This window comes from Melanaphis sacchari, unplaced genomic scaffold, assembly GCF_002803265.2.
Source record: "Melanaphis sacchari strain LSU unplaced genomic scaffold, SCAv2.0 Contig48_pilon_pilon, whole genome shotgun sequence".
NCBI lineage: Eukaryota > Metazoa > Arthropoda > Insecta > Hemiptera > Aphididae > Melanaphis > Melanaphis sacchari.
This window is the reverse complement of record NW_020271327.1, coordinates 3,895,746-4,184,103: the sequence shown is the minus strand read 5'-3', so window position 1 is coordinate 4,184,103 and position 288,358 is coordinate 3,895,746. Positions and strand designations below refer to the sequence as shown.

At 23.9% G+C, this 288,358-nt stretch overlaps 5 protein-coding genes across 6 annotated transcripts in view; 2 read left to right on the top strand and 3 right to left on the bottom strand.

The window, feature by feature from the left end:
- LOC112598432 (mitoferrin-1-like) overlaps window positions 1-2,094 on the top strand; it is a 7,067-nt gene extending 4,973 nt beyond the window's left edge. Inside the window, exon 5 of the mRNA XM_025344895.1 lies at window positions 1,548-2,094. Within this exon, the coding sequence (XP_025200680.1) occupies window positions 1,548-1,886 (339 nt within the window). The 3' untranslated portion in view covers window positions 1,887-2,094. The remainder of the gene's footprint in view (window positions 1-1,547) is intronic.
- An 8,087-nt stretch (window positions 2,095-10,181) lies between these two features.
- LOC112598491 lies at window positions 10,182-18,695 on the bottom strand. The gene is made up of 3 exons (XM_025344973.1): window positions 18,482-18,695; window positions 15,988-16,255; window positions 10,182-11,406 (listed from the first exon to the last, which is right to left on the bottom strand). The coding sequence occupies exons 1-3, from the start codon at window positions 18,668-18,670 to the stop codon at window positions 11,000-11,002; spliced, it is 864 nt and encodes a 287-aa protein (XP_025200758.1). The 5' UTR covers window positions 18,671-18,695; the 3' UTR covers window positions 10,182-10,999.
- Window positions 18,696-25,253: 6,558 nt separating this feature from the next.
- Window positions 25,254-53,976, bottom strand: LOC112598425 (TWiK family of potassium channels protein 18-like). 2 transcript variants are annotated; one of them, XM_025344885.1, is made up of 8 exons: window positions 53,654-53,976; window positions 44,137-44,478; window positions 42,684-42,922; window positions 41,321-41,474; window positions 29,694-29,896; window positions 27,244-27,552; window positions 26,891-26,971; window positions 25,254-25,620 (listed from the first exon to the last, which is right to left on the bottom strand). In XM_025344885.1, the coding sequence occupies exons 1-8, from the start codon at window positions 53,658-53,660 to the stop codon at window positions 25,432-25,434; spliced, it is 1,524 nt and encodes a 507-aa protein (XP_025200670.1). In that variant the 5' UTR covers window positions 53,661-53,976; the 3' UTR covers window positions 25,254-25,431. The 2 variants fall into 2 exon arrangements, with proteins under 2 accessions (XP_025200670.1, XP_025200671.1); XM_025344886.1 differs by lacking the exons at window positions 41,321-41,474; window positions 42,684-42,922; window positions 44,137-44,478; window positions 53,654-53,976 and adding exons at window positions 34,921-35,221; window positions 37,154-37,673.
- A 19,789-nt stretch (window positions 53,977-73,765) lies between these two features.
- Window positions 73,766-281,724, bottom strand: LOC112598504 (5-hydroxytryptamine receptor 1-like). The gene is made up of 7 exons (XM_025344988.1): window positions 281,423-281,724; window positions 210,374-210,415; window positions 166,610-166,709; window positions 133,195-133,694; window positions 129,313-129,822; window positions 76,949-77,323; window positions 73,766-74,997 (listed from the first exon to the last, which is right to left on the bottom strand). The coding sequence occupies exons 4-7, from the start codon at window positions 133,543-133,545 to the stop codon at window positions 74,734-74,736; spliced, it is 1,500 nt and encodes a 499-aa protein (XP_025200773.1). The 5' UTR covers window positions 133,546-133,694; window positions 166,610-166,709; window positions 210,374-210,415; window positions 281,423-281,724; the 3' UTR covers window positions 73,766-74,733.
- LOC112598588 lies at window positions 164,082-215,890 on the top strand. Its single transcript, XM_025345112.1, has 3 exons — window positions 164,082-164,229; window positions 210,646-212,336; window positions 215,801-215,890. The coding sequence occupies exons 1-3, from the start codon at window positions 164,082-164,084 to the stop codon at window positions 215,888-215,890; spliced, it is 1,929 nt and encodes a 642-aa protein (XP_025200897.1).
- Window positions 281,725-288,358: the final 6,634 nt, after the last annotated feature.

The window sequence follows — 288,358 nt, the reverse complement described above, 5'->3', positions numbered from 1 at the left end:
TACCTAAGTATTATATTTTGAATTTAAAAATAGTTGAAAAACCTGACTTTTATTATTTACTTTCCATTTATAATTTTTAATTAAGTAATAACAAAATTTTAGACACATTATTGGCATTATAAGATTCAAATTTATATTCCAAAATAAAAATAAGTAACTTTATTGTAAATATTTGGTTAATGTAAAAACACTATAAACTATTTAAATTTAGTATTATAATTTTTTAATTAATAAAAATATATTTTGTCTATAATTATATATAAAAAACTGAAATTACGTGTTATAAATATTATTCACATTTTTTTTAATAATCAGAATTAATAATAAATATAATTTTAATCAACAGTATAGATTTTAAACCAATTTTTCTATTTTGCATATAACAGTACATTTTTCAAACTTGATTGTTAATTTCTAATTTGATTAACAAATATTCAAATTACGATTATAAATTTTTAAAATTTAGTTTGTTTTTATCTAATTTCATTTATTTAAAAAGTACAAAATTGTATTTTAATTTTTTTTTTTGAATCACTAAAAATATATTATGCCAAATGTGTAATCAAAAATTATTTCCTCAGCACACATTTTCCTATTTATTATTTCTATGTTTTTATGATAATGGTGTATGTGACAAAGTTCAGCTACACCATTTCAGAATATATCACAAGTATCCACTTGAATTTATGAATAATATAATACTTTTTTTTAGCTGTTATAAGTGTAAAGGTATTAAAATATTTGGTTGTTGAAATACTTGTTGTTATTTTCTTTTTATATATTAATGTGTATTGTTTAAAATATGTTTCTGTATGATCTATTTTTAAGTTTATTCTGTTGAAATATTTTACATTAACTTATTGGCTATCAGAATGTTTGTGCGGTTATATATTTTTTGTAACTGGGTTAAAAAGTCACTTATATAATTATCATAATGAATGGTAGGTGATCTCATATTATAGTTACACAATACTTAAATTATAAGATATTATGAAAAAAATGTTTTATGTAGTTATATTAAATATATTATTTTAATTCAAATTTTGTTTTAAAATTAAAAATATAATGAATAATGATATTGGAAATACAAATTATTTTTTATTCAAAGTAGTTATCAAAGAACTACACTATGAATAGAAGAATTACAAGTTCATAGGTTATTTTGTTATTATTTTTAGCATATTCATGAATATTAATTATTTACTATTATAAATGTGGACTATAAAATTATACAAAGAAATATGCTATTAGAAAAATTAATTATCCAATTAATGGGTGTCTAATTTTTTTGTACTAATTAGTTGTTTATTAGTTCAATATATTTTACTATTATTCAATTTTGTCTTGATTACTAGTTTATATTATATTGTTTATTTTATTTTAAATTCAAAATTAATTTGATATATTAGTTTATGTATCTTGTGGCTAATGTTATAATGATTTGAATGTCAATCTTTTATAAATCATTTTTATACAAAGTTTTACAATTTAATATACTAGCTATAACATACTTAAAATAATCATTTAAATTGTTTTATATTTTTTAGGTGAGAGTTGAAGGTTTATTCCGTGCAGTTACAACTGTGTATACCTTAGGTGGCCCTGGAGGATTTTTCAGAGGTATGATAGCTCGTGTCTTATATCAAATGCCGTCAACAGCTATATCTTGGACGACTTATGAATTTTTCAAATTTGTATTAATGAAGAAATCAAACATTTCTGATGATCGACCACCTCCTCCTCCTCCTCCAATAAATTCAGCATTAATAAATGAAAAAATTACAAAAAAAACTAGCGTTCGATGTGATTTGCCTGTAGCTTCAAGATCACGTATATATAGTCATTATACAGTTAGAGATGATGGGTCTAAAGGTCAGCAAATTTAGGTTAGTATTGAGTTACCTGGTTTAAACTAGTATATTGTGGGCAGACATTAGTTTATTATGTATACAAATTGTTTTTAAATTAGGTTTGTTATTAATTGCATAGTGTTGCGTATCCAAGTTAAATCTTCTAGTTTCTGATGTTCTGTATTAAATTATAAAATGTATAAAGAAAAAAAATATAGAAATTAAAAAGCACAAAGCTGTTAATAATCTTGTTTTTAAAAACTATGCGGGTTTTATGGCAAATATATTAACATTTAAGAAGAATTCATATTATAACTACAGATATTAGATTTCTTAAAATTCAAAACGATAACTATATTCTTACTCACTTTATATTTTAAATATTGATGACTTGATTAGTGAGCAAAATTATATTATTATTGTTATTTGTATACCTTTAAATTTTTTTTCTGTCCCAAACTCAATTCCTATAATTAATTAAAAAAAAAACTGAATGTATATGTATATTTACATATACATATATTACTTTATAAAATAGTAACCAAATAGATATATTGTATATATTTATGTTATCTTATTAGTGTATAATATGTAACATGTATAAATGTATATAATAATATCTATGTACAATATATTTATTTGGTTAAAATGTAAAAATAAGTACCTATTGACCCTTATTTTCTAATTCTTATAACACTGTCATAATAGTTAAAATAGTGTTTCTGTAGAATAGACATATACCTAGTTGATTATATATATATATATATTTGTATAAATATCTTGCAATCTTACATTTTGGACGATTGAACAAAAAGCACAAGCATAAAAGTTATCAGCAGAGACATTTTATAAATTTTGATAGACGCAATTATTTGAAACATAATATTTCCATATATACAATTTAGTCATAAATATTTTTAAGTAATAAAATATTAAAATGTATATAATTTACACAACATACTCGTATATGGTCTTTTTTAGTTATAAAGAAGTTATTTCAATTACAAGTTATAAATTTTGCTGTTTTGATTTTAATGTATTAGTAAAAAGTGTTTCTGTTCAAAAGATTATTATTAACTTCTTGTAGTTGTGGTTGTAATGGTCCGAAGTCCTAAGATGATTTTTTTGTAGTCTTCTATTGTGTTTTTTTAGTTGAATGTAATACTAACTATTTTCTAAGGTATGATTTAAATAGTTATTAGTTGTTGTTTTACAGTGTTAATAACAATATTATAGGATCTTGTGTTTTACTATCCAAGAATATGAGTTATTACTGATTAAAATACTTCACTTTACAATACAAGGCATACCCATCTTAAAATTTATAGACTTGTATTTTAACAAGTCTGTTTATGTTTTTTAAATATAAAAACAAGTTAGGTGTATTAAAAATGTTAAAATGTCTTTTTGTCTGTGATATGTTCATTTATTTTTATTATTATTATTATTATTATTATTACTATTATTATTACTTTTTGTTACATGATATGTTTTTGTTATTATAACGATGTTCACTTTGGAGGAAAGTAATATCATTATGTTAACGTTTGATATAAATTTGAAATAATTTTATTTTTATAAAAAATTAAGAATGATAAAATGCAATGTGTATGGTTACAATAACAAATAATATTATAAATAATAAACACTTAAAATGTAAATGCAAGTTAATGAAATTAAATTGTTACAATGATTAAGTTTATTCAATATTTTATGTACATCACAAGGTTTTTTTTATTACCAAGTGATTACTATTTATTTTGTATATGTACAGTACCTACTATATTTAATATTCATAGACATAGTTACATCTAAATAGTAAATATTTAATAAAATCAATATTTTTTTTTTATATATAAATTTAGTATATGCTTCACAAAAATGACATTTCTGTTAATCATTATATATCATCATGTAAACAACTTGTTGCTCGTTTTAAGCGAATGTTGTAAAAAAAAAAAAAAAATTAAAACATACAGACAATAAAAACACCATTATAATTATTTTTGTTATATTATATTGTTAATTATTAATCCCTCATAAATCATAAACTGTTATTAAAATATGGTTATCAGCTTCTTACAAATTACTGTACCTATCTAAATATAAACACATTTAAGAACAAATATTACACTTAAATGATTATTTTATATTTATGTGAATCTATTATTATCCTATTTGTCGTAAATGTTTATTTTTTTACTGTTTTGTCCACCAGTTAATATTTTTACATGAAGTCTTTGAAACATCTTGGTCTAGTTTCCAGTAAAAATTTTTGAAGTATGTATTATTTATATTTTTTTATGATAGTTTAAAATTCAATTAGATTTGTATTTTTTTTTTTTTTGTAATGAGTATTACGGGTTTATAAATCTTTTCTTTTTTCTGGGTTTTTACTAGCCTTTAAGGTCCATCGCCGCAACAACATATTATTTGCATTCCTCTCTATCATTTGTACTTTTTTCCGCGTTTCTTACGTTTAGAAGTTTCAAGTCTTCTTGTACTCTATCTACCCATCTTTGTCTGGGGCATTCTTTAGGTATCTTAGTGTTGGGTTTCCATCTAGTTATTAATCCAATCATTCCTTCTGACCTCCACACATGTCCCGCTCAACTTATCCTCGTGCTCTTCAGGGACCCAATAATGGTAGGTTCCTTGTATAGATCATCCAAATCCCCGTTTCCTCTCACTTCATACTCTCCATCGTTATTTCTATTTGGACCAAAGATTTTCCTTAATATTATCTTTCTTTTAAAAACTTCTAATTTTCCTTCGTCCGATTTTGTCGTGGCCCATGTATACAGAACAACCGGTTTGACTATGACTTTGTATAATGTTATTTTAGATTTTATTGATAGTAATCTTGATTTGAATAGTAGCATTAGACTATAGTAGCATCTATTTACTGCCATAAGTCGTTTTTTAACTTCTTCGTGGCTATTAGCATTTTCATTGATCTCTGCGCCTAGGTTCTTGAAGTTCTGTACCCTTTCAAATTTGTAACCATTTAGTATATAAATACTAGAATATTAAGTAGGTTTCTTTTACCAATATTTCAATGTCGATTTATAATTTGGTGGTAAATATAAACAATTGCTTGACTTTGATTCATAATATTATTTTTTGTAATAGGTATGTGTATGGAGAAATACAATTTAGCTTTTCTAGAATTGAGGTATTCTATAATATGCTTTGCTTAGTGATAATAAATGATTACCAAACAATTATTTCAAACACGAGATTCACAAAAAATAGCTTTTACCTGGTGTCCGTGAGGATTCCAAGTAAATGATTTATCTCGATTATTGTGTGAAAAATATTCTTGACTTTTCTTGTATAACATTAAATGAAAGTGTTTATTTTTCTGACTTAGTTCTACGTACACTATTACTGTTACACGGTGACATTTCACCCACCCCATAATAGTAAACTCAACAAACATTTAATTATTGTATTTTATCAACTCTAATCTTATTTGTTAAGTTAAAGGGTTTGATGTAGTTTAATTGAACTTAGAAATTAATTATTATTGAAAATGTTTGTGTAAATCATTAAAAAGATTTCTTGTTACCTATTAATAATTTATTAATTAATATTTTTATTGATAATTTCATCTATCTAATTATTTTCTGTGAATTTTAATAACACTAAACATACTTACGTAATTTATGCTGATTAAGAAGTTACTTTTATTCACAATTTTTGTGAGAAAAATTTATATATAAAAGTTTATAATGTATTATTAGATGGATTTTTAGCTGAATAAATTAAATTTTTTATCTTACTACCTATCACATTAAACTGACAATAACATTAATTATCTTATTCTCTTGTAGGTACTAAGTTATTTTATTTTTTATGAGCTTTATAGCATCTATCTTGTTGTTGCTACTTTTATGGTGTTTTAAATAGCCAATCAGTAATTGGAATTGTAAACCTATTGGTAATTATATATTAAAAACATTGATAGACGATTAAGTTGTTTATTGCATTGTGTTATACAGTTTTATAATTTTCGATTAAAATGTATTTATATTTATGGACTTTGAATACGCTTGGTATGTATTGTGACTTTAAATTTTTTTTTTTTTTGACAGAATAGTGTTACTGAATCCTGTCCGAGGTGGAAGAACAAACAAATTTAATACAGTCAAATAATAGAATTATATATATTAACATTTTGATCTCCTTCATTGAGCCTGTTATGGTTCATAACTGAAGTAAACGTTTTCGACGTGCGGCCATCTCTATATTTCATTTTGAATAAAAGACACGATTCGTAAGTGAATTTAACTTTAAAATGAAAACCTCACAAGTCGCTACTATACATGTTAGTTTACGTCCAACTCTGAAACATTATTAATGGCTGGTATTGTTTTGAACACGATAAAAATATCGCTAAAAATAACACCTTTTATTTAGTTTTATCGTGTATTGTTGCTGCTGAGGCTCAAAAATTCTCAATTTCATAAAGAGTTTATAGATTCTGTTGTAATGAATTGTATATTATTATTTATTACTGAGGAAAATTTGTTTTATTGATTAATTATATTGTGTTAAACGTTATTATTGTACCTACTTAAATGTACTGAGGTCAGAGATCAGTTGTAGATTTACGATAGCGGGGATGCGACGTTCTGTTCCGAGAGGAGTGGCATTGAAGAAGGGGTGGTAGAGGGTGCAATTGACTCTTCAGATGTAATCCAAGGGGGGCAAAAGTATATTTTTGTTACACCCCAACTACATTACAATTAAAACGTATAATATAGTAAATTATGTTTAATTTATACGGTTACGTACTCAACATTAGACTTATTTTTTGCTGAGCGTTCTTTTAGTACAGCAGTAGCCAAACTACGGCTCGCCATAATTTATTATCAGGCCCGCAAAAGTATTCTACATTACAGCATTTATTTGGGTATCTATAATATTTTACATTTACGTAAAAAATAAAAAATACAATATATACATTCTTTACATTTAAAATAATGTATTAAAATATAAATAAAAAGTAATTTTAACTATTTAAATCAATAAACGTAAAATTTGATCTCGCATAACAAATGAAAATCTTCATGCCGTTATTTGGTTAAATTCTACTAAATTAGAACCTGATATTATTATTGAAACAATTTCATTCATGATATTTAAAAATTAAAATTGATAAATTTTAATAAAATATAATTTATAAGTAGGTACATTCGATTAATTTGTTAATACCAAAAGATTAAGATTTTGTATTATTGTGATGTTAGAATAAAACATAACGTTTCGCATCAATAACCAACCATTGCGGTAACTTCAGGATCACCTACTTATATTCCTGATACCCACCAACCGATTTACAACCCTAAAATGTCTTGTACTTAGCGGAATGCTTTTAGTTGCAAAAACTGGATACATTTTTACGTTCCTCTATTACACTTTTATAATATTTCGCTTGTTTGAATTTGAAGAATATTTCGTGGCATGAAGCGTCTGTCGTTCGTTATAGACTTACAGTTGACCAATAACTACCGTCGAACCATATAGTCATTCGTGAAATTTCCTTGACGAATGACGATCTGTGTGGGTTGCAGATCGATACGTAGGTATATTAATTGCATGTATTTAATCGTTCAGTCGTTTTGAAGAGTAAGTAAAGGGGTGGATTTAAGGCACTGCAAACTATGTGGCTGTATAGAGCGGCAAATTTTGGAGGGCGTCAAAATTGTATTGAATATTATTTTGTTTTTATATGATAAATTTACATAATTTTTAATTAATTTTACCATTTCAACATTTTGAACGGTATATTTGGATTTTGTATTCGTTTATTTTTAGTAAAGTAATATTTTATTTTTTTTTTTCCCAGGAACTCGTCGATAAAAATTGTGATTTGTTCTAGCTTATCTAATTGCTTATAGAATATAAATATAATACACTTAACGCTATTTAAACATTCGTTTTATGGTGATCATGGTCGGTACGAGTTCATCACGTGGCACTTAGTATACTGTATTATTACTCCGTTTATTCGATTCTAAGGTTTTTCCATTTATAATTGAGTTAGTTGATAGTTGTCAGTTCGCTCATAAGTATACGTACGTGTAAATGATTGATTGTTTTTCTTTTATACATTTTTGCTTTATAAAAATAAATAACAGGTATTATATTTGAATCGGAATGTTTTATTTTTAAATTAAACTTGAAGAAAAAAGTTATTGTTTATGAATTTATTTAAGGACATTTAGTAATATAAAAGTAATTTTTTTAGAATAGGGGAAGTGAATTTCATTCGGCATAAGAGCGGCAAATTATCAAATCCGCCCCTAAGTAGATATACCTATTATGTTTATGATTGGTGAGATAGAATCACTTGCCTTGTTGCCTTGATCATATTGGCGTCAAGAAGTAATATATGTAACTTGATTGTAATAAACCTACTTCGTTACCATATATATTATCTAACTACTTATATAAATAAATACATGCTCCAGTAATTTATTTTAACGTTTGCAATAAATGGCTAGGGTACGATTGGCTATAAGTGACGATTTTAAGGGTATAGACCCGAGTAATCTTGTATCATCTATTACACACATACATGCGTTATGATTATACATGTATACGGTAAGTTTTGCAAAGTATATGACAAATTGTAAAACCGTGAATACTGAACTTTCACTGTAGAAAAATAGACTCTGGGTATGTACCTATATAGTCTTACAAATCGCAATTCAAATGTATACTGTCAGTAACAATCCAGTTGTATTATTTTCATACACCCGTAGCATCTCGTCCATGTTAAAGTTATTTTCGAAATTACGTATTAGCCTTGGTTAATATGTACACGTTAAGACTTCAGTATTACACAGCGTAAGTTTCAATTTTGACTTGTTTTTAAAATGGACTTACTACCAACCGATTGAAAACATTGTTTGTACTAATAGTACTAGCCGAAAAAAATGCTGTTCCTTTCGTTAATTAGAATGACTCAGCATCACACAAAGTCGGTTTAAATGTAAGTTCTTACCTTTTATATTATAAAAATATTATTTAATGTTATATTATATTATTATTATTTTTATAATATATTTTTCGCTGTACACAAATAGTCGTCTACTTTTTATATATTTTGCATATGCTTTGTATAGTAACAAGGAGAAAAAATATAGACATTTAACTTATATTTGTACTACCTACACAATTTGTGTGTGGTCATGTGTAATAAACACATGTAGGTAACATTTTTTTAAAAATAAAGTTTGAACTTTGTAAACAATTCAAGAATTTTTATTGTTTTCACGAAAAGAACGTAGGTTTCTTGTACAGTCATACATCAAATAGAATAACTTTATTCTGTAACTTAATATTGAAACTAAAACTGCAAAAAATATACTGGATACTGTTCTGTAAGTTGTAAGCATCAAAGTGTCCAACTATATTTTATCGAGTACCACTTATATAATGTCAATTTATTAATTTATTTTGTTATATTCAGAATTTTCGACCTATTTATATAATGGTTAAGAAAAAACAGAGAAGTATAGAGCATAGAGCAGCCGTATATCAATTGTTTATAAACAGTTATATATTTATGTAAATATAATAAGGTAATAAATAATCACTTAAAAACCAATACATAAATAATATCTTGTTATATTTGTTATATTATTATAATATGTAGTGCTGAAAAATAATATTAAGATTCTTAATTACATACATCGTAATTGAATAGCTATGAAAGTATATATAATAAATACCTAATAGTAATATATTATCTAAGTATTGAAAAAATAAATAGATTTGTAACGGTATAATATATAATATGATATTCTATAAATTATAATTAAACTTTTAATGTAAAACATATTATCAACTATATCTAGGTTCTAGTTTTAGGAATAAATCAAAACGTGGTGTGCCTTTTAACATACCAAACGGCTTGCCCACTTATTAATGCCTAGGTTTGAATGCAGCTGGAAACCTATACGTATTACTTATGTATAGGTGCAAAGTGGGGATTGATGATTGGTCTTTATAAAACTTTACTTTATAAACAAAAAAACGAATAACACAATTATTTTAAACGATAGAACAACACATTTTAAAGCTGTTGTTGTATACTTCGTCAGGAGAATGACGGAAAAACAGTATTATTGTCCACTACCAATACATTATTGTTTAAGACTAATGAAATAATCATAAATAAAAAAACAAATGTACCACCCAAAAATACGAATAAAATATTTAATGATTTATAAACGTGTACGTAGTAGCCTATTAATACTTATTAATATTATTATATAAAACGATTAATTAAGTAAAATGTTCATGTGAACGGGTTTCACTAACTTTGATGTGTTTGAAAGCATATATAAATTTGGAAAAAAAGAATCTGATAATTCGATATTGTGCTCTAAACTGATATCATTACTAATCGTTTATCAAGTTAGATACCTATGGCTATTGCGTAGTTATTTTACTCATTTAAGTAGGTAAATCAAGCCATAGTAGTTTTATTAGGACGTATAACTACTTGTTTTTTTTAATGTAAACTATACTTAGAAAAAAAAATGAAATGAAGTCAAAGTATAATACTCAGAAATTTACAACATTTACCTGTGGTTATAACTTATAAGTTATAACGTATGATAATGAAACAATATCAAAACTGAGATAAATAAGAAATAGGGTTATTTTGAGAATACCCCATCGGCCACCATTGAGTCAAAGAGTGAGTTTTTGAATCTTAATTAGCTCAAAGTGGTATATATACTAACGTTTAACTGTCGCATGATTTTTGAAAATGAGTGGAAATACGAAAAATAAATCGTCATTAGCTTAGGAAATTACTTGGAAGTTGGTGGTTATTTTGGAAGAAAAATATAATGTATGTTTTAGAATGCGTTTCCAGGACACAAAATGTCAGTTGGATAATGCGTTTTGTCATATGCGTGTTGAACGGTGTCGTTAGTGTCTACTGTCTACTGTAACAATATGAGGTATTTATAACATAATGCGAGTAATGGGTAGTCGGATATTATAAATGTCGCTGTTGTGGTTGTGGCTGGGTAGGGGGGGGTACAGTGCTCGTATTATAAACGATACGCAATGACGACAATGTCAACCGTGATCCGATTGTATAGGACTACGCGTCGAGGACTTCACCGCCGTTGGTAAGTCTTCACGGCGTCCATTAAATTCTTAGAGTAGTCCTTGTAGGCATTGTTTTGCTGGGACGCGGCGGCCGATTGTTGCACGTACGACGAGTAGTCGCCTGATATGTCGGCGGTGAGCGGCGCAAACGCGGCTGCCTGGCCCACCGGGCCGACAGCGCCCGTAGCTACCAAGTTACCGGCGCCGAACCCAAAGCCCCCAAAGTTGGGGTTCCGGCAGAACCGCAACATTGTCAACAGGGTGGGTAGAGCCATGACGCCGAGCACCAGCATCTTCTTGATGATCATAACAGCCATCAGAATGGGCACTAGCAGCGCTTTGATCACCAGGAACTTGAACGTGGCTAGCAGTGGAAACAGCAGAGCGTACTTCTTATGCGGATGCTTGCTTCGACCTGTAATTAGGTAAACCACTGTGAAAAAAAAAAACTAAATCTAAGTCGCACCACAATGGCAATCTTTGTGTTTGCGGCGCTCTGTCTAATGCCAAATATTTGCGCGCGCGCGTGTATGTGTTAATAATTATGTGTTTTAACTTTTAAGTGTTTAAAAGTATATTTTCAAAAGCAGTCAACACGAGAATCTCGTAGGCTTTTATTGATATTTCCATTTTAAAGTAAATTATAGCTGTGTTAAACATACAACTTAACATTATTAAATTAATAAGAGATCGATGTTTCCGTGAGATGTCCTATAGCAAGAACGAATCCCGCTCTGTAGGGAGTTCGGGCGGCGCTTAGAATAACATTGCGTTCAGATTTTTTTCATTTTTATTTCAATTTTTTAGTTACATTCAACAATAATCACAATAATCATTTTGTTAAAATATTTTTATTTTTGTAAATTTTACGATATATTATATATAATATAAATATATAGAAAATATATACGTTAAATTAATAATGTATTTGATAAAATTAACAAAATTTCGATTAAATATATTGGTTAAACTAAACAAAAAATAAATATTAAATCTAATAATTTGTTAATTTTTATTTTAACAAATATCTCATCTTAGTGTCAATGAATATTTTGTTGACCCAATATTAACAATGATATTAGTTTGATCTATATTTTTGTTAAAATTACCGGTATTTTTCGTTCAGTGTAGATAATATTGCTACATTTAAGTCATATAACAGGTATAAATTTGAAAACTAGTCGTCTTATTGTAATCGTTTTTGGAGCTAGTATACATGTATAATAATATATTTTAGGTATATTATAAATCGTGAAACATTTTTAACATTTCACTTAGTAATGATTCAGCCGAAACAAGATTTACGCACGTACGAAACAGTTTGCTTTTTTGTTCTATTATTGTAGTGAGTCGTGTATATATTACGTGTTTATTTTATTTTTATTTTTTTTTTGTTCAACGTTTTTTATCGAACTCGCAATATATTATGGGATACCACATCGTTAGTTTTGTCGACTTCGGTGTAGTTTGTACCTACCTATCCATATTTATAAATGGCACTAATCAGTGGTTAGTAACCACATGATTTTTACACCGAAGTCACAGTCTAGTGTTTTTTTTTTTCAAAATATCCATCCTGTTTGATACGTAGGTATATATATGAAATAGAAATAATAATTATTAGTTTATTTATGGATGATACTAATATTTAGTTTTTTAAAAGTGCTTTAAAAATGACATTATTACGATTTGCATAGGATTATACCCGTCATTTAAAATACTTTGTTATATTACAATAGTTGTGGTTAGGTTGGATTTATTTATAACTTATCTTTTATAATTTGTTTTTGTACAAAGTAGAAGGGATAAAACTGTTTATTTGAATAATTAATGAAAAGTTTTGAAAACTTACTTCGAATATCAATTTTTTTGAAAGAAAATATCTGTAAGTAAAATGTATTTAATTTTTAAATGAAAATAATTACGGCATACATAGCAACAATTATAAATTGAAGGTAGATACTATACCTAGCTATTGTTATTTTTTTTAAAAATTCATAATGATGTCACCTTATAAATGAATAATTGATTGATTTTGATGGCATGAAACACTTATCGATTGTGTTTTATTTGATCATTAAATGAAAAAATAATCAACTAACTGATAAAATAAGCAATCAAATAGTATTCATGTTTTGTTTATGCTTTTTAACGGAAATACTTAATACTTATAAGTTATAGGTAATAGTTAATAGTAAATACTAGAACAAGTAGAACAATCCCATAAAGTTTATGATAAAACATGTTTTCTAGTTTTTGTGTGCACATCAAAATTAAGTTTTCATCATAACACCTGTTAAGTAGGTAGGTAAATTATTATTATAATCATAATTTTGTGGTTAATCAATGAGAATCCATCTTGTGTGTGTATTATGTCTATATTATGATCACAGTTTTTAGAGCGTTAATTTTATTGATAAAATAAGTAGGTAGGTAATAGAATATCTTTTTTGTATTATGTACGTTTATATTTTATAACGTTAAAACTAACGCCTACAAATTTAACGTTAAGAGAGAATAAATTATTTTAATTATACAGCGTTTATCACCATATTAACAACAATATTATGTTGTAATTACATGTTTTATTTTAAAATATATTTTAGTTTAATGCAGTCATAAATCGGTACAAATTAAAAAAAAAAATCTCGTGAACAATTAAAACGCTTGATAATCTTTTGCTTATTATTCTTTTTTTTGTTGGAGTAACGTTCGTGCATGTATGTAGAATATAATCATATTTATTGTTTTAGATTTTATTAATGTTTTCATGTGAAATAATGTATAACATATTTTACTTGGATTGAAGTAGTTTTAATATTATCAATACCTGTATAGGCTGTATACGAGTATAATCAGTAAAATAAAATTAATTCTCGCGGTGTACCTTACACTATGTGAATGTATTTTTTGCAACAACGAAGGAAACCTATTGTGCCGCCTATACGTTTTATTAAATTATGATTATTTATACAATATTACTATATATTCTATAAATATATCGTCGCGTGTAAAGTTTTATGTGTAGATTATACGAGATAAATTTTTATTTTAAAATGAAAAATATATTATGCTCTCCACGCGCTAATTCGATTTTTTTTTGATACATGTAAAATGGGTATTGGGTAGGAGTAAGTATGAAATATCAACTAGCAAAACAAGCAACATATAGTTCATAATATTTAGGCACTGATCGTTGAGTACCTAATATTATTATACAAAATTATTTGAAGAGCGATGTGGTAAAATTAAGAATATAATAAATGATTAATCAGTGTTTCTCCATAGCGAACTTCATAATCGTCGATCTATACGTGAAGCGATTAGTATTTTTAATATTTAATAGTAATAATTTTTTTATTGTGTAAACAAATCAAACTACAATGGAATTTCAATAACTCGAATCTGCCGAGGACAAAACACAAAGAGTGACAAAAACTTTATTATTAAAATTGTCTATTTTATAATTTATTAATAACTTTCCAACCTTAATAATATAAAATTAACTATAATAAGTAGACTGAACATTTAAACTTTTCTTGACTTATAAATTCTCTAACACTTCTTAAAAAGTGACTTAATCATAATCAAATATTTTTTTGTAATTTTTATTTCACAACTACTGAGTTTTTGCATGCATATTATACATATTATAACACCTTGTCAAAAGTTAAGGAGGTAGTATGGTAATTTTAAGGATTTTGGCTTTATATTTTGTTTTGTCTTTTAAGTAAAAGTAGATATTATATTCTGTTGAAAATTAAGTCGTGAATATTTTCTCAGAATAAAGTAGGGTTTTGAACTTTGTAAGCCAGAATTCTTCAAAATGATAATTCTATTTGATGATTATAGGTATTCTATAAAACAATTAATATATTATAATATATAATACAGTTATTTATTGCATTATTATATTTAGATTTGTTTTGTATTATCTGATTTATATTGAGTTATGAAATACATGAGTAATTGATAGTTCAAATGATAAATTTATAAAAATAAAATAATTTTAATACAATTATAGTACCTAATACCTATATACATTATTTCGTTCTGATTTTTAAATTGTCGTTATTTTATAAAAAATTCAATTAGTTCACTGTAAATTTCGATTTCATTTGAAACTTAAATTTTTTTTTTTGAATTTATAAATGAAATTATAAAAATACATTAAAATCAATAACTGTACGTTGGGAAACAAATATTTTTGTTAAGGCTAGGTAGATAAATCTGATATACATTGTTTATTTATATAGGTATCTATTTTGTAATATTTTAGGTAGGTGTATGTTTCTATAATATGATATACATTTAGGTATAATTATCTAGAACGATTTTAATACGATATTGGATAGTTTTTAAAATGATACTGTTTGATGTAGTTATGATTCATTGTATCTATATGTTTTAATTTTTTCTTGTGTTTTTCTTAAACTTGAGTCAATTAACTTATGTTGAAATAATAGTCTTAGTTATAGCGTTTAAACTATCCAAGACATTTTAAAATTTTTATAAAATAAATTGTAGGTACTTTCTATTGTCCCACGTATATCATGTTCATTTTACTGAAATTATACCAATTAAATTTGTAAATTTACTATGATTTTGCATAAATTTTACTATTTAATATTACAGTAAAATAGTAAAACATATTACACATCTGGTTAAGCAATTGGGTTAGAAATCACATGCTTAACCATGCGTATAAACCACTGAATGTATAAAAATTATATATTCCTTAGTACTTGTTTTTAGATGGAAATATTATAAGGTAGATATTGTTTAGTTATTTTGAATGAATCCAATAAAAGTAAAAAAAAATATTAAAAATCAAAATTTGTGGTTTGTAAACGTGTTATTTGATTTTTATTACTTATAAAAAGACTAATATTCAAATGGTTTTTATTATATTTTTAAAGGTTCTATAAAATGTTAATTTTAATGATTGTTTTTATTCATCAATAAGTTATATCATATAATATGTATTTATACTCACTTTCATTGACTACTTGTAGAACGTCATTCTCGTCAACGACCGTGATAGGTGGAAATCTTTTTGACCATTGTGGGAGGGACAACAAAATTCCGTGATCGTTACTGTAATTGGTCAATTTTTTGAATGCGTAAATCAATTGATCCCAAAAGTTTCCTGTATTCCACGATCTACTTTCGTCAATTTCGTAGCGTTGATCTATGTTTATTGTATCGTTATCGAATTTCAGCTTGATAAATCGCATAGTCGTTCCACTGTCGTCATTCAATTGCTATAGAATAAAACAATATATACTTATCATCGTTTTAATATGTCTATAAGAAAAGAATTTATTTAAAAATATGTAAAAAAGAAGTTTTACTTATCAGACGATGTGTAATTTAATATTTAAATTCAAATTAATTAAACATCATAATCGCATGCATTAAATACTTTAAAAATAATTAAAATTCACATCAATCGATATCTTAGTTAATTTTTAGGTTTAAAAAATTTTTATGCGTGGAATTTAAATTACAAAATAGTTTAATAAATTCACAATATTGTACATTCTATATCAATACTCAAGAATCAAATTATGCGCTCGTCCTATAAATAGAATAATATCCATTGCTAATGATAAATGATGTAGTGATAGAGGGTTTTGATTTTAATATTAGTTCCAATTAATTGTTCAATATTTAATATGATATAGGTGTATACAGTTTACAGTTAAGTACATATCTACTAAATATTATTGTTTTATATTAATAGGTAGGTACTTCTATATGTGTATCATTTTGTAATTGGATTTTAACTCGTAAATATACCAATAAAGTTAACACTAGATTTTTGTTAAAAAATATTTATTTAGATTTTTTTTTTACTTTTTAAAATTAGAACCTTTTTTTAATATATGTGAAAAGTTTGTATAATAATTTTGAATATTGAAACGATAATTTGTTATTTACTCGTAAGTTTAGACGATAGTCGCCATAGCGTTGTAATATGTGTGTAGGTACCTTTATTTTGTCAGGTTTGTTAGACACTTTATTTTTCATTTCATCATACATTTATAATTAAAATGTTTATAAATAAGAAATTATTTATTTATGGATATTGGACATTTTTGTTAAGGTGATCTGCCGAAGAATACAAAATTAGAGATATTGAATGCTTTAAACATGTAAAACACTATGATAAGTAAAAAACAAACTAAAAATTTGTTTTGTAAAAATAAAATATGATAAGAAGAATGTACTTAATTTAAATTTTCTGTATTTATTGTTTTTTAGATTCTGAGAGGAGCAATGTATATTTTGATTTTATTATAATGTGTTTTTTTTTGTAAATGAGTTACCTACATGATAAGTTGTTGATAAAATACTTTAATTTTTGAAAATGGGAGAGGTTTTGGATATTGAGTTGAATCGAGTTTGCATATTGGAGAAATAGAGACTTAAAAATTTCTAGTAATTATTTTTATAATTGAGAAAAATAAACAAAAAATTAAGAAAAAACAGGAATTTCTACGCAAATCGAATTTTTGATGAAATAAATTTTGTTTTTTTGATGCGACTCAAAAAATAAATAAATAAATAAGCTTAGATATTGAAATTTTTAACTAAAACTTTATATTATTGTTTTTTATTTATGATATTTTTTTTTAAATTTTGACTATTTTTAAGCTTTTTATAGGCATTAAAAATTTTTTTTTCGTTTTTTTTTTTTTATAAATGTCAATTAAAATTCTTGAAAATATAATACAAGGCTCCTCATAAGTTGTTAATTTTTCAATTAAAAATATTGATTAACTAATAGTTACAATATTTTTTTAAAAGCGTTTTAAGTTAGAATTTTACAAAATTTATAAAAATTGCATAAATTAGTAAACTATTTTGTAAAAAATTTTTTGTTTTTATACCCAAGATTTAAAATTTTAATAAAATGTTTTTTTTTTTTTTTTATTAGTTTTTAAGCTATAGGTACATGAAAAAAAATGTATTGGAAAGCTAAATTAATTTTTTATGAGCATTTTGAGTTCTAATTTTTACGACATTCGATATTTACTCGTAAAATAATTATATCCCCTCAAATAATTTATGATATTCTTTGTACTTCAAAATAAAATAACAATAGGTATTTGAAAATGTCTACCAAATGTTGTCTACATTATTATTTTAATAAAATACAATTTTTAAATTTTTTTAACTCTTTTTGAGTTATTTATAGACATGAGAAATTAAAAATTTTTTCAGTTAATTTTTTATAAATATCGGTAAAAATTATTTACTAAGTCAAAATTCTTAAACATTGAATACAAGAACCAACAACTATCTTATATCTGTATACAAATATTAAAAACATATACGCACATTTTTTTTACATGCATTTTATATTAGGATTTTGACATGAATTATAGACATATTATTTCACTTAGAAAACAGTTTTTGTATATTACATAAAGTCATTCTATATTAAATTTATTGAGGTATATAATATTATGTTATACACTTACATTTAATCTGATGAAATTCTCTGGATCTTCACTGACTTTAACCAGAGTGTTTAATATCAATTTTCCCACACATTCTTGGGTTAGGTTTGTGTGACGAGTATCACACTGGTCAAACATTGATGATTGTGAACTTTTGCAGATGATTAACGTCATTGTTAATAATGCAAAGGATATTTTGAGCTGCGACATGTTATTATATTAACACGATGACCGACCGCGGATCGCATCTACCGAGGAACTAATGACTGTCGTTAAAAGAAAATTCGACGTTAAGGTTTTTTAATGAGATCCTGTCGATTGATTTATTTCTTGTCCATTCACACCTGCCATTGCGAAGAAGCGTTTCAAGGAAATTCGGGCCGTCTCAAGTCGTCCATGAGAGCAGGTGGAAATTTCGCACGTAAAAGTAGTTTATTTATTATGCATTAGAAAATATGTCAAACGCTATTAAAAGTAATTTTTAATGTTTATTATTATATTATATCCATTAAACATTTCAAACGAATTATTACAGTAATACCGGGTATCAAGTATATTAGTATACAATATATAAGTATTATACATATTTTTATTTTATTGTTACCTAGGTACTATATTAACATATAAAACTTGCGTTTTGTGTTAGACAGTTGAGAGACAGGGAAATGAATAATAAAGGAGGGAGATCATCATTTTTTTTGATACGTTAGTTGGTATGTATAATAATAATTAGTAAACAATACTTACAGTAATTGAGAAATACAAAAAATGTATGAACTCAAATAATATTTACATATGAACATATTATGTGAAAATAATGTTGGTTATAAACGACTTGAAATTGTTTTACTGCAGAAAATGTAGGGAGTATTTTTATTGTTCGTAAAAAACAGTTTTGCTGACAATGCGCTTTAATGTCAAGAAAAAGTTTTCAGCACAAATCGTCGCGTTTTAAATTTTAAATTCCATTAGGAAATATTATAAGTGTATAGTGTGAAGCGACTGTGTTCAGTATATTGTGCAGATCTGTCGTGAACGTATATTTTTAATTATCTTTATAGCGATAATCATCTAATATTTTAATATTTCGTAATACATTATATGCACTTAGGACCATAAAAATTTTATGGACAGTAAATGTTTCAAGAAAAATGTATATGTGATGCTGCAGAACGGTTGAGGAAAGGATAAGCAAAGGGGTTTCGCAAGACAAAGCTTTGTACTCTATAATACATATATACATACCTATATATAAGTATAAGTACTCAACGAACTAAATATTAAGTAAAATATACATTTAAGTTTAGACTTTTAATATTTTGAAAATAAAACGGAACGTTGAAAATGATCATTTTACAGCTACTCATCCGTATTCCCATTTATATTGTTTTGTATTTGAAGTCTAAGTACTTCTATTTAAATTGGTATAACGATTTATATTATTCATAACGCGAGAATTTACGAAGCAAACGTTAAGATTTTAATATTTTTAGTGAAATTAAACTTTTTTTTTTCAATTTGATAAACGTTTTATAAATTTTAATTTTAATTTTCGTTTTTCGATTATTGTATTATTATGGTTTGAATCATTTTAAATTGTTTTAAAAGATTTTTTTGTTTTTATATCTATTCATATCTTCTGAAAGTAAGTATGTGTTTGAAAATACATTATTGACAAATATTTTCACAACTAATTAAAAACATGACACTTATTAAAAAAATGATCTGCATAAGTATTGGTAATATTTTAGCAATACTTCATTAAATTTTGTAAAAATTGTGTGTTCATTATCTGATACTTGAAAAAATACTATAGTTGAATTTAATGAAGACTGTGTTTAATTTTTTTTTTTAGTAGGTCTGATAAGTGCTATAATTTAGTCTATATATTTCATTTTTATTATATTATACATATAGACGTGTATAATATAATTGTTATATTTTATGACAATTGCTATGTATTATTGGTTATAATACTTATAAGTCATGATTTGATATGTGCCTTAAAATGTTTCTTATTTAGAAAATAAATGATAATCTTATATTTTTATAATGATTAAAACAATTTTGGAGATGAAACCCACTTTTCGCTTAAGGGTTTTGCATCCTATGGACTTCGATAGATACGGCCTTGGGCTCAACACAGAAAGCCAAACGCAGTTGAAATAAATCCTTCTGTCAATTGCTTAATTGTATACCCCAAACTCAACATGACACCATATCTATGAAAATGTCAAGTTTATATTATTGAAATATAATACTTTTTGTTTATTGTAAAACGAAATAAATACATATATCTCTTTTTCGTAGAAGAATTATTAAGATTTCAGAGTATGGGTGATATAAAGTAAAACAAATTTCTCTGAAAAAAAAGTGAAGTACAAAAATTGTGTCCGGGTACAGATGATACTGTTTAATAATTATTTATCATAAAAATTCTATAAAGCAAGACATTTTTTAAAATTAAAATTAAAATTTTTTCAATTAAAAAAAAATGTTGGCATGTAGGTACTACGATTCTGTAATCTTACTTAAAAGCTAAAAAAAATAAAATAAATTTTAATTAAAGACGTTATAATATTACATAATTATATTATTAATGTTATGTTTACGAAAAATATTCAAACAATAATTAATAAATTAATTTTAGGATTTAGGAATTTAATACCACGTGTAATAGATAACTTGTGTAGGTATAGTAGTCAGTAAAGTTAACTTTTTCTTAAATTTTAATCTCTGACCATCAAAATTAATAAAATAATATCAAATTATATGCTTTATTGGTTCTGAAGAATATAAATAATTAATAATTAAATCTAAACTCAAATATCTGTACTAGTAAAATAAACAATATTATATACTTATTTGTATACTGTCATATGTCTAATAAACGGACTTTTCAAACTTTGTCATTAAATTTACATGACAATTTTACGTTATCTATATTTATTTAAAAATTTAAATACATAAATATATTTATCTGAAGTTTGATACTTAAAATATTCTATCTATATAGTATTTATCTTGTTACCTTTTTTTTAAGAGTTTTATAATTTTAGAATTGTAACTATAGGTACGTTTATATTGTGTTTATATAAGATTATTGGAATACAAACATTATAGTTTAGGGAAATTGTTGTAAAAGTCTTGTAAATAAACCAGTTCTAAGAATTTATAAAAATCTCGATGATCCCATAAAAAAAATTAATCGGGATACTGTCAGATAATTGCAACTGATTAAACATTATTTTTTTTATAATTATCGTATTATTAGACAAATAGATTAAATATCGTAAAATAATATATAAACTTAACTTATACATTTTTAATAAAATAATAGACTGTAGATTATTATAGATACTTGTATTTTTCATTCATATTTAGTTAAATTTATTATTATTTATATATTGTAAAATATATTTTGGTATAAATGTTGAAACATTTTGTGCTGAATATTATAGATTTTTTAATCAAATTCTATTTTTATAAAAAACAAGTTAAATTATTGCATAAATTATTGATTAAGTTTTTTTTTTAATGAATGAATTTTTATTTCTATAAATTAAAAATAAAAGGTTAAATGTAGGTAACTGTTCTACTGTACGGTAGGCGTTGACTGTAACTTGTCATTGAGTATAAGTTACTATAATGAATATGTTAAAATTGAATTTGAATGATAAATTATTGTATACGAAAAACGATTTTGAGCGGAGATGATCTATCATGCATACTTTTAAAGATACTATGTTACATAATTAAATTGTTATTATTGCAATTTATTTTACTATTAGTAATTTGGTACCTAGGTTAAATTACATTTTCCCAAAAACTTTATGCTTATTATATTATCAATTAAAAATTATTATTAATTAAAGTGTATATTTAAATAAAATATCAACTTTTGAGTCAATACCGACTATAGTGTGATTAGGTTCTTGATATAGTTTACAATAACTTACATTTTTAAAATTAACTCAAATATTTTGAAAATATCGCTGTGTATAGTAAAATATAATAAAATACGGTACCTAAACGTTTCAAGTAAAATATTTTTTAATAACAATAAAATAACTAAAAATGATCATTCATTGATTAAATAACTTAATTTCATCAAAATGTAAGGATGTAAAAAAAAAAAAATTGTAAATATGTATCAAAAATATTTTTTTCTAGTTAGGTATAAGAAAAACTTATTTGTTTTTGTATTAGATTTTTAAGCTTTTTTATTGAGTCTCAATATTTTTATTAACACCAAAAAAAACTTAAACTTAAAATTTAAAATGCTTTTAAATAGCTTAAAACAAGTTTATTTTTTTAATATTTCATTGAATATAGAAAATGATAGTTAAAAATATAGTGCATTATTTTAAGTTTCTATGATAATATCTAATATTTTTTAAAGTAACACAAACATTTTTTGATGAAATTAAAATACTTACACGTAAGATAAAAAGAGCTAAAATATTATGAAAATGATTTAATTTATAGTATTTACTAAATTTAAATATAAATATCCTGTGATTATTTCAAGTCATTACAGTTATTCATTTTTTAGTATAATAAAACTGGTTTTGTGTAGAAATTCATTTTTATGTTTTTATCAGTTGTTTGAAAATGATTTGGAATTTATAATTTTCAATCTCTTCAAAGTAACTAAATCAAATTTTTTACTAAATATCACCCAACCATCCTTAAAGTAGGTAGAAAATCAAAGAATTTTTACATCTTCAAAGTTATGATATACGGAAAAGAAATGAACATTTCATATTATTGTAAAATTAGTATATTTATTATATCATTTCACTCAAAATTTAAAACTGCTAATGATTTAATTTTGTAGTATAAATAAAAATAAGTAACTGAAATGGTTATAAGTAATTCAATTCATTTTCTTTTATCTGACAAAAGAATTCCAAAAACAATTAAATTTAATATATAACGACAATAAAATAAAATTATCATTGCCAGTACTAAATTATTGCTTAATTCTCAAATAGATCAATTATATAATATAATAACATTAGCGTTAATATGTATGCTATTTTAATATACGTATTTAATAAAAATGAAAACAGCGTAATTAGTTAAAAAATGAGTTAACTATGTTTCTACCTAATAAATTTCAACGAAACCCTGACTAAATTGTTTTAAGTACGAAAGTAAAGTGAACTTAACAAAATAAGATGTTTTTAATATTTACATCTCATAAATTATAAATATTTAAAAAAAAAAGTTATTATGATATTTTTCAAATAATTTTTCCTACTAAAAAAATGTTTTCAAATAATTTTCAAAAATTCTATTAGCATAAAAATAACATTAAGACTTTTTATTTCATCCAGGTGAGACATAAATTGATTAAGAATAGTAAAGTTTCTTATTTAAGTTTCTTTAATGTACAACAATTAGCTATTTACATTAGCACATTAATGCATTAATGCATTAATTATTTCAAGCGTGTTATATATATTTTATATTTAGTTTTAATTTTTATAATTTTTATAATGATCTTATATTTATTATTTCTCTTCAATTGTACGATGTAATAAATTGAATAGGCATAGCTTGTATTTTGATAAATTATAATTTATAATCTTTGTTGTTATACTGCTTTTGAACTATTTTTGGTCACAACTTATAAATTAAAAATTAATATTGAGATGTTTTCTCGTAGAATTTTTACTTCATACTTGTTACAAATATTTTGAATACAAAGTTTTAATTTTTTGGCTTTAGTAAGTATACACGTCGAGTTTAAAATAAAACTATTATCGGCTATAACCAATATTGATTTGCTTAATATACTTGATTTATTATTTTTAAATTGATTGAGATCTCTAAAACTATATGTATCGCGTCTAAAGAAAATGTGTAAAATACAGGTTATATTTTACAGTTATAAAATATGTTATTACTTATTAATTTATTATTAAGATATATTTCTCAAATACTTGTTATCAGATAGAAACAACAAATCTTAAATAGGTACTTAATGCATTTTAAAAATGCAAATAAACTAAACGTTTTTTTTAAAATTGTTAAGATAAATCAAAAGTTACAAGTACAGGCATCGTTTAAAACCACATACTTACCATTCATAACTGCACATATTCTTTACATTTTTAGAAAGATAAATTTAGAAGGTCGATAATTTAAAACCACACACATTTAATTATAGTCAAAATTAAACATTTATTGTTACTATATAAATCATAGTAAAAATAATTCATTAAATTAAATCTTTTAATTTTAATACTAATTAAATATAATTCAACATACGGGAAGATAAAATAAACTTTGTATAGTAGGTACTAGTTAAATTTGAATACATTTAATTATTAATGTTTTCAAGTATTCTATTAATTTAATTTCATTGGATATGGTTTTGTGATTTTGATTAAATATGATTAATTGGTGTGCGGTTCTAAACGATAATGTGATTTAGAAAAATATGTGTGGTATTGGACGATTTGATTTTGGGAAAAATGTGCAGATTTGAATGACGACCTTTTTTTGAAAGTGGGTGGTTATGATAATCGTCGGCAAGAAAATGTATTGATATATTGATATACCTCTGCGGAAATCTCGTTTACGATATTTATTATTTTTCACGTGCACTTACGAAATTTGGTACTATGTTTGTAGTTTTTACGTTTTATGAATTCACGAAGTGCAAAAATGTATCAATGTATTAACAGCAAATAGGACAGATCGTACAAAAATAAATAAAGAACGCAGAAAAAAAGAAAAGAAAAAAAACTGACTGATTGTATATTGATCACACACACACACATATATATATACACAATTTTATTTTTCCATTTTTACGGGACTCTGAAGAGTGCATCATTATTATTATCTATTGTATACAACCAAAGGAAATCATAACATCGTAACTTCGAATCCGGCATCTCGTATAATAATATAATTTATACTTGGTCATCGCAAATCGTTGAAATGAAAAAAGAAAATCAGTCGTCGTCGTCGTTATCGGTAACTGCGTCCGCATCGATGGTTGTCATCATATCGTTCCCGTCGATGGTTGTCATGTCGTCCACCACGATAGGTGCTGGCTCGTTATTATCTGTCCTTGGTAACCCGAGACCAATTGTTGCACTTATTTTGGTCGTCGCTTGTCTGAACGAATTCTGCAATTTTTCCTGAAATATAGTATAAACACGACATCGTATAATACTTTGTATACGTAAAGATTTTTTTTTTTGGTTTTTGACGGAGTCCTAGTTACATTATTTTGCTCCAATGATTTAACTGAAGTAAAAATTGTCTAAAAATACTGTGCTTAATAATATAATGTTTAAAACCTTAAAATAATGATTCAATGATCAGTACAGTTTGGCCATTAACATTTACTTCAGATTATATTTGATTGATTACTTTTGTTTATTTTTGTATAATTTATAAAATATTAAAGTCTCAAAAGACCTTTCATGAAACGGTTAAATAAACAATTTAAATTAAATACTTTTTTGAAAACCTTAAGCCACCGCATATTAGGCTACTTGGAATACTATAATTTTTTTTTTTTTTATCCGAAAACACAAACATTAACGGTAAATACGAGTGTCTTACATTAAAAATGTCAGCTAGCGGTACGTGCGCTTTGAGGTGCGTCCAAAATAAATAATAACAACGGCTAGGTTTATCCTTTGGATTTCGCATTCCGTGGGTAGGAAATATCGTTATGCCACGTGTACCTACTGTTTAATTAATAATGCAACGTACACATTTACAGGAACCGAAATCCTCTTGCGCCGTAGGAACCCCAAATACATATTATATATATTTATATGCACTGTACGATTAATAATCCAGAGACGGTCGGGATTCGGGACACCCGGAAACTTGCATATATTCATAAGCTAGGCGTAATAAAGAGCACACCATGTCCGTTAATAAAAACGACCTCGTGGGAAAAACCCTATATCTCGTTGAAAGAATAATAGGTCAAATCTGTCACAAATTTCGTTTTAATTGATTGAACGTATTCTTCTTAATCGCATGCATAAATACTAATTGTAAAAAAAATATATATATATATACCAAATGCGAAATTCGGCTCGGAAACAGTCCCGTGTACGTATAATATATTATGTATAGTTACTTATAATTTTACAGGGTAGAGTGGAGTAATGAAGAATAATGTATAATAAAATAATATGGCCCAGAGCCTCGGATGAATACGATTAAAAATAAATTTGTTAGGTTTTTGTTTCCCAACATTTTAACGACCGTTCATATATAATTTCACTAGAGTGACCGGCTGATGAACAGGGGGAAAATATTAAAATATTTCTATATAGTATTAAATGTTCCGAGTATTTTGTAATAGTGTCCGAGCCATCTAATATTTTAATATCAATACTTTTTAAACAAAATACACTATGAAAAAACGAAATAGTCGACTCTTACCTGTACCACGTTTATGCACATAGATGTTAGTGCGAGTCCGAAAACTAAGTATACAATAGATACAATCATCACGAGTTGGTTCTGTGAAACAAATGTTTAATTATTAATGGTTACGAAATAAATAGAAATATATTATATTGCTATTAAAATATTGAATGGTAATGGAGAATCCTCGATAAGACTTTTTTTTATGAGAGGTGTACACTGTACACATTTCATTTTTCAAATCAGTTAATTTTTTTAATCTCTTTTCAATGATTTTTAATAATGGCTTATTTTTATTAAAATCATATTATTATTATGGAGATTAACAGACGTAATAAGTTATTTTAATAAAATGGTTATTGACGCACCTTGGGTACAAAATCTCCGAATCCAATTGTCGACATGGATATGAAGACGAAATAGAAAGATTCAAAAAATCCCCATCCTTCCTCGAAACAGAACATGATGGCTCCAATGACGATGTACACTACCAGCATGACGAATGCTACCGAAACAGGCAAGTTGAACTCATCGTCAATGGTGTACACGCTTAAGGCTGGCGTGCTGGGAGATGTAGGAGGAAATCCGGACTGTCCGTCCGGAACCCCACTGAACATGTTGCTTGGCCTCCGGAACTTGGTAATGTCGTACATCATCTGTACGCCTTTCATGACCTCCTTGGAAAAAAAAATGGTCAGCATTGAGCTTCGTTAGAATAATTTGGAGGAATAAAACACCAGAAAACTGTGACGTGTATTGAAATTTGAAGGAAAGCGAATTCTCCGAATATTGATACATATAATATAATATAAAATATGTTGATAGTTTGATTCAGATATAATTAATGTGGCTTAAGCAAGTAAATACTTAAAATAAAAATGTAAAAAAATTATACTTGCTTATAATCGTTTAACTTGTTTCTTTATAATACTGGTTTGGTTCGGCTTTAAAATTCATTTAAGTAGGTTTAATATTTTACAAAAAGTCTACTTTCTTTCAGGTAAAGTTTATCATAATTTTAAGTAGTTTTAAAAATATTACGTTTTGATGAAAAGATGATTTAGATAAATGCTTGTCTAATCTCTTATTTCCTGACATAAAACGTAATGAGACATAATTTATTCGGTAAAAAATGAAAGTATTATATTTTTATACTTGATTTTGGTAAAAATTTTAAATTTGATATGCTTTTGATTTCAATAAGCGTTTAAATAGTATTTAATGTCAGAGTGTTTGGTAAACACCATAATATCGAACACACTGTACCAAATTAATTTAAAATCAATAGTAATTAGATTTCTATGTTTGAATTCAGGGCTTATGAAGTAATTGATTTCTAAAAGCTTTTAAAAGCTATTTTGTATATTTTATGGAAACAAAAACAATAGAATTGTCTTCGATGTATTACTGTTCACATGTTTTTCTCCAGTTAATAGAAATACGAAACGAAACATTAACGCCGTCACTGCTGGCTTTTTAATTAATTCAACGTCCATTGTAGCTTTAAATTAATTACTAACATTTTTGAAATGCAATGACCTATCAAATCAAATGATACCCTCAATCTCTTATTTTAATATGGTCACTGTAGATAAGAGAAAAGAACTTTTTTTTTTTTTTGTTAAAAGAGTTAAATACTCGTAGTTTGTTTTTGTACATTTTGAACCTTGGTTTTAATTGTTAAATGCGACACTTAAAAAATAAGAACAGTAGCCTTTCTATAATTTTCTAATATTTTACGACTGTTTGTTTTGTGGTTATTATACCTACTTGTTATTTTACTTTAAATTTTAATAAGTGGGTTTTAACTATTATACGTATCGTTTTATCAACATATATTATTAAATAAGTAAACAGTTGTATTCGCGTGTATATACTCTTGAAATACGAAAATATTAAATATTTGATTATTGAAAGGGGTTACAGAATATAGAATCAAGAAAAACAAAAGCGAACACTTGTTATAAACATATTACACTTTCGACACATTTTTAATCTGTTTTTTTTATAAAATAATGTGTTTTAAATTAATACATTAAAAGTGCATACACATTACACATATAATATTGTATTTATTTTAAGTATAGAAATATTTACATATTAAATTTAATGCATTTATTTCATCGACAGTTCAAAATTATAAAACTTTTAAAATATTAGCAAAATATAAACTCAAGTTAGTTTAGTAAATAATACATAATTTAATTTACAGCTTTTACATTGATTGATAAAAACTTCTTATTTATTTAATAGATATATAAAGTTATGTTTTTGTATGTGTTCTTATTTTATAAAATGTACTATTGTTTTGAAATTAATAAATGGTTTTCATATTTCCATAGTCAACTTCTGTTAACATTTATTATTTATGTATCGTATGTATTTTGAATTTCTAGATTTATTATTTTTAATTACTATTTTATAGGAAGGAATCATGGAATAAAATAATTAGTAATTTAATAATATGAAACAGTTAATAGATATCATATTTTGAACGTGTCAAAGCGCGTGTGATATAAAGCAATTAATGTAATAATATATTTATGCAATGCGCAGAGGTCGCTTAATTATAAATAATATATATTTCACATTGGGTTTATACTTAATAGTATTGTGCACGCATTACTCCGGATAAAATGTATAAAATATTTTGAAATGAAATAGTTTATAAGTCATGCGTGTCTTTTATGGACAAACTAAGGTTTGACATTCACATAGTCTAAATCTACAAGTCATTCATAAGTGATAGTACTATTGTACGCTATACGGTTCGTGGAGTTTAAGGTTTATTATGGTCATGGAAATTATTTTAACTTACTTGAACTGGCGCAGTTCTGCGAACTTTTCGACAGCTGCCGGTGTAGTATAGACGCCGGACGAACGCCCAGAGAAATTTAATGCCTCTGGTGAACATTTTCCCGAAATCGGCCAATAATATAAGGAATATCGGTATGCCAAATATTGCGTACACAATGGTAATTAACCGTCCAGTGTTTGTCGACGGAGATATATGACCGTAACCTGAAATAATAACAATCCATCGTAAGTTATCTAATTTATAAGAACGGAGTCTATTTGTAGTATTTTTTACAAGGTATGCAATATCAATAAACAAATATAAAACCTAATAAACAATGAAGAAAAAAAAACAAGAATGTTTACAACATTCAATGTAAATTACTATAAGGGCTTGGGTGAATATCTATGTCGCTTGAAAAATATTATTGCAAGGCTTATTTAGTAGCGTACTGGTGTGTTAAGGTCATTCAGGTGTTACTTTGAGGCTTCATTGATGGTAAGATTTTATGCTTATCAAAATATCTGAATGACTGGATTAATACACGAAAACAATTCGTTCTAGTCGATTATTCAATATATTATTATAATATAATAATACTAAATTTAATTATATATAATTTATTTAAAATATTGTATTATAATTATGAACAACTAGAAAATTAATTGGTATTGGTAATTATTAATTGAAAAATATGTACCTAAAGCAATAAATGTCCGATAATTTGTTTTTGCCGTCTGACCACGGGGCTTTTAAATATGTACATAAGGCTCTGTGTGACGGGGTAGTTTACATATTTGTAAAGCTAGCCTTAGTAATAAACAATATAAATATGCTAAAATATGTAGACTAAAAACTATTAAATAGGTATATTTTTTTAATTTGTTAAAAGTGCTTTACACATAACAAAAAAATATAATGTGTGTCAAACTCTCATACTAAATGAATAAATCGAATTTGTATGTATATAAGCTAAAATCATTTCTTTACGGAATTATTAGAAGTGTTTAACATAATAATATTGTTTGACTTTGTTAATAAAATGATGATTTTACTATACATATTATAATAATGTAATCATTTAATATTCGTTTTAATATTACATACAATTGTAATTTTTTAAACAGCGAATACTCTTTATCTTGAAAATTATAAACCCTTAAAAAAAATGTATTTTTGTATAATTTGAGGTATAATAATATTAATATGATACAATCAGATCTAACATAATTTTAAGTGAATTGATATTCAATTTTAATAACTATCTAAATTTTTAATTTCATTATCAGAATAATTTTCGTATAAATAGGTAAAAGATATTGCAGAACTATTAGTTTTTATTAATATGAATTCTTATCAAAACAAAGGATTCAGAAAAACTGTTTTATATTTTAAAATTTAAAATAACCAATTGACGCATTTTTATTACGTATAGAGGTACCTATGTAAAATAAAATACAATATAACAAAAATGTTATTTTGCTATTTTTATAGGTACTTTCGAAAAAAAAATGTATAATATGCTAGTCTAACATGATAGGTTTTATTATGTTATGTTATATTATATTATATTTGTTATATTTTTAGATTGAGTGTTAAATTCTATTAAATTTATTATAGTATATATTTAATATAAAATTTTATTTTTTAAATTTTTAATGTTATGTAAATGATTTTTAATTCAAAATTGATGGTTACATTAATTTATTAGTTAATTTAATACTCCAATAGCAGGTTTTTATACATAATATTTTTATTTAGTTTAAATAAATAACCATTCAATAATACTAACTAGATATTGGTAAGTATTTAATTATTATCTCACAGTATATGTAATGAAGAGTTTATTGATAATCGTGATCCGTCAATAATTTACGACATTTACATACAACGTGTTGGGTATAGATAGGCAGTAACATACTGTGTCTACCAGTAACATAATATGCAAGGAAAAAAATATCATATTAACATGCGCACTATTCGTATCGCCTGTCGATAATATGTTCAAGTTCCATTTTTAAAATAATTATAAATGATAATTTGTTTGACATTTTACGTATTTCATGAGTCAACTATTATATTTTATGTGTGTCTACAAATCTAATAAGCGTATCTAATTTTGATAAATTTAATTTTTAAATTATAAATATAATTTGAACTTAACCCATTTCATTAAATCTACTTGAGTGTTCTATTAGTTGGTAAAATGTTTTAGTAGTTAAGACATTTGAATATACATATTTAATAATGTACACGTGTATACAATAAGAAAGTAATTTGTTAAAATATGTATGTAATTAATTTTATATAATTACGCTACATAGTGTACTTGTGTATAAATAACGAAATTTTCATTAGAAAATGCGCACTTTACACATGTTAAATACGTATTGTAGGTCAAACAAAAATGAACAACACTATGCACTAAGCAGTATACATTTTAAATACCTACATAAAGTAACAATGGATAACAATAATTGTTATTGAATTATTCAAGGTATATACTTGTTATTTCTAATTTGTTTTATTCACGATGTAAATACTGGACCAATGTAATATTAATAATATTTAATATCGTTCAATACACCTTATGACTGAGGGATGTTTAGATTCTTTAGTTCTGTTCAACAATGGATTACTATTATACTATGTGAACCTATAACGGATATCAACCGGCATAATGGGTAAAGTTAGTAATACGAAACATAATGGAAGCGATTCAACTAGAAGATTATTATTATTCACAAGACATAATAATATTATAAATGATAATTTATTCAGATTTTCTACGAAGGTATGAATATTGTGTTTTGCGTGTAATCAGTGTCATGTAGTGTTGTTTTGTTGTTAATGCGCATATTTATAATTTTGTATATCGATTGGCGCAACGAATTTTTGGGTGTAAATTGTAAATACATTGCGCCGGATCTAGTCGAAAAGAGAACTAATATAAAAAGACTAGAATTTTAGCACTAACAAAAATATTTTATACCAAGAGAGTTAGATCAGATTGATTTATGAACCATTTAAAGTTTAGACGAAGGGAACCTAGTGAATATTTATTATATGTGAAAAATGGGCGCCAAGATAAAATTATAACTTAACCGTCTCATCACTCTTGTCCAAACATCAACCACCAATCGTTTGTCTGTCGTAGTAATATTATGATAATCTAACCAATTTTTGGTGTAATTAAAAATATTTATATATACTTTTATTAGTATGTAAGTACAATATAAGTATTTATGAGTCTTAAATATTGAATAAACTTATAGCATTATTGATAATACTGTAAGAATAATGACTTAAAAATGTTTTTATTTTAGAAGCGGAAAATATTATAAAAAAAATGATATTTTTTATTAACAAAAGTATTTTATTTGTTTGAAAATTTGTCAATACCGGTTTTTAATTTTTAAATAATATTCGCAAAGCTGTAGTTAGGTGTACTAGTGAACCTGACCAATAATTCATTTCCGTTCTTAAAAATGTTTAATTTTTCTTTCCCATAAACACACTTGGTCCCATGTAATATATACTTATAGATGTTTGAATGTTAATTCATGTTTTTTTATCATTGTTTTAAATGCATCAACAAACTATTGTTTTTACGTTATTTAAATTCAAATTCAATCGATAAAAAATAAAAACTGACAAATAGTAATTAATAGTGACTTCTCAAATACCTAATAGACAATATTATTTTTATATAAAACCATAGAACCTACTCGTAGATTACACTTTATATTAATATAAGTAAATTCATAAAATTTTGCATAGTGACAATAATAAACAACTCACCGTAAAATTTTTCTAGAATTTTCTTTTATGAACTTATAAAATATATATATATATTCCTAAAATTTCTCTATATTGATAAATAGTATGACTACTTTGCGCATATTCTTAATAAAATTAATATTATTAATAACAAAGGCCATAGCCATACTTTATTTTTGGTTTTAGCGTATCTTTTTTTGCTGAGGCCTTGGCTTGGACCAGTCTTGCCAAGCCCTAGTTACAGCTCTGAATATTCGCATATAGCAAACACAATAATACTATCCGAAATTCGACAATTACCTATATTGAAAATATTATCAGACTAAAATAACTCCCAGGTTTTATAAAAATCACAAAAAAATGATAAATCGTGTTTTACTAGTATTATATTTTCTCTGTGAAGTACCTATAACTTATGCTGTACTATTTACGATAAAAGTTTAACGAAAATATAGAAATATTTTATAGTGTTCGTGATAAATATGATTAAGTTTTGGCATGATAAGACCACAGGTGAACTGTGTTTATCGCACCGTTAAAATGTAGTCAAACGTTTTCGAGACCTCATAATATAATATATATGCTATATAATGTTATATACGTTATGTGATCATTATACCTGTGGCCATCATGGCGTATATTAGAAAAATGTGGAATAAGGCCGTAAAAAGAACCGTGTTATCCAGTCATCTTAATTTAATCGCGTGTTCAAAATTTACGTCATATCTGCAAAACACATTTCTTTTCCAATTAATTTGTTGGATGAAAAATATTACCATCGGAGGACGTGAGAGTATAAAGTTTGGCCGAGCGAGTATAAACTTTAAAGCTTGATTAAATTACAAAAAACTGCCAAGTCGACACGTTTCCTCCCGCCTCTATCTATAAATTCTGATCCCAAAACTTACACACACTCATTTATGCCGACTGTGGTATGAATTAGTTTGTAAATCATTAACAAATCGCTATGGAATATGAAAATATTCCGTTTTGAATTATTGAGAAACTCCGAATAACGACGAACAATAATAATGATTAAGAACTTGAAAACTAAAAAAAAATAATTTTTGTATTTTATCTCGTGATAGTTCTTTGTAAAGCTATGCATTGTATCGTATTTAAATTCAAACAGCTAATCCAAAACACTATTTTCATGATATTATCAAAGCGCACGAATCGGATCTGTTATTTGAATTATCCGTGTGTTTGATCTGCAACATAATACGTCGTGCGATACACATTTAAATCGGAAAAAGGGACTGGACCACATCGGTGGTGATGGCGTTGTTGGTTTTTGGGGTGGGTGGGGAGGTTGTGTGTCAATAAATCAACGTGTAAAATGGTCAAACGCCGCTAGACCACCGCAGCGTGCTCTGATCGATTCGCGAGACAGAAACACAATACTTCTTTCACGCTGAGCCGACAAGTCTGTCAGGCGTGCGTCGGGGTGCGAAATGGGCACATTTACCTATGGTCGTGACCACGGTGAAACAGTAAATTGCTGAGTTGACAAAGCTCCACGAGCTCCGGCCGCTGTACGTGGTCGTGCCCGCTTCGAATGCGTCATGAAGCTGCTCCTCGAACTCGACCAGCTTCCGGCGGGCCGTCTGCTTCCATTGGTCCGCGCCCATCCGCCGGCTGTCCGTCCACAGCCCGTCCAGGAAGTCGCGCTTCACCCGCTTCACACCGCACTTGTAGAACGACTCGAACGCGCCTTCTGTGTAACGAAACACCACACCTCCCACGCCGCACATGACCACCAGTATCACCTGTGCATTGGTCACCAGTAATGGACGCATCAGGTTAGGTATGGGCGCTCGTAAAGGAGAAGGGAGAGAGGGGTCGACGGGGGAAGTTTTTCCACCCACTCCTCCCCCCGCTATTTTAGTCGATATCGATTTTTTTGTTACACGCAAAAGAACAAAAACAAAATAAAAAAAATTGTACGTACAAATAATAACAGACGAAACAATACGTTCAATTATTATTTTTTACACAGTCCAGGCTTGTGAAGTTTTTAAATAATGACTGATAATTTCAATATTTTCATAAAATTGGTTAATTAATATAAAATTAATAAGAAAATAAGAAACTTTTGAGTTATGAGATTTTTATATTTCAGTGCTCTAGCGGTCTTTATGATACATAAATGCATAATGTTTATATATATATATATATGTATTCGTGTTTGTATTGACCCCACTGATGAACACGTCTGCGGGCGCCTTTGGTCATGTAAATATGTATTTATATATATAGAGGTTCGGCTGAGGTGATTATACAAGCGGTCATTTCCTGTCCCCCATTACTTCCCTTATGACTAAACCTGTGATCGACCACGTTGTCGACTCCGCGGAGCTAGTAGTTGATTCTTGGAGATAACTTCAAAAAAAGGTGTGTAATATCCGAGTTGCGGCTCACGATTAATGTTTCTATCATCTTATGATGCGTGTGCCCATCGTATATTCTTAACCGTCATATATATTTAATAATTAATGATATTGTCATTGCCTGTTTATTAAAGTCGACAGTGGTCAGCAATCTTATTATAAGTTTATAACTATACTAATATTATACATTTTATTATATTATATTATGTTTACTACATAGTATCATTTTAATGTATATTGTTGAAGTTTTATATATATATAATGACAGTCATAAGTTAGCAAAACAATTTAAATAATAATAGATTATTATTATTTTAAATATTGTATTCAAAGCCACAAAACGATATTTATAATTTACTTCTAAACGGTTTGTGTAAAAAGGAAAATTATAGTTAATAATATATAAAGTTAATTTTTATATTTTTAATTAGTAATCATCCAAAAATAACGTGAGCCGCAATTCGTATATATGCTAAAAAATGTGGGCAGTAATTGGTGTGTGTCTTGAAAAGTACTTGGTTGCAATTTAAACGAAATTTTTACTGCGACACGAAAATATTTTTTGGTAATAGTCACACACTATTATAAATCGATTCCTGTTTCTACCATAGAAAAGGACTTAGATATTCGGACCGGAAAAACTGTGCAATCCACTCGTCTTACTTCAAAAGAATGACATATGTATATATCGTATATTTGTTGGCTATAATGCAACAGAAAATGGTGGCGGCGGTGAAACATCAATTTTCAGTAAATTTTTACACACGAAAAAACCTATTTGTCGGCATTAGCTGATCGTAATATAAAGCAAAATAAAATTACTGAGTCAGTCCAAAAATGAGTTTTTTAAGTACAAAATATTGACAGCTAAAATACACGAAATCATCAGTTAGAATCTTGTGCACTTAAAAAAAAAAAAAAAATACGTCGAGTATTTTATAATCGATTAATATCTCGCAGTGCTCGGAATCAAAATAAAAATATGTTTTCTATATTATGGCGTTACTGCGGATTTTTATAAGTCTTCAAACTTAAATCAGCCTTACCCTCATACACATGACGTATTTTTTTTACCATTATGCTGAAACTCGTAAATCGGTCAGTGGGAAATGTCACGAAGAAAAATGTTAATAGGTACGAAAATCGCATTATAGGCTATGGTCTACCATTGCTACAATTCTACTGCAGACGGAATCGCCAGCGACGCGATCGATTATTTGACGCCGTCTGAACAATGTACACCTTCACATCCTATTCCACCCACACTAACCCTCCACCAATCACACAACTATACCATGTTTCTAACTATACCGTGTTGATAAAACATTTGCGTCCGGCATTCCAGAATTTTTTCCACTCGTCGTCGTGCTCCTGCAGGAAACTTCGCCACTGGTGTCTCAGTCCCGTTCCGGCCTCGTCCAGCTTCTTTTTGCTATCTCCCCGGTCTTTGGCCTTTTTCTTTTTCTTCTTCCTTCGGGTTGTCGTCGCTGTATTCGTATTTCCTTTTCCCTGTACGGATTCCATGAGTGTTTTCTCTGAACTCCAGAAACCATCGGTCTCATAATCCGTGTAACAACTCTCGTTGTTCTCGTCGTCATCATCGTCGCTTTTCTTCATCGTCAGGCGATGTTCGCGACCAGGATTGTTCAGTGTTACAATGTCAATACTGAGATATTTTTATGACTAAAAGCGAATCTTACGCGGTGTAATAATATGTATATGTATATATTTTTTTTAAAGTCAAGCTGGTCGCCGTCACTGCTAACGCCACTGACACCGAAAACGTTGACCATCGGACGTTCCAGCGTTGGTGTACTGACACAGCACATCACATAAAAAACATTTAAACTGTGTCATAGCCCGCAATATGCCTGGCTGCGTATAAATAGAACTTGGTTAAATATAACCGAAAAGCAGCGACTAGCACGCGCGCAGTCTACTGTTCGTCCTTCTGCCATTGCTCGATTTTCGTCATAAACATTGTTATCATCACTGCTCGAGAATTGATACAAAATATATTTTTTTTATCAAGTTTAAATATGCGCCATCGATAATATGATATGCGGTGAGATAGGATATAATATATTGAGTTAAATATAAATATCTTCTAGTCAATATAATATTGATAAAAGTGTAAAAAATTATTATTTTGTTTTAAATAAGATTTATATATTTTACTATATAGGTACATGTTTTTAAAATGATCAACAATGTAGAATATTTATACGTAAATCACATCAAGAATAAAAGTGTCAGTATGTTTATTTTATATTAAAAAATTGACTGAAGTTTTAGAATACCTACACAATGTGAAGTCCAATAATCTTTCATAACAATAATATACATTGATCTAAAATGTACATAATACTAATACGTAATTTTAAAATTCTAATTCTAGATATCTTAAAACAAAAACGTATTAATATCAAATCCAGATTTTTAAAATTTATTTTCTAGACAAATATCCAAGTATACAAGTGATAATTTCCACCGCCACAACAGAATATTAATATAATAGGGATTAGAGATGATTGATGTACATCACATATACCATCCACTAGCTCTCAATCTTAAGTTTGTTTGAACACACACCTTTACAATACGTGCTAATTTCATAAAAATAACTTTTCTAGGTGCCCGATTGGCAGTGTTACAGTACTTGTTTTAGACAAGTATATCTACTTATTCATTGTATATTAGAGCTAGAACTCCATTGCATTAACGTGTTTTTATTTTTACTTGGGATAATAATTGATTTATTATTGTTAGCTATAGGTATAGTAGCAATAAAATCGTTTCAAAACTTAATGAATACAGTTCCAAAAGTTTTAAAAATGTATATTTATAAATATTATTACATATAAATAAAGGTGATCAATGCAAATTTTAAGTTGTACTTAATATCAAAAATTTTTTAAACTAAAAGTAAAGCATTTAATTTGAAATTTTAATTTCGTTGATTTAAATTATTATTCATTTATACGTTTTTACACATTATAATGTATTATACTTTGAAATAAGAATTTATTTTTAAGTTCTGCGTATTTATAGTTTTGTAAATATTAAAAAATTTATCACAGTTGTTAAGATCGAGTATAGAGAATTGTTTTAATATTTTAGCACTAAAGTAATTGTTATATGTGTTATAAGTTATAAACAAATAGGGACGTGAGAGAAGTAGTTATTCTTTGTTAATAATATTTTTGTTTATAATCTTTAGAGAGAACCTTCTGAATAACTATTGAACACTAAGTATTCAATAATATTGCAGTGAAACAAACGCATCGTATAACAAAAAATATAACATATATCGAAAATGTTATGTTTAATCATATTGTTTATCTAAAATTCAAACGGGTCCTTTAAAAATTATTCATTTTGGATACAAACTATTCAGCACTAGCGTGCCTCGTTTATAATTCATATTATTTTAAGGCATTGTTTTTATGTGGTTAAGTGGTTTATTTGTTATAATACAAACATGAATGTACCTACTTGTGCTATATACGTAAAAAATTTGCATTATGAAAGGCGATTTCTTTTTTATTTTTGGTTATATATTTATGGTGCTTTAATCCATTCATTTACATATTTTGTATTTGGACTTGGAAAACTTGAATACACTATAATATTACCATTAATAATTAATTTTATTTTCAATTCGTTCCTTTTCTTGAAATTGTATAACTTTGTATTCAATTAATTTTCAGATAATTTGAGTATTTGACAATAGTATAATAACTTTTGTTTTCAGTGATTGCTAAAAGCTTTTGAAAAATAAAATAATAAATTAGAAATAATATTAATTTTAAATATTATTTTTTCTTATTGATTATTTAAAGTGAAAAATTATATTTTTGTTTCATAACTTTTAAGTTGTAATAATGAAATAAGTAATTATTGTTTACCTAAATAATTAAATTTATTTGAATATTTGACATACACTAGGTAGCCATTATAGAATGAAATGCATTTTTTTTTTAATTGTGTTCAATTGAATTATAGGTATTTAGTAAAATAATAATTTCGAAATTTTAGAATTCAAATAATTTTAATCTTTTACATAGATAATTAAGATCAATTAAAAATGATTTAATTGTTTAAATGATGCAATTATGATATATATTATTCAATATATATTCTAATAATATCAAAGCCAAATATATTATTTGAATGATTTTAACTACTTTAATGTAGTGAATAGTATAAAATATTGCGTACTTACTACAAAGAATGAATCATTAAAAGATATTTATTTTAGAGTTTTATAGAATTTATTCTTTAATTATAGGAAATCAAATTGTTTATTATGTAATATAATATTATTAGTATTTAATTAAATACGTATTATCTATTGTTCAGCACAAATGTCCATTAAAAATAACTGTAAAAAATAATAACAATATACTGATAGTACATGGAATATACGACAAAAATAGTAGCACATTAAATTGTCAATAATTTTGAAAACTGAGATAAATTTTGCTATTTTTAAAAGATTCTTGTACAATTTTCTTGTTTTGTGTAAGTTTGTTTAATATATTGTTATGATGATAACTACCATGGACATTATTTTGATAATGACATACCTATAGTTCTAAATAAAATATGTATGCGGTTGTAAAGAAGTAAATGCTTTGTAGAAAATAAGTAGATTATATTTATTTTATTTTTTCATTTAGAATATCGATTGAAGTTAAATACGAATAATACTTGGTACCTATTCAACTATATGTTTAGTATTGATGCTACCTATCATTATTAAATCAATTGCAAACGAGTTAACATAATTTATTTTATGACTTAATAGTCTATTTTGTTTTTGTTTGTATAAAATTAATATTTTTATCTTAACTAAGAACGTATTTAGTATTATGGAAATTTTCGTTTTGACGAGTTAATTAATTATTATTTAGAAAATAAAATTATTTTCAGCTATTTTTAACAACGGTTGCTTTGGAGTGATTTTAACTGTGACTATTCACACTTTTATGAACACATTTTGATTAGGTTATAATATGTTATATAACTCAAAAGAAAAAATGTATTGCTTATAATTATATAAAATTATTTATAAAGTATAATATAATTAAAACCATTCAGACATTATAATGTCTAAAATTCATAGCTGATGTATTTAAATGATTGTAAATTCGTAAATTATCTTTATGTAGTACATTTTAGTTTTGATATATTTTCAGATTTTGACCAATAGTTTTATAGTACAGAATCTAGATATATAAATATTTGGTACATGTTTGCAACAATCGTGTTACCTAATAATAAGTGTTCCGCAAAATGTTTTCACATTCTAGGTTAATAGGTTAATATGTAGTTAAGTAGTTGTAATGTAAACAGTTCCAAAATAATTCAGGAACAATGCAGAACCTATTATACCAATGACACAATTTCGAGCGCCTTAAGTACACAATATAATATGTGTCTTGAGGTCTGCACTTCTGTATTATTTAAACTTACCTATGGTTGTAAATACAGTGCCACAATAAAATACGGCATTTAAATAATTCCATTCTGGTTTGTTGTTCTGCACAAAAAAAGATTCATAATCTCGGATGAGATTAACGGTTTCTTTAAATATTGAGTCATTTTTTTTTACGATTTTCTCCATTAGCTAAAAATAATAAAATAGCCACATGTCAATTGTATTTATGTTTAGTTTTTAGGTTTCAAATGAGTTTCACTGTTTAACAAATATTTTATGTAGCTACTTATTTGTGTTTTTTTTTATATATTTTCTAAATATAATTAATTTTTAGCCTGTAATAATAACATCAATTCACATACATTCTTCAGAGTTTTAATTATTAATGCTAATTTGTAGAAAACAGAAGCATAATTGTTTAATCTAGTGAAATATGTAAAACTTTAAAAACAGTTTATCCTTAACATTTTAGATACGCCAACTATTTATTTAATTATATTGTTCTACCGTAATTGTAAGATGTATATGTGAGTTGTATGCATTCATAAAGTTTAATTTATTTTAAAATATTTAGATATTAATGTTCTAAAATAGTATCATGTAAATATTTTATTTGCATTATATGTGTTTTGTTTAAGTTATCGTGTATACTTTATGACTTTATAGATACGATATAGAATAGAGTTTTGTATTTTGAGATTTATAGATTCGATAAATTTTCCAGTCAAACTAATTTTAAATGGTTGATTTATTGTTTTTATATAATATATTTTTCAGAAATCTTTAATTAATATGTTAAATTTCTATACATTTCCAGTTTGTAAAAATAATGAATATCGAAGAAATGGCTAAAAGAATGTATAAAAAATAAAAAAATATATAATAATCTAATTTCTACCGTTAAGTCAATTTATTATTAATATTCACTGAATTCAATCTAAATTAATAAATGCCAATATTATACGTAAGTTAGTATCTAATTCTATTAATATTTTATATTGTTTTGAAAAGATTTTTAACCAGATAACCTGTGTAATTTTGACGACAATCATTATAGTGGTATTTAAAGTTAAATAAATTCGATTTTAACCGTCACACGCTATGGTTAAGATATCAGAATAATCTCAAAATAACGAAAATTACGATTAGGAAGTCTAAAAGATGATGAACGTTTTTTTTTTTGAATTGTATTTGAGTTACACATATTATATTGGATAAAAAGAAAAACCACCAAATAAGTTTAAAAATTATTTGTATTCAAATTAATACTTAATATTATGTTTAAATAATTCCTTTGATCCCGATTTAAGTAACTCTTTATTTGTTATTATACCTATCATAAGTAAATTTATGCAGACATATAGTTTATTATTAATTTGCTTATTAATCAATACTTACATTAGCAACATTTATAACCAACTGTTCTCTCTCTCTGAGAACTATGTTATGGTCTTTCGACCCTTCGACTGCTTGAAATATTAGCGCTCCAGCTGCGCAATAACCAGCAGCAATGAAGAGTAGAAAGAAATGAGTTAGCCACATTCTAGACCATTCTCTAATTTTGTCATACATCCAGAAAACGGCTCGTTCGCCAAAGCTTAATCTCGATTTGGCCGTGGAGACGATATCTTTGAATCCTTTTTGAAATTAAAGATAATTAGTAGGTACTTTTAATTTATTAGTTTTCCGTGTTCAAAATAGTTATAACTTTATATTTTTTTTAAAGTGCACAATACTAGACACTCGTTAATTTATATATTGTATAAATGAGTGTAGTTGATCTTAATTAGTTTCATATTTTTTTAAAATGAAACAAATTGTACATATAAAATGAATAATACTTATAAACCATGATAATAAAAGGGATATAATTAAGGACTTATAGTAAACTATAGTGAGGATCATCAAGCAAGACGCAGTAAATAAAATTAAGCGTCTAAGCTGTAAAAATTAAATTATGACTTTGGATTAGTCCATGTTAAATATTTTTAAAATAATTTAATTTTTGTCGGATTTTACTTAAAATAATTTTTTTGAACACGTGTTAATGAAAAATAAAATGTTTGACTTCAGAGGATATTAATTTTAAACGCTACAAGTTAGCCAAGATAATTAACTTATCGTATAAACCTATAATCATCCCAAAAATAGAACACAATTTAATCTTATTATGGACCTGGAATTTAATAATGTTGTAAATATCAATATTTTAACAAATAAACGGGTTACAATGAAATTATAAAGATCACTAAAATGTTTATTTTACAGTGCAGACTTTTTTTCATTTATAGCTAGGGGTGTATAAAAAATTGCCACTGTCGTTGGGTATTTTTTATTATTAATAACGTGTTGGGTGTAATTTGTAATTCATCTTTGATGGGTATTTTTGTTTTTTTATTTGTCAAATATAATACTATCACATATCCACTACCTGCCATATTCGCAATTATAAAAAGAGGTATCTAAAATTAATAATAAATTTGTGAAAAGGTGAATAGCACCATCGTTGTTTAAAGCCTTTACATTAGTGTATATACAATTAATATTCATGAAACGCATATTATACACGAGTACCTTCACGATCAACTGTAGGCACATTTTCACTGTATATTAACGTAGAATAAACTACCTAGGGCTTTCAAATTCTCTAGTTTATATTTGTCACATAACTCTTTATTGACATTTCACCTAACCTAATTTCGAACTTTAATGGCTTTCCATTCCGTTTGTTATGCAACGTTGTGCTGTTGATTATAATTATCAGCAATTACCCATCACACTCTCGTTTCCTGCCGTCAATTCGTACCCACGATATCACAGAAATAAAATCAAGGAATAATAATGCGTTTACCTTCCAGTTGCTTGAAGAAAAAATCTGTGGCTTTGTTGGACGTGTATGCCTGGTAAAGTTGCGGCGAAAAGCCATTCGGGATGGTCGGGTCGGCAATTGGGGTCATAGGCATGTTCATGCACATGGCGGTTGGTGACGATGGTAAGAACTGGAATTTTGGTGGTTTTGCCGGTATATCAGGTGCAATTTTCAGTGACATTGTGCTACGCGACAGGCGGCGTGCCGGTGGTTTGGGCACATCCAGCTGTTGCGTGTCGGCCGCAGGACGGTGTTCATTGTCTTGTTCAAGCTGCTCCTGCTGATGATGATGCCCCAACAGTCCGTCTCCTTCTCCTCTGGGTCCTGTATACATTCAAAAAGCACCGGATCACGCCGTTTCGATTAAAATCAGTTTATACAACAACGAAGCGTCTCGCTTACGCGAAATGTATGTACTAGTGTATAATTATTCACTAATTACGCGTAGGTTAATGGTTTATAATATAGTATGTTAACTTGTGTGAGTATAATGTTAAAGGGTTAAATTAATTTAGTAAGTTTATTTTTTTATAAAATGTTCACAATATTGTGATAAATTCAACCAAATATTTCTGCGAAAGGCTTACTTAAAATTTTATTTCTAATTGTAACGACTTTTAGATAGTTTATTTTTCTGTTTATATTAATATCTTATAAGTCGCATGCATTTTTTATTAAATATTTCAACTATTTAAATTTGTAGATTTCTGAGTTGAAAAAAAAACTTTTCCTTTTTCAAATTTAACTTTGGACTAGTATTATTAGAGTTGATAAACTTTATTTTCGATATCTTAATATATTTATACCTTAAAAATTCTATGTATGTATATATTTAATAGACCTCAAAAATAGATTTTTCGAAAGCTTTAAAATATATAAGAAAATAAATAATTTTAAATTAAAAACAGAAATCACTTAGACAACTACTAAAAATAGAAGAGCATAAAAATTGTTTTATTGTTTATTTAACATAAATTGCTTAGGTATATTATTTAATCGATACTTATTCATTAACATATCATATTTTAGCTACAATAATTATAATAATTATTTATTTTACATTTTTTGAAGTTTTCTAATATAACTGAAAATGGATAAAATATATTATTATTAATTTCTAATAAAATGCGTTTGCTTCATAATATATTAAATATAATTGTATTGTAGTTAAAATTAATAATAAGTTTATCAAACTAATATTGTACTTAATTAAATACAATGTACATTATTCATAAAAAATAATACAAAATATTGAGATTTAATCAGGGCCGGATCAAGGTTTTTGCCGCCCATAGGCTGAAATAAATTTACCGCCTAATTTACATAGGTATTGATATTTTACTTCTATAAGTGTTACGTAAAAAACCCTCCAAACCCCATATAAATCATGAATAAAATATAGATCATTAATAAAATTAAAACATAAAATCAATACTTTATGTATACTATTATTAATGAATGAAAACTTCTGAAGCATATTACAAAAAAAAAAAAAAATTAGAAACAAATAATTATTTTTCATATTCTTCAGATTATAGTCTTACGTCTTGATTTTTTTTTCGTAAAGTCTTTAATGATGTCGTCATAATGATAACTGATTAGTTAATTTATGTTCAATACTTAGTATAGCAAGTGCATTTAATCGATCTTGTGACATCGTAGATCGGAGATAATTTTTTATTCTTTATAATTCCGCGGCCTATTTGCCGTACCGTTACCGCAACGAATTTCCGCCCGGTCGACTATTGTAATATATATATATTGTTATTTGTCATATATTTCTGTTACACTCTGTATACCATTTTAGAACCTACACATATATTTTCTTATACTTTATATCTAATAATATTATTTCATATATTATATTATTGCATGTTTTTATATTTTATATTTAAAAATAATATCTCAGCGTAGTTTTTAGATCACACAAAAAAATAAAAAAAATATGCCGCCCTAGACTTTAGCCTACACAGCCTAAGCGGTAATACGGACCTGGATTTAATGACCTTATAGAAAATCAAATATTTATAAATTTAAAAACATACATATTTCGTCCTGTATACAAATTTGATATTATAATATAAACTATTGTTTTGGACTTATATTATGGCAAATATATTTGTATTTTTATTAGTTTTTAACGAGTTAAAAAATTATTTTATGTATGAATTTAAATAGGTAGCAAGTTTTTACATCATTTTTTTTGTTTTACAATATCATATTTTATTTGGTCAATTTTTAGTACAAAATTGGTTTTATTTTTGATAATGTATTGTTTTAAATATATCTAAAGTAAAGTTAATTCATTAAAATCTCTTCAAAATTAAATATTTTTCCTTTGTATTTGTTACAAACAATTTTTAAATTGTTTTGATTATTTTTGTGCATTAATGTAATACATGTGTTTTTCATAGTTTTTTTTTTTTTTTTAATTTTATACAGTGGTGTACCGCATGTATAAACTTGATATTTATATTCTATACGTATTATTCTATCAAATTATCAGTGAGAAAAATGAATAAAGTATTAAAATTATTATTATTGTATAAGTACTTGTACAGTTTAAATCAATTGATAACGAATTTAATATACTATCACTACGATATTTGATAATGAATTTTGATGAAATATAACGAAATAATTATTAGTATCTAACAATTAATATTTGTAATATTAATTAAACACGTATTTTTTATAATATTAATGATTATGAAAATTTTCTTTAGGTTTATTTTAAAGTATATATTAATAATATTTATTGAAAAAGAACATATTGTGTTATACTGCTTTGGTAAAAAATGTAGAAAATAATTCTGAAATCTTGAGTTTTAATAAGTAATTTTAAATTAATTTAAGTTCATACTTTGAAATTTAACATTTAAATTCAACATAACTGTAATGTAACATAATTATGACATACTTTTAAATAAGGTTACAAATATGAAGCATATAATATTTAGATCATCAGTATTGTAGAATCTAGTTTACTTTTAGTGGTTAATGAAGATACATTATAAATACATGACTGGTTTTATGTGATTTTTTTTTTAACGGACTTTGAAATTATTTTTAGATAAATAAAATATTTTATATGCAAATATATTTTTACTTTAATCATTATTCATGTTTATAAATTGGAGAATCATTATTTTTAAACTGTAAATAATTTAGCAAAATATATTTCCATAATTTCATGTATTTGAAAGAAATGATAAATTTAAATATAATTTAAATTTTTAAATGTTTTTCCTTTTATTTAATATAATATATTATAGGATGTACTGAAAAATTCCAATAAATATATATATATAATTAATTTATAAATTCAGGAGCACAATAAATTGTTATGACACGTTAAGACTATTTTAGTATTTTTGAAAAAAAAATGTGAACTAATCTTAAGATACTTTCACAATGTTACATTTTGAGTTATAATGCAATTTTAATCATGTATTGTATTGGTTCACATCTACGTAAAGTATACCTACCGACTTCGTTATGTTGTAATGGAAAAGTCTTGTTACAATCATGAACCCTATTTTTATTTTTTTATTTACTTTATATTTGATTAGACAATAATATGAATTTTGTATTTAAAATTTACTTTTAAAAATATAGATTAAATATATTTATTAAAAAAAATTAGAATTTTTATGAAGGTAATTGTTATCACAGCATGACCTCAATTTCTTATTAGATAATAGAAACATTGTTAATCAATAATTCTAAAGTTTGTTCTAAATTGCATAATATTAATTAGTATATTAAAAATTATTTTGCATTAATAATAATTAATAACGGCCAAACGTTGATGGTTTTTAATATTAGGTACTTAATATACTAGTACTCATTATTAATTATTATACAATTCATTGCTTCTTTGTAGTATTCGAAATGTGTACTAACATTCTTATAATTATATTGTTTAGATATCTTTGATCAAATTATGGTAATAATTAAGTTTATTAAAAAACACCTTGATATATATTAATTTTGATAAAAATGTTCAATAAGTATTGTAATATTAAAATAAATTAAATCTATTCATTGATTCGTTTAATTTATTGCTTAAAGTTTGGATACCTGTAAGTTTGGATATTTGTATTTATTTTATATCGTATAATAAAAACTGTCATTATTTACTCATAAATTATTTTAAATGTCACGGAAAGCCATCAAAACCATCAACGATGTCAATGTGTAAGTTTATTTAAATGTAGTAGTAAAAAAAAATTTTATAGACAAATTATTACAACACTGTTTATACGTTACACGTCGAGAATGTAATAATAATGATACTTGTCATTAATAATCACAAACCAATTTTTATTATTTTTTTGTCTTGTTTATTATTTATTTATTTTTTTTTTTTTTAGTTTGTAACCATTTATGATGTATACTATAACATTTTTTATTATGCACAGTAGTCAAATGCGATAATTAACCATTTAAGACATTCTTTGCACTTATAAACTTAAGTAACATTTTTCTCTCACAAAAATTCTTTAAATATTGCGATGTGTAATTAATATTAACTTGTATTAAATAATTTTAAAAATAGAAAATTAAATTAAAATTTTTGATCAAAATATGAGTCAAAGTTTTTTTTTTTTGTAGCTTTATATAATAATTAAAAAAATATTTTAAAATCATAAAAATATGCATTATATTACAATAATAATAAATATACATACATATTATAAATGTTATTATTGACAAAAAATACATTTAGTGTTTTACCTGACATATTCAAAAGTAATATTATTGTCATACTTTTAATAATGACATTATTTCAATAGGAAATGCCCATTTGTCAATACTATGTTTTATTTGATTTAATTTAGTGGAGTAGGATGTTCATTTATGATGCCATCTTAGTTTGAATTTATTTATTTTGAGCATTTGTGTGTCTCTATATGAAATAATTTGTGTGAATGATGATAGTGGAGAGTTGATTGCGATTTTGGCTTAAAGGTCAGCGTGTTCATTTTATTTCTATATTACAATGTCTGGGGATCCAAAAGAGTTTAATTTTGTAATTATCATTATTTTTTTTTAGAATGTGAATTTAATTTTGAATATGTAGGTTAATATCCGATGGGTTATATGAGTTTTTGATATTATTAATAACGCTGAGGGAGTCTGTGAAAATAATGGTGTCTTGAAGATGGTGGACTTTGCCGTAAAAACTGTGCTAGAGTTGAGAAGCTTGTACATGAATTCCATGTTGTTCCATATTACTGCGGCATCAACCTGGTCATGGCTTTTGGACACATCTATATAAATTTTTTTCACTCGTGTTATTTTGTATTAGATGGTAATACCTATTCTTGTTTGTTTATAGTGAGTGGGTAATGTATTTTTTTTTTAAATATAGAGAGTTCAGAGTTGGTTTTGCTAGTTAATTTAATTATTAGTTTAAATAACTAAATAATAATGAATTGAAAAATTAAAAAATAACAGATCAAGATAAATATTTAGAGTTTTTGAAAGTCTTCAACGTATATAATAGTGATAAATAATAAAAATATGTTGCTTTATAAACCTTTATATTTTATTATATACGTTTCTACCAAATTGATATTTGTAAGTATTTAGATTATTATTGACTACTAAATTTAAAAAGGTTTTTAGCTTCAATTTAATTTTTACATGAGTAGTATAAGTGATTTGTGGCACTTTTAATAATAATTATTTTAACAAGTTTTGTGTATGCATTAGATTTTAAAATCAATCATATGTATGTTACAAATAAATAATTCATTCTCATAAAAAGTAAAAAGTTTTAAAAGCCTAATTTTATATTCATTAGAATATTGAATATTAAAACGTTAACAATTAGTTTTTGAAATTTCTAATTTCATAATTAGTATTTACTTGTGCAAGAATTTAAAAATTAAGAAAATTATATGGCATAAGCATAGTAATAGCATCTTTTAAAAATTCACTTTCGTTTGAAAGAATAACGTTTAATCGTTTACTGGAACTATTGGCTATGTGTTTAATTCGGACGAGATATAAATTTAACTGTCCTTAGGTATGATGATTAGTTTCCTACGTATTTTAAATTTTGAGTGAAGCGAGAAAGCTATTGTTTTATGATGACTAGTATTTTTTAGTTTTTTTTTTCAGTAGTATTTCAAACTTTAAAAACTTTTACTCTATGTATAATATGCAATTATATTAAAATTTGGACAAAGGCTGTACTGGAGTACATTATTGGAGTTTTCATTAGGTCTCAAAAAGTTGCTAAAAACATAAGAAAATCACTAATGACTTTAACAGTTGTAGTATCGAAATATTGAAAAATTGTTGGTAAACTATGCTTTGGCTAGAGGTTTTAATCGTTTACAAATATGTATAAAAATAATATTCAAACTTAAAATACGAAAGTAACTAATATCATTTTCCTAGATGAATGGTTAAAATCAATACTTGTTTTTATATTATGTTTGTTTGTAATGTTCATATAATGATTAATGATATATTAACAAGAATTAATTTTTTAAACATTAATATAGTCAATTGTTATTTAATAAACTAGTTATAGTTAGGTATTTGTAAAAATGTAAATTTTCGATATTCAACCAGTAAAAATATTTCTTTTTTCCACAAAAAATTATCAAGTGGAATTTATTTTTCAGCCTTAAAATGTGTATAAATAGAAGAATTTTTATTTAATAATCACTAGTACGGACATTAATAACCTATATGGCCCTTCTATCTGTTAGACAAGGGATATATTTACATTTTAAAGTAGTTATAATTAAATATTATACGACATGATGTATTCAAATATTAATATACATAATAATATTTTTACTGTTCGATGGGTATTTGTGCAGTGCAAACATGTTTAAATCCAAGAAAAAAATAGTGGGTTCATATAAATTTTAACAGTACAATTGTTAATTTATCCATTAAACTTAAGGTAAACCCTTACTTGGATACGTTTTCTTTTTATTCATCGATTCAATTTTTGATTACGTTTAATCGCTATTAGTATAATAGGTACCTATGTATGTACTTTAACTGTCTGTAACTATTATTTCTAAAAAACAGCTTGTTTTTTGTTATTTAATTTTTAATATATTATCTTATAATTTAAAAATAATTAATATTTATTTTAATGTCGATATGTACTTTTGAAAAATTAATTATATCGATTTTTATCCATAAACATGGAAAATAATTTATTATTCGACTATTTTGTAGGGCTACTAGTTTTTCAAAACTATAAATCACTTTATTTTTTTAAATTTAAGTTCATTTATCTATATAATTTTTTTATAACTATTAAATAGAACAAAATATATGTTATCTTTGTTTATTGATACTGGCCCGCTCAAAGTTTAAATCAACTGTCGACATTAATTATAACTCTACTGTGTTTGTTGTGCGAATTGTGATGGTTATTATACTTATTATTTGCCCATGTATTAATTGCAGTGCGTTTAAAGATATTTTTAATAACATTTTACAAAGTCATGGTATGTTGGCTGTATGAATTATAGAGAAATGAGTGGCTAATGATATTTAAAGTATTTGTGCATAAGTACTAAGTTTTTTTTTTCTGAACGATACGTCTTAATAACTCTAGTATATCAAAAAAACCTATCAAACCTCTATACTAGAAAAAAAAAACAGTATCAGAGTCACTATGCAAGGTATATCGATCGTGTGTAAAGAGTACTGTACAAAAGATAGTAAAGTAATTGTATCCTAAGACTTCATATCATAAAGTTTGTGATACATATACGATATACATATGGTAAAATATAGTATATATAGGTATCTACGTTAAACCGTTTCAAATGCCGCCAACTCTAAGGTTGTGTGTAGTTTGATCATAAAAGATTGTTTCGAAACAATATACAATAACGGAGCTGACATATTATTATATCGTCATATAGTATGCAGGTAAAATGTTCGTGCCATTGGAGTTTTTTACGAGTTTCTTATCGAACTCTTCAATACTCTAATCTCTATATTACAAAATATATACTACTGGGAAATCGAAGCAATTTTCAATTCACCCTATTGTCGATTTTTTTATTTGCTTCTGTTACCAATTCATTTCAAAATCCCGTTTAAAAACACGTTGGTCATTTTGTTCGAATTCGACGACAAAATGATTTCGTTACATTTTCGTGACGGGTGTGCGTAGGTACTTAATCGTATTTTTTAAACCACAAACTTTATTTTTTATCTACCTTCATATTATTATTACATACCTATCTTAAAATGATGTAATGCATTATTAAAAAGTTCTGGTCTACATCCAATAATTTGAAATATGAATGTCTTTGGAAGTTGACATGTATGAATAATTATGAGTTTTTTTATTATACATTAAGCATCTAAGCGTCTTTAGTTCAAGAAAAAAAAACGTTTTATATTTTATTAGATTTATTTTTAATATTTTGATTAATTCTGACAATATATTATCTGACCAACATAGTTAATGTTACTACTATAGTAGGTATATATTTAATACTAATATAATGAGTACATATTAAAATTTTAACTATAGGAAACGTTTAGTATAAATGTATGTTTCATATATAATTTATTTGATATCTATATTATGCTTTTAATGTACTATTATTTTTATGAAAGTAAATATTTTACTTTTTTAGCTAAGTAATCTATATCACTATACCTGAAAAATTAAATGTTGACTATGATGTAAATATATTTATTTAGAGAAAGATTAAATTATTATTCTATTAAATAATTATTTATTTATAAAGGGACTAATATTGAAAGCTTTAAATATAAAGAGTTAATCTTAAAAATAAAATAATTACTTATTTGTTATTGTTCTAAGAAACTTTAAAACGTATTAGTTACATAACTAGATTTCTGTTTTATTTTACTCAGCCCATTTATTTCAAAAGTAGACACATAACAAACTTTTAAGAAATTCTGTAATATATTTTATTAGATTAAATTAATATTGAAAAAATTAAGTTATACATAGTATATTAAAATATATAATATATTAATGGGGTTTAAAATAAATAAAATAATAAATCACTTGGATTGGGTAATATTAAATGCCTTTATTAAGTAAAGCGCTTACATGTAGGTTTTTGTTTCTATTCTGATTTTTAGTATAACCTTTTGAAATTTGATACAAGAATGTATATGCATGGTACGAGAAACAATTGATCATCACTAAAATTTTAATTAGGTTATATTATGATTATATTTGTAATATTATCTCTGGTTCAAATGTCAATAGAAAATATGCTTATACACATTTTGTTCGGATTGACATGAGAACATATTAACGCATTGTGCCTTGTAAACGTGTTAGCGTTTTTATTATTGTGGATTTTATACGATGGGATCGTGGTGGGAAAGGGGATGTTATTTCGTCAAAACTATAGGCGGTAAAACTGACCGACAACAAAAGCTTGCGATTGGAAAAAAAAATAAAACAAAAAAAATTGACGACCATTGGACACTGCAACAACGTTGCTTATTTATTTACCGTCCATTATTGCCCGGAAACCGCGGCCAGTGATGCTTCAACACCTGTAACGTAATATGTAACGTGCGACGAGAAGTCTGCCGGCGCCTCGGACCGGAAATAGTGATAACTACTCGGTGGTTGCGGAAGTCGTATGTATATCGTTTTGATCAGTACCGCGGTATAATAATATTGCCGATGCGCAGTAATGGCAAAATAATTGGTAATCGCACAAATCACTGACGGGGCCTGCGACGGCCGTGTCGACGGTAAAGGACTTTAAAGTACCTCTCAGCGACTTGGTCATAATAATGATAACACTGTGATCTGTGGACCGGTCAACGGTCTTGGCCGTACTGAATAAACCGAAGGGTTCGCTTACATCGGACCAAACTCGCGGTTGTTTTTTTATTTTTTCCATTCCTCTTAATATTTATTTTCATTCTGTCTCTGTCTCTGTGCGACCACATCCCTGTGTTTGTCAATCCTTCTCTCTCTCTCCAATCCGAGTCGTTTTTAAATTGCAGAGGTGGTTCCCGACTTAGACGCGCGTACTATATGCGCGTGTGTGTGTATATATATATATACATATAAAACATACTCACACGAGTTTGTTGTCTTTTTGGTGATCCAAGTGATGTGTGTGTGTGAGTAGAGTTGGCTGTGGTGGAATGACTAATTGCACTGCTGCGCGCAGAGACGTGTCACATCTATAAATAGTATAATATAATGCGAGCGTCGTCGAACGTCGGCTCGCGAGAAACCGTTTTTCGAAGTCCACGAATCTAATGTGTACGGTCGGCATCATGGAATAATTATTGCGTTCTTCCTCGATGAATTAATTTCGAAACCATTGGGCGACGATCACGTCTATGTCAATCCTGAATCGTATTTATAATCATAAAATTGTAACAATATTGTAGTGATGGTAACTTTTGGAAGTCAATGGCTAAAAACAGTGTCGTCATCAGAATCTTACTGTATAGTATACACATATTTTTGTATTTATATATTATAGTCAAAGTTATACATAACTTATATTATGATACAGATATCTGTGATTATATATTGTCATGGTTTTATGTTAACAAATTATTTTATCCTCTCGGACCGTACCCATCGATTGTAGGCCGAATCTCAACATCTGCATTCTGCCTACATATGTCTCTGGTTGTGGTTATGTTTAACGTGTGGTGTATATAAATTTACTGCAATATTTATTATTTCCAAATAATAAAAATATTTTTTTAAGCATTTTTTTTCAATAAATTAAGAGTGTTTTTAATTAATATTAAATCACAAATATATTGATATTAAACCTATTTCTATCTCTTTGGTTCAGTTAATAAATAGTAAGCCTACAGTTGGATTAGGGCAAATTAATTTGCCATACAATTAAATACTCACGTACTTGTATGCATGCATCATACATGTATACATAAGAAGGTATAGTAAACTAGAGTGTATACGTAATATATATAAGCAATAAATGATAAATTATTTATGATTGAAAAAAAGGTAAACATATATATATTACATACATGCTCTATTTTTACATTACTACAATATTATAACATAAGAGATTCTGCGGTGTTCCTATGCAATACTGTCTAAATTATTGACGGGCATATGCTCCACGCGAGTTTCGGTTTTTGTCATTATATATTTAAATCCTACTGTAGAATGACAAAAATGAGCAATGACCCATGTATAAATAGTATTATCATTTAGTACGATTCGTCCTGTATACTTACTACGATAGCACCATGCCGTGATGCTTTCATTTATCATTAATGCTTTGTTTTCGTGTATCGTAATAGCTAATCAGTGGTTGAACCGAGTAAATGTATTTGAGTAATTAATGAACATGTTAAATATTTTTAACGTGTTTTGTCGAAAAAGGCATTAAACGCCCTGTTTAATTATATCTACATTTTAATAAAATTGTTAGCCTTTAGCAAATCGATTTTAGGTACACGTTATATTATTATATTGAAGAAAATTAATTATAAATGACAAATTAATATTGACAAGTGATAATTTTAGGTTTTCAGAAAATTATAATGGACGTCGTCACGTCGACTTAAATGATTATATTAATCTGTTTCAAATAATTTTGACTTTTGAAAATTTAATTAAATTTAATAATAATTGTGACATCAATTTCATCTAACTTTCTAAACTTGATGTATAGAAATACTAAAGTTGTTGAGTGCGCTTTTGAAATGTTTTGAATTATAGTTCAAATATAAAATTATGTTATACTAAAAAGAAAATATTGTTAAAAAAATATACCTGTGTTCTTTTTCAGGAAGATATTTTATAGTTAATATACATAATTACTTTAAATAATAACTAATAAGTATTTAATTATTAAATTATTTATTTTTAAATAGTAATTCATGCTTATTTTATACGTAGGTATTAATTTATGTTTTGTTAGTTTTGTAATTTAAAGTATGTTTTTTAAAATTTTTTTCATATAATTGTGATTGTATTACTAACTCATTATTATTGTTGACTTAACTTTTTTATTATAATTTTAATCAGTAAGAATATTTTAAACTATATAAAAAATAATTTTTTTTATTAATACATAAATACTTTAGATTCTTAATGATTAAAATGTTTAAATCATTTGATTTAGTTATGTATTTAAAATTATTGTTATAGTAAATACTTATATTCGTACTTAGTTGTGAGCTGTGACGTAATTTAAGAAGCGTACTTTGTAGTCTATGAATTCAAAGAGCATGCAGTTTATTTATATTTTTTATTCCAGTATTTCATGATTCTTTTTTATATGATTTCACTCGTATGTAAAAATGTTTTCGACATTTTGAGAGCAAATTTAATATATTGGTATATTGATTGTTGGTTATCGTCGAAAGTTATTTTCGTCTCACGGGGGAATAAAACCATCAAATTATAAAACTCAAGCCAAGTGTAAAATGTAAATACAATAATCGAAGTAATACAGTTATTAGTTAGAAATAGTTCATTGAAAATGGTATTGTTTGATCTAAAATATTCGCGTTTGTCACTTTATAGTCATGTATAATGTAATTATTGCGTTAATAGATTTTTTCAGATGCAAAAAAATACTTAAATATTTACAAGAGATTCTTAGAAGCATAAATTGAATATTTCAAAGTTTTACTAAGACTCATTTTTATAACGTGAATAATTTTTCGATGTGAGTTATTAAATAACCACGAAGAACTACTTAATTTACCTTAAAAAATGATTTTAAATTTAGTAAAGGGAAAAGTAGCTATTTAAAGTATTTATAAATTTCTAAAAATTATTAGGAAAGAAATTATCAATGCTTTGGTAGAATTAACACAATTAATAAATAATAATGACATAAATCGAGTATGAAAACATATAAATTATATATATATATATTTCTAATGAATATTGAAAAAAACTATTCGATTTTACCAAAATTTCTAGTATCTGTGTAGCATGAAAGTGTCGAAGGATAGTTTTAATTTGAGTGTCGGAGTGTAGGACAACAAGTGTCAGTCTTTTGAAGAATTTGTTAATTCAAAATGCATTTTCTTCTATGACTTCTTAATAGTGCGTAAGTACTATAAAGGATTTTATAGTACATAGTGTAATATTTTGTTTTGTATTACATGCATGAAAATTGTATTAGCAACGTCGTTGTTTGGAAGTTTCTCTTTAGGCCATAAACATCGACTACATTGCTAGCAATAAAATTTATAACGTTTTAACAGGTTTATTTTCTATAACGTCATAAATGCATAAAGATTATGTTTTTTAACTTCTAAGCAATATTTTATTCAGCGATATTTTGTTTATTGTACTGTAAGATGCAGTTGGTGTAGTATATATTTGTAAAAGCTTATAGGAAAATGGAGTGGAAGTTAGAGCAGATATATTGTATATATTCGCGAGTCATATGAAATCAAAATAATTAAATTTTTATAATTTTAGATTTCGAACGTAGAAAAAATGGCAATCTCATATTTTAATTATAAATTATTAATTACTTTTTTTTATAAATATATAATTGGCCTCCTACCGAATTTTTAATAAACGACGACCGACTTGTGCTGACCTGTCATTTACGCCCAATTTCTTCTTTTTCTACCGTTCACGGAGAATGACTTGGAAAACATATAAATTTAAATTTAATATAATATTTTTTTTCCACCAACATAGAGAAGTTATCAGCTGAAGTCTTCTCCGGCGTTGGCCGTTGGAACGAATACTGATGGGTGTTTGCAAATTCCCCGATGAATAATTATGTGTACCTATGTACCGTCAACTGATCTAACCTGAGAAAAGTATCTTTAAAATAGTGTATATTGTATGTGTGTGTAGGGGAAATGCAGCCCCATTTATCTCTAGGCCTTTGTAATCACCTCTGTATATTTGTAACAATAAATTGCTATAATTTACAATGATCTGCGTGTATTGTGATTATCGTAAACAAAAGGGCGAACTCGGCAGTGAAAGCGTGAAACACTTTTCCCTGATGAATTTAAAGATCCATTGTTGGCATTTTTGGCAGAGTAACAGAATGGGATGAACGTATAAAACATGTGTTGTCGTCGTAGACTCATGGCAATAAGAATTGTGGAACGCTAACTAAATATTGTAAGGGCCTTCCCACGTGTTGAACATTTTTTTCTTTGGCTCAGATTAAGATGTCTGCTTAAATTATCACGTTTTGTACCATAAATATTACTGTGTTCATTTCTATTAAAGTCGGGCAACGCAGGCTTGGGCATTTAGCATCTTAGAAAGATATTTTTTTAATATGTACCTACTGTACATATATAGCATACGGTATATATTAAAGATATTATTTTAATATATTATTATAATCATAAACATAACGATGATAGTTATTTGAACAATTATTTTAAATGACATGTTTCAACACAAAAATAATAGAAAAATCAATGAGGGTTAATGAAAATAATATAGAGCTTTAATAAGTCACTTATTGTATATTTCACTATTTCTTAAAAATATAATATCCTCATTGTAACTTACTGATAAAATTTAATTGATTTATGTGGATCATAGATTAAAATACCAAAAGTTTTATGTATATTATTTAAATATAATAGTATAATAAATATAAAATTAAATAGTTTCATAAGTAAACCAATAAATCATAGCAATCAAGGTAATATCTTTCTAGAAATAACTATAGCACAATGCTAAAACTAATTAAATTTGCTTTAATTGAAATTGTATTTATGGGTTCATAAGAGAAACTCTTTAATTATTTTTTATGTAATTATAATATAATAAATACTTTTCATTTATCTTCCTTTGAACAAATAAATTATTTTAGTAAGTAAAAAAAATTTTTTTTTTAAGTAAATTTTAATAAAATAAGTGTTAAGGACAAGTATTTAAATTTAGTTAACGTTATTAAAAGATAAAATTATATTTTGCTAAATTATTTTTTTTGTTTTTATATTGTATCTGATTTAAAATTTTAATTCATAATTACAAAATTTAAATATAATTAAGAGATATTATCTTTTAAAAGTATTTTCCTTTAAAGGTAGTTTGGTTATTTTTTTCTTATGAATATTTGAATTAATATGTAATTCAAATGAATTATATACGTAGATATATTTATAACATTTGTCTTGAAAAAGTTAATAAATTGTATAACTTATACTTATTATTAAATATAATAATACCGAAATTACTATTGAATTATTTATCTTTATACACTTATGAAATAGTTTAGTTTGTGTTATGACATAATAACTAAAAATAAATATAAAATACGTACAGAGGTATTACGATTGAGAGATGAACACATATTTCATTTCAATTACATTGGTTTACGTATAGTAGTTGTGTTGTAATATTTCGGAACCGTAACTTTGAAAGCAATCATAAATTGTTGAACTTGACAAAAGAATCTGAGCGAAGCTTGATGAAGACGTTATTGCTTAAGCTTATTGATTTCTTTAAAATTTTTCGATAGTTTATTTTTTAAGTTTCTCAAATCATAGAAAATAATAAAATTTAGAGAATTTTTAGTTTAGAATATTGTATAATCGAGTACAAAAAAAAAAAAAATTTATTATTAAATGTTAAAATTTAAGACTTAAAAATGTAGTAAACATTAAATTGTATTTTCTATAAAGATATTTTAATTAATCTTTATTAACATTGAATACTTTATAATATTCTAGTGATTATTTTAAAATGATTGGTAAAAGCTTGTACTGTATTTTTTGTTTTTGGTATTTTAATATTAGTTTTTTGAAAACTATTAAATAATTAGACAACAAAAATTTTATAGGATGTATCAAACAGTTTACCGTTCATAAAGTTTTAATACTTAGAAGATGTTTATTTTTTTACTGTAAGTTGTAAGAGGTATAGATATACTGCTAGTATTATAATAATGTGATTAATTTGAATTTTTATTTTTATAGTTACGAGTATTTTGAACATTAATTTTTAATTGAGATACGAAGAAACTAAAAATAATATTTAATTGTACAGTGAATAATGTCAGCATATCATTACAACATTTATGATAAAAAAAATGTATTTACATTTTTGTTCTATTTAGATCCAACTAGTAAGTTCTAAATTAATCGGCACTAAAAATAATGATGTGTACTTATAAAAATAGCAGTATGAAAGAAGCGATCACATCACAGCTACACGTTGACTGTGTTACTTAGATATAAATTTATGTTGCTGATTAGAGTGAATGGTGTGCAAGGGTTGTGTCGAGTCCATATAATAATATTATTGTGAATTATCTCACGGATTAGTGATTTTGATCTTAATTTGTCTATAATTATTTGGTAAAAATAATCATTAATAAATTACGTAATTAAATTCTATTATTTAAACGATTTTTTTATTTTAGTTCTTACCGTGTCTGGCTTAATTTGGAAATAGTATTTATAGACATTTGTAAAATATTATTTAAACAATAAATATATTTTTTTTTTTATTGATAAAAAATACACCGATAGCTAGGTCATTACTCATTAGTATATATACATTTATGATATTTATATTTTAATATTTTTAACAAAATATAGATTCTATATTAAATTATATAATATGATTACATAATGTCAATAAATAATATTAATATAGTGATAGTTATAACTAATTCGTATAATTATTTAAGTCTAATTAAAATATTATAATCGTATTTCATATAATTGAGCGTTAATCTATCTTATTTGTAGTTTTCAAAAGTAAGTAACTAGTTAATTGTTACAAGAACAGATATAGTTTGTTGTATTTAATGACGTTTATTTTTAAAATTTCTGACAAGTAACTCCTTCAACTCAACTTTGCACTTAACAAGAAGTTTGGTGTAAGCTTATAAATGCATTATTAGATGTATATATAATAGGCGTTTGTCATTTGTGTTATTTAATTTATTTAAGTCGGATCCAATTTCAGATGTTAAAGAAAATAAATTAAAAGTGTATATATCTACAATATAATATTTGATGCTAAGTTGAATTTAAGGTTTTTACAGCGGTTATATAATACTTACAAAAAAATATTTTCCTGAATTGTGTTATATTAGTTTTTTAACTTCAAATACACTTAATAAAGATTAAATAATATTCAAATTATATGTATAGTATAAATAGGTAAGTATTATAACTTATAGTACTATAGGTGCTATTGCTTTAATGGTTATTTAATGATAAATTAATTTATTGGTAAATAATTTGAACTTATTAATTTATCATAGCATTGTTATTCCTAAATAATTGTAAAAGCATGAAAATTAAGTATTTATAATTATTACAGTTTGTTTAAATCTAAGTTCCTATTTTTATGTATAATAGTTATTATTTAAGTTGTAATATTCTCATAAAGAAATAGAATAGGTAACGTGTGTTTTTTTTTTAACATAATAATACAATAATTAAATTTGCGAATAATAAATTTTAAATATTTCTAAATTTTAAGATACTACCATTTAATAATGAAATTGTTTTTTTTTTTTTTTTTTATGAAACATTTGTTTTGAACCATATAATATAATATGTTAATGATATATACATTAATATATTAATGATAATATTTGTATTTTTATAGATTTTTCTGTTTGTATATATTTTACTGTTAAGAAAGTAAATAGATAATTTATAGTAAAATATATTCAAAACCATAAACGGCCTCTTAGTTATTTTTGATAGGATCTTTAACAGATGAATCCATTAAACCAAGTTTGACCAAAACTAATATTTAAACATTTATTTATTTTTTTTAATTTTGATTATATAAAATTATAATATTGTGTAGTGAGTTGTCTTAATTTCGTCAAATTAATTTTTGGTATTATGAGGAAATGATTATCTTTTTAGTATTTATTAGTTTTAATTACAAATCAGTTACAGAAATAAAGTAGAATAATTAAATTAATTTTGTGTTGTGTAAAAGCTGGTTTGATTAGATTAGATTTAATTGATTATTTACACTTGTCTAATATTATGAAATTATGCTTAATATTACATAACTAGATTAGCTATACTTATCTCTGATTTACCCTCCTTATATATTTAAAAAAACTTAATTTTTTATAAGTACTACATTTATTTTAATCATAATCTTATAGTTAAATCAAAATTTCTTTGAGATTATTATTTTTATAATAAAAATATTATTTCAAAGACTTCAACCCAATATTTTTCATTAGTACAGATAAATATTAATTTCATATACATATTTAATTATCTTTATATTACAGTATAAATATTTAATATTTATCTTCAATAAAACGTTTATACTTAATAGACTATATTAAATATATTTTTCATGAAGTTAAATATCTAACATTAAATTAGTCCTATTAAATTCTTACAGTATTGTTAATTGTCTTCGTAAAAATATTACATTGTGATAGAAACAACATAAACAAATGTAATTCATTATAAAAATAATTAAAATAAAATTGTATCTGTAAACTACATAGGTAACTTCTCAATGTGCTATAATTTATAGATGGACTATCAAATAATTTTCATTTGAAAACTTTTAGAACAATTTTCAAAAAAAAAATATACTACCTACTTACTACTTATTTAAAGTTTTTAAAACCCATCATTAGATTGAATACGATGTTTGTAAAAGGATTAGAAAATAATTCTGATGTACTTTGTGGTATACTCGATTTGCATTTTGTTTTATTAAACTTATTATAAAGGTATTTTTGAGTTTTTGCCAAGGTAAAAGCTTTTGTTTAAATCCAATTCATCACATTTATCATTTTCTAAAAAATGTTTAGGCTTTAGCTGTCAAAATTTATTTTCAAAATGTATTTTGTTAAGATGTCGATTGCAACGAATGTTATAATATTATTTTTGAAATAAAAAAATGAAACGATATTAAATTATAGTGTATAAATTATAAATAATGTAGCAAAATACATTTAGTTTTTGGTTTAAGGGGGAAAGTTATAATATAAAAATCTTGTTCAATAAATTTTATAGTTGAAACTACTGACAAAATACTTCTATTGAGAGGTTTTACCATTTTCATATCATTATTATTATTATTTAATCAATTAAGGTTATCCGATGTGTTTGCGTGCAGCCCGTTAGTCACGCCCATCGTGCGCGAACACAAGTCATCTTATTTGGAACAGAATATAGAATAGATTTTATTTTTTAGATACAAATTAACTGAATTTAACTATTTATATTTATCAATTCTTTTTACACTCTTTCATGGAATTTGTTTGAATTCAACATAAAAGTATACATAATTTTATTATTATATATACAGTTGTTTTTAATTGCATGTATGGTTTCTAACAATTATCAGTTTTTTTTTCATAATCGTATTATAATACAACGATTATATTTTAGCAGAAATTAATTTTAAATATTATTCACTCTTAAATTAACTTTGAATTATTCCATTTGCCATACGGGGATCGGTGTTTTACTGCCTAAATCAGCTGTAATACAAAAAATTCTAACCTACCCTGTTATTTTTCATTCTAAAATCATTCTTATTAAATCGTACATTTAAAAAGATGTGAATATGAAACTTCCAACCCACATCCTATAAAAGTAGACATCTTTAAGGCAGTATCCATTCCCTAACTTTTTACAATATATATATATATAATATTATATACAGCAGATCTCCCTTAATCCACCAACACAACCTTAGTTATTTTCGTAGACGATACAACTCGGTAAATTTTAGTTGTGTCCCAGTAAAAAGGACCCGATGGCCGATAAAAATGTATGTAAGTTATAGTCTATGTTTCTATCATGTTTACGGAGTTCGACGAAAAATTTGTAACTATTTATATTACTATTGTACTACTCATACAACTGTAGAAAGGTCAATGAACAAATGTTAGTTCTCCAAAAACACTTCTATATGACTCCATGAATGAAGGATTTTTCATTTAAAATGAACGTAATGAATAGTAAATTATACTACACAATGAAAAATGAAAAAATAAAACATTAAAATTAATTGATGGTCATAAATTTTGTTTTTACAAGTTGAAAAAAAATTATTAAACATTGATGTTGTGCCGTTAAAGTTTCCGTTGTAAGTACTTTGCAAAGTTGAATATTTTAATTCTGTAATTAAAAGTTTTAATGAACATAATCATAAACTATTATCAGAAAAAATGTATCTAAACACAAACTGAGTAACTAATAGTTGATGACTTGTTTACTAAACCTTCAAAAATTTTATATTCTGAATTGAAAATGATGGTATTGAAAATCTATCTTCTGCAGATGTTTTATTAATAAAAAGAAATATCTACAACAACCAATCTTCAAAGTTATCTAAATTTCCAAGGAAAGGATTTGCTGTAAATTCGTATACACTTAACATTTTAAAATAACTGGGATCACGATTTACATATATACCAAAAATAAACTGGACGCAACTTACATATACACAAGAAATACTCGGGACACAATCTACATCAAAAAGGTACATAGAGATGTAACTTATAGTCACCTTCTTATCTAACTCCGATTAAGAGTATTACCATAAATAACCTTCAAGCCCTCCTAAATTAACTACATGATTGGTTTAGCTTATGGAAAATTAAAATCAATAAAAACAAATCCACCCATATCGTCTAACTTTTGCCCTAAAATATTCCTCTTATTCACCTAATTAGCCAAATAACTCCCTCGGAAAATTATTTTAAATACTTAGGTTTCTTTCTCAATAGAAGATTAACTTGAGCTAATCATATCAAATAAAAAAGAATATTACTTAAAATTGGACTTCTCAAACGACTCAAACTATAGCTAATATTTCCATCCAAAATTTTTCTAAATAATAAAACACTAATTTACAAATAAATTCTACGTCCGGCAATGATACATGAAATTCAACTTGAAGGAATCGAAAAAATTCAAACCTAATTAAACTTCGAGCGTTCCGCAATCAATTACTCTTTGTGTCCTAATGCTTTCTGGTACTTTAGCAATTGCACTCTACATCATAACTTCAACATATCGATAATATCCACACTTGCTTTCTATATCACTACAACAAATTTCATAAAATCTCTTTCAACACCTGCCCCCCATATTTAAACTTTTTGCTGGCATATTACTAGAAAACCCTTCGTCGTAACATAAACGGCAACGTGAAATCATAGTATATTATTCTTATTATTCTAACAACTTATCTTTCTAAGTTCTAAATTAGGAGTAGTATCAATGGATATTCCCTTCTTTCACGTTACCATATCTAGTAATTATGTAACTTATTTATTCATTGTACTATTCTGTGTAAATATATTTTATAAATAAACAAAAAAAAAAGTATGTAAGACAAACAAAAAACAAATTGTTTACTTATATATTATAGTTACATAAATGAATGCCTTTAATAATAATTAAAATTTATCACAATAACCATAATTTATTATTATTAAATTAAATATAAGTAGTGTACTTACATAAATTTATTCATGATAATTACGATAATATTAAAAACAATAATATTTTGTTTACAATTTTAATATTTCTGAGATTTTTTTACTGCATCTTATAAATTATTATTTTGGACTGAAGCCCATTATCACAAATATAGTCTGATATACTAATAAGCTATATTAATTATAAACACAATATATAACTAAGACTATTAAAATAAAACATACATTTTTTATTTCAATTACTCATTATCCTGGTGTATATGCACATAATATTTCATAATAATATTAGGTACTCAAAAAATCAGCAGGTACTTAAATAATATATGCAACTTTTAATAAAAAAGAGTTTGAGTTGTATTGACTACGAGGTGTCTGCTTTATATTTGAAAGAAATAATAAATCATTGTATTTGATAAATAATTTTAATTTGCTGAACTGACTACTGAATGTTTTTATATAATTGTATATGGTTTTGATTTTGGATATTAAAAATCTTAAATGTTCGCTCTACATCAGAAGAATAATTATATCCACAATTTTGACAAGAACGATTAAGAATACCTACCTAGTAATTTTATTCAATTTTTATGACTGTCACTATAGTCGCACTTATACAACAGTATCTTTACGGGCTCTCGTAAAATACTGGTACATAAAACTATGAGCATTATTATTATTATGATCCACTGTGCCGTACATGTAGTTTTAGTACATTGATGTTATATAGACGAGTATAAAGTGTTCGAGAAAGGTTATCAGCACAAAATGACCTATGGACGTATAATAATAATAATAAAAAAAAAAAAACATAACAAAAATTGGCATTATTTCCTTTTTATAATAATATGTTTTTATCAGCTCGCAGAGTACCGGTGTTCGTTTTTAGTTATTTCATTTTGTAAATGCATTTAGAATAGAAAGATAATGTTCTTAATGGTATCAATAAAATATGGAGATGGTATAACATTGTATAAATGGATACTGAAAATATCCTTTCACGTGAAAATTAAAATATTTACAGATGAAATATTCGTAGAGCACATAATATTCGCATACATACAGACCATATTATAATATACTAATAACCATTTTTACACGCGTAAAAATATTGTAACGTACTTGTCGACGTGTCTTCCAGGTTACCAAACAGGTACATGTGAAACATGAGTTATATTATACTCACATTATAAGATATGAGTAACTCTATACGGATGTAAAACAGTTATATATGGCACGATTTTAACGACTTTTCATAATTCAAACACGTACGGCGTATCTCGTTTTCAGGAAAACTTGGAGAATCTAAATCTAAAACATCACTGAAGTATTAAATGACCCTTTATACTGTTTAACTCCCGAGGTTGAAGTTTGAGTTTTACGTCCGACATGAAAGCTTTTAACATTAATAAACCGTATGTACATGAGATTTTAAGTCAGCGCCGATGCAGCAGTGCCGTTTAATCGACCGCGGTACCCATGACCCCCTAAAGAAAGTTGGGAAAACCGGAGAACTGTAGTTATCACACACGTCGCTACAGTAGAAATAAATAGAAGAAATACGATGGATAAACGTTCAAAATTAAATAAATGTAACCGGTGGCACTTTATACAACAACAGTGCAGCACTGATGTATTATATACAACTAATTAGGCGTAGTTTATTAATTATTAATAATGTTATTTGAATATTATTATCGATAATTACATAATATATATATATATATACCTAAGTTACATGTGTATTATATTATGTTATGTATATTTCATATACTAACTCCGTAAATTAAATTATTTCATATTTCCATTTTACTTAACTAAAAAAATAATTTAAATTAGAAAAACTACATATTTAAAACTTTTTTTGTTACAGTTATGTAACTAATTAAATGGAGTTTAAAATGTTAGGCAATGATGTACAGTGTTAAACTTTCATACCATGACGCCCAATGGACATCTAATATAATATAGATTTCTTATAGTTTATATAATATTGTAATTAACTATTTTTAATTTTTTTTAATTGGTACTTGGAGCCGATACCATGTATTAAAATAGCTTATTTTTGTACATATATATAATTTCAAAAAAATTAAATACTTAAAATGTAATTACTTTTTATAGTTATCGTATTGTTTTATTAGGTACTTACAGTATAGAGCATGGTGTAAAAATACACAGTATGTAAATCAGTCAAAAAAAATTATAATTGTTTTATATACAGATTAAACTTTATTTAAAATTAAGGAGTTTATGATATACAATTTGTTATAACATTTAACGTAGAATATTTTTAAAAACCATCTTAAATATTAACTTGATCTTTATTAAATACTAAAAAGTGTTATATATAATTTAATATTATATGATACATCATATATATATTTTGTTAGCGTATAGTATAATTATTTTCTATGGTTTACTATTACGTATTTTTTTCGTGAAGTTAGTGGTAATTTATACAATAAAAGTCAATCAACGGAAAATATTAAAAGTAGATAAATAGAAATTCTTATACAAACATATTTTAATTAGGAAAATTAAGCGCAAATTTAGATAGAAATTAATAAATTATTAAAATAAAATTACTAAGAGATCTGTAGTTCATATATATTAGGGTGTATACTAAGAAATATAAGGTGTATACACTGAGTGATATTCAATTCCACTAATTCAAATAAACAAAACGCTTGAAAAGAGTTTTATAGAGTTTAATAGTCGACTGTAATTAATTAATCACCACGAGAAAAAAAAATGTTAAATATTGACGAACTGTAATTAAAACACACGTGTTTTTTTATCATTTAATATAAAGACATTGAAATGACGGAAATATGACACGTGAGGCAGTCTGATAGATGATTATGAGTACGGTGAGTGTCCTTCGTAACTTGTCGATATAAAGCTTTCTAATGTGTGTTAATTTGTAGAAATGAAATAAAAAGTGAATATAGGTCGACTGTTGATATCGATTTGCCATTTGATTTTTGTGTATTATTTTATTCTATTATTATTCATTACTACTTCCTACCATATTATTTCCGTCGCTACATATGTTATATAATACAATATAATGAGTGATTCATATAACGAACAACACTCATTATTTCAAAATTTATTAATGTTTTTGAAAATATTTTTTTTACATGACTTCCAATTAAAATAAAACAATGTTCTATTTATATTTTTATCGTTTTAACTTGTTAAGTTTTTACTTTTTTAAATAACTTCAAACATTTAATTTTATATTTTGTTTCAGAATATTTTTTAGAATAATTCAATAAATAAAAATTGAAATTCGTACAAAATATTTTTAAATCATAAGTATTTACAATTTAAGTAAATAAAGTAATAGACCAACACTGGGTGGTGTTCCTCGTACCTTTTCATTCCGCCCACGAAAACTTTAAATACTCATAGCTCATTTACTACTTATACTACTCATCCGAATTTCGACTTAAAAAATATTTTGTTAAAATATGAAATTAAAAAAAATTAAAGAAATTATAATGGTATAAAATATTACAGCATATTAATTTTTAGAATGAATCAAATTTTGTTTCGACTGGAAATTATGCGAAAAAATATTTTCTAAAAATTGATAGATTTTGAAATTTTATTATAAGTGTTGTTTAATAAAATCGTCATTCTGAATAAGTATGTGTATGAGTTGTTTTTGTACAAATATATTTTTTTATTAAAGACTATTACGGGTAGTACTAGATTATTGAGAAATAGTCTAATAATATTTTCATCAATCACAATAATGAGAGAAACATCAAATGTAATAGAAAAAAATGGATTTATTTGTGGAAGAATAGCAGACCACATATAAAATAAAATATTTTTGGTGATATTAAAGCTGATGTAATATTAGATTATAAACGAAAAAAGATTATTAAAATCTGTTTTATGTTCAAAAACGTTAAGACCTATAATATAACATAAAAATATTTTAAATTTAAGAAATATTATAAGTACGTTATTATGTTATGTATAATACATAATAAATTAATTTTGTGTATAAAAAAGTGGTTATTATGTTTATAAAATATAATATTATTTTAAAAGTAAATTTAACATATAAAAGTTAAATTTTAACTGATATTTTACTGAATTATTATAATAATAATTAAAAAATATTTACTTCTGATGAAAAAATAACATACTTAATATAATATATTAAATATATTAAATATTTGTGATTTAATAATGACATATAATATTATATTGCTTAAGAGATGAGATAAAAATATGGTATATTAAAAATAGACTTAAACTTTTTTTATTTACATAAAAAATGAGTTTATATCTTAATAGTATTTAAAAATACAAAGAAGGCTTACAGAAAAACTTTGAAAGTTTGAGAATTAATAGAAAGGTTTTTGATTCCTTTTAAATATACATACTTAAACTCAATTCATAATTAAGTTCAATAAATGTTTTATTGTTATTATGAAGATACAACTTTTTTAATTAACAAAAAAAAAGGGCTTAAACAGAAATTTCTTTGAATTACGTTGGTTTATCTTAAACTTATAAATAGTTTTATTGTACATCAAGAATGATATGGTATTTTAGAGGAATGAATTAAATGGAATTAGTCAACATATATTTTATTACGTAATTATTTATTTTAAAATTATTTATTTAATAGTATAAATTAATAGTATATATTTGCATGCAAGTATTAAATTATTACAATAAATAAACTAAAATAGTTAAATTTATTATAAAACGCTTTGTATATATTTTACGTATAGAATTTTTCTAATAGTTATAGATTTATTTGTAAGCTAGACAATTTAAAAAATCTAAGTTACATGGTATTTTATTGTTTTACGTTCATTATTTATAAAAAGTAAGTGCTAATTTTTTTTACTACTCAGAGTTAATTCATCTATACAGTTGAAGATCGGTTATCTAAAACAGCGATTCTCACGATGTAGTTTGTAACTATATCATTTTATACATTAATTAATGTTTAAGTAATTTTTAACTTTAACTTCTCGCGTGTGAACTTATATTTTTTCTAAATCATTATAACTGATTTATTTGATAAAAGATTTAATCGTTTTAAACTATTGGAATTTGTTAAATTTTAATTTGAATAAAATATTTATTAAAATTATTAAAATCGTGAATAAAATTACAAACATTTTTTTTTACAATATTTATATCAAATTCATAAATCAATATTGATACATAAAATATAAGAGTAACTTAAAGTAAATAAAATAAAATAAAATAAGATGCACGCTATCTTAAAGTGTATCTTTATTGTTGTGAATTGCGATGTAGATGTTTAATGTATTATATTTAATTATATTATATAGCAGGGGTGGCCACAACGAGACTCGCGAGTCGCATGCGGCTCTTAAATTAGTTTCAAAGGCTCTTGAACTAAATTTAGAAAATAAAAAAAATAAATTAATAAATATACAATTTTTTTGAATCGTTAGAAACGTTAGATAGCATTTTTATTGCCATCGATTTCATTATCATTACAGTCGTTATTAGGTATAGATTGGCATGTCGGTGGTGCTTTTAGTATGTGTAGCTAAAAATGTGTCTTCTTTTCATAAACATCGCTTTACAATGCGGCTCGCCTCAAATTAGCTTTATAAATTTGCGGCTCCCAAAGTTAAGAACTAAGTTATTAACTAAGTCTTATTTATTATTTTTTTTTAAATTTATATGTAAACACACAGTTTTATGTATTCTGATTCATGTTATGGTTTTGGGTGTTCGAATGCTTATATATTGTTTATTTATAAATACTAACTAATAAAAACTATATTCTACAGTTTTATTATTATTTTATAAGTAAGGTACCTATGCATATTTAAAAAATTGGAAGTGGTTATGACAAAATGGCCGACAAGGCAATTGGGAAAAAGAATTTTGTACTATGCCATATAAAAAAAAAAGGTTTTTATTTTCTTACTAAAGATTTTCTAAGCGTACGTTTTGTCTGTATTATACCTTAAATTTTTTTTTGTTATTTTAGCCTTTTGACCTTATCAGTTAAAAATTTTTCGGATACTTAATTTTTAATTGCTTAATTTGACTTAATATCTGTTTACCAAACAATTATTCTACAGTGTGAAATTTCTAAGAAATAATGAAAAAAAGTACAAATATAATAAATGTAGAACTATAATCGTTGTATTGTTCACTAAAATTTAAAATTTCATAAAAATGATACGTGTCTAATTTTATTTTTAAATTTAAAATATTTACGTTAGTAGGATAAAATATCTGGGAGATGCATTTTAAATCGTAATAATAGCTTATGCAAGCTAGTGAAATAAAAAAAATAAATTAGGTAATCGATCTCTGTCATCGAATTTAAAATATCCCGAAGCATTAAAATGTTGCACAATTAAAACACATTTTAAAATATATTTTTTAAGCTATACAAAATATATGTTAACAGAATTCATAATTCTTTTGCAACCTTTATTTTAACGGTATAATGCATTTACACTTAATAGATCTATAGCGATACTCACCATTTAATATTAATTGTTAAAAAAACAGCGTCATCCGATAAATAAAAAAACTATACTGTTTTTATAATATTGTAATGCTTTGATGATGAATACTTTTTATGTAACGGTTATCCAGGAAAATTTTCCCGTGACTTTTGTGATTTTGTAAGTCACGGAACACAAATTATATATATTTTGATTTCGAACGTTTTAGGCGTTTGAAACTAATCTCGATGGCTTACACAAAATATCGAGGAGGACGATTTATTGTCGTTTAAAACACGGAGATAGTGTGTTAGTCAAACAATAAAAAATATGAATTGTATTTGAGCCATACAATGTTCTATACAAGTGAACAAATTTAATAGCACTAGTGGGTAAGTACCCATGCAAATGAGACGGATGTTGATAATCAGCAGACAGGACACCTGGGAAGTGGCGACTACATGATGGTTTGCAGTATGTTAATTTTCAACACAATTGCACTCGCTCTTTATTACATAAACAACAAAAGGTATAATGTTCGAACACAAGACTTGAATAATAATTTCATCAAATATCAATTATAATAATTTATCCGAGTACATACATAAACAGTAACGTGAAATTATCGAAATATATCTAGTATATATATATATATATATATATATATATATGTATATATGTATATATTATTATAAGATTTTAAGCGTAAACATAATAAACTTACTAAAAATTTTAAACAAACAAAAAAATTCGGTGTGTTATGTATTATTATATTATAAGGTATTATACAATTTGAATATGTGTTTGTGTATTTTTGCATATTATTATTGTTATACTCGTAATTAGTTATTATTCTTTTTTTCACATTTCAGAAATTATAATAATTTTACTTATTATTAATATAATTATTTTATTTTTTTTTTGATTTTACAATTTATTTTTTCTTAATTAGTAATTATATTACAATACACATTCTATCACAATAATTACAAAGAATTAAAATCTCATAATTTTTCGACGTTTATTAAATACAATTTTACGGCTTTTACAAAGTTTTTATTTATACAAGCAAAATAGCTCAAAACAAAAAAATAATTTAAACACTTTAAGAACATAACTGTACATTTTTTCCTGAACTACTGTTTTACTGTAAAATAATTGAAATTTAGCAGTATGATTTAGTTATGATATTTATAACTAAAATATCTATCCGCTTTATTTTATAAAGATATAAATTGAATATGTCTTCTTAAAAAGTAAATATGCATTTCAAACAACTCGCATGTTAATAGGTACTTTGACGAAGAAAAACTTATCTTTTTGGTTAACTTTTTTTATAATATACTATTTAAAAATGTCTTGATATAATAATAACCATATAATAACTATTATTATTTGTTAAGTTGTGATGTTCATTTCATTTATCATTCAGAAATCAATTTAAATAAAACATAATTAAAAATAGTTTTGATATTTATTATGTTATCAAAATATCATTTATTTTATTTTTTCGTTAGTATTATTTTATAAATATTAGGCGAACATGGTTATTAGATAATTATATTATTTGCTACATCGTACATTTAAAATATCCATGAAAATTAATTTCAAAATAGATTGTAAAAATGTACAGTTAAATATGAAAAATATTTTTAGTTGTTATAAAATATAGTTTAGGATCAATAGATAAGTTAATTTATTTCAATATTGTAAATAGTATTTGTGACTTTTGTTTATGCATATATATTTTAATGTGTATGCATAAGAAATCTGATGCGTATAATTTCTTATTATTGTCCGTAAAGTGCATATTCAGGATATTACATTAAGCTTACTTAAAATTATTAAAAACATATTTTTGTAATAAATTTGCATAATATATTCTTATAAACAAGCATGAGTTGCTGAATATTGTACTCTAACATAGAATGGAAAATAAAAATAATAACGAACTGAAAAATGATCATTGATTGTAAGTATATAATTTTATTACAGTAGTTCAGTGAAAATAAATTAGTACCTATACATACGTATATAAGCGTAATACGTATTGATAAATAGATATCAAAGTGATCACAACGGAAGACATACACTACTCAAAATCAAATAATATTAAATACATTTTCACATAAATTACACGTTGTTTAACATCTTTGATCACGTCGTTGTCAAAAAAATTATGGAAATATCGAAAAATGTTTCTGATATAATATAATTTAAGATAATTACGGTTAAAACTTTTATGTCAAACTCCGAAACGATTTTGTAATTATATATGAAACTGTGAATTTCAATTAAGCGTTTACTGCGCGATCGTAAAAACAAAAATAGATAATGTATAAATAATTATACATTTATATATATATTATATTTATGTCACAATGAATTATATATTACGTAGTTTTTGACGTTCGGGGAATATCGTTTAATGTATTATTATTATTGTTTTTTACTCGGAGTTCGTTTAGTGTGGGCAGAATCGAAAAAGACTAAATTAATAAATAAAATCGGCAAACACAATATTATCATCGTCTCGCAGCATAAGTACAATTGTTACTGTATAATCATATAATAATGTTTATCGACTATCACCGTTACCGGACGGTGCAACTACCGCTTTTGCTATAGGAGGTATGCCGTCTCCGAGCCGGGAGAATAATGTTATCGTTGTCGCGGTCGTGGTAATTGAGTCACTACTAGAGAAACGACTCCGATGCCAATGTTTGTTGATTGGAATCGGTGGTCCGCGTGTCGTCCGGTTTGGTCGGGGACGGATGGTGCGGCACGAGGTTCGGCTCTCCGGGTATCACGCAATAGTGTGTGGAGTGCTGTGGTTCCGGGTCGCCGTACTGCGAGTGGTAAAATTCTTCGCGCATCATGTGGTTCAGCGAGCCACACTTGAAGTATAGTATTTGCTGGAATGGCCTTCGGAAGTCTCGGTTCAGCGTGGCGTAGATCACCTGAATCAATTACCCAACGGGTACGGGGAAAACATTAACATTGAAAACGGTTGATTAGATATTAATAAAAACCGCAACGGGACTTCGGAGTGGTTAAAACCTTCCGGTGAACTGCAAAGGAGAAGGTAGTGAAAAGGGAGAGGAGAGGGTCGCAAGTTGTGGTGTTTAAATGATGATAATATGATATATGCGTGTGTGTAAGCGACGGGATGACATTCAATTATATTGGTAATTGAAGTGGGTACGTTTAGTAAAACAAACTTAGTTTTTGAACAAAGATGGCTAAAATTATATGCAAAAGCTCATGTACTTAAAAAAAAACATAAAAATATACACCAATTATATTTTTTCTTTTACGCGTTTGTGAGGTTTCACATGTAGTAACTATTTACATTTTTAAGTTCGTGTCCATTTTAAATACTCTTTTATTTGTATCTATAATTGATTTAAAATAGTTTTTTAAGATAAAAAATATGGACTATAAAGTATAAATAATAACGTTGGTCACGAGTCCATACTAAAAATCTTTATTTTTAATTTATGAGATGTTTTATATTTCATGCATATTGCACATTACAATTAAAAATAATATTTATGTTGTAATCGTAGAGAATACATTTTTGCAGATCATACTCGTACTAATAATAAGGAATCGATGAGGTTACCACATTTATGCGATTTCCATTACGGATGGCATACTTACGTTTCTGTAGGGGTTTTCTACGCGTATAATAAACACAGACTCGTTAAATAATAGTTTAGATATGTGAGTAATATATCGACTGTCATGTACAAACTATTGAAGCGTACGGGTATAGTAAGAACGGGTTATTATTCCTACGCTATAGATATCTTGTTTTAAACTTTCAATTCAGAAAAAGCATAAGCTATAATATATGTGAAATATTATTCGTATTATAGTATTCCTCGCCACCGATATTTGATATTATTACTTGGGGTTGCGTGTTGGAAATGCGGTAAATACCAGGAATCGTTAAGACTACGGCAATGCCGTTAGTAGAATGGAACGCCAACTAGAAACAGCTATATAGGAAAGGTAGACGTTATAAACGTAGATTGTATATTATTGCAAACAATTTTTGAAACGAGGCTCTACCGTAATTATATGAAATATGGTTGAAACGATGACTGTTAAAATATCAACAGGTCAAAACAATGACGGTCGAAATGTCGACAAGTATAAAATATCGATTACAATTTTGACAGATCAAAAACCTTTATGGAACATAAGAAAAAAAAAAAGTCCTTAATTATAGTAAAACGTGATAAAGTATAAAATTATATTGTTATAACTGTATCAGGAAAACGATCTAATAAAAAGCATATAAAAGTTTACTAAATATTTAAATAATTTAATAACACGTAAATATTGTCAAATCAAAATTTTATATCGTAGTACGCCATTTCACGTAAGAGTAAATCTAGAACCCTTATATTTTACGTTATTGATTATTACATTTTGTGTAGGTATACGTTCCTGTATAAGCTTGTATTTCCCTAAGGTTAGGTCTTGCACAAAAAATCGATTCGAAAATTTTGTTGTTTTTCTACTCGTTTCATAATCGTATATTTTTGATTAGTGATTACAAAAAAATCTTACTCACAAAATTCAAACATTCTCTACGCCTATTCTAAAATCAGTTTTTATCAATAAATCGATAAATTAGTACATTTATAGTCAATCGAGTTATCATGAAAAATACCATTCGGCCAAGTCATCGTATTTTTATCGTCAATCGAACTTCAATAACTTTGAAATATATCGATACCTCGAATTTCGGTCTTGACATAAGTGTTCTCGATAAGTGTTTGTGTGAAATAATATTTGAGGTAAAAAAAAAAAAAAAAAAAATTATAATAAATTATAAAAAACCGATGGCGTTAGTGGATTGGCTGCCGAAATGATGATATTATTGTTTGTAATACTCACGGGGTTCAGTAGCGAGTTGGCGTAGCCCAGCCACAAGAACAGGCTGCTCAGCGAGCTGGGTATGCTGGACGGGTCGCTGAGGAACGGCCTGACCAGCGCCAGCACGAAGAACGGCAACCAGCACACGGTGAACGCGCTCATAATGATACCCAGTGTGGTGGACGCTTTCCGCTCCTTGGCCAGCTGGAACCTGAGCTTCTTGCCGCCGGATTCGGGCTTCTTGGTGGCCGCGGCCGCCGGACGTCCGGCGTTGTGGCCGTTGCTGGGCACTACCATCAGAACCGGACACTGGTACTCGCCCACCGACCGGCGCACCATCGAACAGCACCGGCACCCGTCGCCGCTACGTGCACCGCTCCCTATCGTTCCACTACACTGCATTCGCAATGACAAACATAAAACGTATGTCTGGTAAATAATATTACATAAATCCGTTCAAGTGTCGTGCAGTGACATCGTCAAATATTGTTATTGTTGTTGTTGTTATTATGAGTTGGATTAGGATATGGAACACGGTTGAACAAATGAGAATTGTAGGTTGCATTTAATACTTTGAAAACTAAATTTTCGATATGAGATTGAAAGTTTACCATATTTCTTATAGGAATTTTAGATTTCACTTTGTTTTAAGCATAACATAAAATAAATTGTATTAAAACAAAACGAAAAAAAATAAAAATGAAAATAATATTATACGGGTGCGCTAAATTTCAAAATAAAAAATAAATAAATATAATAAAAATATTGTATTCAATTTATTAATATTATATTAATATCATTGTTTTTACTTTGTGATCCGTTCATATAGCTTTAAGCAAGGAAAAAATGAAACTTTTAAATAAACTTATGACTTCATAAAATCGATTATAAAGCGAATACCGCTTCGAATTTCTAACCACAGTTCAAATTCGGTTAGAAAACTTTTTTTAACGTTTTTATAATATAATGTTTCATATTTAATTTATAATTATTTATGGTTTATACAATCATATAATATGTTTATTAATCACTATATAATTGTTTAACGTGTGATATAAAAATGTTTTTCATCCCCTTTAAACGTGATCGTTAAACGTACTTTAGTTTTAACTGCTTTGCAATGGTCCTCTATAAATATATTAATATCTTTTTTGTAGTAAAAGTAAAAATATATTTATTAGTATATGTACAAACATTTGAAAATATTGATTAAGGTTAATCAATAGCTACATAATGTTGGTGCTGGTTTCATAATATCTGATGAATAGTATAAACATACGAGTATCTAAACATAGGAAAATTAAAAGTGAAAATAAAATTCTTAAATTGTTGTTTAGGTATTATAAATTGTATTTGTATTAAAAAAAATATCATTTTGGTTCTTGATAATTAGAGGGGAAAAGGTCATTTTTTTCCACATTTATGAACCTGTTGACTTTAAAAAATTTACAACAGACTGTTAGATACGTAAAATATATCATAATATAACTCTATTATCTATGTATTATGTTTTATAAAACTGACAAGCTTGGTATCGATTGATAATATTACAATAGGTATTTATAAAGGATGGGAGAAGCATATTATTTTTGTGTATTATTGTACAAATTATTTTTAATAACGTCACAGTTTGGACAAAGTTTGAATTCAACAATATGCAGGGTAAAACTACATCTAAATAAAACACAAATGTTACCCGCTGGCCGCTAAGTTTTAGTTTAGTTTACCAGAGTTTTAGGTTTTTATGTGAGTTTTTTGTACATACGTCTGTATTTTTGCTTTCCAAAATAACTTTAGAAAATGTAGAATATCGAAATACTTAAAGTACCAAATACAGAAATTTATTTCTCCTAGGAGTTTTAAATAAGTTCTATCTTTTTATTTAAAAACACTAAAATAAAAGCACGCCTGCGCAGAATAGTGTTTTTAACATTGTAATTTTTACTTCAATAAGTCAGAAACAACTACAATAGTAAAAAAATAAAAGTAATCAAATGAATAGCCAGAATTTATTACAGGGAATAGTTATTTTTACATACTCGGCAGAATTTGTATTTGGAATCTTAAAATATATATATAGTACTAAAATGTAATCATTTATGGACGTTTTATCTTATATTTTGGATTGTAAATAATACTTGGACACTTTCAATGGAAAATATATTTAAATATTGCAATATTTGTATGTTCTCATATCTTGTATCGAATAAATCATATTTTATGAATGCTCAAACAAACAAAAATGTTAAAAATAAATTGTATAGGTTAAAAGCTTACAACATTAGTTAAACATTTTTATAGTTATTTTAAGAATATATAAATATGTATATATATGTTTCAAATTTGTTTTAACTACCTTAAATTAAATGATTTATTTTATACTCTCGTAGTTATAATAGAAAGGGTGACAGTAGTTTAGTACTTAAAAATAAAAAGTAATGTATATTATATTATTACAATTATTAGGTATCTGTAGTTTTCAATACATACAGCGTAAAATTAATTGCTAAAGAAGCAAATAGTTACACAATTAGTTTTAATAATATCTACTTATTATATGTATTTATCAATGTAAAATACAGATGTTATCGATTAATTTAACAGGTTGCCGAGCAAAAGGACATTAGGTAACCTCTAAAGTTGGATACTTATCAAAATTCAAAGGATCTTTTTTTTTATTATATTGCATTGCCTAATTTGTCATTACACCTAAACTACGTTCCAATTGTTGTTGACAACAAGTTTTGGCAAACCATGTGCTGAAAAGGTAGAGTAGAAAAATTTTTTGGCGAAGTTTAACTAATAAAAACAAGTAAATAAAGTGAAAAATAAATAATAAAATAATTTATTTTTTATTTTTTTTTTGATATCTATATTAATAGAACTGTCTATTTGTTCGAACATATTTTCCAGTAGGTATAATTTTTGTTAATGTCTATAATAACTGATCCGTCAATAAATATAACATTAAACATTAATCGTATTTTAAGAATTCAAATGATATAAATCGCAAAAAATCTACCTACCATTATACATATTGAACTTTAAATAACCGTGGACGTGAAATGCTTTTGATAAAGCATACAAACCCTTGTTCAGTTTGTTGGCCGTGTGAATTCAAAGCACGCGCATAGAGCATAGATGTTGAGTACATTTGTTATTTCAACGTAGTGTTGGGCGTATCCGACGGACAGTTGTCGAAGATGGTGATAAATGATAACAAAATAGGTACACACACAACAACAATACGTGAATAATAAAATATATGATACGTAGACATGTAGTAACAAATTATCGTAAAAATATACTGTCATACGAATATTTTTTCTTTAATTGTATTCCAACAGGCAACTGTTTTGTAACGAAAAAAAATGTTTATATTATTGTTGTTATTATGTGTAAACTATACATAGTTATAAATTAAATTAAAACGACAATGAAAATATTCATAAGTATATACTAGCTGTTTATGCAAATGCAAAGTTAAGTGGACTAATAGTATTAAAAATTGTTTGACGGGTTTACGTTTTGAAGTTAATATTACCGAAACAGTATTATATTTTTCATACAGCATATACAACATATTTTTTAATATTAGGAACAACTTTGATGAAAATAAATTTTATAAATTCCTTTTCATAATATTTCATGGGTGAAAATTTAAAAAAATCAAGTATACATATCTCATAGAAGTAATTTAAAATTCTTAAGTAGTCTAATGATAGGTATTTAACACATAACATAAAAAATTTCAAAATTATATATATATATATATATATATATATAATTTCATACTTTGGCTCATTTCAATTATAAGCGTAATACATTCAAATAGATAGGTATTTAAGTAAAAATCATATTATGATTTTTTTTTTTTAAGTTAAATAAATAGTATTGTTCATTTACAGTAAGTATTTTTATTTATTTTTTTTTTTAAAAGAGTAATATTATTAACTATATTGAATTATTAGATATTTATTATGTTTTTTTTTTTTCTATAGTAGTGAAATATACTGAAGCGTCACTACACCAACAGTTCTAACCATACGTAGGAACTTATTTAATTATTAGATTTTATATTAAATATACTTGTATTTGTGTTAAGCCAATACTTTCATGATAGCTATAGTTTAAAAGTTATAACTGATAAGAACAAACCATGTAAAACTAAAAATTATCCTTTTACTTAAGTATTGATACATTCATTTTTATACAACTAATTCAATATAAAATCATATAAATGTATGTCTATAGTTTAAATTTGATTAAAAATAATATTATCTTTAGCTAAAAAAACAATCTTTAAAGGTAAAAATAGTAAAGAATAAAAATAAAATTTCCAAATAGACTATGTTAAAGTAAAGTTTGTTGGAAAAATTTACTAAAAAAAAAAAAAAAAAAACATTATTCAAATAAAATATATTAGTGATGATATAAAATTGTAGATTTTTAATTAAATTATGTACTATTGTAGTATATATTATAGATACGTTTAATTACATTTTTTTAAATAATTTTAAATAGCTAGGTAATGTCTTAAAATCAATAAAATAAGAACTTCCTTATAAGTTTTTTTTTTTTTTTTTTTTAGTGATGAGATTGAATTCATTTATAGATATAAAAAAGGAATGCTGAGACAGCAATCTTTATCATTTAAAATCAACATAGCTGTGTATTTTCTAATTAATGTTAAAGTTTGAAGTTGAAAACTACATTATATTCATTGCCTTTAAAATAACCTCTGGCTATGAAATATATTATTATTGCAGAGTTGGCTAACTCATTTTCGATTATATAGAATTCGTATTAACATTAAAGAACCAGGTAAAAGTAATTCATCTGTAAATTTATATTATCTATTTTTATTTATTGAAATTGTTAACTATAAAAAAAAATTTTTTTGTGAAATATATTTTTGTATAATGATAGAAAATGTATAACTAATAACTATGTTTTGAAGTTCATTTAGATCGAAATTATCTTTAAACTCTATTTTCTTGGATTCGAAAATAATTATTATTCCTATAAATAATAATTCAGATTTTTTCAATTTAAAATGAAACGGAGAAGAGGTTAAATCATTAAAAAAAACTTCTTATTGGATATAAAGTAACACAGTTTGTGTTTTTGACATGTTTGTTCTTTAAGTATAAGTAACGAAATTTTCAATTTTAAACAACTATATTTTTTTTTAGAAACATTACAAAAAGTATGTTATACTTGTATTAATACGAAATTATAATATACATAATCCCAAACATGAAGCTGCATATAAGAATATATGCATTGTCAATGATTAAAAAAAGATATCCAATAAAAGTTTTAATATATACAAATATGTGCATATAACCAGTGCTTGATTTGAGAAAAAATTAGAGAGGGGGTCATAAAAGTGTAAAAAATGGGCGAATCAGTATATTTAAATATCACATATTAATTAGAATATAATTAGGAGTAGTATGTATAAATATTTTTTTTAAATAACAGAAATTCCGTCTTCCTAAGCCTTAGTCAATTCTAACACTTTAATATGGCCATTATAGAAGATATTTATAACTATTTTAGTATCTATCTATTGTCATATTATTTTTTTATTTTTTTATTTTTTTTTATAAGAATAAGTAAACTTAATTTTGCTATATAGTCAAAACGAATTTTGATAAATTCAAAATCAATTATATTTTTAATATCTACTATACTATACTATTATACTTAATAAATTATTATTTAAATAACTACTACTCGTACTTCTAATAAATTGGTTATAAGTCAATAAATTAATGATTTGATCATTAAAATTTTTAATATAATATAAAAAAATAGTAATTTTTAAATATAAATGTTATTAAAACAATTGGCCAGATTAAAATCTTTAGTACCTATTTCTATAAAAGTAATTATCTAGTAAATACATTTAATTTAAATTTTATTATTATAGATTGTATTTTGAATTCATTAAAATGGTTTATTTAACTTTAATCACTCATTTTTTTATGTATATTAATCATGTATTACTGTATTAGATTTAACTTTATTTATTGTTTTTATTTAATTAAAATTGATTATATAATAATATGTACGTTTTTAGCACGTTATTTTATTAGGTACATATAGATGGTATTTAATTATTATTTTTTTTTTTTAACTGTGGATAAAAACGATTTATTGCTATCGATTTTTTATATAAAAAAACTTAATTCAGTTTTATTTTAATGTTATGGCGTTATGCGTTTTCGTTAAAAATCAGGAAAAGGTAACATATTATGGAAATCATATTATAATCTAATCCCCTTATAATAAAATCATAAGGTATAAATATTTAGCTACCATCAGTTTCATTGTTTAATATTTAAAGGATTACTTATTGTGAATCATTTGTTGAGAAATTCATTAGATGATAATCATCTAACACTATTTTATGGAACTTAAACTAAGATAGATATCTTAACGGATGCGAATCATTTACAAAATGAAGTGACACCAAAGATGGGTCATTGTGATTTGTTTTTATAAAAATTATAGTTATCTGAATTTTACGCTTAGGCGCGCATTAAGTCATGTCTCCGTAAAATAGTTTTCCACCAAAAAAACATTTATAGTGCTCTTATCTTTATTTTACATTGAAAAATAGCATAAAAATAACGACTAGTAACACATTACTAGAGATAACAAATTGACATTATATTTGAAATCAATTATAATTTTATTTATTGATTACTTTACCTGTTATTTTAATCTAATATACAATATTTATTATTGTATCTAAATAATATTAAAACTTCATAAATTAGATCTCTTATGAATTAAATACAATTTTACTAAAAGTAAAATTTTCTCACATCAAATTAATAATATTTAAATTAGATTTTAGCATATTTAAGCTGAATTTTGATTTTGGAGTAGATGGTTAATATATTTACATATTAATTATATCAAAGTAACTTTTTAGAATTTATTAGTTATACTGGAATTAAATATTACTAAAATCTAGGTATAAACATTTAGATCGATTGCAATGATTTTTTGAACATAATTATATGGTAATAGTTAATATATTAAAATACTGTTCAATCGTTTTCGTGCAGTAAAAGTCTGAAAAGTGTTCGTTTTAAATAGTTTAATATAGTGAATCTAAATTGATTTATGTTTCTGAACTTATTATATATCAATATTAATTAATAATGGCTTGGCGGTTTACTAATTGATTTTGGCTATAACCCAGTAAACCATTAAATAGTTTTGACAGTGCTATCATTTTTATAGTTGAAAAGTGCACAGTGAAAATAAAAGACAAATTTATGTAATCGACCACGGCGGTGATAGGTCAATCGTTTTGTATTTGAACGTTAATACATTTTTGGGATCAGAATTTGTAAAAATTATGAATAGAACTTGAACCATACATCAGTGTTGATATAAATTGCATAGTTGCGATCCATAAAAGCTAAACAATACCGATTGTTGCAATAAATTACGACGATGTAATGAATTGAAGTATGGTTTGTTGAAGGGGGAGTAGTGATAGAGAAAGAGTGATTGGGGTTCGTTGATGCCTGTATAACATAACGTTCTAGGTGAAAATAGCAATTTAATATAATATTATGTAAATTATTACTTATAAAAAGAAAATATATTGTTTTTTTAAAATTATTTTATTTAAACGGGTATAGAATAATATTGCAAAAATAATATTTTGTTGGGAATAACTTTATTGCGCTAAATTGTTATGAGTTTTTCTTATTATTATTATCGTTTTTTTATTTTGACACATATAGGGTAATTACGTACTATAATTTGTGTTTTTTTTTTAAGAGGAGCGTTTACAAAGATAACGAGTTTTGGAAAAATATATTAAACACGGCAAAAGAAAACCTGAAAATTCTTATGAAATGATCAAGAACATTATTTTATGCACGATATATTTATTTTTTCCATTGTTAATTTGTACAAAATGTTTGCAGTTTCAGGAAACTACATTTGTATTGTATTAAATAAAACTTGTTATTATTAAGATATATTGTATTTTACACATTTTTAATAAGTCAATAAACATTGACTCTTGAAAAATTATTTGCACTTTGGGCTATAATTATTTTTCATTAAATAAGGTACTTACTCAATAGATGGATATACATAACCACATATTATATATATTTGATGTCTTACAAACTTTTTTAAATGCGAGTAGGTACTTAATTATTATTTAACATATTTAAATTAAAAATAGGTGAAGTTGTTTGTTATTTTTAGTTTTTAATTGTATGAGCATGGGAGTATATTTCAATGAATGAGTAAAAAATAAACGAGTTATAAATTATAATATTTACTAAGGCTATTTGTTGTAAGATGGCTAATATTTATCAGGTATATTTTATTTTATGTTTATTAATTATTTAAAAAAAATGATATTTAAAAGAAAATTCTTTAAATACAATTAAGACAGTTAGTGTTACATCAAAATGATCAAGGAAAAAAAAATCGTGAACACCTGTTGTTTACCTTTCAGTAATATTCGAAGCTGACCTAAACGCGATAAATTGGCGTATAAACGATTAACAAATAAAAGTTTACGAATACGATTTTGATCATAATTTATAAACATACGAAGTTAGTATTTCGGACATAAATTCCTATTAGAAGACTCGTGATACATTATTTTTTAGAGGTATTAGATACATTCTTATCACCTTTAAAATAAAAACGGTTGAACATCCTATTTAGAATTTAGACAGCAAACGTGTCGTAAAAATTAATTGATGTGATTAAACTCATTTCGGTATGAATTATAGAATCTTGGTATATATTATTTATTATATTCGTTTCATTATTACAGTACGTGTATTAATACAGAAACCGGTCGATTTCGATGACTCCTCCGAATAGATATAGTTTGGTAGTATACTCCTTTAAAATTCACAGAGACTTTTTCGCGGAAATGTTTTTCGTATGTATTTTTACTAATTAATGGTTATACAACCTAAAAACATATAAACTAAAATCTGAAAATTAAGTGTTCACGATCATTAATAAAGTATTCTCAACATTTATGTGTACTTTGTATTTTAATGTTGTTATATTTATTGCTTTAAGTATTTTATGAAAAATTAAGTTATTGTGAAATGTATCTTCTGGTAATTTATTTTTTTTCGGAGGATACAAAGAATAAGAAATAGATTTTTATTCATTATAGCCATGCTAAAAATATAGAGTTTTCAATTCTTGATGAATAAATGTGATTAATATTGAAGCCAACATATTTAATTAAGTTATTGTTATTGAATTTAATAATTTATCTGTACATAAAAAAGTTGACTAGACTAACAATTTGTTTTGTAACTAATATAATCGGGTGTGATGGAATTCTATACACACAATAATTAATAATTTTTTTGTTTTATTATAATAATGAATTTACATCATCAAATATATTAATTAATTTATCATATTGAATTTTGACTGAGTAAATATTTTTTGCGTTCTAATAATATGATTTTTTTTTTTTTTTTTCATGAAAAGTAAGAGGCTAATACCTTTAAAACACCTTTAGATTACAAATTTAATTTATATAATATATTATAATATTTATATTAGTATGCAATATAATGGTAGAACTATGAAAAACTGAGTTTTATTTGAAATCTTTAAAAAAAAATGGTATATGATCGTTTGCAAATGTTTCAACTTATATCAATGGTTATTTAAATTTCTATATATTGCTTTATATATCAATCTTTATTGTATTAGTAATTTGTATAGCATTATGACCCTTATGGAATTATTAATGTGTTGTACGTATTTAAGTCACCGTGATAAAACATTGAAAAATAACCAATTCTTTTTTATAATTGGAATATAAATATATTTTTATAACTAGAATAATATAATAATATAGTTTCAAGAAGTTTAATGCTGTTTTCAGTATAATTTTCTTTTATATAATAGGATTTAAAAGATTTAAAGCAGAATTACTTCAAATGCATTTAAACTATTTTTTTTTTTTTTTTAAATATAATAATATAACAGGAGTGCATTCAAATAATTTTAAATCGTATCTACCAACTAAAATTCTTTTCTTTAAATTTCTTAGCTATTCTATGTGAAGTTCCTTTTTATAGCTTAAGGTACTAATTGAAATGAGAAACTTGCCGATTTTGTAATGATATTTATGCTTTTTCACTAACTATTTTTTTTTTAAAAGCTTAAGTAAAAGATTCAAAATGATTATGTAAAACCTTTAAAGGTTATAAATTATGAATAAATTAAAAAAAAAAAAAAAAAAAAATTGAACATATCAGTTATTTTTAAGAAGATTTTTAAATGAAGGAAATAGATAAAAAAATAATTTCACTAAATTTAACGTGAAGCTTTTTTAAATACAATAAATTATTATTCAATCTTTAGTAATAAGGAATTTATTTGATGCATTATGTATTATTAACAATTAAATGTCTTAAATATGTTTTAATTAATTTATTTTCAGCAAACTTTTTGTTTCATTTTGTTATAGAAAAAAATCATTAAAGATTCTGCGTGCGCGTTATTTATATACATACACATATATATATATATATATATGCAATTGTCAGAACTTAAGGATTTATAACCAGTATGAAGTTATTGAAACAGAAAACTCTAATTAAATAAACAGTAGACGCGTGTTTGTATGTTACAACTGACTCTTGTTAATTGCTCGTGAAAACATTCATTGATTTAAAACAAATCTATCTTGTTTCTATTGGATTTGAATTCATATTTTTCCAGTACTAAAATATTTTAAATGAATAAAATATGATTAATTCATGCTCACCTATACGATTTCATTGATTTTGATTTAAGTAAAGTTTAATATGATTTATTATACTTAAAATATAATCAACACATAAAAATATATGAATACTATTTTATTTTTGAAATGAATTAAAAATAGGTGACTTATTATAATTTTTTAAATCGCTAAAAATAGACGCCATTATTATTTTGATTTAGTATAATATATATATATATAATCGTATTTAATTTAATTATTGTTTATATTTTTACACTTAGTTATATAATTTGGTTTTAAATAATATTTTATTAGAAAATTTCTTTAAAATAAACTATATTACAAGATACTGTTTACGGAAAATTTAATTTATTTTTTACACAACATAAGTTATTATTATTTTGTATTATTTTTTAAATAACTAATACTTTTACACAAGTTGAAATAATAATATTTTTATTAAATGGTGTAGGAACTCTGAAGTACTTAGGTATTAATATTTATCTTGTAATTAGAGATTTTAGAGACATGATGTATCATGTACGATACGTAGACTATTCTGCATCAATTACATGCAACATAAATTTCAAGTTTTTACTATTCTTTTTTTTTTTGATATATAATAATTCATATAATATTTATCAATTATCGCACAAGGATAGATATTGTGTTTGTTTTGAAAGTATTTTTATTTAATTCAGCTTCAAGTTTCATTATCTATTTATAGTTTCTGGATAGTATCATATATTTTATAGTCTAGTGACTAAAATCATTGTATGCGAAAGTTAAAGTTTTGATACAATAGTACTGATATTTGTAAAATGTGTATTGGCTTTATTATATAATATATATGTATGTACATATGGTTATAGAAATTGATGAAACGAAAGTATTAAGCCAAAAATGACATGAAGTGATGTTATAATACTTGTAGTTTGTACCAAAATAATTTATATTTTGAAATCGATAAAAAAAACTACCATAGTGCCATTTTATATTAGAAACTGTACTGTTAACCGTGGAGAACATATATTATCACAACAAGAATAATAGCCATTAAAAAATTCTTAAAAACGTATCTTTTTTTCATAATTTTATTTACAAATATTTAGAATTGGAATAAATAATCGCGGCAGTGTTAAGAATTTCATTATGATGAGAAAGTTGCCGATTTTAGATGTAATGTAAAGATATATTTTAATATATTTCATTATTCCGATTTTTAATGGAACGATAGGTTAGTGTTTGGTCGGTGAGTAATACTGAAAAAAGTTAACAAGAAACCAATATCGTATTACAAAAGATGTCATCATAGTAAATAATAAAGTTTTCGGAAGAAAAAAAGAGCGATTTAATTTAATTAAAAAAAAAACACAATCTTGTTCCATAAATGTGTAAACAAAGGAATAAAAGATTTTAAAATGACTGTCAGATAAAATAAAATTAAAAAAAAAAAAAAGAAGATATTTGTTGAAGAGTTACTAAAAACAGTCCTTGACAAAAGAGTCAACAGTAAAATGGTTAGCGGATACACTACAACATTTTACGGTTAACGCATGAAAAAAAGGAGGAACAGTATAAAAATATATGGTGTTTCAATTCATATAAAATTGAATTCGTATAAAATCAATCATTGATTAAAAAAAAACAAAAAATAATAATAATAATAATAATAATAATAATCAACTGGTAAAAAAATAATAGTTTTATCGTCTTCTATGATAGCAAAATAATAATAGAAATGTACGATTTTTTTAGATGTATAAGTTATACAAGTATTACAATATTCTTTGGAATAAAAAAATTCAATTTTGGCTTGGCTTTAAGCACTTACGAACAACTGAAGGTTTTTAGATTTTTTCTTTTAAATTGTTTTGTGATTGATTTTTTTTTTTTTTGTATTATAGGTACATATAAAATTTAAACATTAAAATAATATGCATATGAATGTATTTTCTTATAATCATGTCAATCATAGAATGTATGTCGAATAGAATACTGCAGTATATGAACTAAAAGCTATTTCAGAAACTTTGTAATATTGTTTATTCTATATATTTCCATGAATTTTAATGTCAAACAGAAATGCAAAATTATATTATTTTGTACTATTACACTATCACATTATTACATTAACTTGTTAGACTATTAATACTGTGTATATATATATATATATGAAACTAATTAAATGATTCATACTTATTTGGTTTTATTTTATAGACGTAAATATACTAATTCGCCTTAATTTTGGTTGAAGGTTTAATCGTCATAACGTACTTACATGACGCACGTGACATAAAGAAAATTAAAAGATACCTTCAATAAATTAGACTAATATCATTACATATAACTTTTCACACGTATAGTAAACTGTCGGTACCTTTTCTGTAAAAGTTGATTTTCGTTTGTAGGTACCTAAGAATGTTCTTCTTTTTATTTTTTAGGGAATTTTACTCTAATGTCTATACAATATACATATTCAGGTTATTTTGAGAATTTGTTTTTAGTCATTTTCTTGTAAAACACCAATAATAATTTTGAAAACAATTTATTACACCATTCAAAAGGTATCAATAAGTTTCTATATATATTCTTGTTTTGATTCGTCATGACGTGGTGAAAAGTTTCGCAACAATAGGGCGTTTTTAGAAAAATTATGTAAGGAGGAAATTGAATCGATATGATTAATCCATGGAATACGGTCAAATCATCAATGGAAGAATTTTTTATGTTAACCTGTCGGGTACTTGGATGTAAGAAATGTAATCATGCCTAAAATTAATGAAAGTGAGTTAATTATTACACACCGTTGCCTACTAAATAAATATACAACATTTATCTCCGTAATTTTGTGCAGGATGGCTCATGAGAAGAGTCAAACACTTTTTAATGTTATAAACTTTGTGAGTAAATTGTTGGTGTTTTATCAGTGTAGTTGAATACAATTATATGTTAATTATGTCTTTTGAAAAAAAGGGACAAAAAGGAAATAATATAATACAATTATGTATGAATCATATTATTCCTCTGAAAGTCACGTTATTACTTAAGTTTTTCCAATACATGGCTATCGTATGATTGTTGAATTTGTATTCAACAGCCCTGCAATAGGAATTTGAAAATTATGAATTGTGAATTTAAAGTACTTGGGAATTATTAAAAATGTAAAATATAATATATTTTATCATGCGACCTTATAATACCACTATTTTACATTTATGTTGATCCATAAGTACAATATATTATGTAATTCATATATTTCTACAATTTTTAATATACATAAATTTGACAATATTCTTATTCGTGTAACTTTTTTTTTTTTTTTGTAAATATAAAATAAATTATAAAAAAAAAAAAAAAAAAAACACTAAAATACTTATAATTATACAGTTTTTTTTTTTTTTTTTTTTTTAACACTAAATTTAAACAGGCTAACCTAAATAATATAATTTATTGATTTGTATTGAATTTTACTTGACTTTTATCATTCTTAGAAATTAGATAAAATATAAATTGTTTATTTGCCATGTACGATATAAATTCAAGTGTTTAAATGTTAAAACCTTTGAAATTTGTTACAGTTAATTGGACGTTGAATGCTTTAATAAAAAACTATATAGGCACATTTTTATAAAATTTATGTCAGAATAGCAAAATAAAATTTTATTTTAGTACTAAATTAGGCATATAAAAGAGATGAAACATATTATTTAAACTATTTCTTAATACCAATAATATCTTAAGGATGATTATCCTTTTAAACAAAATAAATTATGAAATGGAACAAGAGAGTCTTAATCAGTCGTCAGTGAAATAATAATAATTTATGTTATGTTTATAATTTATCAACTTTAACATATTTTTTAAATTTTTAGGATAACAATTTTTTTCTTCTAATTGATTATAATAAAAATCTCTTTACATGTTTGTACTTTTTAATGACACGTTATAAAAGACAATATTTTTTGGTTTGGCGTGATATTTGATTATATTATTTTACATTGAAAATTCTAATTTACATGTTCAAAATATTTGGTGGTGAGGTGATCATTTTATTTTAGTACTATTATTAGTATTTTTTTTTGAGAAATTACTCATGTTTTATTTAAAAAAAAAATTTATTGACCTTTACTTGGGTTTAAATTAATTTATTCTATCTGTCTTTGAATCATAAGTCTTTTCATCAGTGTGTTTGTGCATTTCAGTATTTTTTAAATTGTTAATTTTTGTATTAATTCATGCTTTATATTTTTTACGTTTTATATTTACACTGATAATTTTTTTACATAAATCAGAATTTAATCTATCATATATGTATACATTACCATTTTCGTATAACATATTAGAAGTTTACTGTAAGTGGTTTTTATTAATTTAGATAACGTTAGATAACCCCTATCCTGATAAATTTATATTATTGTACATATTAAATTTATATTTCTGGGTGGCTTAGCGTGGCGCGTTGGCTGTTTCCAGTTGCGGAATGCAACTGAGAGTAAGTAACGGCCACAGCTACTTGCTTCCCGGATGGGTGACCACTCGGGATCATAGTGGTTGAAAACCTTGCCACACTTGCAGTGTTTGCTATCAACCGTAACAATCGTAAAAATACAACCTACCGTACCAACCTTACCCCCTACCATAGTTCATAACCCCTACAAACAGCTAATGGCCCTAGTTGCTGGGCTTAAGTTCAATAAAAAAAAAAAAAAAATTATATTTGTTAAAATAATATAAAATAATCTGAATCAAAATAATATTATTATTAGAGATTATTATTTTTTTATTTTTTTATTTTTTGACTAAAAATGAATGTCCTCACACCCAAATTTCTACGTCCATTTTTTCTTATTCGTACATTTTATAACGCAATAATTTACAAATAAAGATAGAATTTGTGTATTAATTATATATACCTACAAACTATTAAAAAAAAAATTTTCATTAGATATTCCGTTTTTTTTTCAATAATAATTTAATCAAGAATATCAAGTTTCAAATGTCATTTAACGATTTATGTTAATGTTTTCTTAAAATGCAATGAAAACAGTTTCTAAAGAAATGAAAGCAAGTGAATAGTTTTGATGAAATTCTAATAAGTATAATTTTTATTCAGAAAAAAAAATACTAAAAGGATTTACCATTTACTTTTAAATTTAATATCATAAAATTTCACTATCGTGCACTAGGGTAAACTAATTGATACGATACTTTAATTAACTTAATTCGGTCTCTATATATTATATTATTCTATTTTTAGTATACGCTTGAACATTTATAAAATAATAATTTTGTTTTTTCATTGATGGCTGTATCAGAATCTATATTTTTATTCATACTTTTATTATCTATCTAACTAGGTATGTATAATATACATTTTATTTCTTGTAATCGATTTGTATTCTGTACGTTTACAACTAAAATTATCAAACTAAAACAATAATAATACTAAATATTTTTACTGCATATATCACTATTGATCGTGGTTTATAATGAAATTTCAGAAATCTAAAATGTAAGTTTGTAAAAAAAAAAAAAAATACCTGTTTACGTGACAAAATGAAAATATCTTAGGCTAGGTTTAAGGATGTTTTAGATTTTATTTTTCACAAAAAGGACTTCATGGTAATCGAACAAAAATTTATAATAAAAAAAAAAAAAATCGATTTAGGTTTGACGAACCTTTTATTTTTACGTCCATAAAGGATATTATTATAATATACTGCAACATTATAAACGAATTAAACTAAATATTCTAAACGACGAGAAACGTCTTTATTTATTATTCAACGATGGATAGGATTTCCTACTTAAATACCATATATTACAACATAAATCATTTTAACATATTTTAATAGTTTAAAATATAATAATACATTTCTATTATTTAAATAGTTATTATAAAACTGTAGATGGTTTTCTCATTTAAAAAGGTTAAATATGGTTGATATCAACTGAAACAATTTACATTTAATTTTAAAATCTCTATAAAAATAATAATGATTTCTCAAATAAGCATTAAATTATATTCTAGATCGTGAATTAATTCTTAATTCCTTCTTTAAATAAATAGAAAATTAAAACTATCGATAACGGAGAGGCAATTTAAAATTAAATCAAATACTTTATTTCAAAATAAAATACATTTTTAGAAATATTAGTTATTGTAATAATTTATTTTATGAATGAGGTCAAAATGAGTAAAATATAACAAGTATGGTTACTCAAAATGTTAAGTAGGGTTATAATATCAAGACTATGTTTTTGGTCATTCTTATAACAATACAATTCTATTTTTAAATCAGATCCATTCTTGAATACTTTAAATAAATCATGAATTCTTGAAAATTTTTTTCTATTTAAATCAACATGCCAAAGAGTAGTTTTCAGTTATTAAAAGATTTCACATATATCAGTATTTTCAACAAAAACTTTACTTTAAAATTTGTAATAAAAAAAGAGTTTTTGTTAAAAAAATAAAAGAATATTGTAATTAAATCTTAATTTGTGTAGCAAATGCTTGAAAATTCAGTATATTATTTCTATAAAAGTATTTTTTATTAAAACTCAAAAATCTTAAAAAAATATATAAGCACAATTTTTTTGTATAAATATTTGAAACTAAAATTTAGATACGTATAGAATGAATACTTAAATAAATCATTTTGGATATTGTATTGTAATTCAAAAATATTTTTGAGGACTTGAAATTTATACACGTATATATTTTCATATTTTATTATATGCAATGCAATTTTCAAAATATTTAAATTAGTTTTCAAGGTTCACCTATTTATATTGTATTATTATATGTACTAACAGTAAACTAAATTACTATAATAGTAATTTAAATATATCACGGTAAAATAAACTTATTAGTATAGGCTAACAGATCGTCTCTGCTCAGAATTGTTCATCGTATACAATGATTAATCACTAAATTCAAGTTGAATCTATAACATCTATTTACAGTAACCTACTCAATAACAATGTAAACTCTACGCTTACTGTCATACAGCTGAGTGGTTATCTAATTGCCCACTATTTTTAAATTCATAATATTGGTTTGTTTATTTGAAATGCATTATTCATATTTGAACGATTACTCATTATCTATTTTATTATAAATACGCATGGTTCATAGGTGCTTAGAACTACCTTAAACTATAAAACAACAAATTTTGGGTAATTATGTACATATACAACAAATAAAATATTACAAAATTTCATATTTGAACTATTAAATATTGCGCTATATTATTAAAGTTATATTAAATTTATAAATTGTTTGTTGAAGTGTGACTCAGAAGAATAATATAAAAAATGTCGATTGGATCAATATTTGAAAGGAATGGAGAACTTTAACAAAACATACTCAGCAGTAATTCAAAGGAATTATTGTAAAATTGGTTTCTTTTTTGAGCTTATCTAAATAATAGTATAAACGAAATTCTTGTAAAAAAATTAACAAGTTTATAATCACATTTATATCTTTGTATAGTACTCTATACTACAAAATCAATGAACTCATACTCAAGTTTAACATTCCCAGATATTTCTTTATTTTTTCTCAAAAGTAACTTTTAATATCAATTACATTGAATAAAAAAAACATAATTTTACATTATTATAATACTAAAATTTACAAATATCAAAAATAAAGTATAATATTATGATTAAAATTCATTATGATTAGATATTATTAGTTATTTGATATTGTATTTTACACTGTACATTAAAGTTACTTTTGAATATTCTAACAGTATCTAATTCAAAGGGCTATATTATTATCTATTATATTACCTGAACTTACATTATACAGATTTGTTTGCTTTTACTAATTTATGCTTATTTTTATTCTAAGAAAAAAATATACAACATATTGAATTGCTTTTCTTGTTTCTTTTTAGTTAAAAACAAAATATAAAAAGAAAAGGAAATCAAATATTCATTTTTTACTGTATTAAAATTTCTTCATTGTGTTCATGAAATATTTTTTATAATATAGTGTTTTATATGTATTATTTTTTCTCTTTTTTTAATCGATATATACATATATATATATCATTATAATGGTTTGTTCAATATTTAATTTTGTCAATTGAGCAAAATTATATTAGGCACTTAAATAGTTAAATGTACCGCCAAGTTCTTCAATTTGCATTTTTGATACATTTTAATTTTAAATTAGATCGCTAATAAGTGAACCTTGAAACTAATTATGCACAATTCCATGTCCGTTAGACTAATATAACTTCAATTTTGAAGAAAAAAAGGTTTACATTTGAATGTTTTGATATACTATAATATTATGTATTTTATTCAAGTGTTATTTTGTTCAATTTCCTATTAACCTATTTTAAAGTATGCATATCAATTGTTTTTTATCAAAAGCAATAGATATGAAATCTTAAAACATATTATAAAATGTTCTTAAATATTCTGAAAATTCCCAATGATTTAAATTTATAATGTAATTTTTATTTTATTTATTTTCTCTGATGTATCATATTAATAATATAATAAGTATATTTATAGTTTTATGTAACTGTTACTTTTATTCTTCACCGGTCTTCTACCATTCAATGTACTCCTTAAGTGAAAGTTATTATCAATGTATATTGTATATTATTGAATTAGATAAGGTATAACTAGATATTTTACGCTATGATATATTATCAATGATATGAACCACTTATATAGTTGTAGTTTGTAGATATAGTTTTGTTTTTAAATGTCTTATTAATAGATAATATGTTTATGAATAAAATAATATATCAAATAGTTATAGTACATATATATTTTGTTAAAAATATACAAATATATGATGTATTTATAGGCATCTACGAGTACTTGAACAATAATTAATTTCCAAATTATTTTATTGGTTTTATTAGAATTTATGAAAAAAAAAAAATGAATGTAGTATTATTATGAAATGATGAAACGCATTTTTGACCATAATATAAGTTTGCTTTATATAAAAAAAAAAATCACAGTAGGTACATGTTTTAGTTTAGCAACAAATAATTTAAAATTCTCAAATTTAATTTTTAATCTGTGGTTAGTTGTTATTTTATTCATATTGTATAAATAATTTGGCTAAAAATATATATAATATAAAATTAAACAGATTGTTTAAAAAAACAATATAAATTGTTACTATTTTGGGATTTCATTTTATTTTGGATTTGCTTATGTTTGTAGTTATTGAATAATAAATTAAAATGTTGCAATAAAAAAACTTGCAACTAGCTACCATTTTAACGGCATAATTATGTGACCTCAAATCCTCTGATTTCCTACCATGGCAATTTTTTCGAAGATAACAAAAAAATTTAGTATTTTTTAAGGTTTGTGGAAAATTGGAATAGTGGTTTTTCATATTTAGAAGAGAAATTAAATATAAAGTGAGTGCCGAAGTCACCTTGATTTTTCTGTCAATATGATTATTATTATATTGGATACAAATAAAACTCTATAAACTGCAAGCCGCATATTAGTTCATTATCACCATATAAATAAAATACAACCTTTTGAATCGTTCAATTCTCCTAAGTGTTTCGAATGACAAACAAATGTTTTAGATATTATGTGTTGTAGATTTTTGACGAACATAACGTTTATCCGAAATCGCTGGGAGCTTTTTTTGCTTCTGGTCCGGCAGAAACGGTACACATTTTTTATTATAGATATATAGATGAAAATACTTTGTATAAATTATAGAGTTAGAGGCTTGTATAAAGTACGTCGCAAAGATAATTTCCCATCATTTGACGGTAAAAAACTGAATAGATTGAAATCAGAGACTAAAAATTGAGTACAATAAAATATTTGATATTTAAATATTGATTACTGGTTAAGCTCAATATATTATTGAAAGGATCTAACAACAAATATATTAAAATATCGATGCACGTTAAAGACATAGTTAGAAATGGAACCATTACATATATCATACTAAAATATTGTCATCGGAAAATTCTAATAACCATATACTATACACAAGACAAAAATAAATACAAACAAGTTAATTCGATAAAAAAATGAATTCAGTATAGATAACAATAAAGATTGTATTAAGTTTAACGAGATGTTTGATATATTTGTATTAAATAACAGTTTAAATCATAGAAAAATCAAAGGTTGCAGATTAGACGATATTCCTTTAGTAAACCCTTTAAAGCAAAAATAATCGTATTCAAAATACCTTATAAATTATTAAAACAATGAACCTTTCCAGGCAATAAATCGGAAGTAAGCATTAGTGATTTTAATACCAAAAAATGAATACATTAAAAATACTATCTCAGATTGAATGGAGGTTAAATTTGAACACTATAATAAACATATAATATAAAATCATCGTATGACCTAAAACTAGTTATGGGTTGATATAGTACCTATATGAATATACTATAAAATAAAATTATCATAGAACATCATAAATGCTAAGTACTTAATAAAATATTGTTATTTCTTTATCGATAAAAACTTTCAAATTATTCCAATCACATATGTGTACTTTACTTAGTGAGCCACTCTTCACATTTATCAGAAAATTATATTTTTTTTTTAAATATATAAAATCCAGTTTATGATAAAATAATTAAAATATTACCTAACTCTTATGATTTTGTCTTATTTTTCATAACTATATACCTATATGAGACCAATAATCTTTTATTTCAAACAACAAAATGACAACTAAAAATATAAATTTAAAATAATACCTTCTTGGCGATTTGATAAGGACCTTATTAACTTAAATTTTATAAGTTACATTAAAAATAAAATAGAAAAATCATTTATTAAACCTCTTCTTCAATTACTTATTTATACTAAAGTTACAAATACAATGTTACATACAATATTTCAACATTTGTATGATGCATAAAAAATGATAAAAATCATGAATAGCCGTGATATAAACGATGGTAATTTAATTTTAAATAAATTGTGTCTGTAGTATTTTTACAATAGAAGCTTTAGAAATACTCAAAGTCATCCAAAACATTCAGTTTAATTAGAAGAAATATCTAATAATGTCTTAATCCCTAAGCACTTTAATCAGCAGACACAATTTAAGAGTATCACAACTAATCATCATTCAAATAAAGTATAAACAATGAACTAAATGGTCGTTAAAATAGAATGTCTTTTGCATGAATTCCTTGATGTGCCAGTATAATATAAAATAAAGAAGTTGAATAAAATGCAAAATAAGTAGGTAGTATTTAACTCTGATTTAGAAATATACCACTGCAGAAAAAATTAAAATAAATCCTATCACATAATTGAATAGAATTACTAATAATTTAATTTATAAAATAATTAAAATAAAGAAATTAAGTAGTTTATTTTATCTTGATTGAAATCAGTTATAATATCCAGAAACAATGTCATTATTATAATTAACCGTACTCGAATAGACTGACGCATTTTCATAAAATTTGGATATGCCACGATGAAAGAATATTTATCTTTAATGCTCAGCTACCGGCATACTCAATCGCTTAATATAGTCAAATAAAATGGCTACAAGACAGTAAAAAGTAAACCAAATTGGGTACAAATACGAGCTTTCAGAAATTATACGTAGAATTTTTGTACTTTCAACAAAATCATTTAATACACTTATCAAATTTATTAGTACAACTGATATCCTAGCCAATTAATTTAATAAAATTATAAATAATATAAATATTATAATAATATTGGATAAATTTTCATTACGAGGTTTTCATCAAAACTTCTTGATTGGTGCCTAAAAATAAAAATTTAATAATTTGATACGTTAAACAAATATAATAATAACCAGCGTTTAAATAATAAATAAAGGCATCACACCTATGTATTGCATCAAATATAAATATTATATTACTATAAAAGTATTTCAAACAAATTATTTGAAAGATGTTTAGTATTTTTTAAACGTATGTATACATGTTTTTCTTTTGATTATTACTAAATAAATAAAATATAAGCGAGTATTTTGTGAGTGAAACAAATATTATCATTAAATTAATGATTTATTTTACAATATTGAAATACAACAAATATGTCGATTCAATATTTTACGCTACGTGCATGTGCATAACGGGTATATCGACTTGTCTTTATTTAAAATTTACAAGTTAAATAATTATATATTTAGAATTAAAAAAAAAATATATCTGCACATGAATAATAAACTAATAAATAATAAATACATTGCTTCAATTCATATTCATGCATCTGTCACTAGTTGCCGACTCAACTCTTGTAGCCAACTATTTGGAAAATATATATTATTCAGTTTTCAAACTTTTTAGAGAGTTAAAAATTATAATTTGTCCTTTATAAATAGAACCATAAGATCTTAGTACAATTTAAAATACAGAGTATAACTATTATGATGATAATTACAAAAATTACTTTAAGTGTGCCTTAGTTTATAAATTACCATTTTTATGTAATTCTGCTACATAAATAGATGTTTACAGTTCACAAAGGCATGTAAACAATAATTATGTTGTCTTAGAAGAAAATTAATGGGCAATAAGAAGCTTAAGTTTTACATGTTTATTTTAATGTAAAACTAATTGTATACATACCATTTATACTAGATAGGATGTTTAAATAATTGTTATTATTTTTTTTATTTAAATTTATAAATATTTTTACAAATAATCTATATACAACACATTCAAAGTTACGCAATAAAAATATTATTATAGGTTATCATTATTAATGTTTTATATATTTTTAGACATTTATATTTTATTTTTTTTATTTTTATTTGTTTTCATAAAATAAAGAAGAACTATTATTATTAAATTTGAATAAATTATAAAATAAATTACAATTACTTAAAATATAATATGAAATCAAAATTATTTTAATCTTTTGATAAATTTACAAATTTTAATAAAAATGTAAGCCTTTATTAAACAATAACCTACACTATTATGCGTGATTGTCTTTTTTAATAATTTATTCGTTATTATACATTTAAAATATAAACCAATAAATTTACCCAACTGAAAATAATTTTAGTGATAGAATGAAATTTTATAATAGGTACTTTGTTTAACATTCATGTTCGTATTTCGTAGGTATATCATTAAAACGAGTAAATTAAAAATAGTTATCAATAAAGAAAACCGTTGTATGATTTACAATTAATTATGTTTTGTAATTGGAAAAAAAAATAAAAAAAAAATTATATTAAGTTTTATGTTTACAAAATTTAAAATTTTTAACAAATATTATAAAAACACAAGCTAATCTAATTCTATTTATCATATTTTTTTTAAAATTATAACATGATTTTAGTCGAATTCTAACAACTCAATTCTAAATATGAGTGCAATAAATTTATAAATCATTAAAATTTCAGTTTATATTTATATTGTATGTTTAATTCGTTAATAAACTTTCAAAATTGTATAAAAAGTAAATAATTTTATGCTATCAAGCTTTCAATTACAAATTATAATTATTATCTGATTTGTTCATAAAAGTTGGTAATCCTACTTTAAACCACTCAGCATATTTTATTGAACAAAATACTATTTTTCTACACTGAGTTATAAAAGTAAATTGGAAGTAATAAATGATTTTTCTAAAAACTTTATTTCATAACTTCATACGTATTTATTTTAATATATTGTTTAAAAGTTTCTTTTGAAGAGTTTAGTATTTATCAGGTTCATACTTTCTTTATTAACTTTTTATTTATATTTTTAAGGAAAATTTCCTGCTTGTACAATAATTGATTATTTTATTTTAAAGTATTTTAATTTTTTTTCCAGAAATCAAAGCAAATGATTTTTAAGTACAATCTAGCTCAAAAAAAGTTATAAGAAAAAGTATTTATTTGTACTTTTTTAATAATTATGGCTTCACAGTAGTTTTGGCATGTTGGCCAAAGTGTTGTACTTAAGACTTGCATAAATATTATTTTGGTATTTATTGCTCCATTTTATTTTTCACAATATTGTTATAAATCGAAGTTACTTTACTACAACTATTATGTTATAACAAAATATAATTTATATTTGTAAATTAAACACATTATATGTACATGATAGATACAATAATAATTTTTACGATATTTATATATGTAGAAATTTTAGTTAGTTATCGTTGTATTAATATAATAACATTTTAGATTGAGAAACAAGTTATAAATTATAGTGAAAACGTTTGTTACTACCTGCCAGTGTTTAATTGTATTATGAAGGAATAAATTAATATGCGTGGTGTTACACTATTACCATTAAGTTTGTTGCTAATTATATATATTTTTTCTATAATTGATTTAAAATATATGAAAACAAAATTAAAAATAATTTTAACAATTTTGATGGTAAGAACTATTTATGAAAATAAAGTATATATAATATTATTCTTATAAATTGAAAATATTTCTATAAAAAATTCCTATTACATTGCATTAGTCATTATTGTAATGCACGTAATTTATAATTTTTTCAATAAACCTTAATGATATCATTGAAATATTGTTAGATAGAAATCTATTATTTTAATTTTCTTAATATAATCATCTTAATCGTAAATAAATATTAAAAACTAATTTTTATTTCATTGTAATTTAGAAATGTAGAAAAGTTATTATTATTTAATTAAATACATAAGGAATGAAGTTGTATCCTTTCTCGAAATCGATAAATTTATTTATTCGTTTGAAGATATTTATTGAGAATCCAAAATTCTGTAATAATATTTATATTGAAACAAATAAAATGGTATAAGGTGTAATCCAAATAATAAGCTCTGAAAATTGATTGTCGTTTTTAAATTAAGTATTTATCAATGTTTAAACATGGATTAATTTTATTTTAACAGATAGTTTAAAAGTAGGTTATCCGATTTTTTTTTAACAGTATTTTCAAAGAGGATTTGTAGGTTTTCTAAGGTATTTTCAAATATATCAGCTGTCAATGTCAGTAGAGAGATTGTTTTCTCGGAAAACTCTATACTAAATGGACTTTGATAAAACCTTAAAAATAAATTGTACATTGTAGAAATTATCACAACTTTCAAAATAAGAAAAATTATTATTATGACAATAAGATAAAAATTAAATAAAAAGATATAAAAAGTATTACTTTTTTTTTTGTAGAGTTATTATATTGTTTCTATATTTATTCAGAACTATGTAATATTAATATATTTCTTTGATGTATGTATGCTTTGATTGTGATTACATAATTGTATAATATATTTTTTCATTTAAAATTTAAATTTAAAAATAAAACACAATAACATACTTTGTATTATAATTTTGCAATGTAATTTAAATTCAAAATAAGTCAAACTTAACATATGGCGTAGAAAGATTCAAACTTAGAGTTTAAATTAACCTGTCTCTCCAAGTGATCTCAATGTAAGATAAATGGTTTAATTTTAGCGTTCAAGAAAACACTAGTATTTATTCGATTAGAAAAAAAAAAACTTTTGATTATGTCCAATGGGGTAGTAAATTTTATATTGTGGAGCTTCAGAAGCCTTTTAAGAAAAATTAGGACTTTCTCGAGAGTGATGTGGGTGATGGAAATTGCCGTTGTATTTGTGGATTTTTTATTAATTGGATGTTGCCAATCAAATCACGAATATTCCTTTTTAGCAATAAAATAGTAAAACTAACACATTTGGTAAAAATATATATTAACGACAGTAGTACCTATGTATGCGTACATAATCCTAGAATAATTAAAACTATGTATTTAATAATCAATTTTACTAACATATTATATTTTAAAATAATGTAACATCTAAAAACATTAGTTAAAATAGAATTTTTTTAAATTAAATATTTTACAACACTGCATATATTTTTACTTGTATAAATAATTGCATTTTTTTTACTTTATACTCATATTATTATTATATAATATAATATATTATTTGATTTTTTTCGCTAATCCAGAATAATTATTTATAGTTAATATGCAAAAATAATTTATTTTGGAACGAAAGTTTAAGTTTTAAAGTAAACAAAAACTTCGTCTTTAGTGTTTCTGTGACAGGTGACAGCTGTACTTCACTAAGTTTAAATAAAAAAAAAAAAAATCTATGTCTATATTTTTATAAGCATTGTGTCAAAGAAACTATAAGAAATGCATATATACATTGAATAGTTCAATCGATCGATTTCTACTTAAGTGAGAACCTAGGTTTTTTATCTAAATTGATTTTAATTTTAATATATATATTATTGTTTCATTCATTTTTAAATATAATATACAAACAATAAATTTAAATTTTTGTGAACATAAATTTATTTTTTTAAATATATTTTTAAAAAACAAACATGGTTTTTATTTATATTAGGTTTATATTCAGGTATCATTATTGAATCGAATGTAGGTGTATTATATTTTAGTAATACAAAAATCGATGTTAAAATCGTTTATATAATATTTTTACTGTAAATAATCTTAGTAAAAATACTTTTAAGTCTTTTGGATAGTAATAAGTGATAATGTATCTATAGGTATTCTAAAGGTATTCTATTTTCTCAATACTGTATAACGCGAATGGCTGTAAATAACTGTGTCGTTTTACTTTATATTTTTTTATAGATGTTACCAATCCGACGGAGAATAACTGCTTGTCACTATCGACCTGCAGTAGTTATAATGCCTAACTAGAATAAAAAGTATGACGGAATTGTAACGAATGGTTCATAAAATCTTGCCAATCATTCGAAAACGCGAAAATAATAAAACCAACTGTGCTCATTATAATATAAACGGCGGGATTGGCATATAATAATAATGATAATAAAAATAATATCGCAATATAATATATCATAAATGTGTGTACAGCTGTTACTTCTTACTCTAAACCGAATTACCTCTAAAGCAGTTTTACACTCGATCAGCTATAATTACTCAATAATGTTTTATATAAAAGGATTGGCGCATGCATCGCGTTTAATAATAAAATTGTTTTTTGGCTGTCGGTCGCCGACACACCGAATTGCTAAGCCAGTGACGGATGAGCCATCCAATTTTGGACGACAGCTCTTCTCGAGAGAAATTCATTACGCCTAGGCCATTACCGCGTAAGTGTAGTCGGTTCGAGGACCTCAAACAGAAAATGAGGGAGTACAGTTTGGGGTGTCTAATATGGACCCGTAAGATCTGATACACATTAATTATATATTCACATTCACACGATATATACGTGTGTGTGTATATAGGAATGTGGACCGCGATAGCTGTATGAGTATTATTGTGTTTTGGAAACCCGAGTGCACTGTTGTACCCTCTATGTATACAAATATATTAGTTGTCTTGAAACTTATATAGGAAAAGATTCGTTTGATTTTAAATATTAAATTTGAATTTTATTGAAGTTAGAAGATAAGCATAAGAGACGTGTACAATTACATACGTTTATGATAATACGATAATAGTTATGCATAAATCAACGACGCGTTTGAATTCTTATACCGCGCTCGCATTTGTTTAAACTTGACGTAATAAAAGTGTATTAGGAACTTATACTAATATATACACAGACATAATATATTCAAATAGCATATCCCTAAACAGCACAGGCAGATTAGACTCGTGTGATATCAGAAATAAGATAATTATCAATACAATAGATCTAATTATTATTTTTTTTTTATTTTTTCTTTTTTTTGTCAAAACTGGGAACTTTATTTTATTATAATAATAACAATTAGTTCAATTAGGATGTTTATTATTGTAACTAATTTTAATTTTACTAAACTACAGTTTATATAATATATATATAGTTACATACTATTATTACAATATCATTTTTTTTTTTTAATTATTATAATTAAATAATAAGCAAATTAATATTTTATTTAAACAATTAGAAGATTGATTGTAATTTTTATTGAATATAAATAAGGGCACCGTGTATGCTAATGCATTAAACTCTTATTCCTAACAGCGAATAAAAAAAAAAACTAAAAAAAAAATCATGTCATGTTAGTTTTTATTTATCTATTGTTGAAAAAATGCATTAAAATTTAGTAATTTTATCATGCTAATAAGTTTATATATAATATATACTATATATCATATAACTATCAGTTTAAGAAAACAAATAAAATTTAAATTAAATAATTCGGTTATTCTTATTAATAACATGTGTTTTAATATAAACGAATATTTTGTATTTAATTGTGTGTATTTTCTTAGAACTTACATACAATTATGTTATTTGTATTTTCATATCGTATTAAACATTAAAATGATTTAGTGTTATAATCAATCAAGGTATTAATACCTAGGAATTCAGTTATAATAATTATAGTCAGAAGTTACCAATATTTTGATATTTCAAGTATTTTGTTCATAGTAAAATATAATTTCTAGCTCTCGAAAAACCGAGTTAGGTATTTGAGAAAAAATTATTTTATTAACACTAAGTGCACTTTAGCGGAGCTAGAATTATTTAAAAACTTTTAGGATATTAATCTGTCCCTTTCACTGAACTTGTCTACAGAAATGCTGTTTATTTTTTTCCCCACTATTTTTAATTTTTTTTAGACTACTATTTTATTAACAATATGTATTATAAACTGCTGTACTTGACATACGTAGGTTAATTTCTTTTTTTTTGTTTTAACAAAAGTTTTTGCGCAAACATTGTGCACTATTTATTTTACTTCATTTCAACCAGAATTGCCATCATTTATTCGAAACAGTCTCACAACCCTATTTACGTTTCTGGATTCCAAGCTAAACAGTGTTAAATAAATGATCGACGGCCATGGTTGTAATTGTTCGGCCAATAGACCGAAAGTGACGCTGACGCACGTCTATGGAATATTATGGCCATTGATAATACGAGAATTATATACCCAAAATCCCAAGAGCTGTGACCCAAAATATACGCATAGATGTATCAATAAGTTACATTATTTTAATATTACATATATTATGTGTGGTATAGTGTAAACTGCTAAAATTAATCATAAGAACCTCAGTTAGTTGTGTTAATCTAAATGCAATTCAGACTGAAGAAAAAAAAACAAAATGCGGTTAACATTAGAAACAGATAAATATTTTAAACATTTTTTTTCTATCCAATTGATAATTAAAAGAAAATATTATAATATACTGTGTACTTTAAATTTATTAAACACATCAAATACGTTACTTTCTATTTTAATCTGGTACTTATTGTTTATTATTATTATTATTATTTTTTTTTTTTTTAATGTTTCCTACTTAAGATCAAAACGCCTATACTTATTCATTTTTAAAAATATATACCTACTTATCATTTATTTAAACAAAACTATCAATTAGGTATATTTGTATTCCAGCTGTAAGTAAATACTATTTTATCCGTTGGATTTTACAGGTATAATGTTGTGCTGATAACCTTTTATATACAAATTAGCTTAAGCTACTTTATTGGTTTCTGTCATATCGCGATTCGATTTAAATAAAAGAAAACAAATACGTATTTACTATTTATAGAAGATATACCGTTTCAGATTGAACCTACTTATACGGAATAAAGTCAATATTTGTAAAATTCTACTGTACATAATAATATATAATATATATTTATTATTTATGTCTGAAAAAATAATATGTACAAAAAAGATTATACTTTAATATTAGTCATATTTTTTTATAATTTTTCTGGTGTACTTTTTGCATAACAATACTGTACAATTACTACTCTCAACAATAACCATATTTAATTACACTATGTTGCATACAAATTCTAATACAAGACTTAACATTTGTTATTCATAAATCATAACAAAAACCACATATAGATGCACCAAATGAAAGTCCATTTAATTTTCAATAATATTCTTATTTTAATGAAGAATAATATTAATTACCGAATACCTAAAAGTAATGTTATGGTTTAGGTAAAACTACGTATTAATAAACAGATGTATATTTACATCTAAGGAATGGCATGATATATTTAAATGTAATTTTATATTTATTTATAACAAGAACAAAACTATTATAGTTATTGACAATTAACCTATTATGTAAAATGTATTATCATAAACATTTTATTTTTGAAGCTAAAGTTAAATAATAATAATTATGATAATAAAAATTTACCTATTATTATTTATATTTAATAAATTAATGTATTATATAACATGTGCCTTAAGGTTTAAATAAAAACTAGAAGTTTGTGTACTTAAAATATTATAACCTTTTAAACTATTTCACTATAAATATAATATATTAACACCTATATTATATAATTTTTTGTATGAAAATGGTTTTTTTTTTTTTTTGTTTTGTTTTATATAATTTTAAATAGAAAAGTTTGGGTGTTAAATTTAAGTTTCATACAAAAACTTTGATTATTTTATTGTATTTGAAATTATTGTTACTATTGAAATTTACTTTTTGATAAGAATTTAAAAATAGAATTTCGAATTTCAAGACTTCACAATTTCAATACATATTTATCTAAAGATAAATAATTGAGTTTCCGAACATATCGGTTAGGAATATTTTAAAACGTTTTTTTTATTTTTATTTTTGAATGAATACCTAATATTTTGTATGAAAAATCATTAAATTATTAAAATGTGATAACCAAAATAAGGCTAAAAATATATTATACTTATATTTTAATTACTACTATTGAAATGAGCAAACATTTCCGCCTCAAAAATAATTGTTATGTTTACTTAAGTTGTGTTTTATAATTCTTTACATAAATAATTTATGGTAAAAAACTTTTTAGCAAAAATGTATACTACAATAGACTTAATTACAATTAAATTCCTTCTGGCAATGTTAATTTTATTTTTAACTATTATGTGCTGTGTTTATATTTTTTATTTACAAGTTAACAATAAATGAATATGGAGGTGATTATTATCTATACTGAAATATTTATTTACCTGAGATATATACTATTGGATCATTTTCTTGGATTTAGTTTTTTTTTTTTATATGAGTAAGTAGTATTACGGTTTTAATAAACGAAATTAATATGACATGTTTAGTAAATATGATACTTTAATCAAATAAAACTATTCAACTTTTTTTTTTCTTTTGTAAGTTTAGATATAATATAATACGACGAATTTTTTCTGTGGTATTTATTTTTATAGTATTATGGTTTATAAAACTATACAATTATTTTTTTAAAATAATGGTATAAAAAAAATAAAGTCTAGTATATTTTGGCTAATTCTTTCGTAATAGGTTAAATAGTCACAAATTTACTGTCGTAGTTCCCTAACTATTATTAATTCTTTATAACTTTTAACATATTTTAGTTTATTTAATAGTAAATATTACAAATACATGCTTGGATGAATTTTGTATGATTTTTTTTTTATTTATTTTATTTAATATAATAAAAACTAAAATTATATTAACAATGTAAATATTATAGAATTACAATATTGAGAAAAATTAATTTAAATATAACACTCATTTTTTTATGACTAAACCGTGAACTTTAACTCAATTTCGAACCTTTCAATAATATATTTTAAAGTAAAATTATTCGATATTTACTTGTACATTTAAAATATTCAAAATTATAATCAACTTCATAAAATAAAAATAGTGATGAAAATCAATTTTAAACCTAAAAAATATAGTAAGAATTTTAACTATACATTTTTTTTTAACAGAAATTGCAAGTACTGTTTTTTACTACAAAATAAATTTATTATAATAACAATAGACCTAAAAATTGTGTGTAATGACTTATAAATTTAAATAATTATTCGGAAGTATTATGAGTTGGTAATTCATTAATTTACAGTAAAAATAAAAATATATTTATTGGCATTTAAAAATTATAATTAACACACAATTAAGAAGCGATTTAGATCACAATAATTATATTGTATAGATACATTGAATATCGAGAATTAGTTGATTTAAATGTCGTAAGATCTCGAATGTACTCGTACTCTATTTGTAAGAAATCTAGACGTTAGATTAAGCAATGAGATACAATTGAATAGTTATGCAATATATTTACACTCGTAAATTGGTTTCATAAGAATTCGGATTGAAATATGTACAATTAGTTTAAAATGTTATGTTTTGTGAGTTCCATATAATTATATTCAACCAACTCAGAATAAAACTGTTTATACATTACTAAAGCTCGGTTCGAAAGTATCTTGGTATTTGTTCCCGTTGTCGTAAAAATGTCAACTCTAAATTAATGGCATTACAGCAATACTAATATAATCTCTCAGCTTTAATAGCCAAATAATTTATTCGGAGCACTTTTACTGTCTGTGTTGTGCCACAGTGTAATAGCGTGTTGCAGGGCTAAGTGTACCTATATAACAATCAAACAATCATAAGATATTCAAAAAAAACAATTGTTCCTAATTCAAAATTAATACACAAACATTTTCTAATTATGGAAAATTGTAATTATTCATGACGATTGTATTCAAAAACCGCACACTTTTTATTTCAACTTTAGAACAGCCAATCAACAATAAACGAAATTCTTACTTTCGTTAATTGTTTGGTAATGGATTATTGCTACACCAATATTCTGGTGTTTTAATCGGTATAATGGTTTCAGACAACTAAATAAATATTAGTTATATTTAAATAGGTATAAGAATTAAAATTAGTGAGGTTTATTTTAGTTTCACATTACGATTAGTATAGATAAGTTGGTCAATAATTGGTTTATACTTAGGTCTTATATACGACGACCATGTTGTATATTTGTGTATGTTATATCAATAAAAATGCTTATACGTATGATATAAGTACTTAGTCTTTAAATTACATTTATTGTTTGTAAATTTTCAATATTTGTTTTTCTTTGTTTAAACGACGAAATAATGGCATTATAAACATAAACAACTGTAGAAACTTAAAATTTTAATATTTTTGAGCTATTTATTTTTCGGTGATAAAAATTATAAATAAAATGCTAGATTATTCATAAGTTGTTCATAATATATATATTTGAAAAATATTAAAATTACATAAGCTTATTTTTTTTTTAACAGTGAAATTTAAATTTTGAAAAATTGGTCAAAATAACAAAATTTATTGATAAGTAATTTTGCGTTTTAAAATGAATAATATTTTTATTTACTAGAAATAAAATTCTTAACGGTTTGTTTTTACAGAAAGCTAATTATCTGAAAAATATAAATTATACACGAATTTTTTTTTTTTTTTAATATTTCAAATTCGAATTTTCACAAAAGTGAATATTAAAACTAAAAATAACAATTTTAGTTATTTTGTTGTAATTTAAATAATATTAATCCGAGAAACTCGAACTTAATGCCAGTGCTTACTCAATACCCAATACCCATGATATCATTTTATGCTTATAATTAAAATTTAAAAAGATTGTTAATTAGGTAACCACTCTGTTTTACAGTAGATTTTGGGCATAATTCGACATTGAGTAGGCCATGGTAATTAATATTTTATTGAAATAATTGAATTCAGTGATTGCATACAAAATACAATTCAGGGTGGAAAGTTTGTCAGTTTATATTATTAAATATATTTTTCATAATATATCTATATTACTATATAATTGTTGTAGTTTCTAGTTTTTATTTTTATTTATAATATTGTAGGTTGAAATAGATGTTACCAAAATGGTTTAATTTATTATATTATTAATGGTTATAATAGTATATATTAATATGATTTATTAATTTTATTAATTTTTGATATCTATGAACTACAACAAAGTAACTAAAATTGTTATTCTTCATTTAAATATCTAATTTCAACAAAATGTAAACTTGTATTTATTTCAGTTTTACGATGTGTAGTTATTAGTACTGTATATTTTAAACTAAGTGCGTGCTTTTTGTATTCAGTAGTCTGTAATAACTGATAAGAACATCCTGGACATCAAGTTTTTTTTTAACCATTTGAATAAAAATTTTATAGTATATTATATAAATCTATTAATCATTTTTTTTAATGTAATTTATCTCTTTTGAAATAAAATTAGTTTGTATTTTCTAACTGTTTCAATGCATTTTACGACTTTGCCCATACGTAGTAAAATATAAATAGGTATAAAATAATATTCCAAAATGGTAAAAAGTAATAGTAAAACAATAACATGATACTGTGAATCATACTGTGTTTTATTTTATGAAATTAGCAATATTGGTGTAAATTGAGTTTTAAACATACAATAGGTATGCCATTAAAAAATGACTTAATATATATTGCTCTACTGGATAGATTTTACCTAAATTTTAAACAGAGATATGTTTTAAAATTAAAATATTTTGTCCATGATAAATACAATTTAATATTATTAGTAAAAAAAAAAGAAAAAAATTGACTATAACTATGATTTACTACAATATGCAATATATATTAAATTTGACAACCATTGTAATCTTTGAAATCATTATAAAGGAAAAAACAATTCAGAATGAAGGATAGATACAATACATTTTTTGTTAAGAATAGTTTATGTCATTCATATTATATTTATATAATACTAATATTTTCTTAGTTCGTTAGTGTTAACAAATATTTTTCAAAAACCTGGCATATAACTTATAAGTATATAACTATAAATAGTAACAAACTACCGATTTACTGATATACTGGTATACAGTAGTGTAAAGAGTATACAACTCGTTCAAAAAATAAACTTTCACTGAACTATGTATTTTTGATATAAAGTAATTTTTGTAAAATACTTATGAGGAGGCTTATCTTTTATTTACAAGCTTTTTGGCAGAGAAAATAATCAATAGATATAAATCGAAAAATAAAAATTTTAAATGCTTAAAAGTAGTCGAAATATATTAAGAGAACATCATGTCAATAAAATGTTGTTCAATGTTGTTTTAAAGTTTCTACGATTTTATTCAAGAATTTCAATAAAAAACAAAATTTATTTTATTAAAAAAAAATTGAGGCGTAAATATTCCGTTTTCTCGTTGATTTTTACTAGTTTTTCGTAATAATCAAGAGATATATTATACTTCCTGTTTTTTATACTTTTAAATCACCGTCTACGTAAAATTAAACATTTATAACCACTTTTAGTTCGTTCTTCGAATTATAATGATAGTCATCATAATAAATATAGTATATAAATAAATAAACACATACAGTCAAATTTGCTTATAACGATCTTCAAGGGACCTAAAGAATCTGATCGTTATAACCAAAATTCGTTAAATTAAATACACATAAGATATAAAACCAACCAAATACATTGCTTGGAATCGTTTTACCCGGAATATCTTTATGTACGGCATCATAATAAGCCAATTCGACTGCAATAACAAAACCAATATATATTCCTTCACTCTATTTAGAGTCTAAAATAATATTGAATAAATTATTTTTGTATATCCATGGAACTGAGATTTGAAGAATTTAAAACCAATGAAAACAGACTTTTAAGCATATAGTGATTTGTCAAGTTTTGGAGTTATATAGGCTTGAATGCTCAAATACAGGCCTATAATTAGCAACGTGTTAAGTGACTTATCCTGTTAACATCACTCAAACACTTAGTGAAATCGATTATGTAATTTATCGATAAGACATTGAAAATTTATTTTTATTAACATTTTATAATATTGATAACACACTCATATCTTAAAAAAATTATACCTAAATGAAAATTATGTGCTAGATACACTATACTACTCTCAAGTGCTATGACATAGAAAAAAGACTGATTAAGTCATTTCAATGAATAAAAATAATGGAAAAAAAATAGAAATTATAAGTTGCACTTTAATTCAGTATTAAAATATAATTAAAATTATTTATAAGATAATGCAAAAAACTTAGTATAATTTGATTGCAATTGATTTAAGTAATGAGAAATCTTTTAAAATTTATTTTTACACACAATAATTGTCATTTCGTCATAGTGATATGAGTACATAAAATCTTTATATGAATATGATATGTCATTTTTGTTATAGAAAATATTTATAAATATTTTAAATGAGCATACGCTGATGTTTAAGTAATATGTTTATTAATATTCATAAAAAAAAAAAAAAATTTATTGACGTTTTTATTCCTAATTTTTAAGTCTTAAAACAAAAACAGTTGGTTTTAATTGTTCATATGTACTATGGGTACTAGTAATGTAAATTATAATATATTCCATTATGTATTTCATGATTAATACATTTTTTAAATTTTTTTATTGTTAAAAATAGCTTATTTAAGTATTGTTTCATCAAGACTGAATATTTGTGTTAAATTCAAATAATTATTACACAAAACGACGGGGTCAGGAAAAATTGCAGACGATCATAAAATATAAAATATTAACGTTAACAATTTTATGACACTTTACGATTCTTTCTTAAGGATAAATTAACTTACACACGTGGGGTAGAGCATAAAAAATGTGATACCTACATAATATTGCAGACTTTAATATAATAAACGTGTATACAGCTCTTCCATATGGCACCAAGAAGAAATCAATATGATGACAATAAGAAAAAAATAAAACGACAGCAATGATCACAAATGAGCAAAAAAATATATATATAGGTAGAATGGTTCATCAAACATCTCTATTTTTTCCTTTAATAATGAAGTTATTCAAATACTGATTTTCAGAATTTTCAAACATATACTTAAATACTTTATTTTCAATCTATTGAAATGCTTTATACTATGGTACTTAAAGAGTGTTCTGTTACGATACAAACTTCTCAAAAAAGAATTTCCCTCTCTCCAGATTTACTGTAAATTATTTAGTAGGTATATTTTTTTGAAAATTTCGATGTACGTAATTGAAAACTTGAACGAGTGACACCTTAACTATTAAAATATTTATACTAAAGATGGTAGTCATTAATATCTAAACTGGTTTTACAAGAATATAAAATAAGTATAAGTTGTAATGTTATATTTAGTAATTGTTATACCTGTTATAATTATTATAAAAAATTAAATAACTTGAAAAAGTTAAATTTACATTTGAATTGTTATGTTCATTAATCAATATTTTCAGATAAGTTATATAGGTACTAAATAATTTTTAAAAGTTAAAGAATGTTATTACTACTTAAAAAATAGAAGTATATATTATATCTACACAGAGAACTTTTTAAATACTGCAAAAATTTCCAAGAATTTTAAAATATGGTTTTTAAGTGTAGATTTAAAAATTAAAAAAAAAAAATCAGATTAAATTTATAATTATATGAAAAATGTAGATAATCATATTTGATGAACTATTATATATGAATAAAAATACTATAATCTTATTTATATTGTAAAAATATAACAATTTAAACTAAAATATGGTATGTCAATTGATTAATATAAATTAAAATTTTCTCCAGTATAAATAATACTATACAGCTTTTATATATTTTTACCATCAATAAACAGTCTCATTTTAAATCGGGATAATTGTTTTAAGCAAATCAATATTGTTTTGTCATCTATTAAAAACCTATTACCAAAAATTGCTCCGAACAAAAATGTATCAAATCTTAAAAATGTATACATATTTTATGAAGATCTTTACATTTGAAAAAAATAGTAATGTCTGAATTTTTGTTTTGGTATCAAATATTTATAAATTGTAAAAAAAAACTCACTGAAGTCATAAATATTTTGAATGCATGTGATGGGAATATTTACTCTAGTATAAATTTTCTTTAAAAATATTAGCAACTCTACCAATTTTTAGAACAACAGCAGATCGCTCTTTTTTTCAAAGTTGAAACGCTTAAAAACATTACTTCATAAAAATATTGGTTACAAAAATTTAACAAGATTTGCTCTTCCGTCAGTACACCGGGAAGTGTCTATCTTTATAGACAAAGTATAGTATACAATGGCAAAAAAAAAGTAGAAAATTAATATTATAGTGTTGTATTGTGTTATATTATAGTCAGCAGTGTGGGCAACGCATACCATGATCCTGTATAGTATAAACATAAATTTAAACTAATTTAACCAAATTATATTATAGTTATTAGAAATAAAAATTATTGTTTATCAATGATGAAAAAAAAAAAAAATAATAATAAAGATCGCATTCAAAATTAATTGAATTCCTCCCCAAAATAAAATTCTGGCTACGTGTCTGTTTCTAAATACATAAGTTTCTTTAAATATAAACAGTTAAACAAAGAACTTGTATTGAATCAAATGAGAAAAAAATATTCATTTTATTTATTTTAAACATTGTTATTTCATCATAGTTATTGTTTTCGTTTAAGAAGTCTACTGTGTTACTTTGTTTAATCATTAAAAATAGTATTCAAATGCATGACTGCTTGAGAAAATTGAATTTTTGTTTGAGTATTTACTTTATTGACTTCAATAATTTATGCTAATAGTTATGTAGTTATGTATACAAATATTTACATAATAAAGAATTAAACAATTACATATACCAAAATCATACGCTTAAATTTTTATAGTTGCTTTTATGTATATATATACCTATTAAATTTAACTTATAGAATATTATTTAATATTTATTATTGGTTACATAAAAATTTAATTGTCTGATGATATTCAAAATATTTAAATTTAAACGATACAAAGCATAACTGAAAATTTCTTTATAATAATGTAAAATAGTATATAGGAAATATAATAATATGTAAAACAGTAGTTCATACAAAATGTTTATAACTGATTGCATATCATATTATAATGCATGTTTATTGAGACCACTAAGAAATTAGGCTAAAACATTATTTATATCAATACAACAATGTAGTTCGTAAATCATAATTTTGACAATATAAGTCGTTACTAACGGGATTGATACAGCAGGAATAGAAAACTCATTGTACGTAGTGCAAAACTTTGGACTTAAACATAACAGTATTTAAATATAATATTATGATTTTTGTAATTTGTGTAAGTTAACTTAAACACTAAACTTTTAATAAAATATGGTATACCTATTGTATACACGATAAATAAGTTGTATTATAGCCATGTAGTATGTAATATTAAACTATACGCTAAAATATTTCGACTTTTGAAACGATAAATTATAACTCAATTTGTAGTATGTTTAACGGGTGAAAGAGTATAATTCAACTATATAAGTAATAAAAAAGCATAAAAAATTATTAAATATTCGTATAAGGCTTTTGTATATGCATATAATATAGTATATGGTACCACGTATACACTATACTGTTATAAAATATAAATATCTATACCGGAACAAAATAGTATTATTATTTATCCCGTTGTGGCCTACCCTCCATGTCAATCAATTAATCATCGGTCGTCAAAAGCTTTTGGAATTTCATCCCAACTTTAAACACCATTGAGCAATTTTTATGAAAACGATTCATGACGCTCCATCCAACATACAAGACGGAAGCTCACAAACCTAATTGATTTGTTCCTATTGAAAATATCGATTATTCTTAATTAACCTTTGTTTGTTGTTTAAAAAAGAAGTTAAATGAAAAATTAACGTAAATCTAATGTTATTAACTGCTATAATAGTTGTTTTAGTTAATCTTTCACTGTTTTAGTTATTATATAAGTTCATTAAATAATCTATAAACTGTATTCAAATATACATATAGAGTAGTTTATTTTTAATAAAATTTGATTCTCTATTATTTCCTTAAGTCTACTAATATTAAAAGTTATAACATTTAAAAAAAATGAGCTATTTATTTAAATATATATTTTATCAGTAAATTGCATATTTTTCTTCTTTATTTTATTTATTTTAAACATGAAACGTATCATTTGAGTATTAAATAAATGTATTACACAATAAAATAACCACCACGAACAGTTAAAACATTAATAATTATTTAAATATATTCTTATAGTCACGTCAATGTGATATATCCCAACTTAATCCGCAAAATATACCATTCTATTCGGTCTCCTCTATGTTATATTATAATATATTCGTTAGGAAATTGGATAATTCCATTAATATTTATACTAGAAACATAAATCAAAGCGCTCTTAATCTGATTGTTTATGGTCAACGTATACTTTATACCGAATATGATAATAATATCAAATATTGTGTGTACAGATATTATAGATGTGATGTTGTTACTATGTAGGTAAATATATATTTATAATTAAATTGCATGTTCTAAATATCTTGTTACAAAAATTGTGGAAAGGGATTAGATATGAACAGTAAGTGTGTATCTAATCTTCATCATGTTCGTAATACTAATTAGGAGCACCCTATTATACACCTTATATATCATAAACGCATATACATATAATTTGCTTACACGAGTATACAGGATTACGGCATAGATACGGTTGGCATAGTTGCGGTCAATATATTTTTGGTGGCACTTGCGGTCACTCTTTCATTTATACCTATGAACTGGTTTTACAATACTAAAATAATAATAATATCGTTAAATGTATACTATAGTAAAACCAAATTTTTCTTCTTTTATGTTATTTTTATGTACAAATTGGTACGTTATTGATTTCAATATGATAATAATAATTATTTTACAACATAGCACTTACGGCAGGTAAATTGTATATATTGTACCTGTTTATCAGTTACAGACAAAACATGGAATAGAAAACACAATCAAATAAGGAATAGATTTCGGTCCAAGAAATAGAAATAATTGAAATAACAAAAGGTAAGCCTTAGCATTTGTATAGGCTCAGGACTGACAATAAACATTATTTATTATTTATAGACATACTTAAAATTGTTTTTTTTTTATACATTTACTGAAAATTATTATGATATAATTATTAATTTGTAGACTCATTTTTATTGAGATATGTCAGTTAATTGTCATGATTTATTAAGTGAATTTTTAACAAGAGAGAGAATTTTAAGACATTGTTTTGAGTCTCTGTTCTCTTTATTTGGTTTTAATGTTTTGTCAATTTTACTATCAAGTTCCATGTAATATTTTTTTTTTTTATTTTTATCCTTCTAAATTTAAAAAATTTCAATTGAAAAATAATACGTCTCAGTACTCAGCTTTTAATGTAAGATATTTATATAGAGCTGAAAAATTTGGTTGAGGTCTATTAATATATTTTTTCAATCTACTTTACCAACCTTCAACAACATTACTTTTTCTGTATATTTTTTGGTATTAATTTCATATATACTTGGGATTTATTGCATTTTTAAGCCACTGTTCTACAAAACAGTCATGAAATATTTCAAGATTTTTATTATCAGGACTATTTTCCATAACTATTAGCCAACCTTCGTCAATATATTGAAGTAAAATAAGAGCTAAAGTTGAAAACATTCTAATATTAATGCGAATTTCTTCATTATCTCTATATTTATCTACTAGTCCTATATTTTAAAATTTTTGCCATAGGAATTGGTTGAAATGATAATTGCAGCCACTTATTTGAGTATTAGGGAAAATATTTTAAATCGTTTGAATATTTGCTGCATCAAAATTAATTGTAATTATACTGGGGTTGAAATTTGAAATATGTTCTTTTATAAGTTACAAATATAATCGAGTAAAAATTATTTTTGTTTGTTTGGAAGTAATATAAAAATAACTGGAGTCAAATTAGTTGTACTCGATGAGCTTCTAATATATCTATATGTATTTCGTATATTTGTAGAAATTGTTTGCTAAAACTTTTAAAATCCTGTCGAAAAATAAATATTTTTAAGTAGAATGCGGCTTCTCTTTAAGTACTACTTAGAAAAACATTAATTCTTTCTTCAATATCATCGTAAAATAATAAAAATTGGTAATTATTACTAAATTGTGAAATATTATCATGTACAATTAATTACTTCTTTCAAATTCTGATTTAATATATTACTAGTGTCTTTTTTCAATCCTATTTAAAGTTGTCTTGGCGGAAGCACAAATAGGATTATTAGTAACGTGGTCATAGCCTTTTTGAAATAAAGAAGAAATCTCTTGACACAAATTTTGTGATGATGTTTATGATGAATCTTCTTACACTCTTTTTCTTGCATTACAAAATTTTTTTTTTACTTTGTTTGTTGCCACATCAGGTTTATATCAGGAATAATCAAAAAAATTAATTATTTCTTTTTTTTTAGTTTTCATACGACCTTTATATTTGTGTATTTATTATTTTTATTAAAATACCCTAATTGTCCCATTTTCATTTTGTCGGTATTGTTTGAATTGATAATCATTAAAAATGCTAAATGTTTACCTTTTATTGTTTCGATTATCTATACTTCTAAGTTTGGTTTTACTTAAGTATAAGTTTTACTTTATTATTATTATTATTATTATTATTATTATTATTATTATGTTAGTATAGTAAAACTAGTTCATAGGTATAGAAAAAAAAAATAGTGACCGCAACTGCACTGACCGCATCTGTGTCAACTGCGTATACAGTACCTATAAACTGAATACTGATTAAATAAATATTTAATTTTTAATGATTCAACATTAAAAAGTTTTAAAATAAATTACAAGAGCTTTTTTAATTTGTAATTGTTATTGTAACCGAAATTTAAAACAAACTAAAATATCGATAGTATTATGTATGTCAAATTTTCGATTTAATTCAAAATAAATGCAATGATTTTTGTTAATCTTGTAGTATATTCTTATATTTAGACTGTTAATGAATTAAAATCAATTATAAAAGGATTAGACTAGATTTAATACATAAACTGTGTACACTGTAACAATTAATTAATTCGTACAATTTCTGTTTTATTTTACAAAATCTATAAATTATAGTTAAATGCATACCTAAAGCTTCATAAAAATAAAATACTTTTCAATTATAAAAATAAATCCTATTTTATCCGAAAAACATTATTAAATATTCGCCTCTAATTTAGAACAAATTAAATATGTATGTATAATAATTTAAAATGAGTTATGGATCTTATATTATAATTTATAGGTACATGGTTAAAACACTAAATTCATTAATATAACGAAATTGGCTGTGTGGTTCACGGTGTTTGAGGTAACGTGTGGTTCTAAATCCAGACGTAAGCTATTCCTAATTAATTTGAATTTAAAATAAACTAGTTCGAAGTTTATACGAACCTAATTTGTGAATTAATTAAATAGAGAAAGTTTCATTAGATAATATAATATCCAATTAATCTTTATATTTTCACATTTAAGACTTATTTATGTCAAAATATATGTATACTTCAGTATATTAATTCAATCTATCATATTAAAATATATTAAAATAAGTGAGTTGAGACTTGCAATTAACTTGATGAAATAACTTAGTGGTTTTTCATTCGAAATATGTATGTAATAAATAGATTATTAATACAAATATGTTTTATACAGTCTAATTTAATTAGATAATACCTACCATTGTTTTGAAATATACTGATATTAAATCAATCACAGCAATATAGTCTAATGAGAAACAAGGAAAAGTAACACAAGATATGAAAATATTATACTTGTATTTGTGTAAGATACATTTTTTCTTTTACAAATTTGGAATAAAAGGTTTCTTAAATCTAAGTATGTTTTATAATATGTTAAATAAATTAACAATTTATTTTAATATTACTAACAATTCATTTTGATTTATTTGACTAATCAAATCTAAGGAGTTGAATATTATTATTAGATTTTTCTTTTTGAAATCAGGTATTTTGATTTTATTATTTGATGACTAGTTTTTAAATGTAATTTAACGTACTAGTTTTATTTTCTTAATTTAAAATTTATGCACAATGAATTAGAATCGTGTATGTGATTCATAATTTAGCTATTTATCATTAATTATTGTTGATAAAAGTAACCTTTTATAAGATATAAAACTTGAAAAGAAATAGATAATATTAATTTAAAAGAAAGTAAATTACATATTATTTTATAAAGTAATTTGTATTTATTATTTTTTGAAAATAAATAAGATTAATAATATAATTATTGATCAAAACTTCAAGTATATATCTTACTTTATATATTTTATCGTTAAAAACTAAAAAGTGTTCAAAAATAAAATGTTAAAATTTAAATGTATTATTATATGTAGTTAAAAATTTACCTTATGTCATTTACTTTATTTTTAGTAATTATGATATTATTACACGAATTATTTTTGAAACAGTTTATATTGTTTATGTAATATTTATATTTTATATAACTATACTATTTTAGATATCTTATAATTTTGACATGTCAATTGAAATTTAAAAAAATAATATAGCAGATTTGAATTTTTTGTTAAATCTATTTGAGATCGACTTTATAATAAATTGAAATATATTTTTAAGCCACTTATACTTATAGTTTTAATAAGATAACTTTCTTTTCTTTTTAACAAGCTATTCCATAAAATATTTCTAAATTGTACTCGAAATTAATAGTTAAATTAAAACAATTTTGATTCTTATTTATTGGTTCGTATAACATTTTTAATATTAAATAGATTATCTATAAAAATAAAAATTATCAATATAAAACATGACCTATTTATATATAAATATTAAATGCAAAACGATTTATTTTATTCAATATTTTTTTTAATAAATGTGACATATTGACGTACGTGAGACGTAAAATGTTTTTTGAAGAATGTTTCAAAAATTATTGACGGAATCTTGAGAGGTATTTTACTTTTACATCAGCATCACATCTTAAATTTATCGCAATCTATAAAGCAAACCGAAAACTTCGTTATTTAACATCTTAAAAGCTTTTTCAATTTCTACTGAATGGTTTGGTAGATAGTATTGTTATTGTTTTCAGTGATGTTCGATTGTGTTTTTCGAACGGTACTTGCAGCATGTATAAAAAAATACATAATGTATTGTCGAAGACTGATGATAGTTTAATTAGATATAACTTCATTTTTTATAATATTTGAATTTATTCCATGAATGGTTGGAATATTGTCGATTAAATTATATTTTTAAACAATATACCTACAATAAACATAGTACACTAATACAAATTTAAAAATTAAATTTTATTTTATAATTGTGCTAAGTCATATAATGTCTTTTTGTTTAACAATACATTTATAAAATATTTTACATAATGAATATCATAGCATTTTTACCCATGAATTAATATAGATTCAAAATACATGAACACTATAAACATTTAAAATGAAAGTTATCTTACACTGTAATTTATTAAAATTACCAATGTTTATAATATTTCCTTAACTTCAATTAGACAGTTTCGAAATTCATATATTATATTTTATTCATTATATAAACATAGTATAATTTTAGATATCTTATCGCAAAATGATTAGCTTATATATATATAGTTTAATGACAATTGATTATCACTTCCTAATTAGCAGTCTAAAAAACTATGACATTTAAGTTGTAGATAAAAATAACAGAAAAATAATATGAATGTGAAATATTATGCTTATCTTGATTCCCTAAATAATACATATTATGTATTTAAAGGTTACTTTTATCGTATCTTCGTATTATATTTCTTAGGATTTTTATTATTTGGTTTATGGAAATATTTATTAACCAACAAAGTTTAGTATATTTACCATCAATCAACTTTACTTGAGATTTATTTATTCATATATATATATATTATATATAAATATAAGTTTTAAATATTATAATGTATTAACTATTAGAAGTGATATTAGGTATGAGTTCGGTCGAATGTCGATAATCATCATTAATCATTGTTGTTAAACAATAATAGTTCTAAACTTAGTTAAAATCATAATAGATAAAAATGTAATTCGTAGTTAAATGCATTTTAGAAACATTATTTACTAAACACAACATTTTTACTATATGTAAGTAAAATCTAAAATTGGATCTGTCCATCATTATAACATATACATACAATATTGAGAAATATTGCAAACCAAATTTACAGGTGTATGATAGACCTGTCTTACTCTTGATCTAAAACATATTTGCTTGACCTTTTTCAACTTGCGGGCCACATTCGAAATTTATATTTAAACTGGATTCGTATATACTTCACGGTTATTTTGTTCATTTTGATAAATACTAAAAATAGAATATTATCTTTATTCACTCATCGAATTTTCAGGTATAACCTTTATTTGAGTTTGTACTTTTTATCATTAACTTATATTATGTGTGTTTAAGGTACTAGATATTTCCACGCAAGTCAACAGTTTTATTTCGTCATCAGAAATTGTAGGATTGCGTATTCATAAGTTTTATTACTAATTTATTTTTATTAAATATTCCAAAATCTAAAATATAGTTTTTTTTTTTTTTTTTTTTAAATTCAAACTGAAAAATATTATAAGGTATTTTATTATAAGGTATTTTATACTTTTTAAAAATGTATTTAAATAACATTTTTTTTAAATTATAATTTTTATACTGCTTATTCGATTTTTAATTTTATGATATTTCTACGGTATCATTGGAGTAGTTTGATGGGCTGGATTCGGCCCATGGACCACGGGTTGGACACGATTGATAAACTCGTACAACCATTACACCATTCCGTATGTACTTAAATCCAATGACACAAAGTTAATTTTTATAAGTAAAAATACATTTTTCAAATAACATGATGACATAATAAAAATATAGGTTAGACTCATAAGACTTGATTTTGATCGATGAGTATTCCGTGGTTATTATTTGTGGGTAACTAACGAGTTGTAGATATTAACATAAAACTAGAAAAGCACTTTAAAAGCATATTTCTTGGTATCTAAAAATATTGTTACTTTTACATATTACATAATTACAATTTATTTTCATTTATTTTCTCTGGTCAGTATATGTTGTTTATAGATTTGCAAAAATAATAAGGAATACAAGTGAGTCATTTTTAAATTTCCGTAAATGTATTTTTACCATGAAGTTTTAACATAAACAAGTAAGTGTATTATCAAGTTCAGTAAGGGTAAAAATCAAAAGAATGCAAAAATAGTTTTTTTTTTGAACGCATACGTCCGGCACAAATGCAATAACTATAGTAGCTATATGTCGTTATTCTACCACCACGGGAGAGCACACAAGTTATTTTCACGTATAGTAATAACGTTTTATGCCAAAAATGGAGAATGAGAACCTAAGGGTTGGAAATCTGACGAAATAGCCATTTTACGCTCAGGTAAATAAAATTTCCTATTTCGGGACGAGTCAAATGGTCTATATTTATCAGACGCCACCGTCACTGACAATAAAATGGACCTACGCCATTTCATTTTCATCGCCATCCGCCATCGTTGTTGTAATCATAATAATATTGCTATTATTGTGCTCCTCGGCACCGATAAATATCCGTCATAAAATGTAATCGTTGGCCGTGTGGGATAAACATACAAAACACAAATACACATACACACAGACAGACACACTCAGATACACAGATACACACAGATACACACACACATATATATATACATTTATATATTATAAATACCCTATAAAAATCTAGTTGTCTGTATATATACAGACAAATTTTTATGAAATGCAAGAAAGGAGAAAATAGACATCTTTAACGTTATCATGCGCAAAACTCATCAATAAAAATTGTATTTTTATGACTTACGCTGATGATGATTACGACACACAGCATTTTCAATTATTTATCATATTACATGATTACTTAATTGAGCTATTATTTCTCTACAATTATTATTAAAAAATAATTATTATTTTTAAATCTTTATTTTTAAAATTATTCAGTTTTTATACATTGATATGTGATGTATCTATATGTTTTTGTTTAAATATTCTTGTACAAAATATTTAACATTAAATAGCTAAAATAGTTAAATACATCCTAATGTGCAATTTCATTTAATTGAAAAATAATTAAATTTAATTAAACATTGATGAATTTATAATATGATTAGAAAAAGTTGATAATACTGCCTGGGGCATTGCACATAAGATCAAATTAAATTATCATTATAAAAAACTGCAATCTATTTGAGAGATGTATAAATTAAGTAAATTTATTGTTTTATTATATTTCGTCATATATTAATTATTTGTTGTTTATTTTTTTATAGTATTAAGATGCCTTACAAGCAATTTAAAATTTAAAATCGTTTAAAAATTAATGTATTAACCAACAATTCTTTGGTTTTTAAACTTGATTAAAATTTTATAGTTTGTAAATAAATTCAACATTTTTAATTGATTTTGTTTAATAAAATAATCAGTTTAATAGCAAACACAGTGACATTAATGATGTTAAAAATGTATTCACCGTTAAATTTAGATAAAAGAAAAGAAGTATATACTATATACAATTAGCTAATGATATAAAAATCAAATAATCTTAACCAAATTAAAAGTATTCACTTTTACTAAGATAAACTCGGTTTTTAAGATGTCGCTTTTTTAAAAAAATATTGATATAAACATGAATATTGAAATTATGGTAAACGACTAATACCTGTCAAGATTGTTATTTAATTCAAGCTTTTGTTGTATGACAAGTATTTTAATAATCATTTTGATCTATTTAATACAGACAAATATAGATTTATATTGTAGATTTCATGAATAATTTGACAATATAACTGTCATGTTATATTGTCATAGGTTAATGGTTACTTGTTCATCTTATATTTGGTTTCGAGAGGAATATTATAAGTCTCTTGTGGCATGTGTAGTGTAATAAATTATCGTTCGAGTAGAAAAATGTATTACACAAATGTGAGTGTTGGATTTCGGTTGATTGCATATATCGAGTTAATAAATCTTAGTTCATGACAAAAATAACGTAATAGCATTAAGAATGAATGTAAGAAATTGTTCAGTAAAAGTAAACAGAAAACGTACTGCGAGTTTAATTTTTAAGTCCAAAGCGCTGAGTGCTGACTATTGAAGGCGGACGTCGGGCAGCTTATTTGGCGTACGAAAACCATATCGTGAATTGAAGCACTTTTATGCCGCCGTCGTACACGTGGATATTTTAATAGCGGTAAGGTGGAAAAAACGCGTTTGCTGGCGGTGTGAGGGTGCAAGGGTGCGAGGATGGATCTGTCGGGGGTGAAGGATTTCTGCCATAAGAAACATTCATCAATTTTAAGGGCTGTCAATAGCTGTATTCATTGAAGCTCTTCGCGTGCAACAACAATAACAACCACAACCGCTACGGCAACCACGACTACAACAACAACGTCACAGCGACCTACGCGCACACATTCTTTGCCCACCGACGTGGCCATTCGGATCGATAACCGAATGAAGTACAAAATAAATATTGGAAAATAATAGTGTTCTATATTCTCTCACTGATTTCTATGCCTATACCTACTATACCTACTGCATACGAAGTGGATACGTATGTTGTGTATAGTCATTTTTTGTTTCGATCGAAAGAGCCAGCATTTAATTTTGAATATTTTGGTAGTTGTAACAAAGAGCCAAAAGGACATCAAATCGTCTTAGTTTTGTCATTTTTATTTTATACATTGTAAAGGCTGCTGCTAGGGGATACATTACAATGTTCACGAAAGAAATGGCAGGGTTCGATGGTATTATATTATTTTCAAGTATAAAATATTTATATATTGGTGCGTGTGTGTATGTATACAAGCTTGAGGATTGTGCGTGTATATATATAAATATAACGAAATGCTACAGTAGAGGATAATGGGAATAAGAAGAAAATATATATCAACTCTAATAATATTTTTTATGTTTTATTCGCAAGAGAACACTCATGTAGTTGCTTTACAAAGCATACCACCGCTGTCACCTATATGTTTGTCGTCTGAAAGAGAAAAAAAAGTGTATTTATTTGTGTTTACGTCTCAGAAATTCCGAGAAAATATTCGTGTTGTGTAAACACACGATTGAAAATGTCGTTTAGATTATAATACATTCAAAATTGTCTCAGCGGAAAACATCTGAATGTTTATCGTATAACGAAGATTATTTTAACTTGCAGTTATCTGTGGTAATAATGTGTATGAACACAGTATAAATACATGTTTTACCTTTAATAAAAATTTGTATGTATAAATAAAAAAAATAAATAAATAAAGAATATTTATATTATTTAGGAAAATAAATTATACCCTGAATAGCAAAATCTGAAGTTTTTAAATATTTAAACTACTGAAATGGAATTATACAGTCCAATAAAATCGATGCTCTAAAAATATATAAATAAGATAAGAATAAAGGTAAGAACTTGTTATAAGTTCATAATGACATAGTCTAGTTATATTACTTAGGTAAGCTACAGTCATATATAACAAATAAAAGGTTTTAATTAATCCCATTATAGTCTTTAGTATTTTGATATTTCTATTATTGAAACTCGAATAATTTTAAATTAATAATGTAATTCAATATTAGTATAAAGACATAGACAGTTTATACAATATGATTTGTTGATGATACGCAAAGCAACAATATTTGAAAATAAAGAAGATTTACAAAGAATGCTTAGAATAGTGAAAGGAATATGAATATGATGTTTAAATGTTTAGTGAACTAAATAATATAAAATATATTTATAATAAAATAATTTATTTTTAAATATTTATAAATATCAAATCATAAAAAATTAGAAACTTGAAATATTTCACAATGAGTACTTGACGTACTAAAATTATCATTTATTTTTCACTTATAGGTGATAAGTATTATCCAATCAGAATTGAATTTTGAATGCAATTATTAATCATTAAATTCAAATCAAACATATCCATTGTAGTGAAATACTCAATGAGTTTTTTTTTATTTCTAAAGATTTTTACTGTTTAGAAAATGTATAATACTATGCATGTTAAAGTAGTAAATGTAAAATTTCCGTTGAAAACAAGGCATTAAATTTCTCATGACACACGTGTAATATAGTATAGTAGACTTAATGTTATGCACATTGAAGTTTTTATTTAAAATCAAAGTTTGTATGTTGGCTTCATAGTTATAAGTAAATTTGTGAAATGCTTATTCTACGACTTAAAAATTGTAAGCAATATGTACTAATTAGTTTCAAGTTTATATGGAAAGCGTAATAAAAAGATTTCCCATGTTGCTACAAGTTTTTAAAGTTGACTGATAAAGGGAGAGGGACGGGAGTAGGACACTGAACAAAACAAATCCCGATGGTCGAGACACATAAAACTTTAATAGTTTTTTCTTTTATTTTTGTTTCGTAATATTTTAAAACCCTGAACGACTTCAAATCTTTAAAATGCTCATTTATTCTTCGGTGTGTATATGTTTTTACAACAGAATGAGTAATGACTGAGCATATTTTAATTAGCAAAAATACTAGGAAAACGCGCAAAAACGTACGAAAAAATCGAACGTCAACGTCAAGCGACAAAACACGATGGCAATGCGTATAAACATAAACTCATAACCTTCTTGTTGCGGACGAGATACCACGGTAATACAGAACAGTCGTCAGAGCGGAAGAGTGGTGTGTGCAGAAAGACACGTGAAATGTGCGATGGACAACCGCACGACAATATTGTTGAGGGATAACGGCGGTGTTGACGGACGTTAGTGTACGCGAACGGAAAAGTGAATAAAGGACATTTTGAAATTCTTCTCGTCAAACACCGCCGGAGTCATCGGACCTCTCTTCCCTCCCGCGGGGGTGCAGTTCAACGTCAACAACAGCGGCATTCGGCGATAAACGACGATGTCAAGACACGACGTAATACGAATAATCATTATTATTATTATTATTATTATTATTACTATTATCATGGTCCGATATGTGGACACTTACCGTGGTAACGGTGCTGGCGCTGCTGCTGGCCCGGTGATCGTGTTGGCCGCGTTCCGGCGCGGCGGCCGCGATTTTTGACTCGACCTGGCCCACGCCGTTCTTGACGCTGATCTCCAGGTAACAGTGGCTGTTCTCCAGGTGGCTCTGCGCCCGCCGCTCCTCCAGCACGATCTTGCGGGCGGCCCGGAAGATCTTGTAGTACACGGTGATCATGACGGTCAGCGGTATGTAGAACGAGCCCAGCGTGGCGTATATCTGGTAACCGAAGTTCTGGCACACGGTGCAGTGCGGCACCCCGTCCACGGTCGAGTGCTCGTTGCCAAGTATGAGCACCGGCGGCAGGCTGATGCACGCCGCGCCCAGCCACACCAGCGACACGCACACCAACATCCGGCGGGGCGTCCGCTTCACGCCGTACTCGAGCGGCTTGGTGATGGCGTAGTACCGGTCCACGCTGATCATGCACAGGTTCAGTATGGACGCGGTGCACGACAGCACGTCGAACGACACCTGTGGGACCACACGCACTCGTTGTCATTACAGCGCACCACCGCGTCGTCGTACGTTTACGTATCGACGACCGCATCGAATTGTTTGTGTTTTCGTTTTTGTTTGTTTGTGTGTTTGGTCGCGCAGTCCGACGCGTTTTCGGGGGCGTGTGCGACCTACCGTCCCCGGACAAGGTCGCCCTCGACAGTTTTTACCTCCCTCCTCGCCCGCTGGTAAAATATGTACTGGGTTATGGGTAAATGTCGTTTGTTACATCGGGGAACGCACCGCTGATACGATGGTACGGGTTTCAAAAATCGCGTTTCAAAATCGACGAATCGCACGAGCGGCGCTTGCGAAATCGACGGTATGGGGGGGGGGGGCGTTAAGTGTCGAGAGGAGAAATCAGCGGCGGCGTGGGCGAGAGACGTCGACCGACCGACGGATTCGTCACACATATGCGGAGGGCGGTGGGTAGTGAGACGTATATGATATCCTTATGTCGTTCGTATGACGACGATAATTTAATATTATACATCGATCGTGTATCGTACCGAATGGACAGTGTAGGTGTGATACACAAAACGATCTGTGTCTATAATCGCGATTTCAAAAAGGTGTAACAAAATGACATTTTTGGAAAACAAATATTTTTACTATTTTTATCTTTATCGTTATTTCAATCAAAATTTTTTTTTTTTGGTATAAGAACATACATTTTTAATTTAATATATTTCAAATCAGAATATCTTTCAGTGTATAAAAATCATATATTTGAATTTTAATTAACTAGTTATAGTTTAATAATTATTTAAAGCTTAGACGCGTGGAACTTAGATTTCTGATAGCAATTCAAACAATTCTGACTAGTGAAACAAATTACACTACATTATAAACTACTCATAATATTTTATAAAAAACACTAATATTTATTTAAATATGTGATTTTAATTAATAGTTGTTAAATATTTGAAACAAATTTAATTTGAATTAATAACTTTGTAAATATTATGATTCAAAAATAGAAACAAAAATGTTTTTCAAGTTTTATGCGTATAGTTATTTATAATTTTAGACATTTATTATAAACCGGATATGTTTTTGTTAAATCTACAGGCAAGTGTTATTAAATAGTCATATTGTCTTAATTCAATTTTAAGTCGAGAAAACAATATCTTGAATTATTTTTATGAATTTCCAGAAAGGAGTCGCAGCGATGTAATGTAATGCGATTACGATGTTAATAACCGATATTTAATAAGTTTCAAAAGTTAAAACTGAAAAAATAGATACATTTCAGAATTGTTGTATTAGGTTATTTTTAGAAAACAGTAGAATAATAATAAAATAGATATTTCAATTGTAACTATACTGTAATTCAGAGTTAAAAAGATTCTTTTGTTAATTTACAATATTAAAATGTCGGATATAATTTTACTTTGTCCATTGTATTCTTTGTTACATATATTTTTTAACGTGTGTGTCGCAGAACTGTTTGCATAATACGAATCGATAAACAAGTGATTTATTGAAACGAATTTTGGAATTGTATCTAATAAAAATGTGTTCCCTTGTAAATTGTATTATTCAAATTGTAAAGAATACATGAGTATTAAACGTAAATAACATACTATTAAAATGACAAAATGTTTACTTTTATTACTGTTTAATTCCTAAGTTAAATGCCATCACAGCGAGTAAGGCATATTATTATACTTCTATTATGAATGTATATTATGCTATTTAAGTATCTACCTACCGTTTACATAATTGCCAACCAATTCGTACTTCGGGTTTACCTTCTAACCCATAAATAATTGGTTGGTTTTTTTTTATCTCATTATACCAAACGATTGAATTTATATCTGTCGGAAAACAGTGTTTATAAGCATTTTTAAACATCGGTATGCACTGCACATTATAAACTGTATTGATTTCGTCAAGAACCGATGCCAACATTTTTCTGAGTACAATCAAATTTAAGCTTTATAATTATGATTGATTATATTACATTATTGTGTGTTCACATATTCAATTGTTGTACATCAAAATTATAGGGAAGGAGAAACGTTCTACTCTAAAAAATGAGAAATTAAAAATGTGTTTTATTATTTAAAAAAGAGTAAAATATATAATTTTCAAAAAAAAAAAAAAAACATAAATTTAACGATAAATGATTCCGTATTTAATGTAATCTGCTTTCCTGCGCATACCTATATTATGTATATACGAATTGTAATCGCGTTACTATTAAAACGGGCGTCGATCGTTTGAGCAAGTGAACAATCCACCTAAACTATCGTTTGAGCGGATGAGTACGAAAAGGTTTATTGGTAAATTTATTCATACACTGAGTATGACAGTGATGTATATTTTCGATTTGAAATAAATAATATCAATGGTGCACTGCAACTTCAACACATATTGTAACGGTATTGATCAGGGGTGGTCAACATAAATGAGGTTCGCGGGTCACGTGGATAAAATACGACGGTACCAAAGCCAAAGCGTTTAAAGATATATTTTATATTATTTGATAGTTTTTTTTTTTTTATAAACGTATACCTTAGGAATTGAAATTCCGGTGTAGGTAGTAATAATAATAACGAGTAAATTTCAATTTTTTATAAACAAGACGTGAGTCGCATCTGACGAGAACCACATGTGGCTCGCGAACCGCAAGTCGGTCACCCCCAGTATAGACGGTATAGCATTTACACCGTGACTGAGTAACGCGCGGTGAAAAATAAATAATAAAGTTAAAAAAAAAAAAATCCAATCGCGCGCACGTCAAAGTTTAGATTAGAGGGGTACAGTCAATCGGTTATATGAATTTGGTCGTGATAAATTGGTCGTTTGAAAAATTGGTCGTTTAAAAAAATAATATATACGTATTAGTAATAAAAATAATATTTTCTCGTAATTTCTCTCAAAAGAATTTGTAGTAATACAAGTATGTGTGAAAATATAAGTTATAAAAACTAATATGTGTGAAAAGTATTATAAGTTATGAGCTATCTGCGATTCATCAATTAATGTTTGATCATTAAATGTTTTATATATTGTGTTTATCCTCTCAGTGGTGTCATTATATCGTTTTCTAGGGATTTCTGCTCCGGTACAATATAGAATCATTTTCAGACGGTTTGGCCTGACAGTTTAAATTTGTACACGCTGTAATTCAAATTATTATCGCAAAACGTATAATAATAACTGTTGTCGAATTGTACCTATATATTGAACCGATATTTATGTTTCGCGACGAAAATGTACTTGGACCAATTTACCAAACGACCGATTTCAGAGACGACCAACTGACGTAAACTCTAGTTCGGGTGTACCGCTCGCCCGAACGATCGCCGTCCACTGACAGCAGTGACATGTCACACGTACCCAGAGGTCGCACACGAACGTGCCGAACGGCCATTTGCCCAGCACCAGGTAGAACAGGGCCATTGGCATGACGAGCAGGGCCACGCACAGGTCGGACACGGCCAGCGACACGAGCAGATAGTTACAAGGGCGCCGCAGCTTGCGGACCAGGCACACGGCGATGCAGACGAGCACGTTGCCGACGATGGTCACCACGATGACCAGGAACAGTACGGAGCCGATGGTGAACGCTTCCAGCGCCGTGTACGTTGACGGCGGGCCGGCGGCGGTCGTCGCGTTCCTCGGCCACGGCACCGCTGTCTCGTTGCTGTGCTGCTCGTACGCTGCGGCCGTGACGTTGACGCCGTCCATTTAAACGACATCCGGGTACGCCGACCCGAGCATAACCGGCCGGCCACTCTCAGGTCACGCTGGCGGTCGCCGTCATCGCCGCATTGCCGCCCGCCACACCGGCAGCATGACGTCCCGGCACCACCTCGAAGTGACGACGCGTCCCTGACCTATAACCAACGGTCGTGTTAGTGGTGAAGTTTTTGCGGAGGAGTCTGTGGACCGGAAACGTCCGACACAAACGACGAAATCGAAAAACGTTCGACTTTCGCTTTGCGCTCGTTCCGGTCGAAGTGACACGCACTGCGGTCCGACCGTCTTATCTCCGCATAACGACGAATCGCTAAAATTGAACGATTAATGAGTATAACAACGATGACGCTATTGAGATCTAACCGTCGCACATTGGCGAATGTAGATTAGTCGACATTTTCGCTATTGTGGCACGGTATAATTATATTATACTTTAGCCCGCAGCAGCGGAAAATGTGTGATGAAGTGTTTTAACGAGTGGATAAATTTAAATACTCGAGTGGTATAGAAAAAAATTTACAGGAGACACTCGTGAGGATATTTTCAAACGTTAACGTGGCTAAAACGGATGATTGTTTGCCATAAGGAATAAAAACTGTTATAAAATAACCTCGACTAGTGTACGAAAGAACTAAATTGACACTGTATTATAAGTTTTCCATTGGCCCGATTTTGATATATGTGTGATGTGTGTAATGTACGAACCTTGAAAAATTACATAAATAGAAGATGATAAAAGCTAGATAACAATTAAAGACAAATTGTATGATAAATACTCATATTTAAACCCGTAAGAGGCTAGAACATGTGGGAATAAAAATAGCGTATTAACGAGGATGTAAGATATTATGTGCTGGAAGATGTTGACATAATTACGACAATGAAAAGTGAACAAAAAAGAGGAAAAAAGTCGTGTAAAAATGTATAAAGAAAGTTACAATATGGACACTTAAGATTAGTTTACCGAAACCGAGCCAACACGGGGATAGGTGAATAGAGTGCAAAAATACATTAAATATGTTAGAAGTGAACAATAGAGACGATAAAGCAAGTGATAGAGAAAGACGGAGAGTATGGCAGTTATGAGGTTATGGGGTCTTTATACATTCTAAAATAAAAATGACTACCTTTATAATATTTATATATATGTATAAGTATGCAACATACACAAGGGATACAGTTAAGTTAAGAATATTTCAATAACTAATAATATGATTTATGAAAAACAGAAATGTGTAGTATGTGAGGCTAAAAATTTAAACTACCTACCTACCTATAAGTTATATGGGCCATAATAATAAAATTTAACTATCTAATAAATGATCAATTTTGTATCATTATTATAAAATGTACCGATTGTTTTTATCAAAACCAATAGTGAAACTTTTCTAAAAATGTTAAAGATAATCATTATTATTATCATTCTAAAGTAAATCGACTGAAAAACGGTTATTTTATAGAATAATACAATTACACCTAGAATCTAGATTTAAAAAGATAAGAAAACTTCAAAATTATGAATATGTTGAGATATATCAAATGTAAAAGTTAAATTATTCAGTAGCAAATTCTGTTGTTTGGATATATACAACAACACTATACTGGTATAAGTATTTATTAGTTGTTAGTACTTAATTATTACTGTAATCATGTACAGTAATATGTACATACGTCATGGATAAATAACAAATAACATTGCAGTACGTTTATAAAGTAAAATATATAATAACATAATAATTTATATCATATTATCGTTTATCAATTCCATATGATCTAATAACTGTTTCCAAATTTATTGAATTCTCTAGATATGTATTATAACTAACTGCTGTATAGTATACATACTCATACTATTAATACCTAAGCTAATAGCACATTATTGTATTAAAAACGTATTTTTTATATTTATGACGCATCAATGATATTTGTTAGTAATAATATGTCATATTATGTTCATATATCGAATCCAGAATACGTAAATGGCTTAAAAATCTAAATACAGAGTATATTTTAAAAATATTTACAGCTAAATGTTTATCACAAATCAATTGCATAAAAACTATTATTTGTTTTATTCATATTAGAGACAATAATATTAAAAATACACATGCAAAAATAATGTTTATTACAGTCCCAATATGACAAAACAACTTTCCTTTTTTGAACATTTTTTTTTTTTTTAATTCTATTAAACTATTTAACAATGTATACATTACTTTGTACAAATAAGTCAAAGTGATAAGTAAATCTACATTGTTTAAAAAAAAAACTTTCGTGCTAGCTTGACTGAAAGATCCATTTTGAAATGGTCTTTCAATAGTGAGTTTATATATAAATTTTTGAATTTAATACATCTAAAAAATAAAAAATTGTGTGTGTTTTAACCCGATCATATAAGTTAATTGAATTGGTTAACCAAGATATTTTATAAAAAAACAATTTTTATGTACAAATAAAAGAAAAAAAATTAGAGGAAGAATTTGATAAAAATGCGTTAATTAAGATTAATTTACGATCAACATTAATCGCATTTCTTAGTTAATTAGAATAATTTAGTGTTTATTATTTTTTATGGTAGGTTGTTAGTAAGTTTGTTGATTAATATCTAAAAATTCATAGGTGATACTAATTAGTTGCTTTCTTCTTTAAGTATTCGTGTGTATGTGTGTATGTATGTGTATGTTAATTATTCATTTAATTTGCCTATTTGCTAAAATAAGTATACAGTGTAAATATTATTTTAAATAAATAATACAAAAAAATATATAAAAATAAGTGTGAGGCATTTTAATAATATCTTATTGCAAGAAGTAATGCTCCTTTAAAAATGTATAAAGTTTTAAGTGAAAAAGTTTAGCATATGGTTGTTTTTCTATTATAAAACTACACACTATCAATGGTATCTTATTGACAGTTAGAGATAAGTCTTCAGATAGGTAGTATAATTGTACGTAAATACGTAAAAAATGTACATAAACAAATACAACTCAATTATATACTGTCATAGCAAGTATTTGTCTTGTCATGTTAAAAGCCCCATATGCCATTGTAGCAACATCATCTAAATGTAATTTTAATATATATTTATATATATATATATATATATATATGTATAAAAATAAATAAATTTTATGATTAAATTCAAAAATATTATACGTTATATTTGTATAAAGAATTAAGAATGATTATATGAGAGTTTCCTTACGTTAATTATAGTTACAATTATTTTATATGTTTAAAATATTTAGTGTGTAAATTATGATCAATTACACTAACGTTGTGTAAAATTATCTTTTTATTTTACGCACTTAAAGTATAAGGTATTAAACAGTCACAAGTTATTTTTTATAAGTTAAAACAGGTGTAGAGTAAGTAATAATTTATTGATAAGCAATATAATCTATAAAACATTCTAAAATTCTGTATATATTTATTGAATTCCGTTTAAACTGTCTGGTACACAATGGTAATAAATCGTTGTAAAACTAATAACTTTAACACTTTACTCAACATTTTATGATATTAGATTAAATAAACGTTCTTTGTGACATTAAAATATGCTAAATAATTTGAGAAATTTTCAAATAAAATCGCATATTTTAAAAGTATTTTTTTTTACGAATAGCAATATTATATTTAATAAAAAAAGAACATTAAAAAATAAACATTGTTTTTTGCTTAATATGGATGATCTGAGTATTTAATAACTTTTATGTATATAATATAAAATAAACATTCCTTTGATAAAAATATTCAAAGATAGATTTTTGCCTAACCTGACCTAACCTGATACTAGATTAGAGGTTATACCGATTTTTTTAGAAGATTACGATAGTCTATCTAGTATTTTAATCTACAGTAACTTATGGCATAGATACATTGCAATATTCATTTGAACATTTAACAATGAAACACAAATTGGAGAACTCGTTAAATTGGATAATATGGGTTAACGAGTTTAAAATTATGATATGCAATTAAAAAAATAATCTTCTGAAGAATTTATATGTCTTACATTATACAATAGAACAAATAATTAATAAATCAACATCTGAACACATTAGCTACGAATAAAATATAAGGGTTGATTACTATTTTAAAATAAATGATTGAAAAGTACTAAATTTATCTCACATACCAAAAACTTCTATGCCGGTACTTTCAAAAGAACGTTAAAAATAATGCGTTTTCATAGCATATGATCTTACCAAGTCGAAGTTTTAAAATAATGTGAAATATATCACAACATATATATTAAACAGAAGACGATTTATACTTATGATATAATCCAAGAAAATTCATTAAACATCGCAACCACATTATTAATATTTATTACTTAGTACAGTAAATCATTCAAAAACTATAATATAAAGTTGAAAATTCACGGTCGAAATAAATGGTTTTATAAATGCATATTATTTATTTAACTTATCCGAATACAAACAATATTGTTATTTTATATTTAACTTCAGTTTTATTTCAAGTTTTGATTTATTATTAATATTTTTTAAAATAGTTTGCTATCTAATAACTATCAACCGATTTATTCATTTTATAATAAATAATATATATTTTCTATAAAATAAGAGACAAATAAAATTTTTTAGAGTAAAAAAGTTAACATTTGTTATAACTTATAAGATATTCATATATAAATTATTACACTTGCGAGAAAATGAATTATATATTTTTAGAAAGTGGTAAACATTAATAGTTAATGGTTTGTTATATTTCTGGTTTATTTAATTTCAAATATTTTATAGTTTTATTCAACTATATTCTTTTATTCGTTTTATTTATTTTAGTCGATTTTTATTTGTAGACATTTGTGTACATCATAATGTCATTTTTGAAGAAACAAATAACTTTATGTTACAAACATAGCTTGGCATTATAACGATAATAAATAAATTATTGAAAAACTTTTTTGTTTTAAAAGAATATTGTAGATATTTTATACTAGATATTATCATTGAAAGAATACAATCAAGGTTAAATAATTTTTTTTTTTTTGCTTTTAAATAAAAAAGTTATTGAATATTTTTTTTTTGTACGTTTTAGAAAATAATTTAGTAATTAAAATTGTCAAATTTAACTGATATCAGATCAATTAATTTTTAAATGTTTAAAATTGAAATTTTTTTCTGAAAAAAAAATTAATATTTTTGTAATATATTTACACCTAAAATCTGAAAACAGAATATTTCAATTTACGTATACTCTCAAAAATATTCTGCACGATATTAAAATATTCGTACATGAAACATAAAAAAAAATAAATATGCTTTGGTATCATCTATCTACAAATATTTATATATTGAAATATAAACAACTATACATTTACATGAAAATTTTTTTCAGTAATTTTATTTAAAAAAATACCATATTAAATTAAATTTTAAAAATATATTTTATTATAAATTTTAACATAAAATTATTTTTTCTAGTTAAAGTTTCTAGAACAAATTTATAATAATAAGTTGTTTTTGTTTTCTAACTTTTTATATTTTTTAAACTGCGATTAACTACATCTTAACTGTTAAATGTAATTATTTAAATAGTTTTTAAAATCGACAACTATGTGTTGTCAATTTCTAACAAAGAAATTAGATTAAAGTAAGATATTACTTTGATAATTATGAATTATATTACTAAACCATTTAAAATATTATTTATAAACTTATAAGATGCGCAATTAAACGAGCGAATAGATATTATTATTGTTTTCTCGTTATCAACAATATAAAATTGGAGATGGTAAGTTAGGAAATTTTTTTACTGTTGTTGAAATCCAGTAAACACTTATATTAAATGTTTCTAAATGTTTCTTGTTGCGTAATAACTTTTACTACTAAATTATGTAGTATGTACTCTATTTACACATTTGCTAATGGTTTTCTGTGAATCGATTTAGGGACAGGTTGTAAAATAGAGAAAATAAATTATGAGCCTATTTTTATAAAAGTATTCAAAATATATAAATTTAAACATTTATTAATATTTATTTAACATTTATACTTTATTTAAAATATTGAAAAAAATTAAAATTACGGTTACAAAACTTTCCAATTTACCAACAATTTTTACCGTTAAATTTTACATACAGAAGTATAATATAGATTTGAATTAACTTAAGCATGGCTTATTTGTTTGTGAATGCAACACGAAATTTTAGAACTAAAAAAGTGTTAATGCTATTTATATAAATATTTTGTGGTATCAATTAAAGTAAAAAAAATAAATATCCTTATATTTTTTTTTTTTTATTCCCAACTTTGGATAACAAAAATATTTTCTAGCTAACATGTATTTATTTTTAATAATTCAAATTTTTTTAATTTTTTTTAGATAATTAATAAATATTTTTTTTGCAAAAGTTATTATCGAAATATTATTTTTACCTAAAATTATTACTAACCTTTCTACATGAATAGACAGTTATTATTTATAGTTGTTACCGTGTTCTTTAAAGTATTCATATTGCCTATTCAAAGCGCCACGTTACTTTTTGTATAATATTATATTATATTTTGCCCAAGTACAATAATTATTAATATTATAAAATAATTGTTAGTGTATTTATTTTAATTGAAATCGTATTATTTTTATGGTTGAAAATAATTTAAAAATAAATATTAACTGGATAACTGGACTTTATTTTAATTTATCTCATATTCTAAATTAAATATATTTTGTTAGAAGAATTATTAATTAAAAGAAACAAGCGTTGATGTTTCAACATTTTTGACATCAGTTATTATAAAAAATTAATAATATATTTTGCAAATGGTGAAATGTAGCTAGATAAGTAGTCATTGGTAGAATTAAATCTAAATGGTACATGCATTTAGTTATAATACACGATTTCATGGTTGTAGCTGTCTTGGATTTAACCGTATAGGAAACAGCTGATTAGCAACTAGACAACGTAAAAACATGATATAATTATTGTCACAACAGATAACGTTTTTGATAAATGTGAATAGTAATTATAAGAAACAATAGCTGTATGTACCTTTAACACCAATGACGACGAAAAGGCTTATAACATAATGGAACACGAATACAAGAGATATAAGTATCGAAAGTGCACACAATAAATAATCATATCTTTTAATTAAACAAAATCATATAATATTATAAAAATTGGTCATGGTATAACAACTGTTTTAGGCATTTTTTTTTTTTTTATGTATATGTAAATTAAAATGTATGAATTAAGTATCTATTAGATGATTTTTTTTCGTTTTAATTAAAACGATTTAATAGTTGCCCGTTTGTTTTATTCTAAATAGTTCTATGGTAGTTAAAATTAATCTCAATAATAATAAGCACAGATTTTATACATTTATAATTATTAACTGAATTGATTTTTCAACAAATTTTTAAATTGAGCTCTAAATAAATTGCTAATAGTTTTTATGGTGAAATTGAAAAAAAAATAAACATAATAATTCATTTAGTTATTGACAATATTAATTAAATAAAATATATGCTAATATTATATAAATTATTTGTAAAAAACGATTTGTGCATTTGTATTTGTCAAACGACAGTTGTGCGCTATTTTTTTTTTCCAAAATCCTATACAATAATTAAGAAGTTATGTTTAAAACTCATTGATTAAAAAATTAAAACAAATATTTATTTGATATTATTTAAAAATACTACCTATGTATAAATAAAAAATGACTAATTTAAATTTTAGTTGACGTATGTAAATAAAATTCTAAATTACTAAAATGTATTTACTATAAAAACTATTTATGATAAATGGCTTAATTGGAGTAATATGATTATTAAAATTTAGTGATTTATAGTATAAAAATGTTTTCTGGATGTGATATTTTTTTAAATAATTGTACTAGACTAAATATTACATAATATGTTGGTTGAATTACATTTTTTATGATATTATAATTAGTTATGACTTATAAATTACTCTTTCAAATTTAAATTTAGAATCATAGAAGCCATATACATTAAATATATAAGAAAATCACCATTTTAAGATTTCGAGTAACCACTTCATTTGAAAACATTTGAAAACAAGAAGCATATACCATCACAAGACTTCATATATAGCATACAAAAGTGTTTAAAAAAATAATTTTCAATTCATTTCATATAATTAAATAATCATTACTGTTTTATAAAATGCTGTTAAGCATAACTCACACATAAAAAAGGCAGCGAGATCTGGTTAGTCGTTTGAAATTTACGCATTGTCTCGTTTCTCGATGGATGCAGCATTTGTATCTAACTGAAAACCGCCGAACAAAACTAAAATGTTGCCACACTTAAGCAAAATAATAATCATAGTATTTTTCGTTACGAGCTATTCGTGTTTTTAAAGTTAAACGAGTCTCCTTAATGTTATCATTTCTCAAAAAAAAAAAAAAAAAAATGAATGTAATTAATATATTTATTTATCAACGATATTACGACCACGATTCAGTATAAAGTGTGTTCTATAATTTTTTCATCTAGAACCAATAAATCCATGCCTCGTCATCGTTACCTGAACAACATTTTTGTAGCACACCCTCGGACACCAACCATTGCTAGAATTAATCATCTATCGCGGACATTTTACCTGACATAACAATTTTTATGCTCATATATATTTCGATGATTTATTACCATCGATGACTTCGACCGGAAACTATATAAAATATAGGTAGGTACGTACTCACGCATTTCATTCGGCGGTGCATCGTTATCGTACCTGCACCATGCCATCCTCCCGAACGGCATGTGGTAGTTATTCGACAATTGTGGAGCTAAATAATAATCACGCCAATCGAGTAGAATTTTACAAGGGTCGTTTTCACGCGAACGATATAGCTTTTATCGCGACCCCCCCCCCCCCCTCTGATGCATTCATTGTATTTTTATTTTTATGGAATCACTGGTTTACGTTTAATATGTAATTCGAGGGGTAACGTTAATTAACCATGAAAAAACCAGGGATGTTGATCTGTTGTATATCAAGAGTAGTGTATCTCATAATTCAATAGATCATTTTAAATGATGAGTTAAATAATAAATCATTGAACAAGATGGAAAACGATTCTGAGTCTAGCTATATTTTAAAGATATTATATCAAGGGTGGCCAACGTGAATAGGTTCGCAGGCCACATAGATAAATAGAATGATACCAAGAGCCAGAATGTTTATATAATTTGATAATTTTTTATGAGCTAGGTAATACCTATAAAATTAAAATTCATGATAGTATTAAGTAAATTTAAATTTTTTAAAAAAGACGGGAGCCGCATCTGACAATGACGAGAGCCGCAAATTGGCCACCTATGTATATAAATATATATTTATACTGTTATACATAATTTTTTTTTCTATTAATACTACAGAAGATTTAAACATTTCTTAAACTAAATTTAAATCATTAATATACGTTTGGATATTGAATGCTATCAAATTTTAATTTTAATTACTCATAAATCAATATATGTCGTCTTGTGTTTAACTTTTTTTTTTAATTTGTGGTAGAAAAAAAATATGAAAATATTGTGTTAAATTTTCAAGCTTTATATCTTTAAGATTAAATCGACTAAAGAAATATTTTTAATACAAGCAAATAATATTTACATTTTTCCAAGATTTATACTTTCCAATTAAAAATTTGAATAAATAGTGTATCTATATAAAATGTATTTTAGATATTTTTGAAAATATCTAAGGATCCTTGTTTTATATTTTTTACAAGTTCTTCAACTTAAAAACAAAATAAAAATTATAACTAAAAAATAATTTAAAAATTAAATTTCTATAAATAGCATAAAGAAAGCTAAACATTTTAAAATGTTAATAGAAATATTTAATGAAAATTTATAAAAAAAATCCTATTCTATGGTTATTTGTTTTTAAATTAACCACAATAATAATTATAGAAAAAGTAATATTTTATTGAGAAATGGTTATGAATGGAATTTACAGTTTTGCCCTAATTATTTTAAAAAGTACTAAGAAATTTTACATTTATCTCGCCCCAAATTACCAACTAATTACATTAACTGTAAAGCAATCAATTCTAAAGTTGAAGAATAAACTAAATACTGTTCTAAAAAAAATATGATATTACAAAATAAAATACACTTCAATATTAAACCAATAGGTAATCTATTTATTATTATTAGATACCGGGTGTTAAATAATTTTGGACAATTTTAATTATATTATTAATATTTTAATACTCACATGGTGCAATAAAAAATAAAATTGCTGTACATTTATATTGTAAAATATTTAATAACATTTTTAATTATATCACATTATTCTTCATCAGTTTCAATTAGTTTGATGACTGTTTCCAAATGTATTAAACACTGTGTATATAAATATTTAAGTAATAGCTCCAATCAGAATCTGAAAATCGTTTTATGCTCAAATTTCAATGTAATAAAATAAAATAAAAATACAATGCAATTTATTGATGACTCCGACAGTTTTTTTTTTTAGTAAATTCATATTTGAGTTTAAATTATGTTTTTTATATGTTACAACATTCTAGAATTCGGTAAAAAAAAATGTAATAGCATTACGTTCACGAATAGATAGTTGAAAAAAAAAATAGTTTATGTTGTTTTCAATACATAAAGTTATCATACCAAAAATAACTTATATAATTTCAAAACTGTTTTGCATTGTTTATCAACACGATTCCATTTAAATATTAAACCGGTCACGTTTATATTTTATTAAAATATTAAAACAACTTTATAATACTATTATATATTATAATTTAAAGATAAATATTTCCAAGAAATCGAATTTTTTACAGGGTATTTTTGTTTATAAAATTGTATATTTAAAATAAATAAGCATAAAAATTGATTAGAGATAAATATTATTTCTGTATATAGTTCTAAATCTTGTTAAAATTATTTAAATTTTAGTCTTTACTTCTATTTACAAATTATTTATTTTCTTTAGAGTAACTAATAAGTTTATCTTAGTTGGGTAAAGCATATTACTCGTAGTTTTAAGATTATCAAGATATAATTTTCTATGGATAAATTTAACATATTAACATTGCTTAATTTCAAGACTAGATATGTAAAAACTGTTAATATGATATATTATGCGGATATCATCAAATTAAATTATCTGGTTCCAATATAAGTTATAAAATATCCACAAAAAATATGGATAATATCCCAAGTTTTTATCTCACCTGTTTATGTACATTATGGGTAAATGCATTCTCAACACAACGATTGTCACTTAGTTTCTATCAATACACAATTAATTTATTTTATCCATATACATGTTTAGTTATATCCTGTATTTTTTTTTAAATATTTTTAAATTTTTTTTAATTTTACTTTAAAATTGTGTAATTGTATGTGTTACCATGTTAATATCATACATGAAAAACCTGCTCCTATAAAATTTTTGTGGTGCAATTTTAATCTTAGTCTTCGACGTTTTTAATAACATATTATTTTTTTACATCACTAATCAAATTTTATATTTTATTATTAGGACATGAGTATTAAATATGTCAAGGTGTATTTATAAATAGTTATTTTCATCATTGAGTAGGTTTAGCCATACTTATTTAATTTAAATATATCAATATAAAAGAGGTTCCATTTACTACGTTTGGTGCTATATTATGCTTTTGATCAATAATATTTTAATAAGTTTCTTCACTTATACTGTTTTTATAATTCTATGGATTATATCATAATATGAATGAGTTAGATTAATTTGTTTGTAAAGGTAAATTATAAACAAAGTACGGTTAATTAACTTAGAATTAATTAATATTCATACGCACAGTACTATTAAAAATGATATGAAGAAAAAACAATTTAAAATAGATTTCAGATTATATTTAATTATTATTAAGTATTATCAAAAGATATTTTTGTTCAAAAAAAAAAAAAAAAAAATAATAAATAAATAAATAAATAAATAAATAATATTTATTTTAATAAATAATTTTTCAAGTATGTGAGATATATATATATTTAGTGCTTTAAATTTTTTCCTCTTAAAATATCGTGTTGTTAAAATTGCTATTAAAATTGTCTGTAAATTCAAATCAATATATCTATTAAATACTCTCAAATCAACTTTCCAAGGGTACCAGATTTACTTTTGACTTTTGAAACTGAAAACCAGTAAAATAAGTATATTTTTACAGAAGACTTTAATGCGAAATACCCAGACTGGAAATTACCAATCAATGATAAATGAGGAGATGGACTTAATTCATTTCATTAGGTCTCATCATCTGCAATCGAAGAAGAAGCAACATGTTCATATTGGCTTAATTATAGATCTTACAATAGTTTTACATTCATTGGCTCATAAAATAAAGATGTAAGGTACTCGATAAAGTATTCTTGAGTGACCACTACTACTCGTATATTGAACTTGATATAAACTTTAGAGCTGTAAATGACGATAGAATACAACTAGAATAATCAAAAACCGACTTCTGGAGGTAGTTTTCTCATCAGATATGCTCAACTAATCAACTAATTTTTCTAAGCAAAAAAATGCACCAAGGCTCAACAGATATCTAGGGCCATAGATCCTATGAAAATACAGTTCAATCAACTCCTACCTGATCAAAACCATTAGCAAGTATTTACAGCCTATGTGATCAGATTCATAAAGCTAAAAAAATCCACAAATACTGGTACTGTAATCACACCAATTAGAACATATCTCATACGATTTTTAATTATAACACATAGCGTGTGTGAAGAAAAAATACCGGAAAACCGAAAGGGATCAAGCTGGATCCGGGTAATCTACTTCAAATGACGCTATGCTCAAAAACAAACTGGTTTATGATTGAAAATTTCGTTTACTCTGTCCTAGATCAAAAATAAAAAGAAAAGAGGAGAATACAAGTTGCTAAAGAATAAAATCCTAGTTAAGTTAGCATTTAGTGCATCGAAGTCAAAAATTAAAGGTCTTCACGTTTTTGTTTGTTAATACATTTTATTTTTACATTCAAATATTGTACATTTACGTAATAAAATTTATGATAAATTTCAATAAACGATGACACCTGTGGGTAGAATAATCGTAAATTTGGCTGAGGGTGAGTAAGGGCCTGACTTGTAGTTTCTGGTGTTGATGACCGGTAAATTGCGGCCTGATAATAATTTAGGTATAGATTAGTTGCGGCCCGACAATATCTTAGCTACAGGTGAGCTGCGGCCCGAGTAATTATCATTACCTAAGTTATATATACATAATTATAAATGAAAGATTCGCTATGTATATGTGAAGTTATATTTTATATCAGTGATTCCCAACCTTTTTGCTACTACAGACCATTTTGAGAACTTTCAATACGTCACGGACCACCTCACTCAATGGGAATTCATTTTTTTCAAACATTTTAAAATTTAGATTATAAATAAATAAAAACAATGAAATTCCTTACAACAGTCTTTGATGTTTATAATTTATAATGTTTTACTAAAGCTTAAAATAATATACATTATAATATTATATTTATTTAAGATTTAATGATTATTATCATTACATTATATTATTAATAAAATTTTAAATGTAAATTAATATATTAGTGGTATACATTTATACTTATACTAAACTTAAAATTTTTTTATCTTTTGTTAGATTTGATAAAACAGAACTAAAATAACAACGACAACACACGCATGTCGGAACAGTGACTTAGTAGCATACTAGCATATTGTTATATTATATATTATATTAATTATACTATTTGTCATGATCTTACACTTATACACTTAACGGACTTGGCTATTAACCCATTTGTTACAGATATGAAGAAATTGCTTCAAATAATCTTACAGCCCACTGCCACGTATATATTACACATATATAATATATGTATATATATATACACAATTGTATGGCCGCAATTTGTACGTATCTCTCATAAACCCGGGCCGTAACTCGTACGTTATTTTGGGACTGGGCTGCAACTCACCAACACCGGTAAATTTAGTACCACCCCAGGTGTCAATACCATGTAAAAAAAGGTACGTAATTACAGGTAATTGAGTGAGAAAAAAAATGTATTCAAATTAATGAACTTTAGTTTTTGGATTATTTGATCACTTATTTTGATATATGTTTAATTTTCACATACATTATTTCTGTATAATAGAGTAACATAACCAATATGCAATATGAAATAAAATAGCTTCTTATATGAAATATATTAATTCAAAATATAGATCAGTCTTGTCCGATAAAAATTTAAAATCAGAGTTGATAATTGGATATAAATAACATAAATCCAAAATCAGATAAAATATTAACAGAATAATGTAATTTTCATACATCTCATTAATTCAAATTAATAATTTACAAAAAATTATGTAGTTTGTGAAATATAAGTAAATTGTATTTACATTTAGTTGAAGTTAAAATATAATAATTTTATTATAAAATTGTAAGTACACTGGAGATATCAAACTATTTTTAATTTACAATAAAAAATAAATTGTGTTTATACATAATTAGAAAAAATTCTCAAACTGTTTTTTATTTTTATAAAACTTTCCAGCATAAAGTTTTTGAAAGTTTTATTATATATTTTTATCAATAAAATCTATAAAATAATACCTACAGTTACTTAAATATATTATTACAATCGAAAAATGTTGTATAATTTAATAAATATATGTACATTAAATAATTTGATAATTTATTGTAATTGTATGCATAACTCTGATATTGATTTAAGTTTAATTTTAATATTGTAAAAGTATAATTTTTAAAAATGTGGGAAACTCGGAAAACTTAATTCGGAATGAACTATATTCAAATACTAAGTTAGATAAAATAATGGAATATTTTTATCTATTAATTTCTTGTAATGTCTGATGAAAAAGAGGTAAAGTGTTACAAAAATTAATCATCAAGAAAAAAAGGACTAAAGTAAGAATGATGAATGAAGTAGAGGAACGAAAAGTTTCCGGTAAGAATTCCGTCCCATCATATGCTTAAATTTTTAACGCTGCCGGCAGCATTTCAAAAATAAATGACTAATATAATTTGGCAAATACAAATTGAAAAACATTTAACCCACTAAATGCTGGCGGCTGTACAGTAAAAAAGCCATTATCTACTCCCAGTTTTTATGTTGATAACAACCCCAACCACGATCTGCATAAGTAAAAACGTACTTACATGTTCGAACTCACAAAATTGTATTCCAAATCTTAATTTAGATATGAGTTTACTAAATGTATTCTTTTTAATAGTTTAAATTTTAATATGTACATTATGTATATTACACTTGTATTACCTTTTTATTTTTAACAATTTTATTTATTTACTACAATAAGTTCTGAAATACACGCTAACGTAGAATAATGAACAGACAATTTTCTTTTTACCATAAATGGTTATTTATTCAAGTAAAGAAATAATAATTTAAGTATGATTAAATTCAACACTAAGTATTTTTTTTTTTTTTTTAACTAAATACTTTTTCATCTTAATTAATTATTTAAAAAAATTTAAAAAATACAAGTTTTGAATTCCTCAAATTGTTCAAGTATAAGTTATTAATGATAAAAACTTTAACCTTAGTGTTGTAATATTTATAATGAAACCATAATAATTAATTATTAACTACATATTATTGAAATACATTTTAACGTTAAAAAAATATAATTTTTAATGTTATTTTATTTTAATTATATTTTATTAATAAAAAATATCTCCAATAATATAAATGCTAACATTATAGAACTATAAGAAGTCAATTAATAACAACATTTAACGGATATGTCTGCTTAATATCATTATAGTATATAAATAAATAAAGAATAGTAATTATTATTATCCATTTTTAAGAATACGTTAAATTAAAGTACTATAAACTATAGAAAATCATTTTTAGAAGATAAAAGCCGTTTATGTTTGAGGAATAAAATATTTAGATTGAAATATTGCCTGAGTGACGCTCAATAAAAATATACTTAACGGGTATAAAAAGATAAACCTTTAAACGTTTTTCACCATTTCTAAAAAAAAAGATAAAAACATCTATATAGATTTTGGTTCTTTGTAAACACTTGATGGAGTAAACCAATATTCGCTCATACCGATGTTCTTATTATATTCTAAGAACTAAGAGGTAGGTATGTAAGTTGTATTTATTTTCTATTTCTTTTTTTGTAATATTTATTCGGTGAAAACATTTTTTCATACTTCATTATATTGTATTTTTCTAATGGTGATTGTTTATCTTATTAAATTACCTAGTTATTTTTTTTTTTTATAATTTTATTGTGAACAATTAATAATTAAATATTTAGAAAGTAATTAGATAAGTATTTATAATGACTAAATTCATAAAATCGACTATTATCACAAAAAAATATTAAATAACGGTTATGCAATATTACACATTAAACGATAATGATATTATTTTTAGAGTAACTATTATTTAATGATTGAAGTTCGATATATAAATAGGTACTTAAATTCAGAAAGTACATATATCATTCAATTTGCTGTTAAAAAAATATTCTAAATCTAAAAATTAGTTTTTATAAATACATTTTAAGACTTTAAATCAAAATTCAAATCTATTTAGTGACTTCACATTTTTTGAATACAATTCTTACTTCATTATACAATCCATCTAGCTCGATAATTAATAGGGAATTCCCTATAAATACCTATCAGTAACGTTGGCTGTATAGACTGACAGATAACTTGGTTTCCAGTTCTATACCCATCGAATGAGACTAATTATATATTTCTAGTATAAATTATACAATGTAATTTAATAGCCACGCATTTGCTTTTGCATGCTAGTATTACGCTTTACCATTATAATAAAACGATAGAATCTGATTTCGTGAGGGTAAGTAATTGGAGTATATTTTCCACAACCGATTTCTGAATTTAATTGTTGACAACAAACTATGTGTGAAATAAAAAAACACTTATCCGTGATATATAATTAGTTTTATGGTTAGCGTTTAAAAGATAATATTCCAAACAAGCATCAAAATAAAACATAATATTATCCAAATATTATTTAAAATTGCCTTAGGCGTCAAACGTATATACTTAGATTGACTTAATTCGTTAATAACTATATTTATTTTCTTTTATTGTTAGCTATCGATAATTTATAGAAAGAGAACCTATATTTTTGGATTAGCCATGAATTAATGTTTTTTATTTTATAATAATTGTGAAAATTATTGTGTAGATGAAATAAGTAACACACTATTTATATAAATATTTAACTTTTACAGATAAAATACTTATACTTGGGTAGTATTTTAAGTAGTTTAAAATTTAAATAACCATTTAAGTGAAATTAAAGATATTTTATTATTTTATTTTAAATAACTGAAGAATAATTCTATACATTTCAGTTTGTAATTAACACGAATAATAGTGATATATTTAAAACTATTGGACTTAAAAAAAAAAAATTCAAATATTCCTGAATGCCATAAATATAACAAGAGATATGTTTATACCTACAAGTTAAAAGTTATTATAATATTCTAGTATAGATACTTCAGTGCTTGATTATATTCAACATTTTATTTGGCTCTGATATTAAACTAATATTAAGGTATACCTACATAGACCATTATTGCTTATATTATAAACATACTTTCTTAAACATGTATGTTTGTCAACATCTTGTATCTGAAAGTATGGTTATAATAATTCTACCTTGTATCACTCCAAGTTAACATTTAAAATTATTCACAGTATATATATATATATATATATATATTTAATTGATATGATTTGAATCAAAAAAAAAAAAGCAAAGAAAAATTTAAAAAGTAACTTTCCTGTATATTAAGTGTATTTAGAACTTGAGTGAGTAAATTGAACCTAATTGATGTATACTATTTTAATTCAATAATATATTGATGTAAATGAAAAACAGTTCTGAGAATTGCCGATGTCTCAGCTTCTATTTCTGAGAATATCCAATATGTCTATACTAATTTTATAGTAAGATGTAAGTTAATTAAATTTTTGTAAGCACATCACATACATATCATTTCATAAAAATAAAAATACATGTTATGTCATGTTTTCCATCACACAATAAAACAGTGTAAATAAGTATATAGTAATAATGACTTAAAATTAGATTAAATATTTTGAAAATGTAATCATTAATAAATTGTGTTTATTTATTCTTAATAAAAAACAATAAGAATAATTTTAAACATTAACAGAAAGTTTCAAGTGCCTACGATTAATGTTATACGAATAAAACAAAATAACTTAAAATATTTAACTATTGAAGAACTTGATAATCAAAAATAATTTTACATGTGTATTCACGATATTTTATATTATTAAGAGCACAAACGCCAAGAAATCATATTATTTTTTTATATTATCGAGCTTTTTGAAAAATAAATTATTTTAACAGCATTAATCGAAAAATCAAAAAAATTAAAAATGTCAAAAATAAAATTTACCAAAATAACATAAATTGTTGTAGGAAAAACAATAATTGTATTATAAAATGTATTCAACGTGTAAATACTTTCAATAATATATTCTATTTATAAAATTTAAAACCAATAAATTGAAACGAATATTTTCTAAAACAGGAGTATTTTGTGAGACAACTACGAAAAAAGTCAAGGTTACACAATTTGTACGTAGCTAGATTTAACCATAATTTGCGAATCTTTACAAAAAATGCTGTCCAACTGTCTAGCTACAATGCTAAACTATCAATTGTGTTTTAGGAAGAACGCTAATTATTCGTGATGGTTTTTAATGCTAATGTGATCGAATGACGTGAATAAAGTTATATTACTAAGTCTTACAAGTTCCATTGCGGTCGTCTAAGTTGGTGCGTAAAAAGTGTAAAATCTTTAAATTATTGTATTTTCTATTTATTAAACCCAATGCATTTAAATTCAGGAAATTAGTGAATCACATATTATTACATTGTTATTCGTGACGTTTATTAAACTTTTAATATGCGAAACACTAAATCCTCGTTTCTTCATTATTAAAACGGTTGGTGGTTTCGAACTTTAGGATTTAATCAACCAATGGATGGCATTGTAGCTGAGCTTTCAAACATAACACAAAAAAAAAAGATAAGGCAATGCAAAAAGCCATTAAAATCAATTTTTATAAACTATACAGTTATGTTCTTAAATAATGTTTAGTTTTAAATTTAATTCCGATGAAACGGCGATAAAAGTAAAGATATAAATTCATATATATTTATTATATTTTTTATATAGCAATAAATTCATCCATTACGCATTGTTCTATAGTTTTAAAAAAATTAAAAGAAAAAATGAAAAAAATACTCAATATTTGCATCTTCTATTTCATTGATACGATAATATTCTAAGAAAAAATATTTTTTTCAAATGATATGATTCATACTCTAAGAACATTTTAGTATGTTTTTGTTTTTTTTTTTTTTTTATTATTTCTTTTTGTTTATATTTTAACACTAACATTGTTATATTAATCGAAAACATTTTACGAAAATTATAAGTAAATTTTGTGGTTTTTATTTCAAAAGTATTTATTATTTGAATCATAAACTTTAAAGTATAATGCTATTACTCTTATTATAAATGCTTTTTAACACGTCGATATGTCGATTTAATGTTTAGTCAGCACATTTACCAGTAAAACTTAATTTGATATATTCCATACATGTAAGTAATAATAATAATAATAATTCAAATAAATGTTTTTTTGCTTATTATTGTTATTATTTATTTATTTCAATCGATTCCAGCGGGTTCCGTATAAAAACGTGAACTACCGTATTGGTATTAAAAGTAGCGTAGTACATTTTATATGACCTACTTAGATAATTTATTATGTCGTTTTTTTTCTAATATTCATTTTATTTTTATTTCGATTGTTTACGTTATCACGTTATGGTTAGGTTTGAATGAAAAAAAATTGTTTCTGATGGACACCAAGCAATCCAACAATAAATTAGTGACGACAGCATTTGTTGTCAATAAAAACCAATAAAACGCTCTAATAACATGTATCAGTTCAAACATTAAAGTGGTATTAAGATATCTTAAAAACAGGTCCACTTTACGATGTGTATTTTAAAAATTCTATTTTTATGTATTTGTTTTGTTATTTATTGGTCTAGAGTCAATTCTCCGAACAATGTATTTAATGTTCATTGTTTTGACAGAATGAAATTAATGTTATATCAAAACGATACGAAAATAAACTGAGTAAATATTTAACAGAAAATGTCAAAAGCTAGTGAAAATTGATAATAAACACAACGACATAGGATGATAAGCATAATTTAAAAAATGTATAAATGTTAATGGTTTAGAATGAAATTGTAAATGAAATAAAAATAAAAAGCATTAAATAAATAAAAACAATAAGTATTAAAGCTCAATTTATGTTTTGTAAATCATAGCATTTAAAAATATTGTGACGATTTAAATATTGTAAAAACATATTTATTTATAACTAAATTTTTCTTTAAGAATTACAAAGGAAATTTAAGTTATTAAACACTTAACATTCACGTGTTACAATAAAAATACCAATGAACAAAATGTTTTAATGCCAAAATTAAAAAAAGAAAAACATGAGTCTTATAATTTCATTTTTTAAAAATCGGTTCACATGGTATCTTACATCTAATAGCATTCCAAAAGCTTCACCACGTTTTTCCTAGAAACAGCTTATAACATAGATATGTTTTGTTGCTGGGTACAACTTTTTTTCTGACTGATTTTACGTTACAGTAACTATATGTTGTCCCTAACAAAGGACGCATAATATAATTACGTCACCACGGCAACTCCGTTAAAATATATTTTTTTAATCATTTGATTCAACTATTTACTTATACGAATTTTATTCACGATATAGAAGTTAAATTAGAACCTGACTTAAGAAATACAATTGTTTAAATATTTTAAACATGGCTTAAAATGTTGGATAACGAAATGCAGTAGCGAACATAAACTCGCCATAGAATCATGAATATTATGTTATACAAGGATGCGCAAAAAATATATATTATTATACTTCGTTTTTTTTTATTTATTTTTTTATGTAACAGAGAAAATATTTAGTTATACATTACATTTTTGACGTTTTTGTTTAAACTGTATACCGTGTATATCTAGTATAATAATATGATTTTATTTGATAGCAATAAATAGTTCAAATTTTTAAGAAGGTATTTTAAATGATATTATTATTTTTGAAATTATATTATGATAATAGTAGAAGTTATCATTATAAAATACCTTAAGTTTTACTAGTTTAAACTATTCTAGAATTTCCCTAAATAATGACACATTACATTTTAATATTTGATTTTATAATGTTATTACTTATTTAATAGTTTATTAATTGATAATTTTGTTTAAATCTTTGAGCAGAATCATAATATTTCACTTCAGCCATGACAATTATTGTGTCCTAAACAATTTTTTGTTGTGAAAAGAATTTACGTTTAAATAATCCTTATTCTGAATAAACTTATATAAAGTCTTAAAAGTTAAAACTACGGAAATTTATTCTGTATAAAAGTTAATAATATAATAATATATATATATATATATATTATAAGTGTGTGTTTGTGTGTGAGTGTTTAAACCAGATTCAATCTGCTATTTGATCATATTAAAATGTGTAAAATTGTTGTAAAATTACAAATTTTGAGTAAATTGCTTACTTTATTTGCATATTTTATGGTCAACACATTTTTGTTAGTGAAATAATAATTATTATTTAAAACAATGTTCAACTGATAAAATCTGTATACTTTTATGACATGATTCGTTTATACTTTACAATAATAACAGAAGTTATATATTATATTATGGATTTTTAAATCATGATATAATAAAAATTAAAAACATAATTTCATTGAATCAGTAAATTCAATAAATTATAACAGAAAACTTCAGTGAAAAAAAATAAAACTATTATTTTAAAATAACTTTATACATTAAATAAAATGATTATATTATGATATACTGTATATATTATTCTATAAATCAAGTGATCTATGAAATTAAAAAAAAAAAAAAAATATTAAATACTGCTGTAAAAAAAAAAAAACCCAACACATAATCATATTAAACTTTCCCTATTTAATCAACTTTACCTTATAATGATTAATTTATATTTAATTGTATAAAATAATTATATATTGTATTTTATAAACATTTAATAAACGATGTAACGTACCTATAATATCAATTACGCTATGAAAAATAATTAGTCTTCATATATGTATTGATAAATTTTATTGTATTATTCGCAATAGACATACAAAGCTTTCTATCAAAGAAATATGTACAAAAACCTTTGTTTTCCGTACTTGATAAAGATATTGTAAGTTAGATAGTTAATTTTTTTTTCATTTATTCCACAATGACGTATCTACACATTTTGTTGATAATTTATTATTAGTTTTGTTTTTTTGTTAATGACCAAGAAACACGCATGGCGCGGCATGGAGGTATTTATACTTAACCTTTTTTTAACGATTATTGTCTTTGGCGTAGGTAGTGTTAATTTCTCAACAAACAATCCAGTGTCAGAATAAATACCCGCTGTGGCATAATTATTTCATCCACCAGCTTAATCCTAACTCCGTCATCTTATATTTCTCTTTAGTACACCCAAATACTGTATTTATTGTTTATTTTCCCAAATCGTGGTAACTATTTATCATACTGCCATAGTATTTTACTTTACTTTCACAAATAACTTCCACAAATAAAGTCATTGATTAAACAAAATCAATTCTCATAACATGTTTTACCTTATAACAATGCATACCTGCGAATCAAACGTGCCTATGTGTAAACGATTCATAAGTAGGACCAGTTGCGTATTTCTATAATGATCAAAATATACAAATAATAGTTTAGACATATTATCTGTTTATAAACTATACCAATCTTAAAAAATCTAAAAAAAAAAATTAAGAATTTTTTGTTATTTAATACAAAAAAAAAAATAAAAATATATCCATATAGACCTTAATACATAAGATTAATTTGTTCTCTAATTATCACTTATTTAGATAAGGTAGCTTTTTATTGATTTTAATCGTATTAGATAAAATGCGTGTAGTCTAGAGTAAAATATTGTAAATTGTTAAGCTTCTTATTAATATAAATATTTATATTTTTTATATTTTTATCATAGCCGAAAACTACATAGACAACATAAAATACTTCGTATAGTAAAAATATATCATTCATTTCAGTTTCCAACTGTTGTTTTCTTTTTTTTTCAAGCGAATGCATTGTTTAGGTACAAAAATTAAAAATACAATAGTCTACATTTTATAAATAGGTACTGGGAAAATTTTAAATAAGTATAATATAGCGACAAAATATTAATTTTTTGATTTGTTTGTATACATATAATGTAAATAATACAATTACATAATATATTTAGAATCACGTCTACGTGTACAATAACACAAATCTAAGTTCGCATCATTATTTTAATTTTGTATTATTAAAAACATAAAAATATATATGACAATAACTATAAAATACCTTTCGAGTTTTATCTAAAAATATAAATGCTTGTATTTATTTCTCGATTTAACCGAAAAATTAATTAAATATAATTATTAACCAACGTCCAACCTATTCACATCACATTCGAACCAAACGATTTTTCTAATATCGCTTAGACATAAATGTGAAGTAACATTAAATACAAAACTTATGTATACATCATTAATAATAATTTAGCCGATGTGGATCAATGGCTTTAAACTCTCGATTATACTTAAATGTCAAATAAAATTTGAAGTTTACAAAATATTTTTATTCATTATAAAATTACTTATGTACTAGTATATTTTAATCGAATACTAATACATACATTGTAAGATATCTTAAAATTACAATCATACATGAAGAAACAGTAACTTTTTATAAAATATTATACTTCAGATATTTTCCTATTTTAATTCACTCATATTTAACTTCATAATTTTTATAATTCCTAGGGATACCACAAGACTGTTTAAAAGACATTTGAGCTATAATTAGCTTTATAACTAAGAAATAAAAACTAAAATTTGTCACGCAAAAACTACTCTGTGGTATATCATGTGTCGATTGTTGTCATAAAATAGGTAGTTATACTGAAATGGATATGACAAATTAAAATATAATGCGAATTTTGTATATCATAATTATTGTGAAAAATTATGAAGTACAAATTATAAAACACTATCAAAATTCACATATATCAAATAATAATTTGATTTTAGTGTTAATGTATCAATTGAAGATTAGATAATTTGAATGATACATTAACACTAAAATCAAATTATTATTAGAAGATATAATAATTTGAACATTTTTATTATGATAAGTGCTGACCTAATTTAAGATTAAATTAATATTAAAGACGAAATAACAATTGTAAATTTAAGAAGTTTAAGAGATCTTGAGAAGTTTGAGTTTTCTGTTTTTAATCTATATAATAACTTGCTTGAATCTTATGATTTATTATACAAAATAAGTGGCTTAAATACAAACATAAGTCAGTAATTATTTTACTCATATCCTTATAAACTAACCAAATACTTTAAATAAATTGAATTATTAGTTATCATGAAGTCTGTGAAATGATTAACAGTCCGATTAATACGGAGTTTCTTTATTTGTGCTTATTATAGTAAATGGTGTAACGTTGTTTATATACGAGTATATAGAGTATATAATAAGAATGATAATATTACGAAAATAACAATCAACAACATAAAAAAAAAATTATCTATAGGCACTGTTACCTGCTTTTCTCCAAATTTTTTTATAAAAGCCCAAAGACTTCGTACTCATCTATGATATTTTCGTTCAGCTTTTGGAAGTATTATAACCCCCTGTGATCTACTCTTTAAAGACATAATATATACCTACAACACTAATTATCATTTAAATTATTTATAATTCTTTAAATATAGAGCAATAGATAGTTTTAAAATAAGTAAATAGGTAGCAATAATAATGACTTTGTATTTGTAAATTGTTCAATAAAAACAAAATAAATAAATACTTTATATTAATTATTTTTGTGCATCATAGAAATTATACTTTTTTCAAATAATTATACCTACGAGTATGTATGCATATAATTATTATTTTTATTTTTAATATTATTAACATTTTAAAAATTGAACTCAAATTTAAATATTCCAATAAAAAATTATTATTATTATTTTTTTTTTTTTTTTTTTTTTTTACTTTTGGGAATCTTATCAGACGATTTAAATCGATCAATCAAATACGACCGACGGCTTTCTATTACTCTAGTCCCTTTTAAAACGATTCCTCCTTTTATTTAGAATATATAACACCGATCATCAATCTAGTTTTCAAAAACTTGACTACAAAACACAGTGTTAAATTTTTCAAACTTTAAGATTTCTAGTGGCTATTGCATACGGACTGTATATGGTTCCTTTTTTTTCCAAAACAAGAATATACTATACATCAGTATGATCTCAGTGAATGCAAGTGAAAAGATAATATATACATTATTTTCATTATGCTTTTTATTCAGTATTTATTGATAAATTATTTTATAAACTAAATCTCATTGAATAATAAGACAAACAAAAGTTAGTCGATTATTATATTTTCATTATCTAACATGAAAATAAATTTATCGTTGTTTTCACTGTAAATAATTATTAATTTCTCATGACTTGCTCAAAATAATAATAGTTAAACATTATTTCATAAAATGTAGTATATATTACATAATATGATCAAGAAATATTCTGAGAAATGATAATTTATCTATATTATAACACTGTGATAGTAAAATGTGAACAAATATTTGTGCGGCATATAACATATATGTTTAACTTATAAGAAAAACCAATATTTAAAATTAGGAAATTTATTCTTAGTATAACGTACAGAAAAGTCGAAATATTCATCTAGCTATGAAATAACTTATAAAATAATTTTGAAATCTAATATCTTTAAGATTGGTATAATAATTTGTATCTACTTTTAATTAAAATAATTAATCGTAAAAATAGTCATTATATAACTATATTCAGAAGTAGTTAATTTTAGTTTTTTTAATTTTTGTTTAAATATATGTGTACACATTTTTATGTTATATTTTTATTAATTCTTATATAATTATATAATAATTTATAACTGACGATAATCATTTAAATAATCAAGAAAAATTCGATTTTTGTCAGTTAAAACTTAAAACTATGTATGTATATATAAAACACACCACAGTTATCTATTTTAGTTGAACAATTAATTAATATTTGAGTTTCGAAGAATTCATTGATATAACTTTTATTTATTCAAAATATCCCAATAGTTTTTGTCTATAAATACAAATAAACAAAAATCGTACACAATAAAAAATATGAAAAATACATGATTCTTAGCAGTTAATAACTTATGAAGAACTAAATATATCCATAACATTTGTTGTATAGAAATTCAAACCACAATAAATCTACAATACACAAATTTAGTAATTACACGTCCAGTTAGTTAAGGCATATATATTATTAATTATTAAATTATAATACAGCAATTATTATTAACTTAGTATCAACATATTACTACATTAACATAACATATTATGATACCTATGTTTACAATATTGCATTAAATTGTATCATCACTTTGACACCTAACAAATAAGTTAAACTAATTAATTTACTCCCAAAATGTTTCTATTATTAAGTAATATGTGCAGGTTTATTTTAGTAATGAAATTTCTATGTAATTGAAATCAGAATATTTAAGTACTCTCATGTCTAAGTACAATAAAATAATATGCATGCAACCGAATAGAAAATTAAAAAAAACGTTTTTTTTTTTTAATTGCTGGTATTAACAGTTTACATAGTTTCAATATATTTATAGCCACTATCACTCAAATATGATTAAAATAATAATAGTTTTTATTTCATAAGGTTATGTATTTAAAAAATAAATCAAAGCGAGACAAATTAAAATATGGTATCTACAACAATACAGATAAATTATTTAAAAATAAAATAATATAAAACAATTATGATTATAAAATAAGTACTTAAGTAAATTTAAACTTTAGTAAATGATTAAAAAAAAAAATAGGGATAAAATGTAATTGGCATTTTAGGCATTATCAGATTTTCTATCTGTGTAATATTATTGACCCAAATCACAAATTTGATAATCGTTTCGCCTGAGCCATTAACTACAAAAGTATTATAAAAAATGAGAAAACTATTAAGCAAGTGTATAAAAGGTAAATAAAAACTGTTTTAAAAGCATGTGTGATATACTTATATATTTCGATAATAAAGCATTTGGTCGAGTAAATGATGCGATTTTATATGCATTTTAATAAAACACATTCTTCCTTTTCACGATTTTTATATTACGTGTGAATGTATTATATGCAATACACTTATATGATCATAGAATTTTAAATAGTTTTCATCATTTTATATTATCTCAAAATGAATAACATACATTTGAATTTTTCTCTCGATTTTTCAAGTAATATAACCAAACTACAGCAACATTTTTTTATTTTTTTTTATTTTTATTATTAAAAAAATAAATATACAATTTATTTATATATGAAAAATTGAGCACATTAAAACGAAAAGAGAAAATAATCCATTGAAAAAATTCAGCCATTCGGTTATATAATCCCAACAACATAGATGAAGCCCTCAGTTTTTATCCAAAATAGTGTAGAATCCTTATTAAGCCCGAATATTAACATTTTCAAAATATTTAGATTAATTTATATCAAAAATCTATTCATATTGTTTTCGAGTTATTAGATAATTAACATATCTAGTTATCTAGTAAATACTATTATAATAATCAGAAAAAGATCATAAATTATAAAATATCAGAAAAGGTTCTATAGTATTATCTTCCATAACTATAATACTAAGTACAGAAATTTAAATGCAACTAAAAAAAAAAAAAAATAATGTTTGTTTGAATTTAAATTTAAATGCATCAACATTTAACAATTAAACGATATCTGCATAAAATTTTATAAAAACAAAAATTATTCTCATTTAAAAAAAAAAAAGTTGATAATCACCAATCACCAGTCAGTCCTTAAATAGAAGTTATAAAAAAACCTAAATATTTTAAAATATATTTAATAATTTATAATACAGGATTTAAATAAATGCATTGTTAAAATAATTAGGGTAAAGTAGATAAATTATACTTTATAAAGAGAGTTAATTACTAGCGTGACTTTATAATTGTCAATAATTGTTAAACCCTAATGTAATATTTACCTAAAGCAGACGTTATTTTAGATTACCGTCATATGATTAGTATGAAATATATCTATTGGTCAGACATTTTGTTTATTTAATTTAATTACTATACAGTATACAGTGCATTATTATAACTATTATGTATACATTTTGTTTTTTCCTCTTGTGGATAAAATTATAAACTGCAGTTACTTGTAAATTATAAGACTTTAAAAAATGATTTACCTTAGTCTAAATACTATTTTGTAAAAACTTTTATATTTAAAATGCATGGGTATTTTTCATTTAAACCATTATTACTCAAAAAATAATTATATAATTACAAAAAGTTCTTTCCCGATTAATAAAAATAAAATTTAAGTATTTTTTGTTTGAAACAATAGTTTGGTTGTATATGTTATACATATAAGAATATTATTTATTTTAAATTAATACACACAAAGAAATAGTAAAATAGTTGAGTATACTTAACTAACATTCAATATAGTTTCGTTTGGAATAAGTAATGAACCTTAACTATGAAAAAATGTTTAATCACCATAAATTTTAAATATGTATATTATATTATAAACATTTGACCTGCATTATAAAACATAGAATAATACCAGTTTACTATACTTATTATTAATAAATGAAGGGTAACTATTAATCATTATATACGTCATAACATTAAACAAAAATACATAAATTTTAAACAAATTGTAAGAATATTAAATATATTGTGCATTATATGCTGAATACTATAGTACACAGAAGTGTCAAGTAATAGAATAATGAGTAAAGGTTGATTTTCCAAGTACACTTGACTGGGAAAATAAAACGAATTATAAAAATTATTATTTAATGACATAATGCAGAGAATATTTTTAAATTAGTAAAATACAAATATGTAAACAGTCAAGCTAAAAGATTTAACATTATTATTTATTGGTGCATAGATAGTCATTAATGTACTTGGAGTATACATATAGATACCTTGGAAATTATTTAACTAATAAAATTACATTATTTTATTTGAACATAAGACATTTTTCAGCATTCGTTTAAAGCACGTAACCTATTCTGACAGTCAAGATCCAATGAGTGCCGTTAGAACGGACTTATAGTGATAAACCTATTAAAACATTGTTTTAGTTACTCTTGACACCTGTCTTTTTTTATCCATTAGAACGTCAAATGGTTTAATCCAAATGAAAAACAAATCTAATAAAATGCGTACTGACAAAATATTTAGTATTCATTACTTATATTTGTACGATTGTTAGGTATTTAATAAATCGTTATGTATTATTATATTATATATATATATATATATATATATATATATATGCTAGTAATTTAATGAGCAACTATATTAATTATAATCAACATCATAAATCAATGGAATCTACCGAAACACCAAATCGTAACATTGTTAATATTACTCGTTAATTAAAAAAAGGTAGTCAAATAGGTACCACTCTATTATATATTAGGTGTCAAGTAGAACTCGTTTTTGAGTAAATCACTATATTATAATAGATTTACCTAAATTTTAATTCAATGAGTATCTATCGTGCTCGATAAAAAACAATTCTGAGAAAAGACTGTTTAAAATTTGATAAGTAGGGTTTCAAAACAATTATTTTAACAAAAATATTGAGTTTATGTAACATTCCTGTTTTTTTTTCTTATTTGAAAAAAAATGGAATTTTTAATTTTAACCTCTTTGAGATAAAAAATAAATCCAATTTTTTATCCAAAACTATCCTCAAAGTGAGAATTGAAACATTTTACCAACTATTTAATATATGTATATGTTACGGTAAATGATGTTATATCAGAAATTAACGTTATTCGCCGGTTATTAACGTTATTTACCTACGAATGTGGGAATTATCGTTATTTTCTAGTGAATAACGTTAATAACCGTATGATTTGGGAAATTTTGATCTGATTATAAAATAAAAGAGGTTATTGCGGAAGATTTAAAAAAATAACCAAAGAACCAATCATCAAAGAAGACAAAATCGGAAATTAAATCATAGAAATCGCAGAAAAAAATTCGGAACTTGGTACTTAAATATTTTTTAATTATTTAACGATAAATTTCCGAATTTTAAATATAACAAAAATAAAACTAAAATATAAATATTTGAAAATTATTTTAAATATTTTTTTGATGATTGTCAAGAAAATATTTGTATTGCATGTAAAAATTCAAAAAAAAATTTAGAAAAACAAGGAGAGGAAATGATGAAATTTTCTAAAGAAAAATTTCCTCAGCTTGAAATAGGCTTAACTGTATGTGTATTTATACCAAACGTTGATAGAGCTCGTGGTTCTATGCAAAATATACTATCAGTTGTCACTCAAGTTGAACATGATTTATACAAACTCTGTAAGTTAATTCTTAATGAAAAAATATACTATTAAAATTAAAATTTGTTTTATTATTTTATAAATACGGAATATAGTTTTCTAAAAATATTATTTCACATGCCAAAAATAGCTGTTTGCAAATAAAATCTATTAGACATGGACAATGTAATAAAATTAGCAGATGGTAGACAGTTGACACTGAGGGAAGTAGCTAGTAATAATTCGGTTGCGAGCCCTCGAAGGTACCAGCGTTGTCATTGCAAGACTAGTTGTAATAATAATAAGCATTGTGCTTACCTTGGGGCTGAAAAATTATGTTATATTAAATGTCATGGGAGTAAAACTTGTAAAAATAAATAAAAAATAATAATGTATTTATTCTATTTTTAAAAATATCTGGGTACTTACATAATTTTTCAAATTGTAGTATTTGAGATTCATGCGCTTATCTGATTTATAACATCAATTACCTGTGTATTTGGTCATTAACGTGATTATCCAGTTTATAACGATAATTACCTGTATATTTGGTAAATAACGTTAATAACCGGTGAATAACGTTAATTTCCATTTAACATCATTTACCGTAACATATACAGTCATAAAAAACAAACATGGTAAAATCAATGTATTCATCACTCAACTCAGAATATAAGAAATTTCATTAAATAATAATTTTTAATGACGGCAGAAAATTATTAAAAATATTATTTAAACTATGATAAATGACCAATATATATTATTTTATTAAGTAGATACATAATGTGTTTAAAACACTCCATAAAAGTTAATACAATGTATAATGTGATTGTTACACTTTTATTTGGATACAAATTAAACGAAATACATTGTATATTTCAATTTAAAAAGTGAAAAACCTGAATTTTTATATCTGCATGTGGAAATTAAATAGTTATAATTAATTTTATCATTCAGTAAAATTGTAATTATTATCGATTTTTATTTTTTTATCAAATTCAAATAATTACGACCTTATAAAACTTCTATAACTACACGTTATCTTCAACATAATATTACTAATTGTTGGTTATCAGTTTAGTTAATTCAAATTACCTACAAAGATTTATTACAAAGTTCAGGTCTCTGACTAATAGTAATAATATTAAATTTCGTTTATCATAATATTATCTAAGTATCTAACTAACGTTTATGTCGACTTTGTTGAAGTTGACATTATACGTATTATACTACTAGTTGTATAACTCGATTTTACCTCGAAAAAAATAAAGAAACCGTAAATACAGTATTGTATCAGATTATTTCGGTTTAAGTGTTTATAGTTCATGGGAAATATTTAGAAACGATGTAACTCACTTTGTGAACTAATTCGACCGACATGTGCGATCCACCTACTTTCTATGCTTTTGAAAGTAATATAAACTATATTCTAAACTTTTCTGGTATCTCTAAGAACAATCTCTAAAATTTTTGTTGATATTGATCAAATTATTTTTAAGTCTAGTATTTACAAGCATACGGATATTGACTTTTTATGAAAATTTGAATTGTAAGCAATAGACTAAGGATTATATATTTTTTTAATTTTATTTAAAAAAATAATCCCATATAAAGCGTTTTTATTATACCACAATGTATTTCTATCTTCATCAGAGTTTAAATTAGAAATATTTATAATTTAATAGGTAATTTTATAGAATAATAATTCCCAAACTTTCAGTAAAAAAGTATTCATGTATATTATATATATATTTAATTGGCATAAATTCATATAAAATTATGAATGTGTTCAGATATTGTTGTAACCTACGTACAGAATTTTAAGCGCACATTATGTGTATACTTATAATCTAAGTTTTAAATTATAAGTATCTTCATCGATGTCAATATGTTTGGATAATATTTATGTTGTTTTTATCATCTAAGAAAAAAACTAATTTTTGTTTATTCAAATTCAAACAAATTATACTACTTTTTCGTGTGGTGACATATATAATATATTTTTGTATTACTTATTTTATTAAAAATTATAAAATATTAATACAATTATTTTTTATTCTATGAAAAAAAATATATATATTATAAATACATTCATTATTATAAAAATTATGCAATAATTTCAAAAACATCAATAACTGATGTTCTAATAAAATTATTAATTTATTTTATTTTATTTTTCTAAATAAAGTTAAACATAGGAATATATTAATGTTACGATTTTGTATGCGCATTTTTTTTTATAATTCAGTTGTGATTGATGATGATTCAATCAATTCTTAAAATGCATATAGTTTAATTTATATTATTTTAAACAGGTAACTTTACGTAAACAGAAAATCACTTATTAATCGTTAAAAAATACTTTAAACATTAAAAATCAGATTTTAAGTAATTACGTAAGACATATTTTTTACACTTACTTAATGATGGTTAAATTTCTACATAATTAGCTGCTTTGTATGTTGACTGCACTTGAATAGTTATTCAAGTTAAAGCACTAATTGATTCAACAGAAATTTCCTGAAAAATAACATTGAAAGTAAATAACAGCTTTAAACGTGTACAGTTATACAATTATTTGTTAAACATATATTTTATCTATATAATATATATGTATATGGTAAATAAAATTATACTTTTTTCAAATATAGCAAACATCAATGATTATGCATTTTAAACTAACTAAATCGTAGCATTTATTGGTTCAGCTATTTATTTTTTGAAAAAATAATGGACTCATTTTTATTTATATCCATATCTTATAATACATTATTACTTTTTATTGAATTATCTAAGTTATTTTAATTTTCATTATTAACCAATATTTAAAGTTATGTGAGACAATTTTAAAATTATAAATGCTTTATTTACGGTACGTGTGCTTGATTATATACTGTGATAATATTTTTAACATAATATATTCAAGCATTTTTTAATGTTTTATTTTAAATGATATAAGAAAAACAAAAGTAACATAGTCATTGAAAAACATTTTAAACTTCGTCAAAAATTACCTATATTTTTATTATAAACATATTATAAAGAAGTAATATTTTAATTATTACCTATTATTGTAATATTTTACATGTATTTAATCATATTCTTAAAAATAGATTTCTGTAAAAGTAATCATTTCTATTGTTTTTATTTTTATATACCTACTTGCTTATAATTTAATATAACTAATATTATTATTAAAGTGATATTAAAAAGAAATAAAATATAAATAATCAAATTATGTAAAAATTCATAAAAAAGTTTTTTTTTCATATTATCTACTTAGTTTAAAACAAATGATATCATTATTAATAACTTTACGCGTTTTATTGTTTGAATGAAAGAAGTACCTACATCGTTCGAAAAAATGTTTTATTATACATCCGAAACGCATTACGATAATAATATATCTCTGATAAAACGTTAATATCTTATACTAATGCGTATTCAACTATAACATGATAAATAATATTAGTATAAGTTATCTATACGAACAGTCTGGAAAAAGCACTATCAATCCTGTCCATTACAATTTGGTAGACAACTTAGAAATATTACCATTTTACCCGAGATGTAATTTCGTTGATGAAACCACATGCAAAGTGTAAAAAGATCGATCTCGGTCGTGAGGCCAGTCGTACTCAAAGTGTGTTATATTTTAACATAAGTCATATACGTGTAAAATGAATTTCTATGTAGCAAATGACAGACTATCACCAACAAGCAATATTGTGACAAATATTTTTAATTTTTTTTTTTCAATAATAGAGATGCTATTGCACTCTTTTTAAAACAAATATTAAAAATTAATATACTTATAAACTAAATAAAAAAAAAACTATCTATATAATTTCTGAAAAATGTAGACATCTCTTATAATTAAAATACACATCTTTAAATGCTTCTAATAAAAAATATATCGCGTATAACTCAAATAATATTATGTCAATTAATATACAATGTTTTAATCTTATATTTTAGGAACTTTCTATACACGTTCTTAAAAAAACCATAATTTATGTTTATTTTACCAAAGCATTAATTTGTATTAGTTAGGTCGCTTTATTAAAGGTCCTTTGAAAGTCTGATTTTGGCGATCTTCTGATTACTTTGTTTTCATCTTATCTCAATGATAGGGAATAATTCATTACAACGAGTAACTTAAAATTTGATATTGTAGATATTTAGTCTGGCGTGCCCTGCAGTAGACGTATTTATCCTCTTATCCATACTTTGTTCATTAACAACATCATTAAAGTTACTCACAACTATTAGCTGTTAATTTTGGCATAACAATTAAATAATTTCGAGAATTTCATTAAATGCTTGATAGCCTACTCCTCTGGAAATACCTAAGTTTGATAATCGTATGGTTTTTTATGTTTGTATTATTTTTTTTATTTTTTCTAAATGTTTCTCAGTAACTTTTTCTAGGGCTAATAAGTTAATTAAATTTATAATCGATGTAAACCTTACAATACGCAAAACGTTTGGTTCAAAATTTGATAATATTAATTGTAGTTCCTTAAAAACTCTAGAATTTATGAAGTGTATAAGTATAAACTTCAAGTTAAACTATTATCTCAAAGTACTTAACTCTTCTTTTGTTCAGTTAATTTATGGTCTCTCTAATAATTTAGTTTTCTCAATCTTTCATACAATTAAAGATAATCTTCACCTTAAAATAAATGTAAGCAGCGTTTAAATTTTTAAATTTTTTATATATATTTTATATATTGATTGTTAACCCAACAACTGTACTTCAGTGCTTGAATCTTTAAGTCTACATACATTAGTTAATCTTAGAAGTTCAAGAAATCTGACTTTTTTGCATAATTAATACTAATTTTATACATCCAGTGATGAGGATAACAAAAGGATCTTTAATTTTACTGTATTGTTTTTACTGTTATATATTTGTGTGTCTGTATTTGTTGGGTTATTTGAATACACGATAGTTTTTCAACCCAACACTTAAGTAACATGTTATAATATGTTACTTAAGTATTAGCTATAATGTTGTGCATATTTACATAAGTACATTCATCTGGTTATTCTTATTCTCAGTTATTTATTTTCTGACTTTTTTGAATTTTGAAATTTAAAATTCTAACTATAAAAAGTGAAAAAAATAATTAATTTTTAACTAGAGTATCTGAAAAAAACTCCGGACACGTTGATTTAAGGATCATTTAACAGAAATAAAGTCAGCCTATTAAAGTAAGGATATCTACATTATTGCGTTATCTTTTTAATGCTTCATGAAACAAATTCGGACACTGAAAAACTAAAAGTTTTATTTGGCAATCTGTGCCAAATGTTGATAATATTCTTAAGGACAATTTAGAAATTAGCCAAATTTTAAGCAATATTTAACAACATTTGCTCATTTAACTAAGAATAAACTGAGGTTATGGACTAAAGAATGAGTAGTCTTGGCCACAGTGTAGATATTATTACTAAGTATGTTTTGGATAAAAATTATCTCTTTCTCCTGTTAAGCTCTATCAATCTATTATATATTTATATATATATGTATATGCATTTTGCGTACTGTTATTCTAAAAACTAAAATTGTATGAATATTTTTAAAATAACTAAATAAATCAAAAAGACACGCTGTTTTAAATACAATTTCTTATTAGGTAATAAAGATAATATTAGAATTTTGCTTTTAAACATCTTTAAGAATCAAAAAACGTTAAGTTTTTAAAAAAATAAACAAATAAATATTCTAAAACAGTTAAAATCTAAAAACTGTATTTATTTGCTCGATATACTGGTATAATAAATGAGTTGTAGAAAGAGTTATAAATAAATAAGACTTTTAAATTCAATTAATTAAACGTACGAGAACCAGCTATAATACCCTAAAATCCGATTCAACAGTAATGCAATAGTACGATTGATACAAAACACGTTGTTTTGGTATATTACAACACACTGTCATTTTAAAATAATGTATAAAATATGATTGATATTATTGAATAAATAGTTTTTGAAGTGCACATTATTTAATTAAATTACATGTAGTTTTTAGATTGCTATTTGATTATTGGTTTGGTGAGAATTTAAACGAAAATAAATCAAAGTCGTTTATAAAATGTAGTTCTTCTAAATTGTATTTCACTCATTTAAGAAAAACCACTGTATTTTTTTTTTTTTTTTTTTTTTAATATCCATTCTCCATTCAGTTTTATAATAGTCAACATTTAATAAATCCTGTTTATTTTTAAAAATAAAATCTATTGAAGTTTTTAAATATTAACATATTAAGAACATTTTGAAATTTTATTAAAATTAAATGTTCAGTATAATATACATTTATTTATATAGATTTTTTATGTAAACTAAACACTCACATTCAAACGAATTGATTTTAAAATAAAAATGTGATTGATTACCATTTTATTTATAATAAAATACACTATTCAAAAACCTAACCATAATATATAGGAATATATAAAAATAATACACCAGTCATAAAAATGTAATACATGTTAGAATAATTTATAATTCATTTATAATTAAATATCATTCATTATTTATTTATTTTTTGGTTTTTTTTAAGTTTTATTTCTGTATATTATCATATTAATATAATAAAATATACAAATGTATTATTATTTTTAATAAATTCAAATTATATCACAGTTAATATTTGTAGTATATAGTAAAGTCTTTTTACTACTACTATTATTATTATTATTATTATTATTATTATTATTATACACTTAAAACTTTTTATATTTTTGTTCTCTATTAAATATTTGGAAAAATGAACAGTATAAAATTTATATTTTAAAATATTTATTAAAAACTTTTATTGTTAGCAATAAAGTCCTATATACATTAAACTCAGAATAGTTTGATTTCCAGCAATTAAGTATTAAACACTCGCTATATCTGATTCATGAACGTACAAACCTATAATAAATCAAATAAAACTGTAAAAAATAAATATCATAATATAATGATAAATACTGCAGTTTATGAATATCTATTAAAAATTCCTGGTTGAGTAACATCCTTAAATTTTTAAATCTGAATCAACTAAGTCGCAAGAGATAAATTAACAGTCACCAAAGTAGCAGTAAAAGTTAAATTCTATATTAAAACTTAAAGTTTTAAGCAACATTTTTTCTATTAAGAAAATTGCTTTTAAACAGAAATAAAACATTTTTTAGGTATAAAAATATTTTATAAAATTAAAAACAGATGAAAATTTCTTACAGGTCAAAAATATTTTAAATATTTTAATTTTTTTTTTAACTACCTGCATGTACAAAAGATAGACCTAAATTACACTTTTAATTCGAAATTAAAAACAATACCATAGATTAATTTAAAAATACTTAATTAAAGACCAATTAGTTGTTTATAATGAGCTTTGTGTAATGTTATTGTATATAAATATTTCCTTATCAATGTATTAAATATAATGAATCTACTCAACACAAATTCTTAAAAAATTGATTTTAATTAAAAATCAATATCATAATTGTACAACTACAAATAATTAGTAGTGAGTGTACATCATATTTATTACAGATAAAAATTGTATTGCAAAAAATAAAATAAAAAAATAATTGCATTTAATTGTACTCTTGAAAAAATTAGTTTTAATTTTCTTTTGTTTTTTAATTTAACAGTGCCTCTTATTTTATCTCATATCATTGAAATATAGAATAATATAAAATGCGATATCGACAGTTCATTTTATAGGTATGTGTGTTCGTTATAAAAAATGTATTACCTTTGAAACACAAAAAATCTCGAAAAAAAAATGTAATCGTGTAATCATACAAAATCTTAATATTCTATGACAATGCAACTGGTACAAAATAAATCAGTCGATGTTAAAAAACAATTCATAATTTATATAAAATGTCTACAAAAAGCAAATCGCACATATTTTGTTATTAAATTATAAGAAGGCACTTGTTCCAATAAAATAGATATGCAGTATTTAAGAAACTGAATAATTGTATATAATACAATGAGTATAAAATATTTTAGCAATCAATACAATTTTGATGGTAATAAACTATAATCATTCAGCGACAATTAATCTTATATCAATGACTATTTATACAAAATGTCCAATAACTACCTATATTTCCAAAATAATTTTTTCTTGATAAAATTGTCATTGGAATAAGAATTAGGTTTTTTTATACAAAAAGCTGCTACTCAAGTTTTAAACGAAATGAGACTTAACCTAATGTTTCTGATAATTATAAATTTCAGACTTGTATAGGTCAATATAAAATACTCATATAATGGGTGTGTGTAAGCTAGCCCATTGAAATCAAAAAACATTCATAGGTGTTTAGCTACGTCATAATAAGTAAAAATTTAAATATAACGTCGTGAACGTTGCTTCTGTGCAGTGAAGTCGAATGGAGAACGCTGCTCGGGGTGATTTTAATTACGATGGGAAATCCCTTTGGTGGTCGGTTTTCCCAGTGATCGTGGCGTGAATCGGGTGGTGTAGCTTTTGTTTGGTTACCAAATTGAATTCCAAACATTATAATGTCCGGTGGTGACCTCCCCTCTTTCTGCAAACGGTATCTAAAGATTGTGCCACAACAGCAATAACACTGTCATAGATAACATTTTTGTTTTGGAAATACGCTTAATAATATAGTTTCTGATTATTAATCTTGCGAGATTCCATTTAGGTGCTACAGATATTCGATTCTGCATTGTCGTATTCATATATAATAATATGGCATTCACAAATCGGTGACAATAAAATGTATTTGCCATGAAATTAACTATGATGATAAGAAAATTGTTTATAATTTATGGCCAAAATAACAATATTATATACATGGATTAAACTCTTTAAAAATTCAATCATTTTTCTCAATATAATATAAATATATTATATATATATTATACGTGTTGATATTTATAATTTACGATAGATTTGTTGAATTTTTATTTCAATTATCAAATATTCTTATCACGTCATGAATATTTACATTTTATTGGTTGTATTTTTATGGAATAATATTTTACTTAAAATAGATGAACAATTAAAATTAAGAAATTCATTGATATTTAAACGATGAAAAAATCGTATAAATAACAGTAACTAAATGTTATCAGAATAATATTGAATTCATCCTGTTGATGTATTGATGTACATATAAATTCCTTATTGTAAATGAAAATAAAATTATATTAACATTTTAAACTATTGTTAGAAATCTAAACAAAATTTATCTTGTTAAGACGCAGTAATTAGAGTAACGTCACGTGAACATTATTATAATGGAACATATTAAGCAAAGTACTGTAATAATTATAACGTTCATTTCCCCTAAGATTTTGTATTTTAAATTTTAATATCGAACAAGGACTTACATATTATTGTGAGCTTTATGTGGATGGAAACACCGTTAATACGCCCGAAAACGTCATAGCACAACGCAACAGTCCTACGGATTATAGCGGTTTAAATTATTGAAATAACAATATCAAATTTCACTTAAGTGAATTTTATGTCACAGGTACCGTAAACTAATAATAAACTAATTAACTATAGTGCCCCATGTTTACAATGGTTGAAACATGAATGTTTCTACATCTCGAGTCCTTATTGCTCACGAGAAGAAAGGTATTTGGTTTTCACACGAAATACTCCTCTTGTCTATTAAAATTGTATCAAATGTCTACAGTTACCTAATAATTTGCTTTAATTATTTCATTGAAAACTTGCAACTAATTCTCTATGTGTGGCAAAAATTAGTTAGTTAATTTATAAAAACATAATTTTTTATTACAATAATCCTATGTTTTCGTATCTATTAACAATACAATATTTATCTTATATTTTTACCAGCATATCTTAGTATGAAATTCATATTTAAATGGACATTTAAATCAACAAAATTAACTTTACTTACTGACTAGCTGTTATAGTTAAAAACGTATTTCGTTTAAAAAAAATAATTTTTCTGAGGTGACATTTATAATGCCTGTATAGGTAACAATATCATAATGAGTTTGAAGGAAGATGGTGTAATTAAAATGTTTTTAACTCTTCCTTTCATAATACTTAATAGTGCTTAATTTAAGATAAAATATGCTATTTTTTTTTTTAAATTTATTGCATATCTTTAATACAATTCTATATTATATAGTGTTATTCTGGCATATTATATTAAATTTAATGTAAACTATATGTAATGGATGGTATAAAATATTCATATTAATATCTCCCCAATAAATTCATTGTAATATTAAAGAAAATAATAATATTTTATTCATAAAAATACATTTCATAATTTAAAAAAATTTAATATTTTAAACATAACACGTTATAATATTAATTTAAGGGGTTTATCCATTATCCACGTGTAATGTTTAATGATGAAAAGATACCAATACGGGAGTCAGACTTCTAAGATCTACCTAATAATAAGTTAAAATAATTCGTTATAATACAAAATATTCATCTCTAGCCATCACAAAACCACATGGTATTAACTAAGGGATTTTGTAAATTAATCATTTAAACTTGAACACCTCTGCGAGGACGAATTCACGCATATATTTCAGTAACTTGATTAGCTATCTGTTGAATGTAGAAGTTATTGAGTTGATAATTTAATAAAGTGTAAATACAGAAATTTCACCGTAGATTCACATTAGATTCTATAGGCTATAATTCTAAGCTCGGTTTCAATATGTCTCAGTACAACTATAATAAAAAAATATACACATACACACACATATATATATGTATATATTTTATTAATATATTGTATTTTTAAATCAGTACTTTGTTAATAACAATTATACAAGTAATTAATTAATTAAAACAACTTCATTTAATATTTCTATTTAAATGTAAAACATAGTATAGATTTTCAAAATTTACAAACGTATACTCAAACCGTACAATCTAAAAGGGTTCTTATAATAAATATTTATTTAAGAGAGGCGTGTCTTTTTTCTATATATTGGTATCTAGGTTTAGAACGTATCTCTTCATTTATTATTAGTTCGCTATAGCCAACGCATTCAATTATTTGAGTAAAATGATCACTACATACTAAAAAAAATTCTGGGTGATGACAATATTTAATAAAAATATATTATGATTTATATTAATAATACAATAGATTGAATTAATTTTTGCTAAAAAATATTAAAAGAAAATAATTTTTTTTTTTTTTTTAGATATTTTTGGCGATAGCAATGAGATTTTTAGCCGATAAAAATATCTTATTTACATTTTTTAAGATACTATGTTAAGTTCATTAAATATTTTGATGTAATATTATAAATAAATTTTAAGTTAAAACTAATTTCTGAAATAGGTTATTGAAATATTAAATTAATCTAAATACTTTGAAAACTTCATTGTACAATGTACTTAGATAATAATAACGCAGGTTATCATTAAAATTACCTGTGAAAAGTCCCTATAATTAATAATTTTGTAATTTTGACAAAGTATCTAAAATATTTTGACAGAAAAAATATGGTTAATATATTTTTAAGTATTAAATTTCGTCAAACTTTTTTATTGAAATTTCTGTGATTTAAAATTGTTTATAATATTATAATTATAATCACATATTTTTTATGCTTTTAGATAACTGTAATACAACTTTTTTAGAAATAACATTTATTATATTAACAAACCTGTTAGAGTTAATATTTTTTTTTAAACTTTTTAACTATAAAATAATTAGCAATTTTTCACAATTTCGACGAATTTTGTCAAATTTAATATTTAAACGCTTAAAAAAATAAATAATCGTTATTGTTTAATCACTGTAAAGAACAATTTATGAACATTCTTAAATTTAATTTTCAAGGGTTCCACCAAAGAAAAAACTAACAAAAGTTTAAATTTTTACAGATAGCCTTTAACCAAATTTGAATATATCAAAAAGAATTAAAATATTTTGAAATTAACCACTCAAACATTAATATAAATTGTGAAAACATCAAGTTTATACGGTTGTTAGTTTTTGAATTGCAGTGAAAAAGCAATATTAATTTTGTCAACAACTGTTGTTATTTACTTAGACTTGTTTTTTTGTATATTTTTCTAATTTAATACCAGAAACCACTAAAACATTTAAAATATATGTATTATTACTGGTAAAATTAATAATATCATTCATCAGGTACATTTAAATAATATAATTGAATAAAGTTATATTTGATACTACAGAAGTATAAACAGTATTTTATAAAAAGTTTAATATATTCACCCCTCTCTTTTTTTCTTCAATAACGCAGTTATTCATAATCTACTTTTTGGAATTTTTAAATACAATTAAGGTCTATATTTTCAAATTCTCATTATTTTGTGTAAGCATTGTCTTTTGGAAATACAAACTTCTATTTTCAAATGAATACATCATTTCTAAATCATCATTATGTTGAAAATATTTACATACTTATCAAAATAATTAGAGTTCAAATTCTATGTTGTTGAGTTATTTAACATTTTGTACTAGGAGTAATATCCGTGATAATAACGGCTATGATGAGTCAAAAAATTCAACTATTATAGTAATTAATCAATCAAAACTCATTATTTGTAAAAGTAGTCCAAGTATCATAAATACTAGATCCAATAATTAATGTATTTTAAATGTTAGTAAAACTATTTTTAACGACTGTTATCCTAGTTTAAGCGTTTTAATAGTTGAAAATTATAAATTTATAATAAAAAAGGAGTTCTCGTTTAAAAAACAAAAGTTTGTTGTTTTAGAGAACTCCTTCATAAAAATCGCAAGAATTTGAAAATATGGACCTAAAATATATTTAAAAATTCCAAAATCAGCGTTTAAATGAATTGGTTATTAAATTACAATTCGGTAATGAACAGATAAACATGCATGATAAATAAATCTAATATCTATACATAAGTATACTATCAAATTTATTAGTATAAGAATGATTTTTAAATTTAAACATTCGTATAAATACATGTTATTAATACGTATTTTTATAAGTTATTATATTAAATTATAAAATGCATTATATTTATAAATTAAAATGACATACTGACAAGCCTATTTAAATAAAAGCCTTTTGTTATTGAATAAAGCGTTCATAAAATAAAAATACTATAAAAATACAAATTTTAATCATTTCTAAGAAGGTTTTAAATAAAAATACAAAAAAGATTACGATATTAAATGAATAGATCCTCAAATAATTACAATTTTTGTAAAATCAATAATACTAATAAATAATTTTCAATTTATTTTATCACCCAACTAATTGTTATAAAAATTATAATTATAATATTATTATTATTTTTAAATGAGTGGAATTTTTAATATAAAGATTCTCTATAAAACGTTATTGATTTTACAATAATAAACAAAAAGTTTCTTTCAAATCGTATATATATATATATTTTTTTTTTATTTAATTTTATCAATTTATAGAAACTATTTATTTTTTTTATTTCCTAATTTTTGAGTAAGTTTAATAAAACAACCGTTTTAACAAAACGTAGGTTATGTATTTAGAACATAATAATTATACTCAATAAACTTGCTAAAATTAACAAAAAATGTTTAGACAATATCAAATAAATAACTTTAAAATCTATTATCTATGCATTATTTTTATTTATTTATTTATTTTTTTATTTTTTTTTTTTTTTGAACTAGTATTATATTAATTAACAACGTATTTAAATTAAATAATATATTTAATACGTTTAATGTCAAAAATCTGTAGTTCATAGTTCCCTTAAAGAATTAAATCGTCGTAAAAATATTAAATATTACTTTTTTGAAATTCTTTTCACAGAACATATTCAATTTTATGTATTATACTATATTTGGTTATGATAATATTGTTTAAAATGTACCTATTTTAAGTATCACAAATAAATAATATTATTTTTTAACATATTTTATGTTTAAATTCTATTAATATTTTCATTATTTTCTGTGAAGTTTAATAAAAATTTAAGAATGACGCAATAAGATTGAATTGAATCAATATAACAAACAGATAAGAAACAATTGTTAAATATCAAATATGCGACAACAAATAAAGCATATTACATTTCAGAAAAGATATACATTTAAATAAGCTATATTATTATTTTATTCGTAAACGTTTAATTCTCATATAATATTATTTTTACTTTTACTATACATAAAAAATTTTATTTCAGTATTATTAATGTTAATTGTGTAAAAAGTTTAATTTCACTGCTGCAGTAGGTACTTCTAAAAAGGTTAGTTTAAGTAATTAATGGATTATTGCAGATGTTTTTTTTTTTATTATTATTATTATTATTATTTATTTATCAAAATTCCAAGATACTATACACTATCCTATTATAAAAAAATGGAACATAATATTATATTTATATACATAAAAAAAAAAAAACAGAGTAAAAGTGGTAAGTTGCTACTCAACAGTTATTTATTTAAAAATGAGTGTTTACTTAGTTTAAATACATATTAATTAAATTTTAATTTTAATTAATAAATTAAATTAGATATATCTAGTATTATTTATTTATTTATTTTTGTTATTATTCGTTTAATACCTTATATGGACTTAAAAAAAAAAAACGGATATTTCTTGATTTTTTTTGGAAACTCAACTTTGTGGTTGAATTGGGAATGTCGTCTTAAATATAATTAATTAATGATGTGGGAGCATTACTTGCGTTATACTCAAGTTTTTACTGTTCATAGTATCAAAGAACCATAAGTATTAAAATAATATTGATGTAATGATAAAAAGAAAGTTGAACGCTATCTAAAATAATTTTAAGTGTAACTGAAAAAATATGTTATACTCTGGTTTTATTAAAATGTTTATAGTACCTTCTTATGTATTAAATAAATACAATATATATTTGGAGTTGAATCATTAACAATGAATGTATACTATATACAATAAATTAATACAATTTAAATTACATGATGTATGAGGTACCTAAGTGTTAAGTCATCTATTGTTTGAACTTTTATTCTTTTTTTCGATTTATTATCTCTATATTTTTATAAAAAGAATTAAAACATAATCTAAAATATTAAATTTATTATCAATACTTTTTAATTTGACTAATAATCAACTATAACACATCAACACCACAAAAATATCATGGATTAGTTATTAATACACATGATAATTTTATAATTTTTTGTAAATAACATTTAGGTATATCAAAAAAAAATCATAATCTTCTGATTTATATCGATTGTTTACAACATTTTATTGTATATATTATTATTCATTTTTTTTTTTTTTTAATTTAATTATTATTGAATAGACGTTATTTTTGTGAAAAAATTCCCCATTAAATTATTTCATATAATTTGTATTTTATGATATTTTATTAAAAACTAATAACTAATACAAAAATATTTTTATTAAATTATATATAAATATATTATGCATTCCACGGGTTCAAGACAATTGTAATAATTACATTTATTCTTAACATAAACAAAAAGAAATTATTGATAAATTGTATTTAATACTTTGTTATAATATAATTAGTATAGAGATTATAATATACGAATTTCGTATTAACGATTAACGAATGTACTTAAAAAAGCTTTAAGTTAAAATAGCCAAGTACAATTTTTGATAAAATTTTACCACGGTAATAATAATATAGTTAATTCTGCTAGATTCAAAGCAAAATTCGATTGATAGGTTGAGACTTGTGATAAATGTTTTGTGCCGAGAAGGTTTAAGGTGAGGAGCTACATGCATATAATTTACTGAATAAACAGAAAAATACAATATTTTAAATAGGTACCTATATAAGATAGGTTAATATAATGTATGTGGATAAAGGTGATTAGACTTACCGAATTTTTTTTGAACTTCAATAATATGTTTATTTCTATACCTGGTTAAAATATTTTAGTTGTCGACAGTTGTTTTACTACATTTTATTAAAATTATTTTAAAATATTTAAAATATTCTTACAACTGTTGTCTACATTTAAATTTAAACGTTTATAAATAATATTGCATTTATTTATTTTCGATATTTTTTGACTGGTTAATAATAACTTATTATAATATATATTTTTTTTAAATTTCAAGCATTGATATCAGCATTTATATATAAAAAAAAAAGATTATAACGAAATACAAAAAATTTCTACTGCTAATAAATAGTTTAAATAGAGTCAAAATATTTAGAAACTTATTATAATCAACTTTTCGTAAAAATATAAAATGTCTACATTTATTCGGTATATTTTAATTATTATATTTATTTAAACTTAAAGTTTTCTAAAAAATATGTTACAATATTATTTAGTAATTACATAAACATTATCAATATTATATACTGCTGTAACTAATATTATGAATTTTATCATGAAAACTAATTTATATTGAACATATAAAAATAATATGACAATTATAAAATTAATTTAAAATGTACAAAATAAGTAAGGGATCTATCGTGAATGAAATCATTTTATACATTTCAAATTATAAATTTTTGTAATAACACCTGGTGTGCTGAAACATTTTCAAAAAAAATTATAAATTTCATGATAACAACAAAAGTATCCTATATATATTAAATGATAAACATTTTCAGTGTACCATACATTTTCAAGAACTATTGAAGTGTGCCGTACAATAAGAAAAAATTAGAGATCCATTTAAATAAATGATTTTTAATTAAAATTATAATATTTAATTATATAATAGTATAACTGAAATAAATGTGTTTATATCGTGAAGTATAAAGTAGATTTGCGATATTAATCCTCAATTTCACAAACAAAAAGTGACTTCAACGGGAAATAAAAATTGAATAATTTCAAATTTATACTAAACCCAAAAAGGAATTATATATTATAGCAACAAAAACTGAAATTCGCCTTCAGATTATATTCCAATTATCATTTTTATTATAATTCATGTTAGATTTAAATTCAGTCTACTAATTTTCTTTCTTTCCTCCATATTAAATTTATTTATTACTTAAGATATTATCTCTGGTTGGTCTATTTTTATTTAGTATTTACAAATACGTAATAAATTATCTCTATTATACGAGAACGTTAAACCCACATGTGTAGTCTCCGTTTAACTAACGTATAATATGGTAAATTTAACGTTAAGAAGCTCCACTTTACTCTGTTATTTTTAATATTAAAGTGAATTGACCTTTTATTAAATTTTAAGGTAAAATATTATCCAGACAACTCGAAAGTTTTTTTTTTTTTATATTTTAATTTAAAAAAAGATATTATAAGCAATTTTTCAAAATTTACCATTTTGAAATGCTCATAACTGTTCAAACTATTCTTACTCTACATAATACAGTATAAAAAAAACTTAACGGAGTAAAATTGTAGAGTTTAGAAATAAACATGATATTACTTTTTTTCTGTAATAACTACTTATCTTATTCAAATTAAAATAACAAAATAACTTAACAACACTATTTCGAATACTATAATATTATATTCATAATCGTTTCATTTATTTTACAATATTATTTTATTATTCAACTTTTATAATTTATTTTAAACCATTTTTATTTTTCAAATGTATACACATTTTTTTTTTTTTTTTTAAACTCATTACAAGATAATTGAAGCCTGGAAATACTGAATAAACGCGCGTAAATAGGTGTTGCGTAACTTAAGTGGTTAGTTTTCTATAGCACGATAATGGTAAATATTGTTGCAGTTTAATGGTCATTTAAAGAAATCCGTTAGAAAAAAAAAAACTGTAATGAAAACAAGATAAATTTATGAAGTTATCAGTATGCCTACGATAATAATTATTATATTATTATTATATAAGAGTAAAAATTATAATAGTTGTGTTCAGTATTTATCACCTGAACTTATTATCCTAGAAATAAGTTTCTTGAAGATAATCAATAAAAATACACCATGGAATATTAAAAATAAAACATTCAAAATATTTTGATGTAAAAGATCTAACTGCCAAATATGTGCCTTCAGAATTTCTATGGTATTACAAATTATTAATTTCTGATGACTTGGAAGGTGAAAATGTAGGACCACATTACTTTATTAGTGTTAATATAAATGTATTTATTATTTTATCATGTAATGTAATTTGATATAAAATTTTTAAAATCTATATTTTTTATTTTTATTATTATTATTATTATGCAATTTACTTTTTACTTTAAATATCATTATGAGACTGTTATAAAATGTTTAGTTATAAAATAGAAGTAGGTACTATGTTATTTTAATTTCTAACCGAAATATTTTTATTCATTTTGATTATTATGTTATTATAAATCTAGTTTGTGGTTTACTTTTAATTTTAATTTTTTATATAATTTTCATAGTAAATTATAGCCATTATTACATAAATATTCATATCAAGGTCACAACATAAAAATTTTTTGCCAAAATATTTTTATTTTTTTACTAAGACACTTTAATGCAAAAACAATTTTTTTTTTAACATATACGGTATCTACACTATACAATATATTCAATTTTTTTATTTTCGGTATATAATACAAGCAATTAATACATTTAAATAATACAAAAAGAAAAAAAAAATGATCAAAATTTCCGGGAAAAAACCAGACAGTTCTATATTTTGAGATTTTAAAACACAATAAAGTACAACTTTAAAATATCATTTTTTTTTTAAATTTTACTAGTTTTTTCGTTTTCAATGTAAAATACAATTTCAAATATTAAAAAAATAAAATTGGTCATTGAAAATTTTAAAATTAAGTTTTTTGTGTCTCCTGAAAAGTTTTAGAAAATGAAGATATTTTGTTATTGCACTAACACTTTCAATTCAGCTGCTTACAAAGACGAAATGCAGATGGTGTGGCGGCCAATTAATACAGCGTTGTGGTGCCATGAATGTGGAACGACCGATTTGAGTGGGAAAAAATACCCTCGCTTGGCAGTGGAAAATATCAGGTTATTGGCGGAGCTTAGATTATTTTGCTCATTAACCGGACTCATGGTTTAAGGGTAACTACCGGTCCATTTACGTGTAAAATACTATACGTTTATACGTAATAGGTATGTACCATACCACAAATGCTATACGTGGTGTATGTACACTTGGAAAATTTGACAGTTATTTTATATTATTGATATCACATTTATACTCATAGCTGTTAGAACAGTTTTAAAAATTGTCAGTTAACAGAAACGGTGCAAGTCGAATAATCAAAGATTCTATAGATGTGGATGAAAACGCGCTGAACAAAACTATAATGTTTTATTTGCACGTTACGACTTTAAGCAATTAAATATATATATATATATATATATTATACATAAAAAATAGTCACCCGACAAACAAATTTGATATATGAGTAAAATATATGCATATGCTTACAAATGAGTAATAGCTGGTTGTTTGACAGGAATGCAAAAATAAATAAATAAATAAAAGGGTCTTATTTCGACACACATGAGCTTAGTGGTATTGGAGACGGAAAATTTCCATATTTGTCTGATATACGCGCAGTATATAAATTTAGACATGTTTTATTCTACGTACCGTTGAACTAGTGGATGAACTAGACTTTTAAAAAACAAATTTAAATTAATTGTTTATAAAATCTACCTAAAAACGATTTTCGTAATATATTTATTTTATCTTTTTAGATCCTGTACAGTTATATTAAAAATTAAAAAAATATTCATGCGTCAATCATTAGTGAATTCAAAATCTAAAAATCATACACGAAGGTTAATCGATCGGGAGTAAACCTTACAAAAAGTTTAAATATATTTAACAATTAATACAATTATTGCGTAAAAACATATCTTAATTCTTCAAGTACACATGTGCCAAAGATTAAAAATATTACATTCTCTTTGAGTGAATAAAATATTAAATTGTATGACTGACAAAATAACGTTCATAAAATTATGGAAAGTTCAATCACAGACATATTACGTAAAAAATATAAACTTGACATCATACTTTGTCTAATTATCATAAAAGTTAATATAAAAGCTATTATTTATCTCTATGACTTTGTTTTGGTTTATCATTTATTATAAATGTCTTGTGTAAAAGTAACTGAATAATTTCTCGGTTCAAAATCGATATTTAAAAAAAACTTATTAATTAGACAAGTTCCAATTTATTAATTTATTGTTTTTTCACTGAAAAAAAGGTTTCAAGTTCTTGATAAAAGTAATTTATGTTTATTTATTGTATATTATAGTTTTTTTATGTGAAGTCTAACAGTATGTTAACGTAGTGAAATTTTATAGATTTTTAGTTTCCTTTAAAATCGATATAAACAAAATTATTTTTAACACAACACTGTAAAATATTTACAGTTAAAAATCAAAATTCTCAAATAATATAAATAAGTAAGAACAACATATTTATTTTCATTTTACAATTCACGAAGAAATCAGAAAATATAATTTCGATAAATATAAAAAAAAAATGTATTTTCAAATAATATTTTGGCCGCCGACAGTATCTATTTATTAAATAATATTATTATATGAATAGAATTTATAAAATAAAATCTGATTATTTTTATGCAGTGGCTTGTAAAAATTGTAGTTATGTTTTGTCATCGAAATTTGAAACACAAGTTATAAATAAGTGTTTTTTTTTGTTTTTCTGCATATCTATAAGTTAAATAAAGTCAAACAAACTTACCATTTTAAACAAAAACTGTAACATTTTTTTTTCATCATTGTGAATAATAAGTGTAGTGTAATACATAAAAACGCGTAAATAAATCTCAAAATAATTAAATCACAAGAAATTAATTGTAGATAGCTGGTATTTAGTTATTAGTAATAACTTTTTCAGTTTTCATATTATAGTGTATGTGTGGTGCAAAAGCTATAATAATCATTTATTGGCGTAACATTAAGCTGTATGTCGAAAAAGAACAATAATTAAAACTTTAGTCTAATTAATCCGAATTTTGATACATTTAAGGAATTTTACATTAAATTATAAACTGTGATAATTATGTAGAATAAAAATATGCTAAAATACGGAACTAATCGAACTTAATTTCTACGTTGAGACGTATATACCACTTCAATTAGCATATTTATAATATTGTCGTCTACATGATGATGATAATTATGCAAAACCACTTTAACTACTTTAATTACAGTAAATATAGCTAATAGTCTAGTACTGTTTGATACACAATTTTGCAGAACACATTGCTAAAAAGTTAATTTTTCCTAGGTTATAAATTAATTAAGGGCTACTCCTATTCTATAAAAAAAATCATTTGTTTTTATCATTATTTTACATTATTTAATAATTTTAACAAAAAAATCTAAAGTACTTATAAAAAGCAATGATCTACGATGTAATACAAACATCTAATTAATCTGAATCTTCATTTTCGTCATTGACATATAACCATATTATAACTTTGACTTCTAATTAGAAATTAAACAGAAAACCTAAAACTAATGTATAAACTCAATTAAATAATACAATACTACTTTAAATTTATTATTTATTAAATATTATTATATTGTGGGACTACTTGGAGCAACTTCTTAAAATTTCGGCGTAGACACCAAAACTTCAAATAGTTATAATTTATAAGCTACTTATACGAATTTCAATTTATACGTAAAAAAATAATATTTTGTTACACAATATAATATGAAAAATGTATGGTATCATTCAAACAGTAAAAATTAAAAATTATGTAGATAAAAAAAATTATAATAATAATGGTTATTTTATTTAGATGGAAAATAATGAAATATTTTTCAAAAATGTTAATACATTTTGAAATAATGAGAGCTATTCGATAAAAGAATTACCCAGTATAATTTATATCAGCTGCTATGCTTATATAGTATTTACAATTGTTTAAAATACTTCTCATGGTTTTTAAACAATAGAGTACTTTCCTGTGAATTCAATTAGGGTACTTGACAACTTCACAAAAAAAAACATTGGTTTTATAAGTTATAATATTATCATTATGAATACTATTATATAGAGATAATTTCAGAGTTCTACACCCATTAATTTGATAAAATTCAGTTATAATTAAATATGAAATTATTTCATGTTCATGTGAAAAGTCGTGGGGATGATTAAATAGGTGTTTTTTTTTTTGTATAACATTTTTTTTTTTCTTATCATACCTCAACACATTGTCTCTTTAATTGTTCACCAATACACAGTTTTAAATCGATTGGATTTTTTGAACTTCTAAATCTCTATAAAATTAAAATTAAATATGTAAATTAAAAACTATTGAATTATTATATGCACTTTAGGTACATATTTCTCAGAATCTAAAATTACAAATTTCCATAAAAAGTTAAAAATACTTAAATAAAGTGTAATATTATTTTAAAATATTTATTAAAAAATAAAATAAAATGAATAGTAACAATTAAAACTAATAATTTTTAATTTTTAATAATGATTATCAAATAATGAACTATGTTATTGCAATAAATACTAATTGTTATAAACTATTTCTTCAAATCACAATTCAAATCAAAAAATATAAGTAAAGTTAATTTATTCAAATACGTAAATTATATATTTTTTTCATAATTTTATCATTGCTATAATATTATAATATAATATGTTAGGTGTAGATATGCTATTGTATTAATTTTATTCCTACTACAGTTAATGTAATATGATTAACTCCACTGCATAGATGTATAGAATAAGTACACCGCTAAAAAAAAAAAAAAATTAGTTTTTACGACTAAATAACATGCAACAGTATTTACTACGAGTATTTAGCATTCAAAAAGTAATAATTATTTCACAGTCTTCATGCATAGAATGCATTTATTTTTATATTTTTACAGAGAAAAACTGAACTTCACAAAAAAAAAATCCATGTATAATAAACACGTACAAGATATTAAAAACTTGACTCTATTTTAGTCTAAATCTAGCAGGTCGACCGACTTGCAACCAAACTAAAAACAGCACGTACGCTACAACGAGTCGACTGTACAATGCTTATTAGTTATTATACTCTGCACAACTAAATGTGGTTAAAAGGTGGTCATATAGAGTGAAAAGGGTTTAAAGCTGTAGATCTTTTTTGTTGAACAAAATGTCTCTGTCAACAGCTGTAAACTAACATAATAAAGAATATTCCAGATTTGTCCTAACCAAAGTTATAAGGCTTTAAATATAGTCAACTTGACAAAACTTAATGAAGATGTTTTCTTCTTAACTTTCATCTGAGATAGATAAAAAAAAAATATTAAGTTTGCGATGGTCTTTTTATACATATATTTTTAGTCATTATTCATTAATTAGGGGTAGCAAACATTAAAAATAAAAACAACAATTTAAATATAACCACCGCCTAAAATTAGACCAGAAATTTTAAAATAGGGATTCAAGATATAGAAAGTCTTTCTAAACATTTTAAATAGCATACTTAATATCAACTCGTTTCAGAAATTACACGATATTTGGAAGATATTGAATTATCCACATAATATTCCTGATATACTTACTACTGTATTGTTACAGGCTCCGTATATTGTGTGCTTCAGTATGCAAAACTAACAAATAACAGCCAAAGTAAAATTATTGTATTTATCTATACAAAGTACGTTAAATTTTATTTATATTCACCCACATCATTTTTATTTATGTAGTTGTTGTTGTTGTTATTGTTTATACCACGTGGTTTCGTTAGGTTATAAAATATAATATGTAGGTAATATTATTATCGAAAGCTCAACATAAATATAATATATTCGTGAGTTCAAGAACAAACGAATTGGGATAAAAGCAAAGCTTAAATATATTCAGAGTTCTTTCTTTAACAATCCAAATAAATAATATCAAATACAAATGGCAATCCAATATGTTCCATAACTGTAAAACGATTTAACAAAGTCGCTATGTCTTGTGCATAAAAACTATAAAAACGTAAATAATAACTACATGATTCCTCCACTATATCGACAGACTATTGATTCTTTTGGTTTCCTTAGAATTTAAGAAATAATAAGCTAATTTGTAGAAAATATAAAATAAAAAATAATTTTCAAGCTTCCAAAAAATTACTAAAACACTAAAAACTTGATACTTGTATAATGAACGAGTTTAGAAGTTAAATATAAAAATAAGAAGTGAATAGATGAATTATAGAAACTGAAGAAAGAAAACAAATAAAGTTAAAAGCTTGGCAGATGTTGATATCTGTGCATTTTTTGGCAAGTTTTTCTGTTTGGTGTTTTTTTTTTTTTAAGTATTTTTTTGAAAGACACAATTTTATTGACTTAGATAATCGTAAATATGAATTACATTATGTTAAAATGCTTATTTTAAATTTTTATATCTATAAATTTTAAAAATTTAATAAAAAAATGAATGTAAACTGGATTTCATTAACATGTTAAATCCATTTAATATAGGAATATTATCCTATATTTAATGTGTAATTAAACACATGACCTCCGTATTTGTCGAACCTTTTGTATTGTTATTTATATTATTTGTTCCCACTTAGGTAAGTATATTCAATGAATTTCAATTGTTTATTTTTCAATAACTAAATCTGACTAATTACAATATAGTTATTGATCTTTGTTAAAACAATAATAAACATCCTTCACAATTTTTGCCTAATATCTTGAATGTTTAAAAACGCTATATACAACCGATACTAGTTACTTCACTTCAAAAATTTATCATACTAGTTTATTTTTTTTAAATCGAGTAAATTTTAAATTAGTTTTACTATTATTTTTTAACTCATTTACAAAAGCTATACAAAAATAATGATACAGAGACGACCAGATGCTTCACACCGATCTGAAGAGTTTTCAACTCACCCGAATAGGATTACCTGAATAGTCTCTGATTGGTAGTAAATCAGACTAGACATAAATCCCACCATTGAAAATGAGAGTAATCTCAACTTTTCTACTAGCAAGCAGATTTAAGCTACTTCAAAACCATTGACAATCGCTGAGTCTTAGAGAAAACATAATCTCCGTACACTGTGATGTACGAAAATTTTCTATTCTTAATCTGATCGAGTAACTTTATTTTATACATTTTATTTCTTATAAGTTAATTTTATCTAAGAGTATCATTTTTGAAGTTTTATAATATTTTGATATAAGGAGCGTATCGTGAAAGTAATATACTACACTTTCAGGTATAATATATTATATTATACATGATAAGAATGTTGGTTGTTTAAATTTAATAAAATAAATAAAAATCATGAATGTGAGTACATTTTTAAAAATTTCTAAACACAAGATAATTATTAATTGATATTATACATATTGCATATATTCAAAGCTAGAGTTTAGTGATTTTGAATATGTCTATTAATTGTATTCGAAGTTTAAAACCAATCAGATATAAATGCCACTCAATTTATAATCATTCTATAAATAATATGATGTACATTTATTTTTCATGTTTTTGTATACAAAAACAAGTAATAGTACTTACGTACATGGGCAAACAAATCTATTATTCCAACTAACTTTAAAATTTTTTTCATACAAATACGTATTTTTAGATACCAAATGGGTATATTATTTGATAAAATATTTAAATCTATTCAGAATTATATGTATTTTTAAAAGAATTTATATCTATTAATTTATTTTGGCTAATTATGTGTACAGAATGGCAAATTCTAACGGTCACCAACAATTACATTATTGATATCATATATACGTACATAATAAACTAATAAATACTTTTGTAGAAACTTTTGAATTATAAATATTATAATGATTATTATTTATTTCGATGATTACATAGGATATTATAAACAGTTGTTTTAGTGGATATTAATAACAACACGTGTTAATTAAATATTTATCATAATCAATAAATAAAATGTTGTTGGCTTTATTTAATAAGAAAGATGACCAATGTAAGACGTGTGGTACAAGTATAATAAAAAATTTAAATGGCTAGACATATATGAACAACAAAAACACGATTTTTATGGGTTATCTCAACTCAATCACATCGGCGTAGGATAGTGGTGTATTGTAAAATTAAATTTAAAAGCAATGATAAATCATCGCGTCAGAAAAAGCATTCTGAACTCAGATCGATTGAGTCTGCACTGCTGACATTACTTTAACATTATTCAATGGTTTGTTATAGTTTTTCTTTATACCTAGGTATTCTAAAGAAAGTACCAAAAAAATCAAAAAATGACCTATTCAAAGCTGATACCAAACTCAATATCTGAATGGCTACTTGACAGTTTCTAAGCATTCAATCTGCTTGGAAAATTTCATTAAAAACGTAAAATAAAATTAATAGAAAAAAATATGATATAAAAGTCAATATTTTTCTCGTTTAATTTAAAATCTATAGTTTATGTAAATATTTTTTGACACTTAAATTAATACCAACTAAAAATTGAAGTATAAATAAGTTATTAATCATTATATAACATTAGAAAAAAAATAATTAAGTCAAACCCGAAACAACTTCATATTATAATCATTGCTGTCCAATGACAGCCATGCCACGACTATGAAGAGGAGTGCTATAAGGCTAACCATCATCAGATAGGTTAAGTTAAATAATATAACGTATTAATATTGCTATTTTATGTCTATTTAATATGTATTAAGAAATACTAATAAAATAATAAGCGTATTTAAATTATTACAAACGTCAGTTATTATATAGTTATATTAAAGTTATTCTATTATTTTTTACGTATTTAACAACCAAATTAAAATGCATCACACCGTATATGTGTAATAACTTTGTATTTTATTACTATGCTAGGTTTATTAAAGTGTATACCGTGCACATCCATTTGTATTCAAATATGACTTTTCTCTAAAGTTTTTAAAATTACAATTATTTAAATATTCAACATAAATACTTCCACATCATAATTTACATACGTATTATTATAAAACACTCATTGTAGACGGTTTTAATAGAATGTATTATTTAAATTAATTATTTATTAATAAATTTTCGAATATTATATATTATTTAAATTCTAAATTAGAAAATATCTAATTAACGTCAATTGATAATTTATTAATATTAATATATATAAGTATTTAATAATATTTTGAGCTAAGTCTCTAAACTCTTTTTTTATTATTCAAAATACACTAAAGATACATGTGAATAAGTAAATTATATAATAGTATTATATTAAATCTATGTTAATACATAAATATTAAAATGTATGATATATCTAAAACATATTACATTCTTACTAAAATGACAAATAAAATCTAATATGTATTGCTTATTTATTATGCTTGGTGTATTCAAATAAAAATGAAAAAAAAAAATTATTTATATATTATATATTGTATAGTTTTAAAATAATAAACTACAAACAAAAAAAAAAACCACATTTTTCAAACAGAATGTAATTACTTAAACTATAAAACTCAGCAACTAGGCTCTTTTTTTTTAATTATCATAATGACATATAGGTTGTACCACACGAGTCACATTATTCTATGTCAACCTCTAATGTTTTTATTCAATTTAAGTCATGAGAACAGGTAGACGAGATATATTCGATTGCAGTTTTACTCGTGATTGACGCTGTACAGTTTTATTATTATTATTATTAGTTAAAAACGTTTTTTTTTTCTATATACGTACCTACATAATATAAATTACACAACTTATATTATCTCATGCTATTACTGTTTATTTTATTTTAAACATTTAATTTTTTAATAAAACCGTTGTTTAATATAATTATTAGAAGACAATTTTACGATATCTAAACAAATGATCATGATGATTTAATATCATGTTATACAGTATTGTATAATAAATTATAAATGATGATTAAAACGTTAGTCCATAAATAAGCAAATAAGCTAGTACCTAAACCGAATAATCAATAAATAAATGAGATAAATAAATAATTGTTTAAAATTCTCAATTAATTAATAAAACAATTACATATAACACTATGACATACTTATCTAATATGAAATATAGTATGTAGGTATCAATAAATATTAATCATTTTATTATTTCATATTCAATCGGTTAAATATGATATTAAATAAGTATCGTGGTATATATACTAATATAATATTGTTTAGGATTATGTACTTAATATGCCATTAATTTCAATTTCATAATTTTATTATTGTACATCATAATTATTAAAAATATTCTTATTTTGTTTGGGTATCTAATCATGAAATTAATTAATCGACAGTTTTTAAACATTTTATAAACATAAAATTATAACACATAGACGAATTGTTCTCTCTCACTACAAAAATAAAAATATATTAGTAAAGAGCAAATCATTAAATAAAATGCAAAATACATATTTCATCGTGTTATAAAATAGGTAGTATTTAAAAACAATTTTTTTTTCAAAATTTTAAATAAGGAAAGACTAAGATTTCTAAAATCTGTATATATCATAGTCATACGACCAAATTAACGTCTACACTTACAATAATTGATTTCTGCAGTTGGAAAGCTTCATTTTTATCTAATTAAAATGTATGAATCACTAGTGAAACATTTTTATTATTTTTATTCTAAGCATAACAACGAATTTATTGATTTTATAATGGTAATTAATTTTATATGTTTGATACCACTATTATAAAATCAGCAAAAATATTTCATCTCATAAATTTGAGGGAGATTTTTAGTAAAAATTGAACCTAATTAATAATAATTTAGGTAATCAAGAGAAAAAAATTCCCAGAACTTGAATAAAAAACTAGTAAACTGGGAAAAACAAAAGAATATAGAAAATCTTAAATTTTAATAACAAGATAAACCTGAAATAAATTATATACTAGAGAAAGTTCTCCTATTTTTTTTTTTTTTTTTAATAATTTCAATACTATTTTAAAAACCATATTTTTTATTTATAGTGAACAGTAGTTATATGATCGTTTAGAAAAATATTTAAAATAAGGTACAAAATTAATGTATTTATAATTACTTTAATTTTTTATACAACCCAAACGGAAATGTAAATAATGAGGAATTAATATTGAAACGGATACATTTATTCCGTTCAAATATCGTTAAATATCGTTAAAATATCAATTGTTTTAATATCAATAAATTAAATAAAAATGTAAACAAATATATTAATTAATTTAAGTTTCATGATATCATATTTTATTTTTATATGATACTTAAAGTATTAGTATTTGTCATTTTTGTCTAGTGCATGTAATTTAAATTTAACAATTAATTACCATTTAATTGGTGCCAAATTACATAGCCAAGTAGTAGAAATAACAAAAAACAAAATAATAGTTTTCAAATTTATAAGCACAGAGTTACAGGTGGTACAAAAATAGAGAAGATCACAGCAAGTACGAATATTTGGCGCTGATATCAAGAGTGGTTTGAATTGCTGTATAATAATACTGAATACACTAAAACCTATAATATAATATAATTTAAATTTCATCTTTGATAAAATACAGGTAAAAAAAAGATTTCATCAAAATATAAGATGAATAATAAACAATGATACATACAATATTATCTCTATTAGAGAAGCTCAATAATAAATATATTTGTTATCAATTGAATAATTAACTGACTTGTAGATTACTTAAAACATAATTTAGTATATGATTATTTAAATCCTAATGAGGCCTCAACATTGCTTTCATTTATTGTATAGTACATTTTAAATTCATGTTCAATTACGTTGAAAAAAAAAAATAAAACAAACAAACAAAAAAAAAAAAAATGGAAACTTTACAATTAATCTAATATTATTATACTATTATTAATAACATCAACCCCTTCATTTTTTTATACAGTTGGCTCAGACACTTGAATGCAAATATACTATAATATGTTTATGATATATAAATAATAAATAACATTAAACAATTATTTTAAATAAAACAATAAACGTTTTGAATTTTAAAAGTAAAATAAATACCATATTACCTATTTAAAAAAATATATATTCATATTATTCCGACAATTGAAATATACATTTTGTTATGTCATTGAAATATGAATAAAAGCAAATTATACTAAGCACTGAGTAATTGTATGGATTAAATAAATTAATTTAATAGTCCAAACGTATTAAAACTAATTTTATTTAAATGTATTTATTTACTCATAGATTTTCATGCCACTAAAAATAACTAAAATAATCTTGAAAAAATATAGTTAGACGTAGAACCAATTATAAAAAAAACTTATTCCATGAAAATAACAAAATTTAAAAAATATTATTATTATTATTGTTTTTTAATTCAAATTTAAAAATATAAGTATGAGTCGTTATATTTTTAAAAGTTTAATAACTTCTGTTTTCTACAACAAGTAAATATGAAAATCATGATATCGAAATTACGTAAAACGTAGTATTTAATAAAAATACAACATTTCGTAAACACAATATTTATTTTGTATAGTTATAATATTGTTGAACTAATTACTTAATAATTATTAACTATATAATATTTATAGCTTTAATCTTTAATATCAATAATATATATAATTATTATTAATGTATGATATATTATAGGTATAATGATATAATATTCTGTAAAATAATTTTAATTCATCTTAAATTTTGTACCATGTAGATCATGTCGGTAGATTGATAAACTTAGTGGATCTACATAAACTATTTATTGGTCAAAAATATTATTAAATAACTTATAACAAATTAATAATTAATTAAAGAATAAAATGAATTATTCTAATATAGTTATAAAAGTTATATATATATATATAAAAAAAAAAATAATAATAGTATATATTTGACTTAAAATTTTGAATGTATTATTATTAGCAGAATACAATTCTATAAAATATATTAAAAAAATTGTGGTCAGAATTTTAGATAATGTATTAATTAAGCAGATATTTTTTTTTTTTTTTTTTTTTAATCAGCTTTTGTTAAGTACTAAACTACTAAACTTAATTTATCTAGATGAATTAATAATAAATAATTCAAACAAATTAATTGATTAACCATTGTTATCCCAATTATTAGTTTGGCTAATCAATTAAGAGTTGTTTAGATTATAAGTTTTTAATAAACATCAAAAAGATTTAATAGAGATTAACCATTTCTTAAGTTAGTTTTAAATCAGATATTTTTGAAAAAAATCTGAAGAATAAGTTAAATATAGTTATTTTATTGATGTATTATATTATATATGCAGTAATTAAAATCTAAGTAAAATGAGAAAATAATGAAGAATTTGTCTCTAAATTAGAAATAGTATATCAATAATTAAATTATAAATATTATAAACATTTTAAAATATTTTGTTTTTTGGAACAGTAATGTAGCTATATTGCCTATATGTTGTGCCGTACCTCAACACATTTTATTATGTCATAAAAATAAGTACTTTTGAAAGTGAGTATTTTGATAGTTAACTTTATGATAAATTATTTTTATTTTTTAAATTGGTTTTTTGATTCTTAAATTGTTAAAGTTGGAAAAAACTAACATATAACGTCGTGAATAAAGATTTCACAATGTGTTCAATATTTTGTTATGAAACATAAACAAAATCGAAATCTCTACGTTTCATTAAACAACCCGGTAATGCGTGCGCTCATGTCGGCAACTCTTTCCGTAAGTCGTCTAGTATTATTCCTCTTTGTCATATTCCCCCGTTACCCGAGGCCGCGTTCAAGATATACCTATATAATAATAATGTTGCTTTATTATAATACCCGTTATTCGGTGAATTCACACACTACCGACGGACTTCCGGGTTATTGTCGGTTACAGTTTGGTACGTGCGAAGTAATATGACTCGTGTCGGCTGCTAATAAATCACACCCAATCGGGGTAGATGTAATTAATGATATTATACGGTGCATGGCTTTCTAGAATTGTGTTTTCATTGTTAATAATAATTGTCGAATCAACCAGATTACAGCATCGGCCGAATCAATAAAGAAATGCTTTGGCAAAACGAATAGATCTCTGTCATACATAATTATAACCAAATCTATGCCGATTCTGACCGACTTAAAATTAAAGACATAACTTATTAAGGGTAATGGAAATCGTCAATTGACTGCGCGTGTTTAAATAAAAAAAAAAAAAATAAAAATACAATTATATGTGAATCATTCTTTTATTTTTAAATATTTATATAAAAAATATTAATTGTTATAAAATTTTAGTTTAAATGTTAATGAATAACCTTAGGGGCAGGAAATCAGAAAATTGAAACATTTTTACCTTGTATTTTATACTAATATTATATCCCCATAAGCCAGTATATTTTTTTTTTTTTTAGAAAAAAACATAATTTAAGTTATAAAAGTGTGAATTTGTGTTCGTTTTTCATATCAATCGTCAATAATGCTTTGATGATGCGTGTCTTATACAGTAATATAGCTTTCTAAAATTTTCGCCTAAATTAAAAATTAAATTTATTAATAGTTAAATTTGAATTTAATATTAACAAAACAGGTTTTTTTTATCAATTTTAGATTATTTGGACCGACAACTTTATTTAAATAAAATTAAATCTATGTATACCAATAAACCTAAGTATTCTGATTTTCTAATGAAAATAGTATATACAAATGATATTGAAATTAATATGTGAATAATGGATATATTTTGTATTTTTGGTTTTTGACTAGTATTGTAGGTATTTCTTTTAATATTCAATTTGAAATTAATTTTAGATTTCAGAATATCTAGTTTTACAATGTTTAGACGAATGAATCTACTTAATATACAATAATTTAGATGACGATGGGAGAATATAAAATGTTAACTATAAAATGGTTATACATCTCTTAAAAATAGGCATAGTAATTAAATTTATGTCGTCAATAATATCAATATTGTAGTAGCTAGTACAACATTATCGTAGTATAATAATAAGCCTACTACAACAGTGGTGAAAATCCGTGAACATAACATTATTTTAATAATAATATGTAATTATACAGAGATGATTGTGGTCGACCAAATCAAATAATAAATCGTTTGAAAGTCAATCTTAGCATCTTAACGTCGCGCAATCGATGTCCTTTCAATTCTGATTATTTAACATTATCTACAATAATATATAATATTATGCCCTTCGAAACGTTTTCTGTGTTTTATTGTATCGTATATTAACTATATATATTACTTAAAAACCATAATGTTAATGTAATTATTTGTTTACTAATTTGCTATTATTTTAATATTATATTCTAAAAATTGTTTTAGTTTAGTTCTTTAAAGTTTTAAAGCTGCCTTTTTAACGAAAAAATAAAATTATAATATAATATTATCATATCAGAATATTATACCTTGTTAGATATTGTATAAGAACTTCTATTAATTTATTTAATCCAATAAATATTCAACACATGGAAGAATTTTTTATAATATCCGTATAAACCACATTTGTTACAAGGCTATTATTATTATTACAAGGCATTATGTTATTAAATATGTTATTAAACGAATTCAATTGCTTTAATTTGACCCATGTTGTTAAAGTTTATTAAATCTACATAAATAGAAAATTAGATATTTGTGTTTCTCTAGTAATATGTGTGAATTTAACGTTTATTTTAGGCGTGTACAAACATTGACCTTCGCAAATGTTTCCGGTTTTTAATCATATTTAATTTAGCTTATGTGAACTTAATAAAAGTAGGAAACATTTTTTCGATAATTTTTACCAACTTTACACTTCTTTTTCATATTACAATGAGGAATTTAGAAAAAATGTATAGCATAAAAAAAACGTTTATTTTATAATAAATCGCTAAGTGTAAACTGAAAAGTTTTGATTAAAAATAGAATATGGTAAAATATCAATAAAAATATTTGTAACATTTTATTAGTTTTTAAAAAAGACATATTATTATTTTAAAATGATTAAAAATGTATAAATTATATACTCGACATTATAAAGCATAAAAAAATTTAATGTCAGTATCAAAATTATTTATTTTAAAACATATAATATTCATTTTTGATCATAATTCTACAGTGAATGATTTTAAATTAAATTCTATAATAACTACCTATAACTACCTATAACTACACCTATTGGTGAGATAAAATTATAAATAAGAGCATATAAAATGTTAGTTGGTACTTTACTAAAAACAATATATTCGTCTACTGTAAAATTATTTTTCAATCAATATAAACGAACATTAAAATATAACTTTTATAACATAGTATAATAATTTCAACAACAATATAATATAAATAAATGTTGCTGTACATTATACTGTAGTTGAATAATATTTGTACAACAATACTTCTATCCATATTGTTAACATATAACGGAATGAATGCTGGAACTGACAATAAGATAACAAATGACGTATTCATTGCATATGTGATAAAAGTAAATTCTGATTGATGATGTCAAGTGAAAATAATTTGATTTAGATTAATTTCATAGCGTGGAACAAGTCGTAAATTTCATCTACAACAAGTGGCGGAATACAATGTGTGTGTAACGTTTCTATAAAAAAATTATGAGTTAACAATTAAATTGTACTTAAGTACACAGTATATTATATTATTATAACTTAAGAATACCAAAATCGTTATTATAACAGGTATCTTTTTTTTTTTTTACTTGATTATGTATCAAAAAACAAAAACTTAAATATTGTTATACCAAAACCTAATGACACCTAACTAGTACCATCCAGGTACATTGTACCACAATGTTTAATTATTTTTTTTTTTCTGATCTCCTAACGAATTCCAATCAATAAAAACTATCATCTGTCTTCTAAAAATTAGTAAGAATAAAATTTATACTTGCTTTACATGACTTAGATTATTATCAAATATTCACAAAACGTGATCATCGATCATATATTAAAAATTAATTTTGTAGAAAAATAATTTTGATATCACAATTCACAACTGTGATTAGTTTCAAAAATAATATTTTATCCAGTCATCAAAGGTAATTTATTGAAAAACTAATGACTGGAGTACTTAAACGAAAAAAAATTATTTAGATTAAAAATATATATGACAAAAGTATTTACGTAAAATAAAACTTTTTTTTTATCCTGTCATAACTTACAAGTTATACACACTATTAACTCTAAAAACAAGAAAACTTTTATTTTTTTCAAACTTATTTTATATATATATATATGTGTGTGTGTGTGTGTGTACTTATATCTTTTTTCAAAATGTTTGTTAGTCGTTTTCGGACAAAAATTAATTTTTTATATTTTAATGTGATCCACTAATAAAGGAGTAAATAAATATATACATTAATTTTCAAATTTTCTTCAAAATCATATAAACTTAATCATTAAAAAAAGTTATAATTAACTATTTTTTAACTATTTCTATTTTTTAAAACGTTTTAATAATAAGCATAGATTTCATCCAAAAAAAAAAAAATCATATAAACATATTGTATTGTAAATAAAAAGTATATTACTTAAATATCCAATTTATTCAATCAAATTTAATATTATTTTTAAATTTATTCTAATGATCACTTATTTAGATAATTATGTTAAATAATAATAAAATCAAATAAACAATGAATATAAGAAAAATAAAAATATTTAAATAAAGAAATATACAAAATTTTATTAATAAATTTCACATTTAAGTTAATAACTTAAGTATACAACAGTGAATCAAATAAGTTTTTTTTTCCCGTGTCGATTATCTGCCATATTTATATTAGTTTTTAGCTTAAGTGGTGACTAAATCATTTCCTTTTTTTAGGGAAAAAAATATTAAAATAGTTGTTTATTCCGAAATACGCGGTGTTTAAAAAAAAAAGTCTATAAAAATAATCTATTAATTATACTGAATGCATCCATGTGGGCATAATATAGATATAAGGTATGTTGAACTTTCAAACTTGTTAAAATAAAATAAAGTTTAAGTATTCAAAAAGGTTACAGACAGCGAAGTTTATACATAGGCTTTTAGTGACACAAATTACACATTTAAATTCTTCAATTGTAGAGAACACATTTATAAAGCTACTTTGTGCGTGACAGAAATGTGCATTTTTTATTACTATTGTCTTATTTTAGAAGTAAATTAACACCTAAACATAAACATAATTTTTGTTACCCATCAATTTTATGTGAAATTACTCGATTATTAATTGATTTGAGTACAATCGAATTTACGGTGTGAATTATTATATTCCTTCTACGCTCATTGATTGCCATATTTACGAGAATGTGTTATTTTTTTTTGAATATAGGTATTAGTTTCGATGAGATTTTTCCAGGAGGAAGCTAGAATAGGTGTAATAGTTTATACTTTAGATATGATCGAAAACCTAGAACCTAGGCTTTATTACATAATTCTATACTTATGATACAATAACTTTTACAGATTTAAAGTTTTAATTAGTTGTTATCCCGCTGAGTACGCTATGAATTATTTTATTGAAGGATTACAATATTAAGTTCATAGCGTAAAATATAATACTTATACTTAATCTATTTTAACGAAAATATATACTAAATAATAAATTATTTATCAGTTTTAATTTAAACTAGAAAATAATATAATAACTGTTTTAATTGACTAGAACCATTGACATACATAATAATATAATGATTTATTTAATATAAAACTTATTGAAAAATATTTTTGTGGCCATTTGAAATATTCAAATTATTGTTGGAAAATTTTTTTAACAATTTATATTATTTTAAACACTAGATTATCTAAAACAAATTTTTTTTTGAGCATGAATAATAATATTATTTTTTCAAAGTTGATGAATACAATACAGAACACGAATTTAAAATCTGATAGTAATATACTGAAATACAAAATATTATAAAACAGTGAGTAAATATCAATGTTGAATTATATTTAAAAAAAAAAAAATACCTCCCACATACGTACGGTATCATAGGTTTATTTATTGCATATCCATATATAAAATGGTATACGTATGTGTATATACAATGGTGAAATTTGATACAAATATTTTTGTAGATCAAAAATAACATTTAAACCCGATCGTCCATCGATGTAAATAAAAATAGATGTTTAATGACACAGCATATTTGCTATGTGTAGTCGAGTACCTAGGGACAAAAGTATATTTTTTTTTCATCGAAAAGCTACACGTCTAAAATACGAGCTCTTGAATGTATAGTCATATACAGCTCCCATATAATATCGTTTTTCTTATTTTTCAATATATATTCCACACTTCGAACCGAAAAATACAATTACATTTTGGACCGATTCTTTTGCACGTTTATAATACAAATATTAAGCCACTTATTATAATATATACATTATACATATATATATATATATGCATATATTACCAATATATTTTGTGCAATAATAAAAAATATTTTAGACAGTTTTGTGAATGTTCGCAGCTAGGTGTTTGGACGTATATAAGTAATATAATATTATTTTACTTTGCTCAGTATAAGCATATCTGTAAAATAATTACAAATAACCAAATCACTGTCAAATGGTTTTTATTTTTTTTTCTTAGTATTATTTTTTTATAAATAATATAAATAATAATGTCTTCAGATTCTTATGCCAAAAAATTTGACACATTAGGTACCACATCTTGTGTTTAATTATTAATGTTAGCTTTTCCAAAAATGTAATTAATTATAAATACATATAGACACGATCGATGGCATTTTTATACTTTACAATAATGATAAAGATACACGTAGTGACTTAATACAATATGAATGTGAGTAACTTTTATATTAAATAAAAGCAGAAAAATATTTAGAGCTCATAAATTAAATTTAACTAGCGTGAAGGTGCTACCTATCATAATCTCTGGAAATTCGTGTTTGAAATGGTTCCCACTTCAGTCTTTATTTTATATCATCAATCCAAGATAATTAATGACGTAGTATGTCCCCTCTAATAGTGATTAATATGTTATGATAAATAAATGTTAACATTTTCATTATTTGGTCTCTACATTTTAATCTTGCTCTGCATATTTATTTTATAAATAAAACGTTATATTTAGAATAGATTATATTAATGTATAAATATGACATCTTATATTATATGAAATAAAAACTTCGTTATATATAAAAAAAAGTATGTAGTAATAAAATTATACATCATGGAAATTAAATTTATTTAAAAATCAAATAAATAAAGTAAAATTTGTTTGTATTATACATATTATGTTTAAACTAACACAATATACTTATAATTGTTCAAAGTAATCTGTTAATACTATAAAAAAGTAAAATAATTTGTAATTTTATCAATAAATTACAGATAATCACTGATCAAATATAAAATTTAAGCTTTTTAATTTAAATCTTAAAAAAAATTGAAAAATCAAAATAAATCATGAACTTGATAAAAATTAAAATAAATGTCATGTTATGTTTATATATAATATGTATGTATTGAATTCATTTTATCACAACATAAGCAACTTTCAAATAAAAAACTTAAATAATTTTTTTAAACTGTTATGACTTTTATACTTTATAAGTACCTTCAATATTTTAATAATAAAAAAATATGTACTGGTTTTACATTTACAGTATATTTTTATTTGATTATCTTTTTTCTATAAGCACTTATTTTGAAGTACTTAAAAACTTTCATGTATATCTTAAAGAAAAAATACGAGTAAATACAGTTTTGAAGTACTTTATTTAAATAAAATTAAAATCTTTATTTTTATAGTACGATACTTAATAATATTATTGTAAATACAAAATAAAAAAAGCCAATACAAGGGGGCTACAGCCCCCCTCCCCAAATAAAAAGATGTTATTAGGCTAAGCTGTTTTTATCTAATGCTTTTTTTTTTTATTATTATTATTTGGTAAGTCACCTATGTGTAAAAATCAGGGCTTGCATTTTGAAAAAAAAAATTAATTTTATAATATTTAGAATTAAGACGTTATTCAACTTTTGTGTTAAAAATTAAAATTTTTAATTTATTTTATAAATTATAATTATTAAATTATTGGAAATTAATTATTTAATTTAATGATATATTATATATAACGTTTTACGTTATGTTTTGTTTGATGATATTGTAAAAATTTATCAGCCCCCCCCTCACTCCCACCAACGTTAAACATATCTTGATTACGCCACTGCTAATGTTAGTATGCTATCATAATTTAAATATGGTTTTTTCTTTTTAAATTAAAAATATTTAACCTACCTGATGTTCAAAGTTTAATAATTTATGTTGAGATTACAACTAAAATACGTAATAATAATAATAACAATTTTCAACAAATGTGCTTAAAAAAATTTCAATTTATTTATATTTTTTTCAGAATCAAAATTTAGTTCACTTGTTTAGTTTAAATCTAACTAGAAATTAAAAAATAATAACAATAATACAGAAAAAATTGATTAACCGTCAGTCACTGGACCGGATTCTTAACTAAAATTAACAGAAATTTTACAATAAACGTATGCATATGGTTTTTATAAAGTGTGTATTTTCATATGCTATTCATCTGACACTTACTTATAGCTTATTAAGTGAAAATTATGTTCGTTTGCTTCACGTTTACAAAATTTATCGCGTAATAGTATGTATTATTTTTGTAGACTTGATAATCGTGGTGACATGTATTTTTGTTAGACACCGCAACGAAATTACTGTGCTCACCGTTTTTATTTTCTGACGATGGCGGATAACAGAGATCGAGTGAACTCGAGTTATTCGATTTTTTATTGTATTCTAGTTTTTTTGGTTTTAAATTGATTTTTTTTTTTTTTTTGTTTAATATCGAATAATATCGAAAACAAAAATTTGTATTTCTGCAATTTATATTTTAAAATAGAATTGTAAGTTGAGAAATATCGAAATCACTGCTCATATATGTGTTGTATCTTACAAACATAAATATTTAGTACATATTTGTTTATCAGAACCAATGTTTGTGTTATTAATTTAAATATTAGAGTAATTTAAGTAATATAAATATTAACGTAAGAACTCAAAATATCTTTCTTGTTTGTATACCATCAGTGTTTTAAAATGATTACATTTTGATGTGTGTATGAATATCAGCATTGAGCATTTTTAAATTGGAAGAAATAGGACCTTTCAATTATAAACCATTAAGGTTAATGATTTTTTTTCTGTTTTTGGTTACTAAAATGGTAATACATAGTAAGTTTCTTATTTATTCCATAAGCCTTGGATAGAAAGTTTGGAAGTTTGGTTGTGAGACGGAAATACCTTAAAGGCTCAATAAACCCCCCCCCCAAAAAAAAAGATTATTACTATTCTTCTAAACCTAAATAAAATATATTATCAAGGTAAAAGAAAAATTATGATAATTAATATATTTGTCAACCTTTCAACAGTTTTTTTTTATAATTTGTCATTTATAGTTTAAATTTTTTTTCTTACAATACTCAGTCCTGAAAATAAACGTTTTTTTTTTAGAAATATACATAAAAAGTAGACATTTTAAATGATTGCAATTTTATGAAAGTATTTATGATTTAAAATGATTATAACTATTTTTTTTTTTTTTATGTTTAATATAAGTCGATTAAACCTTATATTTAAGTTAACAATACAAAATTAGTTTTTCTAAACACAAATTGTACGATAATACAGGTGTGACTTATGTATGTTCATTATAGGTCTCTACTATACACACATTTTTACATTCATAGTAATAGAATATTAAAAAAAAAGTGTACAATTAACTGATTATTGCTGTTTTAAAATTAATAATAATATTCAACATCATTTTATAAAAAATTGTAAAACTTAGTTCAAATATTGAAAATAAAAACGTTCAAATAATAATAAGTAGGTATTTTTTTTTTATTTTTTTTATACAAGCATTTTCAATATTTATTTTATAATTAAGTATTTATATATTTAATTAATTAGAATATCAAGAAACCTATTATTACATTTACAGTTATAAAAATAATAGATTTACATTTAAATTTAAAACAAATTATATAATAATTTTCATAAAACAAGGCTTGTATTTTATTAATACATTGTTGCTTTGTTTTTATTTTTAATAAAGTGTATAATACAGTTTATAGAAATAAAGTATGACTATTCTTAGGAAAAAAATTTGTTTTATTTTTTAAACAGCTATTATATTAATTATAATTTCATATTTTGCATTATTTTTTTTTTTAAATATTGATTATATTTTGATCTTAATAGTTACATACAAATTGACTTCTTCATTTATGAAATTAAAAAAAAAACTGTCTGTTAAAATTTGTTTCAAAAATGAAAATAGAACCAATAAAGTAAAAATTTTTATATAACACTTAAAACGAATAAATGTTTAATGTTAAATTTTCTTTTCGTATTTTGGTTTAAAATATATTCTTTGTAATTTTTCTTTTAACAATATTAATGTTTTTTATGTTAATAAAATGACTTCTTTTTGTGTATTTTATTTATTTAAAATTTCTATTAATATATTAAGTGCGCTATATTTCTTCTGCACAATAGACACTGTAATTTTGATTAGATATTTAAAAAATTGAACAAAACCTTTTAAAACTGTTGGAAACTTTTATATCTAAAAATTTTAGTTGTACATGTAAAAATCATACATACAAACTAACTTTCAAACAATAATACGTTTCTGCACACGTTTAACATTTTTTTTTTTTTTTAATTTAACCAATGCATCTTTTTATTTTAGATCATACATGTTTACATCCATTTTGGCGTCTTACAAACATAAAAAAGTACCTAAATGAAACATAACATATTGTACTAGTATACTTTAATGAAAAGCAAAACAAACTATACGAATGTAGTATAAGATTTTTTCCTAAGAATTAATTTCCATTTCCATTTTTATTATCATAATCATTGTCTAAAGAACAAAATAAAATAAAAAACTGTTACAAATATACCTCTATACATATACATCAAAAAATTAGACTCCCGCAGACATGCCTTGATTTATCTTTGCTTTAGTTCAAGATCTTTGAAAATTCTTAAGTCTTCTTTTTCATTAGCTATCGTATACACGATGTGGCCAATTATTCTATTGTAACAGAACCAAAGATTATGACCACCCGTTACTTTTAGTCGTATCAAAAACAGTAATATCCTTAATGATTATAATTTTTTTCTTTAAACACAAAAAAAAAAAGATTTTCATTTACCGTGCCTTTTAACGTATTTCAAAATACTATTTTTTTTTTAACATTAAATATAATTTATTAATTAATGATTATAAACTCAATTTCATCCATTTTTTGTATAGTTATTAGTTAAAGACATATTCCATGATTAAACATCGGTTGTGAATGAATATATTATCCGTCATATCCCTAACAGATACAATAATAATAAGAGAACTGTTTGAATATTTTATGATACGATGAATATAAATGAAAAATACTTTTAGAAATAATAGGCTGGAAACACCTGCAAAAAGGATAACAGATACCGAGAGAATGGATTATTGGTGAGCACAACTGATCTCTGTATAACAATAACGATGTACGGCTTAGAATTGTTAGGACACTTTTGCTAGACATAAAGCTACGAAAACCATACTTAGTATGAGTGACCATTAAATTTCATCACCTCTGAATATCTATTTAATATACGTAATATCCGTATTTATTTATTTATTTATTTATTTATATATTCTCGTATATGTTAGAAATTATAATATATATATAAATATAATTTATTACATTCTTTTACCACGATTTCTGGTTTGAATTCACTGTCATTCATATAAAAAAATACATATAAATAATATAAACTCCATTTTACTTCCGTGCTTTGCTAAGCCCCCAAAAGCCAATGTACTTTACTAGATTTTTAGATAGTATAATTATTTTATAAATAAACAAAATTTAATTTAAAATACGATTTTTATTGTAAACTGATTTTGTCATGTAAAATAAATAACTGTATTTATATGTAATTCTTAAATAATTTGTTTTTATTTGAATAATTATCCAATTTTCGAATTTTTTTTTTTTTTAAATACACATATTATTTGATATTAAATTAACATATATCTTTATACCAAAAAATTTAGCGTAGAATTAAAAACATTTTATAGTAAATTACATATTAAACTTGCTAGTTCAATTTATTGTTAATGACATTAAGATATATGCATCTTTTCGAATAATCATAATCAGAGTTCGGATTAGGAGGCAAAAGCATTTTTTTAATAATTATAATAGAAAAATAACTTTTGCATAAATATGTGTTTCGTTTAATATCTAAGACAGTAGATGTATTTTTTGTTTTTGTCTTTTTTGCATATAAATGTCTTTTTTTACTTTTAAATGCATTTTTGTTTTTTTTTTTTTTTTTTGTCTACGGTACAATCGATGAACTGTGAAGACAGTGTATTTTCGATGTTATATTTAAAATTATTTAAAATAGATTAACAATTAGAATGGAGAAACAACAAGTGATACTGATTTAATAAGTAGTTATCTTAATTTAAATAATTATTTATATGTAAAATACACCCTAATAACTTTGATGGACGTAGAAAAATCATTTTCTATATGTACAAAAATATTATGAGCCTAATACGTCAACGTTTTACTGAAGATAGCTTATCTAAGTACATGGTAATGAATATTTTTTTAATACCAACTAGTTAGTATATTAGATTTTGTTGCATATTTTTAATTGCTTTTTTATATAAATTAAATGCCTTTTTTCAAATATTAAATGCTTTTTTTATTTATTATATTGCCTTTAAATCTGAACTCTGATCATAATATATGCATAAATCATATATTTGTACTTAAATCAAAATAAATAAAATGAATTTCAAACGATTCTAATTTTCTCTTTAGAATTTAGATTTTTGTATCATAATGATATTATATAAATTTAATACAAGAGACTGAATACGTAAAATTTTTACTTTCGATCCTCGCCGCAATTAATTTTTATGGAATACACGTGAGTTCAATAATTTAAACAACAATGCTTTAGCCAGTTTATCGCAATAGTAATTTTTTTTTTTTCACGTCATACTCATTACTAATTTGTATATTTTTATTTAAAGAACAGTAGTTTACGTAATTCATTTTAATGTTACTATTTACCAGATATACTTAATAAAAAATAAATTTAAAGAACCCCCATGGTTATAGTAACTAAAATTATTTTAATTTTTTTTTTTTTTTAATAACGTTAATAAAGTTTCCCTTACTTAATGTCTAAACGTAGTGTCCACTCAATATCATACATTTCTTATAATTGGGAATAAAGTATATCAATATACATATTTATATATAATACAAACTAGTAATTAATTATAATTATAATATAATCAGTGGCATATTTTCAATTTTTTCTTTGGGGGGGGGGGGGGTCGAGACCCGGAAATCCCTCCCCCGTAAATATGCCACTGAATATAATAGTTATCTTAAAAAAATAATAATTAGTATAAGTTTCTTTATAAAATAAAATGTAGCAACGGATAATATATATATATATATTAAAATATTCCAATTAAAAAAATATATGTATATGATTAACAACGCATATTTTCAGTATTGAATTTAGTATTTTATAACAGTTAATTTTATTAAAAAATATGAAAATATCGTTTTTTTCTTATGATTTAATTGTTATATACACGATGTACTATAATATAAAAACGTTAAACTACCTAAATAATAAGCCTAAAGAAACCTTGGTAATCATAATATATAAGTTTACATATTTTTATGAATTCGTATACATTTCAAATTTTACAGTTGTTTGAAAGTTTAATAATAAGTGACTTTCATCATCATACAAATTTTGTAAATAGTAAGTTTATTTAAAATGTTTACTCAAGGGATTTTTTTTTTATTACTATTATACTCTTTTTTTATCCACAATACATACTAATGTGTGACTTTTTCACCAAAGGGACACTGTAATTTCAATGTGCAAACTACATATTTAAAATAATACCCAATTAAAAAAAATAATAAAAATAATACAATTGATCTAAACCTTTATGTATTTTATAGGTAACTTCAAAGAAATAAAAACCTCTAGATAATAAAAAAAAAATTTTAATTGAACAAATAAATATTCAAGTACCTATTTAATTTGACGAAAAACCAAAATAAAAAAAAGCGAAATTTACTATAGCTGAAGTACGATTTGTCATTGAGTAGATCAGTGTAATAGATGTGTTAAATTTAAATTCAACAAAAATTAACTTAATTTGAAAAACTGTAGCAATCGAAGCAGTAGTCAACCTCTATTTTTCAGAATATATTTTATAATTTATTTTTATTACTTTAAATAATATATAAGAAAGCTTAAACTCATTTTTGCAAAACCATTCCATAATATATTATGTAATAATTATTATAATACAATATCATATAATTTTTCTTTAACTACATTTTATAAATATCGTAGAATAATGTGTAGAAAGATCATATTATAAATAACTTAGAATTAAATTAAATATTTTGGAAAATACAATTTATGTCTTTAGAATATATTAATGATAAGATTTTTTAATTTTTGAAATTAATATTTTCTAAATTCAGCAAAACAACAAAAATCATCATTTTCTGTTTGTATATCCAATTTTAAATCTTTTCTACATTTAAATTTTTCTACGAAAAGTATATGAGAAACCTTGTATTAAATTTCAATGGTTTTTTTTTTTTATTTAACCTAAATTTAAAAAAAAAATAAATATTTTTTTATCGTAAAATGAGTTGAACCATATTCAAAACGCTAGAAATTATTTCGTAAATATTTATTGATAATATAATCTACTGTAAATTACAATAAAATCTATTTTCTTAAATATTGTTCGTATCTATACCCTTATTTCCGTAATTTTATTTTTAGTTTTTTCTAATTGTTCGAAAAGTACTTAAAATGTATTACTTTTAACCTTCTGAGCTACTAACTATATCCAATTTTCGATTAAGAACCACCTTCTAAGTTGAAAATTGGAACATTTTTTCTGCTTTAAAGGTAGTGATAGTACAAACACACACAAAATTACTAACATTATTGTTAAACCAATTAATTCATCGCATCGTTCAAAATTTAAAATAACATAATATTACCACTATTAATATATTTTATTGAAATCGAAAAATACAGCAAATTGTGCTTGAAAGTTATCTGACTTAAATGTATATTTTGGACCATCACGTGAACTATATATTATACTTATAGTATTTTTGACAAACGCATATTATTTTTAAAATTAACTTTATAAAAATTGTATACTATATCTTTGTCACTACTAAATTAAAAAAAAATAATTAAAATTACCTGTTACACGTCTGTTTCAATGAATTTTCCATACATTTTGATCTGAAAACACATTTATAAATATGTATATTAATTAACATTTAATATAAATAAAATGGAATACACAATTTAAATAATAAAAATGTTATATAAATTTGTATTAATATAATACTTATTTATTGTATTATCTAATATCTATTTTAAGATAATATTGTGAAGTGCTGGGTATGTCAAGACGTACTCGTATATAATATAATTATTATGTTGGTTCAACTTGACACAATATAAATTAGTATCTCATACCTTATCAAAGACGTTCAGCCAAGAAAACGGTATTCCACAAGGATCATCTCTGGCAGTTACACTTTTTCTCTTGGCCATCAATGACATAGTTGAAACAATAAAAGCCCCCGTAAAATCTAATTTATTCGCTGACGACTTCAACATATTTTGCAGAAGCAATAACCTAAAAACTGTCCAAGAGTTTCTACAAACAAGTGCTAACAGCCTAACTGATTGGTCGAAAAAAACTGGCTTCTCATTCTCTAACCTCAAATCAAAAAGTATTATCTTTACAAAACAAAAAAAAATAAAAGTTCTCAATATAACATTAGATAACCTAGTTATACCTCATCATAATAAAATTAAAATTCTAGGAATAACTTTCGACTCCAAACTAAATTGGCTACCCCATCTAAAAAACATCCGCGACTCAATATCTCAAAAACTAAATATAATTAAAATAATTGCTCACACATCATGGGGTGGTGACAGCTCATCTCTTTTAATGATTTATAAAGCTTTAATTCGATCCAAAACAGACTATGGTTCTATACTATTAAAAAATGCCAAAACCAACCACTTAAACATGATACAAACTAAACTAAATACTGCTATAAGATTATCAATCGGGGGATTCAAATCCAGCCCAATTGAGAGTATTAGAAACATTGCTAATGAAATTTCACCTAACCTTAGAAGAGAAAAACTACTTTTACTATATTGTGCCAGAACTAAAAGAAACATAAATAACCCAGCCATCAAAGTAATAAATACATATATACAAGAAGCCGAAAAAGAAAACATAAAAATAAGCAATATTTTAGAAAGAAAACCATATAATTTCCCCCCATGGAACACAACATTCAATGTTAACCTCTCTCTTACTGAATTTAAAAAAGAAAACACAATGCCTTTCATATATAAAAACATGCTCAAAAACATACTACAAGAGCATCCAAACAGCGTGCACATATATACTGATGCATCCAAAACAAACGATGGAGTTGGGCTTGCAATGATAATAAACAATCAAAAAATAACATACAAACTTCCACCTCAAGCATCTATATTCACAGCAGAAGCGATGGCAATATACAAAGCCGTAAAATATCTCCACACAGAATATGCTAACCACCAAACAAAATTTATAATACTTAGCGACTCACTCAGCAACTTAATCGCCATCACAAATACACGTAACCAACCTGATATCACAAAGCTCATCCAAGAAGAAGCCTTCCTAGCAGAAAAAAAAAATAAACACATCCATTTTGTATGGATTCCGGGACACATAGGTATTCCCGGAAATGAAATGGCTGACCAAGAAGCTCACAATGCAATCGTCTCTACATCAACTGTAACCATAAATTCCATCACATTCTCAGACGCAAAGAACGAAATTAACCTACACTCAAATAATAAATGGTACTCTCACTGGCAAAAACTTAACACAAAACTCAACAAAATAAAAAATAATATAAACCTATGGAAAAATCCCGACCTCAATAGAAAAGAAGAAACCATAATAAACCGCCTCCGAATTGGACACACACACTTAACACACAGCCACTTGATGAGTAAAGATGATCCTCCACTATGCGACTCATGCAGCGTTCCTTTAACCGTCAACCACATCATCACCGAATGTCACAAATACAACCAATATCGAAACCAATTCCACATCTCCGAACAAATCTGTCAAGCACTTGGACCAAACCCACAGGACATTAAAAACTTAATTTTATTTTTAAAAAAAACTGAATTGTATAATTTAATTTAATGTAAAAATGTAAATACTTAAAATACCAACAATGTAATCAAAAAAATTCTTGTACTAATGGCCTAGCTGTCGATGTGTTTTAGATCAATAAAAAAAAAAAAAAAAAAACAATATAAATTCTAGATAACCAAATGTACTTATAAATATGTACATATTTATAAACATATATTTTTGAAATAAGAAAAAAAGTACAATAATTCATAAGGCGATAACAGTTATGTAGGAAACATCGATGTTCTAATATTAAAAAAGTATAGAAAGTAACTTTTATTAAAAATAATTTAAGTTCTGGAGTTTATAGCATACCTTCATACTATTTCCAATAAAACGATTATGTTTCATACATGTAGTTAAATTATAACATACATTTTCAAAAACATTATAAATAATATTAAATGATATTTTATACGAGTATAAAACAGGTACAGAAAAAATCATAATAAATAATATTTTTTTTTTTCACTCACTAAAAAAGTATTTTATTTTAAAAATGTTTATTGTATAAATTAAAATATTTATTTTTTTATCTGTAATGATAAATTTTCATGTTATTTACACGTTATTATAATCCTTTTGAAATATTATTAATTACATGTTATTTATTGAACTACCAAATGTATCTTCATTATCGTCAGTTTTCATCATCGTCAACATAAATATTTTAGAACCAATGAATAAATAAATTACATATAAAATCTTTTTCTTCTAAATATACTTGAAAAATGAAATACGAGTACATAGTGATAGCGCTGATTTTTTTATAAAATAATACTTATAAATTCATAGATAAAATATTATTTATACTTATAACTTATTCATTAGATCACGCAGTTCGTAAAAAAACACCAAAATTATGACAAATTATTAAGGTTTATCGGTGATTAACATTTTCTGTCGCAACAAATAAAGAAACTCCGTTTTTATACCAACAACGGTGCATGAAAAGAAGATAATACAAACTATAAAATACCTTAACTCGATTTTGAATATTTGGTGACAAAGTACAACGGAGAAGTCATACACCAAAGTATTGTTTTTGACCTGAGAAAACAACAATGCAATTTACGGTTATAATTTATAAGAGCAGTACGATGCCATTTTAAATGAACATCAAATGAATGAAGTCTATTGTATTCGTCAAATATCATCGTTAAATTTATTATCAGTGTGTATGTCACATTTGCCGGTGTTAGTCGCGAGTTGTGCTCGTCTATTAATTATCATCGTGTACAAAATTGTTCGTTTTATTATGTTAGTTAAATTTGAATATTTTTTTTCTACTATGAATAAATGTAGATATAATAGAAAAAAAAGAAAATTTAATAAATATCAAGAAAAATACATTTCTGAACAGACCTAAACGTAATAATCCGGAATTTTATAATTTAATTCTGAAACAAAACCAAATCATCGTAAATATGAAGAAAGTTACTTGAATAATTATAGTTTACGCATACGGTAGTGAGGAATTAAGAACGTCCACATAGTGTTATTTGTTCTAAAGTGATGGCTATTGAAAGCATGCTTCCTAATAAAATAAAAGGCCATTTGGAAATAGTAAATGGAACTTTCATGAATAAGCAACGTACCAACGTATTATGAGTTAAAATTAAAAGTAACGCGTGAGCAAAATCAATCTTTTCTAACTATACTATGATCCCTTCTAAGGCTTTGCTTTCATCTTACAAAGTAGTTTATTAAGTCACTGAATGTAAAAAGCCACACACTATCGCAGAACAACTCATTTCACCAACAGCAAAAGATATGGTTTCAATTGATTTCGGGAAGGCTACTGCCAAGCAATTAACGACTAGATTTTTTACATTAACTGCAATTAAAACAAAACATCGGTCAACCAAGATTTGAACATATTTTGAAACATAAACAAGCTTATCCATCTCACTAAATAACTTTTTTATTCATTTGTATTTATTAAGCATAAAATATTTAATTTGATTTTTCTGTATTACCTATTTATTTGTAAATTGTTTTATATGGCCGTGTAATAAATATCAATACACTATACCTATAATAATTTACATATATAATACAACCATTGCTTTTTTTTTATTATTATTACTAATTTAGGAACCGTCAAAATATTGTAAAGACACAAAATAATAGTGGAATGAAAAGTTTCAATACTCCTGGAATAGACTAAAGACTGTTATCTCAGATAATCCAAGTCCCAAGTCGTAGTAATTTCATCATCACTACTATTCCGCCAAAATTCGTAAAACACGAAATATCTTTATATATCTCAAAAGCTGTCGTCTAAAGTTAATATAATAAGACAAATGTTGTGTGAGTGTAAAACAGACATTCCACAACCTAACAATCAAAGGAAAAATATAATAATTTATCACGGATAAAAAACTATGATTATTCAATAAGGTATAGTATATTAAACGTTTTAAATATACTTAATAATATTTAAATAAATACAATACTTATTATACTAACAAGAGCTATTTGATTTTATGGTAAATAACAAAATTCAATATCATTATTTTACTGATAAAAAATCATGAGATAATTTGTACTATAACTGGTTTTATTAAGACTTAGTGGATCACATATAACTAGCATGTATATGCTAATACATCTTAAGTCATTTGAAATCGCCATGTTAACAAATTTTAAAAACCTTAAAATCAGCAAAACTTATTTTAAGCACTAACCTTGAATTGGGCAATATTTTAATTAAAATTTGAAAAAAATACATTATGATATTATGTACTATATTATAACTTATCTTGTTTCTAAACCTATTCTTCGATGCATCTATTTAGTGAAAACGTTCTTCTTGAAAAGATTTAACATAAGAATAATAATTATTCGAGGATTTATTAGTTGTCGCATACGTTATCAATCCCAATCATTAATATTTTTGTTGCGTGATCTAGTCTTTTTTTTTTTTTATTTAGTATAATTTATTTTATTTGTTTGTGAGCTCTTATATTTTTATACCTATTATATGAAAATAAATGTTTAAAATGTCATTCAGTATTTTAATAACTTCTAGCCACTAACTACAAAGGAGATAGTGTTGAGATATTTTACTTTAAACCAAAATTATTTCTCTTCTTTATTTTTATCAACTTTCTTTATTCCTTTTCAACTACAAGCTAAGTGTTACCATTGGGTGATGTCTTAATCGAATAATCTCATGTTTTTTTTTTTTTTTTATAATATATTTTTATAGTTTATTTATTACGATATTATGTACAGATAGTTTAGTTTTCTTAACAATTTATGTATAAAAGTGTTTTATAATGACCATAGTAACAAAACAAAACAGATATATATGTATATATATAAATAGTTTAAATTATAAAAAAAAAAATAACATTTATGAAGATTGAAATATAAAAAAAACATTTCAGATAAACATCTTAGAAGGGTCGTCAAAATTGGTAGTTGGTATTGTTGGTAAGCGTAGTGAACAAGTGGTGAAACCTTCTAGTATTTTATGATATATTATGATTAAGTGAAAAAAAATTAGTATAATGTAGTCTTACATAAAATTCATGGTTAAAAACCTAACCAAAGGATTTCTAATTATTTGTATAAGTATAAAATATTTTATTTGAATTATGTTCTCTGAAAAAAGTCATTATAAAAATGGAACACTTAAAAATATCTATGGTTACTAATGCTTTATGTTTATTATGTTTAAATTTTAAGTAGTTTATGCATAGGTATATAATTTATATTTGGTGAATTGTCGTATCGTATTCAGCAATGCATTAACATAATTCTTATGTTAAATTAGGTTTATCTTCAAAAATCAAATTAAATTAAAAATCTCAAGCATTAGAGTTAAAAATATTATAATCATTGTAATAATATGACACTAAGTTTTTTCAACAATAAAAGACACACTCTTGCAATTATTAAGCTCGCGGGTGTAGCCACTTCCATTTTAATAGGAGCATAATATAATATTTATGTCTGGATATAATATTTGAAGTACCAACCTCAACAAATACATACATATTGTACAACAGAAGGTAACTTAAATTACTTACCGCAATAATTAAATAATGAAAAATTAAAATATTTGAAAGATTAGTAAAGGAAAAAAAATGGGTTTATTTTTGCTTTATTTGTTATTACTTATTACCATGTACTATAAGAGAAAATAAATTATGAAGATTAATTCCGTATGGTAACATTTTTGAGTGATTGAAAATCAATACTTGACGTAACAGCTTGGATACATAGCTATCGATTTTAATTTTTGTATAACATCATTATAGATATATACATAATAAATACAATCCTCTCTAATATTATAACACTCATCGGCAGTCAATCAGAAACTGATTTATGACTTTTTATAGGAATCAGGTTTATTAGACTTTAAAATCATTTAATGAATTAAAACATTTTACTTTAACTGATTAGAAAGATAATTGTCATAACTTACTACATTTTTTCATAAATGTAATTGTAAATTGAAGTGGACTTTATTTCATGAAACTTTTTTTTTTAAATTAAAATATTTGTTTTTAATCAATTAGATAAAGTTATAGTATCATATAATATATTATATTACGATAAAATAACTTAATAAAAAAATAATTATTATTATAGTAAATAATTAAAATATTAATCGAAGAGTTTCAATACTATTTTAAGAATAAAAATATAAGGTTTTTATAGAATAAAATCAAATATTATAAAAAAATATTTAAGTATATCATATCTAAATTTTATTTTAAAAACATTTAATATAATCTTACTTTGAAAAAAATGTATTTTAATGGGATTTTTTAATCAAAGTTATGACAAGTATATTAAATAAAATAAAATTTAATTTATTAAAAATTATAACAATTAAAAATAAAACAATTATGGTGAAAAATTTTAAATGTTTTTCTTTTTACATACTTTATTTAATAATAATGTGTATATCATAACTACAATACAAAACATAGAATGCACATAAATAATTTTTCTAAAACAAATACTATAGTAAAATGTTATTAAAATAAATAATTAACAATAATTAATAATAATATTATGATGATCAAACGATTATAATGATAACTATTAACAATTTTATAAAGTAAACTGAACGCTTATCTTATTTGATACTATATTTAATATACTTATATTAATCAATTCCAATAAATGTGAATTCGTGGTATAATACATTATAATATAAATTATACACTTATATACATGATAAAATGTAAATATGGTATACTGAAAATGGTTTCAATGCATTCTATAAGCGTATCATTTAATTTTAGTAAGTACTTACACTCTTGTATTAGGAAAAATTAATATTAGACAATAAAGTTATGAATAAATATTAAATTTAAAAATATAATATAATTAAAAAAAAATCCTTTAATTTAATATATTAATACATATTACTCATATAACCGTTCTTTAATATTCAAGTTTAAAAGTAAATATAATATTTAATTAGTTGTCAAAATAAAATAAATTACTTAAAACTTGTAATTTACTATAGAAAATATTTAAATTATCTTTTTTTTTTAATATAATATATATTAAAGTAAATAAAAAAAATACTTGACAATTAATTTAATCTTAAATCTGATCTTAAACGAATTATCTATTCACCTAAATTTAATTATCAATTTTAATGAACAAAGTGTTAATTAAAATCCATATTTCCTTTATTTATTAGTATATTTTAGGTTTTCCATTTTAAGATTTTCTAAACATTAAATGTTATGAAAAATTTTACATATAAATTTAAAATATTATAATTATTAATTATTATACAAATAATTTATTTTTATTAATTACTATAAACATACATCGTAATTTTTAATTAAATAGCATAGTGTACGTATTTTAAAATATATTATGTGACTAATACAGAATACTGACAAATATAACAACCAAAAATTGTTGATATTTATATGGAAATACAACTTATTTCTAGTTGTGAAAATATGGCTTTGAAGTCTGGTACTTTAAACGTGAAAACTACCATGTTCTCATAGGCATTTCACGATCTCTGATTATCATCATGTCCATCAAAAGTTTGTACCAAACTTGATTCAGTATTATAATATCATAACAAAAACCTCATTACGAATAAATTCTTAGCTGCTTTTCAATGATGTAAATCCATTACGGTCATACTATAATAAATTATATCTCTTTTCTTCGTACTAAATTTCACTGATTTTTAAATGAAAACCCTCTTCCCTTTTTTAGTGTAAATTATTCAATAGATATATCTCTATATTATTTTTAATATTGATGTATCGTATTTAAAATACAAATGAATAATTTTTCAGTTGCTAAAATATTTATACTAAGAATAGTAGTTCTTAAAAATGATATGACAAAAATATAAAATATATGTAGTATTAGATCTTAAATATATTATACTTGGAATTTAAACTTAAAATTATTAATGCTAATATATTAATATTGAATATAAATGTTTCTAATCTCTGTAGCTATAAAAAAAAAAAAAAAAAAACATAATATGTATTATACGTATTCTAAACTCATTTTTGTGGAACTATTATCCTTAGGACATAAAGTTAAATAACTCAAAAACAATTTTTCGAATTTTGATTCTGATACATTATAATTTTTAGAAAAATGATCTACAAGTAATTTACGGTAGAAAAGAGGGCTTTTCATTTGAAAAATAGAAATTTGAATCTCCTAAGACATTCCTTAATTATTATGTAAATCTCAAAAATTGTATAAATATATTTAAAAATTCCAAGTAAAATAGGATTTTGAATAACTGAATTATTATATAAATAAAAAGGGAACAAGTAAACGTTTGCATGTTATTCTATCCATCTATATTACAAAACAACACATATCTGACTATTAGTACAATTATTAAACATATTACTACATATTATTATTATAAACAATTTTGTCTTAATACTTTTATAATTTAAAACCACTGTCTACAGTGGTTTAATTTTTGTATAATCCATCATATTGTATAGCTGTACAACGAACAGTAATTTCGCAATTCATTGATATTAAGCAGTTCATAAAATTATAGAAAAGTGTCCGTTTAACGTATTGTACAGTTTTTATGAATGTCTAGGATGGCAGAATATACCAAATACGTTTCAAGTATATTACATGATTTCTGCAATTATCTTGTCTAATTATTATTAATGATCGTTATATTAATCAAGGTTAATGTATCTTAACAGATTTTTGAAATCAAAGCGTCAATGTTTAATTGTATGCTGATTATAATAATATCATTTAATTTAAGTTCTAAAAATTATCTCATAGTGATAAAAAACATTATTAATCAATGACCAATATAGTACCTCATCAATGATATTACTATAAATAATAAATATTTTGTTAAAATAAATAAATACTACTATACGACAAGACAAGACACACTTGGGAAATTTTACGATACTGAGGAGTTTGTAAATGTTATTCTTTTTAAATACAAATTAATATCTATTATTTTTTAATGATGCACACAAATAATTTAAGCAAAATTAATATATATATATATATATATATATATAATATTTTTTGTCGAAGTGGTACATGGATCAAATTATCAAATATGTCAAATGGAGAATAATCACAATATTATTATTATTAACACGTATACGTATTAATCAAATTTAATATACTATTAATATAATATATTTTGGTATGATGATAATAGGGTAAACATATTAAAATTTATAGCTATGAATCGTTCAAATAAGTAACTTTAATGAAATATGATTTTATAATTAATTTACAAGTCATCTCGTATCAGAAGAAAATGTATCTGAAATCTGAACTCAGATTAATTTTACTTTATTACATATACCTTATTATGTTATAATAAAATATCCATTACAAAGATATAAATACTACATATGTTAATATACTTTTATTTAAAAATTATAAATTAATGATAGATGATAAAATAAAATATCAAATTGTATTGCTTAATTATAATTATTGGACCATGAATATTGTTGATGAATTTTTTTTTTTGGTATTTCAAATAAACTAGAAATACTAAATATATGAATGACAACTGTATTTTTTGTATTGACATTCGAAATATACAGCACGTTTAACCCGATACCATGATTTTTTTTATTCATATTTTAAATTATTAAACTATTATAATTTTTATAAAAGTTTGTTGTTTCTACTATTTTTTTAAATTTAATCTCACTTTATTTTTATTTTAAAAACCAATATTGATTTCATATATTACATATATTTATGAAAATATATTTTAGTATTTCTTCATAACTTAAATTTAGCTTATGAACTAAAATATTTTGTTATACAAAATAAAAAAAAGCAACAACATTACTTCTAATACTACATAGTTATAAATAAAAATAATCTTACCTATACATATTATATACTCTATTAATTATTATAATTCTTGTATTAAATATTTTATATTATATGTACTAACACTAATACATATTTTTCAAATAATATATAAAGTGTTTTATTTATCATCAAATACAAAAAATAAAGTAATATGATTAACTCTGTGCAATATTTTAAACATAAAATATAAAAAAATTCAAAATATTGAACATTAATTTAATGCTATTTAAACCCTAATACAATAGTTAAACTATTTTTCGAATAATATTACATCTATAAAATATAAAAATAAATAATTGGTGAAAATTTAAAGTCATGAATTATTTAAAAGTTTTAACACAATACACATATTTGTAATCACTAGCGGGAATCAAAATCAAGGCTCTTGATATTTCTCATATACTTCTGGGAAATATAAAAAATGGAATCTTCTAGATACTATACATATCTAAAAATTTCAGATCTATACAGGGGTCGCATAAACTTTTGAAGTACATATTTATCAAAAAAAAAAAAAATATGATAGGATAAAAATGTACATCGTAATTTAAATATTAAAGATTCAAAAAACAAATAAAATATTTTTAATCATTAAACATTTTTTTGATACACATATTTTATTACTTTTAATAAATTTATTGAAATCAAAAGTTTTCATACATATTGTGTTAATAATATTAATATGGTATAAAATAAGATCACAGTGAACTTTTAAATTTTTATGAATATATTTTATCCAAAAATATGACATAAATAAAAAAGTGTTTAAAACGTCGATAAGGTTTTATGTGTGTTTATTTAATTTCCGTATATTCACATAAAACTTTAATTTTATGATTTTCAAAAAATTCAAAATAATTATAATTTTTAATTGTCCATTGAAATAATGAAGCATAAAAATTAAATTAAATAATAATGAGTTTTTGGAAAAAAAAATACATTAGTGTCTTCGTTTTGTGCAGAATATAACATGTAAATTAATAAAACTTAACACAGCTAATGGTTTTATATTTATATCGAATATTAACTAAACGATTAACCATGTTATCAAATAATTGTTTACATTTTAAGTAATTATAGTGTTTTGTTATAACATTTTAATTATTCAAATAAAATTAAAAATAAACAATGAGCATCACACGTTAACAATTCAAAGTTTCTAGACAATAAATTTCAGTTGAGTATCAACTAAATCGTATAAATCAAAAACATAATTTTAAAAATATACCAAAAGCTTTTATACATTTACAGAAAGCAAAAGTATGCCCGTAAAAATCAATTATTTAAATATTATATCAGATTTAAAATAATAATAGTACGATACTGTATCAGATATATTTTTAACATTTATTTAATGTTTATAAGACACAATTTGAATTGCTAGTATGTTAACTTATATGACACGCCTTTGTCTTGTGTAGTATTTTCAACACTTAAGTTTTTTTTTTTTTTTTAATACGAGGTATGATAAAAAAAAATATATATGAATAATTCATTTGTAAAGAACACAAAAGTGGTTACTTAAAATAGACTTTTTCAAAACCTTTTTGTTTGATAACTACTAGTACAAATGTCTTGTGGACTTAAAACAGTATCAATCAATAAATTTCTATTCTGATGCATAATGGCATACTTTTTGATTTTCTTTTTTCCAATCTTCTACTAAATACTTAATTAATGAATAAATATGTATATATAAATATATATACATATACTATTTACCACATACGTAATTACTAATTAATGTTTTTTTTTTAATTTTTAAACACTATCGACAATGAATAATCCAGAAATAAGAAAAATAGCCGTCAAATAAATAATGAAAAATATATAACTGACCAGTAGGGATCTAATTAGTTTCGCAAAAATGGTTAAGTGATCAGTAATCGCAATACAGTTAAAAAGAGACTGCGTATTATTTATCGGTATGATAACACCAAACACACTCATTTCAAAGGTAGTTTTCAATGGTTGGATGATAATCTGAACGTCAAAATAATCCCCTAACAGGTTTATTTACGATGGACAACGATAATCGACCTCGGTAAAACATATAGTTGGGTTATAGTGTGTTAAAACACAAAACTGTTTTAAATAAATGAGATGCCATGAAGAACCATCAATTTGAAGAAAGTCTTTATCCTACGAGCAACACTATCAACCATTTATCAAAAATATGAAGTGATTAATATTGATAACTCAAATATTATATAGATAGCAGCTTTGGGTAAATATAAGTTTATATATCATTTATGATTTTATTGTGTATGATACAACACTATGAATAATACCTAGTAACTTTCATAATGGTATTCGTTTAAAAAATAAATTAGATCTTTATATTCAACAAGCTGATAGATTTAGTAAAATAATTTACTCCAAAGTATTATTTTACTTATGAAATGTCTATAAAAAATATTATTAAATGCAATTTTTCTACTTTCATTAACCATTATAATAATATTATAACATTATAATTATTATATATATTCTAAGGACACGAATTAACTATAATACCGTTATTATCATCATTATGAAGTTCAATAGAATGGAATAATTGTATTTACTTAAACTACAGTTTTATTTTAGAATCAAAATTGATTCATGTATAAAAAAACAGGAATATTTTAATATATTTTATGCAAGTAAATAATAAAATAAATATCAGCATAAAATTACCTTAACTAAAGTTAAAGTTACCTTACTTTAACATTTTATTTTTGGATTTATTATTACTGACATCAATTTTAAGCTAAGTAGAAATTACAATTTTTACTATATGCATGTAAGGAGTTCTAACATATTTATATTTATAAAAAATATAAACTTGATGAGATATTTTTTTTTTAATTCATATTCAAAATTAGGTGCATTAAACAATGATTTACTTACCATTAAAAATACTATGTTATATTAAATATGTTTATATGTTTAAAAAATAGATAAAATAATTAACCCCAATAGACCATACATACAGGATGATTTACCAACCATTTTCTCTCTCTTTTTCTTTAGTAAAATAATTATTTAAAATTTTATTTTTGAAATTTTAAAATATAGGTACCTACTTAAAGACTATATTTTAATATTAACAAATTTTAGTCACTTCCACTTCATGGTTACAAGGTCCATGGTAAATTTAGCTTAGATAGTCGTATTGCTAGTTGCCACTTACCTAAAAATGTCTTGGAAATGTATTACTTATGTAAAAAAAAAAAACGATTGGTGAGAGGTGAATGAGTATTTCTCGATATTCTACATATAATCTTTTTAAATCAAATGCAATTTAATTGTATCACATGGATATTTCAAGTACATCAATGAGTTTGTAAAACATAGGAAGAAGAAAAGTAACGTAAAATTATTAACAATAAATGTGTTCAAGTGGAATTTTATTCGATATGCAATATAATATCTGATGTCCTCCAAGGTAAAATTTCATCTCCTATCCTATACAATTTATGATGTATGGTGTACCAACTAACAGTCGTTTCCACTTCAATTCCTGAATTTTCCGATAATAAAAATCATATTTACTTCACATAATATCTTATTAACTACCCGCCAATATCTACAAAATTATTTAAATTATATAGAACTATGATACCATAATAATTTCAATTATCTATTTAGAAAATTAAAATAAATAATGGATATTCTTCACATATCAACTATATCATCAAACTAGATATAGCGTCCTAATTGTTCAAAAAATACAAATATACAATTATTTCGTTGTCTACATATGACCAATATTTAATTTTAACACTAGACTAACATGGGTGAAACATATTAAACAAAAAATACTCCTATTAAACTCCAAATGTAAGTCTCTTCATTCACTTTTAGGATACCATTTTAAGCTTAGTCTAAAAAAAACTTCTAACTATACAAAATACTGATAAAACTAAATTGGTATTATAGCATCCAACTCTATGGAGTAGGTACTTCGACGAAATCAAATACCAACAAAATACAAACTTTTCCATCAATATTATAACGTATAATTAAATACATAAGTGACATTTTACATGTCATATCATCCTCTTCACCCAGACCTAAAAAATACTAACAATCTCAGAAATAGCAACATCTACCTACAAACTTTTTCAATTCCACCTTGTAAACTACTTTAACCCTCTTATCCATTGCTCATGACTCCAACAACACCACAAGCAATCCCAACATACGCTAAAGAAAAAATGGTACAATGATTTACAAAAAATATAAATAATAATAATAATAGTAAAAGAAATAAATAGAATAAATATATGTATATATTATTTAAGGGTAAATTAATTTACTATAGCATTCATGTCTACATAACTACATACATATTCTTATTATAAATAATAAATACACTTAATAGGTTATATATTTCAAATAAAAGTTTTTTTTTTCTTTTATTAAATAAAAGAATAACCCTCGGCAACATGGCCATTGGAATAAGATACATTTTTTTTTTTTAAAGGTGTTACATAATAAGAGAAGCTTAAATAATAATACATGTCTAAATTATATGAGTAATTATAATGATATGTATACAGAAAGTTAGATAAATTTTTCCAATCCTGTTTCTTGGAGAAATACAAATATGTCCGGTGATTGGAGAACTGGTCCTAGTATGTCATATAAGTTGCTGGATAGGTGGTTCCGATTTCTTGCATCGAGGTATGCAAGACATTCCGTGAGAATATGTTTTATGGTTAATTTTATCCCGCATGTCCTACACACAGGAGGATAATCTCAAGACATTAATAAAAGTTTTATATGTTGTAATAAGTCATAGTTAATAATGCGATAAAAGTATACGATGTACCTATATGATGTCTTATATGACTATTTTTATCAAGTATAATTATTTATATAAGTGTATCACACATTTAAATATTTTGAACTATTATACATATTTTATAAAAATTACATTTTTTTTTTTTTTAACTATTTCTTTAATTCATATAAATTATAGCCACAAATCTTTCCCGAAACATGTTTATCCTTTAGTATATTTAAATGTTCACCACTTGATGAATTTTGATGATTTATAATAACGAAGTTATTTTTACCTATATTAATGCGTTTGTGTACTCATTAAAAACTATTAACTTACTGTGGTATACTCAGTCCCACTAACTAAATCAACTATAGGGTAAAATGAATGTGCCCAATAAAGCTACATAAAATATTAATTATAAAAATCTTTAACAAAATACTATACATATGTGAACGTAATATTTATATGAAATGTAGTATCTGTTTAAATAATAATATAATATATCGTTGAACGTGTGTAGATTGAAAATATTTAATTATTTGCGATATATCATATGCGTGGTTCTAAAGCAATCAATAAAATAAAATATGAATCCAATTTATTAACAATTTATATATATATATGTATATATTAAAATGACACCTTGCATAAATTTATTCATTTTAAAGCCAATCGAAATTTCGATCTGATAAAAAGAAAGTTGTTTATAATTTGCCACACTATTGCACATAGTATGTATATAATACAAAAACATATATAATATAACGAATTTATGGTTAAATATTACGACTTTTATTGAAATATTATCTAAAAAAATCTACAGACCAACGCAAAAGCAAATAAATATTTTACTTATTTATTTGTTTTATAACAAAATGAACCATAATTTAAAGTGCAGAATATTATTGTTTACACATAAAATATATCATTTAATAACATCATTATTATAACATACGAAATATAGACTATAAGAATAACATAAAATATTTACTTTAAATTAACAAACAGAAATAGACGGATATTAATTGATAATATCATCTTAAAAATCGGTCTATTACAATTTACGGGAATAATTGTTGATGTAAAGAAGTATGTAAAAAGGATAAAATGATCGTGACTATAGAACCTAAGGATCTTGAAATTAATTTGACTTAACAGTTTAGGACATTCAATAAAACCATCAATGAGTTTTCTTGGAAACATTTGGTTAACAGAAACTCATTTATCAGCTAGGATTAGTAGTTCTATTATTTTAAACATAATCACGAGGTTTATGGTCAATATGAAACACTCCAACAGCAAAACTTAAAAATTTACGTTGTACCCTATCTATCTGGCTCCCGCTACTTGCTATAAGAGGATTCCATATAATAACGGTATACTCTAGAATAGATCTAACAAGCGCACAATTAAACGCTTTAAGTGGTGCTATCAAATTAAATTAACTTGAGACCCTTTCTGAAGCCAAAAGTTTCAAAGCTTTACAACATTATTTTTAAATACGATCGTAGAACGTTAATTCCCGATCAAATGTGACACCAACATTATTGACCATATTATCTACCAACATAAGCGAGTGAGAAATTATACAATGCAATATTAAATTTAATAGGAACATTAATTCTGTGAAAGGGTGTACATGTATGTACAACAACACTTAGAAGTATTAAATTTTAAATCAATGATCATTAGCCCATGCACCATTCGCATTCAGGTCGTTTTGAAGTAAGTGACAGTCATTTTCATAGCGATTTTCTAAGAATAATTATAAACCATCAATTAACAAACAAAAATGACTGCTACGAATAATACTTTAAATATTATTTAAGAAAAGTAACAAAAAAAAAAAAAAAATCGGAGAAACATGACCCTCTTGAAGGACTACAGATAAAATAGTGCTAGCTGCAAACTTATTTACACCTACCTAAAACTTTAATTTTTTGAATATGATTTATTAGAAACAAATTAAACCAGGGCCATTATATTTTCCCAGATCCAATAGACACAATAATTTTCATCAGTGTCATATGGTTCACCCTATCAAAAATTTTTCTAAAATCAGTGTAAATAATATCTACTTACCTGTTTTTATTAATCAAACGCCTCAAACACAAAGTTTATAGATAATAGTTTGCGTGTTGTACCTATACAACTGAGTCGAAACTCTTTTTGTTCCTCCGCTTAAGTTTTATTAACTTGTATACTTTGTAGAAAGAGATACTCGAGGAGTTTAGAGATATGACTATAAGTCGATAATTACCTACATTAGATCCATCAGCCAAATTAAATATTTGCATTACAGAACTAAGTTTAAATAAATCTGTGTAAACATCAGAGTCAAGGCTCCAACGAAATAGTATCCATAATTCATACTGGAAAGTAAATATTATATGGAAAATCACTCGATAATCCATCAAGACCAACTGATATATTATTTTAAATTTTAGATTATCCATCACCGACTTATGACAAATTAAAGAAACAGTTACTTTAAAGATTGTGGAACAAATAACAGTAAAAAAATTGTGTACTTACATACACATTGATGAAATAATTGATAAAATAAATGTATTTAAAGTTTAAGTATTCAGTAGTTAGTGCACCAAGAATACAATAATATATTAACAAATGAAAATTAATTTATATTAAAATATTATCCTTTTTGAGATTTATTCACATTTTCTATTAACAAATAAATAACAACAATTTTTTAACAAATAATAAAATTAACAATTTAAATTACAATAATTTGAAGTACTACTAAATTGACTTTATGTATCATCGTTTAAAATGTACACTCCTTATTTATATTATTTTACACTAAAAATAAGACATTAAACTTTCTATTTTAAAACTGTTAAGTTCAATAAAAATAAAAAAAATAATGTAGGTATTCGACACTAAACTGTGTGACAACTGACAAAGTCATAAAAAATATGCATTAATTATCAAAACAGCAACAAAGGTTCATTTATTATTTAAACTGAAACAGACTTTAAAAAAAAAAAAAAAAATAGTAAAATTATACATTTTACGATACTCAAAAACATTTAAAACATATTTTACAATAAAATTAAAACGTAGTCAGACCATTGACATAAAATTATAAAAATCAAATTATTAACCTTAAACATATAATTTTTTGTTTCATTCGCAAAGAAATACACAAATCCAAACACTGCTAGCTCCCGTTTTTATATATTTATATATGTAAATTATAAATGAATATTTAAAACTAAATATACGATGTATATATATTTTAAAACCAATAGTTGATATTTTATATTTTTTTGTTGATTTTAATATAAATTAACATTAACAAAATAACATATAAACTATAAAATAGATGATAGTTATATTATTGGTTGTTTTATGGTTGAAATTTAGAGAAAACTCGTGATAACGTGGTTGTAAATAAAGGTATTTAATAATATTATTAAAACATTATACTGTGAAAATGTATACCTCCAGGAATTTTCACCAAAATATTTAGTCATGTTGTAAAAAACCAACAACGGTTTTGGTAACATAGCAACAAAATAATACATACAGTGGAATCATATTATGTTAATGTAAAATACTTAATAATATTAGTTATAAACATTAGGAAATAAAACAAATCCAAAAATAATATTAATATATATATGATTGATATTTTAGTAACTATACAAATAATATTTTCATATTATTTACGAAAAATATAATTTTATTAAGATAAAAATAATATTTTTATAACTTTATAATGTGTACTGTTGATGCACAAGTATAAATCCAAACTGTACAAATATTATTATAATAGGTATACATTCTAAATGTCTGTTCATTATAATGATATGACAGAACGGTAATGTGACTTTTCTGTTTGAATAGATAGAACTCAGTTAACATTTACTTGCTTTAAATAAAATAATATGATCATGAAATGAGTACCTCTCAACAATTCAATCACTAGGACTTTACAATTAGTTTTAAATGTTTTCACTTTGTTAGTACGGTAAAAATATCTAAACCAGACCTCAAATATCAAAGTTCTAACATTTAATTTTTATATTTAAGTGTGTATTATTGGTGGGTTTTGAAACTCGATTACACTTGAACGACTTTCGTTACACATGATTATCCTTTTAAAAGTTCGGTATGCTTCATCTGTTCCAGTTAGTGTTTGTAATATGGTCGTCTGTTGTAAAAAACGTCTATGGTGTAAAATTATTATGCATATGATATGAAATAGTACATTGTCAATAATAAACTTTTGACTCACTTATTGCCACTCATAACCTGCATGAACATAAAAGCTTTGACACGAATTCCCATTTTATATTCATGACAGATTTGGGGTTATCTTGAAACAGTTCATAAATCTGCAGTATTCATTCATGCCCATAGAAATTGTTTATTTTTAAGCGTATCTTATCCCACTTATATAATATTTTTATCATAATAATTATTTATTTGTTTATTTTTTAAGCTTTAATCATACTTTGTATATATTTATTTCAAATAATTTAATATAAAAATATAAATTTAAGTTTAAAAAAACTATTTGTACTAATATAAAAATACTTTAAATAAAACTGCACCCGTATAAAAATGTATCGTACCAATAGTATTTCAATATCATAATAATTGTATAATTTAATAAAAACTTTATTTTATGAAATATCCATTAAATACTCATGGAATAAAATTTATTAAATGTGAATGGTAAATATTTTGTCGTCCATATCTTTTATACAATTACTAAAATAATAATTTATTGTAACAATTAGTGTTATTATATCATTAAATAACTTTTAATTCATTTTAAACATTAATGTTTAATTATTGTTCACTCGATTTCTTTAAAAGACTTGAAAATAAATCCAAAAAAAAAAAAAATTAATTAATTAAAATAAAAATATCTTAGATAAAAGACATTAAAGCCACAGAACGGTTTTATAGTTAAATAAAAATAAGGAATTATCCATTATTTACTAAGATCTGGGTAACGAGTACATTTTCCGCGAATGAGCATTTTTGAATTTGATTTTAATGAGTTAAGTCTTTGTCATAATTAATTCATACAACTGAATTTTTTCGTATTATTAATAGCTTGATTGTCATTACCTTAAAATTTATATTTTTGTATTTTCCAAACGGTTTAAATTAATAAAATTTTATGTTTTAATCATTATCTACACACATTGCAAATATTCAATAATATGTATTATTTAATGAAGACATTTTCATTTTCTATTTAACAAATCTCAATTTTCCGTTAATGACAAATATTAATTTTAGATGAGAAGATATAACATTATAATTTTCATTGTTATAGAAACGTTAGTAAACTAAAAGCAATATGTTGTATATTATATATTTCTTAGTGTATATTATTTTCATGATTTGTTTTTTTTTTTTTTTTTTTTTGTTTATATAAATAATATCCTTGAGTTGTATTAATTTAGTTATTAGAAGTTATTAATAAAAAAAAAAAGTTAAATATTTTACATGTATTTAATTAATTTATGTGGATCACAATAATCAGGTATGGATTTTAAATGGCATGCACTTTAAAATGATAACATACATTAAGATTGTATCTGTTTATTTAAAGTTCTAACCCTAATAAATCGAATTATATAATAGGTACGTTTGTAATAGAAACTTAATGAATTTTTACTCTATATGTATGAAGCGATGCGTATCGGATGACCATTATAATTTCAGCCATCGGGGGAGATTAACTGTTCTTTTGTTTTACCGTCTGAATATGGCATTAATATAACTGGAATAATAGAAATGGATTTGAAAAACAGATCAGGAATAGCAGATATTAAAATTATGGCAAAAAGTGCCAAAGATATAAATGAAGTAATTTCTAACGACGGAGACGGTGACAGTCGATTATTACACGTAACGTGACGTGATTTTTAATTAAAATACCAGTATTCCGACCGATAACCTGTGGTAATTAATCCCATCACATAATAATATAAAACCGATTACTTTAAGCGTAGTACTGGTAATATTATTATAGACTTACGGGGTAAAAATTATGTGTATAACTTCGGAAGGTAAATGCGTAAGCAAACGCGTGTACACACATATACACACACACACACACACACACATTAAGTTATGCATAATGTAGTTAGGCCTAAACAAAAAAATATATATATGTATAATATAATATGTGTAATGTGTATACATATAGAATGAAGGTGTGACGAGTCGGATGGGTGTTCATTAACATGGCCTTGGCCGACAGAACGGTTTTTGTTTTGGCAACGGCTTGATGTATAATTTGTACTTCCATATAAATAGGTACGTTATGGGATCGGCGGGTAAAGTGGAACCGGCCGTTTTTATTAGTATTAAATTTATATTTTTTTTTCCATTGGCAAAATATGGTGCATAATGATTTTTAACTACCTATGCACAATACTGTGTTGATAATGCGCACACTGTTGCTGCTCACTATCAGTTATACTGTCGAAATTAAAAACGGAATACTTTTAATACCTACTGTTAATAGTACCTAGTTAAAATGGTTCAAATGGTAAAAACCTAAAAAATATGCATTTTTATTATTGCAACTGTTAAACATAAAATAAATTAAAATTTTGACATAGTTTCGCTCTAATACAATATACAAATCAAATTACTATATAAGATATTATGCATTCACATTACTTTACTATTTAATTATTAATCAATAGTTTATTTTTAAAATAAAAATGTTAAAACAAAAATTCAAAAAATAATTTGATTATTTTACCTTATGGAATAAAATACTGAAAATAATATAATTCCGTAAATTGGTTATTATTAGTTATTATTACGGTTTCGTACTTCCATAATAATAAATAATAACACTTGAAGTATTAAAATCCATTTATTATAATATAAATATATATATATATATATATATATTTAAATAGGAATTTTCAAATTTTTAAAATTATTTAAAAAAACTCAATTTTATATTTACATTCAAACAATTCTTAAAATAATATTGTAGGTCATTTAGTTATGCAATAAAAATCATTAATAATTATGTAGAATATATTACGCAGGCATCTACATGAACATCATTTGATATTATTCATCAAATTATTTTTTTTGGATCACTAATTTTTAGAAAATGATGTCACATTACAAATCAATATAAAAGTATAAACATACAAATAAATTTCATAAAAAAAAAAAACAACAAGTAAAATAGAAAGTACTCCGTATTTTTGTATAGTATTAATTTAAATAATAATAAAATGACAAATTAAATACCTAATATATTAATTAATGATATTACGGCAGTAATGGTTTTATAAATCATATAGATTAGGTTATTTACCAAATATAAAAAAATGTCGATAAGATATAAAAGTGCAGTAAACTTAAATTCCTATCTATCATTTTTGATCGTTGACTGATCACAGAAATATTCAAAAATATATTAAATTTATTTATTTATATTATTGTGGATCGTTTAATGCTCATTTTTAAAAATTGCCTTATGAGATACGCATAAAAAGGTAATATATTGATCTACGAGCCACAATATTTAAGCATATTTATAATATATATCAAGTATTTATAATAATATTATACTTGATAAATTTAACTATTATGACTAAAAATAACAAGGAATAAGTTGTTTCTAAGAGTTTCACGGCCTGATAATTAAAATGTAATTGATTTTCATTTACTTAACGGATGTGTATATTATACATAAAGCCTAGAAGATTTATGGTTTTATTGAAAATTGTCAGTTTAAAATTTGACAATGTCAAAACAAAATTATGAAAGATGGCAATCATTCACGGTGATTGACGGACTTGGTGGTATACGATATTACGGTATATCGTATTTTAAGACCGTGTAAAATAAAAAAATAAAAACAACAGCCTTGGCCATGTCATACCTAAAACAAAAATGACCACTTGTGTGTGCGTTTCCATTCCATACCTGTCAGTATAGGTCTGTCGCGTTGACAGGTTCCACAAAGTTAAAAACTTGATGCACAATTAAAAAACAATAAACCATTATTAAGGAAATAAGAAGTGAAAGGAAATAAATTAAACACATTAAAATTCAACGCGTACAATGCACACAAATGTCGGTAACGGGCACGAAAGAGAAAAAAAATATGTACGTGTGCGCATGTTTACGTACTTACCTAAAGAAAACAAAAAACCACAATAATATAACGAACGGTAGATTTTGAACGCATGAAATTGGACCGCCTTAATGAACGCACATGAGTATTGTTGTAACAGAAAAACTCTTCACTGTAATATTATATTATATCGCACAGTAACTGTTAAGTTAAAATATTTCTTGAAAAAAAAAAATGATTAATAAAAATATTGGATTCATTTTTTCTAGTGACTTTTTGTACCTGCGATATTGCACGCATGGAATGAAAATAGACACTCATTCATATTATTGTACAGTTCATACGAAATATCAAAATCGATACATTTTGCCGATGTTTATTTTGGCATCTTGCTGTTGATGACATCGAGTGACCCTTAACTTATAATTTTAGTATTAGCTACCAATAACTTTTACTCGAGTACAATAATATAATATGTACTATTTCATCTATGCATAACTATACGTACTGTATTTATACATTTGTTTCCAATTCCGATATACCAATTTAGATTTTAGACAGTAAAAATAAAAAAAATATATCATTTGTTATTCATGCTCACGCGTATAATAAAAAAATGTAAAATGTAACAAATTGTACATATTATGTTTCACTAAATTTAAAATATATATATATCGCTAAAAAGAGGTAAATTGACAACCTACCTGCTGTAAAATGGGTGTCAAGCTTGTCTTGTTATTCAATAAGTCTGCAATGTGATAAATTTCAACGATAAATTATTGCATACGAAAAATGATTCTTAGCCAAGACTGTTCGTCAGCCTTTATTACTATAAATATGTATATTATTCATGATATGTTTTTTGTTATTCCTATTATAGTTATGTATTTTAATGTCAGTGTTGCAGTGGTTCGCTTTAATTTTTATCTAAGAAATTTCATTTCATTATATTACGAATATTAAATTATTAAAATAGTTAATAACCATATTAAATTATTGTTATCGACTTTCTTATCAGTACTACTTAATCGTAAAACAATGCAAATTTGTATGACATAAATAGGGAATAGCTTAAAATTATTTTTCATATTTCAAAATCATCATTATGTTTACTCGTATAGTTAAGTTTATAATAATTGTACAATTTTTAAACTCTTACAATAAATTGTTTGGATCAATTCAAATTAAGTACCTATATATTTTATTGTTATTCTTCTTTTAAATGTGTAATTTAAACTTTATATACTCATATGGAAAAAAAAGTGATTATGTATTTTTTTTATTTTAATATAATCTACTTATAAAGAATTCTACCAAATTCAAGCTTTAAATTTACAACTAAAATATAAAATAATTTAAAAGAAAGTGGTCTGATGTAGCGCGGTGACTGGCCTCAGTCACTAATGTGGTCTGAAGTCAAGCATCAACCCTAGTTCTTAGTGACAAATCCATGGCGCGCACTAATCAAACTTTACAAACCTTACACAAAAAAAACCTACTTTTCCTATCCACAGTTAATGGCTGTAGCTTCCGGACTTTAATAATATCAATAAAAAAAAATAAAAAGAAATTTAAAAGAAAATTTCAGGAGTTTTAAATTAATGACTACAAAAACAAATCATGACAATGCATCATGAATGTTCTAAAATGCGATACTAACAAAATATGAGAAACCTTATATTTTAAAGCCTTTTAACCAAGCAAACATTTTTATCAATATTTATAGATATTATAAAAAAAAGAGATAAAGAAAACAGTAAATTTCAAATGTTCAAAAAACGTTAAAAAAAAAATGTATAATATTTTTAAATTATACGATGTATAGGAAATTTTAATATAAACATTTTATGAAATTTTAAAGTATCTACAGTTATTTATTTTTTAATTATTACAGAAAATAAAAAAATCGTAATTTTATGCATGATATTTAATTTTAAGATTAAAAAAATTAAAGTTCAAAAGTTCAAATGTTCATAAAAAATTATTGTAAATTTACTTGGAATCTAAAATATAGCAATTTTTCTACAAATATTAATGGTTAATTCTACACATACAATGTTATGAATAAATCATCTAAAAACTTTTTTTTTGAAACCATCGATTTAAAACACATTCTAAAAGGATTATATCAATTAATTTAACAATTTCGATTAGATTTGTCAATCTTGCAAATATTTTTTTTTCAAATTAAATTTAAAAATTCACTAATTTTTAGTTATCACTTGTCCATTTGATAAAAATACATTTTTGATGTACAAACATTTTTCACACATATAATGAGTCAAAAAGATGCAAATAGAAGTTAATAATTTAAAAACATTTTATATTCAAATGTGTATATACATTTTATCTGTAAAAAAAATACAATTCTAAGTGTAATGTTTGCTAATTATATATATATATATATATATATATATATTTTTTCTGAGGAAAGTAAATAAAGCATTGATATTTGATACAGGTGCACTAATAAAGAATAATACGTAAGAATAATGAACCATATTAATTTAATTATTTTGGTTACTTTTTAAGTAAGCATTTTTTATTAAAAATCATGTAATGTTGTAACAATCAATATTTTACAAAGAAAAACATATTTTTAATTAATATTATAGTCTCTAATAAATTATGTTTAAACTTTTTTAATACATCCATTTCTAGAAAAATACAAAATTCATAAAGTTTAAATTAAATACATATTGATTTTTTAATTCAAAAACATCTTATTATTAAATGTATAAACATTTATTTTATAACTTCATATTTGATTCTGTAAACAATAAAACTTTTATAAATTTTTGATTTTAAATTATTTTTATTATTGTTGTCTTACATATTTCAATCTACAAAAATAGATCCAGTACTCAGTCTTAAGTATAAAGTAATTATATAATTTTTCGTCTAGTGATTATTATTTGAAGATTGTTAACATTTTTTAAAGTGGTTAAAATAATTGTATACACTGGATGTTTTTGTTAGAACGTTAATATTGTAGAAACCTTACTAAATTTATTCAACTATTTTATAGTTGTTTATCAAATGAACCCAAAAAACAGCATAATTCTCACAAAAAAAAAATGTTCTGTTGTAAATTCAAATAATGAGTAAGAATCACTTTTCGAAAGTAAATGTAATTGAATTTAGCTGTAACGTATTGTAATGTATTTAAGAAAATATATTATATTTTAATATAAAAAAAAAAAAAAACATAATAATGAAAGATAATTCTGTATACAATTAAAAATTAAAAATTAACAGAGAGAAATAATATCTACCTAAATATAATTTTGTAATTATAACTGATATAATGAGTGGAGAGCTTATTCAAAATATAATAAAGTATTTATTTAAAATCATGTAAAAGGATTTGTTTAGACTAATGAATATAAAACATCAAAATCATTCATTGAAATATTTTATATTGAACGCATAATAAAAATATAAAAACAAACACATTGAGAAAAAAACTCTGGAAGTTGATATGGGTGATCTTAATTGGATAACTAGAAAATAAAATACTGTACGCCTTTGTTAGTACTATCTAAAACATATACTATAGGAGGATCATGGGGATAAATCAGATGAAAATAGTGTGCAGTATTATTATGTGTTCAAGACACTATAGCATAAAAGGATAGTTTTTGAAAGAGATTATGATATTTTATGTTATAATATATATATATATATATATATAAATATGAGAAATTCTAAATTCTATGTACCAAAACTCAATGCCTGTTCACAATGCAATTTCCAAGCTTTATAACAATACCTATACAGACATTTTTATAAAATATATGAAACGTCTTATACATAATTTACAGATGATTACATTAGTATGATCATTTCAAAAAATCATATATTAGTGAAACTAAGTAATACAATGTTGAAAATTCCTGCAAGAAAATATTATGATTTATATTGAGTTGTATTACATCAATTAACAACAATGTATATGTAATTATTTTTTAGATTTATATTAGTTATAATATTTTATTATAATCAATTAGAATTATATGTATATGTTTAGATGACAGTATGTTGAACATGAAATTTATAAATAAATAAATATAAATAGTAGCAATAATATGATTATGACATACTATAATATATAGTTAATATCAATTTTTATTCAAAAATTGAATATGCCTTACTATGATTTTATTTTGCATAAATAATACTATAAACGTATTGGTTATTCCATTTAATGATTTTAAATTTTAAATTTAAACAGTGATTAAATTGTTTAAAAAATGAATAAATTTATATGATTTGTACATAAAAAATAATAAAATAGCATTAATGTTTGTGACACCAATAGTATATTATTACAATTATGTAAAACTCGTTAATTTCTAGTCCAACAAAGTGTTCTATCAAAGAAACTAATATTGTTTTATATAGTTTTACTATATATTTATAGTTACTAGTCATACGGAAACCAACCAAACTTATACTTTCCTAATCTGTCGATAATTCAATAATTGTAAACGGTAAATATTTCGATTAACAATATTTAAAATAGAACAATTTTAATTGTTTTATTCTGTGAAAATATTTTCAAGATATAAAATAAACTTCAATCTAGCCGTGTATAGGTATTACTTATAACAATTATATTGAAACATCTTTCTCTATGATGATATTTTACAATTTATTACTTCTACAACTAATATTTTAGTGTATGCCTTTTTTCTAAACGATTTACATAATTATATATTAGTATATTGAAAATACAATCATTTTAAAAGGTCCTAAACTGGAGCGACATAAAATTCTAAGCCCTTTCATCATCAAAAATGTTTTCCACTCATTTATCATTAACGTACATTTAATTTGTCCGATGTGGGTAACCAGATGATTTCAAAAGACTAGCTGTGACAAAATGTATTTACCTAAAATATTTTTCTCTTCCATACCCATTAACTTAATTATTAAAATCTAAATAAATATTGTGTTTTGAATGAATTTTTTTTCTTTATTATTTTTTTTTTTTTTTTTACAAAATACATAATATATTTAATATAATATTAATATCAATGATAAGTGTTTTAATAAAAGACGATAATTTTAAATTGTCGGTGAAACTTCAAATCACCAAAAATTATTATTAAATAGACGGAAATACGAGTAATATCATCGAAATATTGGAGTTTCAATTTTTTTAAAGAGAATCTCAAATTCCATTGTCAATTTAATAAACAATCAAAAAATAAAAATAAAAAAGTTTCGATTTACTTTAAAAAAAAAAAAGAACGATACACATTCTTTAAAAGAGTATAATAAGTTGAGCACTTTATTTCTGAAAACAATACAGATATTTTAACTCATTTGACTAAGAATCGTTAGCAATTAACAATAAATTATTTTTGTCAAGATCTTAAAAAAAATAAATAAATAAATAAAAAGAATATTTAAAATTGGAAGCCGGTAAAACATTAACTGTATTGCATTATATAAACAGAATCTACTCTATCATTTATATATGTTTTAAGTATTAGGTCGTATTTATAAAAAGCATTTAAAGTTTCTTTTTTTAGGCAGGTTAGTTTAATTTATGCCATTTTACAATAGGGAAATTTAATATTGTTATTGTTGATTATTTTTAAAGTCCTTTCAAACATGGAAAGTTAAAAATAATGTAAGTAATATTAAATTAAATTTATAAGTTACAATTAATTTAAATTTATTGAATCATTTATTTTTCTTAATATTCAATAAATATTTCTGCATTTAAAACAATTTTAATAACTTATAATCACTTATTTGTTAAATTGAATAGATTAAAGGGATATATATTTCAAAAGTTGTATTAATGATTTATGAAACTATAAAATAGAGATGCAATATGAAAATTAATGAAAACCAAACGTATCCAACAATCAAAAGATAAATTGAATAGTACTATAAGACTTTTAAATCAAGTACATAAAATAATAAAACAATGTATATAAAACATACATATGCATATTTTATAAAAACCTATATTCAATAACATATATATACAATTTATAAGGACAAAAACACATTAAAAATGTACTTGTGTAATTTTTGTTAATATTAAAGAAAAATTCACCCATTATAATTATAAATTTATAAATTTATATGTTATTCAATTTTCATTTTTTTCTTTGTTTAATCGACAGCAGAGGAGGTACTATGTGAACAATACTATTTGATTTTTATTTGGGAGCAATAACTGCATTTCCATGATAGCATTATTTGCCTTGTAAAATAAAAACCTTACCTGAATAGAAGGAAGGACAACAGATTTTTCACGATACCAGCTTTGCGCCTGTCAAATTTTATTAGGAAACATAATAATAATGACACCACCTGACTTATCGATTTAATATAATCTGTTATGTATGTCATTAAAATAGTTTTTTTTTTTTCACGATAATATCTAAACAATAATTATAGAACACATTTAAGTCTGTGTAACGCTACACAAAAATAAAAATATTCTGAATCTTAAATGATAGTAAATAATAAACTGTATTTGTTCAATAAAATTAATGAATATTTTATGTGCTTATATAATTGTTTGATAAAGAATAATATATTAATTAATATAACTTATAGAATATGACAAGCTACAAAAAGATTAAATTACACAAAAAATAATCAGTAAAACATTTTATACACAGCAATAATTGAAATTTATATGAACTAAAGACAGTTTGCATTTTTTTTCTAAAAACGTGAAGTATGTTTTCGTGTGTTATAATTAAGTTACATTTGTATGCAGTACATAAACTTAAGTTATCAATTATATTATTCACAAACAATTACCGTACGCATTACACATGACATAAATTTAAATATATAATATAAATTATAAGATTCAGTACCATGGCCTTATATCAACATATTAATATAATATTTAAAGATAACAGATTTCAAGTGCTTTACTCTAGTAAAATTTAAGTATATTGTAAGCAAAAATGAATGTACTGTACACATTTGTTTAGATTTAGTAAAAATTAATTTTTAATTAACTTTTAATTAAAAATATCAATATTAACATACATTTTTACATTATATTATATGTATATTGTACCCATATAATAGCTGGGTATATCAACTATAAAATATAATATTATTAACTTTAACTATCTACATACTGATTATCCTGATATATATATTTAACATAATTATTTTTTAACGCCAACTTATATAAATAACAAGAAAAAAATTATTTTAAATTAAATTAGTTTAAAATATTTTGAATAATAATGCCTATATAATTGTATTACTTTTGTGAATTACTATTACATTCATTTATTTAAATATCACTCTAATAAGAGCTAAGTTTTCAATTAAGTTATTAAAAGTAATTATTTTTTTTATAATTTTTAGTGAACAATTATGCATAAATATACATGGGTACAATACCATTTAATTAACACCAATTTTGAAAAAACTATCTACCTATATTTAAGTTTACCACAATTTGTAATTATAAAATAAAATAATAATGAGTTTGGTTATAATATAAATACGTATGATAAAAGTTGAAAAAGTTCAACTCTTTAGTCAATATTCTAATATAATTTTAAAAATAGAACAGCATGAACCCTTGTAGAACGACTTTTTTTGAACAATAGAAATAAATTTATAGTCATAAGCATGTAACAGTGTGTAAAATAGTACTGAATTGAGTTAATCCCTATTTTTCATGTTAAATATCTATAAACCACTATGTTATAGATAACTAACAGATGAATTTAATATTGATCGACGAATTGACAAGCATATATTTATTTAATATAGAAACAATACAATTGCGTGTTGAAAATTACATTTTGGAAACCAATTATGATTTAATTATTCACAATTAGCATAATGTATGAGCCAAACTAATTTGACACAATTAACAAAAAAGTGGAACACATTGTCTAAGTCACCTATAGGTTTAGTCACGATTCTTAAAGTTTACATAGTCAACATAACAATTATAGCTGTGACTTACATGCTATAACGTCGCCGCCACATATTTCTTATATTTAATATTAGTGCACATGCAAAACTATTTAAAAAATATTCAAATTAAATTAATATTCCCATTATAATATTATATTATGAAATATTTATACTTAATGTATGTGTTGATTATATATTTATATGTCTATGGTATAACCAAAAATTATATTTTTGAAAAATTATCGTTTTCTTTGAACATCATAATATATTATATATTATAGTATATGTAAACAATGTTTACAAACAATTAAATTACAATGCATAGTATAATAGTGCAATAACTATAATTATTGTATGATAAGTCGTAATATTATGCATATATAATAGCACAATACTAAACACTGAACAGTCATTAATCATTATATAATATGTTACGAATTTGGGATGAGTATTAAATTTCATAGAATGCACATCAACCAATTTACCTGATAAATTCTTAAGTGAAATAGTGTTATTATAATATAGTATAATAGTCTAAACATAAACAGTATTGTATCTTTGTTTTTATCAAAAGTATAAATTAGTTTTAGCATTTTTAGCATGTATAAATACAAATTTGAATGTTAGTTTTAAGGAGATAAAATCTTCGATATTTTTAAAAAGTACTTTTATATTTTTTAGTAAAAAAAAAGCATACTAAATATTGAATTATAAAATTATCATTAAAATTTAAAATATTATATCATTATTTTACCAGGTACTTATTGCACACATATTATTTTTCATAAAGTATAAGATATCTTAATCTGACTATCGAATAAGCAATGTTTTTTTCATAAATAACTAAATAAATTTTAAAATATAAACAATAATATTGCGTAGTTATGTAATTAATACGCATGGGAAATTATAAAACTATTATACCAAACGTATTGCAGTTTGTCAAAGAATTTATGGAAGACCATGATCAAACAAAAAAACTTTTTCATTTACTTTAAGACATATTACTACAAATATTGTAATATGATATCAGTACTGAGTAAACTTAACATAATGTAGATTGTTGAGTACATGAAATTCTTCACATCATACTCATATATTAATTAACTTGGCCTCCAGAGTTATGTTTCCTACTAGTCTCTGTTTCCTATAAAAAATAAGTAATATTAATAAAACAGTATCATTTTTATATCAAATATCATATAAATAGAATTAATATTCTTTTAAGAATTCAACTATTGTATATTTTTAAACTTAAATTTAATTTAACCTATATTGTTTATTAACTGTCAATTTTTTTTCCAAAACTATTCGAAAAGCTTAATATTATTTTTATTGAATTTATGTTTCAAAAACAGATGGTTGTTATTAATATATTTTAGTGTAAAAATTACTGTTTCGTTTTGAACTATTAAGACAGTTATTGATTAATTAGAAGTTATAAATCAATCAATAAATTAAGCATAACATTAATTTAATTATTTTGGTTAAAAAATAAAGGTTTTACATACATGTAGAAGCACACCACTTGATAGTCAATATTTGCTAGGTAATTTATTTTCTGATTGCGAATAGAGCATATTTGTTTAACAATAATGATGTGTTTCTTTATTTTTTTTTTCGGTTTTACCCATCATAAATTACTAGTGTGTAATATTTAGACTCTGGAGAAAAAACACATTAACAGCAGTTGAACTTTTAAAAACAGTTGCTAAACATAAATTATACATTTTATTTACACTTCAAGATTCAATAAGCTTTAAGTTATATTTACAAGTAAATGCTTGATTTAACAATTTATTTATTTTTTAAAAGTATTAATATTTGTTTAAAAAAATAGTTTTTAAGTTTTTATATTAAGAATACAATATAATTGGTTACTAAAATATCATAATCAATATAATACATAGGTATAAAACTAACAACATTTTTACATACATATAATCTTCATAAGCGCTTTGAAAAACATCTTCGATAATTCTTATCTGAATCATTTTTCTAATATCATTATGTATCTTTTGTTTCATATTTTCCTTAATAAAAGTTTTTTTTTATTTTATTTACAATTCAATGTAATTTTAAAAATTTAATAGTTTTTTTTTTTTTTTTTTTTAATTAAAGAGACGTGTCATTGTATCAACCAACTATTATAATTATATAAGATTTTTAGATAACTACTTTTACCAACAAAATCTGTCAATACATAATAAGCACTTAAAAAAAAAAAAAAATAAAATGAAAACCGTAATTTTAAAACAGATTCGTTTGCCACATTTTTCAAAATTAAATATATTTTATATTCTCTATTCATAAAATTTAGATATTTATAAAACATACAACTCTAATAAAATTATTATATTATTTGTTCATGTGTAACTTTTAAGTATTTATTTTATATTACGAAAAAAAACATTATAAGCAAATACATTCATAAATGGTTTTTATCTTTGAAAATTAAAGATACGCTGATAATTTATTAATTTGATATATTATCTAAAATTCAACTTATTATTCATTAAACATTTTGCTTACAAAAATAATATTAGTTAAGGATAATATATTACATAGTTTAAAATCCTCAAGCATTTTAGTACCACTTCTGTTCACAAAATATATAGGTATTCATAATATTTTGACACAACATCAGAATTATTTTGGACACAAGCCAGTAATTTTCATAAACTTAGTTCAAAAATAAATTTCAAACTATTGTCAATTAATTATTTGCAAATATTATCATCTGTATGTGTATGAACTGTCACTTTTCTTTTGTAAAAACATAAACTAATCTTGTTACAAACTTAAATAACTTTTCAAAAATCTAAAGTAAAATATATTGGTACATAGTTCATATTATAGCTGTTAAAATTACCTTTGTATTCAAAACACAAATCTACCTTTGATGATTTTAATATAATCTCATAAATCAAAATCTTAAAAGTATTAGTAAAAATAAGTTACGCTGTTTATTAAAAACTCGAAATTAATAACACTATACTAAACGGATATGACTATTTAGTCATAAAAAGTTTTTAACATTTTATTTAAAACTGATTTCATTTCAGAAATTATATATTTTTTGTTGTATAAGCTTAAAAGAACATGAACAGGCATTTTCTGTAACTTATTAACGTGATTACTTTAAAGTAAAACTTAAAGAAAAAATACAAATACCCACCTTGAGTTTTAAAAAAAAAAAATCACATCTCACTTAACTTTAAAGGTTTAAAATTAATTATGATATAATACCAAATTTTAGAATTCGTATAAATTTAATTTAATTAATTAAATTTTTGAAAACACTTTGTGCACGCAAGTTTTGTAACAAAAACGCTGCATCAAATATACGGCTCCAAGTTTCCTGATTTGGCATGACTTAAAATATTCATAACGTGCTTTTTGTGTATTTATACCATGGGAACTTAAACCTTTAAGAAAATTCTACAACTGGTGCTACTAAGACTTTTCTTAGCTCAATCATAAAACTATCAAATAGACAATAATGAACCTTGCAAAACGCAAAGATCCCGTATAAACTTTATTTCGAAAAGTATTTTACATTTTAACCGTTATACCGTAATTATCAGACTACTAATCGTTGTTAAATATGGATAATGGAACGTAAAGTATATTATAACATTTCGAGTCAGAAACAATAAAAGAAGGAGGCGATAAATCGTTTATTAACTTGACGTTTATTTATCACAACGTAATACAGTGTGCGATAAAGCACACTTTAAAAAAAAAAAATATTTGCATTTTTTCCCTACCAATTATGTAAAAACTACCAATCAATGCACAAATATATGACACGCACGAGCCACCAAAAAATAAATAAATTATTTTGGCTCTAATATATATATATATATATATACATTATACATCAAGTATTTGCAGCCTACTGATAAAATTACGCATAACGGATATTAATCGGATGCAATCAGAATAGGATTGGAACGGATTCGATAGCTAATCGAGAAGGTCATCGCGCTGACTAGTTAGGTTAAATTATATATCCGTTTCGCGTGCAGACGAGAAAAATATCGAGCTGAAACTGCACGATGATATTTTGATATATATTTACGTAACTCCCAGGCGATTATAGTTCGCCATGCCACTACTGTAGATGTGACTTCTTCGGTAAACACATATCGACGCATGTGTACCATATATATATAGAGATAGACAGATAGATACGTGTGTACATCCTAACTACTATAACATGTTGTATAAAACAGATGGTTTCGGGTTTAGACGGGACTATACGAATGAAAATGCAAAAGACCGAAATCCGATAACGTCGAACGTGCGCGCGATGTCGATTAGTATTGACATATTGTTTTGCGATGCGATCGTTGTCGTCATTGAATAGGTTGTGTTTTTTTTGAACGAGTTATCAATAGTGGCGTTTCCGAATATTGTATTGTATATCCTTCTATTCCGCTTCAGCACCTGCGTATTACGTGTCTGTACCAGGCACCATCGTCACTTTACCGCCGGCGGTACAAACTAAATGGACCGCCAGTAACGTGAAGTATGGTACACGGTGGCACGACTAAATGCGTCGTATCCTGCAGTCATTTATCATAGTGCCGTGTTGAGAGGCCAAATAACACTGTTAATAATGCACAGTTGCGATGTTAATTATTATTCCGATCTTAAACCCTTTTAACAGCATATTTTATAACGAAGACAATAGCTACGCCAATTGAACCTTTATGACGAATTCGTCTAATTTGTGTACGCGGTTAAATAATTCCTGTTCGACAACAATAATTTTATACATTTGTGCTGGATAACAATATATAATCTATAACAGCGTGGTAGTGTTGGTCGTGTTTTGAATAATTAAAAAATTCAAAATTATATTTATGACTTTAATTCTATTGGTCCATTGATATGCATAAATATTGCATTACCTTGTATACAGAGTAGGTATACAAAAAACCTATATAATTTAACTCGTCATATTATATGTATACTTATCTTTACATAATACAATTATGAATTAATTAGAAATCATAAACTAAAAAAAAATATCTTGTTTAATCTATAAACATTTGTAATTGAAATATTTAAATGTGACATATTCGAGACTTGTTACGGAGTTAGCGTTACCAGTTACCTGATAAAATAACAAAAGTGTAGAAATTCTAAAATGTATACAATGTTCAACCTGTTGATAAATACTTGTAAATATCACATAAAGTAGTTTACGGTTATGTATGGGATATTAGATTAGTAATATTATTTCTTATAATTCAATCCCATTTATTAAATGAAAAATTATAATACAAGCAATGGGTGTTTGTCTTCAATTAATATAGGTACTATAAATAAATGACCTTTTTTTTATTATTTTACGTTAATAAACATACCGAGTTAATATTTTGTTCTCTCAGTTATTTTTATTACTTTCAAGGGTGATAATACTGATCAAAAAAGTTTATACGGTCTATTAATAATAATTTAATTTTCTAATTAAGTAAAATATACTATAATAACTATTCTAAAATTACCAAATCAAAATTTATCCTACAGAATAAACAATAAAATAAATTAAATCTTACATTTAATAATTCAAATCAGTAATTTTTAAATAATTGTATTGTACTCTACAAGTGCAAAATTTTAAGAAAATTAATTGTATAAAAAGAAAACACGAAATAATAAACAAAAAATTATTAAAAAAAAAACCAGCTTATATAAATATTTAAAATTTAATAAATGTTTTGTTCTTAATCAGATCCTTTCATCAGGGATTATTTAATTTTAGTATATGTTACAATTGTTACAAACGCTGTAGAATACAAAAACTATTTTATTTTAATAATTGTGACTAAAATCGTATTACAAGCTTAAGCAATTCAAACATATTTTTTTTTTTTTTATCAAAGTAAACTAACTCTTTATTTTTACTATTGAAACAAAATATTTTCCCGTCTATACAAAAAGTGAAGTTTAAGATTCTTGGTTTAAAAAAAAGTTTTGGTAATTGATAATTTTATTCATATTGATAGTCAGTGTACAATTGCCTAAACTAGTTATAATATCACATGTCAAATATTTCACTTTGTTCAAATATGCAAACAAAAAAAAATTACATTTTAAAGTTTGTGTGATAGTAAGAAATGTATTCTTGAGAAATAATTTTTTTATTTTATATATTTGAAAAGTTTTGCATGAGAACTATATTATGTTTTAGAATTTTTAAAAATTCAATATGATTTTTTAATATTTAAAGTAATGTTAAATAAATTCATCGTTAAATTAACTTTTAGTTTTTTTTTTTAAATTTATTATTATGGTTTAATATTTTTATAAACCAGTATTTATTTTTCAACTTTTTAATTTCAGTATCATTTAATTTATTGTTAAGTTTTATCAACATAAATAAAAATAGATTTATAATATTTGTAAGATATTTATTTATTATATTACTGACTATATAGTACCCATTAAATATTTAATAATTATTTTTTTTTTTACAATTTTCTTTGTAGTTAACATGATGTAATATTATACCTAATGTGATTTGTTTATAACGTTCTATGTGAATTTTATTTTATAGAGTAATAAATTGCTATACTGTTATAATGTTATGACTTGGTGTTTGTATCTTTAATACTATTGTTACAGACATTCTATTTTATGAAGTTTGTTTTACATACGACTATTTTTCAAAATAATTTATCTTTTTCTAAGGGTAATTAATTTAAACCAATAAATTAAATTAAAATGAGCAAAATATTATTTGCATACTTATTATCAATATTACCCTTTGGATAAGTATTGTATTATATATTTGTATTGTTATATGCACATATTTCTTGTTTATTCTATATTAACCATTTAAATTATTTATTATTAAATACAATAAAAATTTCCTATAATTTAATTATCATTTATATTATTTACCTACTTTCAATTTTTCAATAACTATTCGCATTTAATAATTCAAATCTTTTCATTTCTTTTTTATTTTATAAAAACTTTTTATTAGGTTTATTGTAAATTGATATAAACTATAGTAAATACACGCATCTTGCAGAATAAAATTTAAATAAAGATTAGTACAATTTTAACTCACTAAACTTGGACTCCGCAAGATCTCTCGAAAAACTTATCCCTTCATATAAAACAGACATATTTATTATTATTATTATATAGTAAAAACATAATCACAATATTTATTAATTGTTTAGATTTAAACTCAATCTATATTACTACATGCATTTAAGAAGTGGATGTTCAAATAATATAATATTATAAAACTATAACTGAATTTATAAATGTCTAGATTATAATAAGTAATTATTAATTACCATTGCTATAACATGATTTTAGTAATGCCCTAATTGCTTTAACTTTATCAGCAAGATGTGTTTTATCGAATATTAAAAAAAGTCATTAAAAATTGAAATCAATCTTAAAATATATTTTTACTTTCTTACAATAAAAAAAACCTCAATAATATTTATGTATATATAATTGACATTAATATTATTTTTTCCAAAATTTGTAAATTATTTTATTATTACAGTTATCGTGGTTCACCGAGTGACAAAAAATTCTATTCACGTTTAAATGATCAAACGTGGAGTAAGTACGTACGATAAAATCACCTAAAAAGTCAATGATGACTGCAGTTATCCGGACGAAGATAGTTTTATGGCATTTGTATATTCAAGAAACCTGCAATAGATTTAATTTTTTTTATAGAATATTATTTATTTCACAATGTTTAATGTTCGATCAGAGTATTATTCTCGAAAGTTAATTGCCTTTAATATGAATTCATTTTTTTCCCTCCGGAATTGCTGGAATTAAGCCATTACACGGTAGTTTTGAATCCCTTTCCCCGACGTTTTTAATACCAGTCAACACATTATTATGCATATATTCATGTATATAGCACATTCAAATAAAAATGATTACCATACGAACGTTTGTTTAACGGCTTTCAGATGTAGATTTATAAATAACAGATAGAGTACACAAGTCGATTATTTTCAAAACTAAAAGTAATCATTAACTTAACCCAAAACCAATCTAATTCTAACCACCTAAAATTTGGTGTTAACCGACTGAGGATGATCAATGAAAGATGTTCTACAATAAAATGATCGTTCTGTATAACACTCGAACGTACTTAAAAAAGATACACGTTAAATTATTAAAGACAATTTTGGAGTTTAAGCTTAAACAGGTCGGGCGCCCAGAATTAAGTTCTAACCATTATAAACACTACAAAGCTACGGTGCCTATGGGACCTACGACTAACTACCTAAGCTACTTAGACTCGTGGCCAAAAATAAAATACCTCTATATTTTGAAAAATCTCGTTCCCCACAAGTGATTTGGAAATATACACAAATGGTTTAATCTGGCCCTGGTGACCGCATAGCAATAAACACGCTACACAAAAAAATACGCAGAGGTTATCCGTCGTCAGTACTGTACGGTCAATATCAAAATCTGTCCGTGTATGATATATTGTTCATTTAGTTCCCTACGGACAACGAGACAATATATAGTTCGCTGTTGGTCCCCCAGTCACTGGCGACTTGGAATCTATGTGCAACGCACTTGCTGAAAGGATGAAAAGGGATCAGATAAAATCTACCATAACACACGTGGAATTCTAATGAACCGGGAACAGACCCAAAAACATGTTTCAATTTTTATAAAGCCTAACCTAACCGGACTTACGTCTGTATTTTTCAACACTACTATAAAATAGTGCACCATGTAATACATATTATTATATAAAAAATTTCTCCACGCGATCTAGTAGTGGCAGTGATGACGGTAGTGAAAAAAGTGAAATTAAACGAGCACGTAATTTTTTTTGACAAATTTATTTTATTTTATTTCTATTCAGTAATGATAGGTTGATAAATATACATTTTTTTAAGTATGCTTAACACCACTGGGGTCCTGAAAAAATAATGATTGTATACAGAGCTAGAACCATAGTTCAGGCCCTAGGAGACTGCAAGAGAATTGTCCTATTCTTTTGTGATATATAATTACAGACCCACGTAGAAAATCTTAAATATTTCTGCATCAAAGTTTTGCCGATAATTTATGTAATTTACATTTTTATTTGATCGATAAGAGATTGACAATGATGAACATTAATTTTATATCATCCACCATTGATCAGCGCAAATTATGATTCTCTTTTTTTTTTATCCATTTTAATATTTTTATTTTAACTATAAATTTTGACATATACACCCGTCTTTGTTGAACATTTTTCGTGAACTACCAAAAAAATACAAGAGTTAATTCGCACACTGATTACTGATAAATAAATTCAAAACAATCGTTTAATTTTTCTTTAATTCATTTGTTTTACGATAGTGTGACTTTTTTTTTTTTTTAAACATCATTTATCCAAGATATCGGATTAATTTTATGAACAGATACTTAGAAAGGGCATAGGCCAGTTACTTAAAAACAACATTTTTATTTTAGGATCAGTAAATAAATTACATTTCTTTTATTATTTTATTAAAATAATTGAAAAAATTAACAAACAAAAATAATGTGTTAAAATATGAATAAAAAAAATTACTATTTATTTATATATTATTAATGTATTAAACTTTTAAATAACTATCCGAACTACTCTTTTAATTGATAATTGTTATTAGATTAGTACATATTTTTATAATATAGGTATAATAATACTTGCAAAACAATATAAAATAATTAAATAATGATTTATTTAATATTAATTATATCATATATACGTAGTATTTATGTTAGATTAAATACATTATTGACATTTATGTAGGTACATCGTATGTTCAATGTAAAATAATTGTATTTAAATTAAATAATTTAAGTGCTATTGAATGTGATAAATATTATATGATTGTAATTTAACAAAATGTTGATAAATAATTCTGAAAATTATAGAACGCAATCTTTTTATCAATCCTAAAAATATTTTGAGCACACTTGATGCATGTAAAAATCATTTTAAGCACTTTTGATGAGATATTTTTCGAAGATTTCCGTTTTTTAACTATTACTTAGTGCATCTCTCAGGTATAAAGGCAGTGCTTGCAAAGTTTACGAAATAATTTATGTAATATATTATAAATTATAATGTACAGTCATTTTGTTTTTTTATAGAGAGAAAAATGAGCTTGTATAAATGACAATACTCAAAGTATAATTATTAAATAATAAAATAAAATTTTAAAATGTCTGAAGTATAATAAATAATACGTAAAAACCAACTTTAATAATAGCATTAAAGCTTACAATCGAATCGTAATAATTTATAAAACCTTAAAGTTTTTCCTCTGTCGAGTTGTTATTTAATCGTGAGTATATTATATATTAATTATTGTGTAATTAATCTCTTGTTTATAAAATCAAAACACTTATAATAATTGTCAACAAACTATATCTCAGCTGTTTATTTATTTATTGATATCAGAAAATAAATTAACAAAAAGTATAAAACTTTAAAACATACCATATTCGAAGTATAAAAAAAATATTTGAAGTAGTGTGAATCAACTGATAAAATATGATTAAAAAACCATACTTTGACCCTTTTTATTTTGATTTATTGTTACTATTTTTATAATATAACAGTATTACAATATGCAATCTCAAAACTGCTCTATTTATATTATTTCCCGTTATGCATTATACTTAATGGATACAATTACATGCAATATAATTGTAACAATAATATATATTATTGTTACATGACACCTATGTATGTGTCAATTCCGTAGTAGGCAATAGTGGGATATTTATGCTGAGATAAACATTGTTAATGATTGTGAGGCCTGTGGCCAATACGTACCGTTTATCGAAAGGGCAGTTCGAGACTGACCAGCAATAAACACGAACTCACCAAAAAACATGAACTCACCAACACCGGGATTGTTTACCACCATCTACATTTTGTTAAGTACAAACCAAAAATATATTTTGAACAGAGATTTATAAACCAAACGTGTTTTATTTATTGATAAGATCCCACATACCGTGTTCTAACCCCCCAGCTACGGAAAATTTATCCATAAGGACCAGAAAACCTTCCCTGGATAACTAATATAGTAACTAGGTTCCCCAGCCACGTTACATAATGTTTCATATAACTTATTTATCATTATACTTAGTAAGTAAGTACATGTTATTGTACTATGATCTTGCATTATAATATTATGATGAAATCGTTGTATTTGAATGAAAAACTCGAAAAAAATCTATATTTATTCTATATTTTATATTTTATTTTATACGCAGAGCTCTTGAGTTATAATTATGTCCATTAAAAACATTAATATCCTAAATATATTAAAATAATGAGTTTTTACGTATTAAATGTAATATACGTATACATTTTACGTAATAAATTTGAATAACACTATAAAAATTGTAATGATATTATGCTGGAATTATTTGTATGATGTAAAAAAAAAAATAATCCAAAAAAAAAAAAAAATATGTTTTTAATATTTTGTACCATTTATAAATCCAGTAGGCAGTAGCTACATAAATTTGAAATAATTGGTAAGTATCGATCGTATTCATTATTATTATTATTGTTTAAATCGGTTCATAATTATTGTATAAACCAAATAATGGTTAAAATATAATTTATTTTTGTATTCATGATAAAAATAGGTTTTGTATAAAAGTATGAATTTTTAACATAAGGCACATATTACATACTATTATGATAATCTAACTATACATAGATATATCAGTAATTTTATTAAAAATATTTTCTTTTATTTGAATGCAATTTTATTAAAACGATAATAATATAAATTTATTTTGAATAAAGAATAATACAGTATCTTTCTACATGATATAAAATTAGATTTTGCTATTATACTGAAAGGTGTAAGTTCAAGTTCAACAAATGATTTAATTAATAAATAGATATTCAGAATATAGGGGTAATAGAACTTTTAAAGTAGGTCTAAATATTTAAGTCAGAAGTTAAGCAAAAGAAAAAATTCTATAATATAGTAAGAATCAATAATGACCTTACACTTTTATCTATATCTCACTGTATCATATTTCTTTATTCATTTTACTTTCATATTTTGTTTCAATTTCATGTCTATTTTTATGTTTAACAATCAAATAATATTTAAAGTGACGAAATAATAATCATTAAAATGATAATGTGATACTTTAAATAATCTGATTCAACGTTATTGAATCGTATATTATTATAGTTGACTTGCAAATATAGTATTATTCAATAACTATATTTTGGGAAAATTAGATCAATTAGTTTTTAATATTAAATTAAATAAATAATTAAATTATTAAATAAAATACATTTTTAAAAACCATGAAGTATCTTTAAAAAATATTTAATGGATTATAAAATTTGAATTTAAAAACGTAGTAATAAACATTTCAAAAATATAATGCAATATATTATATACTAATTCGGTACACGTATAATAACTCTTGAAAAAACATTAAGAAAATTATAAACTTAATGTCTAAAATCAAAATTTTCTCAGATTTTCAAAAATATATTTATTCATAAAGAAGTTAATTTTACTGTCTTCAAATTTAATTGAAATAAAGTAGATTTTCAAATGAAACATAATGGCTTCTTTGGAAAAAAAATATTTTTCTAATTTAAATTCTTTGTTTATTCTTATAAATTTTTAATTTTAGATAAGTATGTCGTAACTTGGTCACGTAAAATTAGAGTAAAAAAAAAAAAAAATAATAATAATGATGATGATATTAAACATGTTTATACGACGAAAAAGGTGTTAATATTATCTTTCATTAACTTTCTTTAATATATTTTTTACGTACGTGTTACAACCTTTAACACAGTTTTACAGCAACGATTTTAACGACAGCGATGTTATATAAAAGGACTCGTTGGGTTTACCAAAGCCTAATCAAAACTAAACAGTATAAAAAAAATAATTATATTATGTTACAATTTTCATTTGTAAGATTTATTCTACTTATATAACTTAATCTATAATAATAATGATTCAGTTATAGTAAAACAACATAGATACCAAGTAGCATTAATGTAACTAATGTGTTAGTTTGTTTACTATAATATCGACACAATAATTTCAAAGCTTTCCAAAGAACTATATTTAAGATACATAACTTTCCAAAACTAATTTTTTTTATAAAATTTCATCTGTGTTAACTATAAAGTTTCTATAGTGAGAAAAATTAAATTAACTTTAACGCTTTAAGTATTCTAAGAAGTATTTTCAGTAGGGAAAACTCTACTTAAAATCTATAAAAATCATAAAATGTGTGATTTTAACTTAAGTCAGTGTTCAATAAGTTATGATTCGTCAAATTTTACATCAACATGAATCAAATACAAATAATTAACTAATTACCACCATGATTTCCAAATGTAATGAATTATTTGTATTTTATTTCCTATTATGATTATTAAGTACTATAATTAAACTTTAAGATACCTTTAAAAAAAAATGCTTGCAACCTTCTATAATACACAAATATTAAATTTAATTATATTAATTTTGCAATAATTGCTAAACATTATGTTAAATTTAAACATTTTTAAAATTAAAATAAATAATCCTACCAAAATACAAACCTAAAAAGTAAAGACACAACAGTCACTTGTCAGTCAAAAAAATACATTATAAGTTCAGTAATGACTACGTGCTAAAAACAGTTGAAATTTTCAAGATAAGATATAGTGTTTATTATAATAAACTAAGTATTGATGGTTAAATTTATATTTTTCTGTTAATTAAATAATAAAATCAGAATATAAATATGATCTCAAATCAAAGAGCGTAAGTACGTTGAAACAATATTTTTGAATTTTAATAATAATCATCTTCGGGTTTTATGTCATTTGTTATTTTTTTAAAGCTATATTTCTTGAGTTTTTCTCTGCCCAATTAATTTACTTATAATTGGTATATTTAAATAATTAAAAACTAGGACACGTAAATATTTTTACTATTGCTATTATTATTAGGTTTTAACAAGTATAAAGTATAGTTATCATAGCTCAAAACTTAAATTTTAAATCGTATAGCGTACATACATTTGAATATATAAATAAATAATAATATTTGCAAATAGAATATCAACTGAGACATGTATCAATCATCATATAGTTAGATAATAAGGTAAAAATAATAATACTATGAAATAAGCAGTGAGGTCTCAAACAAATTTAGATGGCAATAATAATATACCGTAGATAGAATTATTAGAACAAGATAATATAATATTAGCGTTAGTGATGGAGACATATGAATGTTTGATTTGGAGGAGGATGTAGTTAAGAAAAATTACATGTATTTTTACTCGAACTATGGCGATTTGACTAAGTATATCGTTACCACTAGGGCGCACTTAATAGGGATACTTTTGTCTTCCATACAACTGTTGGATTTTTCACACACCCAATGCAATGAGAAAAATGATAACAGCAAAGTTTTCGGTTAGTCAATTTTTCTGGCAAACACAACTATGTTCTATTGTTATATATTATAATACCAATTGTGTTCTATGAAATATATTATATATATATAGGGTGTGAGAGAGAGAGTGAGAGGGAAAAAAATAATTATTAGCAAAACATGTAATAGCAACTTTTTTTGGTTTTATGATTATAGTTTATAACTTGAATAATATTCTTAATTTATATTTTGGACAGAAGAGTGATGTATTACACTAAAATTGAATCAACCAAAAATGGTTATTACTCATCATAGGTAAAAGCACTCATGCATTTGTTAAAAGCACATGTGTTTGATTTTATCAATGCAAATACACAATAAAGAATAAAACGAAAAACAATAAAAGTGTAAAAATCACAATACTTTTGTATTCCGCTTGCATGACTACGTAGTAAATTCGTAATGCATTTCCTGACATTACTATAAATACATTTTTTATAAACTAGCTATATATATATATTCATAAAAGATAACTTAGAAAATATTTCTGAATATTATTATTCAAATATTCAAAATACAATAATGAAAATTATGCCTTTTGATAGTTTTTTATCTAAAAATATCAAACATTTCTTTTTCATTTAAATCATCTTAACATATTTTGTGTTTATGTGAATACGACAATTTTTTGTAACTTTTTCAAAACAATTCTTAAATAATTTAAATAACTAACTGTAATCAATGGTTTCTTCTTTCTTGTTGAAAACCTATAGGTTACAACAAATGCGAATGCAACTGAATTTAAATAAAATAAGTATAATATACGACTATGTTGTAAAATGTTTATGAATGACTCATGAATCTAATAATTTTAAAATTACATCCTAATAATAATAAAATAATATAAAAATATATAAATAAATATAAATATATGTGAATAAATATATTATTCACAATATCGCATATTAAAATATTTTGGTTTAAAGTGTTGAAGTTTTTTGAAATATTTTATTACCAAAGACATCATTGGTTATGTCCTTCAAAGTCACACATACACACACATTTCTTTAATTAACCATGAATAATTTTGAATACGTGTTTTGTTTACATTTTTAGTATCATAACTTATAAGAATTTATAATTATTATAGTTAAAAAAATCATAAAAACATTGATGTTTTAAATATCATGGAAACATACGATAAATAGATAAATAATTTATGAAAATAAACAGAATTAAACTTGAAAATATAATTTATTCATATTCAATAAATGCATGATAGTGTTATTACCGAAATACCAACACGACCAATGGTGCGTTGATTGTAATTAGGTAGTTTTATTCACAATTTTTGTTAGTATCATCGACAATATCCATGTGCAAGTGTTTTACAAATATTAAAATTATGTTTGATCGATAATGTTTATTTTACGAAACAATCTCATAATATGAACAAAATTCGTACAAAAAAATAAAAATTCAATAATATATCACTTACCATAATAATATTTCAGCAAAAAGATATTAATTCAACAAAAATTAGAAGATAATTGAATTCAAATAAACAATTCTTACGGCCACGTTCTGTTATATAATATAAGGAAAGCGTTCTGGGTACACGTCCAAAAAAAAAAAAAATTAAATACTTGTATATTTAGACATATATATTTTTCTGTAACACTTAAAAATGTCAGCATATACTATCTGCATACTCGTAATATGAATCCAGCTGTAGTTTGTACCTTTGCTGAAGAATAGTACCTATGAAATAATTGTATAAAAACCAACACTAAACATACCGTTAAAAACATTTATATCAACACCTATAAGTGAACAGGTTATTAAATACATCAATACTAATTCAATAGTATTGAATACTCGCTTAGTGATTGAAACAAATCATTTGAAATAAACATTGATCGTATAACTATAAAACAAAATTTTAGAATGCATAACAATTTCTCTGTGAATTATAAATACTTAGAATATTTAAGAACACAATATTTTGAAAATTTTAGTATTACCTTATAGTTATTGTTTATACAAATAATTTAAAAACTTAGATTATAATAAATAATGGTAAGATCACCAATATTATATCTAAATACCGAAGATATATCAGCATTTACTCAACAATCAAAAAATATCACTGAGACATTTCTACTGTTCAACAGAATATATGTCTATTTTTAGTACCTACTAATAAATATAATAAGGAAAACAATTTGAATTTTGAATTAAAATAAAAATGTATTATACGCTATTTTTCGTGATTTATTCAAAATTTAAAAAAATAATTAACACTTATCAATTATACTTATCGGTTTTTACCTATTGTATGTAATATTATTTATTCTACTATAATAAATATCACTATTTATTTTGGAGAAAAAAAAAAGGTATATTAAATCACAGATACATATTTTGTTATTTTAATATAAATGTAAGACATTCAAATGGTTAGTTCACTATAAACTGTACTGTTCAAAAGAAAAATATGTCATACTACTAGTTGGCAACTTTCTAGAAATTTTGATGCGTGCATGATGAAACAAAACTTGAATAACCTTCATGTTGTCACGATGAAACTTTTAAACACATATGTGCTAGACACTAATAATCCATTAACATTCTCTTAGTATTCGGATGGAGTTACGTGAATGATTTATTTTTAAGCCACTAGGTATACCTACTATATTTCAAAACAAACATTTCAATAATATCACTTTCAAAGTATGTGTTTTCTATTTGATTTCCTGTAGTAATATATCTATTGAATTTAAATACCTAACAACATAAATCTTATCGTATCAGGTACACTAGATAAACAACTTAAATCGTATATTTTATTATTTAACAGCCACTTTCGTTATAACAAAGCTAATTAATTTTATTGACACACATAGATTTTTGAGTTAGATTATAATTCTTACATATGTATATTCATATAATTGGCTAAATTTTAGTTTTAATTTATTATTGATAAACAATTGTGTATAATGTTAGGTTGCTTTTACGTACGAAATTTTAAGTAAAACAACATTTATATTCGTATTATTGCACTTATCATTACTAACAGTGCTATTTTCTTAAAGTAGTAAAAATAGACATATCCAAAAATTAAAAAAGACATACTAAAAAATAAAGTTAAAAAAAAATTCTTAGGAGTATATTATAGGTACATTAGCCAATATGTATTGCTTTAAAATTTTTTAAGAATATCCGTTTACGTACTTTGTTAACTTAATATTTTATTTTTATTTTTGGTATGTTATTGAAGTTTAAAAACCAATAACTATAGAATGCAACACGGTAAAATCTAAAAAAAAAATAGATATTAATAAACTATGACTTTTTTTTTGTATTATTAAAGTATAAAAAGATTATTGGTCGAATAAACTGATATTCTTCAAAGTATTAGGTGACTAAATAAAATTCTCTGAGAATCTATCATTGATATATATATTTATTAGCTTATATACTGAATAGTTAACCACAGCTATATTGATTATTTTTAGACTTTTATTCACTGCAATACTCGACGAGATTGAATCAAAATATTTTGATATTTTTCACTTATAAAATAAGTACCACAATTGGCACAATTTCATGAGGAATTTTAGTACTACATTTGTTGTTATAATTATTACTATTATAATCGATAAAATGCATCAATCTTGATTACTTATAGTTGATTGGATTAGTTTGTTTGATTAATTGAAAAACAACTATAAACTTTTTAATTTTCTTCTTAAGATTTATAGACTGTTATTAATATTTCTTGATTTGCTATTGTACTTTTTCAGAACTATATTTCAAAAATTATTAATATATCATATTAGTATTTCATAATATTTGAAGTTATCTAAATTTGTAACTTAAATTTTGTAAAATTTTTAAATACGTGCATAGAAGTAATAAAGAAAAACATCGTGATCAACTTTAGAGAGTTAATTTTTACATCAAACAGAAATAGATAAAGAAGCATAGTGGTAGGGGTACAAAAATTTTTGTTTTAACATAAAACATACTATAATTTATTTTTGGACATTATTAGTACAAATAAATTATTACAATAAATTGGATAACATATTTTAAATCTCTTTATTTCTTAAATAATATTATACCTAATACGTACGTATTATAATCTACTTTCATGTACAATATATTTTAAGATTAAAATGTTTAATTTAAAAAAAAATCATATAATATGAAATTCTATACAAACGTATAAAAAATAAAAATAATATTTCTACCATTATTGAAATGTGTGGAATTATTATTAAATTGAATATTTGTGTACATCTCTATGTTACTGCCAGGTACCTACACTGATAGTTTTTTTTTTTAAATATCATATTTACTTTGCAATGAAATTATTTTTGTTTAATACGTGAGTAAGTAAATTTAAAAAGCAAGCATAAGTATAGTTATTCAATAAATCGTTTTTGTGAGAGACTACGAGTTTTAATTTAAAACGGTTTTAATATAATTTATTACTGCTCACAAATCTAAAATAGATTTTTTACGAAAAATAACAAATTTATATACGAATACAAAACATTATATGAATTTATTGATAGGTATACAGTTTAAAAAATAAACAAAATAATTAGAAATAAAACGATTTATTGATTAACGTGCAATGAAAAGGATGATGAGAATAAAACGTTATAAACATAAAATACAAAAAACCTTATTCCCAGTTACTCAATGGACATTCCGTTCCATGGACAGCTCTCTTTGGGCAGAAAATATACACAAACTCACGTCCTACCTTTATTATGCACATGTGTCATAATACAAACCACATTTTTGGATAAAAACCGTATCGGAGGAATGGCAGCGTATCGGATATGGTCCGTCAGCTGATGGTTACGTCAAAATAGTTATTACAGTCATTACAGAGTATATAAGAACTAGTTATTAAATAATCATATTATACATAAAATGCATGAGTTATGTATTAATTTATTATATAAATTGACAAATATATATTTATACATAATCATATAAATATTACATGATATATGTGCCCTTGAAAGTGGTATAGATCATATTATTATTGTGCCACCTTTTTCCTGTTGTCATTTTTTTCAATTTAAAAATGTATTTTTGTCAAAAAATTAGTATACCACTAACATGATCAATATTTTAATTGAATATCTTATGATTTTCTTTACACCGAGTAAAACTAGTACTAATAAAATAAAAATGGCCTTTTAAAATCATTAATATTTAACAAATATATAAACTGTTAATTTCTACAGCTTTACTAAAAATCTAAAACTAATTTAGTCATTGTTCGAGATATTTGCTTTTATTATAAAACAGTGTGAGCAATGAACCTGTTTTGCACTATTATCCCTTAAATATTTCAAATGTAAATTTAAAAAAAAAAACAAAACAAAAATGTGTATATAACATTATGAAACACTAGCTATTAGTATTTTTTTATTCTACCCTCTCTTGGCCTTTTTTTTGTTTTTAAATAAACTTTTCTGTAATTTTAAGTTCTTTTGGTTTGTCTTTAACCTTTTTATTTCATTTTGTATTCGCTCTTTCACACACTGAAAACAAGCTGTGCACAAATAACAACCCTTAGAACACACACAGCCATATCGTGTTTTTACACCCGGAAGAAACACCCAGTGATTACAGCAGTGTCGGCATGATATAGCATTTTATTATGCTTGTCTTTGCACCTACATTCTACACGTCTCCAAATTCGAGTGGACGTCACAAACACTAGACGATAATATAAAATATATCGTATAATGTGTTTGCTGCTCGTACGCAAAATACGCACAATTGTAAATGCGATATACAACAATAATAATGCAACACGCGTGGATTACATTATATTAAATATTATAATATTATTATACAATATATGTATAGCATACGTTTCCGTCATAGTAAGACTTAGCAGTATCCTTGATGTGCGTCGTATAAGATTAGAATACGTAAACGTGACACATATATTTTATAATATTATATTTTGCTGAATGGTGTGCAAAATATTATTATTTTTGTTTAGGTGGGTAGTACCTACGCGATGTTATTATAAGTTGTATACACTTCCGTATTTATGTAAATAATAATATGTTTATAGCGTAGTGCCGTTTTCCTGTGTCCTCGCGTTAGCATGATACATTTGGTTTGTTATATAATACCTATAATAATATAGTGTTGGTTTTCCAGATTTTTCTAATCATGACGTTAACAACCCTAACTCAGAAAATGCATCAAAAGCACACACTTGAACATGTGAATTATCAATAAGATCTTAAAACTACATGCTCTGGATACGTTTTATTTTAGTGTCGTCTAAAACAATAAATTAATGAAAACGTTTTGATGAATCAATACTAATTTTAAGGAATTGACAAAAACCTTCGGTAAATAATTTTCAAAATGTATTAGTTATTGACATAGAGTTTATTTATTTGCAACAAAGTTTTATCTTTAAGACTTACGTTGAGAAGATACAGAAAAAGTTAAATTAAATGTAATATTTGTTATAGAATGTTCAATGAATTACCTGATATGTATTGAAAATTGACATAAGTAAAGTTCAATAAACACAATTTCTTAAATTAAAGAAAATCTCTTGAGGGTGTTAAGAGAAAATTAATTTTCGAGCTTCCATTAAATCTGATAATAATAAAATTATTAATTTACTAATTTACGAGTATAAAAATAATGAACAAACAAAAAAAAACAAATATTTCATACAATTATATTAAATTTTGCAATCAATATGGTTCGAGTAAAACACTAAACAATGGAAGCAGCAGGACACTATAATTACCGAATCGTGTTCACTGAAAGCAATTCAGAATACTCAATTAATCTAATAGTGATTACTGATTAGTCATTATAATTATATAAAAAACAGCATACAATAATGCTATATAGAAAATTTAATTACTCCAAATAAGTATAATCATACCATGTACATTGTATAATGTCCATACTATATTTAAGAAACAATATACGTATTTTTTTGCTATCAACTTCTTGACATATGTATGCATAATGACTCATCAAAAATGTTTATAATTTATTTTAACTATTCAAAAGGAAAAATTTTAAATCAACTATCTACCTATATAATTTATAATTATGAGTTATTTAATAATACTTTTTTTTTTTTAATACACAAAAAATAAACCATCAATAATAATAATATAATATAAAAAATACCCATTTCATTTTCACACACTATAGAATGAATATAAAACATTCAGTATAGAAAATCAAAAGTGGTTGAAAGTTGAAGCATGCAATATACTTCAAAGAATGTTGATATATAAATATTATATACAAAATATGCTATCAATAATTATTTAAGGTTTAGATGAGCAGACCAATGCGCCACAAATTCAATGAATGCTTCTCGCCATTTTTTCCTCTTATTTAAACGTCAATACTAATCAATAAAAAAATATTTGTTTATTATTTGATATTTATACGCCAACATTTTTATAAAAGTATAAAATAAATTTATTAAGAACTAATTTAATAATACATTCTATTTTCGAAAAAAAAAATAAAAGACTTTAAACTATTGAGTTCTTATAGTACTTATAGTTAATAAATGGTTTATTTATTTTAAACAGTGTATATTATTATTTAATAAACGTATAGCATTCTCTAAAGACTAAATTTCTTATATTTATATAATATATCAGATCAAAAAACAACAAGTAATTACAAATCTTTATTATTATTAGCACTTTTCCAAATAAACCCTAGGGTCACATAACTATTAGGATACTTATTGTGTTCCAACTTCCTAGTATAACTCTTCGGAATACGTGACCAGAATTTATATTCATTTTACAAGCATGATTCACTTTTTACCGACTTATTATCAATTTATTTATCGTCTTAAAACATAAGGTATTTAAAATAAGATACAAATAATTATTAAATAATAATGGATACTTATTTATAAAATTCATAATAATTTACTTATAAATAACTTCATTTTTTAACAGAGATCGACCTAGAGATCAAAAATAAAAATATTATATTGCCATTTATCGCAAAATAAAAATAATAACAAAATTAGAAATGAAATTATTAATTTAAAAAAAAAAAAATCACAAATAATACATTATAATGTAATATAATGAATAGTATTCCTAAATGTATCATTGTATCATAGTATACTTTTTCTTATGAAATTATTATTTTTATATTCGACTAAAACTAACATGATGAAATAATATATAATTGATAGGGAAAAGACTTTCATGCATTTGCATATTTTTCTGTTTAACTTCATCGTATGCTTAGTAAGTACACAATACATTTTACAACGTTTGTGATCAAGTGTTTAAAGTTTTTAGTGGATATTTTTGCATATTTTGACATTTTTGAGTTAAAAGGACATATTTTAAGTTTTTAATATATATTTTGATGATTTATTTGATTTATCGAAAATCAAGCACTTCAATAAATATTTTTCATGAAATAAGGACAATTATGAATTTTTCATAAAAACGATAGAGACTAATTTTTATTTTAATGGTCAGTAGGTAGATTATATTACAATAAAGTGAAATTAAATTATTTATTACGTCTATTTTTTATTCTTGTACTATAACGAATAGTATGCAGCAAAATATTTATTTAGTTCTAAAATCTTCACCGTGTGTATATTAAGTTTAATCGTGTGTTTAATGCATAATATTTGATGATTTTTTAGTGAATAAAATTCCTTACTCTGATACTTGATGATTAATGAATTACCTATACTTACTTATAAAGTAATAATCAAATAACGCATAAAGAACTCCCAAACAATAATTAATGATCAATTAATGTATTAAATTGAAGTTTTTTCTTTAATATCTCCATTATGAACTATTATATTACTTATTAAGTATGAAAATGTTCTATCGAGTTAACTTTCAATGTTTAATAAAATAAAAATATTTAGTTTCATTGTATTTTAATCTTTTCAGCTCAATAACTTTTTCCAATTAAAAAATATCTACTGTATGTTACATTAATATACAAACTGAGATAATTGTTTCACATCGCCGAGTTCAGTTAATAAACTAATTAAGTTGAAAATATCCTACGATCTGTTATGAAAACCCACACCACTAGGAGTAAATGGATACAAAAATAGATATTTTTATAGGGGAGTTTTATCCAGAACGCTTAGGGACCTTGCAACTACATTCTCAGTAAGCTCGATTCGATTGTTCAAATCGAAAATATCTTTTCACTTGTTATTTAAACCCACAAAGCATGAAATACGATAAAAATACGCTATTTTTACTAGAAATATTTTTCATAACATAGAAGGCTCAAAATGACCAAAAAATAATATAGTGTTAACGTATACTCTATAATATTTCTCTTCAACTTAAGCATTTTAATAGCTTAATGTTCACACTTTGATTATGTACGGTATAATATTATATATTATATACTTATTATAATTAATAGCTTAAAAATTATTAAAGCATATGAAAAAAAAAATGTATATTTAGTGTAAATTAAATATAAGTACTAATTTAGTGGCTAGATTTTTAAAAATTGTCAATGAATTTAGATTTTTAATTATGTAAAATCAAAAAATTAGCTTAGACAATTATACGTCTTGTTTTAAAAATACACACACTGAAATTAAATTTTTAAAAAATCACTTAAACTAAATAGTTTATTTTATATTTTTCTATATTACTATAGCTTTTTGTGTTTGATTATTATTAAAAACTGATTCTTATATCAAAACAATGTTTATAGAATCATAAATGAAAAATTCTATGATGAAGGCATTTTTTTTTGTAAACGCATTGCATAAAAATTTTTAAATTAAAAATAAAATATAAAAATGATCGACAAATCGTAATTATTATGCCATTTAGTTTTTATTTAGTTGTGTTTTGTTGATGGACTTATTTTTGTTAACGTTCTGTATGGCATATGCTGAGTTTAATCCTGCATATTTTACATGTTCTAAAACTTTACTGATTTACAAACATATTACAAATTCATAATATGTTTTTAACATTTGTTTTGCTTAATTATATAGAGATTATTATTTATTTTAATTAAACTTGAACTAATCTTTGTTGATTTAAATACCTATTAGTGAATTAAAGTAAAATTTCTTTTAATTTTACTATAGATAATCTAATTTACAGTACTGTGCTAAAATAAAATTGTATTTATTATTATTATTATTTTTTTTTTTTGTAACGTATATAATTATAGTTCAAATATTAATAATTATTATAAAACATTTTTTAATTATTTTTTTAGCAGATATTAGTTAATTTATATAAGCGATTGGTTCCTAAAATAGGCAATAAAAAAACATTTAAAACCATTATTGTAATCGAATTTACAACGATAAGATAATCACTAACGAAATAATGTTAAAATAATATATTAGATCAAAAAATTAAAAAATAATAATAAGCAAAATAATAAGAATTCATAACTAAAAATAAAATATAAATCCGACAGCGTAATCAAAAATCAGATTAATAATATTTCGGTTTATTGAATAATGACAACATGATAATTCTGGAAAATCAAATATTTTATTTTAGTTAAAATTTTCAATTTTTTTTTTTTACTATCTTTTTAAATTTTCCTAATCATTCATTACATGTTCATGTTATCACATTATTAAAAAACCGCTTTTATTGATTTTTAAAATGATAGAATGTATAATATGTGTGTCCATAGCACACCAGTTACGCTTTCAGTAGACCCATAATATATGCGTCCATGGCAATAAAAGAGTAAATCAGATTATAAATAAAAAAAAATCGATGTTTCCATAATTCCAAAATAAAACATGACCCTGATTCGTATTTTTTACCCTAAAACAATTTAGTGTAATTTTTAGAAAGATTAAAATGTTATCAAAGTAATTAAATAGCCATTCTATCCCAGCAAGCATCGTAATACCTTAAACATCAATATTTATATAATACTAAAATAGTTGTTTTATGTCCTAATTTATAACTGATACCAATTAATAAGAACACAATTTAATATAATAAATTGGATTTCGCTGTTCATTAAAAAAAAAATGTCTTGGAGTGGTAGTTTTTACTAACCAAAAAATAGAAGATTCACTCATTATTTTTAAGTAAATTGTGTTATGTTGTCATGTTAACACACAAAATACTACGTAAGTTTATTGTACATTACATTTCAATATCATATAACTATAACTATAATGCATTAAGATTATTAGAATAACTCGGCTATATTTATATCATACACAGGAATACAAACGGTAGTTAGTTTTTAAGCTTGTATAACTTCTAGTTTTTATACACGAAAACGCTAAATGACAAATTTCGAAAATGTACTATCGAATTTCCACAAAAAGCTCATGGAGGTAAACTATGTGTATACTTGTATTTTAATTTGAAAAAAAATGCAAGTAGGTGGAACAATTTCTCTCACGCACTACCCCACCTATGAAAAAAGTATATTCAAAAACGCAGTCATATAATAGAAAATGGTAAATGGCTTTTGAAAAGGATAGTCAGAAATGTGGCCGTATAATATATATATATATATTTATATTTATGTACATGTGGCCCTCGAGGACAAGGGTGTATTTCCGACTATATAATATCTAAAGTATTATATATATATAAACAAATAGGTAGATACTCTGGTTTTGCTCAAAGTTCTCTCTATCTCTGGTACCCCTCTAACTCCTGCCTACACTCAAATCAGCATTTTGCACTTTACTTGTATACCATTGTGTTGTATAATACACGTCAACGTTTCATACGTACTCACACATAAACATACACACTCACACACATATATAGATGTGGGTCTCGGAGTTTAATAATAATCATTAATAATTGGAATATGCATGAAGAACACTAGTAGCGGTGTAGGTGACCACGGACAACGCGTGTATATTATATACGCCATCTCGGGGTACCTGATAAAGTTAGCAGTGCATTGAATTTATTGCCACCATTTCGTTGATATAATATTATTATATTAATATGATACCAATCTCGCTGACATTATGTGTACAGTACGTCCTATATTCGCGCTGTACAGCGAAGGTTACGTCGTCCTCGTTTCAGGATATTATATTAATACGTAGTACCTACCTACGAGTTTCTACGGGACCGCAATGCATCGCCCATAGCTATAATAATATTATAAAGGTATTAAATATAGTCTGCATGACTATTATCCGCCCGGTATATCCGTTTTCTAAACGAGATAACGTATACCTACGGGACGAAAGTCGCATAGGTATCTATTTCTTAGTTTTCACGTTCCTGTCCGATAAAAACGATTCCCGGCAGACTGACCGTACGAATCGTTTCATTGTTTCAGCCGTATCACGTGCTCAAATTCAAACACGTAAACATGATTTGTGTCATAAATTTTTTCACAGAAAATCAAAATCAACCAATAGAAATATTTATGAAAAAAATAATAATAGTCAAGTCAAAAATAACGAAAACACGAACATTTCCTTATTTTATTGTGATATTATCGACTTTTTAACGAAAATTCAATTGAAATAAGATCTGAATAACAATTTTTTATGTAAAAAAATACATTTATTTCATACAATATATTACATATTAATATATTATACATTATTAAGTAGTTTTTCTAATTAATACTTTTTTGAGTAAAACCGCAAAATTTTGTTTAGGTGTTATATCTAAATTTTTCTGTTTCGGATTAATTGGTGTATTTTTCTAATCAAAAACTGAATGATTTACAACAATTTAACTGTGCTTTATTTTTTTTTCATCTACATAACTCTTTATTACAATGTTTTATGTTCTCAAATAATTATTTGAGTATCATTTTTTTTTTTTTTTTTTTAATATCCTAAAAGTCTAAATGTAGCAAAAAAATAGTTTGTTTAATTTCATTTTCAAAACTGTATTCTTTAGTTTTATAAATAAAACTCTTATGACTAACTATGAATATAATATGAATTAGATTAACTATTTATTATATTAAAAATAACTATGACCAGTGTATAGTGTGTATACACTCATAAAATTTGCTAATAGCACGTTATTAGGCTATACTATTATAAAATAATGTTAACACTATACATTTTATAGATATAAAGATTATTGTTTAATAAATATCAACAATAACAACTGTACTATTTCAAAAATGTATACTTCTCCGAGTTTTTCCTATAAGTAACGATAAATTATTTGAATAATTTTAATTTCTCTATTAACGTGTACAAACAGTGCACTGTACATCTACTACATCTAGCAGTAATAATAATAATAATAATAAATTAAATGATTAAAGCTTCTTACGTCGATGAAATAATAATTATTACTTAATATACACTATTTAACTATAAACTCTGTAAAAATACATATTAAATAACTGTACTTCAGTCTCTAAATACTACTTTCTGATAAATTATCCATTGAAATACTGCATACAGTTTATGTTATAGATTATAGGTATGCGTATACAATAAGCACAGATTAAAATTATTAAATTCTATGTGAATAAAGATTTGAGTAAAAAAAATAAAATATTAAGTGTACAAGAACTGCATGTTTAAATGTATAAATTATGACTATAAGATTTCTACGAATGCTACTTATACTCGTGATCGAAAAATATCTATGTAATTATAATTAAAATATTGTGTATTCTCACATAATAATATACAAGCATACAATTATCCAGAAACCACTTCATAATAATATGTAGAAAGGTTTAATTTTATGATCAAAAAAAAAATAAAAAAAATAATGTATATTGAAGACTTGAAGTATCTGTTCAGCACTTGTGTTGTATTTATATGATTAATAAACAGAAAAAAAATATGATCGAAGAGCTTAATATAGCAAAAACAAATATGAAACTATACATATTGAATTATGATTGAATGGTAAAGATAACATCCTTCCCTAATTGACGTATAGTCATGAAATGAAAAAAAATTCAAATGGCAATTCTAAATGAAATAGCTGTGATGCAACGTTTGAATGCAAATAATGATAAATTTATTTTAAATGCTTAGTAGTGTATAAATTTAGTTAAATAGTTCATTATCGGATCATTCACATCATTCACATACTGCAATTCCGTACTCAATAATCAACGGTGATAAGTAAACATTTTCATTTTGAATACATTTCGAGTAAAAAAAAAAAAAAACGTTTAATACAAAAGACCAAAATACAATATAGGTGATGAAGCATTAAAACTATGCTTTAATAAAAGTAATTAATATGAACTAAAAAAGAACCACATGTAACGCGTTCTAATTACTACTATAATATATACATATACATTATACATCTATAACATATTTTCAGTACCGCACACCTTTTTTCGATCATACTATTCTCACTTATATAAAAGATAATAAATTTCATCAGTATGTAAACGGTTTTTATTCATTTTAAGTTAGCCCGAAATCAATTTGCATACTACTTTAATAACCATAATTAAAACTTGACCTAAGCTAAATAATTAAAAATTATACATTTTCGTAAAATTATATTAACAGATATGATGATATAAATAATAATTTGTTATTAATTTTAAATAAATATTAACTTAAAAAAGTTTTCAAAAGTATTATATATATATATATATATTTATTCATTAAAATATAATATTTAAAATTATTTAATAAAATTGCATATAGTTTAGCTAGATTAAGTCAAATTACTTGAATTAAATTTGCAACTTATTATTATAATTATACTTAATTAATAAATTAAATTAAACTTTTGATTAACTAACGCGATTTGAAAACAATTATTACTTTTGATAAAAATATCATGTTTTTTAAATTATACTAGGTATTTAAGTATACTATTTTATGTGTTTTTTATAACTTACGTATGCGAATATTTATTGAAGGTTCGTTTTATAATTGCATTGTGTAATGTTTGTTAATTTTTTAAGCTAATAACTGAAACCGCTAATTAAAATAAAAATTTATAACTTCAGTTTTTTACTGTTAAGTAGAAATATGAATATAAAAATAAAAACTACCAAATATTCAGAACTAAATACTTTAATATATTATTTATTAATGCTATTTCGTCTTAAACAAATTTTAATTTTTCAATCAAATCATAAATTTAAGCGCAGATGTTTTCATATCATCAAAATTTGTTAATTACCTACCTACCTATAATTAATTGCTTGATAATAAATATTAACTAAAATTAAATACTCACGTAAAATTCATTTTTATTTAATTTTAAAAATGTTAAATTTCGGGTTTTCATCAATATGTGCTTTAATAAACAGTTCATTGAAAATTATACTTTAGTCACATTTTTAAATTTTAAATATCAGAACATTTTTAAAATATAACATTTTTTATATTTCTTAAACGGTGATCTAAACAAAACATTTGATTATTATTTATTTCACCATGAAAATTAGTATTATTAATTATTCGTGGTTACATAATTTACAATAATATATTTTGTTTTGTAATATTTCACAACTACTACTTGATACAAAAAATCAAAATTGTTAATTATTATGAATTTATAATAGTAACTAATAAAATATATGCTAGTAATTGTATTATCAATAGTTATAGTTAGGTTAGGTTAGTTTAGGTAATAATATTGTTTTATATTAAATATTTGCGTTTTATTCGATTAGCGTAGTAAATTTTAAATATTACATGTTTTTATTAAAACCTATTCTCAAATGTTAAGCTATTTATCTGATAGCTAAATAAGATATTCTTTTGAGATTTCATGTTTATTAAATCCACCTATTATCAATCATGTTAAATATATTAATAATAAATATCTTTCGAATTGTATAGTTATAGGTTATAGATTTTGCGGAGCTCTAAATTCAGGTAAATTTATCTCATCCAAAGTCAAAATCTTTCGTGACCAGTTAGCAGTGGTGGGTCCAGGAGACCTCGCCACCACCTATTCCCCCAGACCTTTTCAACAGTCTTTTTACTTACACAAATACTTTAAATTGTGTAACAACACATTGCAATAATAACAATTATAAATAATTTTGCTTCTAAAAATAAGTAAAAATTAGATTTTGTATTATAGAAAATATTTTAAAATAAAATAATTAAAATTTATAATAGTATAATTATTATTATGGGGACCTAATTAACATAAAACATTTCAACCATAATAAAGTTAATAACGTTTCTTTAACCACTTTTTTCATATTTTTAGAAAAATGTGAACTAAAACATTATAATGTATACATGACTCAGAAGTAATTTTTAGGAGCCCTCTCCCCCAAAAAAAAACTCAACTTTGGATCCACCAAGGTGGATATTTTTTAATCTAAATTGTTGTCTCCAGTACACGTGAGCGATAAAGGGTAAAATAATGACCAACGGCTCCAATTAAGGTTCTTGAAAATCACTCATCGTATGCTATTCAAAACACCTAACAAAATTCAGTCAATAACTACAATTTATCGTCTATAATCTAACGTATTACAAGCAAATAAAAAACAATATCCGTTAACTTAGCTGCAATGAATGCAGTGAAATACCACATAAAAACCGTCTACTTATCTTGGTCAAAGCATCAAAAAAGAATGTAGCATGATTTTTTCCTGATATAAACTAATGTAAACTAAAGCTGTCAAAATAAATATAGATCATTGATATTAATAACAACGGGTAATGACAATTATAAACAAATACATTTCTTAAAACTTCCATTAACTAACCAAATTATTACACTAATTTGATGTTAACACGAAACAGTCCAAAAGCGAAGATATTATTTTTCAAATTGCTTAAGAACATAAAATATTAAATACACCTTAAAAATGTAATAATATTAATAAATGTTTTATTGAAATAATTTATAATAATCTACAACATATTTTAACGTTATACACTAATAAATAAACAACGTATATTCTAACATATACAGTAAAACCTGTATAGTGTGGAATTGCACGGGACCAATGAAAATGTCTATTTTAAGCAGGTTTCCATGGAACTGGAAAATTTCGTACTATAGAGTTATAGTATTTTGCATGATTAAGATTAAAGATTATAACATTTTCCGGCAAATAAAAAAGTTAAAATGTTGGAAATTAATAAATATCATGAGCTACAATAAATTTTAATTTTTAATAAAAAATCATATGATATGTATTAATTAGATATTTCAAAATAATGATAAATTTCAATTCCAAAATTTTAAGAACATAATATTTAGTATGTATCAATCAAATAATAACATAATAAAATAAAGCATACAGATTAAATACAATTAAAAATTCCAAAATTGGTGAAAAGTTTTTGTCCTGTTTTTTCTTTAATAATTAACAACTTTCTTCTTTAACTTTTATTTTTTCATTTAAACTTAAACAAATCTTTAAAGACATTGTGAAAACAAGTAAGACGAGATGAAAGACAAGAATACTACGACTATACGGTGTGACAATAATGAGCACTGATAATATAGTTTCAGGATAAAATGTTGTTATCTATCGACACGTATTAATATTGCTGACTTTAAAAGTTGTTTAATAATAAAATAAATGTGGGTATCAAAAATATTTTTGTACATTTTATGATATGTTTTTCTGTTTGTTAAAGATATATAATATGATTTACGGGACCAAAAAAAGCTTTTCGTTTTACATTAAACAGGTTCCGTTGTATCAAGTGTTTAATCCTATGTTAAATTATAGAAATCTGCTGGGACCATAATCAATTTCTGCACAGAACAAGATTCCGTCTAAACAAGGGTCTATTTAAGACAGGTCTCACTGTATATAATAATACACCGATTTCGTTTGTCTATGGATTTCCAAAAAGGATTTAATATATATATATATTATGACCAGGCTTAATGTATTCTAAAACATATTATAAAAAAAATAAAAATTTTCATAATTTTGCAAAATTGTCTATTATTTGTTAAATAATAGTAATGATTTATAACTAATATATATATATTATATGCGTATAAAATTGAAAAATATGTGACTCTATAAGTACGTCGTGATTTCAGCTGTATACGACGAAATTTGAAAAGTTTATACTGGAAAGACCACTTATTTTTACTGTTCAACTAAATTTACGCGCCATTAGTTATTACTTATTACTCAGATTTTTGTTCCGTATAATAGAAATAAATTAACAAATACAATTTCTAATAATGACTTTTATATAATGATAAATAATAATATTAAGTACTTATACTAGCGCGCAGCATTTGTCAGTTATACGCACATTAACCAAAAATTAGTTTTTTAAGTATTGCACGGTCATAGCAATAACATTCCTATATTGTAATAGTTATAAACCAATATTAAGCAGTGCATTACTTTTCACATTAGACACACTCGGTGTTATTTTTGTATGTTTAAACACTGAAATATGGTTTAATCGACAAACAGAACTTCTACTACATTTACGCAAAAACCAACAGATAAACCGGTTATTTAACTTATATTATTTACAAACTTTACTTCCCTAAATACAATACATGCTGATTCCTTATTGATATTCATTAAGTGATAATATTTTAAATGTGAAACAGTTAATATTTAATAGTATATACATAACGAGAATATATTTTACTAATCACTCCTTAACTGCGAATTATATTATCACATATTATAACCGTTATTGTTCACATTTGAATATTTTTTTGATTCTTAATTTAAAATAAATAAGCATACATTTTGTATATTTATTATTGAAATTACCTTCGTTTTCAGTTTTTATAGAATAAATTGGTAAGTCGTAAAATTAAAACTAAAAATATAAAACAATTATCGAATACACTAAACTTTGTTATATTTTTATGGAAATAATTTAAACCCTGTTTTTTTTTTCGTTTTATGGTAAAATCATCTTACTATATTTGTTTTTCGGTAATTTCTAATTAAATTTTAAAACTTCACCAAGTTCCTCACCTGACAATAACTACAAACAATATTTATATTTAATTTTATGGATTTTCATGTCTGGTTTTAATTTGTAAAATTAAATAAACAGTAGCACGATCTTTTGAAAAAAAACCATATACATTATACATACTTTAATACTCATATAATTTAAATTATTTTTTTTTATTAATCTATTTTGAAAGGAAATACCTTTCATCAAACATTTTAAAGATAAAATAACAATTAAAAATATTTTGTATAATCTAAAAATGATTAAATGATATAATATAAATATTTTATATACAAAATACATTGTTTAACCAAATTCAAGCTTTTTAAATAATAAAATATATTACATCAATATCAAGAAATCAATTATACTTGAACGCCATTATAGCATAATCAGAAAAAAAGTTATGAGCTCGATTACTTATCACTAATATAGAAATAATTTATTAAAAATGAAAAAATAGGCGCTGAATACTTATACTTAAATCAAATGTCCTACACGGAAATAGTGCAGTGTCTTACTTTTTGAAAGTAATGTCAAGCTATTTAATTAAAAATATAATTTTCAGCAGAGCTTCGTTGTATGAATAATCAATTAATTACATTTTATTTCCCCACTTATATACTATTTTTTTCACAACTTGATCCCGCAAATAATCCATGTCCTGTCCCTTATGGTATATTATTGTTAATATTGCTCGTTCCTTATTTTAAAGTCTCCATCATTTCGATTAAACTTGTTATTTACTACAATGTTCTGAATTATATATTAATTTAAAACAGTCAATTATGTTAAAAATTCACTTAAATACAACTTTTTTTTTTCTAAATACTAGAATTATTAAATTTACATAGAAATTCAATTTATTTTTTATTTACAAAAACATAATTACTTCAATAAATATATTTTATATTTTAGTAAAAATTTACTAATTTATTAATTTGTTCAAATTAGCGTCTTGTAATACGGAAATTTTCTAGTTGTAAATCGACTTATCAAAAAAATAAATAAAAATTTAAAAATAAAATAAAATAATTCTTTTCGTTTATTAATAATAAAACGATTTTGCTCTGACCAAAATTAATCAACATTTGTTATACACGTTGGAGTTTTATATTTATTATTTTATACGCCATTAACACTGGTTTACTTTTGACATAATAGTTAATAAATTATAACCATTAGCGTATGGTAAAATAATTTTATATTCTTTAGTATATTCGTAATCAGATAAAATTAAACACAATGAGTATAAAATTTAAATGCATTGATTACAATGAATAAGTAATGTAATTTTCTAATTTAAGAATAAAATTATATAATTATTTATTTGTGGTAAATAATATGATAAATTTACATAGCTATAACTTAAAAACTTATTTTAACCTAATATTATACCATTAACCTAAAATGCCAAGACCAACATTAAGCCTTTTAGCTTTTAAAACTAAAAAAGGTAATTTATTTTATTTTTTTTTTTTTTTTTTTTTTAGAACTAGTATCAACTTAAAGTATACAACTAAATAAATAATGAAAAATAATTATAATAATCAAATACTTTTTTGATTCTATTTCAAGTAAAATTAAAAAAAAAATATGTTTAATTCGTATTCATTACATATATTATTAAAAACTAAAAAGTTTCAAATTTATAATTCGTATACATTAATTTAAAATTAGAATAATATTACAAAAGCAGTATTTCAAATTTCAATATCAAACTTTACTATTTATTTACAAATAAAATTCGAACTTATACAGATATACAGTGAATTATGACACAAACACTAACTTCCAAAAACTTAAAATGAAACTTTCATGATTTCAAAAAAATTAGTCAATGCGTTTTTCAAATTTTATTTATAAATGAAACAAATCTTTGTCAACTAATTCAAAATAATTTTAAGTAATATACTAATATTCTGACTAATGTTTTCATCGTGAATAATTAAAAAAACTAAAATATAAATATCATAATCCTTATCAATTATACGAAAAAATTCCTTCATGGGGAAAAAATTTTAAATTTTCATTATCAAAAAAAAATAATTGCTAGACAATTTGTATTTTATTATTGATAATATTTAATTTAATACAAAATATTCACGTTGTAATTCCGTATTTTAGGGCTGCTCAATTAATTAATTTATATAAATAACTAGATGTAAAAACAAAATTACGAAAATTATATAAATAGGTATCTAAATTAATTACTTAAATCTAGTGTAATAACATTTTCAAAATTCCAAACTTTATATTATTTTGAATAACTGTATCATTAAAAAATAAAAACAGATATGTACTCTTGATGAATTCAAACCGAATATAGGTAATATATTATAAGCAATAATATGGACTATGTGACAAAAATATTAAATTGCAGTGACAACATAATGTAGTTACATTTTCACGACATGCATTTTAACAATATGTACCTAGTCTAGATTTTTAACTGCTGGTTGTTACGCTTTTTATTCATTGATACACAAAGCTGAAATTTGTATAAATGTTATTTTTTTTATGCAACAAGTGGTTATGTATTTTAACAAATATTATGAAATAACATTACATTATTGATGATTCAATTTGAGAAAACTGTTCTAATTTAGTCATTCTACCGACTCAAAAAGTATATTTTAATTAGCAACTATTATTAATATTAACTTGATAAAAACAGTGATTTATTCAGTTAATTCGAATTAGATCTGATTTATGGATATACTACTTATGTGTTGCTAAGAAAAAAAAAATAATAGTAGGAGAAAAATATTTATTAAAAATTATTCAAGCAATAATTGAAAGGCTTGGAACAACAACCAGATAAATACACTTTTTAAATTATTTAGGGCTAATAAAACATATTTTATTTTTATCATAAATCGATTCTAAAAGTATTATAACTATTATCAACATAATGATAAATAATACTGTTGACTTAAAATGATTATTTTTTTTTTTTTTGGTCTTTAAATATAAGTAGTCAAAATGTATGGACCCTATGGGTTTATTAGGTTATTACGTCCAACATATTATTTTTAAAGTGTATACTTATACTAATTTAATTTAATTTGCCGAAAATTTTTAAATTTTGAATTAAATACTTATGAATAGTAATAAAACAATATCTCAAGCCATAAATTGAGTTATCGTGAACTCGAATTTATCTGGTTGTTGCACAAAAAATAAAAACAAGAATTAAAAAATAAATCCAATCTCATCATAAAATATATTTACATTCATCGGATTTAACTGATTTTTGTTTATGTTATTTTATCCAACACCAAATTTATCTAGTTTTTGTTCCAAGCCCTTCAATTATTACATCTGAAAATCAACGAAATAATTCGGTAGGATGTTAACTGAAAGAAGTATATACATAAGTTATGTATTTATATTGAAGTACCTACATTTGTATGTAAGTTTAATTTATTTAAAACAAATGAAACATCCTGGGAAATTGAAAGAAAAGCTTGAAAAATTAAATTGAAATATATCTACCAGACTAGGATTGAATTTGTTTATCAACTAATAATTTGTTGAATTTCCTTAGAAAATAGGATAGATATATTAAAATATATTTAAAAATATAAATAAAATCCTTCCAAAAAATAAAATAAATACAATTATATCTGTATAAAATAATTATAATACTGGAACGTGATTAGTATTTAATGTGACTATGAGTGTAAGAGTGTAGTTAATAAGATTACACAATGTAGTCTCTATGTACTATTGTCAAATTATGTAAATTCAATAATATATCATCGCCAAACGAAGACGGTGTTGACTCAGTAAGAAATTTCAAAAGACTTAATTACAATACATAATTATTACAAAAACAAAGTATGAAATGAAGGTGAAATTAACCTAAAAATCCATTGAACTCTATAACTGCTTAAATTATCTTTCTAAATATTATACTAATAATAGTATGAGAATATTTTTAATACATTTAAGGTTTTTATAATTTTTCTTTATTAAAATAAATATTATGTTAAGCCAAATTTAAAATGAAAAACAAAGTTTTTATAACTTTATTACTTTGCATGAAAAAAGTTTAAAAACTGATCTGAAAATAAGCAATAATTTAAAAAAATATAACATATTATTATTAGTTTATCACGTTGAAGTGTTTCATAAAAAACATTGTTAATAATCGATGGTTATGATTATGTGCTCCTTTGAAAGAGAATTCATTTAACGCAATGGATCTTCTAAAACATTTATTATGTAATATTACAAACTTTGAATAATATGCAAACAACTATTTTAAACTGTATCTGTATATTATAATATTATGGATATAATTTTTTCTAAAATCTTATAAGTTTGTTCTTTTTATTTTAATTACTCATTCATGTATATAGCTTATCAGTTATCACAATAAACATATAACAAGTATGTAATTATAATAATATGAATTCATATAATAATAGGTAAATCATTAAAACGGAATACAAAACAAATTCAAATATAAACCTTATATTTTTATCGTTTAAAATACAATATATACTCAAATCTTGTATTCTTTTTATCTGTTAACTTTCCATTTTTGTAAACCACGATTTAACATTTTTTTTTTAAATTTACAAATTGTAGTAATTATTTGTTTAACCTCACTCCATAAATATATTTTTTATAGAAAATACTTATTTTATAAGATTCATATTAGTTATATTATATGACAGTCTTTAACTACTATTTGAAGAGTATATACTATATTTTTAAAATAAGTAATATAGTTTTCAAATTTGCTTCTAATATTATTTATTTTGTTTTTGTTATAACTTATAAGATACATAATACCACAAATCACAAAATAAAAATTGTCACAAAATCATCAAAATAAATACATAGTATACTATATATTCATGAATATCTTAAATCATACATCTTAAGTTATAATATAAACATTTAGTATAACCAAAATATTAGTATGAATGTATTTGACACGTTAAATAATTAAAGTAAATTTTAATTTTTTTAATAAAAATTAATTAACTATTACGTTTTAGTTATATTTTATAAAAAGAATATACACATTTATTAAAATAAACATGTTAATATAAAAATTAAAAAGTAAATTTATGGACAACATTATTGTTGAAGTCACTACTTGTTCTACCTACATTTTGAATTCACTTGTATTTTAAAATGTTTACATAATATATTTTTTTTAACATTTATCAATAACCTTTCTTTTTATACAATAACAAAATCAATTATTGAACACGTTTAAGTGCATAAACCTTTTTGATAACATGTGATACACAAATAAATGCTACTAAAATATAAATTCATTTCATAATATATTATTTACATTCGTTTTCATTTTAAAGTAAATAGACATTTTTCCAATGTATAAAAATATTTAGATACTATATAATAATATGTACACAACTTCACAGAGTTTTTTGTTAATTTGTAAAATTATAGGCAGATAATATAATTTAATTATTTGTTTTATCTAAAATACAAAGTTTTATACCGCACTAAAATCTATTTATTTAGAACCTTGAATTTTAAATAAAAAAATTTTTTTAATTTAAATATTTGTCTTCTATGACAACTTGAAGACTACTAATATGATATTTTATATTATAAAACAATTTATTAAGTTAAGTTATATTTTTATTGTTATACTAAAATTACAAGTTGAAATTTAAATATAATTTTTATTCAGAAAAGATATATTTAATGTAAATGGTTGGATTTAATTAATATATAATTAATTGATGTAATTAATAATTAATAAAATCGTTTTTTGATTTATTATTTAAACAGCAAAAAAATGTATAAATAATAAAATATCATATAACAAAAGTATCTAATTAATTGATTATTTATTATACATTTACCATTTTTTTTTTTTTTTTTTTTTTTAGGTTGAACCGTTAAAATGATAAAATTAAGGTCTTTATGTCATTAAAAATTTCAAACTCTGATTTATTGTTATTACAACCTTTTTATATATATAAAAAAAAGGTTGATTAAGTTTTACATTTTATACAAATATTTCACAATGATCTTTAAAAGGTATTATTATATTGTTTTGTTAAAATATTCTAATAAAAAAAAAAAATTCTCCAACATTTTTAATTTAATAACCAAGACAATGTTTATGTTATTGACACAATTAATATTCTTATTATGGAAAGTAAACTAAAAATCAATTATTTTAATATTTCATAGAAGCCACGAAAATAGGACGGAAGGCCATAAAAAATTAATAATTGTGACAAAATTCCGTGTGTATGGAGTAAGCACGTTTTTCATTAGATCCTATTTTGTTGTTGTCATATAATCGTATAATCAAAATATTCGTATGTTAATAAATAAAATCCAAACAATCTTCCGTATTAATAATAAAAAAAAAAAAAAACAATTATAGCTAAATATTATCGGATTTTTGATCTTCAACTATCAAAGCATAAACATAGATAAAATGTACGTTCAAATATTTTTGAAAACTCGCTACTAACTTCTAAAATATTAATATATTATTATACATCTGTAACTTACCGATTGGCTGTCGGATTTCGTACTGTAAGAGGTTAGTCCAAAATCGAGTTGACAACAAACGATAGATGTTCTCAATTTCTAGAAAATTCGCAATAGGTTTCAAAAAAATATATAAATATATATATATATATATATATATATTTTTTTTTTTATACAATGTATAGTATTTTTGTTATTTTTATTTTAGATTCGCACGTGGTTATCGGCCAAGTGGAAAAACAAAATTTTGAAAATACGACGAGACGAAAAACCGCTATACGACGACTGCGACGACAACGGCCGAGCAAAAACCGCACGCGATGCCTGCCGTTAAAACGAACTGAACTCGTCTCTCGAGCGACCGGCCCACCCGCATGCATACGATACCGAATTTATGAGCAACGCCAGTAACGCGCAACTCGTCCTTGTCGACGAAAATCACACACGTGCGCCGATGCCGCCGTCGCCGCCGAAATGAAAAGTTAGGCGTCGAACCGATGACTGGCGAACGATGATCATTGTTGTGCGTAAACTTAATCATTTTGCAGTAATTAAATTTTATTAAGAACCATACGTACGGTTAAAACATATTATATCAAAAAAATAAAAAAATAAATAAAATAAAAAATAAAAATAAATAAATCGATTAAATCCATCTATGCGTTATTGATTATTATTGTTTTATAACAAATAAAATCATCATTAGGTTTATGATTACAATATTTTTTTTTTGTGATACTTAATCGATTTTTCTACTTGTTATGGTTACTTTTGTGGTACCTAAAGACAGGGCCGAATTATAAGGGAAGCAACAAACCTGCAGTAACGTACTTAGAATTGTAAATCTCTAGTGGCCCATCAAATCTCACGATTTTACTCTTTATCAAAATATAGATATGATTAAGTAAAATAAAGACAAATCCACAATGATATGAATTTTGTATTTTTATTATCAAAACAAAAGAAAAAACCATTTGTTGATTTTCTGTTTTCCGAGAGCGTTTAAGCTTTTTTACAGGCTTAAAGTACAATTACAAATTATAATAAATATAATAGATTCCGACCACACCCCCACCCACCCCAATAAAATATACGAATTATCACTGTAGCTGTAATTATACAATTTAATATTAATTAAATAATGTTTCTATGATTAGATAATATTATAATTATATTGTATCCTACACCTACCTACTAACAAGTACACATGTTTGCGAGACTAAAAAAAAAACGAGAAATATTAAATAAATAAAATATACCAACCAACACACTGTTATTATAGTAACATGATACAGAGCGTGTTGTTATAATGTATGGCGATCGTGTCAGTGTTCACGCAGTCGTCACAGTCACAATAATGATATTTGTAACATTATTATACAGCCCAAATCGTAGTAAAATGCACTCGAAAATGTTTTAAAACATATAAATACTTGTGAGACACGCGCGTCAACGTATCTACATGTACGTATATTTTCATAATATTAAGTTTGTGTAGTGACTGCGTGAATTATTATTTATTTTCCGAGTAAAATTATATGATGTCCATTAAATGCGTTTAGAGGCGTTTCCCTAATTGATATTTCAATAATATTACTATGACATTTACAAAAAGATTCGCCAAACATGTTACTCTCATTTTATTCATTAAAACTATGCGTATTTATTCAAAATCTAATCATTGAAACTTTAAGTACAATATTATAATATCTACTTCCCTAATACGTCCATATTTTAATTTTTCTAAATATTATTTAAATTAAATTTCCAACAATTAGTTTTTAAGTTATTAAATGGTATAGGTAAATAGTGTAGGTAACACTCATCATAATTATATTCCACACGATAATTTAATAACCATTTAGTAGTCAATATTAACATTTTTTTATTTGGAAATATTGTCTGAGTATAGTTTAATTAGTAATTACTAAATATATTTAAGTACTAGAACAGTATAGTTGATAGTTTTATGTTTTATGTTTGATCATAGCACTCAAATATTTTAAACTTATTATCATGGACTACTTATCATTATTTTATAAAATTTATAATAGCTCAGAAACTAATATTTTGAATTTTGATTTAAATACCTACGCTTTACAGTAAAAATAAAGGTTCTAATTTGGAAAAAAAATAATTCGCGGTAATTATTTTTTTTGAATAAAACACTTAAATTTTTCAAAATAATATATTATACTTTAAACATACTTAAAAATTCAAAAATTATATAATTAAATTAAATACATAATGAATATATATAATTAATTAATTTTTATTATAAATTAATAAATATAATTGGAATGAGCATTTTTTTATAAATCACCCTTTATGATTTGATATATAATAATAATTAAATAACGCATGCCATCACGATCACAACAAATTGTATCGCACTTATTGATCACGTAAACGACTCAATTAAACTCAATTTAGAAGTAATAATATTATATTATTGTGACATTATAGTTTTTTCCTTCAAATAAATATGTTTTAAATTATAGATGCAAGACGATATTAGTTATTGGTTTTAGTGTACATATTCCGTTTTTATAATTTATTTTGTAAACAACTGTTTGAGAGAGAAAAATATTATGTTAATATAGTTTTTGCAGTATTTCTACATAGATAATAGATATTATGGTATTTGTATTGTAATCATCCAATAGTCTTTGATAAAATGTTTCGATTGTATGTGTGTGTGTGTATATGTGTGTGCATGTTTTTCTTTTAAAAAAAAAAAAAGGGGAAATTAAAAAAGGGGGAAAAAAGGAAATTTTACTCAATAATATTGTTGTTCAATTAGTGTCTAACATTTTTGTTTTTTACAAGTACAATTTCCACATTATTATATCATAGTGAATGTAATTATCATTAATTGATAGTAAAATATAAAATCAATCTGTCTTCGAATTATTTTTATTATAATAATGACGCATACTTATATTAAATATTTAATTTTGTAAAATAATAGCGAACTTCCAAATATTAAGTTGTATTAAAAGATTATTTTGTTACTATTTTTTTATATTTAAAATCTCGTTAAGAATTTTATAATTTATCATGCTTTGGAGTGAATCATTGTTGTAGAGAATATGTCTCAACGGGGGACATATTTTTGTCGAACATCCCGCCACTGGGCTCCCTGCGAATATTATAAGAAATGTTCTTCATATGAGCGGCTGGGGAAAACTATTTTTTATTTATCTTGTTTTAAGTATCGTTTTTACTCAGGTTATACAAACTAAGTAATACGAAACATATTGGAGATAATATAAAAAGGGCGTAGGCTCAAAATAAAAGGCAGAGCTCTTTGTTGAAATCATTCATTCTCCTGTCCTGATATTTTAGTGGAAACAATAAAAATTATATATATTATTGTACCATGAGTTATCTAAATATACCTACCCTTAATTCGTTTTGTACATAATGTTTATTTGTCACGGCCGGTTTCCACTAAAATATCGCACTATAACGGTGGTGGTCCCTTATCGAATTGACCGTTGTCATGTATGAAATTTCACCCACATTAATGGACAGCAGTCTTAGAATAACTACAACCGTAATATACAACAGTGAATAAAATATGAGAAATGCCTTTAAAAGGCAAACATAGGTATTGTTCAAAAACAACCTCAGAAATTTCTTAGTAATATATAATTTAATAAACAGCAAAAGTTAGGTTATTATACAAATTAAGAATATTATTACTTTTCGGTTGTATTGTAACTAATATTAGTTATATTTTCAATATATCAAAACAAAAAACGGTTAATTAAATAATTTACTAATAATACTATGCTCTCATAAATTTATACACATAAAGATACCATCACCCACACGACAAATAAATATTTTTTGCTGAGCTTTTTTTAACGCCAAAAAAATGTTTAGTTGTTGTTGTTTTTTTTTTTTTTTTTGATCAATTAAAAATTGTACAATCTGTAAATTTCTATTTACAAAAACTTAAGTAATGTAAGTTAATATAAAATAATATAGTTTAAAATAAAATTTAGTAAAATAATTAACTAAACTTTTATAGATATAGTAGAAAGAAGATTGATTGAAGAAACTATCCACTAAAGGAACTTTATGACATAGAGGTTTTTTGAGAGCTGAAATGACAGTTGTGAGTAAGTACCGAAAGGGATTTAAAAAAGGATTCAAATTTATCAAGACATTTAAGAGGTGAGATTTTATTTATAAGATTTAGTTTAAATGATTAGTGACTTTCTATTAAAATTGTATACAAACGTGGTTTTGTCGAATTTTCAGTAGCTGGTCGCTTGTGTTAAGGATTGGTGATGGAATTGAATGGCAATAATTGTTAACGTTTTTGATTTAATTTATTTTATATTTACGGGTCAGTTGACAGTTGTACATTGAACATCTCATATAGATGATAGGGCGTGGTTTTTTATACTGAGAGTGCATTATCAGTGATTTTCTGTAGAAGATGAATATGTGATCTTTCCCCAAATTTGATGCATACAAAAATATATACAAAATAGGCGCTCGGATATTGCTATAGATTTGTCAATTTAATTTAATACTTTGTAAAGTTTAATATAAATTTTAAAACTTATTAATAATATGTTTTTATGACGTTATTTTAAAATTATCCATGAACGGTTATCACTGGACGGGCGAACATAAAAATAAACTTAAAACAATCATAATCCATATAAAATAATCTTAACTTTTTTTTTTCTTTTAAAATCTTTTAAAAACTTAGAACTACTATTGTATTATCAATCAATATAATAGAATTATATAATGAGGTATCACTGAAAGTTTCACCCTAGAGCTCAAAACTTTTTTTAAGTTATGCTACTGATTTTTATTAATAATATCACTGCCTATTATGTTACTGTTTATCATTTGACAATAAATAGTTTTAATTTAAATTATTTGCCATATTAACTAATTTATATTTTCCTGAAAATTCTTTAAAACCGTACAAATATTTATGTTTATACTTTATTTGTAAAATTCGATCTCAATTATTCTGTAATTTCTGAGTATAATGACTTTTATAAATAATCTAAAAAATTACTGTCAACTGTTTTACCATTCGATATGAATATTTTTAAGCCTTTGATAAGTTTACTTTACTGAGTATAACACATAATATTTTTCTTGTAGAAAATAGATCATAAAATAATATTCTACCTGTTGTAATATCATTAAGCCCCAGCTCTTATTAATAGTCATAATAAAAGCAACAACAGACATTGTATGTTTTGTTGTTTCAATGGTAAAATGTGTACTGAATGGCTTATTTTCACTCTAAGAACAAATGTGTACATATTATCTGCGCGATGCACCAATAAGAAGGTACTTCGCTATCAAATGTGTTTATTGTACTATCATATGTATTCTCGAACTATTTATAAGACCTACAACAATATTTTAAGTACGCATATGCACATACTGGCTTATCAACCATTTACTTTCATCTTAAACATTTTAACGAAAAATTGATACCATTTATGTACAAATTCTAAAAAATAAAACAATACATTTGCATTCCAACTATAATATTTTATTAAAAATATTATTTGATAGACAATATAATGCACTATTATACATTTCATATAATTTTAACTATAATTTTGTTTAATTTATGCATTTATAATTTTAATTATTATGTATAAAACGATATAAATTTATTACATTGCTTTATATAACTTATACCAACCGAAAAATGTTCTGAAATATAGGTACTACCTATTTTATAAAATTTCACTTACTTTTAACTGTAGACTTTGTAATTTATATTATTAAATAAAAATAACACTTTTATGTATTTAATAACGAACAATTAATTATATATTATACTTCTCTATAATATGAAAATGCTTTATATATTTTTATCTTACACATATTTTATTTTTAAATTACGTAAAAAATTAAAGTTCAAAATGCAAACAAGGGCATGAGCTGACAGGTGTCTTAACTCCCTAGGGTGAACCTTGGTGAGTAAGCATAGGGCTAAGTTCCCTTGTATAATATAAATAAAATATTATTTTATGTACGCAAACGGAATTAATTTTTACATCAAATTATATTGAATATACAAAAATGTAATACTAATATCTAAATAGGTTTCGCCCACATACAAGATAATTTTATATGATAATGTATTTATTTGTGCTAATAAAAATAATAATTTATTTACACATTACCTTTTTAAAAATGTGAGGACAAGTGATACATAAAATTTTAAATAGTTTTCAAAATATGCGAAAACGTATGACACCAACATTTATTATGTCTACACAAACGTGTTTTATTTGTTCTCTAATCGATACATAGACCGCGGTTTATTGGTTTTTAGACTACTGAAAGTTTTATAAGAGTTTTTCTATAATTCATTGGCAGCAATGACGCATTTACTTCAATCAATTCATTTTTCATATGATTTAACTTTTGATTTCAATAATCTACATTTTATTTTAATATGGCATCACATTTATACTATAACAACAGATGAGAGAAGTAGGAGTATCATCTGGTAAAATCGACAAAATCACTATAAATCTTACTACATATTTTTAACATTTTCACATTTTAATGTGTGAATAATATAGGTATTTGAGTGTCTTCGTTCGTTGTTAGTAACCAAACTTTATGGATTTCAAACATATGATATATTATATTTCCCCAATACATTTTCACACACCTGAAAGTTTGTTTTAGCAGTTATTAAAATCAGAGAAACGGCATACCTTAAATTTCCGTGGCTTTCTTGAGTATTTCCTTGGCGTTAATGATGAATTTTAGGTAAAAGAGTACACTCGACTACTTTGATTTTATATTGAAAATATTGATTGATAGATCATTTTTCATTCATAAAAGTAAATAACAGTCGCATACGTACATATTACATAATATAATTGGTCGTTGCCCGTTGGTGGCAAGTCGATTGATTTCAGTAAGTTAAAAACTACTTTTGCT

What these genes read in the sequence shown, in the direction of transcription:
- LOC112598491 (XM_025344973.1), bottom strand. Translation starts at nt 18,670, where the DNA reads ATGTCGCAGCTCAAAATATCCTTTGCATTATTAACAATGACGTTAATC. An exon ending in AGAATTTCATCAGATTAAAT is followed by an intron (nt 16,256 to 18,481) that starts GTAAGTGTATAA and finishes TTTATTCTATAG; the next exon opens with CAATTGAATGACGACAGTGG. An exon ending in TCTACAAGTAGTCAATGAAA is followed by an intron (nt 11,407 to 15,987) that starts GTGAGTATAAAT and finishes ACCTAATTACAG; the next exon opens with GTCGAAGCAAGCATCCGCAT.
- LOC112598425 (XM_025344885.1), bottom strand. An exon ending in CACTGTATTTACAACCATAG is followed by an intron (nt 29,897 to 41,320) that starts GTAAGTTTAAAT and finishes TTATTATTTCAG; the next exon opens with GTTACGGTCATATATCTCCG. An exon ending in TGTGCATAAACGTGGTACAG is followed by an intron (nt 25,621 to 26,890) that starts GTAAGAGTCGAC and finishes ACTATATTTCAG; the next exon opens with GAAAAATTGCAGAATTCGTT.
- LOC112598504 (XM_025344988.1), bottom strand. Translation starts at nt 133,545, where the DNA reads ATGGACGGCGTCAACGTCACGGCCGCAGCGTACGAGCAGCACAGCAAC. An exon ending in CGTTCGTGTGCGACCTCTGG is followed by an intron (nt 129,823 to 133,194) that starts GTACGTGTGACA and finishes GTGGTCCCACAG; the next exon opens with GTGTCGTTCGACGTGCTGTC. An exon ending in CCAACTCGCTACTGAACCCC is followed by an intron (nt 74,998 to 76,948) that starts GTGAGTATTACA and finishes TAATTGATTCAG; the next exon opens with GTGATCTACGCCACGCTGAA.
- LOC112598588 (XM_025345112.1), top strand. Translation starts at nt 164,082, where the DNA reads ATGATGAAATTTTCTAAAGAAAAATTTCCTCAGCTTGAAATAGGCTTA. An exon ending in ACATGATTTATACAAACTCT is followed by an intron (nt 164,230 to 210,645) that starts GTAAGTTAATTC and finishes AATATAAATTAG; the next exon opens with TATCTCATACCTTATCAAAG. An exon ending in TCTCCGAACAAATCTGTCAA is followed by an intron (nt 212,337 to 215,800) that starts GCACTTGGACCA and finishes AAAACATTTCAG; the next exon opens with ATAAACATCTTAGAAGGGTC.